We start from the raw sequence: 235368 nt of genomic DNA, 5'->3' as shown, positions 1-235368 counted from the left end.
AGCCTTCCAGTGCTCTTGGTCTCAGCTCTGCTAGAGGCCACAGCTACAAAGACCAGAACTGGGGCTTGTCTTGAGTCAGTCGTAAAACGGGACTGCGGGTTACCGTACTACGAGGATTGAACGGATTTGAAAATAACTGGCTTTTAACCATGCGCTTTACTTCAAAGCTCCAGAACCCCAGAATACACAATATTTGCTTCCTTTAAAATGTTCGGATCTTCCCCACAGTAAATATTTGCATATACAGGTTGTACTGCAACAAGATCATGGTATTAGTTGCTTTAAAAAAGCTTCTGACAGACTAAACTACCCCCTTCCCAGGTCTCAACAACAGAGACAATGCTATGAAAGTTACACAAACATAGGTGTCAGGTCACCCTACACTCCTGTGGGTGATCACTCTCCCCCAAATAACACTACACTGGAAAGTCTTTACCCAGTAGGAATGAAGGCTTACCTCTCAGATGGAGCCCACTCACCTAGTGGCCCCCAACCTATCTATACTCTAGCCCCTCCCCAGACCACATACAATTACGCAGATTAGGTGATACAGAGTACCCGGATACCCAAGTGAGGATTCCAAGATCCTCCTGGTGCCTTTCTATGCCGGGATGATATTTGCCTGTGTGCACAGCTAAATTCCTGAAGGTGGCTGTTGTTTGGCTCCAAGGATAGTATAGTAAGTATGACCACAACAATAAAAAAACATTTTTTAAAAAGTGGCAAATTGTTCAGATTTAAAGTGCCTAGAGACACTGAGCCGAAAGTATAAATGTGTGTGTATGCCTTGTTTAGATGCAGTTTCAAATTAAATAATTATAAATTACGTTTTCTGAGCCAAATGGAGACATTAGATTATGAACTAGGTGATAACAAATATTACTTTGCTATTTTGTATGGAGACATCTTTTAATGTAAGAAATGCCTAAAATAGCAGCCAGAAAAAAAAAATCGGTAATGGTTTAATGGGATGGCGATGAGTTCTGTAATATCATCACTACTTTTAGCATGTTTTAAGATGTTCAAAGTCACAGCCAGAGAAATGGCTCAGTGGCTAAGAGTGCATCATACTGCTCTTCTGTAGGACCAACCTGTGATAGGTGGCTTACGGCCACCTAATTCCAAGTCCAAGGGACCCGACGCCCTCTGTTGGCCTCCTTGGGCACCTGCATTCACATTCAGAGACACAGTCATATAATTTTCAAAATAACTTTTAGATGATCAGAACCATTAACCGAAAAGTCGGAATAAATTTGCAGAGTGTGGTTGCACACACCTTTAATCCCAGCACTGGAGAGGCAGAGGCAGGACGATCTCTGTAAATTCGTGGCCAGCCTAGTCTACGTAGAGAGATCTAGGACAGCAAGGACTTATTTGAAAACTTTTTAAATAATAAAGTTTATAAAATTTAAAAAGAAAAAAGAAAAAAAAAGAAATGACAGTTGCAGTCCTGTAAACCCAGCACTTGGGGTAGAGGCAGGAAGGTCAGTAGTTCAAGGTCATCCCTAATCACCTTGACAGTTCAAGGCAAACCTGACCCAGTTTTATTTTGTTTTAAATGTTCTGAATTAATTCTCATCCTTCTAAAGGGATATATAATATCATACATGAACAGTAATTTTTCTTTGAGACTGGGTTTTGCTATGTAGCCCATTCTGTCTTCCAACTCTCTATCTCTTTTGTTTTAATTTGTTTTCTCGAGTGCTGAAATTGCATACCTGGTCTGGACCATAAGTATTTTAGCAGAGCTCTACTGGTGGGCATTTAGGTTATTTCCAGAATTTTGTTTATGAACAATGCAGAGACTATATATTTACCAGCTTGAACTGTACTTCCTGGGTAAATTCTCAGAAACAAAAGAACTGGGCCAAAGGGGTATGTTTTTATTCTAATAAACATTGCCTAACACCTTTCATAGAAATATCAGTTTACATCACTAACACAAAGCATGGAAATTTCTATCTCCCCATGCCCTCAGCAGTATGGTATATAATAAAATAACTTTTAGGATCATTGGCATCATAGTAACCTTGTTCAAACCCTAGAAGTAAATAGATCTTTTTTACTCAAATCTGCAATCCCAGCACTCAAGAAGCTGAGGCAAAAGGATTGATATAAGTTCCCTGTTAGCCTGTCTTATGGTGTAAAACTCAGTCACAAAAATAATTGCAGGCTGGAGGCTTGAGGACCAGCAGTTTGAGGTCATCCTACCTGCACAGCAAGGTTGAGGTCAGCCAGATACTAGAAATGTCATTAAATGCTAGCCTAGTGTCAGGATTTATTTTTAAAAACTACTGCCTATTTGAGAGTTGTTTAGATTTAATAATCATCGCCTTTAGTTTGGGTTTTTAATAAAACCCACCAGTCTAATGTTAGAGACATTATATTGCTCAGTTATGAATGGTATTATAAGCACCCAAGTGATTCAGACCATGTCTGGAGATGGAGCTGGGGTGCAGTAGCTCTGTTCCTGGCTCAACAGACTAGCTTCACTCAGGAGCTAATGATAATCAGAGGTAAAGTGACATACTCTTTTACTTGAAAATCTGGTTTTAGCCAAGCAGTTGTGGTGCATGCCTTTAATCCCAGCACTTGGGAGGCAGAGGCAGGTGGATCTTGAGTTCAAAGCTAGCCTGGTCTACAGAGTTCTAGGACAGTCAGAGCTACACAGAGAAGCCATGTCTTGAAAACCCAAAGGAAAAAAGAAAGAGAGAGAGAGAGAGAGAGAGAGAGAGAGAGAGAGAGAGAGAGAGAAACCTGAGGGTTTTTAAAAAATATTTATTTATTGTGTATACAATATTCTGTCTGTATGTATGCCTGCAGGCCAGAAGAGGGTACCAGACCTCATTACAGATGGTTGTGAGCTATCATGTGGTTTCTGGGAATTGAACTTAGGACCTTTGGAAGAGCAGGCAATGCTCTTAACCTCTGAGCCATCTCTCCAGCCCCAAAACCTTAGTTTTTTATAGGACAAAAATTGACAAATAAGATTTCATTGGTTAGCCATGTCGTGTGTGTGTGTGTGTGTGTGTGTGTGTGTGTGTGTGTGTCCGTCCCTATTAGTGGTTTTAGCTAAAATCTAACACAGTGTGAACTCAATAAAATTAGTTTCCTCACTGACAGGCCAGCTGTTAAATAAATGGAACCGTCAGACCTGTTTTTGGAAAGCCCTTCCAGCTATGAATAGCGGTTTACACTGTTAAGAGGCTGGGAAAGAGTGGTAGTGCGAACATGAGGCAGTGACCTTTTAAAGATGTATTTATTTATTGTGTATACAGTGCTCTGTCTGCATGTGTGCCTGCACTCCTGAAGAGGGCACCAGATCTCATTATAGATGGTTGTCAGCCACCAAGTGGGTGCTGGGAATTGAACTCTGGACCTCTGGAAGAGCAGCTCTTAACCTCTGAGCTATCTCTCCAGCCCCCACATTAGATATCTTAATGTGAGATTCTTGTTGTGACTGACTATATGACATACTCATCAATACTCATCAATAGAAAAGAACTAAAAGTCCAAAAATAAACCCATGTGCTTTATGGCCAATTGTTATTAAACAAGGATATCAAGAGAACTCAATGGAGGAAGATGTCTTCTCCAAAAGTTATCCCAGCTGAGCATGGTGGCACATGCCTTTAGTAGCAGAATTTGGGAGACAGAGGCAGGCATATTTCTATGAGTCCCAAGTAAGTTTGGTCTACATATAAAGTTCCAGGTCAGTCAAGGTTACACAGACCCCGTTTCAATAAATAAATAAAAAAATGTCCTAGCAAAATTGTTTTGGATTTTTTAAACAGAGTCTGACTTTGTAGCCCAGACTAGCCTTAAAGAGATCCTTCTGCCTCATCTTCTGAGTGCTGGAGTTACAGGCCCACAGCACCATACCTAACTTGTGTTGGAAAAAAATTAGATACTCACATGCAAAATAATAAAATTGGAACTTCCTGTTTCATGCTATACAAACAAGAAATGGACCAAATATTTATGTAAGAGCTAAAGTTATAAAATTTATCCAAAGACATTACAGGTGTGAGTTTCCTTTACATTGTTGTAGGAGGAGCGGGCCGCGTCCTGCTGCCAGCTGCCAGGCTAGCTTAACCCCCAAAATAATCACACAGAAATGGTATTCATTCAAATACTGCCTGGCCCATTATCTCCATTCCCTTATTGGCTAACTCTCACATATTAGTTTAACCCATCTCCATTAATGTGTATCGCCACTTGACTGTGGTTTATGGGCATGAGTCTAACTAGCGTCTGTCTAGGCCTGTCTCTGCTTTCTTCCTCCCAGAATTCTGTTCTGTCTGCCCCACCTATCTAAGTTCTGCCCTATCAAAAGACCAAGGCAGTTTCTTTATTCAACCAATGAAAGCAACACAAATACAGAAGGACCTCCTACACCATCACATGGTGACAGCTTCTCAGATAGGACAACCAAATCACAGCAACCAAAGCAAAGAAATAGGCTTTGTATAAATAAGAGACCCTTTCCACTTTGAACAACATTATTTATAAAGTAGAAAGACAGTACACACAATAGGAGGGAAAATGCTTGGAAACCACTTGTTTGATAAGGGTCTAGTGTCCAGAATACATTTTAAAAAACTATTATAACACAACTTTAAAAGAAGAGGTGGGGAGCAGGAGAGGTGACTCTGCATTAACAGCACTGGCTGTAGCACGACTAGTAAAAACCCAGAGCAGATATTGGGGTTCAAGCTGTAGCATCAGAGAAGCAAAGCAGCAACCACTAGAGAGCTCTTATCTCTATGAAATCTTCAGACTGAAATGAGAGATCCTGCCTTCAGATTGCATCTGTCTCCCTCAAACCTCAGACTCCAGACTCCATTGAGTTCCTGTCTCTTCCCCTTTATATTCCTCTCTCTGCCCAGCCATATTACTCCTGTCTCTGGTGTTTTTTAAAAATGAGTCCCAGGCAGCAGTAGACAGCAGAAATGCTGTAGGTCCCAAATGATAATAGTGGGCCATGTGGCGGCAGACAGCAGGCCCTGGGAGCAGCCAGTCCCAGGCAGAGACATGGCTGCCGGTCCCAGAGCAGCGGCTGGTCCCAGACAGGGAGACACATGGCGGGCGGGAAGAACACAGAGACATGGCTAGACACGACTTGCAGAGTGAGGTTGAATATTTATTCAGAGGGTTATGAAGGCGGAAGGGAGAAAGGGGGAGGGGGAAGCAGAGAAGTGAGGAGAGAGGCAGAAGCGAAGACGGAAAAGAGCAGGAGCTCAGGCCGGAAGCTGAAGATCAGCCTGCCTCAGTGGATAGGGAGGGAGTGGGCGTGGCTTGTCTCTTAAAGGGACCAGGGGCCAAAACCTCCTTAGTCCTGGGATTAAAGGCATGGGATCCCAAGGGCTGGAATTAAAGATGTGTGCCACCATGGCCTAGCCTGTATGGCTGACTAGTACGGCTGCTTTGCACTCTGATCTTCAGGCAAGCTTTATTTATTAAAGCACAAATAATATACCGCTATAACTGGCTGCTCTTCTAGAGACTCTGCACCCACATGGTGGGCACACAACCATCTGTTACTCCAGTTCCAGGGGATCCGATGCCCTGGGCAGCAGGCATGTACATGGTGCACATATATACACACAAGCAAACACCCATGCACATAGAAATAAAAGACAAGTGAGGCCCAGCGGCACACTTGTAATCCCAGCCCTAGGACTCTGAGGCAGAATGTATTAAGTTGCTTGCTGTGGTTAGCTTTAACTGTTAAGTTGACATAACCTAGAATTATATGGAAAGAGAATCTCAATTAACAAATTGTTTAGAAGACATTGAGCTGTGGACATGTCTGCAGGGGATTGTCAATAGGTGGTGGCACCATTCCCTAGGCAGGAGCTCCTGAACTGCATCGGAAAGCTAGCTGAGCATAAACCTGCCTACCAACCAGCAAGCAGCATCTCCTACAGTTCCCGCTGAACTTCTTGGGCTATGAAGTGAATTCCTTGGTCTGGGTAATAGTGTGGAAACAGTAAGGAAGCCAGCCTTCAAGTTCCTGTCTTGCCTTCCCTGAATGGTGGGCTGTGGTCTGGAAGTGTTTTCACCCACTGAGCCATTTTGCCAGATCTCAGGAATTATCCTTTACTTTTTATAATGTCTGAGCAAATCAGGCATAGTGGTGCATGCCTTTAATACCAGCACTCCAGAGGCAGAGGCGGGGGAAGGGGACTATCTCTCTGTGAGTTCAAGACCAGTCTGGTTTACATAGTGAATTCCAGCATAGTCAGAGCTACTTAGTCAGACCCTGCCTCAAAAACAAACAAACAAACAAACTGTCTGGGGAGATGGTCCAGTAGATAAGAAGCTTGTGGGAGAGCGTAGGGACTGAAGTTTAAATCTCTAGCTTCCCCCCCCCCCCCCCCGTTAGTGCTGGGAGCACGTGGTAGCCCACCTATAATCCCACTGCTCAGGACAGGGAATCCACAGAGCAAGCTGCCAAGCTCTGGATTCAAGTGAGAGACCCTGACTCAATGTATAAGGTGAAGAGAAGCATGTGACATCAACCTCTGGCCTCTACATTTAAATGCACACACATAAACAGGTGTACCTGCGCACACACACCTCTACACAAATATACACTCACATACACACACCACACACACACACCAGTATATCCACACACACATATCCATGCAAAAAAAATTTAATTGGGGTTCTGAAATGTTTCCGATCATTGCTACTGTAATGTAAAGCTTTAATAAAATAATTGTAGAAGTTAATAAATATAAAATGGATTCAGTACTGGTGAGGTGGCCCAGTAATTGAAGATGTGTTTAGCCTGGGAAAGCCATAGGTTTGATCCCCAATACAGAAATCAAACAACAGCAAAAGGAAAAAATGTATTAGGAAGATTTTTCAACTCTTACTATAATTGAGATGGGTTTCTCTGTGTTGTCTTGAAGCCTGTCCTGGAACTAGCTCTTGTAGACCAGGCTGGCCTTGAACTCACAGAGATCTGCCTGCCTCTACCTCCCTAGTGCTGGGATTAAAGGCATGCGAACCACCCTCTGTCAGCCAGGTCAATTTCAGTGATATAAGAAGGCCGTGCTGCATCTCTAAGTATAGTCTATCAGAAATTACTGAGTTTTAAAGTGAATGTCATTTCAGCTTATATTCTTACTAAAAGCTTACTGCTTTGGTGAGACTATTTCATTTCCTGGGTATGTGTACATATCAAATTCTTGAATTTGAAATGTTTTCTTGACTGATAATGAACAGTAATTCCTATTTAGACATCCTAGTCACAATAAATAAATAATGAATGAATGGATGGATGGATGGATGAGCTGTTTACCTACAACATTGTCCAGGACAAAGATTCTTCAATTCAACTATTCTAGCACATTCTACACAATTCTGGGTAATTATAGTGGTACATTATTTGTGTTTTAAGAAATAAAGCTTGCCTGAAGATCAGAGGGCAAAGCGGCCACACTAGTCAGCCATACAGGCCAGGCAGTGGTGGCACAACACACCTTTACTCCCAGCAGCCACACTAGTTTGCCATAGAGGCCAGGCAGGCCTTTAATCCCAGCACTAAAAAGGAATATAAAATGGGAAAAGACAGGTCTCAGGCTCAGTCTTCAGTCTGAGGATTCATGGCCAATTTTCCATCTAAGGTAGAGGTAAGACCCAGGGCTGGCTGCTTTGCTTCTCTGATCTTTCGACGTGAACTCCAATATCTGTCTCTCGGTTTTGATTAAGACCAACTAGAATTCGTGCAACAGGCAATGGCATCTCGTTGAAGATTACAGGGAAGAAGAATTTGCAAGAATGCTTTATGCAAATACTTCGACTTATCCTTTTATCAGCAAGATTCAGTACCCTCGCTAGTTTTGCCCTTGTGAAGCCGGAAATCAGAAGAAAACTTGCATAGGGCTTTCAGAGATCGTTTTATGTAACCAGCACCACTTGAGAAGAGAGGCCCAGAATTACATTATCAGACTAATCAGTGAGAGAGCTGGGACTGAAAGTTGGGCCTTCTAAACTCAGGGCTTCTCTTTCTGTGGCACTCTCTACTTCTCCAAGTAGGAGAGACTTCAGTGGTAGGCTCTGGTTTTCCACCCGAGAACGAGAGGGATGGAGGGAGGGCAACGGAGGAGTGAGGCAGGCAATCACAGGAGTCAGAAAGAAGAGAGTCCAAGCAAGCACTCTTTCCGAATACCCTTTCGATGTCAAGGATCACAAGTTACCAAGGACCTGTGTATAGAACCATCATGTTGGAAAAGTAAACACCCCAAATAAATCTACATTTCGAGCTTAAGGTTCTGACAACTGAAGGTACTCTCTCCCACAGAATCTGTGGCCCCCTCTTTCGTCACTTTAAATACCTTGGGGGCTGAAGAAGTCCCAGGGCATGTAGGAGTGAAGAGGGCTTGTGACTTTGGGGCGGTGTGGCTCAGGTTCGGCTACGGAGAGGGGGAAGCCTGCGGTGGAGCTGTGGTCGGGGGATGTGGGTTTTGTGGCTGAACTCGATGTTGGTGCAGGAAACCAGGGGAGTCGACAGCCGAGTTGAGTTTACCCGCCCAAGGGGGAGCGGAGGGGTTGAGAGCATTACCGAAAGCTCCCAGAGGTGCTCAGCCAGGGTCTCCAGTACCAGGGTGAGGGTGAGGGTGAGGGTGGGGCCCCCCCGGAATGCCAGCGATTGGATGCTCCCTAAGTCCCGCCTTCCCGGACCCTTTCCCTGAGGCCCCGCCCATAACGCCAGGCGCGCGCCTCGGGAACCGGGAGGGGTCGGGGCGGCGGCGGGAGGAGAGAGGTGAGGTTCCGGCACGCGCCCCACTCGCTGCGAGAGCGCGAGCAGCGCGCTCCCGCTGCCCGCGTCGCCATCTTTTTCCCCCTCTGTCCGTCTGTCTGCCGTTGGCTTTGTCCGTCCACCGCGACGCCCCTCGCCTCCCCGCCGCGGGCTCAGCCCGCCGCCCACCCTCTGCCCGCCGGGGTCCAGTCCCGGAGAGCCCCGGCCCCGCCAGCCCGAGCTGCGGCTGGGGCCCATTGTCCCGCGGTCTGTCTGTCCGGAGGCGGGGCCCAGGGACGCGGAGCGCCGAGGCAGAGGGTAAAGCGCCCCAGCGCAGGGAGCCAGCAGCCGGTGTAGCTCCTGCCGCCCCGCGCCGCCGTCCGCCTTTTGTCTGCCCGTGCCTGGGGAGGGGTGGGCTCGGTGTTGGCGGCGGCTGGGTGCGGGCCTCGCGGGCCGGCGTCTGACAGGCTGGGGTGGAGCTGGGGGAGGGGAGGATGGGCGTGGGAGAGTGGACGGGGCGGGGGGCACGGGCCGGCCTGGCGCGCACGGGCGGGGAGCTACTAAATTTAGATTTTGGACAAGGCTAAGTGGTCTGAGGGTTGGTCTGAACCGCCTCGGAAGACCTCTGGCTGCAATTTAATACCTGGGATTTACCTGTGCTCCGGGATTCGAGAAAGCAGAGGGCCATCTCAGCTGATGGCACACACGAGCTCCAGCCTCGACCCTTAGAGGATCCGGGGACAGTGAAACAGCTATATGACCACCCTTCTTCTCTCCTTTTTGGCAGATTCACATCACTAGGATTCAGGCGAGTTTACTTTGCTCCGTGGGACCGCACCAGAGCTGGAGGTGGGAATGCACCTTCTTAAGGCTGGCCTTAGACACACACATACACACACACACACACAAAGACTGGCCTTATACACACACACATACACCCTAACACCTGTGAGAGAGCAGAGACAGGGATGAAAGGGGGTGATGCGCCCTCCCAAGGTCTTGACTGGCTCTATAGATGACAAAATTGCTCCAGTTAAAAGTAGCAGCCCTTGTAGGTCTGATCCTCAGTTTACCGTTCTTCCCGTCCCAGTTTCCTTTCAGCTGAATAGGTTCAGGCAGCTCTCCAGTTACCTTCCAAGCTTAAATTTCACATTTGGGCAGTGCCAAAGTTAAAAGGGACCAAGTGACCTTTAGACAATGGACCTACGGGTTTTTTGTTTTGTTGTGTTTTAATAGGGTTGCCACCTATAAAACTAACCTCAGCTATTGTGATGTTTGGGTCAGGAGCGCCCTTCCAGGGCCATTTGTCAGTTTCTTACTTATTTTTAAGGGTTCCCCCTCGGACTTTTTTTTCTGGTGGCTGTTTTAATTATTGTGGCTTGGCTTTGTTTTGTGTGAAGGGAGGGTGTGTGTTTATTTTTTCTTTGATTCTTCAGGTGTGAAGTCCCATGAGGTGCCATCTGGTCAGTTCCCCAGTGGGCCACTAGGAGGACCGAAAGACGTAGTGGATGCAATGCAGCTGCCTTCCTGAAGCTGCAGCCCTGGTGCTGCAGATTTCATCTCTTTGCCTTGTAGCTTTAGTATTGAACTGTTGTCTTGCTAAGATGATCTAAATAGTTACTTGGCTCAAGCTACTTGGCATTCTTTCAAATAGATTTCATTACCTCTCTCTCAGAGCTTCAGTTCCTGATCTTTATGGGGGTAAATGTAGATGAGATTGCATTTGTTTTTCATTATACAATAGAGAAGTGTAGGAAGATAGACAGTCTGCATTTCATTCAGCTCTCCACTTTGGGATTCCATAGACATGGAGAAAAAGATCTGAAGTGTGATGTTCATTCACAGCTTGTGTTAAAATGTCTAGAAAGAATAAACCAGGTGTAGTGATACGCACCTCTAATCCACCAGTCAGAAGGCTGAGGCCGCAGGGTCCCCTGAGTCCAGGGATTTGAAGTCAAGGCCGAGTCTCCAAAAAGAGTAGGGGCAGGGGAGAGAAGAAAACAGAGAAGAGTGACCACCCCCTACAACTGGGGTATAGCTTAGTTTGTAGAGTGCTTGTCCAGTATGCAAAAGTCATATTCAGCTTCAGTCCCCAGCACCACTTCAAACAGGGAAAGAAGGCTGCCTGTCTTCTTGAGACAGGAATTTCGGAAGTTCAAGGTCATTCTCACCCAACCCAGTTTAAGACCAGTTAAGGATACATGAGACTCATATCTCCAAGGGGGAAAAAAAAAAACCACAGATAATATATTTCTTTTGTATTAGATATCAGTATGCTGCTGTCTAAAATTGGTTTTTCTATTGTACATATTAGGAGTTATTTTCCTTTTTTTAATTGAAGGTCTGAAAAGAACTGTGTTTGGTATGCAGATATGATAGAAGACTGCCTGAAAGCTGCTTCCTTTGCCACTTCCTGTGGAGGCCTGTCTTTGCCATTTGCGGTTTCTTTCTTCTTTTGGTAAGGGGAGGCAGGATCTGATTACAGGTTTGAGGGCCTTTCTAGTTACATAGAGGAGTTAGTTGGCATTAGCAGATGAGTCTTCATTAACTAGAGTGCAAAGTACAACTAGTAGTTTCTCTTAAAGTAATAAACTATATAATTTCTATATGTGAGTACAATTTAAGAAGGCAGGGACTGAATTGGGGAAAGACTAAATGCACCCCCCTAACTTTAGTAGAAAAGACTCTTCAGTTTACGTTTGTTCGCTCTGGTGTCTGTTTGTCTGGGAATTGAGCCCAGGGCCTGACACATGCTAGACAAGTGCTCTGCCGCTGTATGACATCCACAACCTCTCTCTGTCTTTTAAAGACAAGGCTGCAGCTTCTGCACTAATCCACATCAGAGCCTCTTACCGTGCTTACAGCTGAGCCAGTCTTACGAGGAACCTCGGACTTAAGAATTTGCCTGCTCCTTTGTCGGGACAGATGCACATCTCTGCTGCTCTTCTCAGCAGTGTTTCTCTTGCTGCTTCCTGGTGTCCTTGCTACACAGCAGGATTGAGAAGAGGCTATAAAGTTAGGGTCTTTGACCACTGCTCCAGAACATACGAGCAGGGCCAGTTGGTCCACCCTGGGAGACTGAACTAGTACTCCACAGTGTGGATATCATCTCTCTTCTGGTGAGAGCCTGTCTTGAGTGGTGGAAGTTTGACTTGCTCTGGTGCCATCATGCTAGGTGTCTGGTAGTGTGCTTGTATTGCAGATAAGTGATACCTTTGTTACTTGTAAGCACCATTTTTTAGAAAACCATCTAGAGGTACAATCGCAGGCCTTGACTTCTGGCTGCACGTGTGACAGGGCAGCTGCTACAAGTCTTTGTCATGCTTTTGCTTTCCTCACATCTGTGGGAGTGATCCCTCTAACCCACAGTACTTCTAACCTCCATTGCCTGAATTGCATCCTTTTCTGTCCTGCAGTCTTGACTGTGACCACTCAGTAGTCTAAATTCCAAAGATAGTTTTAGAGAAATCTCTTTTAAGTCCTCTAAAATAGTCACCCCTTAGGCTTCTTGGGACCTTGACACTGGGTTAGAAATGTTTTTTTTTTTTTTTTTTGATTTTTCGAGATAGGGTTTCTCTGTAGCTTTGGAGCCTGTACTGGAACTCACTCTGTAGACCAGGATGATCTCAAACTCACAGAGATCCGCCTGTCTCTGCTTCCCAAGTGCTGGGATTAAAGGTGTGCACCACCACCCAGCTTATTTTTTTCATTTCATTAGCTCGGTTATTTATATCTGGTGAGTTTTATATGCTCTAGGTATTTTTTAAGGTCTTGATGTAATTTCTGGGGAGAATAACAGGCTAACAATGTTGTTTTTATTTATTTTTATTTTTGCAGGTTAGCACCTCACAAGGAGGTGGTGACTTATCCAGTGGGACTGGGAGAGACCAGAGCTTTTATAGCAGGGAAGCATGTCCCGTAGGAAACAGACAAATCCAAACAAAGTTCACTGTGAGTACTGGGCTTTGTCCTCTGGAACCTGGGAAGATAAGGGTCAGAATTAAAGGGAAACCTAAATTTAGGGTGAGGCTCGCACTCATTTGTGGAGGAAAAGAAAGGGTTAAAGGCTTACAGACATGGATTTGAAGTGTGAGGTTACTCTAGTCATGTCATGTCTAAGGGGTATATGCATTATTCATTCTTAATATTATATTAACAATTTTAGGAAACGTACTTTGTGAAAACATTATGCTAGGTTTCAGGGCTATAGAACAATATAACATAATTAAACTGTAATGCAGCTACACATAAACAAAAGAAACATACAGATACAAGCTAGTATATGCTGTATGTCTCAGAGGTACTACAGACTGTGTATACCACAGAAGTTAAAGTAGTTAAGACAAACTGGGCAGTGGGGGCACAGGCCTTTAATCCCAGCATTTGGGAAGCAGAGGTGGCAGATCTCTGAGTTTGAGATCAGCCTGGTCTAGAGAGGGAGTTCCAGGGCAGCCAGGACTGTTAAACAGAGGAACCCTGTCTTGAAAAACCAACTAAAATAAAATAAAATAATAATTTTGCTGACTGCAGTAGCAATGGAATGCTTGATGGAAGAGTCCTAGAGCATGAACTTAAAAACTGCCTTAGCGGATGAAAGGTGGATTTGGACGAAAAGAAAGGGAGTGCACGTAATCTGTTAGAGAACACAGAGACTTGTTGCAAGCAGAAGTTTTATTTCTCCCAAAGTTTATGTGACCTTGGTAAGACCTCATCCAGCTAAATTTCCACCTTGTGAAAAAGACTAAACAAAAGCTTCAGCGATGAAGAAAACCATCAACAATAGAAAGCTGATGCAAATGTAATTGGACAGGGGGCCAAGTTTCAACCCCATCAAGCAGCAGAACTTGGCAGCTTTGGCCACTTGGTTCTGGCTTTAGAGTCAAGGATATAATAGAGGGGTTGTAGACTCTCCCTCCTCAGCTAAGGGAAGCTGCTAAGGCCAGGCATGTGTGTGTCAGGGGTTTTCCTGCTTCATAGTGAGAAACAGTTAACAAAAAACCAAGGGCTGGGAGATGGCTCAGTGGGCAAAGTGCTTATTGCATAAGCATGAGGACCTGAGTTAAGATCCCCAGAATCCATGTAAATATAAATAAAGTAATAAAAAAAAAACTTAAGGGCTAGTGATATGGTTCAGTGGGTAAAAGGCTCCTGCTTTGAAGGCTGATGATCCCTGGGACCAGCATGGTGGAAGGAGAGAATTAACTCCTCAAGTTGTTCTTTAGTCTACATACACGGTCAAGTATATGCTTTCAGACACACAGACACATTCTACATTTAAAGAAAAAACCTAGGTGTCGTGGTATGAATTTGTAACCCCAGTGCTGGGGGACGGGGTAGATACAGGAGGATTTAGGACTTGATGACAGACAGTCTAGCTGGCACAGCAAGCTTTAGGTTCAATGAAATACCCTGTCCAGAAATATAAGATAGATTGAATAGAGGAAGACATTGACCTCTGACCTCTACATACATGTGCATACATACATGGATATGCACATTCACACACACATACACCCCAAACAAAATAATTAGTTACTATTGGATTTGGGATAATTAGCCACTTTCCTATAATCTGGGCAGAGAAGCATTCTTAGCTGACCCTTCATAAAATATACAAGTGTCTGTTATGGAGGACTTGTTGAGTAAAGTACAGTACAGCAACAGATGAAGAAAATCCGGCAGTATACATGATCTTTCTGTGAAGGGCCTTACACATAGTCAGCAGGTATTCCTACCACCCAGCTATAGCCCCACCCTGTAAGACTTTCCTTTTAAAGCAACAAGTAAACAGGAACATTGGAAAGGATTGATTATGTAAGAAATTAAGGTGACTTAAATTTTATTGAAAACAATGTGACCAAAGAAGTTATGGTAGTTTTGACATCTTACATTAATGACATTGGGTAGCAAACCTTCATGAACAATCATTGTTTAAGTCCTGAAATACTGAATAAGCTAGAACCAGGTGAGAGCTTCCAGTTTTATTCTGGGGTAGGTAGATTTGCAAGGCTGCTTAATATAAAGGTGAGCAACTCAGGAAGACTGAGATGTCGAGCTGAAACAGAAGTAGCATGCCTGATGTAGAGAGCAAAGGCGGTATCGCCTGTGTGAGACATCCACCCCAGGGTTCCCAGACATGACTGAGTACCTGCTTGTGGAGTGACAAAGGCTTAGGGGCCTGTGCCTATGTCTGCATAGCTTATATTTATCAGTTGCATCTGCTCCCACCATAGACAGCCAGAGCCAGAACAAACTGGGGCAGGTACTGGAGTTGGAAAACACATGGACAGACAGATCATGGAGGATGGGAAGATAGCTGTTCATCCATGGTTGCAGAATGTTATACTGTGTAGAGTGGATGGGGCCTCTCAGACTCTGAGTAGTCCTTTAAGAGGCCCTTTACTGTGGGACTATGTACACAAATACTCAGATGTACCTAACCAGTGAGCCCTGAGAGACGGACGCACTGTTTTCAGTGATAGTTTTGGGCAGAGACAGTCTTTTCAAGTGATGAGTTCAGTTTGACCAAAGAAAACAAAACTTTTTCTAAGATTTGCTGGTTTCTGAACACCTTTTATTTATTTATGATCTGGGGACTGAAGCTGACCCTGTCCTTTTCAAAACAATACCTTCTCATTGTTCATGACAATGGCAAGCAAAAGTAGGTAATTCTAGTTTTTGACCACTTGAATCTCTTCTCACCTGACATGGAACGAATCAGACATCTTAAATGTAATGCTGTTTGTATATTTATAGTAAATATGATGGATTCAAGATCTAGGTTTGCATTAGAGCAGAGAACCGAGCTTCATTATTTCAGCCTTCTGGAATGACTGTGGCCTGAAGCTAAAAGCATGACTAAATGGATACATCAAGAATTGTAGAGGCTGGCATACAGCTTGATGGTAAAGTGCTTGCTTATGAACGCTCTAGGTTCTAGCCCCAATACCAAAAAAGAAAAGAAAAAATATTTAAATCCCACTGTACAACTGGGGTTGTAGCTCAGTTGATAGAGTGCTTGCTTACCGTGCATAAAACCCTGGATATGAGGTACAGCGCAGTGGCCATATCTGTAATCTTACTACTGGGAAAGGTGAAGGCAGTAGGATTTAGACTTCAGAGTCATCCTTGGCTTCAAGAAAGTTTGAGGCTGGTCTGGAATGCTTGAGACCCTGTTTTTCATTTTACTTTTAAATTTTTATTTATGTGTATGTGTGTTTTGTCTATGTCTATGTGCCACATGCATGTCTGATGTCCACAGAGGCCAGAAGAGGGCATCAGATCCCCTGGAACTGGAGTTACAAACACTTGTGAGCTGTCATGTGGGTAATCAGATTGAATCTCTGGAAGAGTAGCCAGTACTCTTAACCACTGAGCCATTTCTCCAGCCTCTGAAACCCTGTCTTCTAAAAAAAGAAGGAAGAAAGGAGGGAAGGAGAGAGGGAGAGGGGGGAGAAAAAAGAGAAAGGAAGGAAGGAAGAAAAGAAGAGAAGAGAAAGGAAAAAAGAAAAAGTGAGCCAGGCAGCAGTGGTGGGGCACACCTTTAATCCCAGCACTTGGGAGGCAAAGGTAGACAGATCTCTGTAAATTGGAGGCTAGCTCTGTCTACAGAGCGAGTTCCAGGACAGCTACAGCTGTTACACAGAGAAACCCTGTCTTTGGGTGGGGGGAGACTTGCATGGTGGCAGTCAGGTACTATTTCTTGGACGTATTTCAGAAGCCAGTGGCAGGACACTTCAGAACACACTTTGTTTTCATATTTAAATCATCCGGACAGCCCATTACCATCTGCTTAGCAGACTCAGTGCAAAATTTTAGGATTAAAAACCCAGAATTACTCATTGTAGAGAAACTGCTGATAGATTGAAACGGTGTGTTTCAGACCTTCTGCCTCACCCACTTTTCCATTTCTCCCCTTTCTAAGTACAAGTCTGTCAACTGTCTGGAGAATTTGGAAATACAGCCTTTTGTATACTCAGATTTCATGTGCGGGAATCAAGGAAACCACCAAGAAAAAAAACTTTCCTTAAGACACTTTGTTTTCAGATCGCAAGGTACTGAGAGACTGAAAGCTTTTCAGCAATGAAAAAGCATCAAAGTCTTGTCTTTTCTGAGAAGCCAGGGAGCTTTGTCTCAGTTCATGCAGCTAGCATTCCTGAGATGTAATTGCTGTTCCCAGCATAGACAGCACCTGGGCTACACGACTGCCAGCTGGAAAGGAGTCCAGAGCGCCCCCTCCCAGTACTGCTGCTTTTTCTGAACAGACATCTGCTCACTTAAGAGAATGAACTTCAGCTGTGTAATTTCAGGCAGCCCAGAATTGCATTTACTAAACTGTACTAAGGACCAGAGGGGGGAAAAAAGCAAATCTTTGTCCAAGACTTTACCTTGATCTTTTTCATCTTTTTCCAAACTGGCTTTCACAGCCTTGTTCTTGAGCAGTCTGAATCCCAAGGCAAAAGTGAAATAAAAACTCGTTGCATTTCATACCAAATTTAAAAAGAGAAAACAGAGACAGGAGTACCTGGATTTTACTGTGGTACCTGGCTATTAATAGGCAGCTAAATATCCACATTTAATAAGAAGGTGACCCTGCATTAATATCTGGGAACTAGAGAGTTTGAACCTATTCTATAATTCTCAAGATTAGAAGTAATAATTCTATATTATAAAAATAAGCAATTCAAGTTATATGGTGGTGGCGCACGCCTTTAAACCCATGCAGGTGGAGCTTTGTGAGTTCAAGGCCAGCCTGGTCTACAAGAGCCAGTTCCAGGACAGGCTCCAAAGCTACAGAAAACCCCCCAAAAATAATATAATAAAATAAAAATAAATAAGATCAGAGGACAGGTAACTATGGATTCTCTCTCTCAATCATGTAGGTTCCAGGAATTGGACTCCAGCATGGTGGGAAGTGCCTTTACCCACTGAGCCATCTCAGCAGCCCAGTGGGACTTTCTTAGCAGCTCTCACTGTCCTCTCACCAGGGCTAACTCTAGACAGTTGGATTTGGAGATTAGGTAAAAGTGACTCCTGGAAAAATTACTGACTCTTCTTAGGAAGTTTAATAAAATCTCCTTTAAGATTTAAAAATACATATGTACTGTTTTATGGTGCTATTTAAAATAGGAGCAGCCTTAAAGAATAATATTTATTTTAGGCTTTTCCATAGTCAGGAATGGAGTAAAAGAGTAGGTTGTGTTTCTATAGTACTGGAAAAAAAAATAGCGTATCCCAAGTTCCCTAGCTGAGACTGTCAGCAAGAATCCTAGGAAAGTCATATTGGAGAGATTCCATTCTGTAAAGGTCTGAATATTTAAACTTAATAGATAAAACTAAATTCTGAGTTCATGTTGATAAAGATTACACTGAATTACTACTCACTTTGAAAGATTCATCTACTTTTAGATATCTTTTAAAACTTAATTTATGTACATGGGTATTTTGCCTTGCATGCTTAGTACCCATGCCAGAAGTGGGCATTGGATCTCTTGGAACCAGAGTTCTAGGTAGTTGTGAGCTATCATGTGGGTGCTGGGAATTGACCTGGGTCCTCTGGAAGAACAGCCAGTGCTCTTAACCACTGAGCCATCTCTCCAGCCTCCTTTTAGATTGCGCCACCAGGCTAGATGTCTTTCTACCTGGTACTATGTGACAGAAATTTGTTATTGTTCATTTCTAGCATGTTATAAATCTAAATTTTCTTATAACCCTAAAGTGTTATTGGTGAGAATTACTGAGAGTGACTGACATTTACAGTATGTGCCAGTATATAATTTATTCCTTAGTACCAGATTAGTCTCTGCCCCTTAGGTCCAAAACCATGAAGCAACCTAGAGGAATTCAGTAACTGCTGGCCATAGTTTTGTTTTGTTTGGTTTTTTGTTTTTTGTTTTGTTTCAATGGAATCAATATGGAGAAATGAAATACTTTACTTTTGCAGAGAAGGAAGGGAAAGCACTCTGTACAATTTATTTTTTGCCTTCTTTAGCGGTAATTTATAGCCCATGTGTTACCTTAGAAATTGTGAGGACTAACTGGGCTTGGTGGTGCCTTTAATCCCTACACTCGTGAGGCAGAGGCATGTACCTACTTGTGAATTCAGGGATACAAGATGAATTCCAGGCCAGCCAGAGCTACATAGAACCTGTCACAAAAATGAAAGACAAAAACATGTTAACACAGTCTTAAAGCAGCTTATTTTTCCTTTTCTTGAGATCTGTGTACCTAGGAATACACACTCCCCACCTCCATCCTTACCCACAGGATGAGTCATAATTGCCATAATGTCAGTTTCTCTAACTCAGGCATGATGACTCATGACAACGGTATCAGAACTATATATTTCCTTTTGTCATACCGTGGCCTTGAAAGCATTTTGATATTTAAATTGTTGTTTCCTGATATGAAGATAACACCAATACTATGATCAAAGCCTGTTTTTTTTTTTTATATTTTTTTTGTTGTTTTGTTTTTGTGTTTTTTTTTTTTTTTTTGTTTTTTTGTTTTTTTGTTTTTCGAGACAAGGTTTCTCTGTGGCTTTGGAGCCTGTCCTGGAACTAGCTCTTGTAGACCAGGCTGGTTTTGAACTCACAGAGATCCGCCTGCCTCTGCCTCCCGAGTGCTGGGATTAAAGGTGTGCGCCACCATCGCCCGGCCTGATCAGAGCCAGTCTTGTCACACAGAGACAAGTATTTGTTGTTAGCAGACCTACCATGAAGCCCCTATAACATTGAATTTATACCTCCATTGGCAGCACATGGGAAGTCTTGATTTCACTATAGCTAAAGTATGTTTTTAGCATGTATAAAGCCCTAGGCTTAGCCACCATCACAAGAAAAACAGACACTAAAGATGAAAAATGGGGGCCCAGGAAGGACATACAGTTGTACAGACCTCAATACTTGGTTTTACCATAGACCTTAGTTTTCTTCTGTTTTTTTAAAAAAAAATGATTTATGTTTAATTATGTGTTTGTGTGTTTATGTACATATAAGTGCAGGTACTTGTGGAGGTCAGAGGTGTTGTATTCCCTGGAGCAGGAGTTATAGGCAGCTGAGAGCCTCTGGTATGGGAACTGGGAACTAAATTCTGTAAGAGCAATACACACCCTTTACTACTGAGCCATCCCTTCATCACCCTTGCTTATCCTCTTAATAACATATAGGTAGTATATGTTGTTAAGATATATAATGGTAGGTAGGGAAGTAGGAATACCTACCATATAAAGAACCAAGGTGAGGGGACCAGCAAGATGCTCGGTGGGTAAAAGTGCTTGTGCAAGCATCACAACTTGAGTTCAGTCCCCAGAACCCACAAATTTGTCTTCTGTCCTCTGTATATTCTTTTTTTTTTTCCATTATAATAGCCTGTCCTCTGTATATTCATCATGGTACATCTATACCTTCACCCCCCAACACAAATAATAAAAAATTACATTTAAAAAAAAGAAGGTGAGGATTATATAGTACTTAAAAGCCTAGAATAGCAAGTGTCACATAGTAACTATAATTGGTGTTTATAGTGCTTAACATATAGTGTTTGTGGATTTTTGCTGAATGAGTGACCAACTAAATCATGAAGCTGACCCCCTGTTCAGTTTTTACACTGACCAAGGAACAACTCCTACATCATTGTACTGTCTTTCAAAACTTAGCCTGTTTGTTATCCTTTCCCTTTTCAGTAAGAAAGGTCCTGTTGGATACTCAAACATCCCACCAGAGTTTTTGATTATTTCCCCTTGCTGACTGGGGAGTTGGACCTGTAGTTTCCATTCTCACTGAGATAAGAGAAACCTCTTTTTTCTTTGTCTCTATGCCTAGTCTCCTGGAAATTAAAAAGCACTTGAATGTTAAGTCTCCAATAACATGGATCCCAGGCAGAGCTCATGAAAAGTAAATGCAAAATCAGGCATGGTCCAGAGTTTCTGGATACTTTATGCAAAAACAAAGGCCACATTGACTCAAGGAGACTTGGATACGTAGTATTTGTTGTAAGTTAGTTGTTGTGTTTCCATCAAAGATTAGTTTTAGTGAGTTAGAGTGTTATCTGCTCTCTTTTTGCTCCCCATCCCATTGGTTACTTAGCCAGTCATGTTTATTATAGCTAATTTTGATAGACATTAGAGTAAGGCAAGAGGAATGCCCAAAACATCTTGGAATGAAGACAGATGGGATGGAGGTTTATTCAGGATTACCTGAAGCATTTGTGTATAGTGTGAAATAGAATGAATTGGGACCATGATGATGGTAGTTTATAAGGGTAGAGGTTTTGCCCAGTTTGTTGTCCTGCCTCCATCCCATCACTTTCCCTCTTACCTGTGTCTCCAATCCTGATGGAAGGCTTCAAGGAAATGAGATTTTTCAATTAAGTTTGGAAAGTCGTGATTAATCACCTTTTCATGGGTCAAGAATAGGATGATTTAAGATAGCTTACTGCCCAGGAAGAGCAGCCACACTTGGAGACAGCAGCATGACTTGGAGATGAATGAACCCACCACAGGGTACCTGCCTGTCTCCTACTTTGAATGGTCTGACCTTACAACTAGTTTGTCTAGTCATGTACTGCCCAACTGGTGGCCTGACTGTTATTCCTTGTGACCACCAGGGGATCAAGTATTTGCTGGGCTAGAAGAACAAGCCCGACAAGCGATGATGAAAACTGATTTTCCTGGAGACCTTGGCAGTCAGCGACAAGCTATCCAACAACTAAGAGATCAGGACTCCAGTAGCAGTGAGTTCTGCACCTTCTGGTAATGACTCAGGGCAATGGGAGAAGAACTAAGAATGTGTGCTCTGGGGATTGTACGTGGGGGTTGGGAGGAAGCTCTAAGAATATGTGTGGATCCCCAGTGTCTGAATATGTTCATTCGGAGAGAGACATGGGGCAGGTTAGCATGTTGTTTCTTATAACTCATGTACTCTAGTAATTGGCACGGTGCCATATATAGATAGGTGTGTGGTGGTTGTGAAATAGAATATTCTAATATAGAAATGGTTAGTGTTCAGGCAGTTCATGGGCCAAGTCAAATAAAAAAAAAAGAAAATCCCTTTGCTTTAGGTCTAATTATTAATACATTATAAGAGTGTCATTGAAGTTTTGCTTGAGGTCCTAGTTTTAATGTTGTGTAGATTTGCTTAGTGATAAGATGGTGTAGCATATAAAAATGCTGAAGTCTAGGTATTCCCACACCAAATCCTTTACTAGATCTCTGTGTTACTAAGTAAAAAAAACATTTAGTATTGCTGGGTAGTGATGGTTAGAACCTTTAATCCCAGCACTCGGGAGGCAGAGGCAGGCAGATTTCTCTGAATTTGAGGCCCACCTGGTCTATAGAGCGAGTTCCAGGACAGGCCCCAAAGCTACAGAGAAACCCTGTTTCAAAAGAGAGAGAGAGAGAGAGAGAGAGAGAGAGAGAGAGAGAGAGAGAGAGAGAGAGAGAGAGAGAGAGTAAAAAAAAGAAAGATGTAGTCTTACAAGTTAAGGCTCATACATTATCTGTTCCATGACCCACTTGAACAGACTCATTCTGAGCTGTGTTATTTCCCACAAAGATGTCTATACTCTCCTGATGTTATGCACTTGATACTGGTTAGTTATTAATATCAGTTTAGGGTGAAACCCTGATTTTTTTAAACTAGTTGTAAACCTGGGGAAAAGAAAGAGATGGGGAGAGAGAGAGAGAGAGAGAGAGAGAGAGAGAGAGAGAGAGAGAGAGAGAGAGAGAGAGATCTGAACTCTGTATAGAGAGTTCTACAGTTTTAACCAAACTAATAATGAAACAACAGTAACCACATAGACACAACCCCCTCACACAGATAACAACTAATCAGGTAGGTACAAAGAAATGAACTCTACAGCCAGGCGGTAGTGGCACATGCTTTTAATCCCAGATTAACTCTGGGGGCAGAGGCAAGTGAATCTCTGAGTTGGAGGCCAGCCTGGTCTACAGAGTGAGTTCCAGGACAGCCAGGGCTGTACAAAAAAAAACCTATCTCAAACAAACAAATTTAAAAACAAAAAAGAAAGAAAATAAATGAACTCTAGAATTTCTAGAAACCCTATGGGACACAGCAGTTTCTTAACAGGTAAGCATAGACATCTGCAGGCATGCCATAGGCTATAGTCCCAGCACTCGGAAGGCAGAGGCAGGTGGATCTCTGTAAGTTGGAGGCAGGCCTGGTCTATAGAGCAAGTTCCAGGACAGGCTCCAAAGCTATAGAGAAACTGTGTCTCTAGAGACAAAAACAAAAATTATACCATTCTAGACAGCATATTTTTTTTAAAAAAAGGTCCTGACATAGATATTCCGATAATAGACAAGGTACAAAAGTGCATTTTATCAGCACTGCAGTGCTTTAGACTAAGCCTACAAGTGCTCCACACTGGATGCTGGTGAGAAAATATGGTATGATCTAATCTGTGCCAGTGCTTCATAGTTGAGATGGGCTCAAGTGAAATAAAGCTTTAAGGAAAACATACCATACTTAAGACAAGCACATCTAATATAGGCACATATAGTTAGTTACCAGCAGGTGATGTGGTAGGAATATGTCAGTAAAGGAAATTTAACCCAGTTCTGTCTAGAACTGAATTATCAGCGAGGTGGTGGTGGTGCGTGCCTTTAATCCCAGCATTGGATCTCTTGAGTTCTAGGCCAGCTTGGTTTTACAAGAGCTAGTTTCAGGATAGGCCCCAAAGGTAGAGAAAAACCCTGTCTCAAAACAACAACAACAAAATTATCTTGTATTGTGGATTTAGAAATTATGCAAAACCGCAGGGAACTGAGTAGCACTGTTGGGGTGGGGGGGGAGGGGAATGTGGGCCTGACTGTAAATGCAGAGCGTACTCTACTCATAGGGAGTCCAGAATCCAAGCAGGAATGAGAGGGCTATCCCCAGCCAACTGACAGCTTCCCTTGGTGTGGCTTCCTCTGTGATCCTTAAAGCACCCACACTGAACCTCATTTGTGATTGTGGGTTTTTGTTCCCCCTCAATCTTTTTTTTTCCCCTCTATTTTACAGATGACAGACAAAATCAGCTCACACATACCTGCAGCTTAATTAGCCACAGGTAGATTACCCCACAACCACATCCTTCCCTCCCAGATTAAAACAGAACAGTTACTCATGTCTAAAGTGAAGAATGACACTCCCCCCCCACACTTCTTTCACATCTAGTTATCCTTTAGATACGCCAAAGAACCAACTGAAAAGTGGCTTTATTTAGTTTAATGTGCATTACTAGTAGATCAAGAACAGAGTGGACAGATGAGCAGGTGGTACTTGCCTTGGATCCTAGCACACAGGAGATAGAAACAGGCAGATTTCTGAATAGAGTTTCAGGACAGCCTGAACTATAAAAAAAAAAAAAAAAAAAAAAAAAAAAAAAAAAAACCAAAACAAAAAAAAAAAACAAAAAACCTGTCTTGTGGGGGCAGGGCAGAGTGCCAGGCACTTGGGAAGCTGGGGCAAGAGGATCGTGCACTTCAAGGCAGCCTTTGTTACACAGTAAAACCATCTCAAAATAAAAAGAAAAAAAAAACAATAAACTTGAACACCTTCTACCCTTATAAACTGCCCAAGGTCTGTTACTATGCTAATCCCATTTTCCCACTGAAGTGTATAACCATTTTCCTATAAACTGACATAAGTTTAAGCAAATTTATTCTTACATTCTTATTGATAAGAGGAAATAAAATTTTGTTATTTCTGGAAGTGTGTATTGATGTTGTGAAAGAGATTAGTGGTCTCGGGTAGAGTTGTCTGTGACAGCATAGAGTGTGCAGGTGATGGTAGAGACAAGTAAGAAAGTAATAAAATCAGGGAGAGATGTTGCTCAGTCAGATCGTGTGTAGCAGGAATGAGTTTGGTGTGATGTGCTTAGGGAAGTATGGTCTCAAGTGTAAGATTTTTCTAGGCATGGTGGTTCATGCCTATAATCACAGCACTTGAGAGATAAGAGGCAAGAGGATCAGAACTTCAAGATCATCCTTGAATATACAGTGAGACTGAAGCCAGCATGGACTACAAGAGGCCTATTTCATAAACAGCAATTATTTTTATGGTAATTATTACTTAATGGCAAGTAACCATTTCTAGTGCACTTTGCCTCACACTTCCACTTTATTGTGTGTGTGGCATAATAAACTGCAGTCATAGCTGGTCTCTAGTCACACGGTTTGTGCCCACTGAGCGCTGATGCAAACTGTACAACCTCAAGTCTGAAAATGTTTTTTTCATTGTAGCTGCAAATCCTGGAGTGAACAGCAGCTCAGGATATATTTCTGTGACACTCAGAACAAGTGACTGGTTTATGTGTTCCAGGTGACAGTGAAGGTGACGAAGAGGAGACCACACAAGATGAAGTATCTTCCCACACATCAGAGGAAGATGGTGGGGTAGTCAAAGTGGAGAAAGAATTAGAAAATACAGAGCAGCCTGTTGGTGGTGGGAGTGAAGTAGTAGAGCACGAGGCAAGTGGCCCGCAGTCCTCGTCACAGCAGTTCTCTCTTCCATCCACACCCTCCACCCTAAAAGCTCTCACTGCTTCCAAGTGAGCTCAGCTAAGCAGAGCGAGCACTGCTCTAGGAGGCACTCTGAAGGGAGCTTTCACGTTTCAGTTAGTCAGACTGTGCTGTGGAACCTGCTTCCAACTAAATTGTTTCCTGAGTATTTGTGCAAGGAATATGCAGAAGGGAAGCTAACCCTTTCCCTGCACGGTCCAGTGTCTTCAGGGTAGAAAGCCTTGAAGATTCTAGAAAATTTAATTCTTCTTAAACAGTACTTGATCCTTCAGTCCATCTGGGAACCTAAAACCAACACCTGTGTAGGACATTGAAAGAGGTGGGGCAAGGAAGAGACTAGCAAGGAGTCTAAATGACTTGCCTGTTTGATGGATTTGCAGGTCACAGAAAACCTAAATTCTGACCCCTTGCTTGAACTCTGCCAGTGTCCCCTCTGCCAGATAGACTGTGGGAGTCGGGAGCAACTGATTGCACACGTGTACCAGGTATGGAATGGGCAGGGGAGTTCTGAGACTGAGTGCAAGCAGTTTAGATCTCAGGTGCTGCAGTGGCCTTTGCCTTTGGCAAAAGAAGCTCAGGCTGTTGGTTCTGCTAGGACTCATTCCACCCTTCAGAACATCTTAGAAAATAATGGTGATGTATTTACTAAATAGGTTCTGAGTTCCCAGACAGATACTCTTTGGAAATTAAGTACCATGGTCTTGTTTTCCTAAATTATTTAATACAAGTAGTGAAAGAGAAACTAACTTCTATTAACAATGATGTCTTTTAAAGAGGGTAGGGTAGCTCTGGTGGTAAAGGCACCTGCCACAAAGCCTGATGACCTGAGTCCAGTCTCCAGGACTCACACAGTGGAAGGAGAACTGATCACCACTTATTATCCTCTGACCTTCACACACACACACACACGTACTGTGGTATACGCAGGTACACTACAGGCACACAAATAAAATGCACAATGATATATTTCGAGGTGCCAATGAAAGGAAAGTATAAACAAGGAGAAACAGACTTTTCTACCCTAATCCAATTGAGAGCATACCTACTTAATAGTGGTCTGTAAGACATTACTACAAAGGACAGCTTAGGTTGTACCAAGCTATAGATTGTACCTATAAAGATGGTTCATTAGAAGTATTTCTTCAGCCTGGTGATAGTTATGGGCACACCTTAAATCCAAGCACTTAGGAGGCAGAGGCAGGCGGATCTCTGTGAGTTTGAGGACAGCTTGGTCTACAGAGTGAGTTCCTGGAAAGCTAGGGCTACACAAAGAAACCCTATTTTTGAAAAACCAAAAAGAAAAAAAAAAGTTTCTTTAGAGGACTGAGGAAAGGCAGGCCTTCATAAATACCTGTTCATACCACTACTACTATCTAACTTCATTGCACCTTAAAATGCACTTGTAACTACATAATATGAGCCAGGGAAGCCCAAACTATCAAGAGCATGAATCTCAGCCTCTGTGGAGAGCTCTGGAGCTCCATTATTCTTCAAGCCATTTATGTATCCCAGAATATGGTCAGAATTTGCAATAATAAAATATGAGCAATGGCCTGAATGACTAAACAAATAGTTTCAAGTTCTTCATTCTACGAGGAAAAAAGGAAGGGGTGCAGATTGTCCTGGAGGTAACTCAAAATTAACATATTAAGACTTTGTTTTACAGCATACTGCAGCAGTGGTGAGTGCCAAGAGTTACATGTGCCCTGTCTGTGGACGGGCCCTTAGCTCCCCAGGGTCATTGGGTCGCCACCTCCTGATCCATTCGGAAGACCAACGGTCTAACTGTGCTGTGTGTGGAGCCCGTTTTACTAGCCATGCCACTTTTAACAGGTTAGTAGAACACCTGATCTTGTGCTAAGCAAATTATTGGATATAAGATGCTGCTTTCCCAGGTCAAAAGAAAGGCTAGAAATAAGTAATGCCAAAGAGTTGATAGAATAATCTGGATATAGAAGTGATGAGACAGTATGCACTAGATATCCCTCAAGGGAAACGAATTGCTCTTCTTTCCCTGTCAGAGTATTTCCAGTAGAAAGTGATGCAGAGACACAAGAGCATTCATGATAAAGCAAGCAGGTAGAAGCTGAAGGATGCTGAGAGGATCCTATGTAAGGACACACTCTGCTGTCTTCCAAGAAGACAGACACTGTCCTCATCCCATTGCCTTGGTTGTACAATGCACACGCTCCTTTTCCTTGCGGGTAAGGCCAGGTAGGAGGTAAAGCTGTGAATTGTACCTGTGTGAAGGAAACTTCCACCTCCAGACCCCTCGTTCACACAACAGGCCCAGCCCTGCTCAGCACCTACAAGATAACTGCCATTCTGGCTTTGCCTTGGGTAGGTTTCTATGGCAGGTGGTTCAGTTGCTAATTCAAGGTGGGCTTTAAAATTTAGTAGATACCCTAGTCCAAAGAAGAGAAGGGGTCTTTCAAGCATTCCACTGTCATAGTGGTGGACTTCAAACAGTTAGCCTAGTGGTTATGGAGCAAGTCAGTTACCTGGGTACCTGAGGCTTACTACACAGAGATACTAATCATCAAAAACATTGGCTTCCCAGTGAGAAACTTCCTGAAGTACTTAATATGGAATCCCTACCCCAAGTCCACAGTGAGGGCCCCTCCAGTGCTGAAGGGAAGGACATTGCCTGTAGTCCTCCAGTATACCCTGCTGGAATTCTGCTTGTGTGCAACAACTGTGCTGCCTACCGCAAGCTCCTGGAAACACAGACCCCCAGCGTGCGCAAGTGGGCCCTCCGTCGACAGAATGAACCTTTGGAAGTACGGCTACAACGACTTGAACGAGAACGCACAGCCAAGAAGAGTCGGCGAGACAATGAGACCCCAGAGGAGCGGGAGGTCAGACGCATGAGGGACCGTGAAGCCAAGCGCCTGCAGCGCATGCAGGAGACAGATGAGCAGCGAGCTCGCCGGCTACAGCGAGACCGTGAGGCCATGAGGCTGAAGCGGGCCAATGAAACTCCAGAGAAGCGGCAAGCCCGACTCATCCGGGAGCGAGAAGCTAAGAGGCTCAAGAGGAGACTGGAGAAAATGGACATGATGTTGCGAGCTCAGTTTGGTCAGGACCCTTCTGCCATGGCAGCCTTAGCAGCTGAAATGAACTTCTTCCAGCTGCCTGTGAGTGGGGTAGAGTTGGACAGCCAGCTTCTGGGGAAAATGGCTTTTGACGAACAGAACAGCAGCTCTCTGCACTGAACCGCACCCTCCTGCCTGACTTCCCGTCCACTCCAGCCCATAGGGATCAGTGCTGCTGTCACCCAGGAGGCCACAGTCCTTGCTGCCACAGGCAGGCCTGGGTTGGTTGCAGGGAAACCTGTGCACCCTCTGCATGTGGGAACATGATGGGGTCAGGAGGGACCCGGCTCAAGGCAGCTCTGGACAAAGGAGCAGGCACTCCAGAAACCTGGACTCCTCAGTCCACTGTGGCAGGCCAGGGTTATGGGACTGTAGGACCCCAGTACAGTCCATGAAGCTGTGAGGGCAAATAAATTAATTTTATCTTTACTGGCCCTTGGCTCTTGTCTCACTGTTTTATACAATGAAGTGCACTAGGAGAGAACTTGATGGGAATGCTCAGGTAGTGGCTTCTGGTGGCTTGTTCCTTTCTGAGGCTTTCAGAATGTGCTTCAATGTGGCTGTCCAAGCAGAGGACTAGTGACAGTGAGATCACGGCAGCTGCGGTGACGACCAGAGCAGAGCCACCACCCACTCCTGCAGTCTGGCTGCCATGCACTGGAGAAGAGCGCTGCTCAATTTCTGGTTCAGTGCTGCTGCAAAAAACAAGCAGACGTCCCCTTAGCCCGCAGCAAAGGTTATGCACAGTCTGGGTATTTATAGATCATGTGGTCCAGAAGGATGTGCCCTAGTTAAGTTGTTGCCAGAAAGATAACTATGCCAGGAATGTGGCCCTCTTCCAATGTAACAGACACTTGGACTCCTCTCCCACCTCCGTAGGTCTAAGGCTGTTTAAAAGTGTCAAATGACTCTCAACAAAGTAGGGTTAAGTCCTACTGACCTCTGAAAAATACTTCAAGAATTACATTGAAGCCGGGCGGTGGTGCCACTCAGGAGGCAGAGACAGGCAGATCTCTGAGAGTTTGAGGCCAGCCTGGTCTGCAAGACCCAGTGTCTGGCAGCCAGGGCTGTACACAGAGAAACACTGTCTCGAAAAAGAAGAAAAAATTACATTGAAAAGAAATTGAGTACTTAATTGATCCAAATGCCTTTCACAGAGTTCCATACCAAAATCCTATTTGAAATATTTCAAGTAACTGGATTCACTCTGTCCCAAGGAATACTTATCAAATTATTTCCACAACATTCTGAATTAGTACAATTCAGGAATAGACGTGTGGGTTCAAAACTCCAACTCAGTGGTTGTTTGCCTAACATGCTGGAGGCCTCAGGTTCGATCCTCACCATCACAAAAACAACCAACCCAAATCACAAAACAAGCCAGGTGTGGTCATGCACAGAGAGTTTGAGGCCAACCTAGTCTACATAGTCCCAGGATAGCCAGGGCTCTATAGAGAGACCCTGCTTCAAAAACCAAAAAAAAAAGACCCAGAACTAAAACCCACTGTACCATTACTGTGTAACTTGAGCCAGATCTTTAGTTCCTGTCCCAAATGGTAGTAATAACAGCAACAGATGATGGATAATGCACTTAGGACACTTGGCGGCACACAGTAGATAAAGGTACTCGAGTGTTTCATCACTTACTGGTGGTAAACATTTCATAGCAGTGGCTATGACTGGGGTTATTTCGGCAACGTGTGGCAGTATGCCGGAGTAAAGGACAGGTAGAAAGGCCAGCAGTGAGGACATGTATTAGTCCTACTGCTGACCTTAGTCTACAGGTAGATTTCCCAGACTCTGAAATCCACACCAGTGGGGGCAAACCATGGGTCAGGTAGTTCCCACCATTTGCCAGGTTTATCAATGACCATACCATCTTTACTCCAAGTGATCCTGCCCCAATGGCCACCATCACACTGAGATAGGAAAAAGGCGCAAACACCAAAAGGAAAAGCTAGTAGTTTATATAGATTGATATATAGATATATAGATATTGATATATATTGTGTTTACATAGTCCACAAGTTAAATGCAGGTATCCATAAGAAGAGCATTAACAATAAAAATACAATCTGTGTGTAGCCAAGTACAGAGACTTAAAATGGTAAAACAGCAAAAAGGATCTCACAAAAGTACAAATATACAGTACAAATTGATTTATTTAAAACAGTTACAAAAAAGCACAACAAAATAGAGATTATCCTTAGAATTATTAATGCTTTGTTAAAGATCAGGTAGGATTAGAGGGTAAGAAATGGTATTGGGTGGGAGGAGCACCTGACTAGTTCTAAGGCTTTAGATACAATGCAGTTGATTACATATTAATTCAGCCATTACATACTGGGGATAGTGGTTGGGGGATCAGTAATTTATCTACAGGGAACTCCTACACAAATCAGATCCATCCAGACCTCCCCAGTGCCATCCTTCTCTACTCCTTAGGACCCTAAAGCCACCTGGATGACGAAATTCCCATCCTTTCTCCACCCTATTACCTATCCATATATTCTTCCCTCCCCTAAGGTGCTGTGCAAGCTGAGAGCAGTCTGCTCTCTGCAGCTGGAACATATACTGTTTGGCTACAGGGATCCTGTATGTCGAGGAAGTGTGTGGAGGACAGCCGTATTTTAATACTTCAAGTTAGCCATGAGTACGGTCAGTCTCTTCCCCAATCCAATTCACTGAGTGCACATATGAAGCAAATGAGGGGTCCACCCTGCCTTCAGCAATACCAGTAGCTCACCAACCCTCAGTTTACAACTACACATAAAGTCCCTGGCAGGGGGTGAGGTGGGCATAAAACCACTGTGTTATCTGTTCTCTCTCTCTCAAGTACCTAGGACCCCTAACATAAAGACAGACTAACGCTTGCAAGTCTGACATTAGGTAAAGGCACATGGGCCGCTGCCACACACACTGCAGACCAGGAACCCAGTCTGGGGCCATCTTTACTGCTAGGCGTTTGCAGTGGAATGGCTTTGGGTTACACAGACTGTTGAGTTTGCAGTCTACGAGGGAAAGACCCTAGGCTTAACAGGAGAACTAATAAAGAAACCTTCAATGTGAAAAGTGCATTTATTACTATTTTCCTGCCGAGGAGCTCAACAGGACAAGCCATACCACCTCTCCCTCTGCCCCAAGAACTGCATAGCCTGCAGGTTAGGAGAGAATGCAAACTACTCTAGCATCAAGGGCCAGTGTCATCCTAGGCCCAGACCAGGCTTTCGGTCCAAAGATGGATCCTAGAGTTGAGAAAAACAACTGACAGCTGCAAAGACCCAGATGCTTATTTTATTATTGCATAATGTGGGAGACCTTTCCAGGGGAAGTTACAAGGTGAAGGCTTCCAAGCAAAAGCTAACATCCATCTATAATAGAATTCAGCTCTTCGACTGTAGTGTACAACTTTTCTGATCTAGAAAGTACTATAGCTTCAGTGTAGTTTAGTAAACTTAATCCTAGAAGGTCAACACACCTCTCTAAAACTTGGCCTCTGTCCTGTTTGCTTCTAGAACTGTGGCCTAATCTCCCATGGCCAATTCAATTAATCTGGTTATCTTTACTCCAAAGGCCTGAACCTTTCCCAATGTCTACTTTCAGCTCACGCCAGTGTGACCAACCACTCAATATGCTTACTCAATGTAGGTTTAAATCATGCCACCATCCTGTTCTCTTAAAATGTGTATGATACCCACTGGTAAAAAGAAAATTAATCCTAACTGGAGGAGCTATTTCAGCGACACTTCAAACCCTTTCTCAACCCCAGAAAATGGGACAAGAATGCCACTAGGATCCTGGCTCAAGCCCTAACGTGGTTCCTCTTGTTTTTAAAACAGGCTATAAAGTACCATAAAGGAGAGAAAAAGCAGTCTCTGATAGGACCTGTTTCTCTCTCAAGACAGGCACATTTTTGGAGCCAATGGACTCCGCCAACACTGAAGCCACATCCTTTCAGACCGACCAGTCCATCCACAGCTTGCAGACCATCCCTATTCCACATGGCAATGCTACGCAGTACCACTGGCAGAACATGAGGAAGAGTGGACAGGATGCCTGAGCTTAATCTACATGGCCAAAGACATGAAGAACAGTAGCTAAAATGGGCAACAGGCAGACAGTGAGCAGACAATAGCAGTGGAAAAGCAGCACAGAGCCAAGTCCATGGTGTTAGGACCAAATGGGACCTAAGTGCAAGGAGAGTCAGTCTAGCTCTTCTCAGGCTCCTCCCTCGGGTATAAGCACTGAGACCTGAGGGCTCAAGCCCTTCCCCTCATCCTGTCTTAATAAGGATGATCTAAATCTTAGATTACTAATCATCCTTTACCAAGTTCCCCTTCTTCTAAATTGGCCTATGTATTTCAAAATACATATTGGCCTATTGTTTCAAAACTTTCTCCAAGTTCTGGGAATGTCCTATCACTGACCAGGAATGGGCTGATCTTTGTCAACTGCCCAGTCCCCAAAAGCTGACAGCTAACCACTGAAATGCTCACCCTAAAAACCACTTATGTCTCTTACACACTTAGGGTAAGTACTGCCACAGCTCTGACAATAATTCTTTTCTAGGGCACACACTTCAGGAAAGGTAACCCACAGCTCAGCAAAAGCACATTACAAATGCATGGCACCATATTAAGGGAGTTGCTGTTATGACTTTATCAGACAGGGACAGAAGAGAACCACAGCAGAAAAGTCAGTGCCCACTTTGTCAAAGCCCTCAACAATGTCTTTTTCCAGGATTCAGCGGGCATTATCAGGCTAGGAAGCTACAGCTAGTCTAAGTAGAGAGCAGAGTGATTTGACCGCAACTACAGCCAGATGCATGTTGGCCCCACTGGGAAGGAGCTCAGTGGTACCCCTGGTAGGCATTTCTTGAGCATCTACAGTGCATGTCACTAAATTCTCATGGTGAGCCTTCCTGTGAGGAAGGGGGCTTGCGAGAAATCCATGCACACAATAATCTCTAGGAATGAGTTGCTCATGAAACAGTCAGAGAGGAGGCCTTCTCCTACAGCTCTTATTTGAGAGAATTCCTCAAGACTCAAGCCCACAGGCCCCCACTGTAGGAAATAAGCCAGAGAAGCAGCAATCAGAGAAGGGGGCAAGAGAAGGGAAAGGCTGCAATCTCCACTGCAGCACAAGGTTGGTGTCTAACTCTGACAAACTCTGAGACCTAAGTACTTATCAGGTAAGCAGCTTCCTTGGGATGCTTCCCTAAAAGCTTGCTGACCAGGTATCTGTTCTCAAGGTCTGAGACAGAACGTAGGGCTCGTAGTACACCAGCCAGCTTCTGTCACTCTGTTCCCGAAGAGAACAACCTTTAGCACCTGAACACTAAGAATGACTCCATTCTCAGAACTTCCCCTCCCCCAGGAGGTAGGTAAGATTATTTATCCCCATTTGGCAGCTGGGGAGGAAGTGAGAGAGCGAGAGATCACAAGACTTGCCTTAAGTTTTGCTCATACCTCAAAAGCGTGGGACCCCTGATGACGGGCCAAGCCTTGGCCAGTCCATGTCTATCTATGAAGGAAATGCCACAATCATACTCTGGGAGAAGTCTAACTAGAGAGCTGGGTGGACAATACCCTGAGTTTCCTTCAAGAGTCTAAAGAACCACACACTCCCTCTTTTAAAAAATTCCGCACACAAAAATACTCAACCACCTGAAAGATGGGGGGGGGACCTTAATACCCAATGGAATCCTACAGTCCAAGCTGACACTCCACGTTGTAGGTGAGATGTGGGCTTAGGGAGATGGCAGCGAATACAACCAAGACAGAAAATACTCTGTGCTGGGCAGTGGTGGCGCACGCCTTTAATCCCCACACTTTGGAGGCAGAAGCAGACGGATCTCAATGAGTTTGAGGCCAGCCTGGTCTACAAAATGAATTCCAGGACAGCCAGAACTGTTAACACAGAGAACCCTATCTCGAAAAACCGAAAAAGAAAGAAAAAAGAAAAGAAAAAGAAAAAAAGGGGGGGAAAGGGAAACTACTCTTTGTAGAAGAACCCACCAGTACACAAGGAAATATCTGCTAAGATGTTACAAGGACTATCCTAGATTCTCAGAACTGATGGTGGAAGGGCATAGCCGGGAGAAGCCAAAATGCTAAGAGGCAATGGATTGAAATGGGAAATGCCCAGCCTCGGGCGTGGTTTCTTCTTTGTTTCTCCACTATATTGCTGCCAGTGAAAGAGGACATGATTTTGAGTTTCTAAATATAAAAATTATAGCTGATAGGGAAACCAGAGACCCTTAGACACCAAAAACTAGAGGTCTTAGTGGACAAAGGCAGTGAAGCTACACGTGAGGCCCAGATCAAGACACCATGCAGAGGTCAGGGCAGCAGAAGGGTGGGGGCAGCGCAGGCACTTAGGCACAACATAGACAGACAATGGAGGAGTGTAGGTGCCTAGGGGATAAGGTCCTCCAGGTCTTCCCAAAGTTACTACTAGAGACTCAGTGAAATGCCCAAGCAGGCCTGACGTGATGAGTGGGAGTTGTTAGGTTAGCCACCTTTCAAAAGCCTTCCCTAGGGCTCAGTCATCTAGCAGTCAAGTCTTTTCCACAAAGCCCCCTGACTGGGTTCCCAGCGGGGAAGTCCTTCATTCTCAGCCTGAAGGGATTCCTCCTCTCTCTTCTGGCCCCTAAACAGCTAGAAAGCCTTATAGAGGAATGGTGAGATGAGATGGGAACAGGCAGAAGCAAAGGATCAAGCAGAGTTCTGTAGATCATGGTGCTCCCCAACCCCAAACCCAGCCATAAACATCTGTAACAAAATCACCCTTTAAAGTGCACGTCTCTCCCAAGAAGAGTTCTGGGTGGGAACCTTCTCATTTCCAACCACTGGGCCTCCTGCCCTCCTACCACAAAAAGGGCGAGGGGAGAAAAAAAAGAAAGAAAACAGTTTTACTGCTGCTACTATACGCTGTGGATCATTTTTGGCTCTTTCTTTGTTCCCTCTGCCACCTGCTCCCAAAGCCTGTACTTTCCCTTGCAGGAGCCAGGAAGGAGTAGGGAAAAACAAAACAAAACAAAAAAACCAACAGGGAGGCCCTGATTTTGGAATGTTTCTTATCCTATGTGCACTCCCACCCTTTCTTGCTCCAAACCTGCTATTCCCCATCTCAGCACCCCCTAGGGCTGTCCTACAAGGATGCCATGAGGTGATTAATGAGCAACAGATCCTGCTTTGGGAGGGTGTCTTTATGCCTCCTATTTCCCTCAAATCTCACTGCCAAGAGAGCCATTTTCTGCTTGGCATGTGCAAATCCTCTGGCTGCTCATGAAGCTCACCTCTGGGGATAAAGCCCCAGTCCTGGGCTGGGAAAGAGATTCATTTTCCTGCATTGGAACGCCCTTCGATGGACAGCTTCACCTCCTGCGGAATGAAAGAGGGACGGAGCAGCGCAGCCCGTGCCTCCTCCCCTTGCATGTTGTATCTTTGGAAGCCTGGGGCTGGCCAGCAGGCCTGAGCACCAGGCTCAGGCTGGGAGGGCTCTCCCACCCGGGAACCCTCTCCTGAAGGTTGGATCTTCCCCTCGCTGTCACATAGGTCTCTAGGCCCCAAAACTGTCCTCTCAGGTCTTTCTCGGGGTGTACCCAGCTGGCCTGGGGGAGCACAGCTGGCCTGAGAAACTGAGTTACTGTTCAAGCTCTGTAAACTGATAGAGATGCAGACATCTCCCACCTGTAGCCGATGACAGGGAAGAGAGAAGAGTTGTGCAGTCCGTCCAGGGCTGCAAGAGGACCAACCCTGCCCATATACAAAAAAGGGGTGTTCGGGGGGCACCTCAATGCTCACTTTGCTCTGCTGTTCACCAACCACAAAATGCAGCATAACAAATCCAGGCCACTGGCTCTCCTGTATGTCCACGACTGTGCTAGAGTCAATCTTCAGCCCCCCACTCACTTCGGCACTGCGCACAAAATCCTGGGTTTGGAGGTCCTCTACCCGCTTCAGCTCCCCTGTAGCCAGCTGAATGATGGCGCCTTTCATGAAATGGGAGGGCAAGTGGGAGGAGGTAACAGGAGGTGGTGTTGGCTCCTTGTCTGGAAAGGTGGCTCTGGCCTGCATGTCCAGACTTGATGCCACCAGGATCTCAGAGCCCACAGGCAGCAGGCTAGGGTCAGTTCCAGTGGGCACCAGGTTGCCATTGGCTACAACCACTGCTTTGGGTAAAGGTCTGTGTTTTACTGGTTCCTGATGGGACTGAGGGTAGAATACACGGGCCTGATTTTTCTCCACCAGTTCTGTAGGATTCCTGGCTGACCCTCGTCCATCACCCTGATGGTCAAGGGTATGATGGGATAGGTTAAGAGGGCTGGGTTCATCTTTCCTCTGAGCTGCCACCACACGATAGTCCTGAGAAGCTAAAGTGCCAACTACCCGCTGGACTTCAAGGTCGGTGTCTGGGGTCCCTCGGTGTGCTGACGCCGCCACCTCCACTCGTGGAGTCTGAGAACCTGAAAACTGTCCATCCACCATGCATTCTACCACCGGCACCAGTCCTTGGCCTTCACCCTTGCTGCTGGTGGAATCAAGGGCTTCACTTTCTCGTCTTATTACATTTCGCTCTCGCTGTCTCTGTCCATTGGCAGCAGCTGCTTCCAAAGCAGACTGGCCCTCCTGAGGGGTAAGAACGGGGCTGGCACCTGCTGTTGGAGTTTCATGCAAGGTATATCCAGCAGGTAGCCTAGACATTTGATAATAAATGGGCATCCGGCCTGGAGCAAGATCCAGTGGTTGAGTATTCGAGTGATGTGGCAACTGGCCGGGTGGGGAGGCGGCAGAAGAGGATTTGTTAAATGGCTGGGCCGGGGATGCAGCCTGGGGGGAAGGAGTAGCTTCTTCTGCTAGGAGTGAGGCATATGGCACAAAATGTGGAAGGTGAGTAGTAGCAATGTTGGCAGAAGGAGAAAGGAGGGGACTAGGCAGGAAATTAGGTGGCACAGCATACGGAAGGCTATAAGGAGGCCCAATAAACTGCAGTGAGGTGGACGGGAGCTGAGCATAGTGGACTGGGGGATAGTGGATTCCTGGATGTTGAATCAGTGAAGACGCTACATTAAACGTGGGGGGTAAGGGGCTCATGTTCACAACAGATGGGAGGCCAGTTGGTGAAAAGGTGGCAGGTGGTACAGCCACCTTATACAGCATGCCATACTGATCTACTGTCAGACCAGCGATGGCCTCAGTTCCATCACCCCCAAGGCTGACTCTGGCTCCTGTCTGGCTCTGCCCAGCCACCACGACCCCTCGGGACCATTCAGAGGCATCACTGGAAGGTGTGTGGTTTGTGGAGCAGCTCGTAGTTCTCCCCATATCCTCGCTGGTCACAGGGAGGTCTCGTTTCTTTGGTGGAAGGCATTCCTGACTCCTCTCATGAACAGGTTTCATATTGCTTTGTGGTGTTCCTGGAGCCTGGATGGGGTTTGCTTGCTCCTTGGGGCATCAGAAGGAACTTCTCTGTGGCTTTCCTGTACCTTTCTCTGCTGATGGCTGGGGTGCCCACATCTGCTAGGGAACAAACCAGAGGCAAAGAAAAGTAACCCAGCGAATCAAGTCAAACAACATATCAAGAACTGCACCCACGGAGAAAGCTGTAACAAAGGAAAGTAGTGAGAAAAGGAGGCACGAATCTTTTCACTTGTAAGCTAAGAAAAGAAAAACCAGTCAGGAAACCACAAAGCACAATGAACATTAAAGATGCATAAATAACCTGAGGGTTCCATGACCTCTTCACTACCAATTTCTGAGTTAGTCATGCTTTTTAAGAGACCCTTAGATCTTCTCAGTCTCCTCCCGTGAATGGAACTTTCAGCACATCTTTGTTGTTGTTGTTGCTGACTCTTTCCTAAATTTCTCCTTTTGTTACCAAAGACTAAGGTGCCATCTTTCCCTGAATGTATGGCTTCATTCTTGCTTCCTTTCCCCAGCTTAATTTGGGTTATGATCTTTTTCCCATTTCTACCCCAAGACTGGCTAAATTCGTGTCACTAAATGCTGAGGTTTACTTGTCTCTCCATCATCATCATCATCGTCGTCGTCGTCATTATTAAACCCTTGTTCCAGCATCATCATCATTAAACCTTGTTCCAGTCAGATGGTGGTGGCGCACGCCTTTAATCCCAGCACTTAGAAGGCAGAGGCAGGCGGATCTCTGAGTTCAAGGCCAGCCTGGTCTACATAGTGAGTTCCAGGACAACCAGGGCTACACACGGATACCCTGTCTCCAAAAATCCAAAACCAAAACTAAAAACTTTGTTCCCTAAACATATTATGAACTGTAGTATCTTTGTTGTTGTTCTTCTTCCAAGAGACTTCACATTCCGACTTGGACCCCATGAAAGGATGACTATTTTCGCTTGTTCTATAGCTTGTTTCTTCTCCCCCTCTCTAAAGAGCAACAAGTCAACTTTGACTTCTCACAGACTTCCCATTCCCTACTCTGGTTAAGACTTCTTCGTATTGATCACTTTCAATTTCCCTTCTATTTTCCCCCTTTGTTTCTTTTGCCAGTAGCTTCTTATCCACTATAGGTCTGCTCTGGGTATTATTTCAGAAAATTCTGGTCCTATTTCTCCTCTCACGTATGTTTACTTACTATTTTTAGGTCTATATGATTCAGAATAAAGTTTTCCCTTTCTCTTATTGTCACTTTTTGTAATCATTTTATCCACTGTCAAAAAGCATCTGTTTAGAGCCACTGTGATGGAACATGCATATAACCCCAGCACTTGGGAGATCGAGTCAAGAGTTCAGGAGTTCGAGGTCAGCCCTAGTTGCATAATGAATCAGAGGCAGTCTGGGCTACGTGAGAACCTATCTCAAAAAAAAAAAAAAAAAAATCAGAAAGCGAGCTTCTTTTTCATATGACCATGTCAATGCATATGAACTTCATCAAAAGTTTTTCTTATCAGAATGAGTTCTGTTCTGTTTTTTCATTGTCACAGGCCAAATTTTTTAGCTTTTTTTCCACAACAAGGAACCAAAAGGGCTTGTACTACCTGAGCTTCTGGTGGTACTTCTGAACAGTTGTAATACGTGTCCCCTCCTCTGGCTTGTAAGCCTACAAGACAGAAGTAAGGATGCAGTAAGCAGGAGCCTGACCTCTCACCCTCCCTTGGGAGAATCATGAAAGATAATTCCAAAGCCACCAAAAAAAAAAAAAAAAAAAAAAAAACGAAGTCCATGAGCTCTTGCCTCATTCCCAACCTGAGAGGTAACAGCACATTTACCCAGAGTGCCCAGGAAATGGAAGAGAAAAAAATTCCCAGGCTAGTAGGATGGCTAAGCAGGTAAATGCACTTGATACCGAGCCTAGTGACCTCAGTTCCATCCTTGGGACCCATGTTGTGGAGAGAATTGACTCCTGAAAGCTAGCCTTTGGCCTCTACACACAAATTAAAACAAGAAGAAAGAAAAAGAAAGATCTCTTTTTTAAAAAAAAATATTTATTTATTATGTATACAATATTCTGTGTGAGTGTATGCCTCCAGCCCCAAGAAAGATCTCTTATAATTTAATTTTTGTAACATATCCTTGGGAAGAAATTTCCATGTGTAAAATTTTATTAGGCTTTCTATCATCATATTCTTTATTCTCCACCCTATTCCCCAATGGTTAAACTCATTTCCAATCCAAATTTTGCTTAAACGAACAAATAAAACTAGGAGACGTAAAACTGTTTACATGTGAACAATGAGAAGCAGAGAGTTTCACCTTTACTAAAGGCCTATGAGTACGCAAACGTGGAAATTATTTAAATAAGAAAGGTGGCACTAGAGGAAAAGGAACAATTATTTATGTTTCTGGGGCAGAAAAAGAGGTCAAGGGGGTGTTACTCAAAGTGAAAGCCCTATTAACAGATTTTCTAAATAAAATTAAAAGGGTTCCTCTGTGAGTGTGTGTGTGTAAGATTTTCTAAGTGACAACTTCACACTACCAATTGAAATGTGAAAGAAACAAAATATCTCTTTGATCCTATGTAGCTAACAATGAGGAATAAAACTATTACTAAGCTACCAATATCTGAATCTGCACTTGCTAGAAACATCAATAATTAAAGAACACGGTCTTTCAAGGTTCTAGATGCAGCTCAGTTGGTAAAGCGCCTGCCTACCACGCATCAAGCCCTAAGTTTGATCCCTAGACTGAACATGGTAATCCTCACGTACGTTCAAGTATATAGGATGTCAGAAGACAGCCTGGGTTCCATAAGACCCTGTCTCAAAGGAAAACAACACAAACAACAACAACAACAAAAAAAAAAACAGGCCAACAAAGTTTTAACAGAGTTAGCTGTGTTGACTAGTTCTGAAAAATCACTGCCTGTTCTGTCAAAGTCACACAGAATACTGCGAGCCTCGATCCAACTCACAAGAGTACACACAAGGTGATGATGTGGAAAAACAAATTGCTAACGCCAAACAATCACAAATTGGGTATAAGTCATGCATTTATTCTTCATCAACAGTTTTTAACTGAAAGTACCCAGCTTTCTCCTTAAGTCCCAAAACGATGCTTTCTCTCTGTAGCTAAAATAGCCAAGAAAACCTGTCTCTAGGTCATCAAGGAGTTAGCAAACACAAGATAATGAAAGGACGGAAAGAGGCAAAAACTCTAACCCTCCCCCCCCCCGCCCCAAGAAGAAAGCCAAGCCTGCGCACCAGGTTCCCACAAGGCAAAACACTTCAGAATCTGAAACCTGGGTGTGGGTGTATGGAGCAGCTTTGGAGAATTTCTCATGGGAAAGGATACAACTTGTGAACCCAACTGAGCTAAGGAGCAAGGGAAACGTTTTAGAGACCTGCCGATAGAGACGGGAACGCAGCTCCTCTTAATGCCTGGATTGGAATCAAGAGACTGCACACCGAGGGAGACCCAAAATCGCTGAGGGAAAGAGGTGCGCCCCCCAAAAAGGGAGCAGACTGGTGATGGCTTTTGCTGATCCCGCAGTCCTTGTTCCGGCAAGGGTAAGGCCTGAACTGGGCATTTTAGGTTTAGAGAGTCAGGGGGGTCGGACATCTGGCTGAGGCCAGGCCCCGCTGGCTACGCTTCCTTGTTTGGGGGCCCCTTCCCGCCCTGAGAACTCGGACATCCTGGCCCGGGGGACAACACCCCCGGGATATCAGGGCCTGAAACCGCCTTCCGGGCCAGGCGGGAAAGCAACATCTAGAGGACTAGGCACGGCCTCTTTCGCTCTCTCTGCCCGCTGTTTGGGGGGGCCCTCGGCCCGGTAAAGCAACGAGCTTCTAGGGGGCCTTTCCACCGGAGCTCCGAACCCAGGCCCGCTCGGCCGCAGGCCAGCCCCGCGGCCACCACTCCAGGAGACACTCACCGGCCCATTTCACGGAGCTCCCTGGACTCCTCCCGCTTGTCCCGGAGCCGCCGCCACCGAGGACGCCGCCATCCCCGGCCCCGGAGCCGCCCCACACCCAGCGGCCCCCCCAGCCGGGCGCCCGGAGATGGCGTCAAGCGCATCCCGCCCCCGACGCGGAGAGAAGACGTCACGATCCGGCCAGGGAGCGCCGCCTACCTTAAAGAGGAGGAAGCTGGCCGTCTGCCCATCATGTCCAGCGCCCCCTTTGGTAGGAATATGAATACCTGTCCCTCTGAATGGGTTTAGTGAGCAGGGATTGTCTCCTTCTCCAGGCCAGGATTCCCTAGAGAAGTTTTCACAAGCCTTAACTAGAAATCCAGACAATGGTAGTCCCTGGGGAACTCTGTTTAAGAACTCCCAGAATTTCCTAGAGTGGAAAGATGGAGGGGTCATTGTAGGGTTAGGGTGAGAGAGCTGGGCCCAGGCCTATTCAAGGGTCAAAAAGCCTTATAAAGTTATAAATAGCCAGGCGGTGGTGGCGCACGCCTTTAATCCCAGGACTCGGGAGGCAGAGGCAGGCGGATCTCTGTGAGTTCGAGGCCAGCCTGGTCTACAAGAGCTAGTTCCAGGACAGGCTCTAAAAAAAGCTGCAGAGAAACCCTGTCTCGAAAAAACCAAAAAAAGAAAAAAGAAAAAAAAAGTTATAAATAGCCCCAAGTGGACCCAGTGCAGGACCTAGGGGAAGAAGAAGCAAGTACTGGAGACCTATAAGTGTGAAGAATGAGAAGGACAGTATTTGGTTCAGTATAGCGGAAAGCAAGTTGTTTTCTGATGTGAAATGCTGTCACCTTAAATTCAAGTTCATACTTGAATAAAAAAAAGTTTGATTGACTTAAGTGAGGAACAAAACTGAAAAGCTGATTTGAGCATTTGAGAGGCTGCTGATTGGAGGTTGCTTTGTCGTTTATGTGTTTGATTGTTTGATTTTGAGACAAGGTCACAAGTAGCCCAGGCTGCTTTTGAACTCATTCTGTAGCTTAAGGTGACTTTGAACTCTTAATCCTCCTGCCTCTGTTGCCCAAGCGATGGCATTACAGGTGCATTTATTGCTTTTCTATTGCTGTTATGAAATACCATGAACAAGGCAACTTACAGAAGAGCTTATTTGAGCACAACCGTTCCAGGGGGTTAGGAGCCCATTCTGGTGAGAAAACATGGCAGCTGTCATAGCAGCTAGAGCAGAGGCTGAGGGCTCACATCTTGAACTGCGAAACAGAGTGAGTGAATCACCGTGGCCTTGAACCTCAAAGCTTCTTCTAATGACACACTTCATCCAGCAAGGCCATACCTCCTAAACCTACCTTAATAGAGCCAAGATTCAAACATCTGAGCCTATAGGGAGTCTCTCTTTCAAACCACAACAGGCATGCACAACCACGTTTGACTAACGCTTGATTTTGTGTTCAGATTACAACTACACTAAAAAAATGGTTATGCACCGGGCGGTGGTGGCGCACGCCTTTAATCCCAGCACTCGGGAGGCAGAGGCAGGCGGATCTCTGTGAGTTCGAGACCAGCCTGGTCTACAAGAGCTAGTTCCAGGACAGGCTCCAAAGCCACAGAGAAACCCTGTCTCGAAAAACCAAAAAAAAAAAAAAATGGTTATGCACACATCATAAAAACAAATTGAATCTGGCAGTGGTGGCCCACGCCTTTAATCCCAGCAATTGGGAGGCAGAGGCAGGTGGATCTCTGTGAGTTCAAGGCCAGTCTGGTCTACAAGAGCTAGTTCCAGGATAGGCTCCAAAGCTACAGAGAAACTCTGTCTCGAAAAACCAAAAAAAAAAAAAAAAAAAAGAAACAGATAAATTGAACAGAAGAAAAGCTGGGTGATTTGTAAAGATGATCCTGAATGGGTTTCTTCCCCTGCCCCCTTTTCAGTGACTGTTGAATTAATAACAATTGTGTTTGTTGTTTTTAAAGTATTGGGGGCTGGAGAGATGGCTCAGTGGTTAAAAAAGCACTGGTTGCTCTTCCAGAGGTCCTGAGTTCAGTTCCCAGCAACCACATTGTTGGGGAATATTTTAAGGACTGTTACTCTTGTTTATGCTGCATTTGTTTAACTCTATGAAGCTGCGTTCCTGTGCCTGTCTAAAATATAAAACACCTGATAGTTTTATTAAAGAGCTGAATGGCCAATAGTATGGCAGGAGCAAGGATAGGTGGGGCTGGCAGGCAGGGAATATAAATAGAAGGGGAAATTTGGAAGAGGAAGAGCAACTTGAGAGCAAGGTGAGGAGAACATCAGGGGCCAGCAAGCCAGCTAACCTTGGAGTAAGAAGGAATGTAAGATATACAGAAAGATAAAGTCCAGAGACAAAAAGTAGCTGGGATAAGATAAGAAAAGCTGGCTAGAAAAAAGTTAAGCTAAGGCCAGGGTTTTATAAGAAATTATAATAAGCATCCATGAGATTTATTTAGGAGCTACAAAAGCCTAAAGAGTAAAACCAACAACAGGTCCTGGGTTTAATTCCCAGCAACCACATGGTGGCTCACAACTATTGAAAGTGAGGTTTGATGCCCTCTCTGGCATAAAGGCATACATGCAGATACAGCATACATGTATTTTATACATACATAATGTGTGTACATATGTGTGTATTTGTACACACACACACACACACATATATATATATATATCTTTAAAATTCTAGTTGAGGGGTGTAGATTGGGTGCTTGTCTAGCATCCATGAAGCCGTGGGTTCATTCTCCAGCTCTATATACAATGGGACCTAGTGGTGCATGCCTATAAACCTAGCACTCTAGAGACAGAGGTAAAGAGGATCAGAAGTTTACGGTCATTTGCCTGGCACTACAGAAGACCCTGTTACCAAAACAATTAAACAACAACAAAAGCACATGCATCCATACAATACCAACAGCAGTAAAAGTGTACAAGGAAGGGTCAGCTAGTGTCTGCTGCCTAATGTATGCCTGTCTGACTTTTTCTTTTTCTTTTCTTTTCTTTTTTTTAAAACTACTTTAAGTTCACTACTAACCTAGTGGAAGACGTAGAAAGAACTGATAAAACCAAACAAGCCTGGTTGCCTATAATCTCAACACTTGGGAGGCTGAAGCAGTAGGATTACTGTAAATTCAGGCCAGCCTGGGCTACCTAGTCTCAAAACAAACAAAACCTTTTCAAACATTGTGTGAAGTGAGAAAAATAGCACGAAGGTATACAGTGTAACATGTATATAATGTTAAAAGATACACTGTAGCTACTTATGTGTGGCTACAAAGAAACAGTAGGATACATAGTATTTCTGGAGAGGAAGGCAGAACTGGACTGGTGGTCAAAAGGGAGAAAAACACCTTATGTTACTGTTGCAATTATTATAAGAATATTATCTTAGAATAAAATGGACATGGTAGTGCATGCCTCTAATCCTAGCACTCTAGACGTGGAAGCAGAAGTATCAGGAGTTAAAGGTCATCGCTAGCTAACAATAAACCCAAGGCAGCCTGGATTACGCGAACAAGAACCCATTAAACAAAAAACTGGGTAGTGGTGATGCCCGCCTTTAATCCCAGCACTTGGAGGCAGAGGCAGGCAGATTTCTGTGAGTTCAAGGTTAGCCTGGTCTACAGAATGAGTTCCAGGACAGCCAAGGTTGTTACACAAAGAAACCCTGTCTTAAAAAAACCAACACCAAACCAAAACAAAAAACAAAATACCTGGGCTGGAAAGAAGGCTCGGTGGTTAAGAGCATTGCCTGCTCTTCCAAAGGTCCTGAGTTCAATTCCCAGCAACCACATGGTGGCTCACAACCATCTGTAATGGGGTCTGGTGCCCTCTTCTGGCCTACAGGCAGACACACAGACAAAATATTGTATACATAATAAATAAATAAATAAACAAACAAATAAATATTTAAAAAGACTACATATGGATACATATGGATGTATCCTTTCTTTTAAAAAAAAAACAAAAACAAAATACCTATATGTACCTACGTGTGTGTGTGTGTATGTGTGTGTGTGTGTCTGTCTGTGTGTATGAGAAGGGGGGGGGAGGGTGTTGGAGCCCCAACTCCATCCTCTGGAAGAGCAGCAATTGTTTTCGTCTGCTGAATCATCTCTCCATCTCCTCTTTGCCAATTATTTTGCCCCATTTTCTTTGTTTTGTTTTGTTTTTGCATTTTCTGTTTTTTTTTTTTCTTTTCCCCGAGACAGGGTTTCTCTGCAGCTTCAGAGCCTGTCCCAGAACTCGATCTTGTAGACCAGGCTGGCCTCAAACTCACAGAGATCCCCCCCCCCCCCCCCCCCCCCCCCCCCCCCCCGCCTCTGCCTCCCAACTGCTGGGTTTAAAGGCCTGCGCCACCACCGGTCCGGCTTGTGTTTCCTGTTTTTAAGCTCTTATCTTTTAGCTATCTCTCTTCGATCTGGAAGTCCTTCATTTTCTGCCTTTGGGTTTTTCATTGCTGCTGAGGTCTTTAAAGGGCATTTGGGTCACGTGGCAACTGAGAAATGGAACTTCAGTCTATTTTATCTACTTCCCATTCCCTGAATATTTATTGAATTCCTTTGCTGTGTAAAGTTGAAATTCTTCTGACAGGAGAGCCTGAGTTACTGTGGTGGAAGTAAAGAAGAGAGAACCTGGTTGTGCTGGTTATTCCTCTCCCTAAGCCGGCAGGAACTGGAAATCTCCACTAGTTATGTAGTTCCTCTCTGATCTCTGTACACCTGCAGCACAGCCAGAGGAAGCTCAGAAAACTTCCCCAAATCTGTGTGACAGCGGGGATTGGAGCAGAAAGAACCCTGCAAACTTGGGGAAGCATCCACGTCAAAACAAGAGGCGGCGGTGGTTTAGATGACCCTTTCCATGCTGCCACGTCTTCCTTTTGTATGTCTCAGGATGTAAAGCATCACTTTAGGAAAGGAGCTTTATCTTCGGACAGAAATAATTAATCACAAACACACTCGGAGATATTTAGTGAGCATTTTTGCCTAGCATTAGATTGTTTTTGTTTTGTTTTAAATATTTATTTATTATGTATACAATATTCTGTCTGCGTGTATGCCTGTAGGCCAAAAGAGGGCACCAGACCCCATTACAGATGGTTTGTGAGCCACCATGTGGTTGCTGGGAATTGAACTCAGGACCTTTGGAAGAGCAGGCAATGCTCTTAACCACTGAGCCATCTCTCCAGCCCTTGTTTTGTTTTTTAAAAGCATTTCTCACATGCAGTGTACCTGACAAGAAAGAAAGAGAAAAAAACTATTACAATGGTGTGTGTGTGTGTGTGTGAGAGAGAGAGAGAGAGAGAGAGAGAGAGAGAGAGAGAGAGAGAGAGAGAGAGAGAGAGAGAGAGAAAGAGAGAGAGAGAGAGAGAGAGGTTATCTGATGTGCAGGTCAGAGAACAACTTGCAGTTGCTTCTCTCCTTCCACCACGCGGATCCCAGGGACCAAATTTAACCTGCTCAGACATGCACCAAAGTCTTTGTTTGAATTACAAGGGTCATATCAAAGCAATTAGCCCACAGAGAAACAAATGCTTTCAGGCCATTGTTGAGACACCAAGAATCTCTTACGCAAAGTTCTTTAAATGAATGGAGTGGATATGGGAAAAGCAGATTTCTCATAGCACATCTTCTTCTTGCTGTAGGAGGCTTGCTCAATAAGATGGCTTGTGAGCCACAATTCCTTGGAGGCTAATCATGCCTAGCTCTTCTTGGAAAGCTGATTGCCTTTGGGTTAATTTACAACATGTTATCAATTCCCTGAGACTCCTGGGGAGGGGGAGAAAAAAAAGGTAAAGTAAATATTTCCTGCAGTCCTGCAAGCTGCCTCTTGGTTATTGTAAAATCCCCAAGGTGACATGTCTTCCAAGACCTCACTTAGAAGTTTTGGAATTTAAAGGACTGCCTCTGGCCTTCAGGAGTGTGCTAGTTGCTCACTAACCTGATCCACTTGCTTCAAAGGTCTCCGCAGACTGTTCTGTATCTTGACTGGATCAGAGTCAACGCTGGTTCTAAGAGTCCACTCCAGTTTTGTAAGCTATTCCCTTTAAGGAAAATATCATAAAGAGAATTCCCAGTTTCTCTGTATCATTTCTTACAAGATGGGAAACCCATGTGATCTCTAATCATCTCAAAAAATAAAGTTTAACTTCAAGTTTCCAAAGGTCTAAAATGTAACATGACCAGATTCCTGGGCCCTCTACTGACTTCCACTGGGACCAGACACACATGTGATAAACAGACATATATGCAAACAAAACATTTATATAATAAAAAATAAACTATTTAAAAAAATTGTTCAACTCAGAGATTAACAACTAGTCAAAATGCAGAGAATAAAGTGACATGCTCAGCTCCAAACAGAACATCTTCATTACCTCCTCCCCGCAAGGTTCAGGGCACACAAGGAAGAGGAGGTGGAATGATTGTGAGAGCCCAGGATCTGGGAGGATGCCTGTTCAATGGTGTCTTCTGGTCGTGACAGGGCCACTTCCACTCATGAGCTTACAGCAGCTGCGGCTAGTTGAACAACACTTGCAGAAGATCAAGTGAGCCACCATTCCACCTCACCAGACCCCACCCCAACTGAGAGTTAAGGGCTGCCGAAGGCTGCCGGGAAAGGGAGAGCCAGTTTTCCTCAGGAGTGTGGCCACACTCTAGTGTATAACCCTGCACACCCATGTGCATATGAATGCCACTAACAAGACTCAATGGCCTATGACGAAAGAGGAGAAAGAAGAGGAGAAGAAATAGTAGGGATGTTGGGAGGGAGAGGGAGATGTGGGATGGTCTGGGAGAAGTCAGGCTACATTGTGTACATATATGAAAGGCTCAAAAATATATAAACAAAACAAAATACAGAGAAACATACCTGTGAGATGAGTCAACAGATAAAGGCACTTACAGTGCCAGCCTACAACCTGAGTGCAATACCTGGAACCCCTGTAAATATGGAAGGGGAGAACCAACTCCACAAAGTTGTCCTCTGACTTACACACACACCGTTTCATATGTGCACAAATATATCATGTGTACATACACACACATACTAATAAGTAAGTAATAGCTACTGGAGTTGTTGATTTATGTTACATTAAAAATTCAATTAATTTTGGATTGGAATTAGGGCAGAGTTTCCATCAATATCTAAAATGTCACTAAACATACTATCAATTTTTATACACATTAATGCAAATCAGATTCATATCATTGGTAATTCTGAAGTCAAAATACCAGTCAACTCTGAAAACTGTGAATGATGTCCTATGTCCTGCAATACCAAATAGTCAGCTATGATTTCATTCTTTTTCAAAAATGATTTATTTAATTTATTTTATGTGCACTGATGTGAAGGTGTCAGATCCCCTGGAACTGGAGTTAAAGACAGTTGTCAGCTGCCACGTGGGTGCTGGGAATTGAACCCAGGTCCTTTGGAAAAGTAGCCGCTGAGTCATCGCTCCAGCCCTACAGTTTCATTCTTTATGCAAAAAGAAACATGTACATCAATCCCGTTAGAATGCAAATTTGCTTTCACCTTTAATGAATGGTGAGATTACATGTATCCAAAATTGTTTTATGATACATATCTTTGCTGAGTGGTAGGGGCGCATGCCTTTAATCCCAGCACTTGGGAGGCAGATGCCGGTGGATCTCTGTGAGTTTGAGACCAGCTTGGTCTACAGAGCAAGCTCCAGGCTAGCCAGGGCTGTTACACAAAGAAATCCTGTCTCAATAAACAAAACCAAAAACCAAAAACCAAAACCAACCAACCAACAAACAAAAAGAAATCTCTGCCAATGCCATTGATCCAAAACTCTTCAATTTAGCCTCAGGAAGATGTTTTTGGAAAAGGGAAGAAAGCAACCATATTCTTTGCCAAAATATCACAAAAACAGTTTCCAGGTCACTTACGAATATCCTTCTCGTCTGAAAACACAAGCTAGGCTGTCATAATCTACATTGCTCTTAGCCCACTGTCTTCTATGTGTCTAATAGTACGGCTCATTAAGCCCCATATAAAGTGTTCAACCACTTTCCTAATCCAAAGTCCACATTATACCAGTAAACAGCACAGTCAGGCCTGCCACAGCAGCTCCCTGGGACCGACTCCTGTCTTCCTCAGTGTTATAGCGCTGTAAAGAGACACCATGACCTTGGCAACTCTTATAAAAAAGAGAGCTTTTAAATGGGGCTTGCCTACAATTTCAGAGGTTTCGTCCATTCGGTCACGGCAGGGAGCATGGTGGTATGCAGGCAGGCCTGGTATTAGAGAAGTAGCTTAGAATTCTTCAGCCAAACCCACAGGACGTAGGAAGAGAGGGACTTTGGGCTTGGAACGGGCTTTTTGAAACCTCAAAGCCCACTCCCAGGGACACATTTCCTTCAACAAAGCCATACCTCCCAACCCTTTCAAATGCTGCCGCTCTTTATGAGCTCACGGAGGCCGTTTCCTTCAAACCACCACAAGAGGAGTGGACGCCACCTACGTACCTACGTGCAGGTGCCTGTGGAGGCCTCAAAGGGCATTGGCTCTCCTTGAGCTGGGGTTACTGGTGCTGTGAGCCTCCCACGTGGGTGCTGGGAGTCCATCTTCTCTCTCTCCATCTCTCTAGCCCGCAGACTTGCTAATGTTACACTGTATGTCTGCATGTTCTTTCATTTGAACTTTGAACCTAGAGGCTCGTGCTATTAGCCAGACAGACATTTTTCTCTTTTTACACACGAAAAAGTTTAAGTGTAGCCGGGCGGTGGTGGCGCACGCCTTTACTCCCAGCACTCGGGAGGCAGAGGCAGGCGGATCTCTGTGAGTTCTAGCCAGCCTGGTCTACAGAGCTAGTTCCAGGACAGGCTCCAAAGCCACAGAGAAACCCTGTCTCGAAAAACCAAAAAAAAAAAAAAAAAAGTTTAAGTGTAAGAATAATTTAAACCAGACAAATAAGTGCTGTCTTACCTAAATTTGTCATATTAAAGGGACACAGTTATTAGCCGGGCGGTGGTGGCGCACGCCTTTAATCCCAGCACTCGGGAGGAAGAGGCAGGCAGATCTCTGTGAGTTCGAGGCCAGCCTGGTCTACAAGAGCTAGTTCCAGGACAGGCTCTAAAAAAGCTGCAGAGAATCCCTGTCTTGAAAAACCAGAAAAAGAAAAAAGAAAAAAAAAGGGACACAGTTATTAAGACAAAAAGGCAACCTACTGGATCTCAGGTCATCATGGTGGGCAGACCTGCTGCTGTAGCATCAAGCAAGTGGCTGGATGGTTTTCAAAAACGGTATTATAATGCTGCTGGGTTCAACAAACTGGGTTTAATGTGAGATGATACACTACACGAGACTGAAGGTGTGAAAGAGGCCAAAAGAAGGCTTTCTGAGCTTCTTTATAATGACAGAATGTTTCGAATTAAGAGAGCCCTGGACCTGAGCATGTGGCATCAGATCTTGCCTAAGGAGCAGTGGACAAAATATGAGGAGGACAAATTCTACCTTAAACCCTATCTGAAAGAAGTTATTCGGGAAAGAAAAGAGAAAGAAGAATGGGCAAAGAAGTGATCTTGTAGTTGAGATCTGTGGATGTGCCTGGTCTCAGCATATTTTTATGAAGTTGTTTCAACCTGAATCACAATTTAAGAATTATTTGCTCTGCAGATGCCCCTCTTTAAATAAATGTGTATTGAAGCCAAAAAAAAAAAGGCAACCTACTGAATGGAAGAAGCTCTTCACCAACCCCACATCAGACAAAGATCTGTAACTGGGGTTTGTAATTGGAGGTTTCTCTCCCATCTGCCAATTCCCAAATAACACGAGGCTTAATATTAATTACAAACTGTTTGGCCTACTAGCTCAGGATTATTATAAACTAGCTCTTACAACTTAAATTAACCCATTTCTAAACCATTTCTATTATTCTATATTTTGCCATGAGGCTCATGGCTTGTTACCTCACATCTTGTTTCTTCAGCCACTGCTGGCATCTCTCTGACTCCAATTTCTTTTTCCCTGTATCTGTTTGGATTTCCCACCAGCTATATCCTGCCCTGCCATAGGTTAAAGCAGGATCTTTATTAATCAATGGTAATTCACAGCCTACAGAAGGGTGTTCCCACATCAGGGGTTATAATAGCAGCTTAGCATTTTCAGGAAACATATCTAGCATGATTGTGATTTCTTTTCTCTGAGGTGTCTAGGGAAAAGGATTTGCCTGTTTTGTACTCAGCTACATTTGCTTCCATGTCCCTCAGATTCAAGTGATAATCAAATGGTAAGCATCACTTTTAGGGTTTGGTGGACAAACCCTAAAAAGTATGTGATTTAGAGACTCAAAGTGGGCAGAGTGGAAATGGGTATACATGTGTTTGCTAGCTAGCCAGCGTAGCCTAAAGGCCAGTTCCCATTTCAGTGAGAGACCCTGTCTCAGAGAATAAAGTGGAGGGGTTGGAAAAATGACTAACTTCAGGAAATCCAATGCTATCTTCTGGCCTCTGTGGGCACCTGCATCCATTTGTGCATATATATATATATATATATATATATATATACCACCACTTCCACACTCATACACTGGTGAGCATATCTGAACATACACACACCCCATGACCACCACAACCACCACTAACACACATGAACACAGACAATAATAAAATGCAAATAATAATACAGACCTCCACAGGTTTACTGTGTTTTACTGGAATCACATGGGGTAGCTGTAAATAGAGTTTCTCTATGTCCTGGCAGTCACTCCTAAATAACCACACAGAGGCTTAATATTAATTATAAATGCTCAGCCAATAGCTCAGGCTTGTTGCTAGCTAACTCTTACATTTTAAATTTACCCATTTCCATTCCTCATGGCTTGTTACCTCATTTTGTACACATCTTGCTTCCTCTGCATCAGTCTTGAGCCTCCTCTGTAGAAGGAGCGGCGGGGCTGCGTCCCACCACCTGGCTAGCTTTACACTGGAAATAATTACACGGAAATTGTAGTATTCATTTAAACACTGCCTGGCCCATTAGTTCTAGCCTCTTATTGACTAATTCTCATATCTTGCTTTAACCCATATTTAATAATCTGTGTAGCATCACAAGAGGTGGCTTACCAGGAGAGATCTTAACCTGCATCCATCCGGAGAGGAGAGGCATGGAGACTGCCTATGGCGACTGCTTGAAGCGTCTGCCTTCTCTCTCCCAGAATTCTGTTCTGTCTACTCCGCCTACCTAATTTTCTGTCCTATTAAAAGGCCAAGGCAGTTTCTTTATTAACCAATGAAAGTAACACATAGACAGATGACTCTCCTCCATCACTCCTCCAACTCTACCCTTCTCCCAACCATATTCTCTGCCCCGCAAATCCTACCTAGCTATCAGCTACTTATTAACAATGAGAACAATACATATTTACAGTGCACAAAGGTTGTTCCACAGCAAATGGCATGGAGGAAAACGTTAAATATGAAAGCACAATATGTATTCTTCTCTGTCATTAGAGTAGCGGATAACCACTGATCTATATGCTCAATTTCCTCTCAAAAATAATCTCTTTCTTTACAAAAATAACAAACATTCACCATGGAATATTTTAGATAATAAAGGTAAGCTGAAAGGAAAAGACTAGGTCTCCTGTTAGGCTTCCTAGAATAGGAGCCTCTAGATTTCTAGGGTGTCAGGAAGCGCTTGAGCTCAACCTCGGTGGGCGGGGCCTTGGTTCAGTCTTTCAAGGATATTGCCAAATAATTTATATTTGCAGGTAGTTCCTATGTATTTAGAGGTTGTGATCTGGGGATGAGATGTTGAAGACCTAGTGCAGAAACAGGTCATGTTATGAGTATATGGTATATTTTAAGTACAGATTTTTGTTTGTTTTTATATAACATTGTTTCTCTTTGTGAAACATGCTTTTTTTAAAAAAAAAATTCAACAAACTCTCTCTGCACTTATTTTCCTATATGTGCTTCAGGCTGCAATCTGAGTAGTACCAGAAAGCTGGGAAGGAGGTTGCCCATCATCTGGCAGCTGGGAAGGATGAACAAGTATGCATCTTCATAGAGCTCTTTATACTGGAGGACTACATTGCAGAGGCCACGGAGATCCTGCAGCTGAACTGTGACCCGTGGCTGGCTCTACGTCGCTTGATTTAGCATTATTTAGGCTAATGCTTAGGAGGCTGAACCAGGTGGATGATGAATTCAAGGCAACCTGGGCTTCACTGCCTGATTCTTATCTCAAAACCAAACCAAAACAAAGCAAAACAACAATGACAAAAACACCCTAAATAAACAACAACCAAACTTCCACCAAAATCAAAATATAAAGTAACCTGAGCCGGGCGGTGGTGGCGCACGCCTTTAATCCCAGCACTTGGGAGGCAGAGGCAGGCGGATCTCTGTGAGTTCGAGACCAGCCTGGTCTACAAGAGCTAGTTCCAGGACAGGCTCCAAAGCCACAGAGAAACTCTGTCTCAAAAAACCAAAAAAATAAAAATAAAATAAAGTAACCTGAAAGCAGAAGGTGGCTCGGTTGGTAAAGTTTCTGCTGCCTGAGGATTTGACGGTTGCCCCTCAGTGCCACAGTCAAATTCATGAGCTGTGGCTAGCATCCCTAACACCAGCACCGGCAGGGCAGAGAGACAAGCAGATCACCAGAGCTCATTAACCAGCCAGCCTAAACAAATCAATTGCAGGCCGCAGCACAAGTATAGGGTCAGAAAACAACTTGTGGGAGGGAGTCTGATCTCTCCTTTTGCTGTGGATTCTCGGGGTTGAGTTTAGGTTACAAAGCTTGTGTTTTCTACCTGCTGAGACATCTTGCTGACTCTTTATCTGAATCTGTGGCCAGTGACTTCTGGGATTTTTCTCTTGCTAGATTCTTAGGTACACAAGCAGGAACGATATCTTTCTGAGTCAAATGTCAAAGTTCTGAAAGAAGAACCCAAAGGCTTCCCTTTCCTGAGCTTAGATAGTTGTCACCAGTAAAACAGAAGTTATGCTTGGTACAGTCACAAATAGCTTGGATCACACAAATCAGCTATCCACTAGCCAGGCAGAAAACACTAAAGTGTGCTCGCTGCACACTGGCATTTTGAGAGAGATCTTGATCTTGTTCTATTTTTTTCCACAACACCCTTCAGGGAGTAATTAACCTGCAGGCCGTTGACTACAAACACTGAGGTCTCCTTAAGGCTCCCAGGGCACTGACATAGCAACAGTCTCATAACAAATACCACACGCTCCCTGCTATCTCTAGGCATTTTGGGTTTTGAAAAAGTTGTGCAAGTGGGGAAAAATTTTGAGGATCATCAAATAAATTGAGCACATGAGAACATTTCCCAGAACTCTAACATGTACTTGTCTCCTGCAAGTAGGTGCAGTCAGTATCTTCTAGGGCAAAGCAGTCAGAATACCTCCAAGTCTAGACATAGGAAATATGAAATGTAGTCGAGCATGGTGGTGCGCGCCTTTAATCCCAGTACTGGGGAGAGAGATGCAGACAGATCTCTGTGAGTCGAGGCCAGCCTGGTATACTTGAAATGTGATACAGATTCTTTTAGTATAAATACTGGGTGACGGTGGCGCGTGTGTTTAATCTCAGCACTCAGAGCCAGGTAGATCTCTGGGTTCGAGGCCAGTCTGGTATGTTGAATGAGTTCTAGGACAGCCAGGACCGTGACAGAGAACTCCTGTCTCCAAAAACAAACAAGCAAACAAACAAAAACAAACAAACAAAAGGAATTCTAGCCTGACGTGGTGCACGCCTTTAGTTTCAACCCTCAGGAGGTAGAGGCTCTGCCTAGAGCTTTGTAAATTTGAGGCCAGCATGGTTTACAAAGTGAGAACCTGTCTCAAAACAATCAAACAAACAAGAATTCTAGGGCGTCCATGTGTATTCCTGGTTGACTCACTCTGTGGACCGCCTGCCTCTGCCCCTTGAGTGCTGGCAGTGAAAGTGTGCATCTCCACAGTCAGCTTCCATGAGATGTCTCTGAAGTGAGGAAAAGAAGGAAGTGTGAAGTCTTGAGTTTCATAATTTTGTGTTTTCCTCAGGGATCTAGACTGGCTGAATCCAGCTGGACTGACCAGGTCAGCTGCTTGACTGCAGATGCCTGGGGTGGAAATAGTAAACTAGACCAGTCTGAACTGCCTGTGTCCTGATAATTAGGGAGAGTGTAGCTACTACTTGTTCAGAATAGAGTTTGAAGAAATTCTTTCCTCTCTTAAAAGGAAAACAGAGTTATTTTTTTGTGAGCCTTTTTGTTTTGTTGTGGTTTTGGAGATAGGGTTTCTCTGTGTAAGGGCCCAAGCTGTTCTGAAACAGGCTTTGTAGACCAGGTTGGCCTTGAACTCACAGAGATCCACCAATCTCTGTCTCTCTAGTGCTGGGATTAAAGGTGTGCGCCAACACTTCCTGGCTCTTTTTCGTGAGTCTTTAAGTGAAAAGATAAGCACATTGTGTGTTAATGATGGAATAAAATAAGCTTTAAAATCAAATGAAACTGGGCTTTTTGGGGGGTAAACATCTTTATAAAGTGTGTAGGGTGAGGCAAATGGCAGGTTATAAGTTTTGAATTCATGTGGTACTTAAAGGCAAAGTGTTCTTTGTTTTTGTTTTTGTTTTTTTTTTTTTTCAAGACAGTATTTCTCTGTAGCTTTGGAGCCTGTCCTGGAACTCACTCTGTAGACCATGCTAGCCTCAAATTCACAGAGATCCACCTGCCTCTGCCTCCTGAATGCTGGGATTAAAGGCGTGCGCCACCACCACCCAGCCTGTTGTTATTTGGAAGCTGAAAGAATACCATTCTAAGAGGGACTAGGAATGTGAGTTTTGGTTTCTTGGGTTCTTCCTCGTCTAAAGCAAACATCACATACTTTGATGATTCTCTCCTTCTGACTTTTTCCTGGAGAGATATGATCAGCCATGTGCAAAAGGCAGCTGAGAATATGGCCAACTGTGCCAACCAGGAGCACAACACTGTCAGGCAATACCATTTTCAGAGGCATAAACGCCCTCTAATGCGTCAAGTCTACGAAAAGCTGAGCAAGCTCAGAACATCTAAATTTTTTTGCATACCAAACAATGTTTAGAAATAAATTTTCCATAAAAAAGGAGAGAGACTTGGATCTAAATCTTGGACTGCAGACTCAAAATCGCATCTCTAGAAAAATCTAGAGCCAAGAAAAGGGAGATGATTTCTTTTCTAAGAAAGCCTCATTGCCTTCAATGTAATTGACCTATAATTGGAAGGTGGCAAATGAAACTTAGGGATTTCAACTTCTGAACATATGTTACCATGACCACACGTGTGTAACTCAGGACTTCCATTCACTTGGATTACAGAGATATGACTTTGTTTTGGGACAAGGTCGTTTCTATTTGTAGCACTAGTTAGCACTAGTTCTCTTGGAACTCTGCATGTAGATCAGGCTGGCCCCAAACTCACAGAGATCCTCCTGCCTCTCCCTCTCACGTGTTGGGATTAAAAGCCTGTGCAAGGGCTGGAGAGATGGCTCAGAGGTTAAGAGCATTGCCTGCTCTTCCAAAGGTCCTGAGTTCAATTCCTAGCAACCACATGGTGGCTCACAACCATCTGTAATAGGGTCTGATGCCCTCCTCTGGCCTGCAGACATACACACAGACAGAATATTATATACATAATAAATAAATAAATAAATAAATTAATTAATTAATTAAAAAAAAAAAGCCTGTGCAACTGTGCCAGGCTTTCAGAGTATAGATGTTCGGCATCACAGACATGCCCATTGTTCAAGGTGTCCATTCTAATTGGTCAGCACTATGCTGAGCTAACTGGTTAGTAAATATGTTGAATGGCATCCTGATATAATTCAAATACTTATAACAAAAATGAAACTATTAATTCAAAATATTCCTTATTTTATTCTCTTTTGTAGTCTTACCATGTAGCTTGGGCTGGTCTTGAACTTACAGTCCTCTTCCCTTAGTCTTCTGAGTTCTGGAATTATAGACATGTACCAGTATTTCCAGTTCAAAGTCTATTTTTTTCTTGTATCTACTTTCCTCTTATTGAACTTAGTTTGACATTTTAAAATTCTTTTATTTTATTTATTTTATTTTTTATTTTTTCATACAGGGTTTCTGTGCAGCTCTGGAGCCTGTCCTGGAACTAACTCTTGTAGACCAGGCTGACTTGGAACTCACAAAGATCTGCCTGCCTCTACCTCCCAAGTGCTGAGACTAGAGGCATGCACCACCACTGCCTGGCTGACATTTCTTTTTTTTTAATTGATTTTATGAGCTCTACATATTTCTCTGCTCCCCTCCTTGACTCTCCTCTCTCGTTCAATCCTGTCCCACGGTCCCCATGCTCCCAATGTACTCAGGAGATCTTGTCTTTCACTACTTCCCATGTAGATTAGATCCATGTATGTCTCTCTTAGTGTCCTCATTGTTGCCTAGGTTCTCTGAGATTGTGATTTGTAGGCTGGTTTTCTTTGCTTTATGTTTAAAACCCACTTATGAGTGAGTACATGTGACAATTGTCTTTCTGGGTCTGGGTTACCTCACCCAATATGATGTTTTCTAGCTCTATCCATTTGCCTACAAATTTCAGGATGTCATTATTTTTCTCTGCTGTGCAGTACTCCCTCCTCTCAAATACCTGTGTTATAGGCATGCACACTACATACAGTTTTATGTGCTGCTATAGATCAAATGCATGGAAATCAGTTATGCTTTCTGTACATGTTATACATATCTTGTAAATGTAATTTTATTTATTTATTTGTTTTTCGAGACAGGGTCTCTCTATTTAACAGCTCTGGCTGTCCTGGAACTTGCTTTGTAAAGCAGGATGGCCTCGAACTCACAGAGATCCATTTGCCTCTGCCTCCTGAATGTTGGGATTAAGACATGCACTCTCACTGCCTGTCATGAATGTAATTTTATACCTTTAGTGCCTCTGTATTTTAACTATGAGCCCCTCATGTGAGGTCAGGTATGGAAATTTCCATTTAGGGTGTCATGCTGCTTGCTCCATAGAAAGTTTCAAGCTTGGGGCTTTGATTTTCTTTTAGATTTGTTTTATATTTCTTTATGTGTATATGTGTGTCCACACATCTAAGTGGATGCCCTACAGTGGCCAGAGAAGGGCATTGGATCCTCTGGTAACAGACAGTTGCGAGCAGACCCTTGGGTATTGGGAGCCAGAGTTGGATCCTCTGTAAGAGCAGTGAGTGCCCTTAATTGCTGAACTGTCCCTCTGGTCTTAGATTTGGGTTTTGGATCAGGAGTGTTTGGCCTACACTGTCCCTGGTTTGAGGACTTTACATACACAGTTAGCTAAGGGGTATGGCTTATATGAACTCTAGATTCAAAGATGCACCTGCTGTCTTGATAGTATCTCTTGGAAGCTCTGAGGCATGTTAAACCGAACATGGCTGAAGCATCCCATCCTCTCCACAACCCCACTAATCCTACACTCAAAGGCAGTTCCAAGCTAGAGAAAAGGGGAAACAACTTGGTATCTATCTTCCTTGGCTCTCCCTTGCTCTTAGCTGTCCTACCCTTAACCAATCTTTCAGCACTTACATTTGCGCTGCCTTCTAAATAATGAGAATCCTGCCACTCCCTACCCTCTATGCTACAAGTTTTCTGGTCCAATATGCCGTCATTTCCTGACTGAATTATTGCAAACCTCTTAACTGATCCTCTTAGTCAGCTTTCTGCTGGTGTGACAAATACCCAAGAAAAACTAAAGCGTGGAAGGTTCGCTTTGTGTCCTGGCTAGTTTTTATGTCAGCTCGAGACAAGCTAGAGTCATCTTAAAGGAGGGAACCTCAATTTTGAAAATGCCTCCGTAAGATGGGGCTGTAAGCAAGCCTGTAGAGCATTTCCTCCATTAATGTTTGATATGAGTTGTGCCACCCCTGGGCCGGTGGTCCTGGGTGCTATGACAGGCTGAGCAACCCCTAAGGGTCAAGCCAGCAAGCAACACTCCTTCATGGCTTCTACATCAGCTCCTGCCTCCAGGTTCCTGCCCTGCTGAGTTTCTGCCCTGCCTGCCTTTGATGATGAATACTGATGTGGAAGTATAAGTTAAATCAGTCTTTTCCTCCCCAGCTTGTCTGGGCGTGGTGTGTATGACACCATCACTAACCCTACCTGACACTTTGGCTCAGTTTCAGAGATTCCAGCCCATGATTGCTTAGCCAGTTGCTTCAGGCCTGTGGAGAAGGCAAATGCCATGGAGGTGATCCTCACATCCACGAGCGTGTGCTGGGGCAAAAACGACTCACCTCACGGCAACCTGGACGTGAAGAAGAGAGGGGGAGTCTGGTAAGATAGCTCAGAGGGGGGGGGAGCGGAGAAAAATGTATAGTTCAATAAAAACAATAAAAAAGATGGCGCAGTGGGTAAGGATTATTGCTGCCATGTCTGATGGCCTGAGTTTGGTCCTCGGGACCCACAAAGTGGGAGGAGGAGAAGAACTGATTCCCACAAGTTGTCCTCAGACCTTAGCCCTTGTGCCTCTTCATGCTGCCTCAAAGACTGAGGCACATTCCTACCCCAAGGCCTTTGTACCTCTTTCTTTCTGGTACTCTGTGTTTTCGAAATACTTGCCTTGCCATGCTTCAACGTCCTTCAAGTCTTAATGTTCCCTTCTCTATGGGACCCTTCCTGGCTTCCTTTACTAAAATGTTGACCTCCTCCCCTTTCTCAGCTTTGTAACTTTTCACTATGGTATGTGTCTTAGCTAACGTGGTTTAGTGCTCACTTAGTAAACCTGTTTATTTCTATCTCCCCCACTAGAATGCCCGCAGACAGGGAGTTTTACACATTTTGTTCACTACTGATTGCCACACACTGTTCCTGGCTTATATGAGGTTGTCGGTAAAGCTTGTGAAATGAACACTAATATGTCTATAATTTGCTACAGCGTTAGTTTAACTGACGTTTTGTAGACATAAGTGTATATTGATGCAACACTCTCAGCTGCTGATGAACCACAGCACTTGGTTTCTTTGGAATTAAAATGAAGTCTTTGGAAAAGAAAGAAGGAAGAAGATTAGACTAGAAAGGCCAAACTTTGCTTTTAAATATTACATATATAAATATTGGAAACAATATATTTTTATGCCCCAAACAGTATAAGACACTCACTACTTTGCATGAATCTGAAGAGGTCATATAGTAAGAAACGAAAGCGAGCCATAGTTATTGATTTTCTTTACTCTTTAGTGTTTGACATAAAATACGTGTAATATCTCATCTTTTTTTAAAATCTTGTAGGTATTTCTGATCCCACAGTGCTCACTCGTTCACTCTCTCTCTCTCTCCCTCCCTCCCTCTCTGTCTTAAATCTTTCATTATGTGTATGTGCCTAAGTGAGTATTTGTCACGTTGTGCTGGGCCAGACCAGGAAATCAGATCTTCTGGATTCAAAGTTAGAGGTGGTTGTGAACCACTCAGCGCTGGTGCTGGGAACAGAACCTGGGTCCTCAGGAAGACCAGGGAGCTATCTTAGCCACTGAGTCATCTCTCCAGTCCCACCCATTACAGTTCTTTCTCTTAACAGTTTACCTTCCAGACAAAAACTACCTCTGAAGCCAGATATAGTGGTTCATACCCGCAATCCCAGTGAGTACTTGGGACACTGAAGCAAAAGCGTACATTTGAGGCTAGCCTGGGCTACATGGTAAGACCTTATGTTAAAAAAGATTGGCAGAACCTTGGTTTGGCCCACAGAATCCACATGGAAATTCACAACCATTTGTAATTCCAGTTCTAGGGCATCCAACTTGACTCCCCTGCAAGAATAGTAAGAGCTCTTAACTATTGAGCCATCTCTCTAGCCCCCTAAATAAGTTTTGTACTGTAAAGTAACAACAAAAAATAGTGCAAGTATATGTATGAACTAGTAATGTAATTGTTTATTATTATTATCATATACTGTCATATTATATATATATATAATATTATATATATATATATATATTTGTATGTTTGGGGCTGAAGAGATGGCTGGGTGGTTAAGAGGTCTGACTCGTCTTCCAGAGGACCTGGGTTCAATTCCCAGCACCCACATGGCAGCTCATAAGTGATTGTAAATCCAGTTCCTGGGTGATCTGACACCTTCACACCATTGCCCATAAAATAAAGTGAAATAAATCATAAAAAAGTCTTCAAAAAATAAACTGTGTGTTTGATTTTTTCGATGGCTGCTGACACAGTAGCTTTGTTTAGCATCAGCGCAAACACGTGAGAAATGCATTAAATTACATTGTAGTTCATTGTTCGCTGCAGCATTGTGACACACAACTGTATGAAGCGCCAACATACACCCTTTGTTCTTCCACTCTACAACAGCACCATTGACTCAGTACAATGAAAACAACCCTTCATATTATAGAATACTTAAGCCGCATTAAATTTCCCTGAGTAGCTCAAAAATGAATTATTCTCATGCTAAAGCAAGATCCTGAGCTGAAGAGAGGACTCAGCAGTTGAGAATACTGGCTGCCTTTCCAGTGGATGCAGGTTCGAGTCCCAGGGTCTACACCATGGCTCACAATTAGATGTAACTTCAGTCCTAGGGAACCTGATCCTCCCTATGACCCCAGCGGGCAGTGCACACCCATGATACACATGCATGTATACAAGCAAAGCACACTTTTGTGCTGGGATTAAAGGCCTGTGCGACTATACCGTCTCAATTTTTATATATTATATTGCTGTTATTGGTTTTTTTTTTTAAAGAAATTAATTTCTGGGCTGGAGAGATGGCTCAGAGGTTAAGAGCATTGCCTGCTCTTCCAAAGGTCCTGAGTTCAATTCCCAGCAACCACATGGTCCCTCACAACCATCTGTAATGGGGTCTTGTGCCCTCTTCTGGCCTGCAGACATACACACAGACAGAATATTGTATACATAATAAATAAATAAATTTTTTTTAAAAAGAAATTAATTTCTATTTAGGACTGGTGAGATTGCTCGGTGGTCAAAGCACTTGCTGCCAAGCCTGATGACCTTAGCTTGATCCCTAGGACCTACAGGGTGGAAGAGAGATCCAGCTTCTGCAGCTTCTCTTCTGACCTCCACGTGTTCATTTTGGCACATCCTTATGCTTGTGAGAGTGTGCATGTGCACACACACATGGGCACACACACACTCACACATACCAATAAGTAAACAGAAAAAGAAATATTTATTAAAGGTTGCTGTTTACAAATTGCATTTGAAACTCCAACCAATCACTTCCTAATGATATTTTTCCTTGCTTTCAGAATGACGGCCATAATAAGAACACACTACTTTCTTTACTGCTTCTCAAGCTTAGAAAATGCCGGAAGAAGCTGGGAGGCCTTTCAAACATTATAAGAATATTTCTTTGCCAGGCAATGGTGGCACATGCCTTTAATCCCAGCCCTCAGGAGGCAGAGTCAGGTGGATCTTTGTGAGTTCAAAGACAGCCTGCTTTAATCCCAGCACTCGGGAGGCAGAGGCAGGCGGATCTCTGAGTTCGAGGCCAGCCTGGTCTACAAGAGCTAGTTCCAGGACAGGCTCTAGGAACTACAGGGAAACCCTGTCTCGAAAAACCAAAAAAAAAAAAAAAAAAAAAAAAAAAGACAGTCTGGTCTACAGAGCAAGTTCCAGGACAGGCTCCAAAGTTACAGAGAAACCCTGTCTCAAAAAAGAAAAAAAAAAAAAAAAACCTTCGCTAGCTTAGGGAGTATGCTAGTGGTTACCAGGGGTACAGAGAGTTTCTTTGTAGCAACTAAGCATTTACAATATGGGTGTAGATCATGTTTGAAATTCCTGATACAGTTCTGGAAGTATGGCCTTCCAGTATTGAACAGATTCTAAAAACTGGTAGGAAAACGAAGGGCCTTTCAGAAGAGCCTTGCTGTGGGAACCGGCTCACACAAATAGACAGAGCTCTTGTGTGAGGCCTCTTAGGTAAACAAACTTGTTTGCATTTGGGGAGGGTTTCTTAGCACCCATTTTCTACATGGTGGGCAAGTTTCTGAATACATAAAGGTGATGTCTGTTCCTTTGATCAGCTCATAAGGAATTCTGAAGGACAAACAGCTCTCAGGGCCACTGTCACAACAGGTCATTCTGACATGTTTTTCAAGATTGGCCCTTAATTTTTTATTACTACCACTTATTTCTTAAAATATGCATATCCCTGTGTGTCTGTATCTATGCACATACTCGAGGAGATCAGAAATGTGTCATAGCCCCTGAAGCTGGAGTTACAGGCAATTGTGAAATACCTGATGTGTGATCTGGGAATCAACCCTGGTCTTCTGCAAGAGTAATATGTCCTCTTAAGTGCTAAGCAATCTCTTGAGCCCTTATTACATTTATCTATTTATATGTTAGAGGGCATGTACAGTACATGGGTGTGTACGTGCGTGCATGGTGTGTGTTTATGAGTGTGTGTGTAGATCAGAGAACAACTCGTGAGGGTCATAGAGTCAGTTCTTTCCGGGGATCAAACTCATTTTGTCTCGTGTGGTAGCAAATGCTTTTACCCTCTGAGCCATCTTCCTAGCCTCTATATTTTTTAAAAATTATTTTTAATTTTCAAAGTTTTATATTTATTTTATTTTATATGTATGCATGTTTTGCCTGCATGTATGTCTGTGCACCATATGCATATGTGGTGCCAGTGGCAGTCAGAAGAGGGTGTTGGGTCCCCTGGGACTGGAGTTACAGACAGTGCTGAATCACCATGTGGATGCAGGCAACCAAATCCCCATTCTCTTACAAGAGTACCAAGTGTTCTAACCTGCTGAGCCATTTCTCTAGTTCTTTATTTTTTAAGAGCAGTTTTAGGTTTGCTGCAAACTGCCAAATTGAAGCTTGTTGCTGTTATTTTTGTTTTTATTCTGTTTATTATGTATTTAGGCAGCCCAGGCTGCCTATGGCTTGCCATGTAAACAAAATACCAAATTAATTTTTAGCTTGACAGTGGTTGCACATGCCTTTAATCCTAGCACCTGGAAGACAGAGACAGGTGAATCTCTGTAAGTTTGAGGTCAGCCTGTTCTACAGAGTGAGTCTCAGGACAGCCAGCACTGCTACACAGAGAAACCCTATCTCGAAAAAGAAAACAAACAAACAAACAAAAAATAATTGCAACTATTCATTATGTAAAAACCTTTATTTCATAATGCTCCTTTTTGTTTAAAGGAGAGCTTGCATTATACGTAAGAATGTAGTACCTAGTGCTCGCTTCGGCAGCACATATACTAAAATTGGAACGATACAGAGAAGATTAGCATGGCCCCTGCGCAAGGATGACACGCAAATTCGTGAAGCGTTCCATATTTTTTTTTTTTTTTTTTGGTTTTTCGAGACAGGGTTTCTCTGTGGCTTTGGATCCTGTCCTGGAACTAGCTCTTGTAGACCAGGCTGGTCTCAAACTCACAGAGATCCGCCTGCCTCTGCCTCCCGAGTGCTGGGATTAAAGGCGTGCACCACCACCGCCTGGCGCGTTCCATATTTTTTTAAAAAGAAAAAAGAATGTAGTACCTATAAACTATTGTCTATCTTTGAAAAACATTTTACCCTCTTCATAAGAAACAAGTTTCTAATTAGGGTTAGTGATAGAGTACTCGCCAAGCCCTGGGTTTAACAGTATCGTGTGTGTGTGTGTGTGTGTGTGTGTGTGTGTGTGTGCGGTGGTGGGATTATATATATCATACAGCAGCGTTAGTGGAAGTGCCTCCAAGTACTAGGTCAGGGATAGGGCAGTGCAAAGTTGATTGCTTCCTCTTCTCAGAAAGAAAAGACTTCCCCATAGCACCTGTGGGAGTCCTGGACCTGCCTGTGGCACACATGAGCTGCTGGGCACAGTAGGAGCTTGGTGTTCCCTGAACTGCCATAAGAGACTGGATGTCCTGGTGACTGCGTATGTCCCAGAGCTTCTTGGGCCTCTCAGAGTAGTTTTGAAGCAACTCATGAAGCTGATTTTAGAAGAACAGGAGAGGAATATTGAAAAGGGTCTCTTTATATAGCCCTGGCTATTCTGGAACTCACCATGTAGACCAGTTTGGTTTTGAATCCACAGAGATCCATCTGCTGCTGACCTCCTGAGTGCTTGGCTTAAAGGCATAATATAGAATTATTGACAAGTCCAAAACAACTGTAAGGGGTGTTGTGCTGTGACATAGAATCTTAGATGGTTTTTGAGCTTCTTAAAATTTTTTTTCTAGAGCAAAGAAGCAGTGTGGTTCTTCTGGGCTTTGGTCTTCACTCAGAGAGAACATAAGATTGATGTCCAATAAAATAGAAAGATTTATTTTTTTATTTTATGTGTACGGGTGTTTTGTCTGCATGTATATATGTGCACACATATATGCCTGGTGCCCACGGAGGTCCACTGGAGTTCCAGAGAGTTGTGAGCCACCGTGTAGATGATGGGAGCCAAACTCAAGTCCTCTGTAAGAGGAGCAAATGTTCACAAGCTCTGACCCATCTCTCCAGTTCTTTTAATTCTTTTAATGTTCTCTTAATATGAGAGCAAATTATATGTGAAATTGGCTTTTGGAGTTGTGATTTTTTTTTTTTACATCATTCCCCCCTTTCCAGGCCAGGATATACGGTCAGCAGGGATCATGCTAAAAAGAAGTGGAAATCGTTTGTGTGTGTGTGTGTGTGTGTATGTGAAAACAGTATAAACAACAGCGGAGAGACTAATTTCTCTCTGACAACCATGCTTATTTATAGAGTCTTATGACTCAACCTATAACAAAGCCAGTCAGCAGAGAGGCCTCTTGGACTGACTCACTGTGTTTCCCACCTGTCCCCTTGTCAGTCTTGCCCCTCAGCTGAAGTCTCTGGCATCAGAGAGACAGGAAATGTCCCTTGTCCAAACTTCCTGACGACTGCTGTTCTTCAGAGTCAACTGTCCCTGTCTGGTCTAAAGGGCACCTGGGCGTCAGCTGCTAATACCCCACCGAGTCGGTTAAAGAAACCCATTGCATTACTGGTCATCAGGTTACATATCTTAGCACTGGAGGGGTGGAGTCAGGAGGATCAGGAGTTCAATGCCAGCCTTAGCTATAAGACTAGAATGGGATGTATGAAACCCTGCCTCAAAAAGTCAAAAAACTAGGGCTGGCAAGATGACTGAGAGGGGAAAGGTACTTGACTCTGAGGCTGACTGAACACGAGTTCAAGCACCAGGATCCACATGGTGAGAGGAGAGAACAAACTCCTGAAAGGTGTCCTCTAACGTCTACATGCACACTATGATACATGTATGTGCACACACACACACACACACACACACACACACACACACGAGACAGATAGATAAATGTAACTTAAAAATCTAAACAAACAACCCCCCAAACCCCTAAACCACCCTCCAAACCCAGAAAACCTACTAAATACCTAAACCAAGACAGAGGAATCCCTTGAGAATCCCAGGCTCCCATTCACATGCCAGGGCTTCCAAAAAGCCCTGCTTTACTGCTTTACTAATGGCCTCTCATTGCTTCTGTTTCTGTTTTGTATTTATTTAATTTTTCTTTTAAACCATGTGCATGTGTTTGTGTGTATCTGTGCACACGAGTGTGGGTGCCCATGCAAGCCACGGGCACTGGATCCCCCAGAGTTAGTTACAAGTAGTTGTGAACTTCTTGATGTGGGTGCTGGGAATCAAACTTGAGTCTTCTGAAATAACAACACACACTCTTAACTTCTGAGCCAACTCCAGCTCCATATTTTGCTTTAATTTAATTTATTATTTAGAGGCAGGATCTCACTATGTATCTCTGACTAGTCTTGGAATCGTGTCTTCTTGTCTCTGCCTCCCAAGTACTGGGATCAAAGATGTGTACCACCACCGCCCAGCTTCATATTTTTATTTTTAGCAAGGACTTATCTGTTAGAAGATAACATCAGAATTTGGATTTTTTTTGCATTTGTGAATTATTTAAAACTGTAGTTTTCTTCAATGAAATTTTAATTATCTAGATGGCAGGGGGAAGTCTCTTTTGTAATGTCTGTTATAGTTTCTAGACCATCTAGAGAAGCATGGCCTAGTGACACGGATTAGGCTGCCCATTGATGGAACGCTTACTACAGGGACTCGAAGGGAAGTCCAGAATCAGCAGGTCTAGATTCGAGTCTAGTTTCTGTTGTAGGGCAGTATGTCAAAGCAGGCCGGATTTCAGCGACTAATGGCACAAACTGTGCAAGCCTGGTGGCTTGAGCTCTATCCCACATCTAAGGATGCACGGAGAGAACAGATTCCTTAAACTTGTTCTCTGATCTCCACAGCTGCATTGTGACACATATTTCTCTCATCCCCCATCCCCCACATCATACACTTACAATAATAAGTAAGTAAGCAGACACATGGTATTGTTTGTATTAAAATATCTTCCTATGTTTTATTTACTTATTTTGTGTGTATGCAGGCATGCACCATGCCACAGCATATGCATGTATGTCAGAGGCCAAGAAGTGGAAAGCATTCCTTCCTTTCAACATGTGGGTTCTAGGAAATGAACTCAGGTTACCCCAAGACCAGCACCTCCCACCCCTCAAAAGCAGGGGGAATCCCTTAACCACTCTGAGAACTTCTTTCCATATTTCTAAAATGGGGATGAAAAAACCTCTTCTTAAGGAAGCTAAGGATTTTGCTGAGCACTTAGTAAGTGCCAGCTATTATTCTAGTTTTTTAACTTGAATTACAAATTAAAAGGTAATTTATTTTGAAATAGGGTTTCACTAAGTAGTCCTCCTGGTCTGGAACTCCCTCTGTAGACCAGGCTGACCTGGAATTCACAAAGATTCACCTGCTTTTGCCTGTCCTAAGATTAAAAACTTGAACAATCACACCCAGATGCTAGCTACTGTTTTATGTGTCATATCAGCTCAAAGATCCCAGTGCCACTACCAGCTTCATTCACTGATGGAGACACTGGGATCAGATGTGTTCAAAGACATAAAGTAGCTCAATAAGAACAGGAAAGGAAGGCAGGGTTGGTTTCTAGAGAATATTTTTATCTCATGTATATGAGTATTTTACCTATAGGTGTGTGTGTATGTATGTATGTATGTATGTATGTATGTGCATCATGTGTGCAGTGCTTGTGGAGGCCAGAAGAGGGTGTGGTGTCCCCTGGAACTGGAATTGAACCTGAGTCCTCTGCAAGAGTAGCCAGTGCTCTTAAACATTGAGTCATCTTTCCAGCTGGGAAGGTAAGGTTTTAAACTGAGGTAGTCTAGAACCAGAAACCAATCTTTTAAATAATATCTTTGTAGCTTATAAGCTCACGGTGCATGCTGAATGAGTGAATCAATCTATGTGGAAGTACTTGTGTTACCTGTAAGCTACAACATACCCCTGTTAGGTACAATGCCAGGAGAAGGCATCAGATCCTGTGGAACTGGAGCTGCCTGACGTGGGAGCTGGGATCTGAACTTGGGTCTTCTGCAAGAATAGCAAGTGCTTTTAACTACCGAAAAAGCTCTCCAGCATCCTCAATCTTATTTTAATAATATTGTGTGAAAACCTGTCATATCAGGAAGTAAGGTTACAGCTTTGTTTTGTTTTTAATCTTTTTGAGATAGGGTCACTTGTAGCCAAAGCTAACCTCAAACTTGCTATGTAGCAGAGGATGACCTTGTACCTCTGATCCTCCTGCCCCATCTCCTAAGTGCTGGGATTTCATTGTATATCACTGCACTAGGCTAATAGAGTGGTAATTTAAATAAAGAAAAACCTAAATGAAGAAAATAGCAACGCAGAGAGGGTTTAAGGTTCGATTTTCCTTTGGGTGTTCAGTTTCTCTTGGGGGGTGGGTGTGGGTTTGCGAGGCAAAAGCGATATGCAGCTGAGGTTAGTGTCCAACTCATCATAATCCCTCTGCCTCAGCCTCTTACAGGTAGACGCTGCCACCACAGCTGCCTCAAAAGCTCTTCTTAAGAAGACATACTTTCTTTTGTTGTTCGCTGTGGTAAACACTTAATCTTGGCCCCTAAGCTGCTTTAATAATCTCCTAAGTGGAAGACTTAGGCTACCTTTGCCTTGCTCTTCGACTTGAAAATCTTCTTTTGTGGAAACTTCAAAGTGAATTTGGCATGTTTCTTCCATAAACCCTACTCAGAGTGGTCTGAACTATGCTAGCATTATAATGTTCTAGTTTTATTCTGTATTGTCATATATCGTCATAGGGTTAACATGCATAGATGTGCAGAAGGATAGGAGGGTCTGAATTCCATAAGCATTCTGTTTTTGAACCAGTAGCTCTGGGTTGGAATGCATGTTTTGGGTGTAGTAGATTTTCTAATTTGTAAGATGGCATCATATGGCAGAATCCAGTGTGGAAGACAGTTATAGTTTCTGAATCTTATCTCTCTCTCTCTCTCTCTCTCTCTCTCTCTCTGTTTTTCTCTTCCTTCCTTCCTTCCTTCCTTCCTTCCTTCCTTCCTTCCTTCCTTCCTTCCTTCCTTCTTTCCTTCCTTCCTTCTTTTATGTTGTTATTGATTTTTCAAGACTGGGTTTTTCTATGTAGCCTGGTTATTCCTGGAACTTGCTCTGTAGACCACGCTGGCATCGAACTCAGAGAGACCCTCCAGCTTCTGCCTCCCAAATGCTGGGATTAAAGGTGTGCATTGTTACTGCCGGGCGAGTCTTGACTCTATTTGTAAATTAGATTAGCTACTAAGACTCAAGAGATTGCTTAGAGGGTTAGGTTGTCCATATGAACAACTGGATACCAATATTTAATAAAGAAACGTGATCATACCCTTGACGTCCCTTCTTTCCGGTCACTTGCTAAGATCCAGAAATTCAAGGTCAAAATAGTACAGCTAGGTGTACCCAGTTAAACGTCTGTAAAGTATTTTGAAATCCTTGCATGAAAAACGAATGCCTAAGGAAAAGGGTGCAACTTCCTGTTTATGACACGGAAGTCTCAAACCTAGGATTTGTGCTCAGTTCCCCGTCTTTGGCATTCAGTTTAGTGCTGTGTTTTGTTCACATCCAGGACGGCTTTGTTGCCAATCTACTGGAAAGGTTTTCTTCTAGGTAGGTCACCTTTCCTTTAAATGGGCCAAGATATCAAGGATCTCTAGGTTCACATGGAAAAGACTTTTGTCACAAGTTAGCAATTATTTATCAGGCCAGGAACTGTCTCGTTAATACTTTCGTTGGCTCAGGTCATTAGTTTATTCAATCATAGATTGAAAGCCTATTCTGGAAGAGTTTTTTTGGCTGTCATTTGTCTAGATTCTCTTTTCCCACGGGAGGGAACGGAACGTTGGCGAGATTAAGCACAAGGGAGGTGCTGTGCTTGGGAATCCATTCTTCTTCATCTTCTGCCTGTTTTCGTAAAAGTTTTGTGAAGATACAATAAAACCATAGACTGCAAGACCACTTGGACCACTTGGACCACTTGGAGCTTCTAAAGTTGAACAGAAAGCTAAGGACTCACGGTGACGGGAGCGACTTAGGAATTCTTTAGGACTAAACCCTGGCAGGGTGTCCTGCGTTTCCACCTGCCTCTCCCTCCCACTTCTCCAGCCACCTTGCCTAGCTCCGCCCCCTCAGGTGGCCCCACCGGTTCCCGGTAGCTCAGCTTCCTTCCCCAACCCCCGCCGCCGCCGAGCGGAACCAAAGCGCTCTGACTCTGGGGGCGGCCGGACCTTTCTAGCTGAGACTCCTCGCAGCGGTGACTCGGCAGCCGCGTCTAGCGTCATCAGTGACAGCCCCGACCCTTGCTACGCTTTGCGTCGCTCTGCCAGGCGCAGTCGCCTCCTCCTTGGCAAATAGTCCTCGGCAGGGTCCGAGTTTTCGGGTCATCCGAGGTGGGAAACAGGAAAGGCTGCAGTTCAAGGGACGGGGAGTCGACGAGGAGAGGGAGCCGAAGGGCGACGTCTTCTCGGGGGCGCGCGAAGTGAGTTAGAAACTCCCTCCCTGCCCGGGATCCCTCCGCCTGCGGTAGCGGTGCTGAGGCCGAGGGAGCCGCCATTTTGGATGTTCGGTTCCTGCTGCCACTGCTGCCGCCGCCCCCGAAGCTGCTGGTTTCACTCGAGGTTTCGGGCCGGTGAGTGTCACTCGCGGCACTGAGAGCAGGTTGTGTCTTTGGCTCCGCTGCGGCTGCGAGCGTTTGCCTGGGAGCCTCCTGTCAGTCCCAGGGGCCCGGTCTCGGGCCGTGGGGGGTGAGGAGGACCCAGGTTGGGTCAGGTGGGACCGGGGCGCCCCCGGGCTTGCTCGGACTTCCTGAGGGCCGACGCTCGGAGGCTGCTGAGCGGGAGCTTCGGCGCGCGGCCGCTTTGCCTGCGGTGGTGTTGTCCAGCCGGTGCAGGCCGCCTTGAACCCATTGACTTTTCCAGGCTGCGATCCTCCTTTGAAAGCCCGTTTAGGGAGCCTAGGATTCAGCGGGCCGGGCCCCACCCCCGCGTGTCCTCTCTGAGCCACGTCTCCGCGTTCTTGTTTGGTGGCCTCGGGTCAAAGCTGGGAACTCTGGGCATTTCCACATGCAGGGGCAATGTTACCTGTCCCTGCGGTGCCGGCCGCTCAGAACCGGACATCGGCCTCGTCTCCCTCTAACCTTCCAAGTAACTTCTGGACCTAAATTTTCCGCTCCCCCCTTTCCTTTAAAAAAACAAAAAAACCAACCAAACACAAAAACTTACCTGCGACTGCTCTGCTACCCCTCCTCTACAACTCTTGGTTCTGCAGACCTCAGTTTCTTGTAATTCTCCGCATCTTCCTCATTGCCCGGAACTGTGGGTTATGCTTCCCAGTTCGGGCTTGATGTTGGAGAGCCGTCCAACTACCAAGGGTGTAGGTTCGGCAGTAAATGGGCTTAAAGCAGGCGGAGCGGCTAGTTGGGAAGGAGCTGTCAAAATACTTTCTAGATTTCCTTTCTGCCTTGGACGCTGAGCTTCTGGGCACCTATTGATACTCCCCCCCCCCCCCCTTTTTCTTTTCTTTTGGCGTTATGTGTTGAGCACGGAAATCAGTCCTTGGAGAATGTTAATCTGACGTAGGTAGAAAGGAAAATAGCTTTTTTGGTTCCTATAGGGATTAGTTAACAGAAGAGCGAGCTGAATGATCTCTTAGTGACTTCACTTCTCAGGTGTTTGTATAGTAATGATCTCTGCTGACTTCATATGTTGACTTTTCTCAGGGTAGTTAGATTTTTAAGCATCCATTTTCACCGTTGCCTGTAGTGTTTGCCCACTAGTATATACCTCTTCAGTTTTGATCTGAAACCTGTGGATCCTCGGAAGTACTGATAGCCTCGTTACTTTAGTTCTGTTTTTAATGTCTGTTTGCAGTCCAGCGTGCTTTAATAAAAAGAATTTAACAATATTTCACTGATTAGTTCCTACATTTCAGGTTACGTGAGTGTGGTTGAGTCACCCCTATTTTATCTCAGCCTAGGTTTTCTACATTTGCAAAAGAGATATAATTTCTTTGAGTTCAGTTAAGTAACTCAAAACCTAACTTGAACGGAGTCAAATCTTCCTCCCTCCCTCCTCCCTCCCTCCCCCTCCCTCCCTCCCCTCCCTCCCCCCCTTTGGCTTTTCGAGACAGGTTTTCCCTGTGTAACAGTCCTAGCTGTCCTGGAACTAGCTCTTGTAGACCAGGCTGGCCTCGAACTCACAGGGATTCACCTGCCTCTGCCTCCCGAGTGCTGGGATTAAAGGCATGCTCCACCACCGCCAGGCCCGAGTCTATTTTCTTGGTACTCGTAAACTTTATATTGATGCTTATTTTTAAAAATTTTTGAAGAATTATTTATTTATGTGTATGAGTGTCTTGCCTGCATGTATGTATGTACACCATGTGCATGACTGGTGCCGGTGGAAGTCAGAAGAGGGTATTCGGATCCCGTGGAAGTGGAGTTATAGGCAGTTGTGAGCTGCTATGTGGGTGCTGGAAACTGAATCCATGTTCTCTACAAGTTAAGTGCTCTTAGCCGCTGGGCCGTCTCCCCGGCCCTCTGATGCTTTATTATTAAGCTTTTGAAATGAGACTGCAGGAAGAATTTTTACAGGTCATACAATGTCAAAGAGGACAGTATTTTCAGTGTAAATATTCTGTGCACTTATTTAAGAGACTCCTTCAGAGCCATGCTAATTACTGTTAGATATGAGTTCCGTGAGTATGTTGCTCTGCAGTTGTTCAGTTTTCTTTTGCTTTAAAAAGAACTCAGCATCTCCATGTACTTTACTACTGAAATGGTCTGTTTTGAGTTCACTTTTGAAAATGTATTGAAAGAGCTATCAAAAATTTAACTCATTTCATGTTATGGTATAACATACTGGACTTTAAATGCCATTCTTAGATGGTTTACAGTTTACCTGGGGAAAGTATACCTTTGCCAAACAGATATTAGCAAAGTTCTGTTCTGTGTGTCATTGATCAGTACATATATAAATGACTACCCCCATCTTGGCTGTTGAGAATTGCACTAGAAATAACATTTGTGTTTAGTAAACTTCCATTTATTTCCTTCCTTCCTTCTTCCCTACTGTACCCCCCACCCCCTTTTGAAACATGATTTTGCTGACTTGCTCAGGCTGGCTTTAACTTGTGATCCTCCTGCCTTTGCTGAGTAGCTGGGATGAACAGGTCTGTGCCATCAGTCCTGAACCAGCTTTGGTTTTTGAGATATGTCGCTCATGTTGGCCTGGAACTTGGATGCCTCCTTATCTCTCCAGTGCTGGGAATGCAGGTATTTGTCACTTCAGGGCAACTTTCTGTTGTGAAGTTACCTGTTTTTTGATCTAGGCTGTTTACTGATAGCAATTATACAATCTAAGGGTGAATTTTAGAATGAAACTATAAAGTATAGAAATTACCAGTAATGCCTTGCTGATATTTAACCCAAAATTATTTTTAAAAAGCCAACTAGTGGGATTGCTAGCCTAGCATAACTTAAAGCTACAGGTTCTACCTCCCAGAAAGTCAAAACCAAAAAGCTTTAAATTAACCAGTATATAAAGAAGATAAAAAACCCAAGTAGTTTTAAATGAATTATTAAAAACTCTTTATGCAAATATAAAAGGTCAAATGAGTTCTTCTAGTACTTTTTCTTTTAATTTAAAAAGTTGATTTGGAATTTATGTGCCAAGACATTTCAAAATGCTTAATCTTGCCAGGCAGAGGTGGCACATGCCTTAGCCCCAGCACTTGGGAGGCAGAGGCAGGTGGATCTCCTTGAGTTCGAGGCCAGCCTGGTCTACAGAGTGAGTTCCAGGACTACACAGAGAAACCCTGTCTCAAAAAACAAAAACTTAATCCCTTTATTTGATAGGAACATTTGTTTGTTTGTTTTTTTGTTTTTCAAGACAGGGTTTCTCTGTAGTGTTGGAGCCTGTCCTGGAACTAGCTCTCATGGACCAGGCTGGCCTCGTACTGCCTGCCTCTGCTTCCTGAGTGCTGGGATTAAAGGCATGTGCCACCACTGCCTGGCAGCATCATAAAATTTTGTGTATGTAGTAGGATATAACTGATCAAAGCTTCAAAACTTGCCGTTAGTTTCCAGCCCTGGGGAGGTAGAGGTAGGCAAATCTTTGAGTTTCAGGCCAGCCTGGTCTACAGAGTGAGTTGCAGTACAGTCTGGACTACACCGAGAAACCCTGTCTTGAAAAACCAACCAATCAACCAACCAACCAACCAACCAACCAACCAAATAAACAAACGAAAAAACTCCTAAAACTTGAAAACTCTTAGATTGTAACTGAAGGAATGTAAACATAAAGCTTTTATGGGTGCTGGAGAGATGACTAACTGGGTAAGAGCACTGGCTGTTCTTCCAGAAGATCAAGGTTAGGTTCCCAGCACCCACTTGGAGGCTTACAGCTATCAGTGACTCCAGGTTCATGGATCTGACTCTTCCTGGCCTCTAGGGAGATCCAGGCATGTGCTGGTACCAAAAAACAAACAAACAAACAAAAACAAACTTTTTTTTTTGGAGACAGGGTTTCCTTGTATAACCCTGACTGTCCTCAAGTACCTCTGTAGACCAGGCCAACCTCGATCTCAAGACTTCCCACTGCCTCAGCCTCCTTCCTAGGATCAAGGTGTCACCACATCTGGCCTGCATTTTAACCTTTATTGCTTTATGAATTGTTTTTAGTTCTTGATTTTTGGCTTTTTAAAAAATCTTCATTACCTTTTTCTATTTTATATTTATATTTTTTTATTTATCGCTTTATATTTTAAATTTTTAATTATTTTGTGTATATGTATGCATATGTATGCCATGTGAAAGTGTGGAGGCCAGAAGACTACTTAAAATGTAAACAAAATTGTGTATTATGTGTGTTGGTTTTTTACCTGCATAATTGATGTCTGTGCAGCATATGTATGCTTGGTGCCCATGGATGTCCTAGATTGAGTTATATAGATAGTTGTGAGCCACTATGTGGGTGCAGAAAATCAAACCAGGGTCTTCTGCAAGGGCAGCCAACTTAACTTCTGAGCCATCTCTCCATGCTCCACAGGGCAATTTTTGAGAGTTCTTGCTTTCTATCTTGTTGAAGCAGTCTCTCTGTCTCTGCCTTTTGTCTTGGGGTTACAGATGTGCAAACATGCTTTTTACATAGGTTCTGAAGAGTGAGCTCAGGTCATCCTGCTTGGCAAGTGCTTTACCTGCTGAGCAATCTCCCTGGTCCTTTATTTATTTATTTATTTATTTATTTATTTATTTATTTATTTTATTTTTTTTTTGTTTTTTTTTCGAGACAAGGTTTCCTTGTAGTTTCTAGAGCCTGTCCTGGAACTAGCTCTTGTAGACCAGGCTGGCCTCAAACTCTGAGATCCTCCTGCCTCTGCCTCCCGAGTGCTGGGATTAAAGGCGTGTGCCACCACCGCCCGGCCCTTTATTTGTTTTTGAGACAGCCTCTTACTGTGTGTCCCAGGGTGGCCTTAACCCCATAAACTTTCTCTTTCAGCCTCCCTACACCTCAGTTTACAAGCTTTTGTTTTCAAGCTTTAACCTACTCAGCTTTTTTGCTTAGCCAGGTTATTTTAAGTAGTAAGCAATTTTAGAACTATGAGACCATGTAAAGCTCGGCATGGTACTGTTCCCTGTAATCTAGCATTCAGGAAGCAGAGGTATGAAGATCATTGCAAATTTTAGGCCCGCCTAATCTGCATAGCAAATTCCATGCCAGCCAGGGTTAGCTTCTCATAGCCAGACCCCATATCTAACCATAACAACAGCTACCACAATAGAACATAGAGGTTATATAAATTCATATTTTTTGACTTGTATGTTTTGAAACTCTTGTTTGTCAATAGTAGGATTTTTCATAATAGGGGTGTGCACATGCAAATGTGTGTGTGTGTGTATGTGTATATAGAAATTTCGTTTTGCTGGACAGTGGTGGTGCACACCTTTAATCCTAGCATTTGGGAGGCAGAGACAGGTGGATCGCTGTGAGTTTAAGGCCAACCTGGTTTACAGAGCGAGTTCCAGGACAGACTCCAAAGCTACAGAGAAAAACTCTGTCTCCAAAAGCCAAAATTAAAAAAAAAAAAAAATCATTTCAATGAAAGCAGGGAAGAGAAAATTAAAAGGGATGTCATTTCTACCTTGAAAATACCTGCAAGCTGCTTTTTCTTCTTTGAAGGAATAATACAAAATACTTAATTTGGCATGAGTTTTGGTTACTAGGGATGTGAAAGTATGAAAGTTTTAGAAATTAGGAAAACAACAATCCACTTGCCAAAGTTGTATCAGCATTAGCTAGCACTTTAGTGTCAAAGCTAGGGTGAGGTGATTCACATGAAAAATGCTTTTTCACTAAGTACTTGGAAGTTTAGCCCTTAAAAAAAAAGCGTATTGAGACTATTGGAAAATAAAATTAATAAGTTAAAAGCATTGCCATTGAAGATTAATAAGTTAAGAAGAAAATTGTTTTTTTTTTAAGATGTAAAAGATATATGTGGCCACTGTACTTGTGAATAATTAAAGGCATCCTAGAGGCAAGCAGCAGTTTTCCCCCTTTTCTGTTGCCAGCACACAGTGGTCACTTTTGCTTGATAGGCAGTTGTCTTGCTAATTCCAGCTTGTTGATTATCTTTCCCTGTGCTCCTGCTTTTCTGAGCATCCCAAGCTTTACAAAAACCTGTCACACTTTGAGGCTGGTAGTACTGACTCCTGATAGTAACAGATATGAGAGCCTTTGCGTTAAATTAAGATTGCACAGAGAGCTTGGTGAGATGGCTCAGCAGTTAAGAGGACATCATATAGTAGAGACTGATCCACGTTTGTTCCCAGCACCCACACCAGGTGGCTCACAACCATCTGTAACTCCAAGTCCAAGGGATTTGGACACTCTTTTTTGGGCCTCCATGGGCAACTGCACTTACACGTACATATACCCACACAGATGTACACCTACATACATAATTAAAAATAAAAAGACTTGAAAGAAGATTATCATAAATAGGCTGGGTATGGTGGCACATGGCATTAAACTTAGTAATTGGAGAGGCAAGGAGACCTTTAAACTTGAGACTAGCCTGGTCTACAGAGTGAGTTCCAGGGTAGCCAAGGCTACACATTGAGAGCACATCTCAAAAAAGATAGATGTTCTGTATTATTAGTTGTAAAAAAGGATCCCAGCTGTGTGTTTTCAGCCTAAGTTAGGGAAGACATTTTTAATTCCCACTGTTAAGACATTGCAGTTTTGAGTCTGGCATGGTGGCACACGCTTTTAATCCCAGAACTTGGGAGTCTCAGGCAACCTGGTCTACAGAGAAAGTTCCAGGAGATCCAGGGCTACTTAGAGAAACCCTGTCTTGAAACCGAAAATAAAAATAAATTTCAGTTTCAAGCTAAAGAAAAGGAAGATAAGCTAATACTTAAATTCCTTTAAAAAATCTTCATGAAAGGCTTCTTACATGTTTTGAAGTATTTGAAAATATGTTTAAAAATATAAATACTGATCTGAGATGATTGGAGAAAACTAACTGAAAATAATCAAGTATACTGTTTAGAGTTATTTGAATCTGTGGTTTTGATATGATTGTTCAGGGCAAGAACCTTTCCTGGGAATACTAACAAACATGTTTTCAAAAATTATTATTTATTTGTGCGCACATGTACTTGTGTGTAGACAGCTCATGTAGTGGTCAGACCATTTGAGGAAGTCAGTCACTTCTCTCTTTCTACCATGTGGGTCCCAGAGCTCAAACTCAGGTTGTTAGACTGAGTGGTAGCACCTTAACCTGCTGAGCTGTCGTGATAGACATATATATTTGACAGTTTTAAAATGTGTTTTTTTCTACCAGTGGAACATGGATCCGTATTTTGCTTAAAATTTTTCCCATGGAGGTATTTAAGACAGTAGAATGAGGAAGTAGCTTATTTTTATTTTATTTATTTTTTTAAAAACTCATCTATGTATTTTTTTATGTATAAGTGCTTTGTCTGCATGTATGCATGCATGCCAGAAGAAGACACCAGATCCTATTATGGATGATTGTGAGCATCCATGTGGTTGTTAGGATGGAATTGAACCAGAACCTCTGGAAGAGCAGCCAGTGCTTCTTAACCCTCTGAGCCATCTCTCCAGTCCCCTTATTTTTATTTATTTATTTATTTTCTGCTGCTTGGTTGTACTATTTTCCCCCACAACACTCTGAACTTTTGCTGTTTTCTTGATTACTTCCTTTTCCCCCTCTAGACAAGGTCTCACAATATAGTTCTTGGAGCTCACTACGTTAGGAGTCAGGCTGACCTTGAACTCAAAGAGACCTTCTGCCTCTTCCAGGTGCTGGGATTGAGGCATTCAACACTGATAGCTGGGTCTTCATATTTATTTTTGACGTTAGAGAGTCAGCTATGCCAGGACTAAAGGAATCATTCTTTCCTCAATTAATTTATGTCACTTGTTATGTTTTTACATTTCTATTATGTTGTTTTGTTTCTTCCCTTAATATCTTTGCTTTGGTTTCCCCCCATTTTTAGTTAATTTTTTTGTGAGTGCGTGCATGCATGTGTGTTGTGTAGATCAGAGGACAATTTGCAGGACTCAGCTCTCTCTTTTTACCATGTAGGTCCCAGGGATTGACTCAGGTCGTCATACTGGTCACCAAGTGCCCCTACCTGCCGAATCATCTTGCTGACCCTATTTTGCTGTCTTGAAACTTAAAAGGCATAATAGCTTTATATAAAACTTTTATTTATTTATTTATTTGGTTAGGAAAAGCTATTACTGTGCTTTTTCATCTTGGCTACTCTTTTTTTTTCTTTGATTTTTTTTTTTTTTTTTTTTTTTTAAGACAGGCTTTCTCTGTATATCCCTGGCTGTCCTGGAACTCACAGAGATAGTCTGCCTCTGCATTTTGAGTCCTGGGAGTAAGGTGTGAGCCACCACCCAGCATCTTTGGCTATTCCTAAGCATTCATTATCTGTAGATTAAAGTAATTTGGAATTTGGAAAACCAAATAAAGTTACAGTGCTTGGAGTTGCATTATAGTCATACATTAATTTTGGAGACTTGACATTTGTTCAGGGTGATAGTTTGTTTTCTCTTTTTTAATAAATATTTCTGGGTTTTATAATTTTGTTCATATAGTTCCTTTGCTTTCTTACTGAATTTATTCTAGGTGTTTATTTCAACACTCTCGTGACTTTTCTGTGCATTTCTAATAAGTTAATCAGAAATGGGTTAAAATGATATTATACTATATTTTTCTGAGGACAACTTTCTCTTTCTTTATATCCAGATATAACAGAATTTGGATTCAGATGAATTTGCTAGGGGAAATTTACATTATTTTAATTTATTTTGCTTTTTCGAGACAGGGTTTCTCTGTGTAGTCCTGGCTTTCCTGGAACCAACCTCTGTAGACCAGGCTGGCCTTGAACTCAGCTGAATGCTGGGATTAAAGATGTGTGCCACCAGTTCCAGCTTGAAAAACTTATTAAATAACTTTAATATTTCTTTCATCCTATAAGAAAATACCCTTCTGTAAGTCTATGGGATGAATGACATCTTACTAAGGTTAAAAGTTTAATGATTTTGTTATATTCATGGTTCTTGTTAACTTGCTTTAATTAAAAAGCAAATTCTAGGCTTGGAGTGGTGTCCTATGCCTTTACTCCTAGTATTCTAGAGGTAAAGACAGGCAGATACCTACATGGTGAGACTTTGTCTTTGAGAAAAGAAGAAAAAAAGAAAAAAAGGCATAGTTAAGGCTTTGCTTAGATAGTTTGATGACACTTAATTGCTCATTTTTTTAATAACATTAAGGTGGGACAGGTAAAAGTTGCTTCTTAGTTTATCAGTGTTTAAGTATAAAATTTGTTACTTAACTGGTTTACTTATTGCTCTCTAATTGACATTTGTTGCTGTTCATGCATCTTCTTGCTATTTGGTTGTTTGGTAGTATGCTTGCATTTACATGTCTGCTTTAGATGTTCAGTTTGTTGCATTTTGGTATGAATAGTTAAACATAGAAAAGGATTGCTGTGGCAATTAAGGAAGAATTGAACTTAAGACCTCTTAGAGGGATGCCAGCTGACTGCCCTACACAGGTGTGGTGGTATTTCTGTGTAGTTACACATTCTACCACGTACTTCTTTGCTTTGAAGAGTTAGAAATTCCATTTAAGTAGTTTACCTAAGGATGATTCAAGCCAGACTGACAAGTGAGAGTTAGATTTACAGTACTGTAAACTCTCAGGGAACTGTGTTCTTTATTTGAACTTCTCATGTCTGTTTTCCTCAGGAACTTGAGACAGTGATTAATAATTGGGAAGTTGTATGTTGAACTGGAAACTACAGCATATAAAGTTAGTGTTGCATTTAAATTATGTGAAACCTGATATAATAACTAGCCCTCTGCCTCAAAGATAATTTCCTATTTATTATTTTTATATTTTATTTATTATTATGTATTCAGGTGTCTTGCCATTTATGTGTGCCATTTGCATGTCTGGTATATGCTGAGGCAAGGAGAGGGACCACTCCCTTGGAACTGGAGTTACTGATTGTTGTGAAGTGACAAGTGGGTGCTGGGAATCTACCTGGGTCTTTGGGGCATGAATTTTTTATTTTAAGATTTATTTATTATGTATACAGTGTTCTGTATGCCTGAAGGCCAGAAGAAGAGGGCACCAGATCTCATTGCAGATGGTTGTGAGCCATCATGTGGTTGCTGGGTGTTGAACTCAGGATCTTTGGAAAAGCAACCAGTGCTCTTAACTGCTGAGCCATCTCTCCAGCCTCTGAATTTTTTTAAGTTTTAATTTTTATTGCTTTTTATGAGTATGAATGTGTATCTGTGTGAATGCATTCCATGTGTATGCAGATTTCTGAGGAGGTTGGAATCTGATCCCTTGGAGCTAGAATTAAAAGTCAGTTGTGAGTCACCTGATATGGGTACTGGAAACCAAACTAAAATAAGCAGCAGTGCTCACTGAGCTATTTTCGAGCTCATGTTTTTTCATTATTACACTCACTCACGCACTCACTCACTCACTCACTCACTCATTTGTTTGTGTGTGTGTGTGTGTGTGTGTGTGTGTGTGTGTGTGTCGGGGGTTGGTGGTGAATACCTGTCATGGAGCGCATGTGGATGTCAGAGCTGTTAACTTTGGAGAGTTGGATCTTTTCTCCCACATTGTGGGTTCCAGGAATCAAACTCAGGTTTTAGGCTTGTCAGTAAGCACCTTTTATTGGGCTGAGAGCCATCTTGCTGACCCAGTAATCCTACTTTTATGAACACATCACAAATCTTCATGTTATGGAAATAAGTACACATCCTTTCCATGTTCTTACCTCACTCCTATTGCCTAAAAAAGCACTAAGACACTGAATGCATTAGATGTACAATTCTGATTTTTTTTTTTTTGAGCCAGTGGTTCAAGTAGCCCAGGCTTGTAGTGATGAGACGAGCAGGCCTGCTTTTCATCCCGCCCGGCTCCCACACGGCTAGCTTTACACCCGAATAACACACAAATAGTATTCATTTAAAACATTGCCTGGCCTATTATATCTAGCCTCTTCTTGGCTAACTCTCATATTTTGATTAACCCATTTCTATTAATGTGTGGTAGCACCACGAGGTGGTGGCTTACCGGGAGGATCTTAGCCTACATCCGTCTCGGGTCGGAGAATCATGGCGACTGACTCACTTCCCTTCTTCCCAAAATTCTGTTCTGTTTACTCCTGCCTACCTAATTTTCTGTCCTATCAAAGGGTCAAGGCAGTTTCTTTATTAACCAATGAAAATCAACACAAAACAGAAGACCCTCCCACATCACAGGCTTGCTTTGCACTTTCTTTTAATTTTAATTTTATTTTATGTGTTTGAGTATTTTTCCTTGCATAAATATATCTTTGTATACTATGTGTGTGCCTGGTGCCTGAGTAGGTCAAAAGAAGGCAATAGACAGATCGGAGTGACAGAGTGAGCTGCCATGTTGATATGTCTGAACCATGGTTCTTTGGAAAAGCATTCAGTGTTCTTAACCACTGAGCCATGTCCTCGCAGCCCCTGACATTTGAGTTTCTGATCCTCCTGGTCTACATCCTAAATGTTCAGACATGATTCTGCCCCATGCCTTGTTTGTATGGTGCTGGGGATTGAACTCAGGACTTTGTTCATGCAAGTGTTCTACTAGCTGAGCTCAATTCCCCGCCAACCCCCCCCCCTGTGTGTGTGTGTGTGTGTGTGTGTGTGTGTGTGTGTGTGCTGTCTGTCTGTCTGTCTTGCTCCTAGACCTGGCTGGAGTTCATGCTTGTGCCAACATACTGAGCTCAGTCCCCATTCTTAGTTTAAACTGGGCTAGGTAGCTTGCTTTTTCTTTTTAATATTAATTACACTTTGTCACACATGCACATAGCACATGCAGAAGACCACTCTTACCCTCTCCCAGCAAGAGGAAATGGTTAATGGTTTAAGCAAGAAATATTTATTTAATCATTCTTAGTGTTCATCTCCAGTCATATTATTTTATATTTATAAATGCATTAATTTAGTTATACTTATGGAACAAAAATCTGAGCTGGGCAGTGGTGGCACACGCCTTTAATCCCAGCACTGGGAGGCAGAGGCAGGCAGATCGCTGAGTTCAAGGCCAGCCTGCTCTACAGAGCAGTTCTAGGACAGCCAGAGCTACACAGAGAAACTCTGTCTCCAAAACAAAAACAAAACAAAACAAAACAAAAACCAAAGAAACAAATTCTGGCATGGGGGTTTTGTATAGCAGGTAAGTAAAAGTATAGATCATATGGATACAAGAGGGAATATATGGAAAATTTTGCCTAGTTAATTTAGTTTCTTAGTTCTCGGCCATACAATCGATGACTGGATATTATGCAGTAATAAGTGGTAAAGGAAACTACAGTCTCATTTTTTTAAGATTTATTTATTTATTAAGTATACAGTGGTCTGCCTGAATATGTCCCTGCAGGCCAGAAGAGGGCAGTATATTTCATTACAGATGGTTGTGAAGCCACCATGTGGTTGCTGGGAATTGAACTCAGGACCTTTGGAAGTGAAACCAGTTCTCTTAACCTCTGAAGCCATCTCTCCAGCCCCTACAGTCTCTTTCTTTACTCAAATCTTTTTTAGTGTTTAGGCAAGAATTATTCAAGTAAAGTCCTCATGTTGGATAGAAAAGGGGTGATTTTAATGTCGAAAGTTGGCTTTTAATTTAGATTTTTTTTTTAAGACTTAGAATTCAAATGCCTTTAGGATGAGGGAACAAATAACCTTGTAGCCATAGAAGCTTCAAGCCTTTTAGTTTTGTGTTCTTGACTCTTGGCTGTCAATGGGCTCAGAGCTCCGTCAGCAGGTAGTGAGTTCTGATGTGGGAAGAAAGTTTATCTGGGGCCAGGAACTGGGCTGAAGTCCTGGCTGCTCTTTTCTGAAGCCAAGCAGGCCAGGACACCTTCACTTCATGTGCTTTGGAAGGACAAATACGTATTCTTTAGATAAGACTATTTTAGTATTTCAGATTCAATAAAAACAGTATTTATTATACTTCAGAGGTGAGGGAGAGATAAGGGTGAACTTACAAGGACATAGCCTTAGGGATCTTATCCTGGAGTGAGAAAGTAAGCATCCATGGGTATCAAAAAAAGAAAGGAGGTGATCTGGCTTGAGAATAGTGTTGATTGACTTGTTTCTGTCATTTGGGTGATGATTTTAGGAGAATCATACAGAAAATTGCTAACTTTTTTCTGAGTTGTTTATCAGTAATTTAATATCTGCTGGGTATTTTTTTAAGATTTATTTATTCATTCATTCATTCATTCATTTTTTTTGGTTTTTCAAGACAGGGTTTCTCTGTAGCTTTGGAGCCTGTCTTGGAACTAGTTCTTGTAGACCTTGAACTCACAGAGATCCACCTGCGTCTGCCTCCCAAGTGCTGGGATTAATGGTGTGTGCCACAACTGCCCAGCTGAGGATTTAGTTTATTTTATGTGTATGGGTGTTTTGCCTGCATGTGTATCTGTACCACATGCATGCAGAAGGGGACCTTAGATTTCTTGGATCTGGGGTTACTAGTTGTAACTGCCTATATGGTTGCTGGGAATTGAGCTTGGGTGCCTCTGTTAACCATTTAGCCATCTCTCCAGCCTCCCCTCCTGCCCACTCCCCATTTTGGTAATTTAAATTACTCTTTGACATTTAAAAATACCTCATATAGTTTAATCTCTAAAGCCCAATTTTACTTAGCTATTTGAACAGAACATTGTCTAAATGGTTTTGTGTATGTGTAATCCTAGCACATGGGTAGGAGGAATTTTAGTTCTAGGCTAATCTGGGGTTCAGAATGAGACTCTGTTTCACAAAAAAAATTTTTTTTCCTAAAATGAATCTTACCAGGTTGAGGATGTAGTGCTTGCCTAGTATTCAGGGGACCCTAAATGTGATTTTCCAACACTGTACAAACTGGTGATGTTGGACACAGGAGAATCAGGAGTTTAGCAAAGGTAGGCTTAGGACCTTAGAAAGTCATCTAAATGCTTTTGTTAGCATACTAACTAGATAACCTCAACTCTTCCTCCCTCTCCCTTTTTCTTTTACCCTTCACTTCCTCCCCCCTCCTGGTATGTCTGTGTGTGATCTTCTGGTGTGAGGCTTATCTTACTGTTCTCCTCCTTACTCCTTTGGGGGCAAGATCTCTTCCTGAACCTGGAGCTCAGTCACTGTCTTTTTGTTTAGGCTGTTGGCCAACAACCCCAGATTTTTCACCCTGTCTTTGCTGTCTCTAACCTTTACAATTCCCAGTGCTGGGGTAACAGTCATGAGTGCCGTCTGGAGCTTTTGGGTGTTGAGATCTGAGATTCTGGTCCTCAGCTTGCAAGTGCTCTTCCCTGGTGCCCTAGTTAGGGGTTTCTATCACTGTGACAAGCACCATGACCCAAAAAGCAAGTTGGGAGGAAGGGGTTTATTTGGCTAACACTTCTATATTGCTGTTTATCCTCAAAAGGAAGTCAGGACAGAATCCACACACAGGGCAGGAACCTGGAGGCAGAGCTGATGAGAGAGGGGGTGCTGCTTACCAGCTTGCTTACCCTAGCTTGCTCAGCCTGCTTTCTTATAGAAACCAGATCAGCCTAGGGATGGAAACACCATAATGGGCTGGGACCTCTCCCAACATCTCTAAAAAGAAAAGCCCTACGGCTGGATCTTACGGAGGTATTTTTCATTTGAGGTTTCTTTCATTTATTTTGTGTTTCAAGTTGATATAAGACTAGCCTGCACACCTGATAAGCCATCTCTCTAGCACCTTTTGTGTTCTTTTGGTATTTTTGATTGAACCCAGGGTCTTGTATATACTAGGCAATATGCTGTGTATCATCAAGCTTACAACCCTTTGTGGTCTTTTATACTTTGTAAAATAAAGGCTACCCCTCTGTGGTCTTTAAGTACTCTGTAAAATAAAGCTTGGTGTGGTAGTACAGACCCTAATTCCGGTGTGTAATGCATGTGTGTGTATGTGTGTGTGTGTCTGGGGAGGGGGGGAGAGGGGAGGCAGGAGGATCAGGAGTTAAAAGTCAGCAACTATATAGCCTGTTGGAGTCAGCCATGGCCACATGAAATCTTTCCTTAAAAAAAAACTAAAGTAACAACAACACAACAAATTTTTCAACAATATAACCAGATACTTTATATTTTCCAGATAATGTAGTCACAGTACTTATTACATGAATTAGATGTATTTGTATTTAGATTTTTTATTTCGGGACCGGAGGTTAATTTCAGGGCCTTTCTCATGTCATGCAAGCACAGTATCAACAGAACTTTCTCCCCCCACCCCCTGAGTTCAGTTTTAAGTATGAAATTTTCAGACAGAAAACATGGTGAGCAATAATACATACTTGTTTTGTTTTAGTTTTTCAAGACGAACAGGATTTTTCGTGTAACGGCTATGGCAGTCCCGGAACTCACTCTGTCTTGAACTCACAGATACTCCTGCCTGTGCCTTCTGAGTGCTTGGGTTTAAAGGCATGTGCCATCACTACTCAGCATAATAATAAATATTAACTTACCCATTATCTAAGAGAGAAAATGTTAGCAAAGACCCGGTATCTCATTCTGTCCCTCCTTGTATTCCCTTCCCTTATAAGATGGGCCATGTGTTTGAATTGATCTTTATCTTTCCATGAATATAGGTAACCACACTGTTTTGCACTGTTCTAATCGTTAAAGAAAACGATTTTAAAAAACCAAAAAAAAAAAAAAAATACAAGCAGTGATTTCCTAACATAGTCCAGGATGGCTTTAAACTCTGTTGGTCCTTGGTTCCAGATTCCTGAGTGCTAGGATTACAGTCGAGGGCCACCATCGAGAGCTAGAATATTTTTTGTTTGTTTGTTTTTATTTTTCGAGACAGGGTTTATCTGTGGCTTTGGTGTCTTGGAACTTGTTCTGTAGACCAGACGTGGCCTCGAAACTTTAAGAGATCTGCCTCCCTCTGTCTGGCTCCAGAATGCTGGGATTAAAGGTATGCGCCACCACCACCCAACTAGAATATGTTCTTTAATGTGTTTTTTAAAAATATATGTTATATTGAATTCTTGCAGTGACCCTTTGAGATAGGCACTTTCTCCACATTTTGCAGATGAGGAAACTGAAGATGTCAAAGTTTAAGTCATTTATTCAAGGTCAGACAGCTATTAAGTGATGGAGCTAGGAATCAACCCAGGTAATCGACCCCAAGTTTATCACTTATAGCTCTCAGTTTATAGTTCCTTGTCTCCAAGTTTGAAATTAAAATTAGCAACAAGAAAACAAAGAAACACTGAAAAACAAGCAGGTTTTTATGATCCTTTCAATGTTTAAAATATCTGACCCAAGTAGGCATGAATTTGTTGGTTACTATTTCTTTCATTTTGATATAACCAACTGACTTCTTTTTTTTGCTGCAAAAATAATGTTAGTAATTAAGGTGCTGTGCCAGATAGACACAGTGGGTAAATCAACATGCGTAGTCTATATCCTTCATTATCTTTACAAAATGGGAAAAACTCTGAGTTCTGTAAAAAGCCATTTCATTAAAGAAAAAAGACTCAAATATACTAAATTATTTTGGCCATGACAAAATTTACTTATTCATGATTAAAATTTTTCTTCTTTTTGTCACTGATTAGTTTTGTTTCTTTTTATTATATGGACTGAACTTAAATTCTGTTATCCTCACTAGACTTTTGAGTTCTTTCAGAGTCTGATAGCCAGTGCCCTCCTCAATCCCCAGTCTTTCGGTCCTCCCTCCTAGAATGCTGGGATTGCAGGTATCTAGCTTCACCTTTGAGTTCTTAAGAATAAATGTATTGACCATTCTGGGCCCAGATATTATTGGAATATCTGCCATAAAAAAGAGTGAGTGATTGGCACTTTTTTGGTATAAATTGTTTTCTTAATAACTTTATCATAAGATAGGGAGCTCATTGATCGAACAAGGAGGAAAAAATATGTTTATGAAACTGATTTTGATTTCATGTTTTTATTACACAACCCATCCCCCACTACTTTGAACTGGATCTGTATTTTGGTTTTGGGTTTTTTTTTGGGGGGGGGGCAAGATTTCTCTCTGTAACAGCCCTGGCTGCCCTGAAACTCATGGGTGTAGACCAGGCCTGGCCTATACCTCACAGAGATCCATCTGCCTCTGCCTCCTGAACACTGGGATTAAGTGTTTACCACCATCAAATACTCGAATACATTTTTAAAAGAGACTATTCTATGTCCTTATTTTTAAGTTGGTGGGCACAGGCTTAGTCATGTCATTAGGCTTGCCCTAGGTGGCTTGACTGACAATGCTAATTGATGATTTGGCTTCTGTTTTATTATTTTGGCTGTAGAGTTTCTTCACATCTGTTCTCTAATAGAAAAGCATATTCCGCTTACAGGGTCCATGTCTGAGGAGTACACATTTAAAGGTTTGACATGTTACAACTCCTGCATCTGAGGGATATGTTATGATACTTAAGAGTATGCTTTTAAGGGCTTGAGAACTTTATGTTATCTTTCCCATTTCTACTTGTCATTCAGAATCTCTTTCAAAATCCAAGGTTAATTTACAGCAAGAAGACTAGGGCAGTCAGGTGAAGAAGTTGGCTGAATAGCTCCATTTCTGGTCCTTAGTAGTTGTCCTTCTTTGTAATTTATTTTATTTTAGTTGCTGTTACTTCCAGTGTTTTATTGCCATAGAATGCTTCACTCTCTTTAGCACTTTGGCCAAATAAAGGCACATTCCTTACTGTTTTCCTTTGTAGTAGTAGACTTGGCTAGAATTTTCAGAACAGGCTTATTTACATAGTTAAAGAAAAATACTGTTTATATTTGCTGTTTCTCACATATTTAAAGCATTATATCCCCTTTTAATTTTATTTTACCTGTTTAGAAGTTTAAAAGGGGTTTAACTTAATAGGCAACTTTCTTTTTATTTGAATGTTCAGAGGATACTGTTTTTCAGTCAACCACTCAGAAACTTCTTTTTTTTTTTTTTTTTTTTTTTTTTGGTTTTTCGAGACAGGGTTTCCCTGTAGTTTCTAGAGCCTGTCCTGGAGCTAGCTCTTGTAGACCAGGCTGGCCTCGAGCTCACAGAGATCCGCCTGCCTCTGCCTCCCAAGTGCTGGGATTAAAGGCCGTGGCGCCACCACCGCCCGGGCCAGAAACTTCTTTGTAGACAACTTGACACCCTCAGGTTCAGATCAGTTGAGACTTTCTCTAGTCTACATCTCTGATAGACCCAGTCTGATGGCACAAAAAATGCTTGCTTTTAAGTGAGACCACGTCGGCAATCATCTTTTATCTAAAAGCTTAGTGAATTTGATTAATTACTTAAAAATTCAAGATTTATTTAATTTTATATGTATGAGTGTTTTGATTGCATGTATGTTGTATGTATGTGTACCATGTATGTGGCAGGTGCCTATGGATGCCAGAAGAGGCTATCAGATCCCCCAGAACTGGAGTTGCAGACAAATTGCGTGCTGCTACCTGGATGCTGGGACTCAAACTTGGGTCCTCTGCAAGAGTAACATGTGCTCTTACTCATTGTGCCATCTCTTTCCAGCTCCCTAATTATTTGTGATGAGGGCCTTATTATATTGTAAAGAATAGTGATCCTTCCTGTTGAGCCAACCTAGTTGCTCAGAGTATAAGGTCTTACATTTTTTTATTTGTTATTTATTGTTATTGACTGATTTTTTTCTTTAAAGACAGTATTGCTATGTAACTCTAGGGCTGTCTTAATTCACCATCTTCTGCTTTATTTAAGCCTTTCTAGTGCTGGGATTACAGGTGTATACTGTTTTGTTTTCTCTTTCTTTTGATTTAATTGATTTCTATTCTTTATTTGTTTTAAATTGTGAGTGTGTGTTTGCATGCACATCATTGAATGTATGCATGCTGGAACAAGAGTTGATTCTTTCTTTCCACCATGTGGATCCCAGGGATTCAACTCAGGCTTGCAACAAGCTGAGCCATCACTGTAGGCTGAGTTTGTTTGTTGGGACCTCGATTAGCTCTCTTCTGCCAGCCACTTTCAAATATCTACTCAGAGACTTATTATTGATTATTAATTATAAATGCTCAGGCTTATTACGAACTAGCTCTTACAACTTTAATATAGAAATTTATTTAAATTTATTTTATTTTTTAATTATATAACTAACCCTTTATATTAATATACACTCTGCCATGGTATATTTCCTCTTTCATTTTGCATCTCTTGTGTTTCTCTCTGCTGGCAATCTCTCTGCGTGCCCTTCTTCCCAGCGTTCTCAACTCTGCCCCCACAGTCCCGCCTAGCCTATTGGCCAATCAGCTTTTTAGTAACAATGAGAGCAACACATTTTCACAGTGTGCAGGGGATTATTCCACAGCACATAACCTAACCCCTTACTGGTTTGTTTGTTTCTTTTTTATTTTATTTTTTTTTAGGAACTATGGAAAAAGATCCCTGAAACATTTTTTTGGTTTATTTTACCCCTTTTCTTAGGAATTTAGAGTAGAAGTTTAGATTAATAGAGACTCATTTTTTTCTTACGTAAGCAGTTAGTGCTGTAGATTTCTCTCTACGACAGTGGTTCTCAACCTTCTAATTCTGCGACCCTTTAATCCAGCTCCTCATATTGTGATGACCACCAACAGCAAGATTATTTTCATTTCTACTTTATAACTGTAATTTTGCTACTGTTATGAATCTTAATGTAAATATCTGTTGTGTTTTCCGATGTTTTCTTTGGTGACCCCTGTGAAAGAGTCGTTCGACTCCGCAAATGGGTTTCAGCCCACAGGTTGAGAGCTGCTGCTTTAAGTACTGCTTCAGTGTGTGTGTTAACGTTTCTGTTTAATTCTGCATGTTTTCTAATTTTCTGGGATAACTCTTGTGGGTTTTTTTTTTTTTTTTTTTTTTTTTTCAGACAGGGTTTCTCTGTGTAGCTTTGGAGCCTGTCCTGTAACTAGCTCTGTAGATCAGGCTGGCCTCTAATTCACATTTGCCTGCCTTTGCTTCCTGAGTGCTGTGATTAAAGGTGTGATTAAAGGTGTATACCACCACCACCACCTGGCTACTGGAATAACTCTTAACAGCTGTTATTGATTACTAGTTTAGTTTTCTTGTTTTCAGCTTTCATACTCTTGATTTCTACTTGATTCTTTTTTTAATATTTATTTAGTTATTATGTATACAATATTCTGTCTGTGTGTCTGCCTGCAGGCCAGAAGAGAGCACCAGACCCCATTACAGATGGTTGTGAGCCACCATGTGGTTGCCGGGAATTGAACTCAGGACCTGTGGAAGAGCAGGCAATGCTCTTAACCACTGAGCCATCTCTCCAGCCCCTCTACTTAATTCTTTTGTGATTCAGGACATGGTCTCTCTTTGTGATTATTCTATAAAATTGAAAAATATCTGTTGTATATTGTTACCAGTTTGAGGCGTCTCTAATTCTGGTTAGTTCTGATAGATTGAATGGTGGTGTTTCTAATTGGTTTTTTGTCTACTGTAGAGTTTAAGGGTAGCATGATGCAGTTTTCTAATTGGGGTTTGTTTTTTTTGGTATATCTGTTAGTTTTGTGTTTGTGGGTTCTTTCCCCTCCCCCCACTTCCCTGAAACAGAGGTCTCTATGTAATCGTGGCTGACCTGAAAACTTGCTATGTATATAGATCAGGCCAAACTGCACAGAGATCTTCCTACCCTCTGCCTCCTGAGTGCTGGAATTAGATGCATACAACTCCACATCAGGCCTTTTCGTTATATATTTTTTAGGTAAATTGTTTAGGTGTATTTTAACTATTTTAACATTAAGATTGTGCTTTTCTGTCTTTCTCCACTGGAGGAGAGAGAAGAGGGAAGAGAATGACCTACTTATTATTAATGGTCTTGGGATCATACCATTAGTCAGGGGAAAAATTCATTGCTCTCCCCCAGTTTTCATGTGCCCTTGCCTGCCTCTGGCTGCTGTGCTTGTGCCGTAACCACCACTACTGCAGTCCTGTGTAGGAGTGAGGGTGGAGAAGGAGGAAGGGAATAAAGCTGAACGCCAGAGGTAATTTCCCCTTTGGTATTGGTCCTCCTTTTCATGGAGTGCCTCAACTCTCCAGTGAGCACTTCTGGTTTGTCTGCTGTCAAGTCCAGACTGGACAGTGCTGGAGGGAAAGTGAAAACCTGTCCACCAAGTTCATTGGACTTGAAGTCATGCGTCTTCAGTCTGCTCACTGTCACTGCAATATGAAAGTCCTCAGGACACTGTGTAATGCTTTTTGTTTAGTATCTATAGATGTGTTTAGAGTGTGCGTTCTCAACCGTCCTAATGCTGGTGACCCTTTAATACAGTTCCTCATGTTGTGGGGAAATCCCAACTATAAATTATTTTGTTGCTACTACTCCATAACGTTAATGATGCTAGTGTTATGAATCAAATTAAATATCTGAATATGCAGGATATCTAGTAATGTGATCACCGTGAAAGGGTCATTGATGACCCCCCCAGAGGGGTTGTGACTCACAGGGTTGGGAATGGTGGTTTAGAGGGACAGAATGGCTGTGCTTATTCAGCTTCCCTGGATCCAGAATGTGTTTAGTTTTGATTTTAGAATATGTTTGTTCAAATTTGACCATTCCCTCTTTGTGTGTGTGTGGGCAAGGGGCGGGGCAGGGGGCGGGACATGTGTATCATGATGTGCTAGCGGAGCTCAGAGTCCATTCTCTTTGTAGCAAAAGGGTTCCAGGGATTGAATTCCGGTACCAGGTGTGGGGGCAAGTACTTTTACCAGATGAACCATTCCACTGGCCTTGTGCCCAATTTTTTGCCATCTGAGTTAATTTTGTTTTCAATTTGTGCCTGTTAGATATTATATATAAAGATCTCAATTAATGTAGTGAGTTTTAACAGCTTAGGGAAAAATGACCTTTTTTTTTTTTTTGTAAGCTGTAGACCGCCTAGTATTTGGCAGACTGCAGAATCGCAGAGTGATTCAAACAGGTACTAATTTTGTGTTCTTGTACGTGGTTGCGTATAGATGCCAGGACCATAAATTTGTTTCCATAAAAACCTATTGGCATTTAAAATTATATTTTGCTCTGGCTTCTTCTACTCTCTGTCTAGGTCTTGTAGTGCTGGTACTCTTTCCTGCTCTTCTCAGAGTTTTCTTTCCATGCACCAGCTAAGGACTTCTTTCCTCCCTGACTTTTATTTGCAGTCTCCTAGATAGGGTGGCCCCATTGAGAGGTCCAGGACTGCTGTCTGAGACCCACCCTGGGAAGAGGCCAGATTCAGTCATGACTTCAGTTTCTCTAAAGGGGCAGGTAGGGTTACCTCTTCGGAGGGGCCAGTGATGGTACAGGGACTGTAGAAACTCCTCCTTAATCCTGCCTGGATGCTGTCTGTGAGGGTAAGGATTCACACTTCAGCCCAGATATTAATTCCTTCTGGTGAAAAGCTTTGAAATCAGATCCCTAGATTTTCATGGTAGAAATGAGTTATAGCCCCCAAATTTTAGCCCATCTCCTAAAAGTTTAAAAGGGTTCTTCTTCAGAGGAGGGAATGTTACAGTAAAGAATAGACTCTACCACTGGGTGAAGACATGCCTCTCTACGGTTAACCCAGCTGGGCAGGCCAGTCACCTGGTCTCAGGTATCCTAGTCTGGCTTTGAACTGACTTTTCCGGAGTGCTTAGATTATAGGTGTGCAATACTATATATGATTTATGCAGTGCTGGGAATTGAGCCCAGGCCTTCTTGTGTGCCAGGCAAACACTCTTACCAACTCCATTATATCTTTACCTGGAAGCTTTGTGATTTCCCAAAAGGTTTTGATTATGAAAATGTCATGTACACAAAATCAGAACACTGTACATTAATGTATTCAGCAACAATCACATTTTGCCCTCTTCTTAATTTTTTCACACCAGTTTTTTTTTTTTGGTTGTTTGTTTCCCTCGTTTGTTCGGTTCGTTTTTGTTGTTGTTTCTTTTCCTGGAGTACTTTAAAATAAATTGCTAGTAGTTGTATCATTTCATATGTAGGGTAATTTCATTTTGAAGTATAAAGAGAACTAGTTCCAGGACAGCCCTCCAAAGCCACGAGAAAACCCCTGTTCTCGAAAAAAAACCAAAAAAAAAAAAAAAAAAAAAAAAAAAAAAAAGAGAACTCAAATACTGGAGATCTAAGACTGGTTCAGGTCTTATCCCTGTCACCTGTTTCGTTTGTGATCTTAACAAATTGCAGAGTTTTTTGAAAGTAAGTTTCTTCATAGGCAAAAATAGGGGATCATGATTTTCTTCCTTAACTACAAAGTGGTCTAAGGAGGGCTTGGGATGTAGTTCACTTAGTAAAAGCTTGCTTGCCTAGTGTACACAGACCTGGACTTTTCTTCCCAGCACCATATAAAACTAGGCATAGTGGCACAGTAACTTTAATGCTAGCACTTGGGAGACAGAAACAGGAGTATCAGTGGTTTAGCAGCATTTTCAAGGTCAACCTGAATGATACAAAATTCTGTTTCAGTATCAAAGAAAGAACAGGACAAATCAGATAATGAATGTAAAAATATTTTGTAAATTTCAAATGATAGACCCTTGACTATTTCGTCATAAAATGTAACAATAATAACAGGCAGTGTGGGGGGTCCTCAGGGATCACCAGGGCCTGCAGAGTGTTGAAGAATGAAATCTGATTCAGCACTACTTTTAGTGACTGGTGTGGATTCAACTTTTAGAGGCTGACACCAGGCAGCTTATTTAGATATATATAAGCACAGCACTATTTTGAAGAAAGTTTCTGATGATAATTCACTCAGTCTGCATGTACAACAAAGCTTAAACATGATTACATTGAAACTCTTTTCAAAGTACATATGACCTCTTCTGTAAAGATGGGCTATGTTGACTGAGAAACAATGCTTAAGATAAGGGGTCTAGGGAGAATGACTGAGATAAACTAAGAGTCTGGGGGACCCGGTGTGGCCTGGCCCTACAGATGCGCAGATGTCACCAGGCTATTAACCACATCCATTCTCAACCTGGGCAGAAAACTGTTACACATCTCTTCCTTTGAAGAGACATCCTGTGTGGTTTAACATTCCTAGTTCCCCTAGTGCTTGTCTGTGAGCACAAGGACCTCTAGCTATATGTAAGTTTTGAGTCACACAAGTTCCAGAGGACCAATGTGACCTGTAGAGATATCAATCATACCTAGATAGCTTTCCTCCCAATTCAGTGCTTTGGTCCCAACTTGAAGATTAACACTATAGGGAATTTGATGAGTGAATTATCCACCTGGTGTGTTTGGTTAGACAAACACTTGAAATCATTGATTTAAGATTCAGCAGTTAGTAATAGTGTACTGAAGAAGACTGATACTTCATTTAAAGATTACAATATCTTCATTGAATTTTTCACCTCCCCCCCACCCCCAGCTCTGCTATGTAGCTGCTGACTACCTGGAGCTCACTATATACATGGGGCTAGCTTTGAACTCACAGAGCGTCTCTGCCTCTGGAAGGCATGAACACCATGCCATCCTAATTTTGTAATTTTTTACTTTCCTTAACATTATTGAGGTTCGGTATACACACACAAAGTAAATGTACCTTTTTAAATGTGGTTGTTCACAGCTTGTTGAATGCATGTCCACCCCAGATTTCTTGCACCTAGTCAGTCTCCGTCTCTCCCCTCAAGACAACCATTTCTTCCTCCTTCATTACTTTTGATTAGTTCTATTTTTCCAGTAGAGCCCTGTGAATGAGGTGAGAGTATATACTCGTACTTACTTTGCTCAACAGAATGTTTTTTAAAAATGGTTTATTGGTTCTGTTTTAGTTTAAGAAATTTCATGTTATGCATAACATTATGCACTTGTCTTTAGACATTTGGGCTATTTCTAGTCTTTTGAAATTACAAATGAAGCGTTTATGAACACTTGTGCAAGTCTTGGTGAGAATTTAAATTTTTCATTTCTTGTGGGTAAGTACTTGTTTTGGATAATGTTGAATAGATTTTTTTATTCCCTCCCTTCCAACCAGACTCATTGTGTAACCAGTGATAATCTTGAACTGCTGATTTTGTCTCTACTTCCCAAATGCTGAAATTACACAAGTGGAGACACTGTCTCAGGGCTAGATGGATTTTCTGAATGATTATGTGTCAGATAGTAAGCTTTATATGAAACTATCAGATTGTTTTCCAGAATAGTTTGGACCACTTTTAGTTCCTGTGAGCAGTCTTTACCAGTTCATTTATTCTGAACTTTAATCTTTAGTGGTTTGATATTCATAGCCTTTAGTTTTAGCCATTTATTGTTTGTAGTTTCTCATTAGTTTTTTACTCTCTCATCCCGACTGCTATTTCCTCTGCCTCCTCTCTTCCCAGTCCTGTCCCCTCCCCTCCCAATCCACTTACCCATTTCCCTTCAGAAAAAGGGCAGGACTCCCTGGAATATCAACCAAACATTGCAGGCATATCAAATTGCAATGGCACTTCTCCTCATATTAAAGCTGGATGAAGCTACCCAGTGAGGGGGGGAAAAGGGTCCCAAAAGCAGGCAAAAAAGAGTCAGAGAGATGCCCTGCTCCCACTGTTGGGGGTCCCCACAAGGATGCTGAAGCTAGCCAACCATAATGTATATGTGGAGAGCTTAGGTGCAAACCCATTACAGGCCGCCCTGACTGTTGGTTCAGTCTCTGTGGCCCTTAAGACCTAGGTTAGTTAATTCCTGTCTCACTATGATTTAAACAGCATTTTCTTTTTAAGTGTCTTTCATATGCTTGTGGCTATTTGTTTATTTTATTTTGGCAACAGTGTCTTATGTAGCTCAGACTAGCCTTGAACTTGTTATGTAAGCAGATGATATCTTGAATTTCTTGCCCTGCTTTACTTCCCAGTGCTGGGATTATAGGTATGCAAGCACTATGCCTCCATGCTGCTAGGGGCTTTGTGCTTACTAGGCAAGTACTCTGTCAGCTGAGCTAGATCTTTAGCCTCTGTGTATCTCTAGAGACATGTCCTTACGAATCTTTTAAACCATTTAAAAATAAGCTGCCTTATTATTGTATTATAAAATTTATATATTCTGAATAGACATCATTTATCAGAAATGCTTGCCCTCCACTCTTATGACTTACCCTAATTTTGTTATATTTTTATTTGTGTGTGTGTGTGTGTGTGTGTGTGTGTGTGGTGTGTGTGTAGGGCTCATATGGTGGTGACTGAGTGGAGATCAGAGAATACTTGTAGGAGTTGGTTGACTTTCTACATGTGGACCTGTGGATTGACCTAAATTGTCCAGGCTTGGAGGCAGGTAACCTTTACCTACTGAGCTATCTATCTCATTGACCCAAGATGATTTTTCTCCCCAGTAGGAATCCACATATTTGGGTACTTTTTTGCTAAAGACTAGGTTTTGGAACTTTATTGAACTAGTTTGAGCATTCCTGAACTTAACATTGTGTCTGTCATTCTCCAACTCTCTCTTTAAATTCAGTTTCGCACAATCTTTGTTTGTTTTAACTTTGTCAATAATCCTTAAATTAAATAGCACAAAATTTCAACTTCATTATTTTATTTTCCCGTAACTTGTTTTGGCTGTTATAAAATATTTATTTTTTTGAACTCTGACACTAAATTGAGGTTACCTTCAGAGCTTGGCTTATTTTTGTCTTTCCCTCTCAGTTTTTTAAAAATTAAAAAAAAATGTTTTGGAACCATATTTTATTTAGTCCAAGCTGACCTCAACTGATACCTCTAAATTTCTGAGCTTTGCATCGGCCGCTTGATGTATTGGATTAACCCCCCCACCAACCTCCTTCCCTACCAGATTTTATTGGTGCTGGGGATTTAAACTCAGGGGCTCCATGAATGACAGGCAAGTACTACTCTCACAAGCTGAGCTGCCTCCATTCCTTTATCTCAACAACACTAAAAGTGTATTTTCAAAATAACCCATGCACCAAATGCTGTTTGTTGGATAGATGATTGCTGTTAAATCTGACAGTTGGTTCCTTCTAATTTCTCATACTTTGCTGAGTTGAGCTGTGACTCTGGTTATGTTCATTTGATATTTTATTGAGCTGTGTTGAATTTAAGAGCAGTTGAACAGAAAACGTCTGTTTTTCAAAGTCAGTCATAGGCTTTTTCAAATTACCTTAATAATTAAGTAAAAATTTGTGCTAGTATTTCAGTTTTCTTGTGAGATGTGTAGGTACAGTATCTTCCGTCCCCTTTTGAAACATTGGGGTCTTGCTTTTGTATCTCAGGCCAGCTTGGAACTATGTACCCTAGGCTGGCCTTGAACTCATGGTAATTTTTCCTACCTCTGCCTTAATGCTAAGATTACAGGAATAAGCCATCATTCCTGGCAGATATTGATGTTTTCTGTGTTTTGTTTTGTTTTGTTAGCCCTTTATAGTCTTTCTAGAAATTTACTAAGTTGTGGAATTTGCATATAGTGTCTTTGAAGCTTATTAGCAAACTTTATTATCTAAGCTGGATTTAGCAAGTCTTGGGTTCTTAAAAACAAGTCAATATTTTATATGGGAAGTTGTATGAATGGTTTTGGAAGCAAAACATATGAACATTTCCATTTTATCTCTTTCCATATCCAGAGGATGCCAGCCCCCATCAGATTGCGGGAGCTGATCCGGACCATCCGGACAGCCCGGACCCAAGCTGAGGAACGAGAAATGATCCAGAAAGAATGTGCTGCAATCCGGTCATCTTTTAGAGAAGAGGGACAATACATAACCGGTGTCGAATGGTGGCAAAATTACTGTATAGGCACATGCTGGGCTACCCTGCTCACTTTGACATGTAGGCTGAGGGGAGACCAATCTAGCAAGGCCCTTATTATTTGAATTGATAAGAGTTAGGGAATCACCTTTCCTGACAGGTAGATGCCTGTAATTGCAGTCTGATCATGTGGCACCAAGGATAGGATGGAGAGCAATTGTGTACCTGGAAAGGCACTCTATTCCCTCATTTGTCCTTCCCACTGTAATTCTTTACGTGGATCAGAGACTTTTTTTTTAATGGTGGCCCCAGCTTAAATATTTACTGGATTAACTAGAGGGCTAATTGTTCTGGCAGAGGACCTGGGCTATAATAAATATTTAATTAGTGTTTGCTGAATGTTTCCTTAGTTAACTTTCCTTGCGCATGATGTATGGGAAAATGTCATGACAGATGCTTTTAAGTTAAAGATATTAAGTGGATGCCAGATACTTGAATTTTGTTTTGTCCTGATTTCCTCAGGCCTTAGTTGCTGCCACTTTTGTGCAACTCATTCTGCCTGCTGATTCTCTTCCTGACACAAATGTTTGTTCTTTGCTTTCTCCAGTCTATGCATTGAGGGTGATAGTTTCAGTTACAGGTATTTTTTTCTTTTGATGCTTAGACTTGATAGGGGGCTTAGAAGATATATGAATTGTTTTAAAATTTCTTAACTTTTTTTTCAGTCTTAAATTCTATTTTACTTAAGAGTCAGTGCTACCTAGTCTTTTTAAAGGAATGGGCTCCAGAATTGAAAGACTGGTGCAACACTAGTGAAGAAGGTATCCGCACAGCCTTTCTCGGGTATGGGATGCATCTGTCATGTCTGGAGGACAGCAGTCAGCCTGTCTGTTAGCTCGTGGCTTGAGTGGAAGGAAACCTCTTGCCAACTTAGAACAAAGTACTCAGATCAGGTTTTGTCAGACTTCTTTCAGTTTTGTGTTCTGCTTATGTTGAGGGCTTGTAAGTAGGGTCAGTGGCTTTAGAAATATGCGATTGGGGGGCTGGAGAGATTGGCTCAGTGGTTAAGAGCATTGCCTGCTCTTCCAAAGGTCCTGAGTTCAATTCCCGGCAACCACATGGGGGCTCACAACCATCTGTAATGAGGTCTGGTGCCCTCTTCTGGCCCGCAGACATACACACAGATGGAATAGTGTATACATAATAAATAAATATTTAAAAAAAAAAAAAAAAAAAAAAAAAAAAAAAAAAAAAAGAAATATGCGATTGGGCATGGGAGAACATTAGTTGCTTTGAGGAAAAACTGAGGTATTACTGTAAGAAGAAAGGAGACTGGGTTAGAAGAAAGGGAGCAGCAAAAATAGTGGCTGTGGATATATTCATTCATTATTTGATTTCCATAGGAGTAGTCATAAATAGCATTATTTTTCACATCTGTTGTTAACAGTTTTCTTAAAAAAATATAACCAGTGCCTCCTTTGATACAGATTTTATATTTTATTCTTACAGACTTAATGGAGTCAGAGCCTAAAGATGCTAATATTTCAAGGTATAGGCTACATTAAATTTGATTCAAATGATTACTGTATACTGCATGGCATGATAGAAAACATGGACGTCCATATAGTCTTGGTTGATTTTCATTTGAAGCATTAGGTCAGATTTATAGAAGCCTGATATTATAAATTGAGCTTAAAAAAAGCAAAGGATAAGATTCAGAATCCCTCTATTTGGAGATGTCCACTGTTAACATCTTGTGAACAGCACATTTATATATCCTCAAGAGAGTTCTAAGGGCGGAAAACTCTTGAATATAAAATCATAGTAGATTTAAGATGTTAGAGATTTTATTTTGAAAAAGATACTTGTGTATGTACATGTATACACACACACACAAAGTTAAGGTTCATTTCTATAACATAATTAAATAAAATAGCGTGGGCCAAGGTATAGTTTTTTAGTGGTGGAATTCTTGCCTAGTGTATGTAAAGTCCTACGATTGATCCATAGTACCACATTAGAAGTAATTAGTTTCATGGTATTGGTGACTTTGACTTTTGGGGATATTTTGGAACTTAATTATTTGATAAAACACTGAATTTTTAGTTGAAAAGTATGTATATGCAAGAAAGCGATGGTAAAATTTTGTTTAAAAAATAAAGATCTTTCTGTTTGGGGCTAAGAATTATAATTTTAAGTCCATTACTTTGTTTCTTTTACTTAAACAAATCCCTTCCTTATTCATGTCTTTAATTTCTTTTATATTATGCCCATAAGAGGTTCATATCTTGATTCTCTCACTTCCTTGTTTGAGTAGCAGCCATTCTTGTTGAATTGTGTATAACAACTGCCCTGTGATTGCATTTTATTTGTCAGATGGGCTGTTTATTATTTTAGTCAGGAAGCTGTATGGTGGTCATTGAGCTCTTGAAATATGGCTCGTTAACTAAGGTGACTATTAAAAGGGAAAATAAAGTTTTCTTGAGTATTGATTCAGTTTTGACAAATTTTTAAATGTGTTTTTTTAAGCAACTTGAATACGTGAGTCTATCAATTGTATATTTATGAAATTGAAATACAGTTAAAGCATTTCGTCTGAAAATGTATACAAATTGAAATGTGTGTAAGTGTAAGTAACATACTGTATTTAGAAGCCTCATACCTAGAAGTGTAAAATACTTAATACTTTCTATGATGGTATGTTTGAAATGATACTTTAGATATATTGGTTAAATAAAATATATTATTAAACTAATTTCACTTGTTTCTTTTTAATTTTTAATGCAGTGTCTAGCATGATGCTGTCAATAGAAACAAAATGTGAAGAGCCAGGCATGGTGGTGCATGCCTATAATCCCAGCACTTGGGAGGCCAAGGCAGGAGGATTGCTGCACTTTCAAGGCTAGCTTGGGCTACATAGCAAATTTTAGGCAAGCCTGGCCTACATACTAAAACCCTGTCTCAAAAATGCCAAGAAGAAAAATTTAATGAGACACATTAAAAAAATGTAAAATTTTAAGTAGCCACTTTAATAAAAATCTCACTTAAGTTTTACAGTAAAACCTTGAGGTAGGTTAATTGTCTTGAAGATGAATTCTTGTCCTATATAGAGAGGGAGCCAGAAAAAAAATTAAATTCAGAGTTTTAAGCGACTTGTTTAAATTCATTCAGCTAGTAAATACTAGACTATTTACAGTCTTTGTAACACAAAAGCCTATTCAGTTTTTGGGTTTAGTTAAATTCTATAAATAGTTATTTCCATTAAGTTTGTTTATTTTATTCCTGCCAAACCACAATGTGACCAAGAGAGTAAAAGCTTCCAGCATCGATTTAAAAGCCTAAAGCAATAGTTCAAAGTCAGAGTTAGGAGGAGTGACTCAAAACAGCCCAGAGTAGCAGTTGTTGAGTCAGCCAAAGCAGGAGAGGGGTTTAGCTCCATGGGTCCAATGCCAGAGTCCAGGAACAAGCCTGCAGGGGCCAGGCTGCCCAGGGTGAATTCCACCTTTCCTATTTTCCTTAGTGAATTGGAACAAGATCTTTGATTTCTTTTCCTTTTCTTCACTCTCTTCCTCTTTATCCTGTTTTGTCGCCTCCATTTTCTTCCTTTTAAGATCTTTGACTTTTGTGTGTCCGTGTCCTCATCTGTAAAACGGAGACAGTCCTAACCCCTTCTTCTATTATGAAGAGTAAGTTAATAAATGTTAGACATTTATGTTTTGTACATATCTTATAATTTCCTGGAGGAGGGCAAACAGCTTTTGGAAATAATGTATTCTACGAGATTGTCTTCCATAGGTTTTTTACTATCGTGGTTCCTGTCAGTAACAGTACCCCTTAATGTTTTATACCAGAAATAATAAACATTTCTATAGGTGTATAACCTTTCACTTGTTGTGGTTTAGACACAATCCTAAAATAGTTTCCTATTTTATATTAATGTGTGTGTGTGTGTGTGTGTACGTACATATCCCACAGTGCACATGTGACAGTAAAATGATAACTTGCAGGGATTGCCTCTCTCCCACCTCCATGTGGATCTCAGGAATAGAACTCAGGTCTGTAGGGCTGGTGACAATGCCATCTTGCTGACCACAAGTTGAGTATCTAAAGTGTATTTTAGAAGTTGAAAATTTGTTCCAGGACCAAGTTTTTCTATAATTCTGTTTTGGAGAATTGTTTTGAATTTGCTGCAAATATATGAAAATGAAGGAACTTCACATAGAAATGTGGTCTTCTACTACAGCTTAGAAAAATCAGAAGCTTTGGCAACACTAGATGCATGTTCCCAGGTGGTAGTCAGAGGACTGGGCAGTGTTCTCTGTGTCTTCCTAGAGTTGGCCTACTTGCTATGTCTAGTTTCCTGTGTGTGAGTCATCGCTCTGTCAGTGTAGCATTGCTGTCCACTCCTTCATCATCCCTGAAACAGTGCTTGCCATGTGTTTTAAGAGACATTTATCTGCAGGTTCTCTAAAGCTTCTATTCTTAACAAACATCATCCATAAAGATTTATGTATCTGTCTGTGCAAAAAGGTGCACATACATGGTTTGTTCCTTAATTTTTTAACAGTTGTCATAAGGAATTTTTTTTAAAACAACTCAGTTTTTATTTGAGATTTGCTTATTTTTGGTATATGTGTATGAATAACTTACCTGCCTGTATGTCTATGAACCATGTGCATGCAGTTTCTGACGAAGCCAGAAAAGGGTATCAGATACTTTAGAACTGGAGTCATAGCTGGTTGTTAGCTGCTTTGTTGGTCCCAGGTCCTCTGGAAGAGCATTCAGTGCTCTTAATTGTTGAATTTCTCCACCCCCCCAGAAATATAGTTTTTTAAAATATTTATTTATTATGTATACAATATTCTGTCTGTGTGTACGCCTGCAGGCCAGAAGAGGGCACCAGACCCCATTACAGATGGTTGTGAGCCACCATGTGGTTGCTGGGAATTGAACTCAGGACGTTTGGAAGAGCAGGCAATGCTCTTAACCTCTGAGCCATCTCTCCAGCCCAGAAATATAGTTTTTATATATGTTTTTTTTTTTTGCCTAGCAACATTATTGAACTTAGAGTTGCTCTCTATGTTATTAGTACTATTGTTTGAGAACAAAATCAATTCTTTTTCCTTTATCATTCTCAACACTTTCTCATCTGCTTACTCTACTGTATGGGTACTGCATATTAAAAAGAGACAGTATTTAATCCCAGCACTTGCTAGGCAGAGGCAGGAGGATCTCTGTGAATTGGTGGCCAGTGAGCTCCATACTAACCAGGACAACATAGAGAGACACTGTTTTACACAAAGCGGTTGGGGAGGGGACAAATGCTAGCAGGCATTCTTATTAAAAATCTTAAACCACATATTATGACTAAATATGGTGACTGTCATTGACTTTAGGTAGTTATCCTTTATCATGTGAAAACCTTTGATATTTAATCTCATAAAATGCCCTTTCCGTGTGTGCTGAAATAATCATGGTTTTTTCTTTTAACCAGTTGATTTTTATTAATAGCTACTCTATATTTTCCTTTGTGGTTTTTTTCATTTGCATTGTAGATTGACCTTACCAGTATTTGAACACATATATTAAGCTTATTTTGTTTGTCCCTTAACATGTCCTAATAAAGAGGAACTGGACAAGTAGCTCAGGTAGAGGGTGTTTACCTAGACAATGAAGTCTTGGGTGATGGATGCATACCTGTAATTCCAACACTCTGGAAGTAGAGGCAAGAGGATCAGAACTTAAAAGTCACCCTAGGCTATATAGAGTTTGAGGCTAGCCTGGGATATATGGGACTTGTCTAAAGAAAAAGAAAAAGAAATAAAAGCCCTAAAAACAATGATTGGACCATTAACAGACCCAGATTGTGATCTCCAAATGTTATTTCATTTTTAAAGAGCCTGAGCCTATTAGAATGATGACAGGTCCTAAATGCATGTTAAGAAATGTATAAAGCAAGTTAGAACCATTATTAGTCTGTGTCAGGGACCAGAAAGACGAGCTACAGAGGTTGTTAATAGAGATTTCAGTAGTCATTGGAAGAGGCTGTCACACTCCCAACTCTGATAACTGAGTGCTGAGGTTAATAGTATAATTGATTAAAAACGATAAGCCCTTCCCCAGTCCAGCATGTGGGTGTTGAATCCAGGCTCTAGAGCTTGCTAAATGTGTGACCAACCATAGAAGTTCGTCTTCAGCATCAAGCAAGTTAGCACCCATGAAAGCAAGCTAATATTTAAACAAAGTTAAGACTACAGAATTAACTCATTTTGAAACTGATCAATAGAAGGAAAGAAACATCTTTGTTTTTCGTTTCAATGTTTCTTTCTGAAAGAATTGTTGGTAATCTGATGATCTATATAGAGAAGTTGCTTCTTAGAATTTTTGGTTAGCTGATAAGAGGGGAGTGTAAGGGAATTAGACTATTACATCTTGCCGCACCTGGTGATCTGAATTACTGCTGATGTCTGAGGAAGGAAAATGATAGAGTGCCCCCTGATGAAATTGAATATTGCTACCTTAGGGCGGTACATATTTGCAAGATCAAATCAAAACAAACCTTTCTGAAAAACCCGCATCTGATCAAGCTGTTTAATTGCATATAGTGGAAAACAGTTCTTGTCCATTATGCAGAGACAGCGTAACTGTCTTTATTACAACATCGTTTTTCCTAGTAAAACATTGGGAAAAATCTATTCGTTTTAAAAAACAGCAGGTAAGTTTATATTCACAAGTAGGCGGCACAGATAGGAGTGCCGATACTGTAAAAGTGAATAGAGTTTGTATTGGGTGGGGATTGTGAAGATCAGGTATATGATGTATTTTTGTAATGGTTAAAGAACCCTTTAAGCAGCTTTTTTACATGTATAGTAAGGACACCAGTTCTGGATGGTTGTTTACTTCTGAAATGGAGAGGAAGCAAAAAGCTCTGAGGCTTATTAACAAGCAGAGGCTTCAGTTGAAATTATGATATTTAAGAAAGAAAAAAAATAAGCCAGGTCTGGTGGTGCAGACCTGTGATCTAACTACTTGAGCAGGATTGTAAGTGCAAAGCCTGCCTGGGCATCTGGTCTTAAAAATGGCTGAGGCCATAGCTCAGTTGGCACATGCCACATGCCTTGAGTTCAGTTCAAATAGCACAAGTTCGTAATTCCAGCATCTGGAAGGTGGAGGCAGGATTAAAAAGTTCAAAGTCATTTCTTAGTTACATTGTGATTTTGAGGCCATGAGATACTCTCCTGAAAACAACAAAACAAAAAGATCTTGAGGTTTATTGACAGAGTGATAAAGTGTTAGCCTAGCATGCACAGGGTTCTAAATTGTCAGCTTATCACCCAGCCCCCACATTAAGTAGCGCAAAATGTTGACTGATAAAGGTAGTTGATGTATCAGTCAGTGTTAGAGTTTTTATGTATTTTTGAATAAAATATTTTATAGGTATTTTTCTTTTTCTTTTTCTTTCTTTCTTTTTTTTTTCTTTTTTTTTTTTTTTTGGTTTTTCGAGACAGGGTTTCTTTGCAGCTTTAGAGCCTGTCCTGGAGCTAGCTCTTGTAGACCAGGCTGGTCTTGAACTCACAGAGATCCGCCTGCCTCTGCCTCCCGAGTGCTGGGATTAAAGGCGTGCGCCACCACCGCCCGGCTTTATAGGTATTTTTCTTAAGAGAAGTGATTCTTAATATGAATGTCAGGTTTTAGAGATTTTTTTCTCCTGGACAGAGAAGAAGGTTTCTCTTCTGTAAAGATGTTGCTAGGCTACATAGTGGTATGTATAACAGGCTTGGTTTTTTGAAAGAGTGTGTGTTAAACTACGGGGTCGTATTTTTTTAATGGTAAGAATAAAACAAATAGGCATAAAGCTCCAATTGGTTAAATTTTCAAGGCAAAGTACATGTGTGCTCCTGACTATCCTATAAGTTTCTTCTAAAGCTAAACAGATTGAGCATGGAGCACCTTTTTTCCCTGGAACGCCATATTAAACACTGATGAAAATGGGACCTTGGGTATTTGCTTCAGAAGAAAATGGGACAAGACAAGAAGCCTGTTGGGTGCTCTTTTCTTTTTGATATGTATGTGCTGGTGCATGTGCGGAGGCCGATGCAGAGGCCGATGTGGAGGGTGATGACAGGTCATCTCCTCAGTTGCTTTTTCAGTTCACTTTTTGAGACAGATCTCTTTCATAAACCCGGGAAGCTCACAGCTTCAGCCAGAGTGCTGAGTAGTACATTGCTTGGGATCAGCCTCTTCTGCCCTTGGCCTCGTTCTTCTTCCATCCCCATTTCTGGGATCACAGATACTTGCTGCTAAGCCTGACTTCTTAAAGATTTACCACACACACCCACCTCGCACCCATTTGTTCATGTGTGTGTTTTCACATGTACTCATGACTTGTATGTGGAGATCATAGTTCATTTAGTGGAAATCCGTTCTTTCCACCATGTGAGTTCCCAGGAAATTGCACTCAGCTTGTTAGACTTGGTGGTAAGCTCATAAAAACTATTTTACTTTATGTGTATCAGTGTTTTACCCACATGCTTGTTTCTTTTTATGTTCATACTTGCTCGAACTGGAGTTACTGATGGTTGTGACCACATGTGAGGCTGGGAATTGAACCCAGGTCCTCTGCAAGAGCAAACCAGTGCTCTTAACTACAAAGCCATCTCTCCAGCTCCCAAACCTAATTTTTTTAGCATAAAGATTGGGGATCCTCATACTTACACACCCGCGAACACTTGACCCACTGAGCCTTCTTCTCAGACCTAAGTTCTTATAAAAATTTATAGCTGAGCGGTAAGTTGCACACAACCTTTAATCCCAGCACTCGGGAGGCAGAGGCAGGTGGGTCTTTGAATTTGAGGCCAACCTGGTCTACAGAGCTAGTTACATGGAGAAACCTGTCTCCAAAATAATAATAATAATAATAATAATAAGTAATAATAATAATAATAATATATTTTGTTTTGGTTTGAAGTTTTCTTTTAAAAGGATTATTAAAAGTCATCTAGAACAAACAGTCTCTACTTAAAGTCTACTTATCACCAATTTCCTTGAAGTAGTCAGCCATGCTTGGTACATAGCTATAGTGATAGCACTTGGAAATGGATATAGGAGGGTCGAAGAGTTTAGGGTCATCTACACAGGAAGCTGTAGTTGAAGGCTAGCCTGGGATACAAGAATTCCTGTCCCAAAAAGCCGTAAAGCCAAAAATAATTTCAATAGAACTGTCTTATACTTTGAAAACTTGCCTGCCAATTCTCACCAGTCCTTCTTAAGAATCATTCCTAAGCCTTTGTGCTTGTTCTGGAGAGGACTGATAGCTTCAAGTCCTCTTAGACTTGCTGCTAATGGCTGACTCGAATGCATCTGCTTGAGGACGATTCTGAGGCTGTTTCAACAAAGATCAGCTGCAGAGAATTAATGATTCCCTGGAACACAGTGATGGCAAACCCATGCCTGCTCCTAAGTGGAATTAGGTTAAAAGTGGTCCAGCTCCTAATTTGGACTGATTTCTTTCTAATCCAGTATGTGTTTTTTAAGGAAATAGGAGCCTCTTTCTGATCATTTTCCCCACCAGAATTGGGTACCCTTGTTTTCATAGTGTCCTATGCGTAACGGCTCTGTGTGTGTGTGTGTGTGTGTGTGTGTGTGAGAGAGAGAGAGAGAGAGAGAGAGAGAGAGAGAGAGAGAGAGAGAGAGAGAGAGAGAGAGATATTGAGAGATTGAGAGATTTTATTATATATTTCCTTTTCCTTTGAGTATCAATATCTGGCACATTGGTTGCTACATTGCAGGAGTTTACTAATTTAGAGCAGGATGTGTTTAGGGGTCAAGCTGGTGGTAATCATACCGTCTCAAAACAGTGTCTCCCAATTAGAAGCAAATGTTAAAAAAAATCAGGGAACAGGAAAGAGATCATTATCAGGCTTTGAAATTAAAGGTAGGAGAGAGGCAGAGATTCCTATGGAAAGGCAAGTATACCACAGTGCAAGTTAAATAGTGATGTTGGCAAAGGGGAATTTGATAGGAGGTATAAAGTAATTACTAGCAGAAAAAAAGCAAAGCTTTTGTGGGGATTAGGGATTAGGAACAGATACATAGAAGCTCTTACAAGCACCTGCAGCAATTATACAGGTCTCATAATAATCAGTCTTCATGAATTTCTCTTAAAAGACTGATCCACCCCCCTCTTAACTAAGCATTACAGACACGGTTTCTCTGTAGCTTTGGAGCCTGTACTGGAACTTGCTCCATAAACCAGGCTGTCTTGAAACTCAAAGAAATCAGCCTGCCTCTGCCTCCCGAGTTCTGGGATTAAAGGCATGCACCACCACCGCCCAGCCCATTTCTGTTTCCATTAATGAATTATTCTCTCCTAGTCTATTTTCATTATTTTTCCTTGGAATAGGTAATGACAGTGTAACTAATTCTAAATTTGAAAGATGCAAAAGGATTAGGATAAAACTCTTTTTTCTATTCTTATCTTTCCATCACTTGTTCCGTAGGCCACTAGTGGCTCAACTTATTAATAAACATTCTTCCAGATACATAATGTACATTGTCCATCTGCAGGTGATTCTAGCCCATTGTTTGCATTGGACACTCATCTGTCCTGAATAGTAATCCATTTATCAGTATATCATCATCCTTACTCCAGGGACTGAAGAGATGACTCAGTGGCTAAAAACTGTTCTTGCAGAAGACCCAGGTTCAATTCCCAGCACCCACATGGTGGTTCACAACTGGCCGTAACTTCAGTTCTAGAGAATCTGATGCCATCTTTTGACCTCTGTAGATCCCAGGCAGAGATATGGTGCAGAGATAGACACTCAGGCAGAATACTCATACAAATTACAGAAGAATTTTCTTGTTGGGTGGTGGTGGGTTACACACCTTTAATCCCATCACTTCGGAAGGCATAGTCATGTGGATCTCTGAGTTTGAGCCAATCTGGTCTACAGTGAGTTTCCAGGACAGCCAAAACTTCACAGAGAAATCCTGTCTTGAAATCAGCACAAAAAACAAACAAACATTAAACTTCTTTGGGCTAGGGCATGTAGCTGCATGATAGAGTATTTGCCTTCCGAGTTCTCAAACGACCCTGAGATCAGTCCCAGCAACAGAAAAAAAAAAAAAAAACATATGTTTTCGTTTTCCCTCCAACTTCTTTGATGTATTCATAGTAGTATATTTTGCCCTGTAGGCTTGCTGACAGCCTGATATTATGGAGACATTTTCTCAATTGAGGTTCCTTCCCCTCTGATGATTCTAACTTGTGTCAAATTGACATAAAACTAGTCAGTATACCCTCTTCTACCTCCTGAGGGCAACCCACATGCATGTATACTTGCATTCAGACACATGCGTAAATAAACATAACATTATTTTAAAGTCACTTTAAAATGAGAGATACTGAGACAGGGTATCTCTATGTAACCCTGGTTATCTTGGAACTCACTTTGTAGACCAGGCTGGCCTGGAACTCAGAGATCTGCTCACTTCTGCTTCCCAAGTGCTGGGATTAAAGGCATATCCACCATTCTCTGTATAAAAATAAATCTTAAAAGTAACATCTCCTTCTATGCCAGGCTCTTCAGGCTCTTCATCCAAAGATGGCTTTGCTTTCAACCACGAAATTGGATGTGAATAAAAATAATCCTTGTTCTTAAAAACAAAAAGTATCTCTGCATGTGGGGATTACAAGTCTCTTTAAAAACCTTTATAGTAAGCTACTTTTATAAGCATATAGCTCATGCTTTTAGTATACAGTTCAATATCTTATAACTTAATTTAATTTGCGTTTGTTTTATGAGGTTAACTGCATTTATTTGAACTGTTTATCTATGAATTGGTCTGGCCTAATATTTTTTCATTTTAATACTGAATTTTCGGTCTTTTTCCACAGTCGGGTTGGAGGCCTTATGAATGTGAAATGAGTTGCAAGTATGTTTTCCTAGGGGCATTTGTCTTTGAAATTCGGCCATATAGTTTGGTATAAAAGTCAGTTTCCTTTTAAGATTGTCTGGGATATGAATATAGTGAGAACTAGGGTTTGGGGAGCTAGCTTAGTCAGTACAGTGCTTGTGCACCCATCATGGAGAACCCGAGCTTGTCTGTAGAACCAAGTAGAAAATGCTGGGTGTCATAGTGTGCCCTTGCCATCTCAAGGCTGGGATGCAAGACAGGAGACTCCTTGGGACTCACTGGCCAGTGACAGACCCTGTCTCAAAAATAAAATAAAATAAAATAGAAAAAAATAAAAAGAGTGAGTGCTGGCAAGATGGCTTAGTAATTAAGAGTGCTTAGTGCGTGACCACGAGAACTGAGCTAAAATCCCAGCACCTGCTTAGCAAGCGGGCATGGTCTCACGAGTACCAGTAACTCCAGCTCTGGGGTGGTGTGAAAACAAAAATATCTCAAACAAATGAAGTTCACCTTTATGATTTCCAAAATATATCTCATAAAAGAAAGAAATGGTGACTTGTGTGACTGTCTTAAAACACATTCCTAATGATATGCGCGATGTCTTAAAGAGTGTGGCCTGCTCACTAGATAATTTAAATAAAATGCTTATTTGCGTAGTGTTTGGAGTTGACCATGAGCAGGGTTCAGTAATGATAATGGCAGACTTTGTGATATTTGAATCTTGGCATTTTCTTCTTGACAAAATTGTTGTTGAATTATTCAATGGAATGTTTGAAAAATAAAGCTTAAGTAGAATTTTTGATATAGTGTGTTTTGAGAGGTAGTATGTCATTATAGCCCAGGATGGCTTCAGGACTTGCTGTTGTAGCTGAGATTGATCTTGAATTGACCCTTTTGCCTTCATCTTCTGCCATGCCCAGATTACAGGCCTGCCCTACTAAGTGTGCTTCAAAGGGAAGCTTTACTAACATTCAGCTTATGATTGTTTGTCCTTCTTCACCAGCAGGGGCCCTTTCTGCACACATTGACGTCAACTTGATTCACAAATTGTTTTAAATTTTGAATAGAATATGTTTGCAGGAAGGGCAGGGCTGCTACTTCCCTCTTCACTCTTGTGCTCCAACCCCCTTTACAGAAAGTTTGTTTTCTCTTTTGATTCTGGTCTTGGGATCTTAGCTTTGTTATTGTAGTCAGTCACCTAACTTGAGGTGCTTTAGTAATTAAAAGGTATCTTAAAAGAATAATTAAAAATAGCCTCAAAGAGTTCTATTTGTAGAACTGCTTTACTTCCTTCCATTTCACTTGAGCCCATTAATAAGATGAAGTCATAATGCAAAGTAGTCTCCAATGACCATTGCTTCCTGTGTACATAGGTTTCTTTCTTGTATAATTCAAAGGAGAGTGTAATTTAAAAGCCTCTCTAGGAGAGTTTGATTCGTGGATGTCCTTTGACAAACACTAGCCCAGAGGGAATGTTTGACTTTTTTTTTTTTTTTTTTTTTTTGTCCATATGAAACCTGAAAGTTTATCTGAGTGGTTGTAACTTTCAGGAAAGGCCCAATCTTACTTATAAAGGCTCTTAGCCCTGAAGAGTTTAGTTAAGGGTAGCTGTCTTTTATTGTTTGACCCCAGGACATCACACGCTAGACAAGTGCTTTTCCAGTAATTACCTGAAGAAAAAAAAGAAGACATAGTATCACTATGGCGCTTTGCTCTGGAGACTTTATTTTCTTTCTGCATTTGATTCCTTGGTTCAAACCCTAAATGTAGTGCTTTCAATGTTATATCAAAATTCTTGAATTCATTGTATATTTTGATTTCTAAGATACTATTGAGTGCTTTATTTCCAGTTGTTAAGTGTTCTGATTATCAAAATAGAACCAAATCTTTGTATGTGTATGTATGTGTGCAAATGCCTGAGGAGAGCAGAAAGGGGAGTCATAGTCCCTGGGCTGGGAGGTACAGGCAGTAATGACCTAAGTGATAACGGTCTTGTGAACCCAACCCAGGTCCTCTGCAAGAGCAGCAAGTGTTTGCTTGCTCTTAATCTCTGAGCCATACAAATTCAAACTCCAGTCCCTGTGAATTGTGAATTAAAAACAATGCTTTTCCTTCTCTGTTCACCCCTGTTTTTTTTCTTTTTTGTTTTCCTTTTCTTTTTTCTTTTTTCTTTTTTTCTTTTCTTTTCTTTTTTCTTTTTTTTTTTTTTTGTAGTTGGAGTGCCTCAAGCTAATCGCCTCACAAAAATTCACAGACAAACGCATTGGGTATTTAGGAGCAATGCTGTTATTAGATGAAAGACAAGATGTGCATCTTCTCATGACCAATTGTATCAAGAAGTAAGTCTTACCTTTTCCTTCCCCCATAACAACTGTTTTACTCTTTTAAGGATTTCTTAAGAGAATAAGAATGTCTACTCATTGATTTTTATATTTAATGTCCAGAATATATTTGAGCATCTCTTAATTGTAGCTAATACTGTAAAGATACTAAACAAAAGAAAACAAAAGCATTGCTGTATTCTATTTGGACATAATACACAATTAGCAATTAGATAAGCATTTGGATATTTTTAGAAAAGAGAAGAAAGTACTAGTGAAATCTAGATTTTCATATTTCTTATTTTTAGGATGTTAGATACCACGAATAATGAAATTTTAGTAGTGTGGAATTGTACTCATCCTCTGTAAAATATTAGATTTACTTTATTATCGTGTGTATTCATGATATGTGTATGTGAGGGGAGAGTGGTCATTGGGGTGTGTGTGTGTGTGTGTGTGTGTAAGTCGAAGGACAGCTTTTGGAGTCGGTTCTCTCCTTTCACCTTTACATGAGTTTCAGGGACTGAATTCCTCAGGTCATCAGGCTTGTAGTATGGCAAGTGCTCTATCCATCTTTGATCCATTTTTCCCCAGGCCTGAAAATATTTTTTTTTTTTGAGACAGAGTATTGCTGTAGTGCCTTAAACGTAATCTGGAACTTCTAGCTCTCTTACCTCTACAGTGTTAGGAATAGAAGTGTAGTTGTGTGAAGCTTGACTCAGCCCCTGTAACTTAGTACACAACATCTTTGAAGTCAGTGCTTCACTGAGGCAGTGTACTTATATTTCTTCAACCTTGTGTAATGACCAAGGAAGACCTGCTAATGTGAACAGATGAGCGCTCTAGTAGGAAGTTAGTTGTTTTCTCCAGTCCCCTCTTAGAATATTCTGTTAGGGTGGTGTGCAGTGGTACATGCCTGTAATCCCACCATTTGCAAAATTCAGTCAGGTGATCTCAGGTTCAAGCTTGGGCCGTTTTGATGAGATAATACCATGAAATATGAGTAGTGAACATACCAAGTTGGTTAATTATTCAGCTTTATTGCATTGTATGCCTACAAACCCGGTGCTGTTGTAAACACCAGGGTGGTGAGTAGAAAAACATGAACAGTATCCCTTAGTGACATGAGACTATATCCTTAAAGAGTCATCATGGTTGTCTTTCACATTGTGCTGTAAACCAGGGCTCTTAGGCAGTTCTTCTCCTTTGTTCTTTCATGTCTGTTGCTGTTACTTAACCTTTCAGTCATGTGCAGATAAGCTGGCACTTCTGCCCAGCAGTAAGACTTTAGTTAGAGTTAATACCAAACCAGAGCATAGGCTTGTAGCTTGGTAAAAGTTGAAAACCGAGGCACATCGATAAAGAAGAAATCTTTTTTTTATTTTGTAATAAAATTTTATCTGGGTGTGGTATCACACACCGTTAGAGTCAGATAGATCACTGAGTTTTGAGGCCAACCTGATCTACACAGTGAGACCCTGTTTCAAAATAAAACAAACAATACCCCCCCCAAAAGATTCTCCTTTATAAATGCTAGACTGCCTCAAATTCTCTGTGTCCTCCAGGCTAGATTTGAACTCAAGATTCTCCAGCCTCAGATTCCTGGCTGCTGGTGTTACAGGTTGTGACACGATTCCAGCTTGTGTTAGGCCAAATCTCCAGGTGAGTTCAGGAGAGGATGTTTTCAGATAATTGAGAATTGATGAGCATTTCATTTTAAGCATGGCATTATTCATATCTTCCTTGTTTGTCTGCTAGCAAGTGTGTGTGTGTGTGTGTGTGTGTTCAATGTGTGGGTTCATGTGTATTGCAAGGCTCATGGTGTAGCAACATACTGCTTGCTGCTTTACTTATTGGTAGAGGAAAACCTAAGGTAGTTAAAGATCTTGGAGTAAAGTCTTTTAAGAAATTGAATCTAATATTTTAATAACTTGCATTTTGAAAATATCCTTAACTATTGAAAATGAATACAAAATATTTGTAGGAGCTTGGCCTGAAAGTGTTAAAAACCATAGTTAATATTCAAGCTTTACTTTAATAATTTTATCTTAAATTATTAGAATTAGTATAAAAGCAAACTTAACTTTTAAACTTTTTTAAATTGAAAATACTAATAATGGGACCAGGCGTGGTAGTGCATTCCTTTAATCCCCTCTTGCATGAGTCAGACTCAAGTGAATCTCTGTGACTTTGAGCCAGCCTGGTCTATATAGCAAGTTCCAAGATAGCTAGAGCTATGTAATAGAGAGACCCTGTCTCAAAAAGCAAAGCAAAACAAACCAAAACTAATAATGACCTGGGGGTTTAGCTTAGTTAGTGGTAAAGTATTTGCCGTGTGTGTGTGTGTGTGTGTGTGTGTGTGTGTGTGTAACTCCACTTCCCCATAGAATAATAGTGAACTATTGGTTAACATAAGTTTCCTTCTTTCCTTTTTCCCTTCCTTTTTCCCTCCCTCCCTTCCTTCCTTCCTTCCTTCCTTCCTTCCTTCCTTCCTTCCTTCCTTCCTTCCTTCTTTCTTTCTTTCTTTCTTTCTTTCTTTCTTTCTTTCTTTCTTTCTTTCTTTCTTTCTTTCTTTCTTTGTGAGACAAGAGTCTCACTATGCAGCTCGGGGCTAGCTTAGTATATGTTGGAATTGTAGACATGTAGCTAGCTATGAGTAAAATTTTCTATGAAAATATTTTATAAAATAAATTTCTGTGTTAAGAGTGGCATTGTTTTATATTTTCCTGTGCCACCCAAAGAAGGATAGTTGGATGCTCATGTCTTCACTCACTTTCTTGGCTGTGGCATATTGACTAATGGAGGTAGAGAGAGTCTAGCAGGTATAATGTGGAGAAGGGAAAAACTTGGCAGTTGCATGGCTCACAATCCCAGCTGTTCTGGAGCTGAGGCCAGAGGATCACAAATTTGGGGCCTATCTGGGCTATGTAGTAAGTTCAAGTTTGATCTGGGCAAGTTATCCAGACTCTGCTTCAAAATAAAAATAAGCACAGTTGGATATGTAGCTGCATGGTAGGTAGAGTTCTTGCTTATTTAGCATAAACCTGTTTCAGCAGCACCAAGAGTTTTCAGAGTACTACATATTCTTTGCTACTATGCTAACATTGAATACGTGCCCCCCCTCTTGTTTTTTCAAGACAGGATCTCTCTGTGTATTCTTGACTGTCCTAGAACTCACTGTGTAGACTAGGCTGGCCTTGATCTCAGAGATCCACCTGCCTCTGCCTCCTGAGTGCTGGGATTAAAGGCTTGTGCCACCACTGCCCAGCTAAGAAAAAATTTTGTAAGCATTTATTTGTTTTGTATGTGTGTTGGGTCGAGTGTACCAGTGCATGTGTGGGTGTCAGAGAACAACTTGGGTGGGGAAATTGGTTTTCTCTGCCCTATCAGTTTTGGAGATTGAGTTCATATCACCAGCCTGGGCAGTAAAATACCTTTACCACCTTAAACCATTTCACTCAGCCCTTAAGCAATATTTACCCATGAATAATTTCATAATGCCCAGTGGAACCACTTGGAAAAAGAAATTCTTCACTAAGTTATGTAGATCTTCTGGATGCTAATGCATCTCATCTTGAAATATTAAAAATACCTCATGGGTTAGTATTGTCACTGATTCAATAGAATAGCATTATATATAAACTGTCAAATTTGTGGAGATGATAGTTTTCCAAAAACTACAGTTTTTTTTTTAACTACAAAGCTTGGATTATGCCACTAGAGCAGGCAAAATATCAGTTTGTTCCTTTTGAAATTATATGCTCAGATGAGTTTCAATTCTTTCTCTCCAGAAAAGTGTACCCCAGGCTAGTCTCAGCATTCTGAGTGATGGGATAGGGGTACAGGGGTGTGTGCCCCCTGCCTGCTGGCTGTTTAGTTTAAAAATGAAAGCTGCCTTTCTTCCTTGTTCCTTACCTCAGCCATGCAGTGGCAAACACAGTTGTTACCAGCGTTTACTGCCGCTGCCTTGACTGGTGTTGGCAAGCAGTTTTCCCACCACGGCTTTTACTGACTGCAGAGGCCGGCACAGTTGACAGTATAACAGGATTATGAAAACAGTTTGAATCTCATGAGCTGTTGAGATGCCTGTAAACCCTGTGAACCAGTGGTTTTCAACCTGTGGGTTGTGACCCTGTTGGGTGTTGCATATCAGATATTCTGCATATCAGATATTTATATTCTGATCATAACAGTAGCAAAATTACAGTTACGAAGTAGCAACAAAATATTTTTATGGTTGGGGTCACCACAATATAAGGAACTATATTAAAGGGTCATAGCATTAGGAAGGTTGAGAACCACTTCTTTGAACCATGTTGTGCTAAATAATGCAAAATGCTCAGAAACTGGTAGAAGTATTGTATATCATATAATTTGGCTTCTGAATAACAAGAGTTAATTTCAAGATATAAGTAAGTTTGACAGTTCATGTTTTAATACTTTAGCTTTTTTGAATAAAACACTTTTATACAGTAATGTATACATTTTCTGTTATGATCTGAATTTCTGAGGCTATAATATATAAAGAAATATTTATACAACTCACAGTTTTATAGGTTAAAGTCCAAGATGTGATAGCCTACCAAACTGCTTAGCTTCTGGGGAGGGCCTTGTGGCAGACATCATCATCCACAGCAGAGCACACGCACGGGAAGGGGGAATCACACAAGGAAACAGGAATCTCTTGCTCCTTTAAAGCAACTCAACCTCATGCATGAGTAGTGTTTAGTTCTAAACACTAGTGCCACTTCTGAGGACAGGTCCTCAGTGACTCAAGGCTCTGTGTCTTAAAGAGTCCACCATCTTGACTATGGACACACTGGTGACCCAGCTTCCAGCATACAAGGATACTCAAGCCACATTGATGTGTTAGAAAGCACTTCAGAGGGCTCACTCTTAATGTCTAGCTTAGTGTGGTGAAGGTACTTTCACGAGTGCTAATTTTATCATAGTAATAACATTTACAGATTTTCCTTCTTGAATAGTAGATATAATCTAGAAATATCGAAAATAACTTATGTAAGGTGGCTAACGTTAATGTATATATATCAAAGGGTACTATATTTTTTGGTGTGTTTACATTATCTTAAGTTCACTAGTAATTAAGATTCCTTCTCTGATTTTTTTTTATTATTAGTTATTTATTTTTTAAGCATGGTCTTGCTATATAACTCTGTCTGGCCTGGAAATTGCTATGTAGATCAGACTGGACTCAAACTCATAGACATCCTCATGCCTCTGCCTCCCAAGTGCTGAAATTAAAAGTGTGTGCCACCACACCTGGCTATACAAGAGTTTTAGTGTGAGTCTTTAACTTTTCTTGTAGGCAAGTAACTAAATCATGGTCTTAGAAAGTTCTCGACAGTTTTTGCTGCATCTTTTTACTTTTAGTGGTTGCTAAGTGGTATCTTTAATATCTAATGGGTAACATATTCTTGTGACTTGGTCATTTGGAAACTTTGGATAGAAAACTTAGATATTATTGGTTCACTATGTTAAAAAGTTGGAATAAGAATTTTTCTAAATTCTATTTAAAATGCATTTTTATATTAAGTGTGTGTGTGTGTGTGTGTGTGTGTGTGTGTGTGCCATAGTACTTGTATAGCCTTTGGTGTCAGTACTGTCACTTACCTTATTTTGAGACAGGATCTCTTGTTCTATTATATATGCTAGGTTAGCAGTCCTGCACAGCTTCTGGAATTTTTTCTGTCTCCACTTCCCTTCTGGCCATTGGGCACCTATGTGCTACTGAGGCTGGCTTTGCAGGGGTCTTAGGGACCTATATTAAGGTCCTTAAGTTTGCAAGGCAAGCACTTTGTGCTTAGCTAGCTCCCCAGCCCATACAGTTTTGCTTTGTTTTGTTTGCTTGTTTTTAGTGTAGTAATCTTGAGATTCACAGTTAGGTTGCTAGGCTGCTTTTGGGAGACTGTGTTTGTTCCTATTTCCCTTTCTTTCTCTTGCAGTGATCTTAATCATAGTACACAGTTCGTACAGGGGCTCGCACTTTGTACCCTCGGCTGCATGGGCTCTTCAGAAATGTGCAGAGATCTTGCAGGAGAGGTAGAGAAGCTTCTGAAAACCTCCAACTCTTACTTAAGAAAAAAGGTAACTTTGCAGTAAATCAAATGTCTGTCTGGATTAGGTGGTATTATGGAAAGGAAAAGGCAGACTACTTGTTTCTGAAAGCTTAGATGGAATTAAATTTTTTTTTATTTTTTCAGTAAATGTATTTAAAAGAATTATACACGTTATATATACAGTTAAATTTATAGAAGGAGTCTTTAAGTTTTGTGACACTGTTAGATGTGTTGGTCATCTGACTCAGGAATGATTATCAGAGATGGAAGTCCATATCTGTTTTTCAGTTCCCCAGAATTTCACTTAAATTTAACTTGTGTGATAAATTTCTTTTAACTGTGATCTACTTGAAAGTGTTTTCCCCATGTGTCTGGCAATATGTGAACAGGAATGGGTGGGCTTAATGTTCCTCATCACTTCATTAGTATATACTGGACAGCCCCAGGCAGTTCACAGATAGTAAATCTTATTAACCAGCCTCTTAATTTTTCTAGTAGATAATTAGTTGGTGAAGTTCTTTTCTAAGATTGGTTGGCTTATTTGAAATAAATTTTTTTTGTCTTTTTATTTTTATTTATTTTTTTTTTTACAGGCAGCACTGTGTGCTGTTCATGTCATCAGGAAGGTTCCTGAACTTATGGAGATGTTTTTACCAGCAACAAAAAATTTATTGAATGAGAAGAACCATGGTAATGTGATTTGGATAAACTCATAAAGTACTAAGAAAGGAAGGGTCAGTTCTGTGTTTCAGGGCTTTACAGTTACCATAGGTCTTGCCTGCCAGATTGTAGCTTTACAGTTAAATTGGTTTTTTCATAGTAAACCTACCTTTTAGTTCTGATCCTGTATCACATTATTAATGTTCAGTATGATGTACAAATGATCATATCTTCAAATTTTATGTAAAAGCCATCTGATTTCTTGACCATTTCATAATAAAATAAGACATTTTTTCATTGCTAGCATGTGTTAGTAGTATAAGATTACCAAAAACTCTTTTTTGGTTTTTCGAGACAGGGTTTCTCTGTGGCTTTGGAGCCTGTCCTGGAACTAGCTCTTGTAGACCAGGCTGGTCTCGAACTCACAGAGATCCGCCTGCCTCTGCCTCCCGAGTGCTGGGATTAAAGGTGTGCGCCACCACCGCCCGGCTCAAAAACTCTTGAGAGTTATTTCTAACAGGAATCTGTAGTGTGCATTCAGATATCTTTATATAAAGTTTGAGAAAATTTAAATGTAATGTGGCTGGGCTTCCTTTCCCCCAAAACTTTTTGAAATGAGTTCCAAGTAAAGTTTTGTGTCTTATATACTAAGAAAAAAATGACGCAGTATATTTAATTTGATTAATTTACACCACATTTTAATTAAATTAATTTAAATCTGTGCTCTGCTGTACTGTGTAGTGTTAAACACTACACACTAGGTTTAGCTAGGTCTGTCAAGTCTTTAGACATCCTTTTTACTGACTTTGGGATAAGCAAATTTACTTGTCATTTGTGTTTTGATATATTTTATCTGAAAATTTAGTATCTTACTAAGGTTTTTGACTGGGATTATTTGTCAGAGTGTAGCCAATAGTGCATTGCAGAAACATGGAGAAGGAGAGATGGAGCTTATACTAACTGAGCGTGGATATTCTAGGTGGACACACTTGTTCTTGGCATTTTAGCCATTGCAAAGATTCTGGCTTGACCAAGGTTAAGCAGCAGCTCCTGCTGAATGCTCTTCACAGTGCTTTGATTCTTGGGGGATTGAGAAGCAGGAGTAGCAAGTCCCCTTTTGGGATGAAGCCCTGTTCTCTGGAGCTGAGTAGGCCCTCATTTTTGCCTCCCTTTGGCCTTTTCTCAGGTGTCCTTCACACGTCTGTAGTCCTCCTCACAGAGATGTGTGAGCGGAGCCCAGACATGCTTGCACACTTCAGGAAGGTAGGTACTTTCTGTGTGCCTTAGTCTTTATTGATTGAAAGATGATTTTCCTGAAAAGTACATGCTTTTTTCACTTAGGATTTTCTTTTGAAAGCAAGCTATGAAGCTGAATAAAGGATTTGACTAGCCTTGCTGTGTGGTAGGGCTGGAAGCCAGATTTAGGCAAATAAGAGTTGGCACTAGTGTAGTGTTTCCCTTTTCAGAATAGAAGTCTTTCCTTGTTGTTGGCAGACAAACTGCTCACGTGTTTTATCTGCTGCTTTCACAGTGAGCCAGGAAATGTTACCTGAGGTCAAATTACAAATAGGAGTTTTTTTCTTTCTTAAGGTGAAAATAGCAAACAATTTGAGGTCATTGATTCCGGTTATAGCCCTACCTTTTTAAGGCTACCCCCTCCTTTTTATTTATTTTTTCCTAAGATAGGGTTTCTGTATGTAGCCTAGGCTATCCTGGAACTTGCTGTATAGACCAGGCTGACTCAAACTCAGATTCACCTGTTTTTGCCTTCCAAGTGGTGGGATTAAAGCAAGCATCACTGCCCGGCTCCCTTTCCCCACTGTTTATAGCATTTTAAAGTAGGCAGTTTTATTTCTCCCTTTACTTACTGAGAAGTTTGCTGTTCTTTGTATAGTACAAAGTACTTTAGAGAAGGTTGCTGAGCACTCCACAAAGACCTCATTTTGTATTTTAGATCTAACGACAGTTTTTTTTTTTTTGCTCATTTTCCCTTAGATGTTTATGTCTTGATTAAATTAATGTAAAATAGTATGAGACCCGTATCTGTCCCTAATGCTTGCTTTGTATGTTTTGTTCCTGTTGTCTGTTTGGAATCCTGCTGTATGTTAGAATGAAAAGGTAAGAATTAACCCTCTTTTTAGATGGTGCATGCTGGCTTTAGGTCCTTAGTAGCTTTTGTGTGTCCGCCCACAAGTGTGCCTTTTAAACTATACTAATGCTGAAGCTCTGCTTAATACTGTGAATTATTTGTTCTAGCATTTTTGGCTAACTTCCTGGTCCAGTTTCTGTCTTGTCTTTTAAACTCCTGACTCCAAAGTCAGCCTTGGATTTCAGTTGTAGCCTTCCCTGAATTAAACCCTCCTCCTGGATCTTACCTTCACTTTCCTGGGAGCGGCTGTGAGCAGTTGCTCGGCAGCTTTGCTCGTGGCCATTCCGGTTCTGTCTGGTGCCCTTACACAAAACACTGCTTCTTTTTTGAAGTGGATAGTTTAGGACCATCTGTGGGTAACTCATACTTGAAAAAACTCTATGTGCTTCTGAGCTTTCAGTTCGGACTTAGAGCTCTTATTTCCCTCTTACTGGGACATAATCTGAGAAGCTCTGGGGTATTGAAAGGCTTTAGAGGTGGAGTGCCTGGCACCAACTGACTTTCATGGCTGCAGCTTTCCCTCTGTCACCTTATGTTATTTGTCCTGTCATCAGTTTTAGTAACTTGCATTTTTGTCTGAAAAATAAAGCTGGGTTCCAAGAACTTGTATGCTGAATTCTTAGACACGTGCTTAGACACGTCCCAGGGCAGTCTTATGCAATGTGCTGGCCTTGGCAGCAAATAAAACAATTTCTGAATTTAGTAGCCCAAGGAAAAAGGACTTCTCCAAGAACTTAACCAACCAGATTTTAAAAAGTGATTAGGGTTATATGTAGTCCACAAAATGAAAGTTGTGGAGAGTATGAAAGGTGAGCTGCTTATCTTCACAACACAGTCAACAGATTTACTGAGATTTTATTTACAGCTTACATATCTCCATAGCTTAGACTGTCTTATTCTTGGAGTTGTCCAAATTCAATTTTTGTTTTGATGATTTAATGAGTCACTAAATTCTGAAGGATTATGGCTGACTTAAGTTCACATTATGTTCTCTTGCAGTTATAAGTGGCCTTAATGTTTTGAGTGTTTTGGGTGCATGCCTTGAGTGTAGCTTGGCATTTCTTTTTAATCTCAATACCTTTCTAGGCTTGGGGAGTAGAGAGGGAACAGCATAAACAGAAAGAGGAAAAATAATGAGTTGGCCAGTAAAGTTGGCCTGTTCAGAATTTCCGCCAGAAAGATGCTAAGTGCCTTGTATCCTTTACTTAAGTTTAGTAGGTAATAAGAGCGGTTCATCGACTTAGTTAATTGGGGTTTTTCATATTGGAGACTGGGAAAGTTCAGTTGTGGCAGATTATTTTGGGAATAGGAGTTTTAATACGAAGTTAATTGGATCAACAAAAATGAATGGAGTGCTCAGTTATTGAAAAGCAACCTGTAACTTTAGATTGAGAGTAATAATTGCCTCTTTGACATGGACCTAGTAAAAGCAGGACAAAGGAATTCTTGATTATAAGGAATGTATAGTCTCTTTGGTAAAATAAGAAAACATAATTGAGTGCTGATATTAAATTGTGACAGAAGTTCATCATATAAGTAAAGAGAAGGGCCTTGGTATCTTAGGTGTGCTTTCTTTATCTTTTCCATTTGGCTTATGCTAATCACTTTGGTATTTCCTGTTGCATTTTGGGAAAGGATACTTGACTAAGCCTCCCCTCTGTTTGAAGTGTGGTATACTTTATATTTTAATAAGTCATTAGTTCTTTATATGAAATTTGTTAGAATGGATCAAAAGGAACTTTTTTTTTGCTATCCACGAGTTTCAGGTTCTATGAAAGTAGAGCTGCAGTATATGTCCCCATCGGCTGCTGTACTCGGTTCCCATAGGCTCCTGGCCCACTGTGATTTCTAGTGTCTTTACAGGTGGAAATCTGGAGGGAAAAGATCTGGCTTGTTTTTATTCTGATGATAAAGTACATATTACTTGTTAGGTTTCCACCTAAGTATTCGAGTTATACTTTTCAACCATCTTCAATATTGTATTTGTAGCAGAAGAAATTTCTTGGACTCAGACCCTGGTATCAATTTTCTAAACAAAGAATCTGCTTATTGAAGAGATAGTCTTAGATACTCACTTTTGTTGTTGTTGTTTGATGCATCTTTCTTTTCTGCAGCTTGTGCCCCAATTAGTTCGTATTCTAAAGAACCTCATCATGTCCGGATATTCCCCAGAACATGATGTTTCTGGTATCAGTGACCCCTTCTTGCAGGTGAGGTTGAAAAAACATTTTGGTTAATATGCAATGATTTGAAGAAATGTTTCCATCATCTTAAGTTTATATAGGGTACAAATTTGGTAATTCATTAATTATATGAATAAGTGAACCAGTACCAAATAAGTATTGTATTTAATTAATAAAATGACCATGTAGTGTAAAATCTATCTTGTACTTAGGTACTTAGTTATCAGTCAAGTAGCTAACGGATATGGGGCCATGAAAGATAGATTGTCTTCTAACTTAATTAAATATAGACGTGTGCATGTGTTCTTTAAAAGTGTTTAGAACTCTTCTGACTTATTTTTGATGGCATGTAAAACTTCATTTGAATTATTTGAATTTCATACTGAATGAGATTTGTTTGTGTTAGGCATAATTTGTTGACTTTTTTTATTTTACATGTTAGGTACGAATTTTGCGGTTATTAAGAATTTTAGGACGAAATGATGATGATTCAAGTGAAGCTATGAATGATATATTAGCACAGGTGAGTTGATCCATCTTGGAGTATACTATTTTCATTTTCAGCCTGCAGAGAGTAGACTGTGATTATTAGTGTGAGCAGTTCCTGTTCCTCCTTAGTGAGTGACTGCAATCCCAGCATGTCTTGTTGCACTAGATACTTTTTGGAAGTGTTGTTTTATCACTTATGCACCTCTCTGTCTTTCCAGGTTGCCACTAATACAGAGACTAGTAAAAATGTAGGAAATGCTATTCTTTATGAAACGGTTTTGACTATCATGGACATTAAATCAGAGAGTGGATTGCGAGTAAGTCTTTTTGAATCTTCTTTTCCTTCTAAACATTTAAATTAGAGTGATTGAATTGAGCTTCAGTACTTTGCAAACAGATTCTATTTGGAACTTTAGAAAGGACTGATGTATAGTGCATAATGCTGTGTTTGTATGCTGTTATCTTGAGGAAAATACTAAAACTTGGAAAACTAAGGTAGGGTTGGGTCTATTTCTATTGTTAAGGAAACCTTTCAAAGTAAGCTTTTATTAGAGCCACAACCTGAATTGTAGCTCATTATTTAAGCAAATCAGAGATACAATATTTGAGGAAATGTAATTAAGTAAACCTATAGAGCAAGAGACTCAGGCAGTCCCAAAGGTATCCAGAGAGGGAAGTGTTAGCCCCTTTCACATATAGCCCATTAAGTCTACTTCCAGAGGACGACCCTTTGTGATGCTGTGTCTATATAGCATCTTGCTATATAATATCGACTGACCTGGCCTGGAACTCCTGTAATATAGGTTGTCCTCAATTTGATTCTTCTGCCTTGGCCTCCCAGTGCTAGGATTAGAGGTATGCTCCACTGCATCCAGTTCCCCCGCCCACTTTCACTTAAGTTTGAAATAATCCTACATTTTTTAAATGATTTTTTTTATTAATTGTGTGCATGTGCTTGTGGTAAGAGCAGTGCCTGTGGAAGCCAGAACCAGAGAGGATATTGGCTTCCCTGGAGCTTGAGCTACAGATGGTTGCAAGCAGCCTAATATGGGAGCTGGGAACCAAATTTGGATCCATTGGAAATCAAGCAAGCATGTACTCTCAACTACTTAGCTTAGTCTCCAGTCCCTGAAGCCCTAGCATTTCTGTATGTGCTGTGCCCTTTATTCAACTTTTCCTAATATAATACCTTGAAAATTTATAATCTTATCAAGACTACAACATTAACATTGACACTCTACTATTAAGTAAACTATAGACTTTATTCAGGTTTCACCAAGTTTCCATGTGATATTTATTTTCTGTTACAAGATCCTTTCCATGAGCGCATATTACATTTAATTATTCACCTTAGTCTTCTGGTCCATTAGTTTCTTAGTCTCTCTTTATCTTTTGTGATTTTGACACTGTAGAAGTATTGACCAGTTATTTTATAGAATATAACTCAACTTAGTTTGTCTGATATTTTTCATGATTTTATAGGTTAAAGTTAAAACTTTGCAGTTGAGCAAACAAAGTAACACATATCTAGCTTTCTTTCCACTGTGATACCAACTGGGTGTGACTCCTCCACCCCTATGCTATCTATAAGAGTTTATTTATTTTATTTATTTTTACATGAATGAGTTTAGTCTTCACGTATGTCTATGCCTCATGTGCATGGCTCTTATGGAGTTTGGAAGAGGGCATTGGATCACCTGGAAATGGAGTTATGGCTGATTGTGAGCCATCATGTGGGTGTTAGGAATTTAACCCAGGTCCTCTGCAAGAGCAAGAAGCTATTAACTGATGAGGCCTTTCTCCAGTCCCATATGCTGGGTTTCTTTAGTACTGTAAAGTTACTGTCTTACCCTTTCTAATTAAAATTATTGGGAGGAGATACTTTGATCTTGTGCAAATATACTTACAGACTTTTGCCCATGATTTTTGGTATCCATCAGATGTTCTTATTTACAATAATTGCTAGGATGATATTCTAATGTTAGTTTCCCATTTTCTTCATTTTCTCCCCTTATTAAATGATGAGAGTTCTATGGAGTTCTCCATAAATTTGTTCATTAATCCAATCAATTGTTAATAATAGAATTGCTAATCCAAAGCCTTTAAAAAAACATACTTACCAGCTAAAGTATATTATTATGATATCTTAGAATATACCAAATCAACTTGGATAAGTTTTTTTCCCTCTCCTTTAAAGCAAAAACAGCAGTATATATATTCTCTACTCTCTTAGATAATGTTTTCTTGAAGCTACTTTCTTATTCATACATTAAGACCAGTTTTGTGTGTGTGTGTGTGTGTGTGTGTGTGTTTCCAGTTGTGGTAGAAAATATATAACAAAATTTACCACTTGATCATTTAAGGATATATAGTAACGGTTTTAGTGCACTGACATTACTTAGTAGCCAATATTGCCATCTTTGTCCAGAGCTTTTTTGTCTTCCCAAATTTTTCTGTTCCTTACTTCCAAACTTTTTTTTAATTAAAATGTTCTTGTAAATGATTTTCTTTTATGTGTATGGTTGTTCCTGCTGCAATTATGTTGATGCAGCACATGTTTATCTTGTGCTCATGGAGACCAGAAGAGGGTATCAGATGCCTGGAACTTGATTTGCAGATGCTTATGAGCTACTACTTGGTTCTGGGAATTGATCCCAAGTCCTCTGAAAGAGTAGCCAGTGCTCTTAGCTGCACTATTTTTTCCAGCCTCTGCGCTTCCCACCTTTTTTTTTTTTTTTTTTTTTTAAGATTTATTTTGGGAAATTAGTCCTTAAAAACCCACCATTTTGTTCTGTCTGTGAATTCTCCTCAGTACCTCTGGACTCTCCTCAGTACCTTTGCACAGATACAGAAAAAAAAATTAAAGCAACAAAATGTATTGGATATGCAGCTTAAGTTGTAGAGTGTTTGCTTAGTGTGCACAAAGCCTTGGGTCCCATCGCTTCAGCAAAGGAAAAGAAGAATGTTCTATCTTCTTCCCTTCTAATCTGTACTTTCAGTTACTCACTCAATACTTACTTCCAACACTAGATATGGGGTGATATTTTCAATGATCAGCAGTTGATATTCTCCAATGTAACTCATTTTAAATAGTTCGTGTCTGGAGAAGCATCAGGTCTCACAGGTTGAAGGCTTAGTTCTATGTGACAATCTCCCACATCAGATGCTAGTTATATGACTGGCATTTTTAACCAGCCCTCTGTAATTTTTATGTTCCTACATCCCTCTCCATGAGCTTAATGTACTAGAGTGGCTTTCAGAATTAAGGGGGACACTTAATTGTACTTGTTTATGGTAAAAAATATTCAAAGGAGAGAGATGAGTATATCGGTGAAACATGGGGCAGAACATATGGGGAGGGGTAAGAAACATTCTCCCCACATGTACCATCCTTTAGACAACTCCATGTGTTTAGGTACTCAGAAGCTCCTAGGAACCCTGTTCTTTTGGTTATTTTATGGAGGACTCATTTATATAGGCGTGATTGATTAAATCATTGGCTGTTGGTGATGATTATAACCCTCAGCACTTTTCCTTTCCAAGATCTTGGGAATGGGCTGAAAGTTCCAATTCTCTAAAAACTTGAGTGCTCCCTCTGACAAAGTAGTTCCTTCACGAGGCTATGCTGGGTCCATCAAGACTTACCTCTAGCACCTAAGTGTCAGGATGGAGATGACTTTCTGGACTAGAGTTCAGTTCCTAGCACTCACATAAGGCAGTTCATTGTAACTTCATCAGTGCTCTCTTTTGATCTCTGAGGGTACCTGTGTGTGCTTGTGCACACACACACATACACACACACACACACACACACACACACACACTTTCTCACACACACACAAACTTTAAAAACAAGTCTTCTGGAGAAAAAAGAAGCTAAATGAGATTTAGGAGCTGAACTAGGGACAATGATAGAGCATATTTCACAGTATTATGTTTTCCTATGAATGCAACTGTATAGTATTTATCCCTTATGTCTTTATTAAGCATAATGTCAAGGTTCACTTGTGTTTTGTAATATATCAGATGCCTTTCTTGAAATGCCTGCATAGGACTCTCCTGTACATGCCAGTAATACATCCAGAAGCTTTGTTACTGATGGATATCTAGGCTGCTTCCTATCACTTGTTGCTGGAGACTTTGTTTATATGTTTGTACGGTTGTATTTGTCAGAAAAATGTCTAGGGTTAAACTACTAAAGTGGAGTACATATATATATATGTGTGTGTGTGTGTGTGTGTGTGTGTGTGTGTGTGTGTCTTTTAGTTTTAAGATCTCAATTGACTTTATTATCATTTTAGAATTGGGAAGCATTCTGTAAATATAGCAAATTTTTATTTTATCTTCCAGTAATTACTGCTGAAATGGAATGTTATTTTTAAAAAGAATTTATTTTGTGTGGGGACATGTGCATCTTTACATGTCCACTATTGTGCACACATGGAACATTAGAGGACTACTTGAGGGAATTGGTCCTCTCTTTCCAACATAGGGATTTGTAACTTGAAATCAGGTCATCAGGCTAGGTTGCAGACATCCTTATCTTTTGAGCCATCTTTCTGGCTCCTGAAATGGAATATGATTTTAAGAGTTTGTTTTTAGCTATTTTTTCTTTTGCTAATAGTCCAGCTGCCATCTTTAAACAGCTTCTACTCAGAGAATGGAAATTGATTTTTAGAGTTAGAAAACAATATATACGTGTAACTTTTCTAGATTAAAAAATAAAACATAAAAAACCTATGCTGTTTCTCTTTAGGTTCTAGCCATAAATATTCTCGGTCGATTCTTATTGAACAATGACAAAAATATTAGGTAAGTCAGCTGAAAAATTTCTCATGTCTTCTACATTGTAAAAATTAGTATTTCACAGAGTGACTTTGCTCAAGACTATACGTACGTGTAGTATTTATTATATGATAAAGAGTTTGAGGTAAATTTTAATTTAAATCTTAAAATTGCTATTTTGTAAAGAATTTGAGGATTTCTTTTACCGTTTAATTTTTTCTTATAAGTCAAGTACAAACATCCTATAAAGGGCCAAATGATGAAACATTTAAGACTTTCTGAATCACAGGGTCTTTGTAGCAACTACTCAATTTCATGGCTTTGGATCTTAAACTCAAGTTAATTTTTGGGCAGGGTGGTGTTAGGACTTGAGACAGAGTTTCTCTTTGTGGCCCTGGCTGTACTGGAACTCCATTTGTAGACCAGGCTGGCCTGGAACTTAAAGATCCACCTGCCTCTGCCTCCAAAATGTTGAGATTAAAGGTGTGCATGCCATGCCCAGCTTTAAACTCAAATTATTATAGATGCAATTTTGGTACTGGTATAAAAAAAGCAGAAACCATTCAAATGATAAAATTAAAATAATTTCCTTCTTCTTGTACTTTGTGGGTAAGGCAGTATGAAAAAGCATATGTACTTACTGTTTTCTTTGGAAGATTTATAAAGAGCTGAGTCACTTAACTTTTGAAAGAGTAAGTGGATGTTATTGTGAAAGCAAGGCTAATTTCAAAACCTCTTCAACTTGTCACTGCTGTAGATTTTCTTTTATTCCGTTAAAGATGTTGCTTCATAGCCTCTAGTTTTGTGTTTATCTTGACATTTTGAAGACGTGAGCATTTTTCTTATGTGTTAGACATCTTTGTTATTATTTAGCCAGCAGGAAAACTTTCTTGAGATTTATATTTTAACTTGGTTATTGTGAAACTCTATTCTCTACAGATATGTTGCTCTGACATCTTTGTTGAAGACTGTGCAGACAGATCATAATGCTGTACAGAGGCACAGAAGCACAATTGTGGACTGTCTAAAAGATCTGGATGTCTCAATAAAAAGGTAAGAAAGATACTCTTTCTCCAGTGTTGTTAAGTGAAGCAGATTTTTTTTTTTTTTGATAAGTTTGTGTCCTCCACCAATTGGATAATTTTAGTAGTTTTGAGTTTGAGAGCCAGGCATATTTAGTCCTTGCGTTCAGAAATGAGCTCTCTCTCTCTGTGTAATAAAATATTGACACGAGAAGTCTAGGTCAGTTAAAGTGACCTATGAGAAACACTGAAGTGTGCACTGATAGTGCTTTAGTTCTTAGGTGAAATAGTTGGTACAAATGCATTGGGCCAAACTTTGCTTAGTAGAGGTGCTGTGTTACGTGTGCTGGAGGATGAAAATAAGGAGTGATCCATCGGCTAAGTGTCTTATCACTGTGCTGAAACTCAGTTTGCTGACAGCGCACTTTTTCACAGCACTTAACCTGTAGGCAAGTGGGTTTCATAGAATAGTATGTCCAGAAACACCCAGAAACAACCGCTAGGCAGTTGACACTCTCAAAAGACATAAATACAAATCTCTCTGTTCAGTGGCATCTGGTAAGGTTTTATAGTTAGCTTTAATGAACTTTTGGTATGTGTTCAAAGCCAAACCAAAGAAGATTTAAAGTGATCTCTGAAGTTATTTAGTAAACAAACGTTTATTTACACAGGACAAATGCTAAGTGCATGAATAGTTTACAGGTAAGACCTAGACTTAGTCGCACCAGGTTTCAGTAGGGCCTTGCAGAAGGCTTTACAGCACCTCTTGTTGTCTATCACAGTAAACAATGAGAGGAAGTACTTTCTATATCTGATTAATATACTGATTAATAGATGGCCCAACCCTAAACTTTAGTCCTTGAAAGGGGCAATGCTGGAAATAGAATTAACTTTCTCACTTTTATTTTTGTTTTCCTATGGCTTAGGGTTTTGATTAAAAATAAAACCTTTGTTTGACAGAAGATATAACATTAAGAGCTGAGACTCAGCCTGATTTGTTTCTCGTTACAACCCTATGCTTAACACTACATCATTTTCCCTACCCTTTCAGTACATTGGTTGCCTCCTTTGTAAAATGCAGGTAGAGAGCCACCCACTTCAGAGGCTTGTACAAGACTAATTGAGTTCATATATAAAAACAACCTTAACATTTTATGGGAATGATTATATCTTTGAGAATTGAATTGCTGTTGCTGTGTATTTAGTTAATGTGGAGTCATGCACTTAATTGTTAGTTTTGAAAGTCATCATATTTCTGATATCTTTTCCCCAGAGACAGGTCTCAAATACATGAGGTTGACCTTCAACTCCTGACCCTGTCTCCAACTTCTAAGTGCTGACACTATAAGCATGTGCCATCATTTTTGCTATGAACAATATTTAAGTTTTTGACCAAATATGATAAGATTTATATGGAGCTTTATATATTAAACTTTTTAGTTTTGCCTTTATTACCAAACCTGATAGGTACCTATAGGGACTTTCATTTATCTTAGAGATTTTTCCTTTTTTATAGTCTTTCCTATTCAGTTTGGTTTTTTTGTTAGTTGGTTTTTTGAAACAAAATCTCTCTGTGTAACAGTTCTGGCTGACCTGCAACTTGCTTTGTAGACCAGAGTTTGTAGACCACAAACTCACAGAGATTCACCTGCCTTTACCTTCTGAGTGCTGGGATTAAAGGCGTGTGCCACCATTGCCCAGCCTGTTTGTTTTTACTATAATTTTTTTTATTTTTTGATAGCATAATTGCCTCATTTTCTCCTTCCTTTTCTCCCTTCAGCCTCTCCCATGTATCCCTTGCTCTCATTTAAATTTGTGGCCTCTTTCTCTATAATTATTGTCACATAAATATGTATGCGGTGTGTAAATGTATGTACATATTTGTATGCATCTATATGTATATAAACATATTCCTAAATATATACATATAACCTGCTCAGTCTGTCTAATGTTACTTATATGTATATGCTCTCAAAATTATGGCCTCTTTTTCTACATATATATGTATGTATGTATACATATCCATACACACATGCACATATACATATGCATACACATATGTATATGTATGTATGTAACCTTTCAGTCTGTATAATGTTACTTGTATGTATTCAGGGCTGACCATTTGGTATTAGAAAACCAATTGGTGTGCTCTTCCCTAGGTAAGACTGTTTTTCTCTGCTCAGTATTCCTTTGTCCTTTGTTTAGGGTTAAGACCTTTTGTGTTCTCTACCACATTAGCATGTCTGTTGTGTCCTATTTATGTTTTGGGAACTGGATCTCTATATAGTCCTGGCTGGTACGGAACTCATTATGTAGACCAGGTTGGCCTTTAACTTGTGGTGACCTTCCTGCCCTCTGCTTCTCCAGTGCTGGAATTATAGGCACGAACCACCATGGCTGGCTTCTATATTCTACCATTAAATTTTTTTATTAATTAATTAAAAATTCTTTTGAGGAGCTGGAGAGATGGCTCAGAGGTTAAGAGCATTGCCTGCTCTTCCAAAGGTCCTGAGTTCAATTCCCAGCAACCACATGGTGGCTCACAACCATCTGTAATGGGGTCTGGTGCCCTCTTCTGGCCTGCAGGCATACACACAGACAGAATACTGTATACATAATAAATAAATAAATAAATATTTTTTTAAAAAAAGGTAAAAATTCTTTTGAAATAGGGTTTCACTGTGTAGTACTGACTTTCTGGAACTCAGTATATAGACCACACTGGCCTAAGCTCACAGAGATCTGTCTGCTCCAGCCTCCTGAGTGTTGGAATCAAAGGCATGTACTACCACACCTAGCAATTTCTTTTTCTTCTTTTGACTATTGAAGACAGGATTTCTCTATCCCTGGCTGTCCTGGCACTCACTCTGTAGACCAGGTGGCCTTGAATTCAGAGATCCATCTTCCTCTGCCTCCTGAGTGCTGGAATTAAAGGCATGTACCACCACTCCCAGGCTATTTCTATTTTTTAAAATTAGATATATTCATGTGTGTCTGTGTGGGTTCATGTGCATGTGAGTACAGTTGCCCTCAGAGGCTAGAGGCATGGGATTTCCCTGGAGTTGGAGTTAGAGATGGTTGTAAGCTACCTGAGGACCAGAGATCTTAATGACTGAACCATCTCTCTAGCCCCGTAACTAACCAGTGTATTTTAAGATTTATTTTTATTACTTTTTTTGCTTTGTTTTGTTTTTTTGTTTTTTGAGACAGGGTTTCTCTGTAGCTTTGGAGCCTGTCCTGGAACTAGCTCTTATAGACCAGACTAGCCTTGAACTCACAGAGATCTGCCTGCCTCTGCCTCCCCAAGTGCTAGGATTAAAGGCGTGTGCCACCACCGCCTGGCCTATTTTTATTACTTTTAATGTGTGCCTCCCCCCCCCCTTTTTTTTTTGAGACAGGGTCTGATCTAGTCCAGCCTGGGCTTTAACTCAATATATAGGGGAAAATGACCTTGAATTTCTTATCTTCCTGCCTCTACCTTCTTAATGTTGGGAATATAGGCATTGGCACTGCAGAGGATTGAACCTAGAGCTTTGAACATGAAGGGCAGGCACTCTAACAACTAGGTTACATCCCCAGTCCTGTGGTACTGTGTCATGTAAGCACAGTTATGTTATATACTTACATGGAAGAGGAGTGTGACTAGAACAAGGGAAACAAATGTCATGGTTTTTAAGTTTTTATTGGTATTGTTTATTTATTTACCCTATATATCCATCTGCTTCCTTGCTTATTTGTTTGTTTATAAGACAGGGTCTCATGTAGCTCAGACTGATTCCCCCCTTCCCCCCCAAACAGGGTTTCTTTGTGTAGCCCTAGCTGTCCCAGAACTAGCTCTGTGGATCAGGCTGACTGAATTTACAGAGATTTGTCTGTCTCTGCTTCCCGAGTGCTAGGATTAAATGGGACTAAAGTTGTGGGCTACCACTACTGACTAGACAGACTTTTTAACTCTGTAGTTGAGAATGACATCAACCCACAGATAATCCTGTCTCCACCTCTTATGAGCTAGGCTTATAGGCATGTGGTACCACACCTAAGTTCTCTCCAGGATTTCTGGAAAAAGGTATAGAGTTAACACAGTATCAGAACTAGCATATGAATGAATTTTCATGCTTATCCGGCTTGTAAAGATTGGAATCACAAGATTGTGTGTGCATATTCATCTGCCAGTGCTTTTGATGTATAGTGAACATCTGTTATGTAATATATGTTTTTTTTTTCCTCCCTCTGGAAGACGTGCAATGGAATTAAGTTTTGCCCTGGTAAACGGCAATAATATCCGAGGCATGATGAAGGAATTACTTTATTTTCTGGATTCATGTGAACCAGAATTTAAAGCAGATTGTGCATCTGGAATCTTTCTTGCTGCAGAAAAGTAAGATTTAATTTTTATTTTCATTGGTAGAAGGTGTTTGGAACTTCCTAAAAGCACCTTTAAAACATGGGCTCAAGATATGTTGTAGACATGTTTAAAGCATGTAGTGTTTATTTTTAGCTCTTAATTAGAAGTGATTGTAGCCAATATTGAAATATATTAAAACCAAACAAAATTCTACTTATGTGAACTTTGCTTCTATATCCATTCTTTCACCTTACATCTATTATGAAGAGGCAGAAGAGCATCTGAATTGAAGTTATTTATGAGTAAAATGTGAAGTACAAAGTACTTCTCAGCTGTAATAGTGTAACTGTTCTTTCTCTCATTCCTGAATATCTCACTCTGATTTTAAAAGAACTGGGTCTCAGTTTTGGTCTTACTTGTGTCTAAAGAAACCCATTTTCCCTATTTGTGGAATGTGTGCAGTATGCATGTTTGCATATGTGTGGGCATGTGCACGTGGAGGTTCAAGATTGATGTTTAGGATCATCCTCAGTTGCTCTTCCAACTTATTCATTGATGGACAGTCTCTCAGTCAAACCCAGAGCTCTATGATTTGTCCAAGTCTCTCAAGCCAGCTTGCTCTAGATATTCCTTGTCTCTGCCTCCTGAGGATGCCACACCCACCATATTGCATTTATGTGAGTTCTGGAGATATAACTTGCAATTTAAAGAAAAGTGGCACATGAGAGAAAGACGTCATGAGACTGAGCTCAGGTAGAGGGAATTTTTATTTGGGGAAAGTGAATGGGAAGAGGGGAGAGTGAAGACTAGCCTCTGGAGACAGGAATGGCAGAAGGGGAGAGAGAGACAGGCAGAGAAACAGAAAGAGAAAGAGAGAAGAGGAGATGGGAGGTGGGTAAAACTCAGTGTCTAAAAGGGCACGTAGCGAACATGCACAGAAGGTGCTCTTAGTCACTGCAGCTGAGGACGTTATCCTGTCAGGACTCAAGGGTAGGCCAGTACAGATGCCTGAGTACTAACATTAAGTCTGGTTTTTAGAATTCTAAAGCAAGTGTTTTAACCACTGAGCTCTCTCCAGCCCTCTTTATTTGCTTTCTTTTTTCCTGAATATTGATTGGTCTTCTGAGAAACTGAGACAAAGTCCCATCCTTTGAATTTAGCTGCTCCTATTGTAAAATACTGGGAAAAGTAAGTTTGATTATATTTGATTGTTCATTGAATTAAATGATGTTTTTTTGCCAGGTTTAATGGCGAAACATCTCCAAATAGAATCATTTAACTAGAAGACTTGGAAAAGTTTGTAGAATAGTTTTTGAAAGTTACTGGATATAGTACAGGTTATTAATTTCAATGTTTTTCACCTTATTTTCTCAGGTATGCACCTTCCAAACGGTGGCATATAGATACAATTATGCGTGTCCTGACAACGGTATGTAGCCTTTTAAGTTAGACTATATACTGAATGTACCTAGAAATGAGACAGATGAAGCCCCTGTTGTCATGGAGGTTGTAGTCAACTGGAAGAGACTGGAAATTATATAACTGTTCTGGTTTTCCTTTGTTAAAACATTGACCAAAACCAAGTTGGGAGGAAACATTTAATTGTGGGGCTCGTTTACATTTTCAAAAGTTAGTTTATTATCATGGTGGCATGTAGGTAGACTTGGTGCTGGAGAAGTAGCTGAGAGTCCTACATCTTGCAGGCAACAGGAAGTAGTCTGAGACACTGGGTGGTATCTTGAGCATTGTGAGACCTCAAAGCCTGCCTCCACAGTGACACACTTGTCCCAACAAGACCACACCCTCTCGTCAAGGACACGCTGCCCATTAGTTCCACTCCCTTTGGGGGCCATTTTCTTTCAGATCACCACAAGAACAGATCCTACTTAGGCCACATGCCTTTGATTTTTCTTTAGAGACCCCATCATGCTGTCTGTTTTTGATGCTAGGGCCTGAAACTTGGAGCCCTGCATATGCTGTTTCCCTTCTGTCCATGTTATATAAATGATTTTTTATTTTTGAAAATTCATTGTTTTTTTTTTTTTATGGCCAAGAGTGTGGCTTTTTGGTTCAGTGTGAATTTGAGAAGGTATGTTTTTCGTTCAATACCGTATTTCTAACTCTCAGATTGTAGTGATGCCTTCTCTCTTTTGAAAGTACTCGATAAGGGAATTATGGAAATAAGTCATGTTACAGATTACGAACTTTTTACATTCCCACTTTATTTCTGACCATTTTTCTTGGTGTTGAGTGAACATTCTGGTTTCTTAGGATTTCCCATCCCTTCCAAATACTCAGGTTAGGTCTGGCCTGTGTAAAGCAGGTGTGCTGTTGTGTTCTGCAGTGGAGAGTAACCAGGGCGGCTGATGTTAGCTGGGATCCCCATTCCATGTCCCACATGGTTAGTTACAACACTCTAACTGCCCGAGAGTTAGCTTCCCCATAGATTAAGTGGCTTTGATTTTTCATGGCTGCAGATACTGCCTCAGATTTTATCATTTGGAATAATATTAAAAATATCAAGTTAATAATGAAAAGACAAAAACCAGCTGTTAAAAATCTGTAATTCTAGCTACTGGGAGGTTGAAAGTTCAAGGCTTGCCTTGGTAGTTAAACTGTGCCTCAAAATAAAAGTAGTAGAGATGGCTCATCTAGTAAAACGCATGCTGGGCAAATTGTGGACCTGAGCTTGATTCCCAGCCATGTAAAGAAAAGGCTGGGTGTAACGGAGCACATTTGTGATTCCTGGAGCTTGGTGTCTAGCTAGCCTGGCTGAACTGGAAGCTCCTGGATCCCTGTCTAACATCAATCAGGTGGAGAGTAGCTGAGGAAGATACCTGATGCCAACCTCTGGCTCAGTATTTATGCACATACATACATGCATAGACACAAAAACACAGGTAACAAAAGGAGGTGGAGTTGGTGCTGGAGAGATGACTCAATGTAAGTATTTGTTGCTATTGTAGAGGGCCCAGATTGGTTCCCAGCACCCACTAGTTTAAAATCATTTGCTTCCCCAGTTCTAGGGGATCCAATGCCCTCTTGACTGAATGGCACACATGTGGACATACACACAGACAAAATATTTATACATTGTCTTAGTTAGATTTTTATTGCCGTGAAGAGACAACATGACCGTACAACTCTGTAAGTTGTATAAGAAAACATTTAATTGGGGTGACCCACTTAAAGTTTCAGAGGTTCAACTCATTATCATCATGACAGGGAACATGGCAACATGTAGGCAGATGTAATGCTAGAGCTGAGAGTCCCACATCTTGACTCAGAAGCAACAGGATGTCGGCTGACTCACTAGGCAGTATCCTGAGCATAGGAAACCTCAAAGCCTACCCCCATAGTGACACATTTCCTCCAGCAAGGTCATACCCACTCCAGTAACACCACACTTTAATAGTGCCACTCCCTATGAGCTTATGGAGGCCAAATACATTCAAACTACAGCATAAATACACAAATTAAAAGGGGGGGCAACTGGAGAGAAGGTTCAGTGGTAGAGTTCTTACCTATCATATATAAGACTGGTGTCACACCAAAATTTGTCCATCAGTGCATGGAATAATTAAATACAAAATAAATCCATCCTTAGGACTATATTATTGATCATATTAGTAAATACTAGTTTTTAAATAACAGTGTGATACTTAAGCTTATTTTTGAAAAGTACATATGCTATGCTAGGGTGTAGTTTAGTGGTAATATTTGCCTAGGCTCTGTGAGAACCCTACATTTGCCTCAACACTGAAAATAAACCAAACTAAAAGAACAGAACAAGGTTGATTTGACCTTTGGTGCTGTGCATAGGCGCTGTTCCTCACATTCCCCAGATGAGTGCTCACTTTGCTCATGTGGTTTTAACAGCTATGCAAAACAGAGGTGGTGATTAAGTTTAAATTAATTTAAAAAATTAATTCAGCTTGTTTGCATCTACTCATTCATTCATATATTCATTCATTCATTCATCCATTCATTCATTCATTCATTTTATTTTAGGGTTTTACCTAAGTAGAAAAAAATGTCATCCCTAGTAATTTGAGACTTTGTATTTTGATTTTGACTGGAACTTTTTTTGTTAGATTTTGGTAGAATTAAACGGTTTAAATATTCTAGTCAGACTTTGAAGCTTGAGGTGTTTATGGACCTGGCTGGTAAAATCTTTTTTTTTTTTTTTTTTTTTTGATCTTTTCCAAAGCCAACAGTTATGTTTATACAACTGTTTACCTGTACCTGCCAACACTGCTTGTGTGTTCTAGTATAATTGTTCCTGTTTCCCTTTAGGCAGGAAGTTACGTTCGGGATGATGCAGTTCCCAACTTGATTCAGTTAATTACCAATAGTGTGGAGATGCATGCATACACTGTCCAGCGCTTGTACAAGGCAATTCTTGGTGATTATTCTCAAGTAAGTACTTTATTTTCTGTTACTTCACAGGAAAAAATACCCTTTCTTTTCTTCTTATGTTACTATCACTCCATATATAATTTTTTTTGTTTTGTTTTTTTGTTTTTCGAGACAGGGTTTCTGTGCAACTTTAGAGCCTGTCCTGGAGCTAGCTCTTGTAGACCAGGCCGGCCTCGAACTCACAGAGATCCGCCTGCCTCTGCCTCCTCAGTGCTGGGATTAAAGGCGTGCGCCACCACCGCCCGGCAGCCACATATAATGTTTTTTAACTTTATAATTAGATGATGATTTATAATTTACATTAAATAATTTTGGGGCCTGGACAGTAGCTCAGACAATAAACTTTCTTGACTTTGCAGCATGAGGACTTGAGTTTTATCCCTTGTACCATTATTATTATTATTATTATTATTATTATTATTATTATTATTATTATTATTTACTTTTTGAGACAAAGTCTCACTGTGTTTCTTTGGCTACCCTGTATGTAACTCACTGTGGAACTCACTGTGTAGTCCAGGCTGTACCTCTGTGTCTGGGTGCTAGATTATAAAGGGCATGTAATGTACCACCACTCTCCACCTCTATCCCCTGCTCCCCTTTAAAGGCAAGTGTGGCGGCACAGGCTTGTATAATTCTAGTGCTGGTGAGGAGGAGACAGGAGAATCCCTGGGGCTTGCTGACAAGCCAGCTTAGGCTGCTCAGTGAGGCCCTAGTCAGCAAGAGAGCGTATCTCAAAAACAAATGGGTAAGAACTCTGGCTGAGACCGCAGACATTGCTAACTGTTTGAGGTTCTGGCTGTACAAGCAATAATCCTGAAAATCATAGCATCACCAGAACCAAAATGAATGACGTAAAAGTTGTATAGATGGGATCACCAGAACCAAGAGAAGAAATATAGAAGTGATGGATGTGCCTGTTCACCTGTGATTCTAGTGCACAGAAGATCACATAACCTTCAGAACAGGGTGAAACAAGTCTGGTAACCATATTTGTGAGCTCTGTGTTCAGTAGAGAGACCCTGCCTCAATGAATAAGGTGGATATGGAGTGAAGACTCCCAATTTCAACCTTAGGCATGTACACATGCATATACATCCATACACAATGTTCACATGCATACACACATTAGAAAAAGATGGGCAATATCTGAGAAGCAGCAGAGGTTTTCTTCTGGCCTTCACATGAACTTTGACACATGTGCATGCACATATACTTAAACCAATATATAAAAAAACACATACATGTATACCTGTACATGTATACATGCATGTACGCACGCGCACACACACATACAACAAAGCAGTTTTGGGAAGATTGAAGGCCTTGACTTTCTTTTGGCAGCAACCCTTGGTACAAGTGGCTGCGTGGTGTATAGGTGAATATGGCGATCTTCTTGTGTCTGGCCAATGTGAAGAGGAAGAGCCTATTCAGGTATCTCTTGTTACTTTTGGTTAAGGAGGGAACCAGATTGTGTTTTTGATAATGGAGTAATGTTTAATGGGGAGTTGGAATTGATTCCTTGAAAACTTTTTATAGAAGTAGTATCAAGACTGTGTTTTAGACATGTGGCACTTAGATTATTATGTGATTTAAATCTGTTTCATTGGCCTGGGGGGTGTAGTTAGATTATTGAGTGCTAGATCAGTAGTGGGTTCAATCCCCAGTACCCAACACAAAAACATAACCACTCATGTCTCACTCTTTTCCATAGCAAATGGAATTCTGGTTTCTCTTACTCTTTGGGTGTGTCATGTTTCCATTTGTTCATTGAAAGGTTGACTTTTGAGAACATTTTAGCAAGTCTTGTGTGTATGTTTCTTCTCCTATCACTTAAAATATAACCATTCTTAATTGCCATTGGTCATTTTTTAAAACATGCTCTGACCATTGGTTTAGCTTAGCACAGACAGTAGGAGAGACAGCACCCTCCAGCTCATCTGAGACCCAGGCTTTAGTTTCTATTGGCTACATGTTGCATCTTCTTTTTCCTCCCCAGGTGACTGAAGATGAAGTGTTGGATATTTTAGAAAGTGTCCTGATCTCTAATATGTCCACCTCTGTCACACGAGGTTATGCTCTCACTGCCATTATGAAGCTTTCTACTCGATTCACCTGTACTGTAAAGTGAGTATTGAGGAAGGTAGAGTGAACGGCTGTTCTGTAGCTCCACTTGTGTGAACACTTACGGAGGCCAGAGCTTGGTGTCCAGTGTCTTTCTTCTACCATCGCTGGCCTCCTTACCTTTTGAGCTTACTTAGCCGTAAGCTCACTCATTTAAGAAGTTGGCCAGAGAGCTTCAAGAATCTGTCTCTGGGTGTCCACACTAGCACTAGGGGTACAGATGTGTACTATCACATGTTGCTTTTTATAGGTGCTAGGGATCCCATCTCAGGTCCTCATACTTGCATGAGAATCACTTGACCCACTGAGACATCATCTCCCTCCTTGTTCTGTGGCTCATATGGTAGAATATTTATTTGCCTAACATATACAAGACCCGGGGTTGATCCCAAGCACTGCATAAACATGGTCTAGATCAGGTGTTTGTGGTCTTCCTTGACTATATAACTAATTTCAGGCCGACTTAGATTACATGAGACTCTGTCTTTGAAACTTAAAAGTTTATTATGGAAAACTTCAAGAATAGGCACAAATGGGGCTAGAGAGGTGACTTAGTAAGTAGTTAAGAGCATTTGCTGCCCTGGCAGAGGATCCAAGTACAATTCCCAGCACCCACTGGTAGTTAACAGCTACCTGTAACTCCTGCTGTATTGATCCAATAGCCTTCTCTAGCATCCTCAAGCATCGTACATACAAGGTAAACTTATATACATGTAGACAAGGAATTTAAACACATAAAATAAACTTTAGATAAAAAGGAATAGAGAAAATAGAAACAATAATGAGTTTTCATTACTTAATACCACACACACACTCAGAATGATCAGTTTGTAGTTAATCCCCATTTTGTTCTTTCTCTACTTTTTGTTCTCACCCTACTGTGGATTATTTTGTAGCTAAAGTTGTAGTTTTACAATCCAGTTTCTAACATTTGCCCCTGAAATTTTGGTTTATTGTATTCTTTTTTTGTTTGCTTTTGTTTGTTTGAGACAAGATCTTATTTTGGACTACCTTGGAATCCAGAGATTTGCCTGCCCCTGCCTCTCAAGTGCTGGGATTAAAGGCATACACTACTATTCCTGCCTTCGTTTTTTATATTCTGAAATAATTGGTGTAGGAATAAAAACATATGTGTGTGTGTTTAAATCTTTTTAAGTACTTACTTGATGCTATTTTGAGTAAAAATTGACTGAGTAAATTTTCTAGACAAAGTTAGTTTCCCTAGACTTTCTATTTCATTTTCAATGTAAGACTTCATGAGAATTGTATTTTTTTTAGTATTTAAATTGCTAAATGGAATAATTTATGGTGAGTATTCTGATGCTAAAACCTTATTTTTAAAGTTACTAAGAAAAAAAATTGGATAGTACAGATTCTTTTTGTGGCAAAATGATGGGTACTTTTGTTGTGCAAGGTTTTTTTTCTCTTTCACTGCTGGGCCTTACACAGATATGCAAGTGCTGTATCTCACTAAGCTGTGTTTGAAAACCTCAAGCAAGTTTAAGGAGGTGGAATAAATACTTAGAAATCTGTCATTACATTTAGAGTCATATAATTGTGAATGACTAGAGATAAGACAATGGTATTCTGTTCTTGAAACATATGAATTAAAGAAACATAGATCATTAAAAAAATTAGCCAGGAAACACTGCTTTTAACATTTTCACTGCTTTATTATGAATTTTCTGTTTTGAATACTTGATTTCATTTGCCATTTTATCCTACAGCCGAATTAAGAAAGTGGTTTCTATCTATGGAAGCAGCATTGATGTAGAACTCCAGCAGAGGGCAGTAGAATACAATGCACTTTTTAAGAAATATGACCATATGAGGTAAGCAAAATAAACCAAGCCAATATATGTCCCTCTGTGATTCTGAGTAACTTGTCCTTGTAGCCTGTGAAGGAGACACATTGCTTGTGTGGCACTCCCTGAGTTTGTAACCCTCCTTAGTTTTATTGCTTGGCTGCATCTGTTCTGTCCATTTTTCTCTTCTGCCTAACTTCCAAAGAAATAAATGTATTGAGCCAGGTGTGGTGTGGACTGCTTTCAATCCCAGCAACTGGGAGGCAGAGACAGGTGGGTCTCTGAGTTTAAGGCCGGCCTCGTCCACATAGTGAGATCCAGGCCAGCCAGAATTAAGTGGTAAGACCCTGTCTCAATATAAATAAACAAAAATTATTGTGTGTTTTTTATTGCATGCCTCCCCCTATATAAAGTTTGTATCTTTTTACATCTTATTTTGCTAAAAGGTAGTTATTATCTTTTTTCAAAAGAAATAATTTTATTCAAATCTCATTACTTCAAACATTGGGTGTTTTTGCCCCTCCCCATCTTCCGTTATATAATACTCAACTCATGACTGAAGTCTGCTAATATCTGTCAATTTACCTTCCTTCATCTTCGCCTCTGCTACTGGGGATTTGGGATATTTTATTCATTCAAGATTTCTTGCCTGTTCTTAATCCAGTTAAGAATTTAGGTCATATATATTCTTGTAATCCACCTTCTACTTTAGTGTATGTGTTGGGTGGGAAGGGGAGATGCTTCTTCCTATTAGGTTTCAACATTAATCATTACTGGTGATTGTTTTATGTAGGGAGTCTAGGTTAACTGCCTAGAATGTAACCACTTCAGATTCTTCTAGGTCTGCTCTACTTGAAAGAATGCCTGTCATGGAAAAGGTGACCACAAATGGCCCTTCTGAGATTGTGCAGACAAATGGAGAGACAGAACCAGCTCCACTAGAGACGAAACCACCGCCCTCTGGGCCACAGCCCACCAGCCAGGTAGCTTTTACTTGCTTGTCTGGGGCTCCTGGTGATATTTTAGTCCTTGTAGCTTATTTCTTGGTTGATATCCTTTGGTGGTTTCTGATTGCTTGATAATTGCATTTGTTGATGTTAAGTATTGGAAAAAACTTGTTAAATACACTTTAGACAGATAATTTACGAATGAAGGTGTTATTTCCTTATTTAGGCCAATGATTTATTGGATTTGTTGGGAGGAAATGACATAACACCTGTATTCCAACTGTACCTACAGCAAACCGGCTTCTGCTGGAGGAGAACTTCTTGACTTGCTGGGAGACATCACCCTAACAGGTGAGGCCAGACTGGAGTTACTGTTTGGATAGCAATAGAGATCTTAGGGGAGATGATACTGAACGCACTTTCCAGTGGAGTCAAGCTGAGGCTAGAAGATAGAAGAGTCTTTGAGAAGCCAGATAGCTGCCATGTTAATACTCAGGATAATCCAGAGGGTTTTCTTAAAGGCTAACTTAATTTTGGAAGGATGGGTTTTTCTAGTATTTTAAGATAGAAAGGACTTCCTTTTTGAGAATAGAAAAAATTGTATTTCCAGCCAATTCTGGTTTAGTTGGGTGCCTCAGAAGGAACCCTCGTCCAGATGTCTTTCTGATCATGGTTAGTTTTCAACAGCGTGTGGTCGTTATTGTGGTGATGAGTTAACTTGCTACCTTCCATCCTCCCTCCCTGCTTTGATTAAAGCAACCAGAGGAGAAGTACCCACCATTAGTGTGGGCCTTTTTGTCTTATTTATATGCACTAGTTATTGTAACTGGTGGTTTTCCAAGAGTATCACTGAGGTGTGTATTTATCCTAATTGTTATGTAAAGTGTGACTGAAAAGTTGGTGTCTTGTCCTGAGAAGAAAACAGCATGAGGTTAAGAGTATTTGCTCCCTGCCTGCTCTAGTGAATTCCCTAACACAGCAGACTTCCAGACCTCCCTCCCTCCCTCCTTCCTCCCTTACCTCCTCTCTCTTTCACACGCACACGCCGCGCGCGCTTGTTTGGCCTGGAATTTGCTTTGTAAACCTGGCTGGCCTGGAACTCAAAAGAGATCTGCTTGCCTCTTTCTCCCAAATGCTGGGATTAACACAGATGGGCCACTATGCCTGGCCCACAATTTATACCTTAGCACACTTTAAAAAAGCAACTTGTTTTATGCATTTATAGTCACTTAAAATTAGTCGTTTCAAGGTTGGAGATCAGTTATTGGGTGGAATTGACTGCCTAGCATTTCACAAAACTCTGGTTTTATCCCTAGTACTGATAAGCCTGGTGTGATAATACACATCTGTAATCCCACCACACAGGAGGTGAAGGCAGGAAAATCAGAAGTTCAGGGTTATTTTGGTTACATAGTGAGTTTGAGGCCAGCCTGGGTCTGTAGATAAGAAGGGGATAGGTGTTTGTAACGGAGCAGAAGGCAATTTTAGATTCACAGATGTCAAAACTATACTAGGTAATGAAACCAACATTCGTTCAAGGTCTTCATACTTTTAACTCAATTTTAAATTTGACTTTTTATTCTTTTTACGTGCTTTGGAGATGTATGATCTTGCCATGTCGTCTAGTCTAACCTTAGCTTGACTCTTCCTGCTTCAGCTTTCTGTGTGATAGAATTATAGTTCTATGATACCGTGCCTGGCATGGACTATATTTTTCAAGGTTCATCTAATATTTTATCAAGAAGTACAGTATTAGATGAGCATTGCACATACCTATAATCCCAGTATTTAGATCTTGAGTTCAAGACCAACCTAAGTGTCATGATGAAACTTTGTCTTAATATAAAACCAAGCAAGCAAATAGTTCAGCGCTTATTATATGGTAGAATTGAGCCCCCTTTAAGATTCCCCTTTGTAAGAAAAAAGAAAAATGAAGGATACCCTTGTTCTTTTCTATAATTGCTTGTTATATATCTTATCACTCTTTTATTTGGGTTATCTTTTTCATTGAGATATGTGTAACTTGATACTTAGCCATTTGTTGTTGTATAATACGCATTTTCCCTTACTTGTGGTCTCTCTTTTTCTTAATGTTAATTTTTGATGAGCAGAAGTTAAAGTATTTGACTTTTTGGTTCTCTCCGTTTGGTCTGTGCTTTTTTGGATACTGGTTAGTTTTCCTTTCTTTAACTGAGTTCATAGTAACTACAGTGTTACCCTGAGAGTGACTTTCTTTTGAAATCTGTTTTAGGTGCTCCAGCTGCTGCTCCTTACCCCTGCCTCAGATGCCACAGATATCCCAGCCCCCCTTCTTGTTGATGGGCTTTCGTCACAGCCTCTCTTCAATGACATTACTCCAGGTACAGCTATCATTTCCATGGTCAGTTTGAGCACTAAGTGCTGGTTACTGAGCAAAGGGAGTACTAATTCTTCTATCATTAGCTGGCTCCAGTATGACTGATCTTCCTATATTTTCCCAGGCATCCCCTCCATCACAGCATACAGTAAGAATGGCTTGAAGATAGAATTCACCTTTGAACGGTCAAACACCAACCCCAGTGTAACAGTGATAACGATACAGGCCTCTAACAGCACAGAGCTAGACATGACGGACTTTGTTTTCCAGGCTGCAGTACCAAAGGTACTACAATGTCTTCCCTGCCTTTTCTTTTGATTAAAAATTAGCTAACTTTGTTTTGTGCATTTGGTAAAGAATATATTTAATGTTTAGAGATTAAATTTTCAGATTAAACTTAACTCTGCAGTGTTAATCATTGTAGTTTATTGAAGCATGTCATTTTAGTGAATACTTTTACTTTGTTATACTCTCTTTAAAATTTTTATGTGTATTTGGGTGGATCTCTGTAAATGTATGGTGTGTGTGTGTGTGTGTGTGTGTGTGTGTGTGTGTGTGTGTATGTATGTATGTATGTATGTATGTGTTCCTCCACTGAAGCCAGAAAGGATTACCTGATCCCCTGGAGATGGAATTATAGGTGGTTATGAATTATCTAAGGTGGTTGCTGGGAATTGAATTTGCATTCTCTGGAAGAGCAGCAATTGCTTTTAGCTACCGAGCCATCTCTCCTGCCCCAGTTAACACACATAACTTTCACGCTGGGAAAATCAAAGATGATTCAGCTGGATGTGGTGACACATGCTTGAAATCTCAGCACTTACAAGGAAGAGGCAGGAGGATTCCCCATAGTTCAATGCCAGCCTTATCTAAGTAGTGAATTTTAGACCAGCCATTGCTACATACCTAGTAAGATCTTTTTTTTTTTTTTTTTTTTTTTTTTTTTTGGTTTTTTCGAGACAAGGGTTTCTCTGTAGCTTTGGAGACTGTCCCGGAAACTAGCTCTTGTAGACCAGGCTGGTTCTCGAACTCACAGAGATCCGCTGCCTCTGCCTCCCGATGCTGGGATTAAAGGCGTGCGCCACCACCGCCCGGCTAGATCTTATTTTTTAAAAATAAATAAACCCCAAACTGGGCAGTGGTGGCTCATGCCTTTAATCCCAGCACTTGTGAGGCACAGGCTGAAGGATCTCTGTGAGTTCAAGGCCAACTTGGTCTATAGAGCGAGTTCCAGGACAGCCGGGCTACACAGAGAAACCCTGTCTTGGAAAAAAAAAAGTAAACCAAAGCCCAGGATTAGTGAGAACTGAATTTTACAAGGTGATAAGTTAGTGCTTTGAGCATTCACATAAGGTTAGTAATATAGTGCTAAAGATCTAAAACCCTGGAGGACCAAGAAGGCTGAGTCTGATGAAGCAAGACTTTGCTGATACACTCCTCCTAGACAAAAGGGTGGAGAGAACAGCCCTCACTAGAGAAAACCACAGGGCTGACAGTACTACCCAACATTAAAAAAAAAGATCTAAAACCTGTGTGTGTGTGTGTGTGTGCGTATGTGTATATATATATGTATATATAAATATATATTAATATATATTAATTAAGATAAAGGACTATTTGGTAGCTAGTCACTAGACTATAATTAGAAAAATTTTAAAACCATGTATTGATATTTTAAACTTTTAAAGTTACATTCATTTGTTTTGTTTGTATCTGCACCTGCATTCTTGTACGTGGGGGATATACATGTCAATATTTTGTGTGTACACCTCCAGCATAATTAATGTTGGAGAACAATTTTCAGGAAGCAGTTCTTCTTTCTACCCTTGTGGGTTCGGGGATTGAACTCCAGTCATCAGAGTTGGTAGCAGTTGCCCACTCATCCCTCAAGTCTCAGAAAAAAATTTCATGTCTGATACCTGAGTGAAATATTCTTCCCCCCATTAACCTCCAGTTTTACTATTCTTCTTTTGTTGGAGGAGGGGTTTCCGAGACGGAATCTTTCTGTGTAACATTCCTAGCTGTCCTGGAACTAGCTATGTAGAACAGGTTGGCCTTACATTCATAGAGATATGCCTGCCTCTGCCTCCCGAGTACTGGGATTAAAGGTGTGCTCTACCTCCCCTCCCCCCCGCCTTCAGTTTACTATTGATACAATGACTGTTTTGTGAATTGAGGCAATTTAAAATAACAAATTGTAGTTTAAGGAGTATTTTTGTTTGCTTTTGAATAGTGAATAATTTTTTTCATGGAATTTAGAGTAGAGTACAAAGGTTTTCTCTGAAAGATACTGATTCAAACTGTAGAAAATACACAAGTAAATGAGCACAGCTCTGTTCCAGTAGAATGTTAAAGCCAGGTATTAGGCTGTAGCTTTCCAAGTGCTGGCTTTTAGACTAAGCTAATTTAATCTGTGACGTGTGCAGCATGACATTCAGACAACATGCATTTGGAAGCTGACAGTGCTTTTTTATTGTTACTGCTGGTTTTTTTTTAAAAACCTTGGCTCATAATTTTTCACAATAATTGATATATTTTTAAAATGATGTGACATAGTTATAAGTCACTTATAAGTTCTAGAGCTGTTTTGTTTTGATCTTAGTCCTAGTTGTGTTAAATGAAGCAGGTCAATCTCTGAGTCTGTTCTTCATCTGCAAAGAGAGGTGATAATGAGAGTTACTTCCTAGTGTCGCTTTGAAGAATGAGTTTGATGGACACAACTGGAAACACTTTCCTTGTGTTCAGTGCTCAGGAAATGTCAGCTGTTACAACTTAGGCTTTTATAGTAATTATGTTACACTGACCTAGCAGCATCACCTTTGCATGGCCTTGTTTTAGGTGCTATATAGAGCATTGCATTTTGCTAATGTATCTTGAGCTTCAAAATTCCACACTTCATAGATTCTACTATGTAGTTTTCCTTTTTTAATGTCTCTGAAATTGAAATGCAATTTGAGTGATGCCTTAAAGCTGAGGTTGTGGCTCAGTGGTGAATCACCTACCTATATGTACAGGTTCCTAAGTTTGGTTACCTCCTCCCATGCCATAGAAACATAAATGTGATATCTTGTCATAGTTTAATGGGCAGCTTTTTTTTTCTTCCTCAGTGTTATATAAAATAACAATTTAGATGGGCAGTTGTGGCGCATGCCTTTAATCCCAGCAATTGGGAGGCAGAGAGGCAGGCGATCTCTGTGAGGTCAAGTCCAGCCTGGTCTACAGACAGGCACCACAGCTACACAGAGAAAACCTCTTAAATGTAATAAAATACATTAGTAACAGCATTTTTGGCTTACATAATTCATTTGGCAGTACAATTATAAATGAGAACCAAGACAATAGCTTGTGCTTTCAGTTCGACTCTTTCCTTTTCTAATATTTGAGCTTATAATAAAAGTTTTCTACCTCTCTGGAAAGGCTTTTTGTAGCCACTTAGCACAGTATGGCTTACCTAGCTTGCTTAAAGCACTTGTTTCATCTCTGTAAACAGATACAAACCTATCTACACTCAACAAATTATGATGTTTGGCTTATTTTGTTCTTTTGCTGTTTGGGCTGGTTCTGCATGTGCTTTTTCTGTTAGGGCCTTGGGTCCCTGCTGGCATAATCCTGAATGCATTTATGTATTAACAACTGGCTTTTTCAAGTCTTTCTTCTCTTGTAGGGGCAGACCTTGGCATAATCCACATTATGCAGACTGTAGAAAACAAAAGGCCGAGTCTCTGAAGCCTAGTCATCAGATTACACAGAAACATAAAGCCTGTAGTTAGTGACTAGTATGTTGGTTTATTCTGTTTGGAAAGCTTTTCTTTTAGGTTCTTTGGATTTTGTTTCAGGCCACAGGCAACAGCTTGCATAGTTGATCAGTTACTGCTAAGCAGAGTTTCTAGAACAAGAATTGGCTACTTTCTGAAAAGTGATAGCCTAGCATTCCCTTCTGCTAGAAATGGGGAAGTGGTGGGCACCTTTTCAGTTTTCTCAGCTAGAGACCTAACTGGGATTTTACAAATTCAATGAGTAACTTTCTGCCTGTATACTAAGGGTTGGTATCTGGAAAACAAGCACTGAACATAATTTAGGGGAACCTGGGACTTGATCCATCTGCTTTGTGTTTAACTTCTCACTTGCTGACATCTCTGAACTAACACTGCTGCTTTTCTGAAGAGTGCCCTTTGTTCCCTGTAGACATTCCAGCTGCAGCTCCTGTCTCCAAGCAGCAGCGTTGTCCCTGCATTTAACACAGGGACCATCACGCAAGTCATTAAGGTTCTGAACCCACAGAAGGTGAGTAGCACATTTGGAGCAGTCTCTGTATAAGGTGTGAACTCATTTTCTAATATAAGCTTTGCTTTTCTTTTTCTGTTTCTTGTTTGTTGTTTTTTTACTCATAGTTAGAGAAAAGATCTAGGAAAAATGCCTGCTCTAACTTCCTTGTATCTTTGTAGAGATGAACCATGCCCATGGACCAGTGATGTCTTACTGAATGCAAACTCAAAGTTCTCTGTTTTGAGGATTATAGAATAGGTTTAAGGATTTAACAAAATTTAAATCTGAGGTGAAATCATTTGCTGAGTCAGAAGTTCATATTTACTGCTGTAATTACTAAGTATGGCTGTCAAAACTGGAAGCATTTTGAGTGAAGCACTTAAATGAAAAATAGCGTTAGGAGTCGTTTCACTGTATCTTCTCAAAGAAATACACTGGTTTTATTTAAACTGATTTTATTTAATAATTAACTATCTGATTTTCAAGCTGTTTTGAAATGGTCTAATTTTTTTCCTCTCAAGCTTTCTGATTGTTTCCTTCCCCTGTATTACTTTCCCTTTTCTCTGTTATTTTCTGTTTTGATCACCTCATTAGTACAGACAAACACATTATTTTCATCATCTGATAAATGGAACAAACTTTTTTTAATGTATTCATATTTGATATTTGCCACATAAAACACACTAAAACTGCTGTTACTTAGGCACCCAATTTTTTTCTTATATGCTTTGGAAATAGAAACATTGGTGTTGATGTTTAGCATGGGCTTTGTAAACCAAGCAGCAGTTGACTCAAATAGAGAACATGCAGTGGCGTGTTCGATTATTTTTCTAGAGACTTGGACAAAGAGTTAAATCTTTTGTGTCCCCCTACCTTGTTCCCAATGCTGGGGTTGTACCTGGTATTCTTTATATGCATGTTCTCCCATGGCTTTGATGTTGACTCTTGGGTTCCAGTCTAGAGTGACAAGTATTTGGTGTTGGCTCTTTGCCTGTGTACCATTTCAGACAGCTTTACTTTAATGTACTTTGTTTGCCTTTAGGATTAAGTATATCTGTGCAGCCAGGCATGGTGGTATGTGCCTGTAGTCCTTGATACCTGGGAGATTGAAATTAGAGAGATTCGAGGCTACCCTGTTTCCTTCCAAGAAAACAGTCTATTTATAGACTGGAGATATAGGGTGATTTTATTTCAGGGATTAATGTATGGTTCTCTTCCCTTTTATAGCAACAGCTGCGAAGATGCGGATCAAGCTCACATATAATCACAAGGCTCAGCAATGCAAGATCTAGCAGAAGTGAACAATTTCCCCCCCTCAGTCCTGGCAATGAGGGTCCAGCACCATCTCATTCTTATCCCACTCAATCAAAGGAATTCTGGGAAGGAGGTTGTGGATTGCTGGCAAGTCCCCCCCAACTGTACCATGGCACTGAGGAGCTGAGGGAATTGTCGAGGAGGGTTTCCTCAAGTACTACTGCTGACCTTGAAGCATCGGTAAAGACTAATGTCCTCTCCTCCACTGTTGAGGCTGGCTGCTTCTGGAGGCTACTTTGCACTCTTCCTCCTCTTCTCCCTTTCCACACTTCAACCCCTGCCATATTTGCAGCCAGAATCAACATTCTCTGGGCCACTGAGGCAATCAGCAGCTGGTCTGGAGGAGAGGACTGGAGTTGATGGCAAGAAAACACTCAACTCTGTCTCTGCAGCAGAGTGGCCCTTTCTTTCTACTGTTGTATCTCTGTGGACTGGGCAAGGTGGGGTGTTTGTTCCTCACTAGCTGGCTACCATCATAAGGCGCTTTTACATCTGGCATTTGGAATGGAATTTGGAACAGTGGACATAAGGGAGCACTGCCCTTTTCTGCTGGTTCTCCCAATATTTGAAAGAGGCATTAGGCTCCTGGTAGCCTTTTCTGTGCATTGCTGTATACACACAGACACACATGTATGTATGTATGTTTGTTATATATATATAAAAACTGGTTAGACCTTGAGAGGTTGTTTGTAAACACTGGACAGATGCAGTTCAAAGAGCTTTTGTTGAGATTTGGCATGAAGGATATGGTGCTCTATTTGTAATAGAAACTTCCAAGGCTCTTCCACTCCCCCATTCTCTCCATTCTATAAGCTGTAGCCATGAGTTCTCTTTCCATGATTTTCAAAATCAATTTCCCTTAAGTGCAAAGTGGACACTTTCTAAAAGATACATGAATAGTTATTAATGAACAATGTTTCTCCTAAGCCTGTCACTTGCCTGTTTAAGCTGTGGGTAAATGGGTCAAAAGAGGAGTTCAGTCTTAAGGAGCAGGACTCTGTGCACAAAACACCATGGCCCATAGGAAAAGCGTACCAGACTTAGTCTGGAGCACACTGGATAGTCAGCTTATCCATTGCCTCCAAACCTCCCTTTTAATTTCCTGAGCCTGGCTTGGACCTTGGCATTCCGTTTGAATTCCTTCTTCTAACTGGAACATTTGTGTTGTATCTGTAACACTGGCACTGAAATAAAGACCACACGGTTAAAGAAATCTTTCCTATATTGTACTTTATGGTGTTGAAATGAAGCCTTGTAGCTTCCTTGCCCCCTATGTGAGAGCAAGTCTTATGGTCACCATAGCGTAGGAATATCCTTTCCTGAGTCTGAGAAGTTGGTCTTTTGAAAAGAAACCAATCTCATGAACATCTGCATTAAAGATTTGAGCTTTTTAAATAGTAAGAGTGCTGAGTGCTTTTTAGAAAAGACCCTGTTGTCACCAAGCCTTTATATTGATTAGCTGGGTGACTGTTCTGTAGTACATGATGAATGTACTATATACATTCTGGTATTCAGGCACCATGTCTACTATACTTCAGGAAAAAGGAAAGGGTGGGGCCCGCCTTGCTTGTAAAGCATTGCGGTTGTTACCATATTGTACCGTAGAATAACACTTTGACTTCAGTTTTAAACCTCGATACAAATCTCCTTTTCTCCCTGTTTCCATTTCACCACGCCTTTCCCTTAAAATCTTCGGTGTCTTGTCACAACCTAGCTCTGTATCAGATGCTAGACTATTCCTAACATTGACAAACTGGAGATGAACAAAAGGCTCCAAAAAAGGGAAAGCTTCTGGTCCTTATAATAGTCCTTTTAAGAGCAGGATTTGCTGAAACTTACCGACTGGGTAAATGGACAAACTGAGTTACAAACAGGATCTCTCCTGTGTTCTGGAAAGCGAGTGTGAGCGTGTGAGCGTGTGTATGCTTTAGATAGCTGCTCTGCCTGTGCAGTACAAGGCTTCAAGGCTTCCTGTGGACAGATTTCATTGGATGGAGATTTAATGCTGTGAAACATGATAGGATTAATGTTATATTGGTGGATTTCTTGAATAGAATTGTCTTAACATTCCTCTTTGTGTGGAGGCTTTTATTTTCTCCTTGACATTCGTAGCTAACCAGCTCAGGTTTTTGGTTGCTATTTGTTGTAATTGTTGTTGAAATGAGTTGAATCTGAAGAAATCTGCTCAAGACCAAGCTGAAAGACAGTGCTAGCAATGGAGCTGGAAAGATCTCTGTATCTGCCTGGGTGGCCAGAGTTTTGAGGTGGAGTATGCGATCATCCATGGCTTTATCGAGAAGGAATAAAAATATCATGGCCTTAACACAAAGGGTGCTGTGTAGATTTGAATTTATTTCTGAGACGACCTGAGCACCACCCCGACGGACTAGCAGCCAAATAACTGCCTAGGATACTGATGGTTGTGAAGACTGTTCCAAATGATCGGCTCTTTGAAAGCTTCGGCGTGCCTTCTTAGTCTCTAGGGTCAGCAGTAGTTAGCTTCTCACTTGGCCTTGCAGCTTAAAGGAGAAATCTCTTCGTTTCTGTGAATTTTTTGCACATTTCAGTCATTCCTTTCCCACATGTAGCTCTTCAGGAGGAAACAGATTTGGGTGGATTTGACAACCTCAAAGCCATTGTGAAGCAAGTGATTGCAGTGGCTTTTGAATAAGCCCAGGGTGATAAGCCGTGAGCCCCACTTATTGACAGTTTCACATGCACTTGTACCTCATTATTGCCTTCTTTGAGGAGTAGTTTTTATGCCATCCTTCTTTCCCACCCCAGAGTCATCCTAAGGGAAATTCCTCTAAGTAATCTCAGAATATTGTAGGAAGGGTGCTCTTCCGAGACGCTTCTCCCACACTGCTTTGGTGCTGTTACCTGAAGATGGTTTAGGGAGGCATGGAGGTTTTCTGCTGTGTATAATAATCATCTGTTAACTTCAAGGTCTTTTTTCATTTAAAACAACATTCCTCAGTGTAACATTGCAGATACGCTTTCCTAGTTAAAGGTGTGGTTTTTAACCTTTGTTTGTCTCCCTCATATATGAAAATAACCTTTTACAACTGTCCAGCACTAATAGTTTGGAATTTTCCATCTCCTGTTATAATATGCTTTCCATTTCTGTGTTCTTCTAGAAAAAGTTGGAAGTTAGGGAATACTGCTTTGTGGTTCTATTTCATTATCTTCTACATCAGAATATATTTGACCATGAGAACTAGGGGAAGAAGGAGTTTGAATGTGTATTTTTTTTTTCCTAGTGAATATATTTTAACTATAGTGTCCTAAACTGTGAGAGGGAACAACAACCAAAAGAAAGAAAGAAAAAAAAGCATATTCACAGTTTGTGGTTGGGGAGGGCTGTGTATGCCGGGCTATTTGTCAGTCTGGGTGTGGGGGAAGATCACTGAAGAGAGAACTGCACAGGAAGTTCTGAAATTTAAAATACTTCTGACCAACTTTGGCTCAGGAGGGTGGGGCTGTTTGTGAACGTGAATACCTTTTCAAGCATAGCAGTGAGTGGGTCCCATGGACAGGTTCCATTCCCAGAACCTGGAACACTTAAACAGAAGAAAATGCTGAAGCAGCTTGAACAGTTGCTTCTTGATTCTGGCTTCAAGATGGAGCATTGGAGACTTTCCCCCTAAGAACCTGTATTTGCGCTTTGTGTGTTTTGTTTTTATTTTTATCTGGGGACCTCATGGGGAAGGGCTTCTGGACTCTTTCCTCTGTGAACCCCCACTGTGTTCTGTCAAGTCCTTTTTCTTTCACGATGTTGTCAGTTACATTTCCATTAAACCCCATCACATCTTCTTTACTGTAAAATTATTAAAAGGCTGTTTCCAAGTGGGACAGCCAATGAAGTTCTAATTATTGCAGACATATTTTTGAGATGTAAAAAAAAATGAAATGAAATGATAAGTCTTAGAGGTGAGTGAGGAATAAAATGGATGTAAACATTACATGGGATGCATTTGAATTCTGCTGTGTGTATTGTCTTTTGGTTGAAACAAATTATGAACAGTGACTAATAATAAAAAGTCAATACTCAATGATTTAAAATTTGCTGCCTTGCTTCTTACATGTGAATCAGAAGCCTTGGATGAATTCTTACTTTAAAGCTTTGAGCTAGATTGGACTTTTTAATGTTTCTCATTGCATAAATCTCACCAAGAGAAGAAACAACATTTAAAAAGTCTTGTAGATGTCATAGGTAGTGAAAAATCTAAGAACAAGTGGACATTTAGCTGTAACGCAATTACTATCTATTGTGTTTTTTTTTTCTCCACATAGGTGAATTCTCAAGGCTGTGAAGCTAGTAAGATGTACTGTGTATCGAGGACACTCACGTTTAATTCTACGTTAGGTTTTGTGTTTCATTTGTTGACTTGATTTTTGGTGACTTGATAGGGAAAGGCCTTGACCAGCCCAGATGAATTACATTTCATGACTTATTTTGTACAATTCATGAATCATCCCTCCTCTCCTCGTCCCCCTGGTGTATGCGTGTGTATGCAGGCCAAAGTCAACCTCAGGTGTTGCTCTAAAGGCGTCGTTCTTCAGGAGCCATTCACCTTGTGATTGGAGACAGGGTCACTTAACTGGGATCTGGGGTTCAGCCATTAGACAAGGTTGGTTGGCTAGCAGGTCACCTATCTGCACATTGCCAGTGCTGGGATTACGTGAGTGCCAACTGATGGGATCCAGGTCCTCATGCTTGCATGGCAAGTTGTCTTCCCAAACTTCATAGACTTTTTTTTTTCCTGAAGGTTGAAAGCTTTTGGTTTTCTGTCAGCTCTTAAGATCCCTAACATTCCCTTAAATGAGAAAGGAGAAGATATAGTTTCTAGATTGAAGAGGGGAAGGGTGTAGAACTTGGCAAATTATCTACTTTTTGCAGCAGTGCCCTTTGGCACCATTTGATAACATTTCTATAAACTTGTCTTTTACATGGCTTGCTTAAAATTTCTCTTAAGTAAATTTAGCTGACATACATCTAGGTATAATTAGGTGAAAATAGAAAAGCTACAATTTAGCCAGTAAACTGAAACTAGACATTCACTAACAATGCAGTGAATTGTGCCCAGAACTTCAATCCAGAAGTACAAAATTAATTTTAATCACTTTAACAACTTTCCTGTGATTTCCCCAGTTCAGCTGTCTCCATATGTAAAACATAAAAGTGTTCAATGAGCTGGAGGTGCAGCTCAGCACTGGAGTGCTTACCTCGTTTATATGAAGCTCTAGGCGCTCAGTGCTGGAGTGCTTACCTCGTTTATATGACGCTCTAGGCTCGCTAGAAAAGAAGAAAGAGAAATGTTCCAAGAAAAAAAATCCTTCAAACTCTGAAGTCAGCTAAACAACATTTGGAACCAGAATACAGAACACCTAAATCTGCTTAGCCCATGGTAGCATGACCCTGGATTTGGGCCTAAAGATGACTTTGTGGTTAATGAAAGAATGGGAACTGGATATCAGTGAGTAGACAAGAGACTCCTGGCTTCTCTACCATAGTCTTCAGCTTTCTTCTCTCCACAGTGTACTGAGAGGCAGAGCTGTGTGTAGAGCCTCAGTAGGAAGGAAGTGGGGAGGAGGGATCCTAATGATTCTTTGCCTTGGCGTGATTTGTAGTGGGAGCCTGCAGTGAGGGCAGATGGGTTTTTTTATATACATATGCACACACTCTCTCACACACACATACATAAATCTTAGAGGAATTTATTTTTAGGGTTAGTCTCAGCTGTTCACCATTTCCAGAAAGTGTGGTTACATAACTCTTGGCATGCATAGTACACATTGCCTTGAACTGGGGGCGAGCACCAAATGTGACCTTTGTAACAGTATGCTATGTTAACATCAGTACATAATTTGAAAAGGAAACATCAGCAGACTATTGATAATGAGCTGGATCTGAAGTAATGAGGATCCTTTAAAGGTAGCTATATATAAAAACTGATCCCTTAAGGACCACACACACTTGGGGTATTTCTTTTACAATACGTATTGCCAGTTTGAAGTAGTAAATACTTTTAGTTTTTAGCAAAATTAATGGATTTATCTTGAATTGATAGTGTCGACTGCTATTCAGATAACTAAAAAGAAAACCATTTACAAAACATTGCTGTTCCCTAGTATGAACTAACTGCTGGACTAGGGACAGGACCAAATGTGATAAGTCACATGAAATGTGGAACCGGTCACCTGCAGTACCTCAAGAAACAGGCTTTGGGAAGCATCCTTAGCTACTTGTGTCCGTGCCCTTGACTTCTGGTTTCAGATTAGTGCCTTTGTTGAGTGTTTTTGTTGAGAAATCACTCAGGAACCTATGAAATAGAAATCCAACTAAATCAGGTAGATTTCTTGAAATGCTTTCAAAGTGGAAGGAAAACCCTGGGAAATGGTTATCTTTCACCTTCTATTAGACTTGGCATAGAGAAACCATGTTTACTATATTGAAAGAAAACCAAGAAATGAAGATTGGAACTATGATATGATAGATACAAAGTAACTCATATGAAGACAAAAATACCTTTTATAGAAGAAATAAATAGTATGAGGCAGAACTTTGAATGCAAAATTTTATCTTGGCATGTAAATTAACTTCAAATTAAAAAACATCTCAAAACAGGTTCTATTAGATCTCAAATGCTCTTGCTTTAAGCCCATAATTAAAGTACTCCAGACAAATAGTTGGATAGCCAAACTGAAGCACTGGATAATAGATACCACCATTGTCAATTATTTAAGAAGTTGTTTTGCTTTTTAATTCCTTACAAGTTGACTGGAGATCCAACACATGCATAAAATAGGAAGGCCTAAAAATGAAGATGTCTAGAAGGCTCCTTGCAAAATTTAAGAGCCGTTAATGCTAGTAACTTTGGGAAATCTAGAATTTCAGAATTATAATGGCTACTATGAACCTCTGAGTTAGGTTCTCTGTGTGTTTTGTTCACTACACCTTGATAACTGCCAGGCGAATGTTAATTTTAATTTAGTGTTTTCCCTTTAAGAATCAATGGAAGGGACTGGGTAAGTGGTTAGAACACTGGCTGCTCTTCCAGAGGACCAGGTTTAACTTCCATCACCCACATGGCAATTTATAACCAGCTGTAATCCAGGTCCTGAAGATCTGACATCCTCTTCTGGCCTCTACCACAAGGCATGCAAGTGTTGCATAAGCTTAACACCCATAACAAAGGGAGCTGGGCATGGTGGCACACATCTGCAATTATAGCACTTGGGATATCAGAAGTTCATGGCCAGCTATGGCTACCTAGTGAGTTTGGGGTCAGCTTGGGCTACATATGGCTCTGACTTTAAAAAAATACCTGAAAGAATTAGATCAAGTAATTTATACAAGTATAGATCTAATAATGAGTACAAATAAGATTTGGAATTAGGCAGACTCATAATTTGGTGCACTAACCACAAAAATACTACCACTTCAGGAACTAAAAATCAACGTTTAAAATAACTTTGCTGAGTTAAGCCTTGCAAAATAATATAAGGCTTACACAGCATACTACTGTTTGAGGCCGAGAAAAGAATTCTGATACTTTGACTACAAGAAACAGTGAAATGTGGCTGGAAAGTGAAGTGATGTCTGCGTACTTGAGGTTTGCTGAAGAGTGTTGCAAGCTATCTCCTAAGAGAGGAGAGTATAAGCAACAGTTCTTTCACTGCCAGTGCGTGCGAGATGACAGGCTCATTTAAAAGCAGGGAACTTCTTGGATAGAGAATTTCAGCGCCGTTGTCGGTGGAGGGCCGCATCTTGGCTGTCTTCACAGGTGCAGGCCTCACCTGCTTCTTCCTCTGGCTTCTTCTCCCTGTGCCTAAGTCCACCAAACCCAGGGTGGAGCGCGGCAGAGGCTCACCCCGCAGTGGCGCTAGGCAACTAAATTTCTGCTCCAGCTTCTCCAGGCCAGCAGCTACGCAAGTCCAGCGGGGCCAGGGGCGGGGCCGCCAGGGGCGGGGTGTAGGGGTTAGGGGCGGGGCCTAGGCGGAGGGGTGAGGCCTCCCGCAGCTCGCGCGCGCCTCCGAGGCTCGCGCGCTGTAGCGCCGGCCGGGCGTCTCTGAAGCCTTGGCCGCCCATGGGGGAGGTGGAGCCCGGGCCCGCGGGCCCGCTGGAGCCCCCGGAGCCACCTGAAGCTGCGGCGTCTCGCCTGCCCGGAGGGATCCGGGTCCTGAAGGTGAGGCGGCAGGGAGCGGGAGGGCCGTGTCCACCTTCGCCAAGCTGCCTGCTGCCCGAGGCGGCGGGCGTCCCCCGCCCTGCGTCCCTCCTGCATCGAGCCGGGGCGCCGTGGGCCTGCTGTGGCCTCTGTGCCGCGCCCCCGCCCGGGCCTCGGCCGCATGGGTTCCCGGCGCTGCCCATCCCTAGCCGCCGCCCGGCAGGCCCACGACTTCGGGCCTCCGCCGCCCCCCCGCCCCCGCATCCCTGGGGCGGTCGTCGCCTCGCCCGGCCTAGCCCGGGGCCCGGGGGCCGATTCCGGGGGGCGCGAAGGGCGGGCCGCTCTGGCAGGAGCCAAGCGGCAAGTACGCAGGGCGAGGCGGACACCTGAAGACATCACCACAGCCAGAGAGGATGGCGGCGGCGATTGGCCAGGCGCCGCTGTGTACGCGGGCTGCGCTGGCTGGAGCGGCCACCCTGCCATCCGGACTGGCTCCCCGTGTTCCGAACCGGCGCCCGGCTCCGAGGCGCGACATCCCGCGCTCCCGCCTCGGGGACAGTCCGGGAGGATCTGCTGCCTGGGGACTCGCTGGGCGTGTTGCGGGGGTGGTGGTGGGAAGGAGGAGCAGAGCCCGAAGGGGCACTCCTGCTTGGCTGACAATCCGGGGAGAAGGCAGTGGGGGTGCCGTTATGCAACAGGCAGCTAAGCGGGGCTTTTTGGTAGAATCAGGAGAGTAGGAGGATAGGAAAACAGATGCCGGCGAAGGGGGAGTGGAGCCTTGAAGGTGAGTGATGACAAGTTTCTGTGCGAGAAGAATGCAGAAGGTGAGGTGAGGTCAGCAGAGATGGTTAAAGGGTGGCCAACTGGGTGGAGTTCTCCTCTAACCTCTGAAATAGTGCGGAGAAAATTTTCTGTAGGTTCAGTGTATCAGTCAAGTGGAATGGAATTCCTCTACTGTCCTAGAAGAGGAATCGGCAGGATTTAAAACTTGCCAAAGAATGAGGGAAGAAAATTGAGATTTAATGTGTTTCAAAAACAGTTCGCCAAACATTGAAAATACATATTGTTAAAAGCAAACATTAAGTAATTAATTGAGATTGTTGTTGAGTGATATTTCCTCTTACTAAGATTATTAGTAAAACAGCACAAACATGAGACGGTCAGAAAAGTAGATTTGACACACTTAATGAATTAATGAAATCAATACTCAGTAAAATGTACATCGTATTTTCTTTTGCCTCCCAGTCTTAAGGCATAGACTTAAAGAACGTCTAGTAGTTTATCTTAGACTACTTTTTAACTGTTATCCACACTGGAATTTACTCAAGCATAAAGCGGTGTAATTACTGAAAGTCTTTTACAATGATAGCAAATAGCAAATTATAAATTGTGAGTAAATTCAATAAAAACGAAAGTTCTGCAGGCCTAACTTAGCAGGAAAGAGTTTTGAGAGGCATGTAATGTCTCTTGGTATGTAAAAGATGACCAATTTTTTAAAAAACCTTGAACCTTTTTCGGTCATGTTGAAGTGGTAAATTGTGTGAAAGAGAAATGAAAACGTTTATTGAGGACTGTCTTTCCCTGGTTCCCAAAGTTCCCATTTTGGGGTCATCAGAAAGATTCCGTGATTGGTTAGTCTTGACTCTTGATCTCAGTCTCTGAAGATGAGAGCCTATCTGGAGGCCTTTCTAGCCCTTGCTTTAGTACAAGTGGTAACACTCTGCTCCTTGTAAGACTATGGAAGATAGGCTTTGTGTTCCTCAGACAGAAATTTTCTTAAGTTGATGAGGTGTTCACTTGCCCCAGTGCAGCCTGTAGAGCATACATAGGTAAGCCGAAAACTTTCTGAACCTTGAAGAATGTTATAATTGCCCACATGTTTTTCTCTGAGGATGTTTCTAAAGACGTCTCTAGCCTAGGGGTATAGCTCTGGGTTAAGAGGAGGCTGGTGGTAGAGGGTGTGCTTTGAATGTACAAGACTATGCATTTATTCCTTGGTCCCAGCTTCAGAATACTAACACTGATAAAACAGGAAGGAAGAAGACTTTCTATTCCTTTTATACTTACGCCCAATACCAAAACATGAAAATTATTCTTAAGTCTTTCTAAAAAGCACGACATAATTAAGTCAACATAACTTACCCAGACTATATCAAGGGCCATCTGGTTTTACAGGGTCCTGGGACATTTAATTCAAAATATACTTTTAAACCAGTGTCAGGGACTGAAGGCCCCAACATAGAAAACTATGGGCTTGGACCTGAAGTCTCATCTATTCAGAAGGCTGATGTGAGAAGATCATTAAAACCTAGGGGTTCAATGCCAGCCTGAGCAACATAGTAAGAGTATATCTCAAAGTTCTAAAATTTATCAAATTACTGAACAAAGCTCAAAAGATTTTCAGATGTTTTGTATGATTTTGAGATTATGGTTTTGTTAAGTAGGAGATGACAGCCAATCTAGTTTGTGAATATTATGATTTGATTTTTTTCTTTTCTTTATTTATTTAAAATTTTTGAGGCAGGGTTTCTTTATATAAAAGTCTTAATTATCCTGGAACTCACTTTGTAGACCAGGCTGACCTCAAACTCATTGAGATCCACCTGCCTCTGCCTCCCGAGTATTGGGATTAAAGGCGTGCGCCACCACCGCTCTTCCAATGATTTGTTTTTTCTTTAAGAATAGTTTTATATTTTTATCAGTGTGTGTATATATATATATATATATATATATATATATATATATATTCAGTTGTGTACATGTGCATGCTTGTGTGCATTTGTGTGGACACCAGAGGTGGGTGTCAGGTATCTTTCTCTGTTGTTCTTCACCTTATTTTTTGAGACAGAGTTTCTTATTGAATAAATTCTACTAGAATGGCTAACCAATAAACCTCTGGGTCTCCATCTTCCAGTGCTGGAAATTCCTGTGTTTGCTGTTACTTATGTACAGGGAATTGAACTTAGATCTCCATGCTTGCATGCCAAGCACTTTACCAAATGAACTATTTGCTCATCCCTAATTTTTTGTTTTTGTTTGTTAGGTATTATTTTCTTGAGATAGGATCCTACTATGTAGCCCTGAATGATTTGGAACTTGCTATGTATTCCAGGTTGACCTAGAACTTTCAGCAATCCTCCTGCCTTTGCTTCCTGAGTGCTATGTATGGTTCTAAACAACTAATCCCCCCAAAATTTTAACCGGCTGAAATGCTCCTCCTCTCCCTAGGACACACTCTTCCTGGTCCCTTAGAAATACTCCACAGTGTGATTGTGTTTTAAAGCCCTTATTTTAAAAGTTGAGTGCAGCAACATCTCATACCTTAAGGTAGTCTCCATTCTGATGGAACTGACTAAGGATGAAGACTGACCAGGCCTGTTTTGACTATATGAGACTTCTCTGTATGGTTTACCATCTTTGAGCTGATCATAGCTCTCATATATTATCTTTATTTTTAGAATTAGAAGTGTTAAATTCAAGTACTGGCTACTGAATTTGTAGCCTACACTGAAATGTTTTAGCTTTACAGATAGACTTTAATATTAAAATAAAATTAGGCCTGGAGGGATGGCTCAGCCGTTAAAAGGCTAGGCTCACAACCAAAAATATAAGAGTTCGGTTCCTAGCACCCACGGCTTGTCCCTCCAGGTACTTAAATAAAAAAGATAAAAAAATAAATAATTTTTTAAAGTTTTATCTGATTTTATGTAATACATGCTGGTGTCTGTGGAAATCAGAAGAGGGCTTTGGTCCCCTGGTTTATGAATGGTTATGAATCACGATGTGGGTTCAGGGAACTGAACCTGGGTCCTTGGCTAGAGCAACAGGGGTTTTTAAGTACTGAACTGTCACTCCAACTCTAACTTTTAAATTGTAGTCTTTGTACACATGTTTGATATGATGTGTGATTATAATTGTGTTCCCTTTTGAATAAATTTGCGATAACAGCTTTTGTAAAAGTAAAGGAGAAAGTAAAGTGTCCTCAAAGGAGCAGTTTCAAGCTAGTTGGCTCTTAGAAATTGAAGGCTGCTTAGAGGACAGTGTCACCTGCAACATTAAGAAGTTCTTTCCAGCAGTTCCTTTTGTGTTAGGAGTAGAGCAAGACATTCCTGAGAAGGACGCACTAGGTAACTTAGTGGCATTAATAATGGCCCAAAAGTCTATCTTTGTCATTGCTGCTGTATGCCTTTGCTTTGCTTGTTCTCAAGACCTTTTAAATGGCTATTGGTGAGATGCAGATGAACCATATCTACTAGGGTTCTCTAACTCCTCAGCAGTTTTACTTCATTAGAGAGTGTAGATTATAGATAGGAGACTGAGCTTGAAATGACCAATAAAAACATGTGTTTTGATAACATAAAGTTCTATAAGAAATATATAGTCTTAAAGAAACACATGTGCACATTTACAAATGATTGCTAAAATCTGCTGGAAGGTGCTGGGTGTGGTGGCATACATTGTAATCCCTGCACTTGGGAGATGGAGTTGGCAGGAAAAAAAGTTAAGGCTGACCTCATCAACAGAGTGATTTTTTTAAAAAATATTTATTTATTTATTTATTATGTATACAATATTCTGTCTGTGTGTATGCCTGCAGGCCAGAAGAGGGCACCAGACCCCATTACAGATGGTTGTGAGCCACCATGTGGTTGCTGGGAATTGAACTCAGGACCTTTGGAAGAGCAGGCAGTGCTCTTAACCTCTGAGCCATCTCTCCAGCCCCTACAGAGTGATTTTGAGGCCAAAATGGGATGCATGAGCCCCCATCTCAAACAATCCTTGGAAGAAAATTCATAATACTTCTGGTTTTTTCTGGACTTTTCTAAGACCGTGAAAGTCAGTGAGTCATTTGACCTACTAATTATATTTTTTATTCTTACTTTTGCATCAAGGTCTCACTTTTTAAGTCTGATTTAGGTTTCAAACAGTCTTCCTGCCTCAGCCTCCTAAATTTTGGGATTATAGGTACATGCGTCATGCTTGGCTTTAAAAAGCCTATTGGTGTGTAGATTGTGTCTGCTTACTTCTCATTCTCTAGTGTGAAGTGCAGGCTCTCTTTGTGTAAGTGTTACTGTATCACATAGAACCTGTCAGTGTTCACTAAGGATGAGAAGGTAAGGCTTATTTAAAATTAGCTGGTAGTTAACAATTCAGTGGGTGTAATTTCTTAGTAGTAAAAACATGATGGGTCTTGTGTGTTTGAGATGAGCCTTGAAAGCCCTTTATTTATTTTGAGATATTTAAGATGAGATTCAGGATGGAGGAAAGTGTGTTTGGTGGGAAAAGAGGCCTAATTCCCACCTGTGTTGGGGTTTATTATGTATGATTTTGAGTAGTTCTAAGATCATGAAGAGATGCAGAAAGATCAGTCAGTTGTCGAGAGCTTATCTGGTATGTCAGAACTGTGTCCAGTCCCTAGAACTGTTGTTCAAAAGTCAATTTGCATGTGTTATCCTAAATTTAAACAGATTGGCATTCATCTCCTTGCTTTAAATTTACCACATGTAGGGACACCTGTTTACTTACACTTGTTTTTACTGTTGACTGCTGAAACCCACCTTGGTCTTGAACTTGATCCTTTTGCCTCTGACTCTCCAGCATCTGGGATTACAGGTATGTTTCTCCAGTTATTCTGAAGTATTTACTGTCAGTTAAATTAATATTTTCTTCATATGTACTTCTGTTTTCCAATGAGGAATACTACTGAAAGTGTTTTTCTTTCTTTTGACTTTGTAGGTAAATATTATGTGGTTTGTTATAAAAATTGAGGCTTTTTAAGTTTATTTCCTCGTCATAGCTAATTGATGAAGCTAAAGTGCAAATTGGGTATCAGTTCCTGTGTTTGGGCTTTGCACCAATGTTTGTGACAGTTTGCATTAAAAACACTCCAGGGTCTTGGCAGTGAAGAGAGTGAGAAACCAGAGATGATTACAATCCATGGTCATCTGTATATAGTAGAAGTATATTCAAGGTGAAGATTTCTGTTGAGAGGAGACTCATTGATGCCAGACAGCGGTGAGCGCTGTGGAAGGCTTCAAAGAGAACTGGCATCTGAATAGGGGCTTAGCGAGTAAAAGCATGTGGATAAGGTGGAGAAGATGTTCTCCACATGCCACAAAGTGGCGGAATGGTGATGTGCTCAGAGTCACAGATGCTTAGAAAGGACTGAAACACAGCAAAGGGCAGTGGGAAGTCCATGGAAATTTATTTTTTGTTAGCTAGAAATGGCCCATTGTGAAAACACAGGCAAATGGTGACTTTTAGAAACTATTTGTTGTTTCATTTTTGTTTGTGTTTTGAAACAGTCTCAATATGTAGTTCAGGCTGCTTTGAAGCTCATTTATGTAGGGTCAGTTTTCTTTTTTTTTTTTTTGGTTTTTCGAGACAGGGTTTCCCTGTAGTTTCTAGAGCCTGTCCTGGAACTAGCTCTTGTAGACCAGGCTGGCCTCGAACTCAGAGATCCGCCTGCCTCTGCCTCCCGAGTGCTGGGATTAAAGGCGTGCGCCACCACCGCCTGGCTTTTTTTTTTTTTTTTTTTTGGTAGGGTCAGTTTTCTTTACACTAGAAACCCTCCATGCTCTTCGGCCTGACTGCTGGATTATACATATGCCCCCACCTTGCTTGGCTGGAAATTTTTTATTGGCTCTTAACAGTTGTTTTGCTTTAAGATAGCTTGACTTCACAGTATGTATGTGAATTTCACATACCGTGGTTATAAAATGCTAGCAGTAATTGTCTTGAAGCATGCCAGGAATGGGAAGGAGATTTGTGTTACCAGATTGTGCTTAGTGCACTGTGCATTTATTTGGACTGTGAGGTCGAGAAAGTCTGTATTACCAGATCAGAGTGGGGAGGTTGTTATCAACCCACTTCTTTGTATGCAGGGCTTAATTTACATGTATCAGATTCAATCTGAAATTAATTAATAATTATTATTTCTTTTTTTTTTTTTACAATTTAAAAACAACCGCCAGCCACACACCTTTAATTCCAGCACTCGGGAGGCAGAGGCAGGAGGATCTCTGAATTTGAGACCAGCCTGGTCTACAGAGTGAGTTCCAGGACAGCTAGGGCTGTTCTCAACACAGAGAGAAACTCTGTCTTAGAAAAAACAAACAAACAAAAAAACCTTTGGAAATAAATAAAAACATCACGTTCCAAAATCAACCAGACCCAGAGACTAAGTGAGAATTGTCATTCAAATCAGAAACTTGAAACTTCACATTAAATATTACATTTCTCAGTACTGTGTATGTTTTATGCCCTGCATCTTGCTTTTAGTTGATTCTGGATGTAGTCAAGTTGACCAACAAGATTAGCTACCACAGAAGGGATGCTAGGGCAGTTATGAGTATAAGGACTGAACACATGTAATTCAGACAAATGTTTTTGTTTATGATTTCTTTCTTTTGGTGTTTTTTAGAGAAATATGAAACACAATGGGAACAGAAACTGTTTGAATAGAAGAAGTAGGTTTGGTTCTCGAGAAAGAGACTGGCTGAGAGAAGATGTGAAGAGAGGCTGTGTTTACCTTTATGGAGCAGACACGACCACTGCCACTACAACCTCCACCTCTTCTTCCTCCACATCCTCCTCTTCTGACTTACATCTTGTCCTTTGCACAGTAGAGACATCAGCATCAGAAATATGTGCTGGAGAGGGAAGAGAAAGTCTCTATCTACAGCTTCATGGAGACTTGGTCAGGTGAGGTCTGAAGGGTTTTCTTGTTGATGTTTTGTTTTGAGTCAGGAGTGTCCCCTGTGCCTTGTGGTGGTCTCAAACTCACAAGTTTTCTGTCCAGCCTCTTCAGTGCTAGGATTGTAGGCATGCATTATTACTCTGAGCTGAGTTGAGTCTTAACTGTGATCCGTCAGTGATATTAGTAACATGCATTTCTGATTGCAAGTGGGCTTTAGGATTATAATCACACTGTAACTTATTATGATTTTGGAGTCAATGGGCATGAAAAAGATTTGTCTTCGGAATATTTAATGAGTTTTAAAAATTACCATTTTTTATGTAGTATATCTACATGTTTATGTATGTACATGTAGAGGGCCAGAGGTTGATGTCAAGTGTATTCCTCTATTTTTAAAGATTTATTTTTATTTTTAATTATGTTTAGGTATGTGTGTTTGCATGTGTGTATGTGCATATGAGCTGCCTAACCGGGTGCTGGGAACCTAACTCAGGTACTCTGGAAGAGCAGTAACTGCTAAGCCATCTCACTAGTCCCTGTTTTTTTGAGATAGCTGCTCAACCTGGAACTCACCAACTGCTAGTCTGGCTGGTCAGTGAGCCCTGGACTGTGTCCACCAGGCACTGTCCCCTAGTGCTAGTGTCACAGGCATGCATCTGTCATCATACCTGAGCTGTGTGTGGGTGCTGGGGCTCCAAACTCAGGTCTTCATGCTCACATGGCACATACTTTACTGGCTGAGCATCTTCCCAGACTCTCATTTTATGATTCCAGAGTTTAATGCTATAATGAAGAAAAACTTGGTAGTTCTTCTATTTGGAATACACTGTAGGTCCTACATACAAATTTAAACATTTTAAAAGTTACCTTTGGGGAAGTGTAAATAGAACAAAATTGAAGTGTACAAAAGGGTACAGAGTGAGAAGTCCTTCTCCGTCTGCCATTCCTCAGCCATCCAGGCCTTTTCGTTGTTATTATCAGTTTGTTATACATCCAAGCATACATAGTCTTGCCTCTAGATCCACATTTTATAAACAATGATGCTGTATATGACACATTGTTGACTTCATATCTGAGATATTTCCATTTTCATATAAACATAATTTATTTAGTGACTACATGACTATCCCACTTTATGGGTCACCATAGTTTTAACTAATCTCCCTTAATATCTCATCATGGATCTTAGCCTGCCACCCGTTTTTAGCACAGCGGACAATGCCACAGCTGAATTCCTATGTTCCTGCTGTCTCACAGAGAAGTGTCTCTCTGGAGGCTAGGCCCATAGACGTACAGTATCCTTGGTCAACGGATAGGACCATTTATAATTTTGATAAATACTTTCAGCTTCTTCATAGAGGTTATTTTTCCATCTAAAATATAAAAATATGGGGCTGGAGAGATTGCTCAGCAGTTAAGAGTACTTGACTGCTCTTCCAGAGGATCTAGGTTCTTTTCCTGCATGGTGGTTCTCAACTGTCTGTGACTCCAGTTTCAGGGAATCCAACACCCTCTTCTGGCCTCCTTGGGAATCAGGCATGTACATGGTGCATAGGCAAACATGTAGACAAAATGTGCATACATACAAAATAAATTCTTAATTAAAAAGATCTCTGACATAGAATGTAAAAATATACCCATTTCTTTCTCTCCAAAATGTTTTAACATTTATTTATTTATTTATTTATCAATTTATTTATTTATTTTAGTTTCTTGAGACAGGGTTTCTATTTGTAAACACCCTGGCTGTCCTGGAACTCACTCTGTAGACCAGACTGGCCTTGAGCTCATAGAGATCCTTCTGCCTCTGCTCCTGAGAGCTGGAATTAAAGGCGTGTGCCACCACCGCCTGGGTAGCATTAAGTTTTATATGTAAGTGTAGACACATACTCCTGTATGAGCTGAACCTGCTTATAAAGGATAATAGTTATCAATTTTTGTTTGTTCATTTATTTACTTAAGGTTCTGGGTTTAAACCCAAGGTCTCAAACATTAGACAAGCACTGTACACTGAGCTTTCCAAAGAAAATTGTTTTCCAAGCCTACTTGAAGCTGAAAAGGAAGTTTTTTGTTTGTTTTTGAGACACAGTTTCATATAGCTGAAACTGGCCTTGAATTTCTGATCTGCCTGCCCTCTACCAAATGCTAGGATCAGAAGTGGGCACCACCATTAACAGGCTCAAATAGGAATTTTGCTGTTCTGTTGTTTTAGTATTTATTTCTCTTTTTTGGGTGAAGTTGAACATATTTGCACAAGCTCAAAAGTAATTTGTGTCATGAATTTTTATATAAATATTGATAAAAATAGTTGTGTAGTTTTATAATGTGCATTTGGACTCTTTAATTCAATTTAAAAAAGCATTCGTCCTTTAAATGTTTCCCTCTAGTTTTCTGCTCGTCCCAGTAGTGCACACTCCTAGAAACAGAATTCCAAGCTGTGGATTGAACATTACTGAAGCTCAGTGAAGTGAGGCTGCTCACACCTTAGAGGTGTGGTAATAGTAGTAACACCTCTAGCTGAGCCAAGAGCTGACGCCTCTTTAAAAGTGTGAACTGAGGCTTACTGTGTATTCCTTTTAGGATCTGGATGAAATCCTAAAAAAGTAGATTAGCATTTGAATGTTTTCCTTGTTTTCAAGTTAACTACATTTCCTAAATCCTTCTGTGTGACAAAAGGATCAGACTGGGTGATCCTTAGGCTCCTCTAAATCTTAACACTGGTTCTAATCTAATTTTATCAGGTGGAAAGCCTCGACCTAGATTATAGCAGATAGTGGTAGATGGTGCTCACTTACTTACTCATTTATTGTTTGCATTGGAAGATGCCAGGAATGTGAAGAAACACCCCCTCCATTGCTTTGTTCCCACTAGTTGTGTAATTAGTTAAGAATTCAAATGTGATATGGTTTATTTACATATGAGAATGTAAACTGTAATTAAGCTGGAATGTTTGTTAACCCTGTAGCTTTGATTATTAATAGTGAAGTATCTCTTTGAAGATATAATTTATTAGAAAATATTGAAAACACTATTGAATTTAGAATGAACAGAATGAGCAGGCTTTCATTACTGGAGTAAAAGCTCAAGCAAGATCTTAGACATCCAAGGAGGAGGAAGAGACTGCCTGGTCTCAATTGTGATTATTTGCACTGGTCAGTACTGCTAGTATATTATCCATTTTCTCATCGCAATTTACAAGAATTTTGATGTAGTCTCATTTCTTTCATGTGAGGAAGATTGATGCTTTGACTAGCCCAAGGTCAGGCAGATACTGCTAGGCAGTTGAAATGACTGACATTAAAGGTGCCTGATGGATTTTCTTCCGAGTAAAAGGTCTTGGAGTAGAGGAGCTGGCACAGCAGCTCCCCTTATCCAGTTTTACTGTCCAATCATGTTTGCTTCCTGATCTTTAGATCTCTTACGTAGTTGTTAATTACTTGAGCTCTGGTCTTCTATTATCTAATCAGAAGTAGGTCCTTTCTTCAGAATAGCCCTTGTAAAGTAATTGATAATCGCTGAGGCAGTATTGTTTTTGAGAACCTTTTTTGCTGATTACCGAAGTGTTCTGTGTGCTCATTGAAGACATTTTGAAAAATGAAAAGGCTTAAAGAGAAATAACAATATTCATTGTATATGCCTTATGTAGATTACCTTATTAAATCCAGTCTTGTGAAGGAAACAGTTTCTATTGTATAGGCATAGTAAATGATATTTGAGGGATTACTCTTAAGAGTAATCAGCTAGAAAGTGGTTGAGCTGGAGTTTAAACCCTGGCATTCTAACACCAAATCCCATCCTCACAACCTATATTGCTAACTTTTTTTTCACCAGATAAGTTATTATTACACAACACACTTTTTAATAATTACATATTTGAGCTCATATCATATATTCAATTTTATATCCTTATTCTCTTAGAATAAGATCATCTTAATTTTATTGTTATTAAGAATTTGACTTTAAATACCAGTTTTAATACTTTCAGGCTATTCTATCTTACAGGTATGTTCTAAGTTTAAAAATTGAATGCTGGGGACCAGGGAGATTTTAGCTCAGCATGAAAGGTACTTGCTGCCAAGCCTGACAAATTAGATCCCTGATATTCACATAGTAGATATGCATACCATGATGTATATTCACACACACACTAAATGTAAAGTTTTTGCTTTTTATTTTATTTTTTTTTTTTTTGAGACAGGGTCTCTTTATGTAGCATTTGGCCATCGTGGAACTCACTCTGTAGACCAGGCTGGCCTCAAAGAGATCTGCCTGCCTCTGCCCTCTGCCTCCCAAGTGCTGAGATTAAAGGTATGCACCACCACCACTTGGCTTTTTTTTTCTTTCTCCGCCCCCCCCTACCCAAGGCAAAGCTAGGTGTGTTAGCACATACCTGTGATAATCAGTATTTGGGAGGTGGAGGCAGGAAGATAAGAGTTCTTGGTCATCCTTCAGCTGCATATGAAATTGGAGGCCAGCCTGGGCTACCTGAGACCTTATCTCCAAAACTGATAAAATAATTGAAATTTGATATACAGTAGTAGCTTAGGTTATATCATGGAATGAAAAAGTATGGTTCAAATCCTGTTCCTGACAGTTTGCCATGCAAGTATATAATGTTCTGTGTCTTATGGATTTGTAGAATATTTGAGAATATTTTCATTGTTTATCATGATGATTAAATCCATTGCACCTGATATGAAAAATGATGACTTAAGCTGGGTGGTGGCACACGCTGTTAATCCCAATACTTGGAAGACAGAGACAAGTGGATCTCTGTGAGTTGGAGGCCAGCCTGTCTACAGAGCAAGTTCTAGGATAGCCAGGGCTGTTACACAGAGAAACCGTATCTCAAACAAAAAACAAAGCAAAAATAAAAAATACAGATTCTAATTCAGAAGATCTAGGATAGTCTGAGATCATACTTCTAATGTGTTTGATTGGTTGTTTTTGTTGGATACGGTTTTTCTATGTAGTTTAGTTGGCCAGGTACTCTTTATATTGCTCATGTGGCCTTGAACTCACAGCAGTCCTGCCTCACTTGCCTTCTGAGTGCTCGAGTCACAGGCAGTCATCACCACACTTGACTTTCGAGATAGTAGCTCTGCTAAGCTCCTCAGTATCAATGAAGTAAAACACTTAGAATGTTGTTTGGTACTCATACATCCTACCCCACCCAGGGCTGCATGTGTGCTCAGCGTGTGCTCAAGCCACTGAGCTTTTTTCCTAGCCTAGTGCTTAGTAAATATTATGTCCGTGGGTTGTTTCAAATCATTCAACTCTTCGAAATAGTGCTGTGCTAGCTAAACCACTGCTTGTGAACCTGGAAAAAATGTTTCCCTTTCAGTCTACTTATTTATCTATTTTACTGTTTTCTTCTGTCAACAACAGGCTTGGTGGTGGTTTGAATAGGAATGGCCTCCAGAGGCTCATATATTTGAAACTTAGTCACCAGGGAGTGGTCCTGTTTGAAAGGATTAGGAGGTGTGGCCTTGTGGAGGAAGTGTATCACTGGGGGTAGGTTTTGAGGTTTCAAAAGCCCATGTCAAGCCCAGAGTCTCTTTCTGCCTAGGGATCAGAATGTAGCTCTCAGCTAGTGCTCCAGCACCTGCCTACATGTGGCTCTGTTCCTCATCATGATGATAATGGACTCTGAAACTGTATGCAAGGCCCCAGTTAAATGCTTTGCTTTTGTAAGAGTAGGTCATGGTGTCTTGTCTGAGTTTCTGTCCTGCTTGGTTTCTGTTCTCCCACCAGGTCCCACAGCTGTTTAGCCCCAAAGAAATTACACAGAGGTCTCCATAAGTTATAAACTGATTGGCCCATTAGCTCAGACTTTGTATTAGCTCTTATAACTTATATTAGCCCATTATTCTAGTATATGTTAGCCACATGGCTCAGTACCTTTTTCAGCAGGGCAGGTCACATCCTGCTTCTTTGGTGTCTGGACAGGACTGGGGAGGAATCGGCTTCCTTCTTCCCAGAATTCTTCTGTTCTCACTGATCCGCCTCTACTTCCTGTCTGGTTGTCCTGCTTATACTTCCTGCCTGGCTACTGGCCAATCAGCATTTATTTAAAGCGTAATTGACAGAATACAGAATTGTCCCGCACCAGTGTCTCTTCACAAACAGAACAGGGACTGAGACACTTGTGACTCAGTGTACTAGAAGGGTTACTTACAGACTTACAGAACTGTAACATTTGGAAGACCCTTTAAGAGATCGTCTACTAATGAAAGAAACAAATGTGCCCAACCCAATAGCACCTTCATATTCATCCTATCCTTCATATATGTGTGCTGGCGTAGGTTTTTTTTTGTTTGTCTGGCTGCTGGGAAGTTAATACCAGTGTTTACGGGGGTAGTGATAGAAAAGCTTAATATGGCATATGTGTGGCACACAGATTATTCTGTCCCCAAAGCCATTTATTTTCTTTTGTTTTGTAAATGTGGAATAGTTTCTATAGTTGACAGATGACAAAGTCGCATTTGGGACAAAAGTATTTCCTTCCTGGTGTAATCTTTACCTTGTGCTGTTTGGCCTGCCCTTTTTCTGATTTGCTGTTTCAGCAGCAAACGACTCATCAGCGAAGCTTAGTGCATCATCTCCTTCAGTCTGAAGTGTTGTAATAAGATCATACACAATGAAGACAGATTGCCCTTTGTCTCTCTGTCTTATGTCTGCTTTATTCTTAGTGACCAAAATGACTACGATGGTAAGTGTTTGATAGCCATCTTTTTAAGGGAAGTTCTGAGAAGTAATAGGATGTTTATAGCAGAAGATAACGCTGGAAGGATTTGGATTCCTGAGTTCTAATCTTTCGATCACTTCTGAGTGACTTTATACAGGTCATCAAAAGTTTGTGTTATATAGATAGATACACACCTATTAGACATACACATATCTATATCTGTACACATGCATTTTCTTTTTTCAGTGCAGTGATGAGGATCAAACTTAGGGCTTTGTAGATGTACATTCTCTACTACTGAGCTAAATTCTCATCCCTCTTTCCCACATTTTGAAGTAGAGTGAGATTCTGTTTCTAGATATGTACCAGACTGTTGCTAAAATAGAGGAGAAGATTTGTCTTTGTATTTCACAGTCAGTTCTCTGTTTCTGAGATGGTGACTCATATAAGCCCAGGCTGGCCTTGAACATGCCTTGTAGCCAAGAATGACTTTGACCAGGAGTGTCACCTACCATCAACTACCTCCTACTGTTATCACCCCTGTGCTGGTTACAGGTTTGTGCCACTATGCCTGGCTTTCAGTACTGTTTTAAGACTTTAAAAGAGAAAATGTGTTAGGCTGCAGAGTTAGCTCAGTCATTGCTGTCCTGTAAATAGTAACCAAGTAAAGAAGTAAATACAACCACGAGGTGTTAGATCCCTAGCCCAAGTAACATAACTGGGCATGGTGGTGCCAGCTTGTATTCTGAGTACTAGAGATGTGGAGATGGGTTGATCTCTGGAGCTCACTGCCCAGCTATTCTAGTCTACTTGGTGGGTCTTGGCTTATGAGAGACTCTGTCTCAATAAAAAACTATTGGAGGATGGTACTGGAAGAACAGTGCCCAATGTTGTCCTCTGGCTATTACACATGCAGACATGTGAACATGCAGCCATATACATATACCTGTACACATGAATATGCAGCGTGTTATATATTACAGGATCAGTATAGATAATTTTTATTTTCAAACTTTCTTTTGCATTTTAATACTTACAAAATCAGCATACATCTTACAGTTGATAGCGGTAATAGTTTGATAGTGTAGTTAATTGGCAGTGATTTTTCTCTCTTAATGTCTGTTCTGACACTTATCTGGTTAGCTACAGTCCTTCTGACACTGGACTCACCAGGGTTAATGATGACTTGAGAAATTAAGAGCTTGTCCCTGTTTGGTGGGCAGTGCAGGAGTCACAATATGTGAAATCCCTTCATTTTATACTTTAAAAGGCCCTTTTCACAATTAGTAAAAGGTCAGCATGTATTTTGGCTCAGAGTATCTCTATTTTTTTCTGTGAAAGGAATAAAAATTATATTTTATAAAAAAGGAGGAAGAGGAGAGCTGGGAAGATGGCTCAGTGAATGCTACCAGCTGATTCCCAGGACCCTTATGGTAGAAGGAGAAAACTGACTCCTGCAAGTTGTCCTCTGACCTCCACATGTGTGCCATGTGTATGCCTGCACCCCTACTCCATTCACAGTCACAAACTAAATAAATGTAATAAAAATTAAAAGAAAAAAACCCAAGAGGGCATGGTTGGTCAAGCAAGAATGCCCTTATTTGAGGACATGTATAGGCTCAAGATACATTCTATACATGCATGAAATTGTATAAGAATAAATGAAAAACACACACACACACACACACACACACACACACAAAAGTACACACAAACAAGAATGTTTTTATTTCAGAATGGAGCAGCTCTTCTGGGATCCCTACTTTGCCTGCATTTCTTTTTTTTTTAACATATTTATTTATTTATTATGTATACAATATTCTGTCTGTGTGTGTGCCTGCAGGCCAGAAGAGGGCACCAGACCCCATTACAGATGGTTGTGAGCCACCATGTGGTTGCTGGGAATTGAACTCAGGACCTTTGGAAGAGCAGGCAGTGTTCTTAACCACTGAGCCATCTCTCCAGCCCCTGCCTGCATTTCTGAATAAATATAGATTGGAAGTTCCCATGAACTGCTCAAGTCCAGTAGTTCTCCAGAAGACTCAGTGAAGTGGGGAAAGTACTGTGGGCAGGATTATAGTTTGGATATAAAGGATGCAAATCAGAACTGCAACTGAAGAGAAGCAGGGCAAGGTTGGAGGGTCCCTATTCTGGGCTTCTGTGCCTTTTGTTTACAGACTTCAACCCATTCCCTCTACCCACAATGAAATGTTTTACCAACTAGGAAACTTTCCAGTACAAAGTATCTGGGCTTTGTAAAAAAAAACGGTTGATTGACTAACTCAGTGTCCACATGTCTGATCTAATCTGCAACCCCTGTCTGGATCAGGCTGGCCTAGAGTCCCAACCCTTTAGTCACATGGTTGGTTGTTCTGGTGACAGGATCCCATCCTGAGTAATTTTCTTTCTTAGCATAAACTCAGGGATTACCTAAGAGGCCTGTAAATAACAAAGACCCTCCTTGGAATCTGCCTTCTATGAACCAGGGACAAGGCCAGCCTTGATCTTTAGTACACAATTGTGGTACTTTAAAAATTAATGTATCTTTCAAGAGGTGTACAATAGATGTAATAAAATACAGTCATTTAAGACAACCTTTTAGGGTCCATGGAGTGAATTGACATACGAAGTGCTTTGAGTTATTTTCTATGTAAATTATTTTAGAAAATTATCAGCAAATAATTAGCAAAAACCATATAGTTTTTCTTAAAAAAATTGGTTTTGTAATGAAATAGACATAAATTTAAATGTATTGTCATTGTGTTCTAGTTGTGACCCTTTGAACTTCATTTTTCTTATTTCTGATATAGGCATAGCTTTGTAATACTCTGTGTGATACCAGAGATACCTTCAGGTAGGATTATCCTTTTTATTGCAATTGGAATTATTTTCTGTATTGTCAATTGTTCTGTGCAGATTTTATCGTCAAAAGTGATTGGGGAGCGAATTGTAATCTGAATTCAGTGTAGGGAACAAAGTGATGTGTTAATTCTTATGTGGGATTTTCCTAGTGTGTGCTTTTGCTTCCCATTATTAACTAGAACTCTGCATTTGTTTGGTGTTTTAGAAACAGGTTCTCACTGTGTAGTTCAGGCTTGCTTGGAACCCATGATCCTCTCGTCTCTGGATTGTAGGGATTTTTGGGATGGTAGATGGCATTGCAGTTTGTAACAACCTGTCTGGGTAGAACTCATTTTGGGTTGGGGAGGGGGCGGTTGCTGGGGATTGATCTCAGGGCCTTACTCCTACTAGGCAAGTGCTCTGCCACTGAGCCACATTTTTAACCCCTAACTAGAACTCTTAGGAAATATAAACTGTACTCAAGTCTTAACTGGAACACTGTTTAGAATGGCTAAATACAGAACACTATTGGCAAAGGGATATAATCTGCTATCATGGCATTGCTGCCTGCCTGGCTAGCTGGTGTGGGGAGAACGTAGAATTCATGCACGTTCAGGTTTACAGGGATCAGTTGTTTCACCATCAGAGCAGTAAGAGAAGGGGTTCAAATGCTGACTCTAATGTTTTGTGACAACTCACCACATCTATTTTGCAGCATGTAATTTCTCTTTAATTTGTGAAAGATTTAACAAATAGCTGGTAACCAGCCTGCAAAACTTTTGAAACTTTGGAACAAAAAATTGATGTATTACCTCCTTTCCTTCCCCCATATTCTCTACTCTTTAAAGCAAAGGAACCCAATGAGAAAATGGAATTAGTCTTTCACCTTACTCGTTCTGTACTTCCTGAGAAATTACTTATTATCAATTTATGTCACAATAATGAGAGCAGATTGTGGAGCTTCTCATGATTTTTTTTTTCATGCAACCCAGGAAAGTGCTTTTGTTGGTGGGAATGGTATATAAAGAGGGTTTCCCAAATCTGCAAAGCTTTCATTTGGGCTGATAATTTGATCATGCAAGATACATCAGAATTGGATGTTTCTATTTTGGTCCCTTTCTAGAGGAAAATAAGAAAATTGAGCAAGTGAAAGAGTTAGCTTTAAAGTATAGTTACAGGAGTCAGCAAGATGGCTCAGTGGTAAAGGCACTTGCCCCACAAGCCTAACAACGTGCTTCTGATTCCTGGATCCAGTGGTGGAAGGAGAGACCCAGAGTCTTGAAACTGCCCTCTTACCTACACATGTACCCCTCCAAAAAATAAATGTATTAATTATTAATATGAGATAATCTTGTGGAATTTTGATATTGAAATACAATGAACTCTAAATCCTGGAGGGAGTAGAGTCAAGGGGGAATTTGCATTATATATGGAAGATGTCTCTGTAGCATGAATAATAAAAACCCAGAGACAGTTATTGGGGTTCACCCTGAAAATCAGAAAAGCAAAGCAGCCAGCCACTGGCTCCTACTTCTACCTCAGACCGAAAATTGGCGATATCCTGTCTCCACAAATCCTCAGATTGATACTGAGCTGAGACCTGTCTCCTCCCATTTTATATTTCTCTCTAATGCTGGGATTAAAGGCTTGCACCAATACCGTCCATCCTCTGTGGCAAATTAGTGTGGCTGCTGGGATTAAAGGTGTGTTGTGCCACCACTGCCTGCCCTGGCCTGTATGGCTGACTAGTGTGGCCGTTTTGCATTCTGATCTTGAGGCAAGCTTTGTTTATTAAAATACAAATGAAATATCACTACATGTCTTAGCTTAGATATTTCAATTTAAGTAGTAAGAGAATGATAGTGGTTAAATATCCTGTTGGTTTGTACAGGTGCCTCTTATGCCTGTGACAGGAATGCTCTCATTATTGAGCATCTTGTTGTATTAAGATTCTTTTTCATATTTGGACCAGATCTACCAATGTGAATTCTACCTGTGCTTGGTCTCATTCAGAGGGGCCACTTGTTCTAGCAAGTCTGATCCTTTGACAGGATGTTATAAGTTCTCCTTGACCTTTAAATTACATGTATTCATTGTATGTACTGTATGTGCTCACATTTTCTTACACCATAGTACTCATGTGTAGATAAGAGGACAACTTCAGGATTAATTCTGTCCTTCCATCTTGGGTCCTGGCAAGTGCCTTTAGCTGTTGGACCATGTTGCTGACCCTATAAATTGTTCTGAAAATTTGTCTTTATCTTACTGCTCTCTGGAATTAGTTGTCTAGTCAATCTAACCAAATCAGGGAGCTCCAGGCTCAGTGAGAGTTGGTGTCTCAAGACAAAGAAAAGGAGAAAAAGACAAAGAAACAAAACAAAACTAAGGTGCATTGAAGATAAGGGGGTGTAGGAAGGGGAGCAGCACCACTGTTGACCTGTCTAGTTCACACGCACACACTTTTTTGTTGTTTTTTTGCTTTTAGTTTTTGAGACAGTTTCTCTGTACAGCCCTAGAACTCAGAGATCTACTGCCTCTGGAGTGCTGGGATTAAAGGCATGTGCTACCATGCCCAGCTAAAATCCTTCTTTTAAAGAAAAATTCTGGGTTAGGTTGGGAAAATACCTACTGTTGTCACAGACCTTGGTGAGCTTTTATTTTCTTTGATTAAGGATTAATGGATACTTTTACTCTGAGAAGTTTCTTTTCTATTAAATTCAGTCAGCACGGTGGCCCACACTTAAAATCCCCGCAGTTGGGAGATGGAGACAGCAGGACTACTGTAAGCTTGAAGGGGAATCTGGGTTACGTAGCGAGTACCAGGCCAGCTAGTGCTACATGACAGGGCCTTGTCTCAGAAAAACTACACTATCTAAATAAATAATAATGTAAAAGTTCAGTCCTTCTGTGTCTTTATGGGCTCTATTCCCCGCCCCCTTTCTTAATAGTAGTAATAGTTTTATCTGAGTTTATCTTACAGTTTCTGGCACGAGAGGATCATACCTGAGCCGGACATGGATGGCAGCACATGTTTAGAATTCCAGTGCTTTGGAGGCTGAGGCCGAACTGTCAGGAGTTGTAGGCTAGCATGGGTTGTGACAGCCAACACAACAAAAAACTAAGCTGAGCAGGAGGAAGGCAAGGCCAGGTGGTGGGTTATTTTTGGTGTGCTTTGTACAGCAGTTTAGACTTTTTGTTTCTTATTTTGATGCATGTGTTTATTTGTAGCTTTTGTAGTGATTACTGTTTTCATTATAGTTTTTACTTAAATCTTGTTGCCTCAGCGTTTTATAGTTATTCAAATATAAAAGACTGACCTTCATATCTTTTGTCCATACAGAGAAGTATATTATATTTCTTTTTTTGTTGTTGTTGGTTTTAGGGCGTGGCTGAGGAGGAGGAGGAGGAGGAGGAGGAGGAGGAGGAGGAGGAGGAGGAGGAGGAGGAGGAGGAGGAGAGAAGAGAAGAAGAAGAAAGAAGGAAAGAAGAGAAGTCAGATCATTTACAGTCACGAGGGGTAGATGTTATTCTTCTGTCTTCTGTTGTCTTCTCCTCCTCCTCCTCCTCCTTTTCCTCCTCCTCTTCCTCTTCCTCCTCCTCCTTCTTCTTCTTATTTTGATTCAAGGTCTTTATAGCCCTGGCTATCTTGGAACTCATTATGTAGACCAGGCTATCTTGACTCAGTTCTGCCTGCCTCTGCCTCCTGAGAACTGGGACTAAAGGTGTGCACCAGTCTACCTGGCCAACTTAGTTAGGCTTTCTGTTGCTGTAAAGAGACACCATGACCATATTAACTCTATAAAGGAAAGCATTTAATTAGAGCTGACTTACAGTTGAGAGATTAGCTCACTGTCATCATGGTAGGGAGGATGGTGGCATATGGGTAGCCATGATTCTTGAGAGGCAGCTGAGAGTTCTACATCTGGATCAGTAGGCAGCAGAAAGAGTAGGTGATCCACTGGGCCTACCTTGAGCTTCTCAAACCTCAAACACCACCCCTAGTGTCATACTTCCTCCCACAAAACCATACCTCCTAATAGTGCCTCTTCCTGTGAACCTATGGGTCCATTTTCATTCAAACCATCATACTGGCTTTATTTTTCTAATCAGTATGATTACTAAATGCTCTTTAAGACCTTTTGAAGGTACATAGACTTTTATGTAGTGCTTGTTTAGTGGTTTTTTTCAAGTAGAAGAGCTACTCTATTTTTAATCTAATTAAAATGTAATGCCAGTCTTAATTTTTTAAAATTGTTTTATTAAGCTATATATCTTTCTTTACTCCCCCCCTTCCTTCCCTCTTCCCTTCTACCTTCTTCCATGATCTCCATGCTCCCAGTTTACTCAGGAGAGCTTGTCTTTTTCTACTTCCCATGTAGGTTAGATCCATGTATATCTCTCTTAGGGTCCTCTTGGTTGTCTAGGTTCTTTGGAATTGTGAATTGTAGACTGGTTTTCCTTTGCTTTATGTCTAAAAGCCACTTAGGAGTGAGTATATATTATATTTGTCTTTCTAGGTCTGGGTTACCTCACTCAATATGATGTTTTATAGATCCGTCCATTTGCCCACAAATTTCAAGATGTCATTATTTTTTTCTGCCATGTAGTGCTCCATTGTGTAAATGTATCACATTTTCCTTACCCATTCTTTGATTGAGGGACAAACGTCTAGGTTGTTTGTAGGTTCTGGCTATGAAAAACAATGCTGTTATAAACATAGTTGAGCACATGTCCTTGTGGTTTGATTTGGCATCCTTTGGGTATATACTCAAAAGTGGTATTACTGGGTCTTGAGGAAGGTTGTTTCCTAATTTTCTGAGAAATTGCCACACTGATATCCAAAGGGGTTGTACCAGCTTGCATTCCTACCAGCAATGTAGTAGTGTTCCCTTTACCCCACAACCTCTCCAGCATAAGTTGTCATCAGTGTTTTTGAGCTATTCTTACAGGTGTAAGATGGAATCTCAGTTGTTTTGATTTGCATTTTTTCTGATGACTAAGGATGTTGAACATTTCCTTAAGTGTCTTTCAGCCGTTTTAGATTCCTCTGTTGAGAGTTCTTTGTTTAGGTCTGTACTCTATTTTTTTATTGGCTTATTTGTTCTTTTTCTGTTTTGTTGTTGTTTTTTTGTTTTTGGGTTTTTTTGTATATTTTGGAGATCAGCCCTCTGTCTGATGTGGGGTTGGTGAAGATTTTTCCCATTCTGTAGGGTGCCGTTTTGTCTTGTTGACTGTGTCCTTTGCTTTACAGAAGCTTCTCAGTTTCACGAGGTCGCATTTATTAATTGTTTCTCTCAGTGTCAGTGCTACTGGGTTTAAATTTAGGAAGTGCCAATGCGTTCAAGTGTACTTCTCATTTTCTCTGCTATGAGATTCAGTGTGGTTGGTTTTATGTTGAAGTCTTTGATACATTTGGACTTGAGTTTTGTGCATGGTGATAGATATGGATCTATTTTCATTCTTCTACATGTTGATATCCTGTTATGCCAGCAACTTTTGTTGAATATGCTTTCTTTTTTCTATTTTATATTTTTTTGCCTCTTTGTCAAAAATCAGGTGTTAGGTGTGTGGATCTATATCCGGATCTTCACTTTGGTTCCATTGGTCCTCCTGTCTGTTCTTATGCCAGTACCAGGCTATTTTCAGCACTGTAGCTCTGTAGTGGAGTTTGAAGTCAGAGATTGTGATGCCTCCAGAAGTTCCTTCATTGTACAGGTCTTTGCTTTCCCACATGAAGTTGAGTATTGTTCTTTTGAGGTCTGTGAAGAATTTTGCTGGGCATTGCATTGAATCTGTAGATTGCTTTTAGTAAGATTGCCATTTTTACTATATTAATTCTACCTACCCAAGAGCATCGGAGATCTTTCCATTTTCTAGTGTCTTCTTCAATTTCTTTCTTCAAAGATTATAAGTTCTTTTCATGCAGGTCTTCCACTTGTTTGGTTAGAGTTACTCCAAGGTATTTTATGTTATCTGTGGCTATTGTGAAGGGTGATGTTTCTCTGATTTCTTTCTCAGCCCATTTATCATCTGTGTACAGGAGGGCTACTGATTTTTTTTTTTTAGTTAATCTTGTATCCTGCTATATTACTGAAAGTGTTTGAGTTGTAGAAGTTCCTTGGTAGAATTTTTGGGGTCACTTATGTAAACTGTCATATCATCAGCAAATAGTAAAGAGTTTGACTTCTTCTTTTTCAATTTGTATCCTCTTGATCTCTTTTTGTTGTCTTATTGCTCTAGCTAGAACCTCAAGCACTATATTGAATAGATATGGAGAGTGTACACCCTTATCTTATTCCTGGTTACAGTGGGATTGCTTTTGAGTTTCTCTTCATTTAGTTTGATGCTGGCTGATGGCTTGTTGTATATTGCCTTTATTATGTTTAGGTATGTTCCTTGTATTCCTGCTCTCTCCAAGACCTTTATCATGAAGGGATGTTGTATTTTGTCAAAAGCTTTTTCAGCATTTAATGATCATGTGTTTTTTTTTTCTTTCAGTTTGTGTATATGGTGGATTACATTGACAGATTTTTGTATATTGAACCATCCCTGCATCTCTGGGTTGAAGCCTACTTGGTCATAATGGATAATTTTTTTGATGTGTTCTTAGATTTTGTTTGCCAGATTTTTATTGAGTATTTTTGCATCAGTGTTTATGAGTAAGATTGGTCTGTAATTCTATTTCTTAGTAATGTCTTTGTGTGGTTTGGGTAATTGTAGTCTTGTAAAAAGAGTTTGGTAATGTTCCTTCTGTTTCTATTGTGTGGAACAATTTGAGGAGTATTGGTATTAGTTCTTTGAAAATCTTGTAGAATTCTGTGCTGAAACCATCTGGTCCTGTGCTTTTTTTTTTTTTTTTTTTTTTTTGGTTGGGAGACTTTTTATGACTGTTTCTATTTCTTTAGCAGTTATAAATCTATTTAATTTGCTTATCTGGTCTTGATTTAATTTTGGTAAGTGATATTTATCCAGAAAATTGGCCATTTCCTTTAAGTTTTTCAATTTCGTGGAATACAGTTTTCCAAATATGACCTAATGATTCTCTGAATTTTCTCCGTGTCTTGTTATCCCTCCTTTTCATTTCTGATTTTGTTAATTTGGATATTCTCTGCTTCCTTTTGGTTAGTTTGGATAAAAGTTTATCTATTGTTGATTTTCTCAAAGAACCTACTCTTTGTCTCATTGATTTTTTTTTTTTTTGTATTGTTTCTTTTTTTCTATTTTGGTGATTTCAGCTCTCAATTTGATTATTTCCTGCCATCTAATCCACGTGGGTAAATTTTCTTCTTTTTGTTCTAGAGTTTTCAGGTGTTCTGTTAACTCACTAGTGTGGGATTTTTCCAGCTTCTTTATTTAGGCATTTAGTTTTTTGAATCAGGGTCTCATAACTCAGCTGACTTCCAACTCTTAATCCTCCGGCCTCATTATAGTGCTAGGATTTTGTGGCATGTACTAGCAGACTTGCTTCTGAGGTTCTTTAAAGAGGTTTGTGAGGTTGAAACCACTCTATAAGATAGTGTCTATTTTCCTTTTCACTTGCAGTCCCTTGTGAGGATACAGTGTTGTTTTCCAGAACCTACATGGCTGCTATTCCCATGTACTGACTATAGAAGGAGATACTAAATTTTAGTTGTTTTCTGTTAAACCATTTGATAAGAATTTTTTTTAAAAAATGACCAAGCATGGTGACATATGTCTGTAATTCCAGCACTTGGGAGGCAAAGGCTGAAGGATCAGAAGTTTAAAGTCATTCTCAGCTACATTCTGGGTTCTAGGCCAGCCTGGCCTACGTTATACCCTTTCTCAAAAAAGGAAAAAAAAAAGCCTGAAAAGAAAGATTCACAAAAATACAAAGCAATGGTTGTTACTCTTTTGACAAAACTTTATTTTTGAAAACATATTTTAAATAATGTATGTTATTATATATAATGAGTATAATAATTGTTTTATGACAAAGCTTTGGAAATTCTTAATTTTAATTCCTAATTCAATACTATCAGTAAATTAAGTGTATGTAAACAGCTTTTTTTTTTTGTTCTTACAATGTAAAAAGGAGTCCTAAGACTCATTATATTGAAAACCACTTGTTTAGATTAGTTGTAGGATATTAAAACAGATCTTGGGCTAGGTAGATGGCCCAGTGGGCAAGAGTGCTTGCTCTACAAGGTTGAAGATCTGAGCTCAAATTCCCTCCACCCACTTGAAAAGCTGGGTATGTAGCTACTTCTTGTAGCCCCAGCATTGGAAGATGGAAGCAGGTGGGTGCAAAGAGCTTGCTGACCAGCCAGCCTAGCCCAGACGCTAGAGAGACTGTCTCAGGGGAATAGACGGAGATCAATAGAAGATACTTGACATCCACCACTGTCGTCTGTGCACTTACACACTCGTGCATGTACACACACACTCAGTCTTGCTTGATCTTGGAGTAAAAATAATGACGAAATTGAGCTGAGGAAAATAAGCACATCTTTATTACTTATCATGTGTTATGTTTTGAATTGTGTAAGCAGGAGATTGGAACCCACTGAACGGCCTCTCCAGATTGTTTATGATTACTTATCCAGGCTGGGATTTGAAGATCCTGTGCGCATACAGGAGGAGGCTACGAACCCTGACCTCAGCTGCATGATTCGATTTTATGGTGGTAAGGCTTTATCAGTAGCTTTGTGACTCTATTAACTACTTTAAATTGATTGTATCTTTACCTTCTGTTTGCTAGAAGTATTTTATATCAAAAGTTATTTTTAAGTCAGTCAAAGTACAACAAAACGTCAGGGTGTAAAGGAAGATTTTTAAAAATTAGCAAAAACAAGTTGGGTGGTGGTGGTGCACGCTTTTAGTCCCAGCACTCAGGAGGCAGAGTCAGGTGGATCTCTGAGTTTGAGACTAGCCTGGTCTATAGAGCAAGTTCCAGGACAGTCAAGGTTGTTACACAGAGAAACCCAATCTCGAAAAAAACAAAACAAAAAACAAAAAATAGCAAAATATTTGTAAAAATAACTTCCCTTTAAATGTTTATTTATTGCAACTATTTTATACTATTACTAGATTATGCCTTATTTACATTTTTAAAGATTTATTTTGTGTGTTCACGTACATGCCTGTGGTACCCTAAGAGATCAGGAAAGGTGTTGGATAGACGATTTTGTTTTTTATAAACTGAAGTGTGTATATTCCCTTCAGCTAATTGAAAAAGGAAGAAACAAAAAGTGTTTTCAGAGTAGGAAAACAATACATAGATATTCTTGAGAGATATGAGAGCGAGTGAGTGAGATACTAAGTGTCAGAAGAGAGAAATGCAAATAAAATCCTTTGGTGGTTTGTGGAGGAGAATAGTTGATAGTTTGAAGTCAAATCTGAGAAAAATTAGCGTCAGTTTGAGGAATTGAACATTCTATTGATATAAAACTCTTTAAAAACCCAAACTGATGCTGGGCAGTGGTGGCGCACGTCTTTAATCCCAGCACTTGGGAAGCAGAGGCAGGTGGATCTTTGTGAGTTTGAGGCCAGCCTGGTCTGCAGAGTGAGTTCCAGGATAGCCAAAGAGGTTACATAGAGAAACCATGTCTTGAAAAAAAAATACACACACACACACATACACACACACACACACACACTCAAACTGTTAAGAGCATGTGCTACTTTCACAGAAAACCTGACCTTGGTTTGCCGCACACATGTACAATGGGGTCACAGTCAACCCTGGGTAACTCCATCTCCAAGGAATCTGTTACCCTCTTCTGGCCTCTGCCAGCATGGTACTCAAGTGCTTATGCCCAGATACATATAGTGAAATTAATAAAGCAAATACTAAAAATCATGAGTTGAAATGATAGCATGCCCCTTAATTGACTATGATTGAAATGGGTTCTTTTTGCAGTGAGTGTTTTTATTCCAGAATGAAAGTCGAGCTTTAAAATGCCTTGGAATTTCTTTCTTTTTTTAATTTTTTTAAAATTTATTCTTTGTGTCTTTCACATTGTCCCTCCTGATCCCATCCATCTCTCATCCCACCCCAGCAAAAAATTTAAAATTTAGGGGGAAAAAAAAGAAAAAAAGGAAGAAGGGGGAAAAAAGTCTCCTCATGGAAGCTGCAGTGTTTCATAGTGAGTCATGCAGTAAAGCCCTTTATCCATATATTTTTACATGCAGGCATTTATCGAAAAGAATCATTGGTCTTGTTCGAGGCCCCAGGTCTCTGTTGCACTATCAACGCTGGGCCCTCACTGGGGCTCTTCCTGTATATCCTGTTACTGTCTGTGTCTTGGAGCTCCTGCAACTCTGGGTCCATAGGACTGACGCCCTCCCACCCCTGTGCTCCAGCAGATGACAGATGTGGTGGTGTTGGGGTGGTGAACACATAACTCCGGGTCTGTGACTGGGCAGTTGCAAAGTTGGTCAGCCTGCCAGCTCCCCCGTCTTCGCCACAGTTCACCTCTTTCAGCTGTGAGCAGAGAGCAGGGCAGTTCTCCAGCTTTCACGTCCTCAAGGTGGGTTCTCCCACACCTACACCTTCAGGGCCAGCTCTACTGTGCTGCCCAGGCAAAGTGTAGGGGCACTTTCTGAAGTGCCACAGCGGATGAGGGACAGGGCCAGCTCTTACACCTGCCTCAGGCATTGATGGGAAGCAGATTTCTACCCTGCCCATGCTGCCTCAAGATAGATGAGTAATGGGGACAGCTCTCCCATGCTCACAACTTCAGGGCTGGTTCACCCACACTTTGGCCCTTAGGGTCAGGTCTATTGTCTTGCCTATGCGAGATTCAGGGCCTGCTTTTCTGAGTGCTGCAGTAAGAGAGGGGTTGGGTCAGGTCCTCCACCTGCTACACGAGGTGAGGAGTGAAGAGAGGAGGAGATTTTTTTCTTACCCATGCCACCACATGGCAGATGAGAGAGATGTGACCTGCTCCTCCACTCTTATGTCCTCAGGGTCAGTACATCCATGCCTTGTAACCAGGGTCAGCTCTACTGTGCAGCCTGGGAGAGATGTGGGATCCTCTCTCCTGAGTATTTTAGCCAGTGAGGGGCAGGACCAGTTCTCCCTAGAGTTACAGTCAGGGGCAGGACCAACTCTGAATAGCCCTATCCTCTCTACCTTTGGTGGGATCAGGAGCCACAGACATCAACAGAGACCTTTGATGCATCACTATCTGAACCCAGACATGGGTGGCAATGAAGCCACTCACCTCAGCCCACTCCTCATCTCTTTTGCCTCCTCGGATATGCCTCTGCCACAGGATATGAACTATTTTGTCTCTCTCTCCCATATCAGGCCCCAGGCCTGCATGTGGGTCTCCTTGTCCCTCTTAGAATGTCATGGCCCTGGGTGGGACTATGCTTCCTCATCCCAAAGAGAACATAACAGTACCCAGCTGCCTGACATCTGGTGCTGGTCAGGCTCCTGGTTGGTGCGGAGGTATTGCTGGAGACTTATCCGGTGACTTTCACCAGCCCCCAGAATTTCTTTTACATACAAGGATGTAGCACAGTTGTTGTTGACTCTGATGCCACAAATTTTCTGCCACCACCACTTGATAAATTATAGTATGGCCATATGAAGCATTCTGTAAGAGAATAGTTGCAGTATAAACTATAAGAGTGAGTTTGTGTTTTATACTGTTGGATGGTGGTTCTGTCAGGTGCTAGATGGGAAACCTTAAAAATGAACTCTACTAGTTTAGATAAGTTAGTATAATTTGAGTGAGAAAATTATGCTCATTGAAGGGAATTTTAAAAGTAATTATTTTATAAAATAGACAGTATGCATCTGGTGCCCAAATCTAAAGGTAACAAGCAAATAGGTGGGGGGGAAGGTAGGTAGAGGTAGATAGGTAAGTGAATTACCTATTGGCTATGTAACAAATTACCTTAAAACATAGTAATGTCAAATGTATATTTTGTAATTTCTCTGGGTTGGAAATAAAGGAGCAGCTTTAGCTGGATGGCTCAGGTTTGAGTCTCATAAAATGGTCATCTGAGGCTTGATTCACTTTTTAAACTTATTTTTATTTTATATGTGTGTATATACATGCACTATCTGCTTGCTTGGTGCCCTAGGAGTCTATTAGAGGAGTAGAATCCCTTGAACTTGAGTTGCAGATGATTGTGAGTTATCTGAACTGCTAGATGAGTCATCTCTCCAACCAGATTCACTTGAATTTTTTTTTTGTATTACATTTGTGGATATGTGAATGTCTGTGCATGTGTATACGCACGCACACATGCAAGTATGCAAGATGTTCATGGGGAGGTCAAAAGGCAACTTCTCAGTTCTTGCCTTCTACCATGTAGGTCTTAGGAATTGAACTCAGGTTGTCAGACTTGGAAGCAGACAGATTTACCCACAGAACTGTCTTCCCAGCCTTGAGGATCCATTCACTTTTTACTGTGGTTTAAAGGCTGTTGTTGGTTAGAGCCTTCGTTCCTTACTGATTATTGGTAGTACACCTTGGTTCCTCGTTATATTGACTTTCCATGGATTGCTTAATTGTACCTACAGTGTAGCAGCCAAGGATGAAACGTGACTTCCACCTACACAATGTATACGCATATGCAGGCCTCAGTATCTTTTTTGACAACTTAACTTCACTTTTGCCATTTTTTGTTTACTGATGCTGGAGAGATGGCTCATTTGTTAAGAATGCATACTTCTCTTCTAGAGAACACAGTTAAGTTCCCAATACCCATGCCAGGTAAATCAGAACCACCTGTAACTCCAGCTGCAGGGTATCAGACACCCTCCTCTGACCTCTGGGCTCCTATACTCACTTGCGCACGCACGCGCGCGCGCACACGCGCGCACACACACACACACACACATTCACATAATTAAAAAGAAAGAAATGGGCCTGGAGAGGCTCAGTGATTAAGAACACTGGCTGCTCTTTGAAAGGACCCAGGTTCAATTCCCAGCACTCACATGGCAGCTTATAACTCTCTGTAACTCCAGCTCCAGAGGATTTGATACTCTCATGCAGACCAATACACATACAAATATAAATCATTAAGAAAGGAAATGAAGTCTTAAAAAAAAAAAAAAGCAGAACAACCAAAAACTGAGTCATTAATCACAGCCTGCATTACAGAAGGGGAAAGGATTTAGTTTCCACCTTTGAAGGAAAAGGTGTCAGAGAATGTGGAACATATCTTAAGACTATCAATAAGAGAAAATTTCCTTCTTTTCCAGTTCTTGAATCCAGAAACATTCATAGTAACCGAAAGAAAGGAAGTGTTTGAAGTATTATCTGTGAGCAAAGTGCTAAGTAATCAGCTTTAACTATTTCATGTGTAAAGTTGTTGGATGAGTCAGCTTACATAGAATACAGTCATTGAGGTCATGAGGGCCTAAGTTCAAACCAGCTCTCCTCCCTGTGTTCCCTAGCTACAAGAGATAGTCAGTACAAAGGCTGTGGAAAAGAGTTAGGGATGTAGCTCAGCGGTAGAGTGCTTGTCTAACCTGTGTAAAACCCTGGGTTTTTATCCTAATACTGTGGGGATAGAAGGTGGCTGTCTTGCAAATAAATACATTTTTCATCACTGAATTTGAGTGTCTGACGTGATCAGCTATGAGGACTTGAAGTACATTAATTTATCCCTTTATGTGAGAAGAAATGGAATCTCATGGGTGTGATTTGTTAGAGAGTTGTAGTTGTAGATGAACAGCTCAGGATGCCTCTTTCTATAATGCAGCTGCCTACATTGTTTAAGAGACTTTCATGTAAAGAACATAAATGCAAATGAGAAGCTATAACCAAGAACCTGAGTGGTTACTGTTCTTGTTGTGATAAGATACCTGTCAGATTCATTGACTCCTCAAGGGAGGCCTTACCCTCTCTGAGGAGCGGGTAGGGGTCAGGATGGGGGGTAGGAGAAGAGGAAAGAGGGGAACTGGGATTGGTATGTAAAATGAAAAAAAATTTTTAAATTAAAAAAAACTGTCAGAGGAAATCAGGATGACAGTGATTCTGCCACTTTGAACATTTTACATAAGGAAGGAGAAGCTTGTTTTGGCTCCCAGTTTGAGAGGAGGTCATGGCAACAGGAGTGGGAGGTGACTGCTTACATTGCACCACAGTCAGGAAGCAGAGAGAGGATGCTGGTGCTCAGCTCTCTGTGACCCTAGTCCATGGGCTGGGGCTCCCTACTTTCAGGGCGAGTCTTACCTCTTCCACTAGCCCTTGTAGGAACCCCTTCATAGACACAGAGGTGTGTTTCTGTGGTGATTCCAGTCAGGCTGACATTTAACTATCACAGATCACATAGTATGTTTCCATTCAAAGTTCAAAAATGAGCTGGGCAAGGTGGCACATACCTGAACTTTCAACACTTGGTGGTAGAAGCAGGAAGATCAGGAGTTGAAAGGCATTCTTGGCTACATTTCAAGTTCAAGAACAGCCTGTGTACATGTGATCCTATCTCAGAAAACAACAAAAAAACAAGCACAATAACAACAACAAGATTTCGGAAACACCCAAAAGTTGAAACACATAGATCTCAGCCATATTGTGTGGAGGTGCGCGGTAGTAGTTTGTATATCTTAAGTCGTGAGTAACAGAATTGTAGATTGCATATGATGGGTCCTAGCCTGTTTCAATTAGCTGTGCCTCTGTGGCTGTATTTTCTTCATGATAGGACATGGAATTCATGAGTGCCGCTTCTGTGTCTTGTTCTGTTCCTCACTGCTACTTTCCTCTTCTGAGGGCTTGGATGACAATAATTAGAACAGTATTGAAGTCAGATGTCAGAAGTGGCAGGTTCACCATCATCCTGACTTTCTGAATAACAGTATTGATCTTTGGCTACCTAGAATGCCTACTTGAGCAAAGTTAGATGTTATGTTTGCGCCATTATATCCTGTTTGTTACAGTAGTTTAACCTGTATTTATATAGGATGTATGTATTACAAATGACAAACCTATAAAGAGAACCAGGAGATGACTGTCAGGAAAAGGAGAGAGGCTGACTTCTAGAGTGTGGGAGGAAGATATTAGTCATAGGAGTAGAATTTTTGAGTCATTACAGGTCTGCCTTTTGAATTTCGACCAACTGTTCCTAAATTACACAGATATGTGTTACCAATAAGCATGTTATTCAGTAGAGTACTCATTTTTCTACATCTCTTTCAATATCAAATAACATTGTTAAAAGTTAATCTTTTATCCAAATTGTAAAAACATTCTGCTTCAGGTTAATTTGCATATCTGAAACTTGTTTGTTAAAATACAGGCGCGCTGGGGCTGGAGAGCTGGCTCAGTAGCGAAGAGTGGACACTGCTCTTAGAGAGGACCTGAGATCCAGCACCCACTTGCTGGTACCTCATAGCTGCCTCTCACTCCAGTTCTAGGGAGAGCTGATGCCTCTAGCCTCTTGAGCCATGTTTTTTCATGTTCGTGCACATTCATACACCCATACAATTTAAAAAGTAATAGACTCAGAAATGTAGAAGTAACTGCACTAATATATTACTTTTGTAGTCTCTATTTTTTTACTCTTATTTTATGTACATATTGTATATTTGTAATTATTGTTTTTATATTTTACCTTTCAGAAAATTGTGTTTAATTACACAGATAAAATACAAATATGTCGGGGGCTCAGTGGTTAAGAGCACTGGCTGTTCTTCCAAAGGTCCTGAGTTCAATTACTGGCAACCACATGGTGACTCACAACTATCTGTAATGAGATCTGGTAACTTCATCTGGCCTACAGGCAGATACTACATATAATAAATAAATCTTTAAAAAAATACAAATATGTCATTATTCGTATTTAATTTTTTACACTTACTTCCCAAGCTCACTAACTGCTTTATCAATAGTCCCTTTTGTCGTTTAGTGTGAGCACCCAGTTGGGAATGTCTAGCAGGTAGTAGAAGCTTAGGAAGTGTAGATCTGAGAGGACCAGACTCCCCGAGGAGTAGGAATTAGAATGGAGGCAGAGAAACTGACTTACAGTAGAAGTGGCCATCCAATAAGTTCAGTGTTAACAATTTATTTGAGTAATGTAATTTTGAGTCTTTGGAGTAACTGACCTATTTCTTCATATTACATATACAGAAATGCTTGAGTAGTTGGGCAAAGTGGTGCCTGAGGGCACATGGATAATCAGGTGGTAATCCCTGGAGAGCTCTGTTTACTGTTTGTGCCACCTCTTATTTCTGCTGCTTCCCTCAGTTATTTATTTTTATTTTGATTGATTGTGTGTATTTGTGTGTGTGTGCGCGCACATGCGTGTGCAGGCACATGTTTTCCATAGCACAGATCTGGAGGTCGGAGGACAAGTTGTGGGCATTAGTTCTGACCTTCTATTGTGGGTTTTGGGGGAGGGGATAATTTAGGCACCTTTGTCAGCTGAGACATCTCTCTCCGCCCCCTGATACAGGGTTTCTTTGTAGCTTTGGAGCCTATCCTGGAACTTGCTCTGTAGACCAGGCTGGCCTCATACTCACAGAGATCCCACTGTCCCTGCCTCCCCAGTGCTGGGATTAAAGGCATTCACCATCACCATCTGGCCTCAGCTGAGCCATTTTATCAGATTTTAACCCCCATTATTTCTGTATTTGATACTTGTCTCTGTCAATGTCTTTACAAAGAGCTCTTTTGTCTCAGTGTTCTGTTTTGCTTACTGTATCTCAGGCATATGATGATGATGGAAAGGTGGGTCCTTGAACAAGGAGAAGCTGGTGCATGATCTTCCGCCTCCATCATGGGAGCAGTTGATTGAAGTACCATCCAGAAGCTTTTCCTTGCAAGGGCCAGAGAGGTGGAATATTATATACAGAATTAGAGAACTCTTTTATGTGTTTCTTTATTCTAAAATAGATTGATATCAATGGCTATCTTTTATTCCATATATCTTTTGTACTCCCATTATGCTTCGTACTTTATATTATTTTACTTTTTTTTTTTTTTACAAGAATACCCTGGAAGGTAGCTTAATAAAATCTAAGACAATACAGGATGATAGAATCTAAACTTTGTGAGGAAAGTAAGCTCAGTGGGCCAGGTAATGAAATTGAAGGGAGTGGCATCACTTGCATTCAGGCTCCAGTGAGTCTGAACCCAAAGTCCATGGTATAGACTCCTTGCTGTGTGAAAGGTGGCTGTTTGGAGAAGGGTTAGCAGTGACATCTGAGGTGAAGACTCAGGGTGTAGGCCAAAATTCACAAGTATTTCCACGGTATAAGTGCAGTGGTAGGTGTTATTTTAGGACTAAGATCTTATTTTGTAAAATCCATATTGCTTCATTCCTTGTGTCTATAAATAGGGCTACTGAATGTTGGCTCATGCATTTTCCTTCTCTTCCAGTATTATGTTTCTTTAATGGTACATTCTGAAGTACTGTTTTCTTTTCAGAAAAACCATGCCAGATGGATCATCTGGATCGAATCCTACTGTCTGGCATCTATAATGTACGCAAAGGAAAAACCCAGCTGCACAAATGGGCTGAACGCCTAGTTGTTCTCTGCGGTACCTGCCTTATTGTTTCCTCAGTGAAGGATTGTCAAACTGGAAAGATGCACATTTTGCCTCTAGTTGGAGGAAAGGTAAGATTTAAAATTTTAAATATTAACTTGGTCATTTAGAAATGTTAAGGGTAGGTTGTTAAGGTCCAGTTGGTAAAGAAAGAACTGGAAGACTTCAACTTGATTCCCAGAACCCTTGTTTAAAAAACAAATGAGCAAACAACAACAAAACAAACAAACCTGACAGGCAGGTTCCTGAGGCTTGTTGCCTTTCCAGTCTAGCCCATTTGTACATTTCCAGGTAAATCAGAGACCCCCGTTTTAACAGACAAGGTGGACTGCTCTCAAGGAGTGACCCCCCCCCCCCCAGGTTGTTCTCTGGCCTCTACATGCATACATGTGCATGCATACATGAATACACACACACACACACACACACACACACACTCAAAGCTAGGGCTATAGCTCAGTGATACAATGCTTGCCTAGCACTTGTCAGTCTCTGGGTTTAGTCCCCAGCATTTGGGGAAATAAAGGAAAGGAAAGAAAAGAAAGTACCCTGCCTGATTTTCATAGAGGCCAATAGGAACATCATGAAAGATTATATCAGAGACTCTTGGGAGGCTCCAGGACTCTCCATACCCCAAATGTTATAGAACTGTCTGCTTCCATATCTAGGAACTAGATGCTATTGCTGATAATACCAAGATGTTGTTACCAGGATGTTACACAGAAGTTGCCTTTGGGAACTAGAATTAGCTGCCAACATCTTTTACCAAGATAGATTCCTTCAAGTTTCTTCTTTTTGAAACATAGAGTTGGGTGGTCAAGAGTCTCAATTCAGCAGCCAGGGAAATGTGCCATATCTGTCCTCAAAAAGTTCATTTGCTAGAGTAACAGGTGACCATAGATAGATTAATATTTATAGGAAGCTAGATATTATTTTGTTTTTCTGTTTTGAAGCTTGACCAGCATAACCAGTATAAACTGAAGAGGATTCACTGAGAAAATGACCTTGGGCAGTCATACTTTGAAATATGCAATTGGTCTAGATATATGACGATATAGATATAATACTGTATTTAAAAAGTAGATAACCTGTGCTGGAGGTATGGCTCAGGGGACAGAAATGCTTGCTGCCAAGTCCCAGAAAACACCAGGAAATTTTATGTTAATGATGATATCCACAAATTCAATAAACAAAACAAAACAAAAAACTCCTTTCAGATTGAGGTAGAAATAAATGGATACACTGACCTTGAAAATAAATGTACTTAAGATTTTGTAAAACAGAATAGGACTACAAAAAATCTGAAATAAGAATCCTGTGGAAGATTCAGTAAAAACCTTTGGAAGGGAAATATGATTATTGAAAATTAAAAATAATGGACTGGAGACATGGCCCAGTGGTTAAATACATTGGTTGCTCTTAAAGAGGACCCAGGTTCAATTCCAAACACCCACATGGCAGTTCACAACCATCTGTAACTCCATTTCTAGTGAGTTCATGCTCCCTTCTGGTCTATGTGGGCCTAGCACGTGTGTAGACATACACAGACACAATACACATTAGTAAAAATGAAAACTAAAATGCAAAAAAAGTTTAGTCATTCATAGTCAAATACTGAAAGTCTCGTGAATTACTCATAAGAAATAGAAATTAAAGTCAACATTTATATATAATCATGTTAATTTAGTATTATATAAATTGATTTTATAGTTTTACATATGTACAACTTTGTAAATTATTAACTATTAATGGTGAGATATTCCTTTTATCATCTTGTAGTGGGGTTTATTGCTACAAAGCTTTTCCCATCAGTCTATTTATTTTTTTGCTTGAGACAGAGTCTCACTATATATTCCTGGCAGACTTAGAACTCCCAGCATTCTGCCTTCTTCTTCCCAGTGCTGGTATTAGAGGTGTTTGCCACCAAACCTGACAAAGTCTTTTCTTTTTTCTTCTTCTTTATTTTAAGGGTGAGTTATACAAATATAATTTAATATATCTAAAATTTACTTAATTTAAATTATTTTTCCCTTTCATTTTTATTTTATGTGAATGAGTGTTTTGTCTGTATATGTGTATATACACCACATATGTACTTGGTGCCCTTCGAGGCCAGAGAAGGAATCAGGTCCCATGAGACTAGAGTTACAGATGGCTGTGAGCCACCCAACATTGCAACAGCAGAAAGAGCTCTTAATCACCGAGTCATCTCTCCAGTTCCCCACAGTAAAACATTTAAGATTGTTCTAGAATATTTTATTTTTGTTTCAATGAAATTCTTTGTTTTGACAACTTCTATAGTTGCACTGATTTCTTACCATTGAACAATAATTATGTTGTAAATACCACAATTGAATGTTACCAAATTTTTAATTTTAGTGAGTCTTTACAGCCTGCTTCTTTTTTGCTTAAAGTATTTTGTGTTTCTGCCACTTGGTTCTATATTTAGTAAGCACTAGAATGTATTGATTTGCAAGTATAACTTGTAAGTTTGTAGCTGGTCTGCCAAGATTCAGAAGCAATGTCATCCAAAATGAGATGCCAGAGATAGAAGTGGTTTCGTGGTGATAGGAAATCTGTGTAAGTTGAGTTGTTGCAGTTTAGGGTAGCCCAGCCTGACCTGGAATGCTCTGTTCTTCTGCATCTGACTCCTGGGTACTGGAATTACAGCTGTATACCCCACTTCCAGCCTTTGTTGTAGTTTGATTTACCTTGCCATAATGGCGGTTGATCTTGATTGTCATTTCATGTTATTGGTGGTTATTTGTATATATTTTTTGGAGAAATGTCTGCTCTGATTTTTTTGTCATTTAAAAAAGTATGTCTTGTTTCTGCTTTTTGACCATTATTTCTGATTAGTAGTTATGATTTTCTCCTCCTCTTCTTCAGATAGAAGAAGTGAAGCGCCGCCAACACTCCCTTGCTTTCAGCTCAGCTGGAGCCCAAGCTCAGACCTACCATGTCAGCTTTGAGACTTTGGCTGAATACCAGAGATGGCAACGGCAGGCATCTAAGGTTGGAAGCTCTTTGATAGGAGATGAGGATATAGCCGCAAGTGACCATCCTTAACATCGTACCTTTCTTAGTGTACAATGAATACAATAATGGGATTTCATAGGGTCTTTACTTATGTTCTTATAGTAGAAAATGGTGTCAAAATCTTTTCAGGTACATTTCCCTCTGAACTGTCTCTGTGAGGTGATCCTTAGACAGAATTAAAACAGAATAAAATTTGACCTTTAAAGGGATTGATACATGAGGTTGACATTGCTTCCCACTTGTCACAGTAGTCTCTGGTTGACATAGCTGCTCCCTAGCTTGTAGCCTGGTGCTTCTCAGTCTGCACGCTTTTAGAACAGCCTTGATGAACCACTTAAAAGGTGAACCTATCTGTGGGGCATGACCTGTTATAAATCTCTCTTTTGCTATGCTGAGGATGATTGACATTTCAGCATAGCTCTGCTTAGCCATTAAGACACAGCCATTAAAATATACTGCAACTCCACATGTGTGCGCTTTGGATTCTTTGCAGCAGTTTTCAGAAGGGATGCCACAGTGATATAGCATGTCTCATGTGATTTTCATCAGGTGTTTTAAAACACATTATATTCGTTATTGTAGTATTACAGATTTTAAAGACTTCAGTTTTGCTGTTTTTTGTTGCTGTGTTGTATCAGCTATAAAATCTGTTCTATGCAAAACTGGTTTCAGTTGTGAGTAACTTCCATTCTTTTGCCCCTTTAAAGAGAAGATGCTGTTCCTTGGCATCTTGGCATACTCAGCAGTATGCTGTGTGTATAGCTGTTTTATTTTATGCTGTCAGTAGAAGAAGAAACTTTGTGAGTAAGCAGCAAAGACGTGTGGCTACAAAAGTCATTTCATCCCACTCTGTCCCTTATTAAGGCTTGTCTATTTTTTTTCTTTTTTTCATGGTTTATTTTTTTATATTTAAAAATTTCCATCTCCTCCCCTCCTCCTCTCCCTTCCCTCCCCTCCTCCTCCCCCTTCCCTCCCCTCCCCTCCACCCAAACCTCCCCTCCCTCCCTCTCAAGGCCAAGGAGCCATCAGGGTTCCCTACTTTATGCTAAGACCAAGGTCCTCCCAACTCCCCCCAGGTCCAGGAAGGTGATCGACCAAGCTGAGAAGGCTCCCACAGAGCCCGTCCATGCAGAAGAATCAGAGCCCAGCGCCTTTGTCCTTTGCTTCTCAGTCAGCCCCCACTGTTGGCCACATTCAGAGAGACGGGTTTGGTTGCATGATCCATCAGTCCCATTCCAACTGGAGTTGGTGATCTCCCATTAGTTCTGTCCCACCGTCTCCATGAGTCTTGTCTATTTTGAACCATCTTAACATTGCTTATGGTATAAAATGTTAAAATTTTAATCCCTTATAGAGACATGGACTTCCTCCCTCCCTCGCTCCTTCGCTCCTTCCCTCCTTCCTTCCCTCCCTCCCTCCCTTCCTCCTTCCCCTCCCTCTCTTCCTCCCTCCTTTCCTCCCACTCTTCCTCCCTTCCTTTCTTTTTTCCTTCCTTCCTTCTTTCTTTCCTATAAAAGACAGGATCTCGCTTTTATCATATTGATTGGCCTGAAACTTAGTTTTACCTCATGTTGGCCAAACTTTTAGTGGTCCTCCTGCCTAGCTTCCCAAGTGCTAGAATTATAAGCTTGTACCTACTATGCCTGACTTTGTTGTATCCTAGGGTTTTTGTTTTCGATTTTTTATTGTCTTTAAATAGGCTGGCCTTAAATCTCCCTGTATAGCCAAGGCTAGCTTTGATTTACTGATCACCCTGCTTCCACCTCTTCAGCGCTAGAATTGTAGGCATATATCTTTGTTTGGTTTTTTAAATCAGCTTATGGTTTTAGGGAAAAATAAAATTTAACCAATTTTTATAAATGAATAACAGAATAACTCCCCCTTCCTAGTTTATAATCAGCACCTTTTGTGTAAATGGCCATTATGGCCTCTCTGGGTGAAAGCACCCAATAGTTCAGGAGGCTTTTCTTCTTGCCCTTCTTCAGGTGGTGTCCCAGCGGATCAGCACTGTGGACCTTTCATGCTACAGCCTTGAGGAGGTTCCTGAACATCTCTTCTACAGTCAAGATATCACCTACCTCAACCTGCGACACAACTTCATGCAATTAGAAAGACCAGGGGGCCTCGACACACTCTACAAGTATGTAGAAAATAGGTTTCCAGACTAGTGTATTGAAAATCAATTATAATCAGTATCATAGTGGTTCACACTTTTAAGTTGACAGGTTTACTAGAAGAATTCATTCCTGATTTCTGTAACAAAGTAACCAGAGGCTGGGTAATGTTTAAAGAGAAGAGGTTTAAATGTAAGATCAGACAGTCCCTTTGCTACAGCATATTATGGCAAATGGTGGGAGCTCACATGAGAGGGATAAGTGGGATAGCAAGATGGAACCAGGGATGTTAGGTGGTCAGTGCTTGCTTTTTTTTTTTTTCCAGTTGATTCTCTTGGGAACTAACTCAACTGAATCCTTTTCCAGAGCAGAATGTTCAGTGGCTTAATTACTTCTTTCTCCTCTTTTCTATTTATTTGTTTGTTTGTTTGTTTGTTTATGTGATGTTGGGGATTAAATCCAGGACCCTGTCTGTATATGCTAGACAAATGTTTTGAGCCACACCCTCGCCCTCCCCTTTTACAGGTCTGCCACTTCTTAGTTCTGACACACGGGGACCAAGCCTTTAGCACATGACAAGCCTTTGAGAGATGAACCGTGCCCAAATCGGCACTTTCCATCATATTATAGTTTGCAAATTCCCACTCCTTTTTGAGGAAGCAAAATTTTTATTTATACAAATCTCCCTTGTTATTCTCCCTGTAAAACAGAGGGTTAATGGAATGTTATGTTTCAAAGACTACAGTGAGTTGCCATTGATTTTTATGATATTTTTTTTGGTGGTTTGTTTTTGTTTTGTTCTGAGGCAGCATTTTAATATGTAATTCTGTCTGGCCCAGAACTCACTATATAGACCAAGCTGACCTTGAATTCACAGAGATACATCTGCCAGGCTTGGGATAATCTTTATATTGTTGGTAAAGGATGCTCATTGATGATAAAGTATGATCTGCAGCTATGGTAGATTGAGAAACTCGGTATGTGAACAGTTTTTTAATTAAAAGTTTCTAACATAAATGACTTCAAGTAGACAGGCCTGATTTCAAGAATTCTGGAGCAGGTTTAATCTTTTCTTTGTACCTGCTCTTACCAACTCTTGAGTCTTGTCAGCTTTGAAACTTTCTCTTCTGATAATGGGATTGTTTCATCCCCACACAACTTCACGACTATGATCTGTGTGTTTTTCCGTCTTCTTTGTTAGAATATATTCCACCTTGCTACTCTCACCACATCTCACCTCATATTTCTACCTACACCAGATAGCATGAGAGACCAGCCCACTATATTAAGTGAGACCCTGACTACACAAGACAAAAAATGTAAAGTAGTTTAAACATAGTCCATGAATAATGACAACGTGTGATTGTGGGCTTCTGCTGGGGAAGAGAAAAAACTGAAAATCAAAGTAAAATGTCTCACGTTACATCTTGAATAAAAAAGAATGCACACTAAAGTGACATGTTTTACACACTTATGTTGATAACATATTTCTTATACTCCTAGTATAATCTTCAGAAAACATTGGTATTCAAAATCTAATCTTTTACAGATACAAGATAATATTTAGTAATGGTACAGGTATTTGAGTCATATTTGTGTTTTAAATTAAGATAAGTTCTAATATTAAGGAAACCAGTCTTTAGCATTTCTTTCTGAATTTCCCTGAAGTTAGAATTGATCCAGTTAGAGAGTTTGAGCAGAGATTCAAAAGTCAAAGGAGTAATAAGTAATCAAAGTCAGGTCCCCTGGAAGTTAGACATTGAAATTTGGAAGAGAAGAGCTATAGAATTAGATCCTATGGGCTCCATTCTCAAAGAAGAATGATGCCTTTGGATTCTTATTTTATATTTGTATGATCTAAAACGTAATGTTCCACACACCCGTTTTATAGCCACACTATCTCGAGGCAAGACAATATAGAAACCTTTACTCTGTGAGCAAAAGGAACCAACACAGAATTCTTGTAAATCAAATCACTTTACCACACAAGGCTGTCACACGTGTTTTCAAGTTCATCTGGTCCATTTTTTTTTTCAAGTGGCATTTGAGCCAATATAATTTCAGTATAAAAAGAATTGCTTATAATGTGCTATGTATTTGTTAGGTATTATGGTATCTGAATAGATTAACTTTTGTATATTATATGTAGACATTTAGTAAAATGAAATTAAGTGTATCAGATGTGACTTAGTAAAAAGAATTGTAGCAGCATGAACGCCCATGTAGATTTTTTGCCTCATTAGGGGAACTCTCTTGACTCAGTTTCATTAACAACATGGACTATGTTTTAACTACTTTACTATCCTCTGTGTCCACACATGAGGTAGTATGAAAATGAAAACATGTTTTTAAAGCAAATTATATGGTGCACATTTTATTAGATAATTTATTTTATTGGCTAATTTAGTTGGATGTGATGGCACGTGCCTGCAATCCTACCCTTTTGCAAATGGTAGCAAGATTGTGAGTTTGAGGCCAGCCTATGCTACATTGTGAGTTATAGGCCAGTCTGGGCTATAGAGAAGGACCCTATCTCCAACAACAATAACAAAATAATCAGTAAACAAAACAGATCGTCGAAGTCCATTGATGGTCTCTGTAAAGACATATAATGGGTATCTTAATTATTCAAACCATCACAGTAGGTTTGTGGAAATATGGTCTATATTTGTGCTTTTGTTCTTTAGATTTTCTCAACTGAAGGGCCTGAACTTATCCCATAATAAGCTTGGACTGTTCCCTGTGTTGCTGTGTGAGATTTCTACCCTGACTGAGCTCAACCTTTCTTGTAATGGATTTCATGACTTGCCAAGTCAGATTGGCAATCTGCTAAAGTAAGTGTTGGCTTTTTCTAGATGCTCCTTTTGTTTGCAGGGGACCATCTCTTGTCTTAGGATGCAGGCAGTTCTTGGAACTTTTGCAATGAGAAAAGTCACATTCTTACTAGGACTCTATTTAACAATGGCTCTTGATGCCAGAGGTGACCATACTGCCAAGTGGTAACCCATTCCCTCCATTTCAGCAGCATTGACCCTGGCTCTTCAGTGTCTGAAGGCCCATCCTTAGAAGTTATGTCTGAGCCTCTGTTAACTCTCCATGGGCCAAGATTGGGGAGTTTGTCACGTTTGGATTGTTAATAATTAATGGCTTGGCTTAATAATAAATTACAGCCCCTATTGTTGGCTCTGTATGTTTGAGCTGTTCCATAGAGCAGGCTGGTTTGTCTCCACAGCCTGCAGACCCTTTGCCTTGATGGCAACGTTCTCACCACTCTGCCCGATGAATTGGGAAACCTGCAGCAGCTTACTTCTCTTGGAATTTCCTTCAACGATTTTAGTCAAATTCCTGAGGTTTTGGAGAAACTCACCAAGTTAGATAAAGTGGTTATGGCTGGAAACCGCTTGGAAGTCCTGAACTTAGGAGTGCTGACCAGGATGAGCCATGTTAAGCATGTGGATCTAAGGTGAGCCTGTCTGCATGAGATTTCTTAAGCTCTGCTGTGATGGACCTTGATGTCTTCTCCTCATAAAGACTTCTTTAAAACATTAGGAACTTAGAACGGTGTAAAGATAGATGTTTTCAGATACATAGTAAAACTTCATTATTTACCTAGTATTAGAGAGATTAATGATCTGGTGAGTTTTCAGTGACAAAGACTTAAATGGCCAAGGATTGTCAGACGTACTCTTCAGCAGCATTGTATGAGAATTTCCTTTTCTTTGAACCATTATCCAGACTGGATTTCAGTAGATGCCTTTCGTTTATTGGCTGTAGAAGTCAGAACGCAATATTCCATTGTTTTAATGAGCATTTGTTTATGAGTGATGAACATCTTTTTTGTGTGGAGACTAGTAGTTTCTAGTTTTCTATAAATTTTGCCATTTTTCTGTTAGTCACTTTTTTCTTGATAACATTGTATTGTAATTGAAATATTCACAGCTTCACTACCAAGACTTTCTTATGTATTATGTTTTATAGTGATAATCTTTCTCTAAAGGAAGGTGGTAAAAGATAAATACTGTGTTCTGTTATGTCAGGAAGCAGATAGCGAGCCCTGTAAAGACATAGACAGGAACCTAGTAGCATATAGGAGAAGGAGAACAGGCTGATGTGTGTGAAGTCATGTAGGGGTAGAGACAAGAACCTGAAATATTTAGTGAAGTTTGCATTTAAACCATTTCGTGTATGTTCAGATTATTTTCTTCTCTTTAATGCCATGTGAGTCTCAAAAGGGAGCTGTTGCTGTCGCTTAGCCTCTCACTCACTCCATAGCATGCTCATCTCTTTGTCCTCCCCATTCCCACCTGACCTTACTAGGTACTGGGATGTAAGTGTTTATCTAGTTGGGGATATTGCCCTGTTTTTCTGTCTCTGTCTAATTTGTGTATGTATCTACCGGTTCTAACTTAAATGGATCTTGGGTTCTTTCTCTGTAGATAAACTGTGGTTGTTTTCTGTAGGACCTTGAAAAGTGAAGCAAGTAGTGAAATTCTCAAGTTCAGGAAAGAGAGGAAAGGGTCATCCCTCTTCCTATGTTTTTGTCCACATAATAGAAATTATTTTTCTGTTTCTGAATATTAAGGATGAACCACTTGAAAACCGTGATTATTGACAGTTTGGAGGGAAACAAACACATCACTCACATGGACTTGCGCGACAATCAGTTGACTGATTTGGATCTTAGCTCCTTATGTAGCTTGGAGCAGCTGCATTGTGAGCGGAACCAGCTGAGGGAGCTGACACTCAGTGGCTTTTCCCTTCGAACCCTCTACGCCAGTTGGAACAGTGAGTTCTCTACCCAACCTCCTGTTTTTGCTTTCAACTGTAGTCTGAGCCTTCTAAGAAGAATGGCATCTGTGGTCCTTCTCAGCTACTCTGCAGAATGGAGTGGTGTGACCCCTTGAGCTTTCTCTTTTAATTAAGCCAATACCCCTAAAGCAATGGGTACGGACTTCAAGATATAGACTTTCAAGTCTATATCTAGACTTGAAAAGGGTACTAAGACTCATTGTGCGAGCACAGTAAGAGGCATTTTGCAGAATCATAGGGGTCGGGTAGGTGGATAAGCATGTTCAAACCAGAGCATCTGTTATGAAGTAGGCGTTGTTATCCTTACAGCCCAGGTTCTAAATCTGTCCTATCCTCTTTTTTGCATATTCTATAAAGAATGGTTTTTATGTTTTTAAAAATTTGGGTTAAAAATTAGAATAATAATATTTGTTACATGAAATTCAAGTTTTTCTATTCATAAATCAAGTTTTATGGGCATATACTCATAGGTTTAACTTTAGTTATGTGTCGCTGTTTTCATGTTACTATGCCATAGTTATAGGAGTGACATACTGTTATGATCCACAAACACTAAAATATTTATTTTAGCCTACTAAGAAAAAGTTTCCCAATCCCTGTTGGGGAATCACCTGCTGCTTTGGTTGTAGTGTGAGAAGACCCCTGTTCCAGCAGTGAGTAAGCACAAATGCCAGAAACAGACATGTTGGTGCTTTCCATGGTGTGCCAATTGACATAGTAACAGTCAGTTCACAAGGTTTAGTGGTCTCAATGACAGAAATCTGTTATATAACCTGCTTACCTTGGTAGCCTGACTGAAGTGAATGCAAGTTCTTTTATTCCAATCTTAATTACTAATACTAGCTCTCATGTCATACAGTAAACATTAACTGTAAATATATCTATATGTCTATATGCATATTTATGGTTTGTAGAATGAGTATCAGTTAGAGAATCTACAGTGGAGTGCACGAGGTTTCCGAAGCTGGCAGAGAGTTGTTATTGATAATAAGCGAGAGGAGTGCTAGGAGAGAGCTGCTGTAGTTTAGGCTTGAGAGTAGAACCGCAGAGTTCAGCTGCGCGGTGCAAGGTTGAACAGAACCACGGTCTGAGAGTAGGGAATGGATTAAGAACAGAAAACAGTATGTCAGGCAGGCTCAGGTCCAAATAGGCCAATAGGTAGACTGAACATGTAGTTGTAATCTACATCAAAAACAATGGATTGAGCTATGCTGAGGCTCAGGGAACACACACACACACCTAGGTAGGTTGGTGTGGTATGTAATGTTTGTCACTTTATGGGGTTCAGGTAAGGGAGTTACACCTCTGGTCCTCAGGAATAGGTGATTTATCTGTCTGTGCTGGCTGTGTGTGTGTGTGTGTGTGTGTGTGTGCGCGCGCGCGTGCGCCTGTCCTCTGGGTCATCCAGGAGCTGTACTCATCCTTCTCCCTCGAAATGGAGTCAAAAGCTGCTTGTGCTCAGCCTGAAAAACCACTGTTCATACAATATGGAGTGACTTAGAGCAGAGATTAGCTTGATCTCAGCAAATAGACATGATCTCTGGGAATTTTTTCATTGTAAAAGACTTTGTGTTTGTAGAGACTACTGTTTTGTCTGTTTACAACAGACTCATTTTGTTGAGTCCATTCTTATGGAGAGTTCTTCACCAGTTGGGCTTTTATATGTATTTTTATTTTGGCTTTTGGTGTTTTAAGACAGTTTCACTATACCACCCAAGATTTAACCTCTCAAGTAGTGGTATTGTAGGTATGCTCCACCACACATTAAGTAGTGGTATTGTAGGTATGCTTCACCACACTTTACAGTTTTCTATGTTTAAGGAAGGAAGGAAAGGGAAAATGTTCAATTTCACTAAGTGACGGAAATGAGTGTCCTCAGCCACAGCCAGGAAGAGGTTGACTAGGAGGAAGAGGTTGACCTTGGAGGAAGGTGACCATGTTAAAGAAGTGGCAGAGCTGTGTGAACAGTTCCCTGCTGGCATTTATCTCAGGGCTACTTACACACAACAGTTGTCACAGTATTGTGTTGTTGTGCAAGTATATGACTATTAATAGGAAAATGGATAAATCAGTAGCGATGTATTCACACAGTAGATTTTGTACAGTAGTGGAGATGAACGGACTAAAGCTTTGTGAACTGGTGCAAAGGAGTTTTGGAAACAGCTTTTGACTAAGAAAGCAAAACTGTACAATCACAGTCTACTGTGTAACTTATACCAAAACTTAAACATAGAAAACAGCATTTTCTAGGTTCAAACTGTAACACAAATGATAAATATTCAGGGTAGTGTTTACCTCCTGGTGTCAAAGGAAAATATAAGACAGATGTGTGTTTAGAGGTAGCTGATGATGGTGGAAAACTGCTCGTTTTTTTGTTGTTTTTGTTTTGTTTTCTGTATCTGAATACGTTATTAGGATAAAAGTTTAGGGTCTTCAGTTCTGTTGTCTTTTATCATGTTATAGAGGCTTCACTCCTACCTTAGATTAATTTCTTCAGTCAGAAGTTGCTATTGTTGAGCAGGGTAAATGAGCTTAACCTAACCAAACCTGATGACCTGGGTTCTATATCTTGGACCCACAGGATGGAAAGGAAGAACCAACTCCCACAAGTTGTCCTCTGACCACATGATACTCTTATGCAGATACAAACATACGTGCATGCAGAGATAAATAAGTGTATAATAAGAAAAAAGCCTGTTGTGTAAAAACTGGGTGTTGTAGCCCACGCTTGTAATCCCAGTACTTGGGAAGATGAAGCAGGAAGGTCAAGAGTTCCAGTCTAGCCTGAGTTATAAAATCAAATACTATTTCAGCCTATCTTTCCCCTTAGGAAAACCCAAAACAACAATAATAACAACCAAATGTATTGAGTGTTGACTGGCACTGTGTATTAATGCTAATCTGTACAGTCATCTATACCCGAGGTTTCTCTTGGCTTATGTTCACTATCTGTGCTTAGATTAGTTCACATGTGTATGGATAAGATATTCATAGTCACCCTAAATTGGAGAAGCTTTAAATGCCCAGCAGCCCTACACTGGGTAGTCATGGTGTATTTGCCACCAGCCAGCTGGCAGGGACCTTCCTTTATACCATATAGAAACCATGACTCTTCCAGGGCTTCTCTTTAGCTTTTCTGCTCTGCCACAGCAGTGAGTGAGGCTTAGTGGCTCCCTCTAGTGTTCCAACTCCCACATAGGCCTTTGGTAGTAGCCCTACAAGTGAAGCATTGCTTAGGAAGTCAGGATTCCTCAGTCTGTAGAAGCAGCTGACATTGTAGCTTCTAGGCAGGCCTAAATATCAGGAGTCCTCATGAATGATAAAAAACCCAGAGACAGATACAGGGATTAAAGCTGAAAATAAGAGAAGCAGAGCAGTAAGCCACTAGAGAGACCTTTTACCTCTATGAATGCTCAGACCAAAGGGGTGATCCTCAGACTGCCTAGACTGCACTGTGTCTCCATCACACCTCGGACTCCATACTCCATTCAGGTCCTGTCTCTTCCCCTTTATATTTCTCTCTCTACCCAGCCATATTGCTCCTTTTCCCACTTCCATAGTGCTGGGATTAAAGGTGTGTAACACCCAAACTCTGGGATTAAATGTGTGAGCCACCACCACTACCAGGATCTGTTTCTTGATCAATCTGGTATAGCCCAGGGTAGCCTTGAACTCATAGAGATCTGTCTACCTCTGTCTCCCGAGTCCTGGATTAAAGATGTGTGCCAACACTCCCTGACCTATAGTGACTTAGCTTTGCACTCTGATCCTCAGGCAAGCTTTATTTATTAAAATACAAATAAAATACCACTACAGATTACAGCTCCCAGACTGGGGTGTCTGAAGACTTGAAAGCTCTCTGGTATTCTTCTAGCAACCAGAACCTGCAGTTGCTTTCTTCTGTCTCTTTATGGCCTCTGTCCTCATTCCAGTTCAGAGCTCTACCTCTTTTGCCTGCTCTGTATTTCCAATGCCAGTCTTGCCCCTGGTCTGTTCCTGGCCTGACTGCTCCCTCAGGACTATTCAGCTGCCTCTTATTGGTCAGTGTCACAGCAAATAGCTACTGCTACCCTTTTGTTACTGCTGCTGCTGGCTGCCAGGCTGGGACTCTCCTTAGCTTCTTCAGCTCTCAGGAAGCCATTGCTTTGCCACCTTTGCAGCTTAGCATGCTGCACAGTTGTGTCATGCTGCCTCAGCCACCACTGCTGCTCCACTGTCTGTCTCTTCTACTGCTTTCCATGTAACCAGATTAGCCTCCTGTGGTAAAGGAGGCAAGGAAAGATAACTTGAGAAAAGTCTTTTTTAGGGCTAAATGTTGTGGCTCCAAGTTGACTCATCAATTGTGCAGACAGCTTGCTTATAGCCAGAGACAGGTGTTTACACCAGTCACAGCAAGCCTGTCATGCAAAGGAAGGTTTGTGTTTACACCAGCCTCAGTGATCCTTCTGCTAGGCCCCTACTGTTAACTGTTCATTTCTGGCCTGGGTAGGAGTGGTTGCAGAGTCATCTAGGATTCATCAAGGCTTGTGATAGTAGAAGGTCCCATGTAAACTGAAATAGCCCTGGGAGCTGCAGCTGATAACAATACAGTTGTCTTGTACTTTTCTCAAGACTTCTGTGGTGTGTTCATAAAGGTTGGTGCTGGCCTAAGCTCGTTTGGCTCACTGATGATCATTTTGCTCAACATTGTCAGGGGCAGCATCTGTCAGCTGAGACATGAAATTGCCTTCTCACCCAGCACCTCCCCGGTTTACAGGAAGATGAATATAAGAGGAATGCTTACAGTAACAACTTAACTGACATCATTAACACTAGTAGTGTTTACAACACTTCAACAAAGTTTAACACCCGTTCAGTGCCCTAGGGAGGAATGGGCCCCTCTGGTCTGTCTGTTTCATATTTGCAAAAATAACATTAAAAAGGTATAACCACGTGCAACAGTATGAACAAATGCCATAAGCATATGTGAGTAATGAAGTCAGAGCAAAGCGTGTACAAGAGGGAGAGAGATCAGGAGTTCAAGGCCAGTCTCAGGTACATAGTGAGTTTAAGGCTAGCCTGGGCTACAAGAAATCTTACCTCAAAATGAAACAAAACATAGCAAAGTATATTTATGCCTGGGATTACAAGTGTGCACCACCATGCTCGGTTTATGCAGTGTGGGACTTAGAACCCAGGGCCTCCTGCATGCCAGGTAAGCACTTGACCAACTGAGTTGCATCCGTGGCCATCATGCACCCTTGTACCCAGTGCTTAGGAAGGTAAGGCAAGAAGATAGAGTTCATGGCACCTGGGTTACCCAGCACGCTCCTGTGGGGTGAGTTGTGAAGGAAAGTTCTGGTTTTATACATGGCAAGCGTTGTCTGTGGTGTTTGGAGCCAGGATAAAAAATGGCACCTTCGGATGTGTGGTGGCTAGAAGAGGAGATGAAGGTGTGCTCTGGGAGTTGTTAATGCTGTGTTTGATGGTTTTAGTGCTGGTTCTACTAGTGTGTTCCAGTTTACTGATCTATACACTTAAGATTGTTTCTGAATCTGCATTGTACTTCAATGAAAGGTGAGATTATTTTCATCTTTAAATCCAAATATTGGGCTGGAGAGATTGCTCAGTGAGTAAAAGCTTGAAGTGTTCTTGCAGAGGACCTGAGTTAGGTTCTAGCAAGAGGCATCTCACAGTTGCCTATTAACTCTGGTTCCAGGGGGACCCAGCACCTCTGCCATCTGAGGGCCCCTGCATTGTGTACTCAAACCAATACACATACACATAATTAAAAATAAATGTTTTTTTTTTTAATCTAGGTATTTTTCAAGTTACACACTAAGTGGAACTGTTAGCATTAGTGACTTTCTAATGCAGTGTAAATGCACAGAACCCTGAAGTGAATAGTTATATGTATTTTCAAAAACATATTGGATTGGGGTCAAATGGTAGTCACAGTTTGTTGCCAGTCATCTCCACAAAACCACTTTTGCTTTGTTTACCAGTGTTCTTCTTTCTTCTTCTTCTTCTTCTTCTTCTTCTTCTTCTTCTTCTTCTTCTTCTTCCTCTTCCTCTTCCTCTTCCTCTTCCTCTTCCTCTTCCTCTTCCTCTTCCTCTTCCTCTTCCTCTTCCTCTTCTTCTTCTTCTTCTTCTTCTTCTTCTTCTTCTTTTCTTTAATGATGTGTATGTATGTGTAGGAATGTGCAGGTACCCATGGAAACCAGCAGCATCATATCCCTGGAAGCTGGAGTTAACAGGCTGTTGAGAATACCACTATAGTATTGAAACCTGAACTTGGGTTCTCAGGAAGAGCAGTAGGTGGTCTTAACCACTGAACCCTCTCTCAAACCCTTTTCAGTAGTCCTTGCTATCTTCTTCTTCAGAGAACATTGTTAACATGGTGTCTGTTTTCCCATAGGGCTGACAGCAGTGAATGTCTACCCAGTGCCCAGCCTGCTCACTTCTTTGGAACTCTCCCGGTGAGTGTGTTCATAAGGGTGGTACTTGTCTTGATTGGGGTGGGGGTGGGAGGACTAATGTGTAGTTAAAGGAAGGAGCCTCTGGGAGAGGAAGGAGATTTAGATCTCTTCTGTCTGAATAAACAAAGTGTTGCTTAATCTCCTAGCCCTCCATTATGTGTAACCACTGTTTTCACCTTTTTGTCTAAATTTCTCAAGAATTATTTGTATTGTGAGCTCCATTTCTTTACTTCCCATTTCCTGATTCTGACAGCAGCTCACTGTAGGCCTTCTCTAATTTGCTTTTTCTTTATTAACACTTAGTCTCTTTACATTTTTTAAGACATCTTTGATTTTTTTTTTTTTTTTTTTTTTGTTTTTCGAGACAGGGTTTCTCTGTGGCTTTGGAGCCTGTCCTGGAACTAGCTCTGTAGACCAGGCTGGTCTCGAACTCACAGAGATCCGCCTGCCTCTGCCTCCTGAGTGCTGGGATTAAAGGCGTGCGCCACGATCGCCCGGCCTTAAGACATCTTTGAAAGTGGCCAATATAGTCTCTTCAATGCCATGTTAGTCATTACTTCTGTGTCTTTGATGTTCTCCTTTCCTTCTGGCAGCCTTTTAAGTCAGTCACCCCTCAAGTTCTGAATTGGCACACTGCCCTGGCACGGATGCAGTCTCATTGATTACAGTGATTTTAGTCACGCAAAGGGTTGGCATGACTCTTGTTCCAGGACAGGCTCCAAAGCCACAGAGAAACTCTGTCTCGAAAAACCAAAAAAAAAAAAAAAAAAAAAAAAAAAAAAAAAAAAAAAAAAACCCAAAACAACAACAACAACAACAACAAAAAAAACAAAATAAACTGACACTCTTTTCTCTGGCTAGGCCCGTGTGTCCAATTCTTTATTAGTTAATCTTGCTGTACACGTTCTCAGGTGCCTGAAACCTGTGCAAAATTAAACTCACCTGCTCCTGTACCAGTCTTCTTTCCTGTGTTGATTCACACCAGCACAGGTATATCCCTGGTCATCCAGGCGAGAAGCCTGAAAGTAGCTTTTATTCTTTATTCTGTTCTCCTTCCTATACATAGTCCTTCTCCAAGTCATTGCCATCTTTGCCTCCTTAGTACTTTTGGAATTCCTCCCATCCTTCAGCTCTATGACTACTCTCATTTCTTCCTGGAATCCTGATTGTTTTTCCATCAGTAGAATCATCTGAACTGGGCTCCATTTACCAGTAATCTAAAGTAATCACATCATGTGTACACTGCTTATAAACCTTTGGGGTAGCCCCCATGTATGTAGGATCAAGAAAGAACCTTCCAGACATGGTTTAGAGCTGCTCCAGCCTAAATTCCCTCTGTCTTTGGAGCATCACTCCAGGCTGTAGCATTACCAAATGGCTTGTCATTCCCATCATACATCACATTCCTTCTTGCTCTGACTTAGGTTGTCATCCTTGCTTGGAGTATCTTCAGCATGTAAGGTTGCAGTATAACGTTCTTCAGAATCTAACCCAGTTGTCATGTTTCTTAGCAAAGTTGCCTTGGCCTATTTCAGGCAGTGTTCTCCTCACTAAGCTGTCAGCGATGTCTGTGTCTTTTTACATAGCTCTCACTGCACTCTGCCACATAACTGACAGACACCGTGTGACCTAGAAAAGGTAGATTACATCTGACGGTAGAAGTCTTTTGATCTGGATCTGTATTAAATACTTCAAATTCATGTTTCCAGTGGTTTGAAACTTTGTCTTGCTACAAATTGCCTGTTACTGCTACTTTCTCACTGCTTTTCCTTCTGTTTTTCTTAGAATTTGCTTCTTTTCTGTCTATCATTACCCATGGAATTCCTGATCATCTTTTATGCCACTTCCTCCAAATCTCTCCTCATTCTGCCTCACTACATCCTGCTGCTTCTGTTCAAAGCCTTCTCTGAACATGTGATATAACACAGTTGATATATATTGCTGTGCTTGTTTGAGTGCTTGTCTCTCTCTACCCTTCTGCTTTCACAGTGTTTTCTGAGTGCCAGCTTTATTTTTGGCAATATCCCAAAGAATTCCTTGGAAATAGTGTCCCTGCCGTAAGGTGTCATGTCTCTTAGCAAAGTTGCCTTGGCCTATTCATTGGAATCTAGTGAAATGAATTCAATTTGTCTGTTACTTACATTTCCATAAATTGACAAAATACTTGAAATAAGCAATTTGGAAGAAGAAAAGCTTATTTGGGGCTTGCAGTTTCAGATCCATGGCCACCTACCCATGTCACCTTGAGCCCATGGTGGCAGCTCATAGTGGCTTACCTCATGGCAACTGAGAGCCGAGAAGGAAAGGCCAGCTCTCCTTTGAGCTCTTCCCTCCTTCCTTCCTTGTTCCCTCCTTTTGTTTTCTTTCTTCTGTTTGTTTTTAAGACAGTCTCCATATTTAACCCAGGTTGGCCTTGAACTTATGCTCCTCATGCTTGCCTCAGCCTCCCAAGTACTGGGATTACAGTATGAAAGACCAAGTTCCACCAGTTAGTTTTTTTAAGAATTTTTTTAAATTTTTTATTTTGTGTGTGTGAATGTTTTCCTAGCATGTATGTCTGTATATCATATGTGTGCCTGGTGTCCTTGTAAGACTGAAGAGGATATCAGATTCCCTGGGACTGGAGTTACAGATGGTTGTGAGGCATCATGTGGGTGGTGGGACTTGAACCCTGGTCCTCTGAAAGAGCAACTAGTGCTCTTAAACAATCTCTCCAGTCCCACCTACCAATTTATAATAGCACTATAGTCTACTAGAACAAACTGCAATAACATGTCTTTGGGGGAAATATTTAGTATTCAAGCCACAATAACTTTTCACCTTACATGATAATTTCTATTCTTTGCAGAAACCTGCTAGAGTGTGTCCCTGACTGGGCCTGTGAAGCAAAAAAGCTAGAAATACTAGATATGAGCTACAATCTTCTCACCGAGATTCCTGTGAGGTATGTGTGTGCAAATGCATTTATGGCATGTGTTTAAGTATTTCTCTAAATTTGGGTTGCCTTTCATTTTTTGGTGATTATTGAGGACCTACTGAATAGGAGGTGGCAACATAATGGACTTTAAGGGTTATCGTGATGACTAATGCATGTCTTAGCCTAAAGAAACAGTAAAATTTGACCTGTGTTGAAAGCTTCCAGCATGGCTGGTGGTATAATCGTATGAATATGACTGTTTCATAGGGTGACTTATACACACACATAATTCCTATCCCGTGTTGAAAGTTTCTGGCATGGCTGGTGGTATGACTGTATGAATATGGCTGTTTCATAGGGTGTCTTATTATGAGCTGGAAATTTTCTGAGAACTCCAGTTTTATGATCTTACCTAATCCTATAAACTTTTTATGTAGGTGCTGTCAGCCTTACCTTAGGAATGAGGAAACTAAGAATGGTTAGGTCACCTGTCTGAGGTCCCAGGGCCATTGGGAGCTAGCATTTGAATGGAGATTTCTTACTTTGGAGGCTTGGTCTTAATCATGACACAAATTGTTTTAGAAATTCAGAAGAACTGAAATAATTAGAGTATGCTTTGTGGTAAGATGGTATTTGAATTGACCTGTACCAGATGGTGAGAGTTATCTAAGGTGAGGGAGGAGAGAGTGGTGCTTAAGGGGTAGGACGAGCCACTGTATTATATATTCCACAGTACTCCAGTGTAAAGTGGATGATTGTGGAGTCTTCACAATTCAGCTAGAGCCTTGTAGCACAGTAGGTAGCACCAGGCCTCTGGAGCATGGTCCTCACATCTGGATGATAGCATTTCAGGGATCTTTCACAGGTCATTATATCTTTGGCAAGTCACCAACTCTGCTTGGATTTCATGGCTAAATAGTCTAGTCTTTTATTTTAAACACTTAGTCATTTTTATTGTAATAAAAATTTCATTATGTAATATATTAATAAACATACTGAGTTTATTAGTATTGATAAATGCTGTCTAGACTTTATTTCTGTCTAGACTTAAGTCAGAATGTTTTTATTCTAGAACTGCTGAGTCAGTGGTTCTCAACTCAGCCTTCCCAGTGCTGTGACCCTTTAGTACATTTCTCATGTTGTGGTGACCTAAACCATAAAATCATTTTCATTGCTACTTCATAACTGTAATTTTGCTACTGGTATGAATTATAATGTAAATACCTGTGTTTTCTAGTGGTCTTAGGCGACCCCTGTGAAAGGATCATTTGGGGGTCACAACCCACAGGTTGAAAACCACTAGTTTAGACTCTGGACCACTTGTCCTCAAGATCTCACCCAGGACTTCTGGGTGGGGGTGGGGTGATTTTTGTGACTGCTTTCTTGGCTCAGTCATTTGTCAGTAGTTGTACATTCTAAAAAAAGGTTTCTGTTAGTTGACTGATTTTAATTAACTGGCCTATAGCAGACTTAAAAAGGATTTAAGTAAGCTTTTGTTATTTTCTGTTGTTGCTCCTTAGAATTCTGAGTAGTCTGAGTCTCCGGAAGCTGATGGTAGGACACAACCACGTCCACGTCCTTCCAGCACTGGTGGAGCACATTCCACTCGAGGTGCTGGATGTCCAGCACAACACTCTCTCCAGGCTGCCAGACACTCTCTTCTCCAAAGCCTTAAAGTGAGTTCCTCAGAGGAGCACAGGCGTTGCCTCCATAAACTGCACCGGCCTATCCTTGGAGTGATTTCTGGGTTTACAGTTTACCTGATAGTCCAGCTGGAAGCAGAGACTTAGTTGCTTAGTTGCAATTTTTTTGTGATATAAAATCAGTTTCATAGTAAACTATCAAATACTTAATTACTTCTGTGGTGAACGGTTCCCGCAGGAGGGCACTCAGGCTTTCCCTGTGTTCAGGGGAATTGTATTCAGGCAGAGCCTTTGGTAAGTTCTAGCTTTTGCATTGAGAAAAAAAAGGACATACTACTAAAGCCAGTTTTATGCTAGCTCTGTCAAGTGAACTTTGAGTTATATTCTCTTGATTTCCAGAACATTTGTTACCTGCTTTGAAAACCATGCATTTAAAGTTAATGTCCTTCTACAAGGTATCATTTGCTATCTTGTTGTAAATTAGTATGTAAATGGTATGTCTTCCTGTCTTAAAACTTATAGTTAGGTTTATCTAAATGTCATCTTTAAAGAAAAAGTAGATTTTTTTTTGTGGTGCTAGGATTAAGTTCGGAGTATTGCTTGTGTTAAGTAAATGCTCTACAATTTAGTGATCTCCTAGCCCAATAAAGTAAGATTTTAATGATAGTCTTTTACATTATGAAGAAGGGAGTTTAGAGATGGGGAAACAGGTGATGAGCAGCAGCAACTATGTTGAGTTGACATAGGGTCACAGGAGATGTTCCCACAGGTCTTTTGCTTTCTAGTGTATACATCTCTAAATGCATAATACTCTTAGCTGGATAATCCTCAAATAAAATAAAAAACAACAGCAGAAAAAAATAAATGAAACTGAGGGAGATTTTCTTTTGGGCATGTTTCTGTGAAATGTTGAAGTTGGTAATTAATAAGTTGTGCATAATACAGAATGTAGTTTTAAGTGCCTGAAGATAATTAAGAGACCATTTACTGCCAGGTGGTGGTGACCCACGCCTTTAATCCCAGCACCTGGGAAGCAGAGGCAGGCAGATCTCTGAGTTCGAGGCCAGCCTGGTCTACAGAGTGAGTTCTAGGACAGCCAGTGTTGCACAGAGAAACCCTGTCTCAAAAAAGCAAATCAAACAAACAAATAAGAAAGAAACCATCTCCTTAATGTAGTACTGTCAGAGCTGAACACACAGTCTTCCACAGGCTTAAAAGCTCGTTAGGGATGCTGATCACGTAGCATGTATATTTAAGAACACATATGTTCAAATGGGGGGAGAGTTCAGTTGGTAAAGTGCTTGCCTTATAGGCAGAAGGATCTGAGTTCAGTTACCCAGAACTCACGTTAAATTGTGGGACATGTCAGTGTGTGCTTTTTATTCTGGCACAGATGTGGTAGAGACAAGTGGATCACTGGGGCTTGCTGGCCAGCCAATCTAGCCTACTTGGTAATCCTTGGCCAGTGAGAGATCCCATCTCCGAGTAGGTACACAGCATTTTTAAAGTTACATCTATTTTGTGTGTATATGTATGCAGGTGTGTTTATGCATGCAGTATAGTATACATGTGAAGGTCAGAAGGCAACTTTGTGGAGTCAGTTCTCTCCTTTTACCTAGTGGATTCTGGGGTTTAAACTCAGGTTGTCAGGCTTGGTAGAAAGAACCTTTACGATTTAAGTAAGCCATGTCACCATTCCATGGGTGGCGTTCTTGAAGATGATACTCAAGATTGTTTTGCCTAGGCACACGCACGCACACACATACATACATACACACACACACACACACACACACACACTCACACACACACACACACACACACAGAGGAAGACACAAGTTTAACGATGCTTTCTTTCACTGAGGATAGTTTACCTATACAAACATTGTATTTGGAAGATTATTAAAATTATACCATGGTTTACTCGTTAGATTGACAAAGATTAACTGAATTATACTGTAGATAAAAATATGGATTGTATTCTTCTTGTATGAGTGCAATTTGTACTTGATCTTAGCCAAAACACCAAGAAATGGCACAATTGCTGTTTGATCTAACTTTTTTGGATCTCAACTGGGCAGTATATCTTTAGCCATTATAAAAATACCTGTATCCTTTGATCCTATAAATTCTGTTTCTAGAGCTGTGCACTGTGGAAATAATTGGATAAGAATCCAAGATTTTCATTACAGTGGTTATAATATGTGTACAGAATTGTTCTCTATGTAGATAATCTATGTAGATATCAGAGTATTATGGGATTAGCTAAATAAATAGTGTCACAAAGAGACAAAATTTTTTGAATGTTATAGTTCAGACATATATTAAAGGTGGTATTCAATTGTGTCCTTGCAATGGAAATAGGTGATTTTGCATGCAGCCATTATAGAATGGTAGAAAAATAACCATGCCTATGTTTCTTCTTGTCACCAAGCTTTGAGTTGCATATATTAAGAGAAAACTATCTGTAGAAAAGTTTTCTTGACTTTGGGAATAGGCCTGATGGTTTCTACTTAAGAAGGTAACAGACTCAAAGGGAATAATGTTCTTTGTGTGTTCTGTCAGTCTCAGATACTTGAATGCATCTGCAAATAGTCTGGAGTCTCTGCCTTCTGCGTGTGCTGGAGAGGAGAGTCTGAGTGTGCTGCAGCTACTGTACCTGACCAACAACCTCCTGACAGACCAGTGCATACCTGTCTTGGTCGGGCACCCACACCTGCGAATCCTGCACCTCGCAAACAACCAGCTGCAGACCTTTCCTGCAAGGTGAATGAATGCAGTGTAATCATTTGACAGGAAAATATCAATTCTGCATTCCATTATAGCTATCTGACCATAACACTTCTGATTTGCTGGTGCTGAGACTTCACTAGCTCAGCAGGAAAATCTTGTCTTAATAATTTGGTGCTGGTGAAATATGACTAGCCAAAGAAATTATGGTTAAAATGTGTAACTCCAGTTCCAGGGAATCCAACACCCTTACACAGACACACATAACCTCACAACTGTCTGTAACTCCAGTTCCGGGAAATCTGACACCCTTACACAGACACACATGCAGGCAAAACACCAGTGCAATAAAATATCAATAAATCATTTAAAAATAATATTTTCTTCTTTGTTAAGTTTTTTAGGTTGGCATACAAAATGATGAGTTTCATTATGGCACCTTCATAAACATGTGTCATTATACTTTATCATTCATTCTCTTTACCCATTATCCTCCAAAAATAATATGATATATAAATATGTAGCCCTGGATATTCTGGAACTCAATATCTAGACCAGGCTGGCCTGAGCTAACACAGCTTCGCTTGCCTCTACCTCCAAAATTCTGGGATTAAAGGCGTGGGGTACAATGCCTGACTTTAATGGTGTTTTATTCTTTAATATAGTGTATCTTGAACACATTCATACATACCCCAACTCCTTCCTTGGTTAATCTCTCTAGTCTCCCATCTTTCTTTTTAATTCCTATAGAATCCAGTTTGTAATGACCATCTAGTTTCAGGGAGTGAGGCCTGCCCTCATTTCACCTAGCATAGATCACATCATAAAAGCAACTGACTTTCTCCTAGCAGCTATCAAATGCCAGTAGCTCCTCAGCTAGTATGAGGGTTTCCTGCCCACCTTCCCCTTGTGAAACTGGGGTTTTGTTAGTTTGAGCTTGTGCAGGTCTTGTGTATACTGTCATATTTGCTATGATATTGTATGTTTTGTCTGGAAAACACCGTTTCCTTGATGTTTTCATTACCTCTGGCTCCTACAATCCAAGCCTTTGGGATAGGCAGGTGATAATGTATGTCCACAAGTCCTTACTCTTTCTACCATGTAGGTACCAGGCATCAAATTCAGGTAGTCAGGCTTGGCAACAAGTACCTTTATCCCCCGACCCATCAGCCCTGGTTTTAAAACCTCAGGACAGTTGTATATTTACTAAACAGCTGATTTAGGATTAGGGGTATTGTGTTGATGGTCACAAGTCAGAAGAACCTAGCCTGGGAGTAGTAGAAAAGAATGAGGTTGGCCTTGGGAACACATTTGAAATACAATTTAAAACTAAGAAGGCAATTGTATAACTTTTAGTTTTAAAAGACATGTGTCACTATGGAGTCCAAGTGGGCACAAGCTCATAATACAGTGTTAGCCTACCATTTATAGGCATTTGTCATCACATCTGACTCTGTAAATCTTGTCACAGAGTATTCATTATGTGATTATGTATAGTAGTTGGATTAAAAGATTTTGGAGGAATTGGTGAGATGGTCCAGGTGGTAAAGTGCTTGTTGTACAAACTTGACCTAAGTTCAGGTTCCAAGAACCCACATAAAAAACTAGCTGTGGTAGCACATACCTGCAATCCCTGCCCTGAGAAGTAGAGACAGGAGGACCTCTGGAGCTTGCGGGCCAGCCAGTCTAGCAAATCAGTGAGCTTCAGGTTAGTGGAAACCCTGTCTCAAAATAAACAACCCTCAAACCAAAAGATACCCAGTGTCGACGCCTAGCTTCTATTTGTGCACACACACAAGTGTATATTCACTAGCACATGCACATAAAGTTGTGTACACACATACACAAATATTCTGTTTGTCTTTATTTTCCAGTTTCCTTGAGTGTACGTTTACTATCAGTACAAAAGAAAATAATTTTCTAAGCTTACTTATTAAAAATATGAGTTTTCTTTTGTGTGTATGTAGCTGTGTGTCTTGTAGGGAAGTGTACTTGAAAAGTATGAATTTTCCAGCAGTAGAAACTGATCTGTTAGAAAGGTAAAATGGAAAATTCACTTCAAGTCCTCATTTGAGGGACTGGAAGAGATGCTCAGTAGTTGGGAGCAGAGGACTGGGGTTTGGTTTCTAGCATGTGCATGGCAGCTCACAACTGCAGCCACCTACAACTCCAGCTCCAGGAGACCTGATGCCCTCTTCTGGCCTCCATGACACCTGGCACCTGTGTAACGCACATGCAGGCAAATACAAATATTGTTTAAGAAAAAAAAAATCTAAAATCCATTTTGAGAAATCTGGTAGGAAGTGAAGTGAAATTAAAATAGTAAATCTTTCAGATTGCTAGTATTATTGGTGATCTGTATCCCAAATTTTCTTCACATTTATTGTTTCCAAAGAAATTAGAGGGATTTGTTAATGTCAGACTTAAGATATTTTGCTTAGCATGTAAACGGCTTTGCTCAGTATCATAGTGGTGTAAAACACTGAATGCTAGGAGGTCATGGTGACAAATAGCAGGCTTGGTCATGATGGTGAACCATGTGGCTCCTTCTCTCAGGGTCTTCTGCAGTGAATCAAGTGTCTTTACTCTGTGGCTGTTATACAGTAGTCACCACATGGCAGCTGCTCTTTCCTGATGCAGAATGGTGTTTTGATGTTTCTTTTTTTCAGCAAACTAAATAAATTGGAGCAATTGGAAGAACTGAACCTAAGTGGGAACAAGCTTAAAGCCATTCCCACAACCATAGCGAACTGCAAAAGACTGCACACCCTTGTTGCACATGCCAACAACATTAGTATTTTCCCAGAGATTCTGCAGCTGCCTCAGATCCAGGTATGTGCATGAGCTAGCCTGACATCCTCACTGCAGAATGGCAAGGGTGGGAGTGAGGTGTCTTTCTTGTAAGAAAGATTTAAGGAGTGTGAATGAGACTACTTCCTCTCTCAAGACTTTCTCTTGAGTTAATTTCTCTTCTCCACCAGTAAGCTCCATTGAGAGACTGAACTTTATAATTGTGTTGCCTTATGCTACAATTGGGTATAGTACTCAACTTTCTTAGACTCTCTGTCAAATGGCCAAGCCAAAGCCCTAATTTTGTACTAGGTTCCTTCCCACACTCTCTTCCCTGTACACCTGAAGGCTTCCATGGGGAGCATTCTATATTACTGCAGAGAAAATCCACCAGCTTTAACCACTGGTGTGCCCTAGAGGTCTTTGGCTGAAGAGTATTGACAAAACTACAACTCAAACAATATGAGCAGACATCTTTTATAGCTTTTGATAGCTTTGCAAAGCTAATATGTGCTGCCCATGAATATGGTTAAATCTCCCCTTTTGTTTATACATAAGGAATGAGTGTTGTTCTCTTTTCATATACTCAGTTTAAAATCTGACTATACTTAATTTGCTTTTGGAAAGAAATTAAGTTCCCATTTGAGGCTATAGGTGAGAAGATTGAGTGTTTAGAAGAGATTGTAATATAATGTGTTCTCCTTTGATTTCTGTATTCCTTCTCAGTTTGTAGACCTGAGTTGCAATGACTTGACAGAAATACTAATTCCAGAGGCTCTGCCTGCTACATTGCAAGACCTTGATCTGACAGGAAATACAAATCTGGTTTTGGAACACAAGACTTTGGACATGTTTAGGTAGGAAAAAAAATCTGGAATCAAATCCCTGTGTTTCAGCCATCGGTGGGTTATCTTTGGACTATGGAAATCTCAGTTAATTAAAGGAATAGATGGATTAGGCCAGAACACTCCTAGGTTGTTCTCTTTGATTCATTTCTACTGAGCTACATACTAAATTATTTTACATGCTGGGCATACATGTCTGGTGGCACAAGTCACATTGTAACATCTAAGCAATAATACCTCTATATTGTTTTAAGATCTCTTTATATTGCTCAAAATAAGTAGACACTTGGTAGAAGCCTAGAGATCTTTGTGATGCATAAGTTGAAACTATATTCAGCATCTGTTTTCCCTACCACTTTTTATTCTCCTACATCAAAGCCACAGATTCATTATCCCACTTTCATTCAGTCTCTGGAAATGCATCTTAGTCTGTCAAAAGTTTATTTTCTAAAAATACTATTGTTTTGATAGTTCTTATAAAATACAAAAGAGAATTAGGTTTAATTTTCCCTTATTCACCTCCCGCAGCCATATCACAACCCTGAAAATTGACCAGAAGCCTTTGCCAACCACAGATTCTACAGTTACATCAACCTTCTGGAGCCATGGACTGGCTGAGATGGCAGGGCAGAGAAATAAGTGAGTATATTGGCCCTGGAGACCAGCAAGAGAAAAGGCAGCCTGTGACACCTTAGGCCTGCTCTGTTTTCACAGCTAGACCGTGTCCTGTCTGTCTTCCTAACATAAGTCTCAGAACTCCAACATGAGATAAGATCCTTCTAAAACTATGATAAAGAAAGAAAAAAATGGACATGCAGTATACAAAGCACTAAACATCTCTAAGGTTTTCTGATGGAATTTTCTTTCCTATGAGTGAAATTTATTGCAAGGCCCAGCCATATAAATGGACTGAATTCCGATTGCCCCTATCAGAGATGGCCCTTTGCTCCTGTACACAGACTTTCCTCAGAGTGGCCCAGCCAAAGCCCACCTCCTATACTAAGTTTTATTCCTGTACCTTCTGCCCATACACCCAGGGTTCTGTGGTGAGCATTCTTCCTTAGGACTAGGAGCATAAACCAGCTTCATTGGCAGGTATGCTCTGCTTCTCTTTGACTGAAGGGCATTGACAAAAATAGTTTTTTGTTTTGTTTTGTTTTTCAAGACAGGGTTTCTCTGTAGCTTTGGGAACCTGTCCTGGAACTCACTCTGTAGACCAAGCTGGCCTCAAACTCAGGCATCCGCCTGTCTCTGCCTCCTGAGTACTGGGATTAAAGGCATGCGCCATCACACCTAGCTATAAAATGTGTTCTTAATCACCATTACCAGCCCGTGACTATGACCGAATCCCCTTTCCTTACGATGCTGCCTGTCAGCTGCTGCCTGTCTTGTCTAGTGACCTCCCAATAACATTCACTGAAGAGGCGACTATATTTCTCATCTTCTTCAGACTGTGTGTGTCTGCTTTGGCTATGGATAACTTTGCAGAGGGGGTAGGAGCTGTGTATGGCATGTTTGATGGGGACCGGAATGAGGAACTCCCTCGTCTGCTGCAGTGTACGATGGCAGATGTGCTTTTGGAAGAAGTACAGCACTCAACAAATGACACAGTTTTCATGGCCAATACCTTCTTGGTATCTCACAGGTAAGCAGGTGGGTTGACTAATCCCTAACTCCACTTTCCTTATAGAAAGTAAATCTCAGAAGTTGATGGTCATTGCTTATAGATGCAAGATCAAAGAGAGATGTTGTATCTTCCTGTGCCACATTCTCTTGGTATCAGCAGAGTGTGGTAAAAAATCTATGGAGTCATCTGCCCACTTTTGTTATGGATCTGGGAAGGCCAGCACATGTATGCTAAAGGTTATGTTTCTGAATGTATGTGAACATTTAGGGGAAGAAGGCTGTGTACTTTCCTAAGATTTTCCAGACTTAGCTGATGACCTACAGGAGACCAACAGACACTTGTTAGGTTTATGTGTTAGAAAACTTATTATTGGGATTTATTTAACTCTTCTCTCTCATTAACGCCTGAACCTCACTTCCCAACTCCTGAAAATCTGCCCTGCACTTCAGGTGGAGAGCCTAAAAGATGCAGAGTGCTGAGGTTGTAAGCTTGGCTGGTCCAGACCAGAGGAGCCTGGCGCTGGGGCTGCTTGTGTCTTGTGTCAAGAAGCAGGCTGTTGGTACAGGAGTCAGCTTTTCTGTAGGATTGAGCTAGAGACTTGACAGGAAAAGTTTATAAAAGGGAGCTCTAAGTTTGAACCTGCCAAGTACTGAGTACTGAACCACATAGTTTTCATCTTTATCTTCCAAAACAAACTAAATTGGTAGGGATTTTATCAGTTTTATTTCTTAGAGAAAGAATTTGCTGAGACTCTACAGTCAACAGATAAGAAAAGGAAATTTGAAACTAGATTCTTCTGGTGATGTCTGCTCTGTATTATTAGTATTGCCTCCAGGTTGCAGTCTCATGAATGCCATGTATGTGGAGGAAATGCAAGGCGAGTCATGGTCTCTCTCCTTCTCAAAGTGTTTTTCCAGAGCCGGGCGGTGGTGGCGCACGCCTTTAATCCCAGCACTCGGGAGGCAGAGGCAGGCGGATCTCTGTGAGTTCGAGACCAGCCTGGTCTACAAGAGCTAGTTCCAGGACAGGCTCCAAAGCCACAGAGAAACCCTGTCTCAAAAAACCAAGAAAAAAAAAAGTGTTTTTCCAGGACCCGCTTTCTCAGCATTCTTACTAGACACTTGTTGGACATGGACAGCCTCTCGCCCCACAGCATAAGCTCTAGGGTGGGGCCAGGCCCAGCATTCTGCTCTAGCGTGATCAGGCCCTCCACGTGCATCTGATGTGCTGAAGTCTAAAAGCTCCTGAATGGGGAGTCTTGGATCAGACACAGAAACAGTGGAGATGACCCCGTCTGTGCCGTATACAACCCCCTTTAAAGTCTTAGTCGGCTGAGAGTGCTATGTTCTTTACCGTCACCACCACCTCCATCGCCACCAGCACCAGCACCCATAGCAAGTCTGCCTGGGTGGGTGAGGGTTAGGGGTTTGCTGTGGCTGTAAATGACTACTTTTTTTCTCTGAAACTAGCTGCCATGTGTTTTTTTTCTTCTCTTTCTACACAGGAAATTAGGAATGGCTGGCCAGAAGCTGGGTTCCTCTGCTCTCCTGTGCTACATTCGACCTGACACTGCTGACCCAACAAGTAGTTTTAGCTTGACTGTAGCCAACGTTGGCACATGCCAAGCGGTCCTGTGCCGAGGTGGGAAGCCAGTATCACTTTCTAAAATCTTCAGCCTGGAGCATGACCCAGAGGAGGCACAGAGGGTGAAGGATCAGAAAGCCATCATAACAGAGGTACATCTTGCTCTCAGCCAGTCACGTCTCCTCCCCAGATGACTTATAAATTGTGTTCATCCTCTGATAAAGTTTCAGTTCGTGTGGCTTTAGTAACAGAATTAAAAGAAACTCTGTAGGCTAGTGTGGTGCCTTGACTCCTGGGGAGGGAGGGAGAGGTAGGTGAATCTGTGAGTTCAGGGCCAAACTGGTCTACATAGGGAGTTCTGGACAGCAAGGATGACACAGTGAGACCCTGTCTCAGAATAAAATAAAACAAAGTCCACTGAGCAGGTAGTGACTAGCGCAAAGCCAAAGTGAAAGTTGTAGTTAGTGATTGAGCGAGTGGCCGGCCGGCAGGTAATGTGAAGGTTGCGGTTACCTTAGTGAGGCCCTAGGGCATCAGGCTTTGTTGTTCTCAGCAGGAAGACCTGCTGAGATGCAGTCTCAGTACTGTACCTGTACTCACTGCACACAGTTCACTGTGCTCCTGTTGTTTCTGTATGAGGAAGTGTCAAGCAGCTATTTTGTAGTTTTTCTTCTCTTAGAAATTAGCATAACTTTTGCTTCTGAAATTAGTAGTTATATTTGAACATTGTTTACTGCAAAGAGAATGCATGTCTTGTGCCCATTTTAAATGGGGTTGGTATTTTGTTTATGGCTGAGTGTTAAGAGATTTTTCTTTCTTTTTTTTTTAGTTTAGTTTTTCAAGACATGGTTTCTCTCTGTACCCCTGGTTGTTTTAGAACTCACTTTGTAGACCAGGCTGGCCTTGAACTTATAGAGAGCCACCGGCTTCTTTGTCAAGAAATTTCTTTGTATATTTTAGAAAGAAGTCTTTTATTAGATATGTGCTCAGTAAATATTTTTCAGTCTGTGGCTTATCTTTCCTAATGGTGCCTTTAGCAAACGGTTCTCAACCTGTGGGTTGAGACCCCTTTGGGTCAAACAACCCTTTCTCAGGGGTCACCAGAGACCACCAGAAAACACAGATATCTACATTATGATTCATAACAGTAGCAAAATTACAGTTATGAAGAGTAGCAATGAGAATAATTTTATGATGGGAGGTTCCCACAACATGAGGAGCTATGTTAAAGCTTTAACAAGGTTGAGAACCACTGCTTTAGAAGAAAAGGGTTTTTAGTTTTTTCCCATTTATTTATTATTATGTGTTTATGCATGATAGGAACTGGGAGGGGGCACACAGCCACAGCCCGCATGTGAAGGGCGGAGAACTACTTTCTGGAGTCAGTTCTTTCCTTTCCCCTTTATGTGGGTTCCAGGGATCTAACTCATGGCTTCAGGCTTGCACAGCAGATGAGTGTCTTTACCTGCTGAGCCATCTATCACACCTGAGTAGTTTTAATGACTGAAATTCTGCCTGGTTTTTGATTCATAGTGTTAAATCAAGAATTGTATTGACAAACCCAGGGTTATTCATGCTTTTGTCTGTTTTATCTTCTAGAAACTTTGTTGCCTTGTCTGTTAAATTTGAATCTGTGGTTTATTTTGAATTAATTTTGAGAAAGCATAAGCTTTTGAGTCTTTTTTGTTTGCTTTGTAATTAATTTTTTTCTGAATCTTTTAAAAATATTTTTAATTTTTTGAGAATTTCATACATGAGTATTATATATTATTTCGAACCCCTTTTCTCCCCCTCTAACTCTTTCTGTATTCCCTCCACTCCCTCTCAAATTCATACCCTCTTCTTCAGTTATTCTATACACACACAAACACACACACACATGCATACTGATAGGTCCATTTGATGTTGCTCATGTATGCATGTGTTTGTTTAGGGCTGACCACTTGGTCTTAAATAACCTATCTGGGAGCCATACCTGAAGAAGACTCAGCTCCTCCTCTCAGCAGCCATCAGTTGCTTGTAGAGCTTCATCTAGTGGTAGGGCCTCATGAGATTTACCCCGTCCACATTGGTGTGCCACTTGGTGATGTCATTGTGCAGGTCTTGTTTAGTGAGCCATGTTTTTCAGAGTTCATGAATTTGTTGTTCTTGTCATATAAAGAAGATATTATCTCCCAGCAGATGTAGTAGGCTTCTGGCTCTTATAATCTTTCTGCCCCTATTATTTATATTTATATATATATATATATATATATATATATATGTATATATATACATATATATGTGTGTATATATATATATATATAGTGTGTGTGTGTGTGTGTGTGTGTGTGTGTGTGATTGTGTGTAAACTTAGAGAGATCTCCTGCCTCTGCCTCCCGAGTCCTGGATTAAAGGCATATACCACCATTGCCTGGCACAGAATAATCTTTTTATAGACAATGTTTAGAATTGTTTTAGGCTCTAGAAATTGTAAAATACTTTGTTTATTTTAATCACAGACATGTTATTTTCCAAGTACTGTATATTTATAATTTTAACCCTCATGAAGGAAGTACTTTTATTTCTATTTTATATGAAGAAAATAAAGTTTAGCATTTGTGACAAATTCTTCTAAGTGTAAACCCATAGTCTTTGCTTCGCTCAGAAAATGACTGCAGCCATGAAATCAACATGTTAGTGATGTTAGAGATTGTGTTTGTTTTTCGTGAAAAGGTATCAATATGAAAAAAGTGTCCAGTATATGACCATTCCATCTGCAACCAGGGCAATTCCTTTTTCTCTTGTTTTAGACTCACCCAGGTACTTGTTGAATCCATTCATTCTGGTCACAGTCTCAACAGAGAGGTTGAGATTCAGACTCCTCTTTTTAGGCTCAATTGGTACTTGTTTAATGCTTCAGCATCTGTTTGAGGAGGGTTAGGAGGTCTGACCTTATTGGAGTAAGTGTGGCCTTGCTGGAGATAATGTCTCATTGGGGGTGGGCTTTGAGGTTTCAAAAGCCCATGCCAGGCCCCATTTTCTCCCTAAACATTGTGACTTAGAAGAAGACCAAGTTGCGTATCACTAATGCTTTCTTTCTAGCATTTGTGTTTTCTTAGAATTTCTGTTTTTCTCACTTCTAGGACAACAAGGTGAATGGGGTAACCTGCTGTACCCGGATGCTGGGATGTACATACCTCTACCCATGGATCCTCCCCAAGCCCCACATATCTTCCACTCCACTTACCATTCAAGATGAATTGCTGATTTTGGGGAACAAAGCACTATGGGAACACTTGTCATATTTAGAAGCTGTCAATGCAGTGCGACATGTACAAGACCCGTTAGCTGCTGCTAAGAAGCTGTGCACATTAGCACAGAGCTATGGTTGTCAGGACAACGTGGGGGCAATGGTGGTTTACTTGAACATTGGTGAGGAAGGCTGCACCTGTGAAATGAATGGACTCACTCTTCCAGGTACTGTGGGATTTGCTTCAACTGCCACCATTAAGGATGCCCCCAAGCCAACCACTCCCTCCTCTAGTAGTGGGATTGCCTCAGAGTTCAGCAGCGAGATGTCCACCTCAGAGGTGAGCAGTGAAGTGGGCTCCACTGCTTCTGATGAGCACAACACGGTGGGCCTGGAGGCTAGCTTGCTTCCAAGGCCAGAGAGGCGCTGCAGTCTGCACCCAGTACCCACTTCAGGAGTTTTCCAGCGCCAGCCTTCTTGTGCTACCTTTTCCAGCAATCAGTCCGACAATGGACTGGACAGTGATGATGAGCAGCCTGTGGAAGGGGTCATAAGCAACGGCAGCAGGGTAGAGGTGGAGGTGGACATCCACTGCTGCCGAGGACGAGACCTTGAGAGCTCCCCTGCTCTCCCAAAGAACTCTACCCTGTGTCCAGAGGAACATGCTAGAGGCTTGGTTTTGGGGATCCGAAGACAGAACAGTGTGAATAGTGGTATACTTTTGCCAATGAACAAAGACAAGATGGAGTTACAGAAGTCTCCCTCCACATCCTGTCTGTATGGAAAGAAACTCTCCAATGGCTCCATTGTGCCCCTAGAAGACAGCCTTAACCTCATTGAGGTGGCTACAGAAGCACCCAAAAGGAAAACTGGCTATTTTGCTGCCCCTACTCAGCTGGAACCAGAGGATCAGTTTGTTGTACCTCGTGACCTGGAAGAAGAAGTGAAGGAGCAGATGAAGCAGCACCAGGAGAGCAGGCCTGAGCCAGAGCCCAGTGAAGAGGACCGGACTGAGCCTCTGGAAGAGTTTGATACAGCGCTGTGATTCTGCCCCAAGGGCACAGCATGAGGGAGGGCTATGTGGTATATTGGGGAAGGGACCTTGAGGAGATGCTTTGCCTCAGTGTTTCAAACCATAGATGTGTGGAGTAGAATTTGGAGCCAAAAAGTTGAGCACTGTCAGGGTCTGGTTCTGGATGAGCCTGCACCGCCATCAGTGTTAAGCTTCACACTGAACCGTCATTGGATTCCCGGCATTGCTGGGAGACAGCAGATGTTATTCTGTGTCAGTCCTGCCACCTGCCATTAACCTTTCCTCTCCTAGGATCATTTGAGAATTTGCCTGCCTGGGCAGGAAAAGGACTGTTTCTGTGGAGAAAGTAACTGAAGGTTGATTCCCTTTACTAATTGCTGCTGATGGGTCTCTGTAACAGAGAAGTCACCTTATGTCTCATACTAACTAGGGGGTGTGATGTGACTAGTCACATGGCTTTTCATTCTCTACGAGAATATAGCCTATCAAAATGATGTCTATTGGAGATACAGAACCAATCAAGCAGGTAATTTATGTGTATAATGTTATGTAATGAGAGCACTTTTCATTGACTGTGAATCTTTTTTTTTGAATCTGCACTCGAGCCAATCTTCTTAGCGGCAGCCCAGCTCCCTTGTCCGTAGGTGAGATAATTGAGGGCGGAGCCTCCTTTGAGGGTACTTGGAAGGGTTGTGGAAATTGATCTATTGAATGTCAGACTATGAAAACTGAGGAACTTGGGGTGGGAGGATTTTATTCTGTAGAGGAAGTTGGGGAAGGAGTGAGAACTAAGACTCCCTTCCCCAAATCAAAGAGACTCAGCCCTGAATAAGCTGATCCCTACTTGGAACTAGGATCACAAGGCAGCTACTTGTGGATTGGCTTCCTTTCCTAGATGTGAGAGTTGGCAGGTAGTCTTGACAGGTAGACTGACGGCCAACCAGGAACATGAGGGTAGACAGAGTTCACAGGTCAGACTTGTTCCTCTCTCAAGAGCAGGATGTTTTTCTAGAATGGTGGTAGTGACTTGAACACTCACCCTGGAGTATTTGACACTGTGTGACCCTTTTGAATACTGCTGATTCCACTGACATGGTTCAGAGTACTCAACACCAGGGTAAGAAAGACTGTTCAACTCAGAAATTGCTAAGCATACAGAAAACCTGTCATTTTTTCATATTCCACATAACCATAGCAAATTACAGCCTCTTGTATATTTCTTTTGCTTTTTCTGTTAGGTTTACATAGGAACTAATTCCTTTTTATTGATACAAATTTTGGGATTGCTTGATTTTACTCATTGGAAAATGTGCTGTGAAGTTTTAGAGTATTACATAACTAAAAAATAGATTGGAACAATCTTTAATTTGCTTTATCAGAAACAAATTGTTAAATATAAGATTGAAAGTATGTATTTTTCCTTTATGTTTGGAGAGGAAGTTTTTGTTCAAAGCAATACTAAAGAACAGATGATCTTTCACAGATACTCTTGTCTCCAGAGGCCCTGTGCCCTGTGCTCATGTGTACGTCAGAGGGTTACACTAGGTGGGGAGATGCTGTATCACTCTAGTGGCTACCTAATGTTTAGCCCTCAAAAATTTGAACTGAGCCCCCAAGTCATCAGGAACACTTAACTTCCTCTGTCAAACTACTGTCAGTTACTGGAAAATGTTAGAACTCAGGTCTTTGATTGGGGGGAGGGGGAGACACAGTAGCTTGTGCAGAGTCTAGGTGTGTTAGTGAGAAGAGAAACTGTTGCCACCTTATTTTTATATGGGAGAATGAGAATAAAGGCGAAACCCATGGTGCGGATGACGTAAGGTAGCCTCCTCCGCAGATCTTTTGAGCTGTGGAACAGCAGTGATGTCGAGAGATCAGTTATTTGAAAAAATAGCACTTCGGTAGCATAGTCTTAGAAAAAGTGTCTTTATATGTGCGTTGTTTCCTTGTCTTCTGTTTGCTTATCACCCCATTCACTAATGTCACCTCAAAACCCAGGCCTGAAATGACCTTGACATTCTTGCTTTTGGGTTAGCAGAACTCTGCAGTTCCACTGTCCTTTGTGGTGGAGTTTTCAGGATTCCTTAGGTTGTGTTGAGAAATCTCAGTATAGGCCAAACCCAAACCAATGGTTGTGTTTTTGTAATTGCCTTTCTTTCACGTCCCGTCATTACTCTGTATTAAAAACAGGGTTCAAAGGCCATAGCCCAATCCCTAAAACATAATACACACCTCCTGTGGCTGTGAGGTGATTGGCTGATGTTGTTACCTGGATAGGCTGTCAGGTGAGTATGACCCCTTCTCCTTACCCAGAGTGTGTGTTCTCCAGGTGTCCAGAGTACCAGTTACCTCTTACAGGGAGCCCACCCTCTGTATGATTCTTGAGTCTCTGCCTGCATCTCCCATTTAATTCATGTAAGAGACTTTGTGGAGCCAGGTGTGGTGGGACAGTGGTATGCAATTGCAAATCCTCACTTGGGAGGTGAAAGCAAAGAGGATCAGGAATTCAGGGTTATCCTTGGCTACAGAGAGAGTTCAGATCCTGTCTGGTATGCATGAGTCTCTTCCTCAAAACAAAACAGGGTTTCTGAAGGAAGAACACTGGGCTGTGGGTGCAGTTCAGGAGGCTCCCTTCAAGGGAGAATGTCTGTGCCCTCCAGTCAAGGTATTGATTTTAACCCAGTGGACAACAGCTGAAAATCCCAATGCTGACCTGAAATAAAGTTGTGGTGCCGTTCTGGAGTCCAGTCATTGAGCAGACTACTCCTGACACAAGCAAGGCTTGATTACACTACTGTGGAGCGCACACGTGCAATAATCAGTGAACTGGTTTCCATGGTGTGCAGAAGAGCCGCCTAAGCAGCTGGTAATCTCTGGGTGCTATTACAGTCTGTGTGTGACGAGTGCTGTTTTCAAGGCAGTCAGATCGGGCCGATCCTCTGAATAACCAACAGTGCTCCTCTTTCTGTGTAGCCCTTCAACAAAAGCAGGTACTTGGAAACCACAGGCTCACCGTCTCCACCTAGTCAATAATTATTAATGAAGAGACCTCCATAAGGGAGCACTGGCTGTTACTGGTAAGTGTACCGATTACTAAAGACCCCGTCTCCAAGCCATCTGGTGATGTCCGCAGCATCACTGTACCGCTGTCTGTGTCACTTTTGACTTCAGACCCCCAGGCAGGTCAGCCTTTCTCTCCGGGTAGTGACTCTGCCCTGTGCGTGGGCGAGCACTCTCTAGACTGAGAGAAGCAGCTTCACACGTCTGCTCTGTACTGTCATCCGGTGATCGGCCAGTCAGCGTTAGCTCCTTGTATCTAAATCTCATGCACCTCTCCCAAATGCTGTAGGGTTTCCTCTCACTGTTGCCAGTGGATGTCATCCAAACAGTGGGCTCATATCTTTGGTTTTTGTGCAATCATTGTTGTATTGTAGTCCTAAGACTCATTATAGTGTATTTTTGATATTTTTGAAATGTGTTAAATTTTTTAATTCAATAATATGAGCCAGAGCATGTTGCAGCAAATCTATTGTTTGTAAAAAAATAATAACAATAAATAAAATAAAATAGAGTATCTTTTTCATGCCTTTGCTTTATAAATATTTTATGAAGAACTATAATTTTATGCAGAGTTAGGTTATTTACTAAAAGTATGTTTAGGACTTTTCTAGTTTTTTTTAGGGGGAAAAGAAGAACAAAATGCAAAACCTATTTTATGACACTATAAGCTGTGAGTTAAGACAATGAATAAAATGTTTTATTATTGAGTACTTCATACAGGGATACAAGGAAATATAATCATGTCTGCCCCATTTTCTCCCTCCAGCACACCCCCTCTCATCCATTTTGTTTTATAACTTCCTGCTAAGTCCAGTTAGACTGTCCATAAGAGCATGGGGTTGGGGCCATCCAGTGGAGTGTGGAAAACCTACCCTTTATGAAATTCTCCCCCTTATGAAAATATGTTTTTCTACTAGTCAGCCTGTGTCACTATAACAGGCAGTTAAGGAAGAGAAAGATGTTTGTTTAGTCCACAGTTTTGAGGTTACTTGAAAGTTAGTTCTAACAGGCTTGTTTTCAGAGATGCATGAAACAGTTGCAAAGGAAGGGGACACCACCTAGCCAGACAGACCTAATCAACCCTAGTAATCAGTGAGGGGTGTGTTAAACCAGACTGACCTTATTTTCTAGCTCAGTTTTGAAGGCTCAGGTCAACTCTGGACTGCTCACATCATGGTAGATAGTGACCAGGAGCTGCCCAGGAATCCCAGGAGAACCATCTGCTGCAAGCACATTCCCAGAGACCTGGGAGCCTCCCAATAGGATCCACCTCCCTAAAATAGCAGCCATCCTGTATACCACGACTTTAGTCACAGTGGACCCCTGGAGAACACACAGACCACACCCAATCCATTGCACCTTTTTGCTGGAATAGCAACACAGACTCATTCACTGGAGGTTCTTCTTGGCTAAGTTTAAAGAAATGCCACCTAGGCATAGTGGCACATGTCTGTGACTCCAGCACTTGGGAGGTAGAGGCAGGGGGCTCCGGAGTTCAAAGCCAGCCATGGCTACATAATGAGTTTGGGGCCAGTCTGAGCTATGTGAGACACTCCCCAAAATCACTACAGACAGCATAGTTCTGAAATGAGTTATTAGCTGAGGAAACTGGCTTAGGAGTTGCTACAGTTCCTTAAGTCATAGCTGATGGTGACACAGGAGCCAGGAGCCAACTGGCCCTGATGAGCGTCTCTTCCATAATGTGGGCACTAGGACTTTAGACTTGGTGAGCGTTGACTTAAAGGTGATTGCCATCCAGTTTAATTCTCTAAATTGACTCTACCTCTGCCCTCACTAGGTGTCATCTAGTCTGGATTTCGATCAAGCAAGATCAGCTACCCCTCAGTCCAAGTAAAGGCCAAGTTAGAGTCATCTTGCAGGCTTCTTCATCTGGTTTATCCGCAGCACACTGAGCTCTTGCGGTGTGCACACTGAGCTCTTGTGGTGTGCACACTGAGCTCTTGCGGTGTGCTGGCCAAGCACTGAACCGCCACTTCTTGATTCCCTCGGTCACATGAGACACATGACATAGGCTGGGATGGCAAAAAT

At 41.0% G+C, this 235368-nt stretch overlaps 4 protein-coding genes, 3 non-coding genes and 1 pseudogene across 17 annotated transcripts; 7 read left to right on the top strand and 1 right to left on the bottom strand.

Moving 5' to 3' along the window:
- The first annotated feature begins 8753 nt into the window (after positions 1–8753).
- On the top strand, positions 8754–28809 carry Znf821 (zinc finger protein 821). 10 transcript variants are annotated; one of them, XM_038313064.1, is made up of 10 exons: positions 8824–9073; positions 9543–9604; positions 10192–10299; positions 11126–11213; positions 12593–12706; positions 21362–21487; positions 25081–25229; positions 25661–25765; positions 26947–27113; positions 27841–28809. In XM_038313064.1, the coding sequence occupies exons 5-10, from the start codon at positions 12667–12669 to the stop codon at positions 28493–28495; spliced, it is 1242 nt and encodes a 413-aa protein (XP_038168992.1). In that variant the 5' UTR covers positions 8824–9073; positions 9543–9604; positions 10192–10299; positions 11126–11213; positions 12593–12666; the 3' UTR covers positions 28496–28809. The 10 variants fall into 10 exon arrangements, with proteins under 10 accessions (XP_038168987.1, XP_038168992.1, XP_038168989.1 ...); XM_038313061.1 differs by having other exon boundaries at positions 11097–11213; XM_038313063.1 differs by having other exon boundaries at positions 10192–10456.
- A 1517-nt stretch (positions 28810–30326) lies between these two features.
- Atxn1l (ataxin 1 like) lies at positions 30327–41855 on the bottom strand. Its single transcript, XM_038313047.1, has 3 exons — positions 41723–41855; positions 39390–39451; positions 30327–37896 (listed from the first exon to the last, which is right to left on the bottom strand). Exon 3 carries the CDS (start codon positions 37777–37779, stop codon positions 35716–35718), a length of 2064 nt encoding a protein of 687 aa, XP_038168975.1. The 5' UTR covers positions 37780–37896; positions 39390–39451; positions 41723–41855; the 3' UTR covers positions 30327–35715.
- A 9081-nt stretch (positions 41856–50936) lies between these two features.
- LOC119802342 lies at positions 50937–51335 on the top strand (annotated as a pseudogene).
- A 13586-nt stretch (positions 51336–64921) lies between these two features.
- LOC119802407 lies at positions 64922–65028 on the top strand. Its single transcript, XR_005283419.1, has one exon. It is a non-coding gene; the product is annotated as a U6 spliceosomal RNA (small nuclear RNA).
- Positions 65029–71401: 6373 nt separating this feature from the next.
- Positions 71402–152831, top strand: Ap1g1 (adaptor related protein complex 1 subunit gamma 1). Its single transcript, XM_042054205.1, is given in 30 exon segments — positions 71402–71761; positions 99261–99398; positions 99401–99465; positions 112384–112441; positions 113518–113642; positions 119588–119729; positions 120295–120391; positions 121548–121624; positions 122471–122479; positions 124625–124720; positions 125136–125216; positions 125401–125499; positions 129939–129994; positions 130907–131020; positions 135230–135370; positions 136712–136766; positions 139634–139756; positions 141101–141190; positions 141756–141883; positions 143608–143712; positions 144527–144668; positions 144859–144908; positions 144910–144983; positions 146884–146912; positions 146915–146945; positions 146948–146992; positions 147113–147273; positions 151174–151276; positions 152488–152520; positions 152523–152831. Coding segments are annotated over 29 exon segments (2637 nt in total). The 5' UTR covers positions 71402–71761; positions 99261–99263; the 3' UTR covers positions 152696–152831.
- Positions 131330–131415, top strand: LOC119802367. Its single transcript, XR_005283385.1, has one exon. It is a non-coding gene; the product is annotated as a small nucleolar RNA SNORD71 (small nucleolar RNA).
- Positions 148372–148499, top strand: LOC119802365. Its single transcript, XR_005283384.1, has one exon.
- A 7788-nt stretch (positions 152832–160619) lies between the features above and the next one.
- On the top strand, positions 160620–233842 carry Phlpp2 (PH domain and leucine rich repeat protein phosphatase 2). Of its 2 annotated transcripts, none has more exons than XM_038313098.1 (19): positions 160620–160757; positions 168160–168440; positions 186475–186608; positions 195319–195509; positions 198328–198453; positions 200463–200617; positions 203279–203425; positions 203824–204054; positions 205174–205376; positions 211798–211858; positions 214707–214802; positions 216296–216451; positions 218984–219184; positions 221818–221980; positions 222665–222795; positions 223312–223422; positions 224234–224428; positions 225915–226146; positions 229120–233842. In XM_038313098.1, the coding sequence occupies exons 1-19, from the start codon at positions 160659–160661 to the stop codon at positions 230269–230271; spliced, it is 4065 nt and encodes a 1354-aa protein (XP_038169026.1). In that variant the 5' UTR covers positions 160620–160658; the 3' UTR covers positions 230272–233842. The 2 variants fall into 2 exon arrangements, with proteins under 2 accessions (XP_038169026.1, XP_038169027.1); XM_038313099.1 differs by lacking the exon at positions 160620–160757 and adding an exon at positions 177934–177977 and having other exon boundaries at positions 168391–168440.
- The last annotated feature ends 1526 nt before the right edge of the window (positions 233843–235368 follow it).

This window comes from Arvicola amphibius, chromosome 15, assembly GCF_903992535.2.
Source record: "Arvicola amphibius chromosome 15, mArvAmp1.2, whole genome shotgun sequence".
NCBI lineage: Eukaryota > Metazoa > Chordata > Mammalia > Rodentia > Cricetidae > Arvicola > Arvicola amphibius.
The sequence above is the reverse complement of the archived record's forward strand: the minus strand, read 5'-3'. Positions and strand labels throughout refer to the sequence as shown.

Bases quoted from the DNA above. Each gene is read 5' to 3' on its own strand.
- Znf821 (XM_038313059.1), top strand. From the start codon at position 12,667: ATGTCCCGTAGGAAACAGACAAATCCAAACAAAGTTCACT. The intron at 12,707-21,361 runs GTGAGTACTGGG...TGTGACCACCAG, and splicing joins AAATCCAAACAAAGTTCACT to GGGATCAAGTATTTGCTGGG. The intron at 25,766-26,946 runs GTATGGAATGGG...TTTGTTTTACAG, and splicing joins TGATTGCACACGTGTACCAG to CATACTGCAGCAGTGGTGAG.
- Atxn1l (XM_038313047.1), bottom strand. From the start codon at position 37,779: ATGAAACCTGTTCATGAGAGGAGTCAGGAATGCCTTCCACCAAAGAAA.
- Phlpp2 (XM_038313098.1), top strand. From the start codon at position 160,659: ATGGGGGAGGTGGAGCCCGGGCCCGCGGGCCCGCTGGAGCCCCCGGAG. The intron at 222,796-223,311 runs GTAGGAAAAAAA...CACCTCCCGCAG, and splicing joins AAGACTTTGGACATGTTTAG to CCATATCACAACCCTGAAAA. The intron at 224,429-225,914 runs GTAAGCAGGTGG...CTTTCTACACAG, and splicing joins ACCTTCTTGGTATCTCACAG to GAAATTAGGAATGGCTGGCC.